General features: G+C 37.7%; 1 protein-coding gene across 1 annotated transcript; it reads right to left on the bottom strand.

Moving 5' to 3' along the window:
* Positions 1 to 270573: 270573 nt before the first annotated feature.
* Positions 270574 to 278409, bottom strand: LOC103098191 (zinc-alpha-2-glycoprotein-like). The gene is made up of 4 exons (XM_007472620.3): positions 277957 to 278409; positions 273925 to 274176; positions 272219 to 272482; positions 270574 to 270839 (listed from the first exon to the last, which is right to left on the bottom strand). Exons 1-3 carry the CDS (start codon positions 278057 to 278059, stop codon positions 272229 to 272231), a joined length of 609 nt encoding a protein of 202 aa, XP_007472682.2. The 5' UTR covers positions 278060 to 278409; the 3' UTR covers positions 270574 to 270839; positions 272219 to 272228.
* Positions 278410 to 288358: the final 9949 nt, after the last annotated feature.

Here is a 288358-nt window from a genome sequence, read left to right as displayed (position 1 = left end):
CACTTTCTTTTTTTGGTCTAGGGTCTGGGTGATGTGGGAAGGTTTTCTGTGAATTTAGGTTGCCTCAGACTAGTTCTTCCCAGCCTCCGAGGTTTCTTAGAGCACAGGGCTCCTGTGTTCAGCCCAACCTCCCAGGCGATCAGCACAGCCCACCCAGGTGTTCAGCTCTGCCCAGGTGCTCAGTGCAACCTCCCCAGAGTTCAGCTCCCCAGCCCCCTCTGATCAGCACAGGATTCTCCCTTGAAAATGCCCTGAGAGGTCATTTCCTTGCAGTCTTTAGATCCCAAGGACCCTGGTGTCCACACCCCGCCCCAGACAGAGACGCTCCTAACTCACTCACTATCCCAGTGAGCACTGATAGCTTACTCTGGTTTGGTGGTCGGGGGGGTGGGGGAGGAAGTGGGAGGTGGGGTGGCTCAGTTCACGTTTTTGTGCGAGCTTTTCCTCCTCCTTATAGTGTGGAAATGTTGAAACCCCTCATACCTTCGTTTCTGTGGGGTATTGGAGAGTCTCTCCATTCTTCCAAAGGTGATTTTTATGCTCTTTTGAGGAAGTCTATTTCTTTCCATGTCGGGGAGGGGAAGAGAGTCACATCTAGGATTGCAGCCATGTTTACCCAGAAGTCCAGCATCCCTTCTAAAGGAAACCTGTTGGGTATTTTTATCTTTTTCTGTTATTTGAACTCTCATATCTAAGGTTTAGTGTGCCAGTTTTAGCTTTTCATTTTAAGCTTCTCCTTAGAAAATAAGCACATACCAAATCTCTGTATGTAGGTCTCTTGTTCGAGACTATTTCTAATGGCAGGGCTACTCCACCTGAACCCTCTACAGTGATAACACATTGTAAATGATATTAAAACACAGATCTCACTGTGATATATGAGTGATAACCCAAAGAAATGATTTTGTGTTAGTTGCCCTGAAGAAAACAACTAACAAAATACCAGATTACTTGATTCCTCTGATTAGGCAGTAATGTCAGTGGAATAGAATACTGTCATGGGAAAATGGTCACCTACTACTATATAAGTGTAGAGGCAAACACTAGATGTTCATTGGAATGAAGCATCAAGAAAACCAAGACATTTATTTTTATAACCAGTGTTGGCTATTCTTTACCAGTGACATTATTCTTGTAATAGATACCAAATGATCCCAGTAACAAACTGATGGATGTTTGTACTTGGGGTAGATCATTGAACCCTCGTCCACATATTCTGATTAAAGAGCTTTATTTTGATTGGCATGTGGAGAAATTGTTCTAAGATTAGACCAATTAATAACTAGTGTATTTTAAGAAATTTAGATTTTGAAGGTTTTCTGCACATGTTTTAAGAAAGGATCTTCATGGACTACATTTTTTTATATTCTTTTTTTAAAAATATTATTTTATTTGGTCGTTTTCATACATTATTCATTGGAAACAAAGATCATTTTCTTTTCCTCCCCGCCCTTTCCCCCCCCCCTTTCCCTCTCCCATAGCCCACGCATGATTCCACTGGTTATCACATATGTTCTTGACTCGAACCCATTTCCCTGTTGTTGGAATTTGCATTATAGTGTTCATTTAGAGTCTCTCCTCAGTCTTATCTCCTCCAACCCTTTAGTCAAGCAGTTGCTTTTCAGCGGTGTTTTTACTCCCACAGTTTATCCTCTGCTTATGGGTAGTATTTTTTTTTAGATCCCTGCAGATTGTTCAGGGAAATTGCATTGATACTAATGGAGAAGTCCATCACCTTCGATTGTACCACAATGTATCAGTCTCTGTGTATAATGTTTTTTTGGTTCTGCCCCTTTCGCTCTGCATCACTTCCTGGAGGTTGTTCCAGTCTCCATGGAATTCCTCCACTTTATTATTCCTTTTAGCACAATAGAATTCCATCACCAACATATACCACAATTTGTTCAGCCATTCCCCAATTGAAGGGCATCCCCTCATTTTCCACTTTTTGGCCACAACAAAGAGCGCAGCTATGAATATTTTTGTACAAGTCTTTTTGTCCATTATCTCTTTGGGGTACAAGCCCAGCAGTGCTATGGCTGGATCAAAGGGCAGACAGTCTTTTATCACCCTTTGGGCATAGTTCCTAATTGCCCTCCAGAATGGTTGGATCAATTCACAACTCCACCAGCAATGAATTAATGTCCCCACTTTGCCACATCTCCTCCAGCATTCATTACTTTGCATAGCTGTCATGTTAGCCAATCTGCTAGGTGTGAGATGATACCTCAGAGTTGTTTTGATTTGCATATCTCTGATTATAAGAGATGTAGAGCACTTTTTCATGTGCTTATTAATAGTTTTGATTTCTTTGGCTGAGAATTTCCTGTTCATGTCCCTTGCCCATTTGTCAATTGGAGAATGGCTTGATTTTTTGTACAATTGATTTAGTTCTTTATAAATTTTAGTAATTAAACCTTTGTCAGAGGTTTTTATGAAGATTGTTTCCCAATTTGTTGCTACCCTTCTGATTTTGGTTACATTGGTTTTCTTTGTACAAAATTTTTTAATTTGATGTAATCCAGATTATTTATTTTGCATTTTGTAACACTTTCTAATTCTTGCTTGGTTTTGAAGTATTTCCCATCCCAAAAGTCTGACATGTATACTATTCTGTGTTCGCCTAATTTTCTTATAGTTTCCTTCTTTATGTTCAAGTCATTCATCCATTTTGAATTTATCTTGGTGTAGAGTGTGAGGTGTTGATCTAAGCCTAATCTCTCCCACACTGTCCTCCAATTTTCCCAGCAGTTTTTATGAAATAGTGGATTTTTGTCCCAAAAGCTGGGATCTTTGGGTTTGTCATATACTGTCTTGCTGAGGTTGCTTGCCCCCAGTCTATTCCACTGATCTTCCTTTCTGTCTCTTAGCCAGTACCAAATTGTTTTGATGACCGCTGCTTTGTAATATAGTCTGAGATCTGGGACTGCAAGACCCCCTTCCTTTGTATTTTTTTTCATTATTTCCCTGGATATCCTTGATCTTTTGTTCTTCCAAATGAACTTTGTTATGGTTTTTTCTAAATCAGTAAAAAAAATTTTTGGAAGTTCCATGGGTATGGCACTAAATAGATAGATGAGTTTGGGTAGGATGGTCATTTTTATTATATTGGCTCGTCCTACCCATGAGCAGTAAATGTTTTTCCAATTGTTCAAGTCTAGTTTTAGTTGTGTGGAAAGTGTTTTGTAGTTGTGTTCATATAGATCCTGTGTTTGTCACGGGAGATAGATTCCTAAGTATTTTATTTTGTCTTGGGTAATTTTGAAAGGGATTTCTCTTTCTAGTTCTTGCTGCTGAGCTGTGTTGGAATTATATAGTAATGCTGATGACTTATGTGGGTTTATTTTGTATCCTGCAACTTTGCTAAAGTTGTGGATTATTTCGAGTAGCTTTTTGGTTGATTCTCTAGGATTCTTTAAGTAGACCATCATGTCATCTGCAAAGAGCGATAATTTGGACTCCTCCTTGCCTATTTTGATGCCTTCAATTTCTTTTTCTTCTCTAATTGCTACTACTAGTGTTTCTAATACAATGTCAAATAATAGAGGTGATAATGGGCATCCTTGTTTCACTCCTGATCTTAATGGGAATGGATTTAGTTTATCCCCATTGCAGATGATATTAGCTGATGGTTTTAGATATATACAGTTTATTATTTTTAGGAATGACCCTTCTATTCCTATGCTTTCTAGTGTTTTTAGTAGGAATGGGTATTGTATTTTATCAAATGCTTTTTCTGCATCTATTGAGATAATCATGTGGTTCTTGTTGGTTTGCTTGTTGATGTGGTCAATTATGTGGATAGTTTTCCTAATATTGAACCAGCCCTGCATCCCTGGTATAAATCCTACTTGATCATGGTGGATGACCCTTCTAATCACTTGCTGGAGTCTTTTTGCTAGTATCCTATTTAAGATTTTTGCATCTATATTCATTAGGGAGATTGGTCTATAATTTTCTTTCTCTGTTTTTGGCCTGCCTGGTTTTGGAATCAGTACCATGCTTGTGTCATAAAAGGAGTTTGGTAGGACTCCCTCTTTGCTTATTATGTCAAATAGTTTGTATAATATTGGGATTAACTGTTCTCTGAATGTTTGATAGAATTCGCTGGTGGATCCATCAGGCCCTGGGGATTTTTTCTTAGGAAGTTCTGTGATGGCCTGTTGGATTTCTTTTTCTGATATGGGATTATTTAAGAAAACTATTTCTTCTTCTGTTAGTCTAGGCAATTTATATTTTTGTAAATATTCATCCATATCACCTAGGTTGGTATATTTATTGCCATATAGTTGGGCAATGTAGTTTTTAATGATTGCCTTAATTTCCTCTTCATTGGAGGTGAGATCCCCCTATTCATCCTTGATGCTATTAATTTGCCTTTCTTCTTTCCTTTTTTAATTAAATTAACCAGTACTTTGTCTATTTTGTCTGTTTTTTCAAAGTACCAGCTTCTAGTCTTGTTTATTAGCTCAATAGTTCTGTCACTTTCTATTTTATTAATTTCTCCCTTAATTTTTAGGATCTCTCGTATGGTTTTCTTCTGGGGGTTTTTAATTTGTTCATTCTCAAGTTTTTTGATTTGCATTTCCAATTCCTTGGTCTCTGTCCTCCCTAATTTGTTAATATATGCACTCAGGGATATGAATTTTTCTCTAAGTACTGCCTTGGCTGCATCCCATAAGGTTTGAAAGGATGTTTCGCCTTTGTCATTTTCTTCAACGAAATTGTTGATTGTTTCTATGATTTCTTCTCTAACTATCCGATTTTGGAGTATCATGTTATTTAATTTCCAATTAATTTTTGATTTGGGTCTCATGTACCCTTGCCGATCAATATTTTAATTGCCTTGTGATCTGAAAAGGCTGCAGTTAATATTTCTGCTTTTCTGCATTTGAGTGCCATGTTTCTATGACCTAGTGTACGATCTATTTTTGTGAATGTCCCATGTGGTGCTGAAAAGAAGGTGTATTCTTTTTTGTCCCTATTTATTTTTCTCCATATGTCTATTAATTCTAATTTTTCTAAGATTTCATTCACCTCTTTTACCTCTTTCTTGTTTATTTTTTGGTTTGATTTATCTAAATTTGATAGTGGTTGGTTCAAGTCTCCCACTAATATGGTTTTACTGTCTATTTTCTTCTTCAATTCTCCTAGTTTCTGTATTAAAAATTTGGATGCTATACCATTTGGTGCATACATGTTGATTAGTGATATTTCCTCATTGTCTATACTTCCTTTTAGCAGAATATATTTACCTTCCCTGTCCCTTTTGATCAGGTCTATTTGTACTTTGGCTTTGTCAGATATCATGATTGCAACTCCTGCCTTCTTTCTATCGGTTGAGGCCGAAAAGGTCTTACTCCAACCTTTAATTCTAACCTTGTGAGTGTCAACCCGTCTCATATGTGTTTCTTTTTTTTTTTAATATATTTTATTTGATCATTTCCAAGCATTATTCGTTAAAGACATAGATCATTTTCTTTTCCTCCCCCCCACCCCCCATAGCCGACGCGTAAGTCCACTGGGCATTAGATGTTTTCTTGATTTGAACCCATTGCTTTGTTGATAGTATTTGCATTAGAGTGTTCATTTAAAGTCTATCCTCTGTCATGTCCCCTCAACCTCTGTATTCAGGCAGTTGCTTTTTCTCGGTGTTTCCACTCCCATAGTTTATCCTTTGCTTATGAATGGTGTTTTTTTTCTCCTGGATCCCTGAAAGTTGTTCAGGGACATTACACCGCCCCTAATGGAGAAGTCCATTACGTTCGATTATACCACAGTGTATTAGTCTCTGTGTACAATGTTCTCCTGGTTCTGCTCCTCTCGCTCTGCATCACTTCCTGGAGGTTGTTCCAGTCTCCATGGAACTTCTCCACTTTATTATTCCTTTGAGCACAATAGTATTCCATCACCAACATATACCACAGTTTGTTCAGCCATTCCCCAATTGATGGGCATCCCCTCGTTTTCCAGTTTTGGGCCACCACAAAGAGTGCAGCTATGAATATTTTTGTACAAGTCTTTGTGTCCATTATCTCTTTGGGGTACAGACCCAGCAGTGCTATGGCTGGGTCAAAGGGTAGATATTCTTTTGTCGCCCTTTGGGCATAGTTCCAAATTGCCCTCCAGAATGGTTGGATCAGTTCACAACTCCACCAGCAATGAATTAATGTCCCTACTTTGCCACATCCCCTCCAGCATTCATTACTTTCCTTTGCTGTTATGTTAGCCAATCTGCTAGGTGTGAGGTGATACCTCAGAGTTGTTTTGATTTGCATCTCTCTGATTATAAGAGATGTAGAACACTTCTTCATTCATATGTGTTTCTTGAAGACAACATATGGTAGGGTTTTGGGTTCTAATCCAATCTGCTATTTGTCTATGTTTTATGGGTGAGTTCATCCCATTCACGTTCAAAGTTATGATTGTTATTTGTGGATTCGCTGGCATTTTGATATCTTCCCCTAGTTCTGACCTTTCTTCTTTAGCTTTCTTCTTTTGAACCAGTGAGAAAGTGTCAGTCCCGCTAGTCCCCTCCCTTGAGATGCTTCCCTTTCTAGCCCCTTCCTTTTTATGCTCCCTTCCCCTCCCCCCTCTCCTTCCCTCCCTTTTTCTACTCCCTCCCTCCTCCCCCTCCTTGATTTTCCTTTCTTTCTTGCCCTAATGGATAAGATAGAATTCAGGATCCCACTGGATCTAGATGTTCTTCCCTCTCAGATTTGATTTCACTGAGAGTAAGGTTTAAGAAATTCCACTTCACGCTCTCTTCCTCTCCTTCTCATATGAGAGTTCTTCCCCTCCCCTTCCCATGTGTATCTTTATATGGGAAAGATTATTCTATTGATTCCCCCCCTATTTCTTGAAGTTAATCTTAGTATTATCGCGGTTCCCCCCTCCCTTTTCCTTTCTTTGCCCCAACTTTCCCCAAATCTTCTTAATGCCCCAATCTTTCCCTATGCATGTTTCTTCTAACTACTCTTATGATGATACAATTTATGAGAGTTACACAAAACATTTTCCCCACATATTAATATATATAATTTGATGTAAATGTAGTCCTTATATAAAAGAGTTTGACTTAAAGAAAAAGATAAGATTTATCTCCTTTTCCTTTTCTTTCATATTTACCTTTTCATGTTTCTCTTCCTTTCTGTGCTTGGATATCGAACTTTCCACAGAGCTCTGGTCTTTTCTTAGCAAATGCTTGGAAATCTTCTATTTTGTTGAATGTCCATACTTTCCCCAGGAAGTATATAGTCAGTTTTGCTGGGTAGTTGATTCTTGGTTGGAGACCCAGCTCTCTTGCCTTTCTAAATATCGTGTTCCATGCTTTGCGGTCTCTTAGTGTGTTAGCTGCTAAGTCGTGTGTGATCCTTATGGGAGCCCCCTTATATCTGAAGCTCTTCTTCTTGGCTTCTTGTAGGATTTTCTCCTTTACTTGGAAGCTCTTGAATTTGGCAATTACATTTCTAGGCGTTGTCTTTTGGGGATTTAGTATAGAAGGTGTTCTATGAATCCTTTCTATTTCTATTTTGCCCCCTTGCTCCAGAACGTGGGGGCAATTTTCTTTTATAATCTCCTGTAGAATAATATCCAGTTTGTTGTTTACCTCTGGTTTTTCTGGGAGACCGATAATACGGAGATTTTCTCGTCTTCCTCTGTTCTCCAGGTCTGTGACCTTCTCAGTGAGATATTTTATGTTTTCTTCCAATTCATTAATTATTTGGGTTTGCTTTATTGATTCTTGCTGTTTTATCATCTCGCTTTCTTCTAGGTGCTTAATTCTGGTCGTTAGGGACTGGTTTTGCTTTTCATCCTTGTCTGCCCTTCTATTGGATGCTTCGAGTTCTTTTTCCAATTGAGCATTCTTATCTGTCAGACAGCTGATCTCTTTCTCCCATTTTTCTTTCCAGGTTTCCATCTTTTGGATAAGTTCCAGTTTGAGATCTTTCAGAGCTTGTTTATAGTTTCCATTTTGGGAGGTGTGTTCTGAATTTTTTTGGATTTCCTCCTCATTCTCCTCTTTTCCTTGGGTACTTCCACCATAAAAGTTTTCAATAGTCACTTTTTTCCCTTTCTTCCTGGAGGCTTGATTTTGGGCCATGTGAGCCATCCCTTTGGTGATTTTATTCCCCTTTCCTTTTTGGTCTGGGGTCTGGGTTATATGAGCGGTTTTTCTGTGAATTTAGGTTGCTTCAGACTAGTTCTTCCCAGCCTCCGAGGTTTCTTAGACCCTGGGTCCCTGATCACAGCACACTGCCCAGGTGTTCAGCTCCGCCCAGATAATCAGCGCGTGGTCCGCGGTGTTCAGCGCAGCCCGCCCCAAGTACAGTTCCGCTGGATTCTCCAGTGAAAGCGCCCTGAGACGTTTTTTCCTGGCAGTCCCCAGATCCCAAGGACCCTGGAGTGCCCCCCCCAGACAGAGATGCTCCCCCCTCACTCGCTGTCCCGGTGAGCGCTCAGGTAGCTCATTCTGGTTTAGTGGGGGAGATGGGGTGGGGGAAGGGCGGCTCAGTTCACTTTTCTGTGCAAGCTCTTCCTTCTTATTTTAGTGTGGAAATGTTCAAGCCCCACGTACCTTTGCCTCTGTGGGGTACTGGGGATTCCTTCTGTTCCTCCAAAGGTGATTTTATGCTCCTTTGATGTAGTCTATTTCGTTCGGTGCCGGGGAGAGGAAGCATGTGGCGTCTAGATTGCAGCCATGATTACCTGGAAGTCCCCATGGACTACATTTTATATATGCATTATTGTTCAGGGGGTATGTATGTTTTTCAAGATATATCTAAATGTGAAAAGTCTAAATAAGTTATCTGGTCTGACTACCTGACAGGATTTCATCTGCCAGGATTCAATTGGTTATTACCAAAAATATGTTTCTAATTCACATGGATTTTAATGTTTGTAAACAAAATTTCCTCTTGTATTGATTTTTCTATATGAAACACTAAGGTCATGTTTCATGAAGGTGTTTTTATTTGTTCTACTTTGTTGTGTAATATGTATTGTTGGTTCATTCCAGTGGCCATTTTCATGTTTCCTTACTGGGGAGTTGGTGTGTATTAGGACACTGAAAGGAAAAGGTTAAATTAGCTACTTACTGAAGTGACAGGTGAGAAGAGGAAAATGCTCATGTTTCCATAATATATTTTATACAAAGAAAAATATGGGGAATTGCCTATGCAAGGTTACAAAATTGATTCTTTCCCAAGCTAATAAGCCTTACACAAATTTGATGCAAAAATCCTATGCAACCCTGAAATTTACTCCATACATCATTGGCGGCAGTGACTTCCTTTCATCCAGTATATAGGTTTGTTACCAGACCACATGAAAATGCAACCCTTTTATGAAGAGAATTTACAGTATACTTTTGTCAATTATAATATGTAGTGTAGCTAAAATGTCTATGGTAATTATAACCTTTAGAATGTGTTACATGAAAAGAACATCTCCTCTTTAATACCTCCAGATATTTCTCTACTTGTCTGTATGCATTTCAGCAGAACTTTAATTTTCTTAATTCATGTTTTGTTTTGTTTTTTTGCTGCAGTGCAGTAGAACAGTTTTTTCTCCAATTCTATCCTGTTTAGTTCCTGAGTGCACTCACTACTGTCCTCTACATCTTTAGTAGCAATTTAGTTAGAAGTAAACTCGAAAATTAAATTTCCAATGAAAACCTAAAGCTAGACTTTAGGATCTGAAGGGAAGATCAGACTCCGCTCTTCCCATCTCATCCCACATCACATCAGGTAAATGCTGGGACTGATCTTGTGGAAAATATTTAGAAAATCTTCATCTTTTAAAACACAGAATGTGAAGCCCTCTGAATTTTGTGGCTTTGAAAAGGTGTGTAATAACTGTCAAATTTTGCATATATCATTTACATTCAATTAAGTGCTCAGAAAATGTTAGGAAATTTCTCCTAAAATTGTGTATCAAAGAATATTTTAATAAAGCTGCTGGTTTAAAATAATGGAAGCTCACTTGCTTTGTCATACTGGTGAGCATTTGTTAGCACCTTGATGTCTGGAGGTGATTTTCCTCCCATCTTTGCCCATTGCTGGCAATGAATTAATGTCCCTATTTTGCCACATCCCCTCCAGCATTCATTACTTTCCTTTGCTGTTATGTTAGCCAATCTGTTAGGTGTGAGGTGATACCTCAGAGTTGTTTTGATTTGCATCTCTCTGATTATAAGAGATGTAGAGCACTTTTTCATGTGCTTATTAATAGTTTTGATTTCTTTGGCTGAGAACTGCCTGTTCATGTCCCTTGCCCATTTGTCAATTAGAGAATGGCTTGATTTTTTGTACAATAGATTTAGTTCTTTATAAATTTGAGTAACTAAACCTTTGTCAGAGGTTTTTATGAAAATTGTTTCCCAATTTGTTGCTACCCTTCTGATTTTGGTTACATTGGTTTTGTTTGTACAAAAACTTTTTAATTTGATGTAATCCAGATTATTTATTTTGCATTTTGTAACTCTTTCTAATTCTTGCTTGGTTTTGAAGTCTTTCCCTTCCCAAAGGTCTGACATGTATACTATTCTGTGTTGGCCTAATTTCTTATAGTTTCATTCTTTATGTTCAAGTCATTCACCCACTTTGAATTAAATCTTGCTGCAGGGTGTGAGGTGTTGATCAAAACCTAATCTTTCCCACACTGTCCACCAATTTTCCCAGCAGTTTTTTATGAAATACTGGATTTTGTCCCAAAAGATGTTTCGCCATTGTCATTTTCTTCAACGAAATTATTAATTGGTTCTATGATTTCTTCTCTAACTATCAGATTTTGAAGTATCATATTATTTAATTTCCAAATAATTTTTGATTTGGCTCTCCATGTACCCTTGCCGATCAATATTTTTATTGCCTTGTGATCTGAAAAGGCTGCATTTATTATTTATGCTTTTCTGCATTTGAGTGCCATGTTTCTATGACCTAGTGTATGATCTATTTTTGTGAATGTGCCATGTGGTGCTGAAAAGAAGGTGTATTCTTTTTTATCCCTATTTATTTTTCTCCATATGTCTATTATCTCTAGTTTTCTAAGATTTCATTCACCTCTTTTACCTCTTTCTTGTTTATTTTTTGGTTTGATTTATCTAAATTTGATAGTGGTTGGTTCAAGTCTCCCACTAATATGGTGTTACTGTCTATTTCCTCCTTCAATTCTCCTAGTTTCTGTATTAAAAATTTGGATGCTATACCATTTGGTGCATACATGTTGATTAGTGATATTTCCTCATTGTCTATACTCCCTTTTAGCAGAATATATTTACCTTCCCTATTCCTTTTGATCAGGTCTATTTGTGCTTTGGCTTTGTCAGATATCATGATTGCAACTCCTGCCTTCTTTCTATCAGTTGAGGCCGAAAAGGTCTTACTCCAACCTTTAATTCTAACCTTGTGAGTGTCAACCCGTCTCATATGTGTTTCTTGAAGACAACATATGGTAGGGTTTTGGGTTCTAATCCAATCTGCTATTTGTCTATGTTTTATGGGTGAGTTCATCCCATTCACGTTCAAAGTTATGATTGTCATTTGTGGATTCACTGGCATTTTGATATCTTCCCTTAGTTCTGATCTTTCTTCTTTAGGTTTCTCCTTTTGAACCAGTGATTTACTTTAGACCAGTCCCCCTAGTCCCCTCCCTTGAGATGCTTCCCTTTTTAGCCCCTCCCTTTTTATGCTCCCTTCCTTTCCCCTTCTCCTTCCCTCCCTTTTTATACTACTCCCTTCTCCCCCTCCTTCATATTCCTTTCTTTCTTGCCCTAATGGATAAGATAGAATTCAGGATATCACTGGATCTATATGTTCTTCCCTCTCAGATTTGATTTCACTGAGAGTAAGGTTTAAGTAATTCCACTTCACGCTCTCTTCCTCTCCTTCTCATATGAGAGTTCTTCCCCTCCCCTTCCCAAGTGTATCTTTATATGGGAAAGATTATTCTATTGAGCCCCCCCTATTTCTTAAAGTTAATCTTAGTATTATCGACGGTTCCCCCCTCGCTTTTTCTTTCTTTGCACCCCTTTCACCAAATCTTCTTGATGCCCCAATATTTCCCTATGCATATTTCTTCTAACTACTCTTATGATGATACAATTTATGAGAGTTACAAAAAACATTTCCCCACATATTAATATATATATAATTTGATGTAAATGTAGTCCTTTTATAAGAGAGTTTGACTTAAAGAAAAATATAAGATTTATCTCCTTTTCCCTTTCTTTCATATTTACCTTTTAATGTTTCTCTTGCTTTCTGTACTTGGATATCGAACTTTCCACAGAGCTCTGGTCTTTTCTTAGCAAATGCTTGGAAATCTTCTATTTTGTTGAATGCCCATACTTTCCCCAGGAAGTATATAGTCAGTTTTGCTGGGTAGTTGATTCTTGATTGGAGACCCAGCTCTCTTGCCTTTCTAAATATCGTGTTCCATGCTTTGCGGTCTCTTAGTGTGTTAGCTTCTAAGTCGTGTGTGATCCTTATGGGAGCCCCCTTATATCTGAAGCTCTTCTTCTTGGTTCTTGTAGGATTTTCTCCTTTTCTTGGAAGCTCTTTAATTTGGCAATTACATTCCTAGGGGTTGTCTTTTGGGGATTTAGTATAGAAGGTGTTCTATGAATCCTTTCTATTCCTATTTTGCCCCCTTGCTCCAGAACGTGGGGTCAATTTTCTTTTATAATCTGTAGAATAATATCGAGTTAATTGTTTATCTCTGGTTTTTTGGGGAGACCGATAATTCGGAGGTTTTCTCTTCTCCCTCCGTTTTCGAGATTGGTGACCTTCTCAGTGAAATATTTTATATTTTCTTCTAATTCATTACGTTTTTGGGTTTGCTTTATTGATTCTTGCTGTTTTATCATCTCACTTTCTTTGAGTTGCTTGATTCTGGTCATTAGGGTCTGGTTTTGATTTTCAGCTTTGTCTGCCCTTCTATTGGATGCTTCGAGTTCTTTTTCCAATTGAGCAGTCTTATCTGTCAGAATGCTGATCTCTTTTTCCCATTTTTCTTTCCAGGTTTCCATGTTTTGGATAAGTTCCAGTTTGAGGTCTTCCAGAGCTTGTTGATAGTTTCCATTTTGGGAGGCATGTCCTGATTTTTTTTTTGATTTCCTCCTCATTCTCCTCTTTTCCTTGGGTACTTCCACCATAAAAGTTTTCAATAGTCACTTTTCCCCCTTTCTTCCTGGAGGCTTGATTTTGAGCCATGTGAGCCATCACTTTGGTGATTTTATTCCCCTTTCCATTTTGGTCTGGGGTCTGGGTTATATGGGCGGTTTTTCTGTGAATTTATGTTGCTTCAGACTAGTTCTTCCCAGCTTCTGAGGTTTCTTAGGGGGCTGGGTCCCTGATCACAGCCACACTGCCCAGTTGTTCAGCTCCTCCCAGATAATCAGCACGTGGTCCACCCCCTGGTGTTTAGCTCTGTGGAGATATTCAGAGCAGCCTCCCCAAGTACAGCTCCGCTGACCCCCATAATTAGCGCTGGGTTCTCCAGTAAAACCACCCTGAGACGTTTTTTTCCTGGCAGTCTCCAGATCCCAAGGACCCTGGAGTGCCCCCCCCCCAGACAGAGACGTTCCCCACTCACTCACTGTCCCGCTGAGTGCTCAGGTAGCTCAGTCTGGTTTTGTGGGGGAGGTGAGGTGGAGGAAGGGAGGCTCCGTTCACTTTTCTGTGCAAGCTTTACCTCCTTCTTATTATAGAGTGGAAATGTTCAAACCCCACGTACCTTCGCCTCTGTGGAGTACTGGGAGTACTGGGGTGTCCTTCTGTTGCTCCAAAGGTGATTTTTATGCTCCTTTGATGTAGTCTATTTTGTTCAGTGCTGGGGAGAGGAAGAGTGTGGTGCCTAGATTGCAGCCATGATTACCCGGAAGTCCTCATCTTAGCATTCTAATGTATGAAAAAGAAGAACTCTGTTACATGTTTTTTTATAAATGCATTTGAATTTTGACAAAATATTTAGCAATAAATGTTCTGGAATGAATTATGAAATATTAAAAAGCCCATCTTGTGTTGAAAAACAAACAAACAAACAAAAAAGATTATAGCTAAAGAAGAAAGGTCAGAACTACGGGAAGATATCAAAATGCCAGGCAATCCACAAGTGACAATCATAACTTTGAACATGAATGGGATGTACTCACCCATAAAATGTAGACAAATAGAAGACTGGATTAGAACCCAAAATCCTACCATATATTGTCTTCAAGAAACTCATATGAGGCGGGTGGATACTCACTAGGTTAGAATTAAAGTATGGAGTAACACCATTTGGGCCTCAACCGATAGAAAGAAGGTACAAGTTGCAGTTATGATATCTGACAAAGCCAAAGCACAAATACACCTGATGAAAAGGGATAGGGAAGGTAATTATATTCTGTTAAAAGGCAATACAGACAATGAAGAAATATCACTAATCAACATGTATGCACCAAATGGAATAGCATCCAAATTTCAAATGGAGAAACTAGGAGAATTGAAGGAGGAAATAGACAGTAAAACCATATTAGTGGGAGACTTGAACTAACCACTATCAAATTTAGATAAATCAAACCAAAAAATAATTAAGAAAGAGGCAAAAGAGGTGAATGAAATCTTAGAAAAATCAGATTGATAGACATATGGAGAAAAATTAATTGGGACAAAAAGGAATACACCTGCTTCTCAGCACCACACGGCACATTCACAAAAATAGATCACACACTAGGTCACAGAAACATAGCATTCAAATGCAGAAAAGCAGAAATTATAAATGCAACCTTTCAGATCATAAAGCAATAAAAATATTGATCGGCAAGGGTACATGGAGAGCCCAAAAAATTAATTGGATATTAAATAATATGATACTCCAAAAGCAGTTAGTTAGAGAAGAAATCATAGAAACAATTAATAATTTCATTGAGGAAAATGACAATGGTGAGACATGCTTTCAAACCTAATGGGATGCAGCCAAAGCAGTACTTAGAGGAAAATTCATATCCTTTAGTGAATATATGAACAAACTATGGAGGGCAGAGTTCAATGAATTGGAAATGCAAATAAAAAAAAACTTGAAAGTGAACAAATTTAAACCCCCCAGAAGAAAACCAAACTAGAGATCCTAAAAATTAAGGGAGAAATTAATAAAATCGAAAGTGATATAACTATTGATTTAATAAATAAGACTAGAAGCTGGTACTTTGAAAAAAACAAACAATATAGACAAAATCCTGGTCAATCTAATTAAAATAATGGAAAGAATAAAAGCAAATTAACAGCATCAAAGATGAAAAGGGGGACATCACCTCCAATGAAGAGGAAATGAAGGCAATCATTAAAAATTACTTTGCCCAATTATATGGCAATAAATATACCAATCTAGGGGATATGTACGAATATGTACAAAAATACAAACTGCCTAGACTAACAGAAGAAGAAATAGAATTCTTAAATAATCCCATATCAGAAAATGAAATCCAACGGGCCATCAAAGAACTCCCTAGGAAAAAATTCCTCAAGGCCAGATGGATTCAAAAGTGAATTCTTTCAAACATTCAATGAACAGTTGATCCCAATACTATACAAATTATTTGACATAATAAGCAAAGAGGGAGTTCTACCAAACTCCTTTTATGACACAAACATGGTACTGATTCCAAAATCTGGCAGGTTGAAAACAGAGAAAGAAAATTACAGACCAATCTCCGTAATTAATATAGATGCAAAAATTTTAAATAGGATACTAGCAAAAAGACTCCAGCAAGTGATCGGAAGGGTCAACAACTATGATCAAATAGGATTTATACCAGGGATGCAAGGATAGTTCAATAGCAAGAAAACCATCCACATAATTGACCATATCAACAAGCAAACCAACAAAAATGACATAATTATTTCAATAGATACAGAAAAAGCCTTTGAAAAAATACAACACCCATTCCTATTAAAAACACTAGAAAGCATAGGAATAGAAATGTTGTTGCTAAAAATAATAAACAGTATATATCTAAAACCATCAGCTAATATCATCTGCAATGGGGATAAACTAGATGCATTCCCAAAAAGATCAGGAGTGAAACAAGGATGCCCATTATCGCCTCTATTATTTGACATTGTACTAGAAACACTAGCAGTAGCAATTAGAGAAGATAAAGGAATTGAAGGCATCAAAATAGGCAAGGAGGAGACCAAGTTATCACACTTTGCGGATGACATGATGGTCTATTTAAAGAATCCTAGAGATTCAACAAAAAAGCTAATTGAAATAATCAACAACTTTAGTAAAGTTTCAGGATACAAAATAAACCCACATAAGTCATCAGCATTTCTATATAATTCCAATACAGCTCAGCAGCAAAAACTAGAAAGAGAAATTCCTTTCAAAATTACCTTAGACAAAATAAAATACCTAGGAATCTATCTCCCGAGACAAACATAGGAACTATATGAACACAACTACAAAACACTCTCCCCACAACTAAAACTAGACTTAAGAATTTGGAAAAACATTAACTTCTCCTGGGTAGGATGAGCTAATAAAATAAAAATGAACATCCTACCCAAACTTATTTATCTATTTAGTGCCATACCCAATGAACTTCCAAAAATTTCTTTACTGATTTAGAAAAGAAACATAACAAAATTTATTTGGAAGAACAATGGATCAAGGATATCCAAGGAAATTATGAAAAAAAATACAAAGGAAGGACACCTTGCAGTCCCAGATCTCAGACTATCTTATAAAGCAGCAGTCATCAAAACAATTTGGTACTGGCTAAGAGAAAGAAAGGAGGATCAGTGGAATAGTCTTGGTGCAAATGACCTCAGCAAGACAGTATATGAGAAACCCAAAGATCCCAGTTTTTGGGACAAAAATCCACTATTTCATAAAATCATGCTGGGAAAATTGGAGGACAGTGTGGGAAAGATTAGGAATTGATCAACCCCTCACACCCTACAGCAAGATAAATTCAAAATGGGTGAATGACTTGAACCTAAAGAAGGAAACTATAAGAAAATTAGGCAAACACAGAATAGTATACATATCAGACTTTTGGGAAGGGAAAGACTTCAAAACCAAGCAAGACTTAGAAAGAGTTACAAAATGTAAAATAAATAATTTTGACTACATGAAATTAAAAAGCTTTTGTACAAACAAAACCAATGTAAACAAAATCAGAAGGGTAGCAACAAATTGGGAAACAATCTTCATAGAAACCTCTGACAAAGGTTTAATTACTCAAATTTATTAAGAGCTAAATCAATTGTACAAAAAATCAAGCCATTCTCCAATTGATAAATGGGCAAGGGACATGAATAGGTAGTTTTCAGATAAAGAAATCAAAACTATTAATAAGCACATGAGAAAGTGTTCTCAATCTCTTATAATCAGAGAGATGCAAATCAAAACAACTCTGAGGTATCACCTCACACCTAGCAGATTGGCTAACATGACAGCAAAGGAAAGTAATGAATTCTGGAGGGGATGTGGCAAAGTAGGGACACTAATTCACTGCTGTTGGGGTTGCGAACTGAACCAACCATTCTGGAGGGCAATTTGGAACTATGCCCAAACGGCAATAAATGACTGTCTGCCCTATGATCCAGCCATAGCACTGATGGGCTTGTACCCCAAAGAGATAAAGAAAAAGATTTGTACAAGAATATTCATAACTGTACTCTTTGTGGTGGCCAAAAATTGGAAAATGAGGGAATGCCCTTCAATTGGGGAATGGCTGAACAAATTATGATATATGTTGGTGATGGAATACTATTGTGCTAAAAGGAATAATAAAGTGGAGGAATTCCTTGGAACCTGGAACAACCTCCAGGAATTGATGCAGAGTGAGAGGAGCAGAACCAGGAAAACATTGTACACAGAGACTGATACACTGTGGTACAATCGAAGGTAATGGACTTCTCCATTAGTGTCAATGCAATGTCCCTGAACAATCTGCAGGGATCTAAGAGAAAAAACACTATCCACAAGCAGAGGACAGACTGTGGAAGTAAAAACACCGAGGAATACCTACTGCTAGACTACAGGGGTTGAGGGGATGTGACTGAGGAGAGACACTAATGAACACTCTGTTGCAAACACCAACAACATGGAAATGGGTTCGAATCAAGAACACTTGTGATACCCAGTGGAATTGCGCGTCAACTATGGAATAGGTAGGGGATTTGGGGGGAGAAAATGATTTTTGTCTTCAATAAATAATGCTCGGAAATGACCAAATAAAATACTGTTTAAAAAAAAAAGAAAATCTTACTTTATGTTGGAGGTCATATAAATATTTTGCTCATATCTTGAATGATGATATAAGATATTAGTCTATACTTACCTTCTATCAGACTTTTTTCATTTTCTCAACAATATTTACAAATTAATGAAATCTTATCCCCAAAGCTTGGACCTCATCTTTCGTTAAACCCTACATTAGTATGATATTTTATTACTGTTTCTTCTATGACTGTTCTGCTCCACTGCTCTGTCTTTCCATAAATGATTGCGAGAATTTACAATGTAACTAAAAATTATGAGAAGAAAAATTTCATATGGTTTACCGCCCCCCACTACCAAGGAAAGCCATCGAGAAATGTAATGGCAACAAACAACGAGTTCTGTTTCTACTAAAGGCCATCTAATAGGATATTTTACAGAGAATTCATGCATCAGATTGAGGATTTCTGGGATTTCTTCTATCTCTGAGAATCTTTTACCTTTGTGAGAAGGCATTTACAAATGCATGTTGCCTTGCTGTAGGGAAGGTATGGTCAGTGTGGCATTTCATGGGGTGAGTGTAGCCTAGGGACGAATTAATCTAGAGGTAGCATTTATTGATTGTGTGACCCTGGGAACGTCATTTTATACTCAGTACCAGGGCTAGAATTTTCAAAGATGGAGAACCAGTTGCACTTTCACAACAAATTTCATTTTGGGGACTACCAGTGAAATGAGAAATCTCTGTGCACACATACAATGCTATATACACTGTATTTCCTTTTATAATGATATTTCCTTGTTCATCTTAATGTTGTTTATCTTTTATTGTAAGCTTTCCCAGGGAAAGATCAGGGTCTTGGTTGGAAATCCAATGATTTGTAACTGATAATTAATGAGGGAGGTAGTCATGGTGATGAAACCTTTACAGCTGCTCATTTTCTTCTTAGTTGGTGTTGAAGCAGAACCATTCCTACATTCCCCTCACCCTTGAACATCTGTAGAAACATACCATTTACCAAAGTCATTCATTTATCGAATTATTTTACAATTTTTTTTCTCTTCTGGTCCCTCCTCATTGGAGCAATTAAAAGTAACTCTCAAGTTCCTAGCTTCTCACCTTCAGCTACAATGTCCCACCCGCCTCCAACTTCCTCTATACTCTCTTCCCAATATTCTTCCATTCATTTGGCATTTTATTCCCAATTAGTTTTAGTATAAGTGTCTTCTTAAACTGATTATTTCCAATGAGTTGTAGCCTCCAAAGAGAGATTCCTTCCCAAACTTCCCTTCTCCTCAGCACTGTCACCTGACTTCCCATCTTCCATGTCAATTTATCAGTTTATAAGCAGATACCTATTAAGGCCCTACTGCTATAAATACCCTTCTGCATTCTATGAGTAGAGCAGGGAAAGGGAAGATATGGTCCCTGCTCTTATACTCAAGAAACATTTAGAAGAATATGTATTTCTAAATGAAATTGTCCTGGCCATAAAAATGAAAGAACATTTTAGAAAAGCAAGAGTTCAGGTGGGATTTGGAACAAGTCTTGAAGAATAGGAATTCATTGGAACTGAGGACATTCTAGAAAAAATCAGGAATAAAAAATGGAAAAGAAGTGTTTATTAAGGGTGTACTAGGTGCAAGTACTTGTGAATGTTATCAGATTTACTCTTCACACCAACTTAGGGAGGTGGATGCTATCATTATCCCCATTGCACTGAAGTAAACTGAGGGTCAGTAGCTACCCAAGGGGCACACCAATTGTAAATGAATGAGACTTGATGCAGTCTCAAGTTTTCTTGTCTCCAGGCCCAGAACTCTATCCAGGGTACCACTTGGCTGCCTCTAAGCACACAGAGAGGAATGACTTTGGGGAATAGTTCAATGAAGAGGTTTTATGGCCTCTGTGTGTAGCCTGGTATTCCCATTAGAAGCAAGACCAAAAGTACTCAGCATGTGGTAGAGGGTTCCTGTGGAGGAGCTAAGAGATGATGAATGGTGAGAAACAATGAAGGCTGAGGTTTACAATGGAAGTTTCCTTTTTCTTATTAAACTTCCCATCTAAACCCTCATGTTTTCCTATATTTCTGACAATTCCCAATAGGATTCAGTGACTGGGGATGTTGACCTCAGTTCCAAGAGACCTATTATAGAGGTATCTGACTTCATATTTTCAAGCCCCCCTGTCCCCTGGTTAATGGAAATGTGAAGAGGAAGAAATATTCAGGGGGAAATTCAGACTTTAAAATATGAGTCATTTTCAGGCTCTGTAATAGCTGTGACCCCAGCCCCTAATCTGATCCAAAGATGATGAATATGACAATGCGATATAGGCCAATTACCTGGCTTGTCCTAGTTAGTGTTCCTATAATTCCAGTATATTTGGAGTTTTGCAACACATTGTATCTCCAGATATCCATTGAGCAGATTAAAAGCACCTGGGTCTTGCTTTGACTGCTGTTTCATCATTTTAGCTACAGGGTTTGTGTGGCCATAACAAAAATATTCTTGTAGTTCTTAGTGAATTCCTTTCCATCAACCAAAATATATCGAAATATCTTGAAAATACCTTTGTGACAATGTTGACAGCCAAAAGTTTCAGCACCAATATAGGTGCCTTAAAAACACAAGTCCCAGGTATGATGAGCTCTCTGAAGTACAATAAAGAGGGCAGCTGGGTGTCTCTGTGGATTGGTCCTAGATACAATCCTAGCCTCAGATACTTCCTAGCTGTGTGACCTTGGGCAAGTCACTTGACCACCACTGCCTAGTCCTTACCACTTTTCTGCCTTGGAACTAATACACAGTATTGATTATAAGATTAAAGGTAAAGGTTTTCAAAAAACAAATTAATAAAATACAATTAAATAAAAATAGTTTTCAAATACTGATTAGAGTAACAGTAATAACAGTAATTATAATTATTATAGTAACAATTATATCAGTTTCTTCTTAGTCCTCAGATGTATTCAAATTTCCTAGTAAACACAAAGGGTGTCTACTTAAAACAAAAATCTAATTCTTTTCTTTTAATAATAAGGTATGATGAATAGGATAGGAAACAAATTTAAAATTAAGAAAGAAGTTCTCTTTGAGCTAATTTCTTGCAACTGTCTAAATGTCATTTTAACCCTGTCCCTGGTGCAGGATAGACAGGAAAGAGCAGTTGAGAAGGGGAATTTTTGAGTCAGAACTGGAAAAGACTTTACCATAATCTCTTTCCACCTTGCTCATTTACAGATGAGGGAGATGACTCCTAGAGTTGGGAACTGATTTTCCTGAACTTTTTAGTTCAGTAACAGTCAAGATTCAACACAAAGTTCTCTGACTCGTGTCCATTGTTCTTTCCAGAACAAGTTGCTACCATTTGTTACAAAGCAGGATGAGAACTTGCTGGCCTGGTCAGTGGTTACCTGATACTGAAAGTGAGTATGGTTAAATAGAAAATGTACTAGACTTGGAGATTGGGCATCATGGTTTAAGACCTGACTTTGCCACCATCTGATTTGTCATTAGATCATTGGCTCCAAGTTTTAGAGAGAGATGAACCATAAGAAGCCATCTGGGTTCCTGAGCCAATGTTCTTCCCACTGTTCTAAAATCTCAATCACTTGTGCAATAGTGGATTAGATCCAGATTACCAATGAACCTTTTTGTTCTAACATTCTATGATTCTCCTTGGTAGGAGCATGACAGACAACATTGTAGTGCTGGTCACAAAAGGTCCCAGTGACCAGTCATATAAGGAGAGAGAACTTACTTAAGTTGATGAATGAGAAGCAGGAATTGCTTTCTCCCATCTTCCTGTTTCAGTGACAGATTATATTGGGTTGAATAGCAGGAAAAGGGAAAGAGGAATAAGGCATTGAGGGGACAGAGATGTGCCAGAGATGTGCTTTGGGGATGGCTCTATCTCTGCCTCTTTCTGGATTCATTTTTTACCCCCTAAGGGGTTGTGGCCAGTCACTGCTTCTCCCTGTCTCCCCTTTTGTTCCTTTCTCTCTCTTTCCTATTTTTAAGTCCCCTTTAGCTTCCTCCTAGTTAGGGACAACCTCTTTTGGGCAGATATCACTGCCTGATACCCTTTCAAAGTCATTGGGCCCCTGGGTCCCTGATCTATTCCTGTCCCCTCATCTGTACTATCTTCATTGGAGATTATGACATCTTGAAAGTTCTTCATGTTCAAATCTCTCTTCATCTGAAATTGACTCATCTCATCCCAATTCTCCACCTTTTTCCATCCTGGCTGGGACACGGACCTTTGAGGCTCTTCAATATATGTGTTGACATGTTGGTTGTTGATATAAGCTTTGTTTCTAATAAGGAGTATGCAGTCATATGATTTGAAATAGCAATTTCTCAGTATTCCAGAGAATCACATAGAGAACCGAGTGAGACATTTTTAATACCAATCTCCTAAATTTGTAAGTCATTTTCTACCATATCTGACTTATTCCGGACCTCATTGGGCTTGTCTTGGAAGAGATACTGCAATGGACTAAGATTTCCTAGTCTAGCTGATTTTACACATGAGAACATGAGAAACTAGAGTCAAGTGACTTGCCCAGGGTCACATAGCTATTAGGTATCTGAGGCTGTATTTCAACTCAGGAAGATGAATCTTGCTGACTCCAGACTGCATCACCTAGCTTCCTTAGAACTAAGAAGATCTGAGTTAAAAATCCCACCTCAGACATTTAGAGTCTACTTATTGAGCGTGACAGAAGAGAAAATGGGTAAGCATGAGGTAATGACTTCTGAACTTTGGTATGAAGGCCAGTAGTTAACCAGGATCCCACCTCTTCTGACATTCAGCTGACTCCTCATATTTGCCACCAAATGATCTCATAATCATGATATTCTTCCCTTGTCATATTTGGACTATGCTAAGCATTTCAGTCTATATAGTGGCAATGAATAAATGAATCAAGGAACAAAAATGCTTTAATTAAATGTGTAATACATACCAAGTGCTAGCAGGCATAAACTGAAAAACAAAATTAGTCCCACATCTGAAGAATCTCACACCCCAAGAGGGAGAAGACATACTTCAAAAAGGATTGTTCAAAGGAGAATGATAAGGAGACTCAAATATAAGTCATATGCAGACCAGTTGAAAGAACTAAGGATGTTCAACCTCCAGAAAGGAAGGAATCAATGTATGTTTTGGGTTGAAGGAATTTGATAAGCTTCTTCAAGTATCTGAAGGGCTTTCAGATGGAACAGGGACCACAAAGGTTATGTCACTCTGGAGGACTTGCTTTATAAAGGAGGATCAGTGGGTTGAAATTATAGAAAGGCAGCTTTCAACGACATAGGAAGAATAATCTAAATCTCTGATTGGTTCTTAAAATGAACTAGATTGCCATTTGAGTTTGGGAACTCCTAAAATTCTCAAGCAGATATTATATATCTATTTTATGGAATGTGGGAGATGAAGAGTATTTCTATGTTGCCTGGAATCTTGCACTAGTAAGTGATGGTGAATATTTTAGAGAAGTGAGTGATGTCCTCAGGAGCATAGAGAGGGGGAAGGGATCAGCTTTAGTTCACCTCCCTCTGGCTTTCTGCTAACAAACTCTGGGAAACTCTGCTTTGGGATGATTGTGGGCATGCCCACAGAGAGGACCCTGTGTGCTCCCTATGGAAGGCATGCCACAGGTTTGCCACCACCCAACTAGATTCTTTCTGTAGTCCTTCGTTCTTCTCATGAAGAATTTGTGTCTCTATTAAGCTCATGTCCATAGGGGCCCTGTCCTAGTTTCCTAACCAATAACTTCATGATGTTTCTTCATTTTTTCTGACCCGAGGAGCTGAGCAGTCCTAGTTCTTCAAAAAGAACAGACTGGTCCCCATTCAGAAGAAAGGAGGCGTGAAGAAAGGAGGAAGGGAAAGAGCCACTTTACCTCTCGAGGCATTGACTCTCCCACCACTAAATGCAGATGGTTGATATTAGGACATCTATCATCTTAAAGCTATGGTGATTTTCAGAGAATCCTGCCCCTTCTTTTCTGCTTTCAAATCCATCTTTCCTTGTTCTCAAGATTTCCCTTTTTTGTCCACTTCCTACATTGCTTCTCTGACAACAATGAATTGATCCATGCAAAATTGGCTTAGAGACGCAAATCTGCATAATTAGAATCTGCTCTCCAGAAATTCTCTTTCCCAGCTTCCCATGTTCCTTCTTACATACATTACGTGCTAACATAGGAAGAATACATGTTTGGTGTAGCTTCACCCTCTCTTGCTCTTTTCCTCTGATTCTGGTTTGTCAAGTTCGAGGGAGTGCCAGGCATGAAAATTTTTCTCATGTGTGTCTTTACTCAATCTTTTACTTTTGTTTTTGCATTTTTTTCTGCTTCAAGTGATTATTAATAAATCTTATAAAATATAATACTTGGAGTTAATGGATATTAATTTAAATTTTACACATCCAAAGTAAATGTTGAGGACAAAAACTCATTCTGCCAATGAGATACCTCTCCATATAGATTCATCTATATAGAGCTAGAAGATATCTTAAAAACCATGTGTTTCCACCATTCTACCCCTCTCTCAAATTCAGGGTAAGATAAATTTACCCATAGAAGTTAAATCACTAATCCAAATTTACATAGATAATATTAGAGAAGTAGGATTTGGACATAGATTTAATGACTCTGAGTCTAGACATTTCCTCTCTACTCTGTTTTCATCCCACTTCTCAACTTCCAAACCAGATAGATCTTTCCAATTTGATTTCCTCACATTTTCATGATTTCTTGGCCTTTATGGTCCTAGAAAGTAGTATCAGGGAGATGGCTGTGAGCAGGGGTTCCATCATTTTAATGAGGTGACATCTATCGTCACAAAATTTGGTGACATCTATCATCACAAAAACTTGGTTAAACACCACTTACATATTATGGGTGCTGAGATCACTCTTTTCTGTTATCTACTATGGGGTTGAATTAGGGAAGAAAGAGAAATCCAATGGCCTATAAGAATTTCAGGGTTAAACATACCTATTGAAGATTGGAAACAAAACAAAGAGAACCTGAAATTGCAGAAAGCAACCCAAGAGGATGTTCCCCAAGAGCAGTTCATAGGGAAAAGCCTCAGTTGGGGGGGGGCAGCATCCAGGATGAGCCAATGTAACTGGTGACAACAAAGAAACCAAAGCAAATCGAACCTATTGTAACAATGGGTTGCATGAACATAAGTATGGAATCTTGATGAAAGGGCTAAGGGTAAGATCATTCTTCTGGATTCAGCCCTATTCATACCCCATATGGAATATTTTATCTAATTCTAAAGACCCATATTAAACAGTAGCAGGCTAAAATCCTCCAAGGAGGAAGAGAACCAGGATGATGAACAAAGGAGAAACAATAAAGATCCATTGAAAGAAAAGAGGATATATATTTTGGAAATAGATACAGGGAGGATATACTGACTTTCTTCAAATATCTAAAGGATTTCACAAGAATATATAGTAGAATTGTTACCTGTGGCTACAGAGGGTAGGAGTAACTCCAGGTCTAAGATTTAACAGAAATCAGATTTCAAAGGGAAATTCCTACCATGGAGAGCTCTTCAGAAATCAAATGGTCCCCCTCAGTGACAATGAGTTCTAGCTCTGTTATAGGGCTTCCAAGAAGAGTTTGTGAAGGGCATTTCATATGTTGGATCTGGGGTAGAGTAGAAGAGCTCTGAGGTTTCATCCAACTCTGAGAATCTGTGACTCTGGGGACAAAGCATACAAGCACACTTGCTCTGGTGTTTGGTGAAGATGGCCTGGTTTTGGTCACAGGCAGGGAAAAGTCTAGTTAGAAGATGACTGGTCTTAAAATTAGATCCTTGAATACCACCAAGGTTTATCAAGTGGCCAGTCCCTGTGTCCCAACCTAAGAGGACAAGAAAGCATGTGCTAAGTTGTGTTGAGCTTTGGCAAATGCAATATAGAAACACATATATTGAGTGCATTAGGGGAGTGTAGGCCCACAGAATGTAGAGCTGCAGTGACTTCAACCGTTTAACTCCCCTTGGTTATCATTTGTTGATTTGGCCCTCTTCTTTTCCCTCCTGTTCTTTCTCATTCTCTTTCCCTCCTCTCCCCACCTCTCTCTGTCTGTCTGACTCTCTCTGTCTGTCTCTCTGTCTATTTGTCTGTCTCTGTCTCTCTGTCTCTCTCTGTCTCTCTGTCTCTGTCTCTCTCTCTTTCTCTGTGTGTGTATGTCTGTGTATCAGTGTGTCTGTCTCTGTTTCCCACTCTGTGTGTGTATCTCTGTGAGTGTCTCTCCCCCTCTCCTTCCTTATTCAATCTGTCTCTCCCCACATCCCTTTCATGACAGAGTGTTATTTATTTAGTACAGTTCATACACTCAGTCAAGATACTTAAGTATTCTGAATGGGACCTCTGTGAATTTCAAAACTACTCAACCCTGTTCAAACCATTCTTTAGAGGATGGGATTTGGCTATTTCCTGATCAATAACAATGGAGATATTTGGAATGACAGAATCAGGTCTTGGAAACTAAAATCTCCACCCTACTCAGGGTAACAGGATTTAGGAAGGGCTGCAGCAAAGCTCAAGATTTAATTATTTGAGAATATTACCTTCAACAGACATGTGCAAAGGGGACAGGCCTCTCGTAGGTCCTGAGTTAAGCTAGAGCCACCATTGGCACAGGGGAGACACAGGAAATGAGGTAGAGAACAGCTGAGGAGTCTGGGGACTTCCTGGGTGGAGGAAAGGAGGTTGTTGGAGCCTGGGTGCTTGGAGTGGAGGCCCTGAGACTGTTTCTCCATTTTGGTTACGTGAGTGATAGAGACTGATCTTTTTTCTTTGCCTCGGCGATCCAAGGCCTTGGGCCTTTGGCCCAGTTAAGCAGAGGGGGTATTTAAGTCCTATTCCATTCTCTCCCCTTTCTCTTTCCCTCTCCTCTCTCTCTCTCTCTCTCTCTCTCTCTCTCTCTCTCTCTCTCTCTCTCTCTCTCTCTCTCTCTCTCTCTCTCTCTCTCTCTCTCTCTCTTTCTCTCTCTCTCTCCCTCTCTCTCCCTCTCATACTTTTCTTCCTCCTGTTAGTAATTAAAAACTCCATAAAAGGTTGACTGCTGACTTGAGTTTTCATTTAGGAATTACATAGCTGAATTCCTTGGTGACCTTAAATTAATATATATGTCTTTTAATGTGATTTCCATGTCACACCTCAGATACTTATCAGCTAGCTAATCATCATGGTTCTGCTATTTACCCTGTCATACCCTCAGTTTCTTCTACTGTAAAATGGAGAATATAAGAGTTGCCATACCCACCTGAATAGCAGAGACAAGAGCAGTAGGTGCATTATTGCAGAGCATTCTGTACATATCTGAGTTATTGTTTACACGCAAAGATAAGAACATAAGAATTTCTCTTACCAGAGACAGTTATTGGAGCAGTAGATAATGAATTGGGCCGGGCATGAGAAATATCTGATTTCATATTAGGCCTCAGACACATACCAGTTGTGTGACACTGAGTTAGTCACTTCACCTCTGCCTGCCTCACTTTCCACAAGGGAAAAATCAGATAAAATTGCATCTTCCTCCAGGAGTGCTTGTGAAGGTCAGATGAGATAATATTATTCAAAGGTCCTTTAGCAAGTGGGGGGTACCTCTAGGTCCTTGGCAGCTGACTCAGAACACCAAAGACCTTCCCCTGAGAGCAGCTAGAATTGAGATGCCAGCAGGCTAAAGAGCATGGATCTTGGATGTGGAGATAGCTCAGAGAAGGGCTGCACACAGTAGAAGCTGGGGAGACTCAAGAGGTAGCCTCAGGCAAAAATTGTGCACCTTAGCTCCATAGACAGAGATGCTTCCCTCCTCACTCAAACTTCTGACTGGAAAGGGAAGGAAAAAACTGCATATTGATGGCAAACAGTGACCAGAAAAAACAACTTTCAAACACCAAGAAGAAGGCATTGACCCTGGATAATTTTTATGGTGAAAAAAATCCAGACTCCAGAGAAAATAGCAGAAGATGACAAGCAAGGAAACACATCCAAAGCCTTCCAAAAATAGAAATTGGCCACAAGCTACTGAAGAATTTAAATTCGGACTCATGAGAAAGATGGAAATATTTTGGCAATAAAGATGAAAAATAGTTCAAAAAGAAAATAACAGTTTAAAAGACATGAACTCCCAATTGTAGGTCAAATTAAACAACTGGAAGCCATGAAAAATAGAATAGACAAAACCAAAAAAGAAAATCAAAAGATTATAGCAGAAACACAGACTTTAAAGACAAAAATTTGGCAAGTGGTAGCCAATGATCTCACAAAACAGAAAGAATTAATAAAGCAAAGTCAAAAGACTGAGAAAATAAAAGGAAACATGAAATATCTCATTAATAAAAGAAATGATTTGGAAAACAGATCTAGACAAGACAACTTGAGAATCATTGATTTCCTCAAAACCCAGAAATAAACAGAAATCTTGACATCATACTACAAGAAATTATTCAAGAAAACTGCCCTGATGTTCTTGAACAAGAAGGAAAAATAGACTTTGAAAGAGTTCATAAAACACCCTCTACACTAAAAGCTCAAAAGACAACCCCCAGGAATATAATTGCCAAATTCAAGAGCTTCCATGCTAATAGAAAATTTGACAAGAAGCCATAAAGGGACAATTTTTAAATTTAATTATGGTCGGACTCAGAATATTTAATTTGGTGGTCACCATGGATTTAATTTCTAAATCCCAAAAAGAATTACTAAAGAAAATGGAATTTTTGTAGTTCATTTACACTGGAGGGCAAATATTAAGGAAGAGATGAGAGAGAGAGAGAGAGAGAGAGAGAGAGAGAGAGAGAGAGAGAGAGAGAGAAGGAGGGAAGGAGGGAGGGAGGGAGAAAGAGAGAGGGAGGGAGGGATGGAGGGAGTTCTAACTTCCACTGATACCAGTTAGAAATTCTTTATTTTTAATTTTTATTTAATTTAATTTTATTGTTTTGGTTACAATACTCACTTTATTTCCCTCACTCCCTTCCACCCACCCTTCCTGCAGCCGATGTGCAATTTCATTTGGTATTACTTGTGTCCTTGATCAGAACCTATTTTAATGATGTTGTTTGCACTAGGATGTTCATTTGGAGTCTTTATCCCCAACCATATCCCTTCAACCCATGTATTCAAGCAGTTGTTTTTCTTTGGTGTTTCTACTCCCACAGTGTTTCCTCTGAATGTGGATAGTGGTTTTTCTCATAGATTCCTCCACGTTGTTCAGGATCACTGCATTGCCACTAATGGAGAAGTCCATTACATTCGGTTGTATCACAGTGCATCAAGTCTCTGTGTACAATGTTTTCTTGGTTCTGCTCCTCTCACTCTGCATCACTTCCTGGAGGTTGTTACAGTCCCCATAGGATTCATCCACTTTATTATTCCTTTGAGCACAATAGTATTCTGTCACCAATATTATAACAGTCCATCCTGTGGCTGCTACATACAGAATTCCTTGGTGGGTAGTCACCTGAGAAGGAGCAAGGATCCTGAAGAGTATGGGTGATCAATCGAGAGACAGACACAAGTTAAATTTTTGTAAGGAGCAGCACTTAGTTCCTGATAAATTTTCCTTTGAAAGTAAATTTAAGGAAAAACCTGATGATAGAGAGAACACGTGGAATTGAGTATTCCAAGATAGAAAACTGGTGGCAACACAGTGCCACTAGGAAAGGTGGGGACTCTTAGCCTCTGGTGCTGAGACACCTGGGAAGAGAATAAGTGAATGGGAAACAAAAGAACAAAGGAAGAAGATCTTTAGAGAGCAAGAGTAGGGCTCCAGTGAAGGAGAGATCCAGAGAGCAAAAGCCAGAGCCAGAGAGAGGGAGGAGCTGTGCCATTCCTGTCTTTTATTATGGTGATGATTGGAAGGTACGTAATGCATATGTAACAATGCATAGTGGATTGACATAGGTTGAAATGCTAATGACATACATGATAGAGGCATGAGTAAATCCAGCCCACGCTTAGCAAATGAGCCTTCTTAGAACAAAGGCCACATGGCCCCCTCAGGAACCATGCACTGGAATGCTACAAACATGTACCACAATTTGTTCAGCCATTCCTCAACTGAAGTGCATTCAATCATTTTCCAATTTTTTGACACTGCAAAGAGCGCAGCTATGAATATTCTTGTACAAGACTTTTTCCTTATTATCTCTTTGGGGTAGAAACCCAGCTGTGCTATTGCTGGATCAAAGGGAAGACAATCTTTTAGCACCCTTTGAGCATAGTTCCAAATTGTCCTCCAGAATGGTTGGATCAATTCACAACTCCATCAGCAATGCACTAATGTCCAGACTTTGCCACATCCTCTCCACAATTCATTACTTTCCCTTGCTGTCATGTTAGCCAATCTGCTGGGTGTGAGGTGATGCCTCAGAGGTATTTTGATTTTCATCTCTCTGATTACAAGAGATTTATAATAATTTTTCATGTGCTTATTAATAGTTTTGATTTCTTTGACTAAAATTTGTCTATTCATGTCCCTTACACAGTTATCAATTTAAGAATGGCTGGATATTTTGTACAATTGGTTTAACACTTCATAAGTTTGAGTAATTAGACCTTTGTCAAAATTTTTGTTATGAAGATTGTTTCCCAATTTGTTGCTTCCCTTCTAATTTTGGATGCATTAGTTTTGTTTGTACCAATTAGAAATTCTATTCCCCAGTCAGGGGAAAAGAGCCTCAAGATGATGGGCCTTTCCTGGAGGCTTTGGATCACTAATTCAGCCTTTCACTAACCAATAGTGACTGTCTAAAAGGAAAAGCAGAGTTCCTCTAGGGCCAAGTTCCTCTTCCAGTCTCTTCCTTAAATGTCTATTCTCCAGTCAAATTCTGAGTCAGAGTTCTTCCATCCAACTAGAATCTTGAATCAAACCGAATATCCCCTTCTGGCCTCTGGTCCTCTTTTTAAAGACCTTTTTTCTTTTGTGTCACCTCCCCTAAATTTCACCTCTACCAATCACAGCAGATGCTCTTCTCTAGAATTGCCCAGGAGGCAATTAGTTGATTCTAATTCATTAGCCACTATTGTACATGTGGATCACAGACCTCTCACTTCATGATTAAGTGAGAGTTTACACCTTTGGTGATCAGATCTAACATGGGAAGATCTTGCCACTCAGTTTCAAGTACTGTGCTTACATTTCTGAGAATTAAATCAACAAATAGTCAGAGGATTATAATTCAATCTTCACAATCAAGGAAGACCTAAGTACCTTCATTTTTACAATTAGGGGACAGCTAAATTCAATATTTACAAAAATTCAGATATCAAGGAGCATCAATCAGAATTGCACAAGATTTGACAGCTTCCAAAGTAAAAAATTAACAAGGCTTGGAATATAATATTCATAATGGTAAGAGAATTGGGTCTTCAACCAAGGATAATATACTCATCAAAACTGACTATATACTTCCAGGGGAAAGTATGGGCTTACAACAAAATAGAAGATTGCCAGGTATTTGTAAAGAAGAGACGAGAACTAAGCAGTTGATATCCAAACATAAAAATCTAGAGAATCATGAAGAAGTAAATGAGAAAGAGAGTGAAAAGAGGAAAAATATTTTTATTCAAACTTTCTTCTTTAAGGGCTACAATTATATCAAATTATATATATATATATATATATATATATATAAGCAAAATGGAATTTGTAACTCTCAAAAATTATATTCTCTATTATAGTAATTAGAAGAATCATTCACAAGAAAAGAGATTTGGGTAATAAGTATTATAAGATGATATACACAAAAAGAAAAAGGGAGGGGGGAATTGAAGATGACACCAAGAGATACTTGAAGAAATAAAATAAACAGGATAATCTTTATCACACAAAGTTTTGCATGGGAAGGGGAGGGGAAGTATACTCTTATATGAAGAGAGGAAGAGAGTGCTAATAGATAATACTAAAATCTTACTCTCAGTGTAATCAATTCTGAGAGGGAAGAGCATCCAAATCCATCGTGGTCTTGAATTCTATCTTATCCTACAGGGAAAGTTAGAAGGGGAAACTTAGGGGGTAGGGGAGAGGGAGTACAAAAAGTGAGGGAAAGAGAGTGGGAAGGGAATGTAATAGATCCTAAAAAAACAAGAAGGGAACAAAAAAGGGAGGGGCCAGAAAGGAAGGGAGGGGAAAGAATTGAAGCATATCAAGGGACGGGATTAGGGGGATTGAATAGAAGAAAACCACTAGTTTAAAAGGATATAGCAAAAAGAAAAAAATGACAGAAACAGGAGAGGATATCCAAATGCTTCAGAATACACAAGTGACAATCATAATTTTGAATGTGAATGTAATGAACTCACCCATAAAATGAAAATAAATAAAAGAGTGGATTAGAATTCAAATCCTAGCATATGTTGTCTACAAGAAACATACCTGATGTGGGTAGATATTCACAAGTTTAGAATTCAAGGTTGGAGGACAACCTATTGGGCCTCAACTGACAGAAAGAAGGCAGGAGTTACAATAACGATATCTGACAAAGCCTAAGTAAAAATAGATCGTATTAAAAGGTATAGGGAAGGTAAATACATACTGATAAAAGGGAGTATAGACAATAAGTAAATATCAAAAATCAACATTTATTCACCAAATGGTATAGCATCCAAATTTCTAAAAGAGAAAACTAGTGAAATTGCAGGAGGAAATAGATACAAAAAGTACACTAGTGAGAGACCTGAATCTACCACTATCAAATTTAGATAAATCAATTAAAAAATAAGAAAGATAAAAGAGGTAAATGAAATCTTAAGAAAAATTAGAGTTAATTTATATGTGGAGAAAAATAAATAGGGACAAAAAGGAATATACCTTCTTTTCAGTAGCACATGCTATATTCACAAAGATTGACCATGTACTAGGTAATAAAAGCATGAGAAACACATTCAGAAAAGCAGAAATAATGAATGCAACCTTTTCAGATCATAAAGTAATAAAAATAATGATCAGTAAGGATACATGGAGAGCCAAATCAAAAATTAATTGGAAATTATATAATATGATTCTCCAAATTTGGTTAGAGAACAAATCACAGAAACAATTAATAATTTCATTGGAGAAAATGACAATGATGAGATAACCTTTCAAAATCTATGGGATGTAGCCAAAGCAGAACTCGGGGGAAAATTTATATCCTTGAGTTCATATATGAACACATTATGGAGGGCAAGGAGGCAATGAATTAGACATGCAAATAAAAAAACTTAAAAGCAAACAAATTAAAAATCCCCAGAAGAAAACTAAATTAGAGATCAGATCATAAAAATTAATGGAAAAATTAATAAAACCGAAAGTAAAAGAACTATTGAACTAACAAATAAGACTAGAAGCTGGTATTATGAAAAAATAAACAAAATAGTCAAAGTATTGGTCAATCTAATAAAAAAAGGGAAAGAAGAAATCCAAATTAACAGTATCATAGGTGAAAAGGAAGACCTCACCTGCAATGAAAAGGAACTTAAGGCAATCATTAAAAACTATTTTGCCCAATTATATGGAAATAAATATGCCAATCTAGGTGATATGGGTGGATATGTACAAAAATATAAATTGCCTATATTAATGGAAGAAGATATAGAATTCTTTAATAATCTCATATCAGAAAAAGAATTTGAACAAGTCATCAAAGAACTCCCTAAGAAAAAATCCCCAGGGTCTGATGGATTCACAAGTGAATCCTATCAAACATTCAAAGAACAGCTAATTCTGACACTCTACAAACAATTTGACATAATAAGCAAAGAGGGAGTTCTACAAAATTCCTTTTTGTAAACCTCAAAATTTCTTAGACTTATAAATGTTGGAAATTTCACCATTGGGAAATTTCATACTTGAAAAATTCCCTATTGACAGTGGGTCTTGGCTATTGGAATGTGAACCCCTTTGGCATGAGAGTTTCTCCCTCCTCCCTTCTTAAGATTACTTTAGGACAGAAACCTTTTGCTGAACAATGGAAAGGACTTTGACCTATGCTTAAGCATAGAACAAGAATTTCTTTGAGTCATGATTGATTTTAGAATTGATACAATGGAGATACTTGGAATCAATCTCCACCCTACTCAGTCCTAACAGGATTGAGGAAGGGCTGCAGCATAGATAAAATTTAATTATTCCAATCTCTACCCTACTCAGGTTAACAGGATTTAGGAAGGGCTGTAGCAAAGGATCAAAGATTTAATTATTTGAAAATATGACCTTCAACAGACATGTGCAAAGCCAGAGACCTCTGGGCGGTCCTGGGTTAAGCTAGAGCCTCCATTGACACAGGGAAATTGATGGACAGTGATTGGTAGATGTGAGAACTGAGGGGAGGCAACTTGGATGGTTTCCTTAAATAGAGAGGGGTCTGAAGACTCAGGAGGGTGTTTGAGGAGTTTGTCGGAGTGGTTGCAGTGTGCTCTGAGAAGCTTGCTCTGAAGGAAGCTGAAGGTGGGGGCTCTGAGACTGTTTCTCCATTTTGGTCACGTGAGTAATAGGGACTGACCTCCTTTCTTTGCCCCAGCTATCTAAGGGCTTGGGCCTTTTGGCCCAGCCTAAACAGAAGGGGTATTTAAGTCCTATTCCCTTCTCTCCCCTTTCTCTCTACCTCTATCTCTCTATCTCTAATTCCTTTCTTCCTCCTGTTTGTAATTAAAACTCCATAAAAGGTTGACGGCTGACTTGAGTTTTCATTTAGGAATTACATAGCTGAATTCCTTGGCGACCTTAAATTAATATATATCAGTCTTTTAAAGTGATTTCCTTGTCACATTTTATGACACAAATATGGTACTGATTCCAAAGCTAGGCAGGTCAAACACAGAGAAAGAAAACTATAGACCAATCTCCTTAATGAACGTAGATGCAAAAATCTTAAATAGGATACTAGTAAAAAGACTCCAGAAAGTCATCACAAGAGTTATTCATTACGAACAGGTGGGATTTATACCAGGAATGCAAATATGGTTCAAGTTTGGAAAACCATCCACATAATTGACCATATAAACAAGCAAAACAAAAAAAAATCACATGATTATTTCAATAGATGCAGAAAAAAGCCTTTGATAAAATATAACACTCATTCCCATTGAAAATACTAGAAAGTATAGGAATAGAAGGGTCTTTCCTAAAAATAAGAAACTGTATTTACCTAAATCCATCAGCCAACATCATCTGCAATGGGGATAAACTAGATGTATTCCCAATAAGATCAGTAGTGAAACAAGGATGGCTGTTATCACCACTATTATTTAAGATTGTAGTAGAAACACTGGGAGTAGCAATGAGAGAAGAAAAAGAAATTGAAGTTATTAAAACTGGCAATGGGGAGACCAAGCTATCAATCTTTGCAGATGACATGATGGTCTACTTAAAGAATCCTAGCGAATCAAACAAAAATCTAGTGACAATAATCAACAATTTTAGTAAAGTTGCAGGATACAAAATAAACCCACACAAATCATCAGCATTTATATATATCTTCAACACATCTCAGCAGCAAGAATTAGAAAGAGAAATTACATTTAAAATCAACATAGAAAATATAAAATACTTATGAGTCTATCTGCTGAGACAAAAACAGGAACTATATGTACATGACTACAAAACACTTTCCACTTAGATTTAAACAATTGGAAAAACAGTAACTGCTCATGTGTAGGACAAGCTAACATAATAAAAATGACCATCCTTCCCAAACTTATTTACTTATTTAGTGCCACACTAGTCAAACTACAAAACAATTTTTAATGAATTAGAAGAACCATAACAAAGTACATTTGGAACAACAAAAGATAATGGATATCTAGGGAAAATTTTTTTAAAAATTCAAAGAAAGGCGACTTTGAAGTACCAGAACTCAAACTATACTATAACATATTGGTCATCAAAACAACATGGTATTGGCTAAGAGGCAGAAAGGAAGATCACTGAAATAGACTAGGGGTAAGTGACCTCAGCAAGACAATCTATGACAAGCACAAAGATCAGATCTTTTGGTAAAAAAATCCACTATTTGATAAAAACTGCTGGGAAAATTGGAAAATGGTGTGGGAAACATTAGTTTTAGATCAACACCTCATACCCTACACCAAGATAAACTCAGAATGGGTGAATGACCTGAAAATAAGGAAGGAAACTATAAGCAAATTATGTAAATACAGAATACTATACATGGCAGACCTTTGGGAAAGGAAAGATTTTAAAACCAAGCAAGGCTTAGAAAAAGTCACAAAATGTAAAATCAATAATTTTGATTACAACAATTAAAAAAGTTTTTGTACAAACAAAACCAATGTAACCAAAATTAGAAGGGAAGTTACAAATTGGGTAACAATCTTCATAACAAAATCTCTGACAAAGGTCCAATTCAAATTTACAAAGAGCTAAATCAATTGTACAAAAAATCAAGCCATTCTCCAATTGATGAATGGACAAGGGACCTGAATAGACAATTTTCAGTCAAAGAAATCAAATCTATTAATAAGCACATGAAAGAAGAAAAACCAGGAGAACATTATACACAGATACTGCTACACTGTGGCACAATTAAATGTAATAGACTTCTTTAGTAGCAGCTATGCAATGATCCAGGACAAAACTGAGGGAATTATGAGAAAGAACAGTATATACATTCAGAAAAATAACTGTGGGAGCAGAAACACAGAAGAAAAACGTGTCTGATCACATCATTCGATGGGGATATGATTAGGGATATAAGCTCTAAATGATCACCCTAGTGCAAGTATCAATAATATGGAAATAGATCTTGATCAATGACACATGTAAAACCCAGTGGAATTGCAAGTTTACTACAGGAAGGGTTGGGGTGAGAGGAAGGAAAGAACCTGAATTTTGTAACCATGAAAAATATTCTAAATCACTTAATTAAATACAGTTTTCCAAATTAAAAAAAAAAAAAACACTCCACTCTCTCTCCCTGATTCCCAGCAGGGGTCAGAACTCCAGTTGTTCAAGTGTGAGCAAACAATGACCTCTACTCAGAGATGCTTCTCTATTCAGGAGAATAGCTATCACACCCAACAAACTTTTTCTAGATTCAGAGATGTTTCTTCAATTTCTCAAAGATCACTTTCTAACAGATAGATCAAAGAGAAGTCTCCAGCCAGCTGCTTCAGACAGTGAGCCCAGGAGAAAGGCCCAGAGTACTTCAACTTAATACTTAATATGTAACTTTTCCTTAAAGTGACCACACTGATTTTTCCCTGGCAGTGGTTCATAGATGTCAGAGGAAAAATCCTTACTCTGCTATTGATCTCTACTTCTATTTATGCTAGATAACTAGTTATCACTAATATACCCAATGGATTTGACTTTTCTTCCCTCTCTGAGTCAATTCCAATGAGAGTAAGATTTAAACATTAATTTTCACCAACCTCTTCCTACCTTCCATTGTATTGGTCTTCTTACCCTCTTTATGTGATTATATTTTACCCCATTTTACCTCTTTTCCAATTTCTTTTAGTATTATCCTCACTTTCATCCCTAGTTTTTAATATTTTTGACATATCATCCTAAACTGCATGCCATCACACCCTCCATGTTTACTTCATCTAGCTACTATAATGATGACAATTTTTAAGAGTTACAGATATTATCTTTCCATATAGAAATATAAGACATTTGACCTTATTAAAGACCATAATTTTTTTTTCCCTTTCTTATTTACCTTTTTATGGTTCTCTTGAATTTTATATTTGGCATCACATTTTATGTTTGTTTGGTTTTTTCTTCAGAAATGCTTGGAAATCTTCTATTTTATTAAATGACCATACTTCCCCCTGAAAGAATGTAGTTATTTGCATGGGTATTTGATTTATGATTGTAGACCTAATTCCGCTGCCTTCCAGAATATCATATTCTAAACCTTTCAGTCCTTTAGTGTGGATATTGCCAGATCCTGTTTAATCCTGATTGGGGCTCCGTATCTGAATTGTTTCTTTCTAGTAGTTTGTAGTATCTTCTTGGCCTGTGAGTTCTTGAGCTTGGCTGTGTAAGGATGGCAAGGGGACATTGATAGAATCCTGAATTTTGATCAAGAGCAGGTAAACATCAGTTTAGGACAGCAAAGGATTGTGGGAAGAGAACCTTTGGCTGAGGCAAAGAAGTTCTGTTTCTGAGTAGCTAAGGGACTCCCCAAAGCCAGCAGAGAGAAGACCCAGATTTTCCTGCCTATCCTAGAAACTGTTTCATCAAAGAAAAGCTCCTAATGCTTTTCTTTGTCTGACATCAAGAACCACTGATTCAGAAGTTCTTTGGCTTGGACTCTCTATAACACAGAGCCAGTCTTCTGACTTCTTTCTGGGTCTCTCCTTGCCATCACTGAACTGATTTATATTTAATGACAAGATGTATTAGAATAGAGATAAAGAGCACAGACAGCTGGAAAAAGGAACTGCTTTCTTGGGGGCTCAGATTTCTGCCTCTTGTTCCAGCTGCTAGGGGTTTTAGCTTGACAGGGCATCCTGCTCCCGTTTTCCTTCAATGTCTTACCTTTCCCTTTTTTTTTTTTAGTTAAGTCTGATCTGAGTTTGACCTATCTCCATAACAAGTGGGGTGTTGGGTGATTGAGGATAGGATTCAAGGCTAAATCCTGTCTCATTTGTGGCAAGACTAGACTAGGTCTGTCACAATCTCAATAGAGGAAGGTTGACAACAAGTCTTGCTCTGAAACAGTTGACAGGGAAACAGACATCTTTCCCTTCAGTGTGTGCTCACATTATTATTCAAGGGATATAATCTGTTAAAATATCCCTTGTGAAGAGAGATAGAAAGTCTCCTTTTGTCTCTCTAGAAGTTGCCTCAAGCTTTGGTTTCAGCTATCCCTAGCAAAGGAGAGATCTTGCCATTTTCCCTCCAACTACAGATCACACCTCAACTTCCATATTTTCCCTCACCACTTCATTTACTGGAACTATTTCCCTGGTGTTACATTTTACCAATGAGACAAACCATTCAGCCCTCTCCATCAAAAAAAAGGAGGAAAAGTCTCCATCTTTTTTACAGTTGGCGAGCCACATAGGAGGTTTTCTTTGAAGAAAGAGCTTCTAGGATAGGCTGGAAAATCTGGGTCTTCTCTCTGGTAGCTTTGGGGAATCCCTTAGCCACTCAGAAACAGAACTTGTTTGCTTCCAGTCCTGGGTTAGCAGACCTGAGGCTCACCAGAATATTTCTCAGCCAAAGTTTCTCTTCCCACAATCCTTTGCTGTCCTAAATTGTCACTTATCTGATGTCCATCAAAATGCATGATTCTATCAAGGTTCCTTTGCCATCCTTAGAGCTGTAACTTTCCTGGAAGTTGTCATTTGGGGATTTAATTCAGGAAATGATCTTTTTTATAATTACAATTTGTATTTTACTTACTTGTTTCAGAATATTAGGGCAGTTTTCTTGAATAATTTCCTATAGTATATCATCAAGGCCTTTCTTTGGTCATGACATTTAGGTAGTCCAATAAATTTTAAAATGTCTCTACTGTATCTCTATTCCTCGGCAGTTATTATTTAAATGAGGCATCTCATATTCTCTTCTATTTTTTCATTCTTTGGATTTGTTTTTATTGTTTCTTGCTTTCTCATGATACCATTATCTTCTATTTGCCCTATTCTAATTTTTAAAGACTGGATTTCTTCCATGACCTTTTGACTCTCCCTTTTCATTTGGTCCATTCTTCTTTTCCTCTGACTCTTTTGCCTCATTTTCCAGTCAGTCAATTTTGGCTTTTAATGCATTATATTCTTAATTTAATTCCAGTGCCTCTATTTCCAGATGACCTATTTTGCTTTTTGGTCAGCTGTTTTCTTTTCCCCAAATTTCTTCAACCAGTCTTATTTGATTTTTTCATTCCCTTTTGAGCTCTTCCATAGCATGAGTCCAATTCCCTGTTTGTTTGTTTGTTTGTTTTTTTACTTTGTTTCATGTTTCTTTGATCCTGTCCTCCTTTGTTGGTTTTGTTCTTTGGTCCTTTTTATCCCCAGAGAAATGTTCAATTGTAACTTTCTTTTTTTCTCTTCTTTACTCATTTTATTTACTCATTTGTTTATTTATTTTTCCTACCCTATGAACTATAAACTTGTCTCTTGGTTGATTTACTGATCCAGGATGGGTGAGCTGCTCTTCCCTGAGGCCAAATCTTCTCAATAATCTGCTGGTATCCTGGATTTAGCTGCATGAGCTAACCTTGCGAGCTAGCCTGAACTATGGCATAATCTTCAACATAGCCAACGGGGACCAAGGGTGTACAGCCTGATGCCCCCAACAACAGTTCCTCCCTGTCAGCCTTAGTCAGAGCCCTAGACCTCAAGTAGTGGGTTAGAGGCATCCTTTGCAACTATAGCCTCTTCCCATGGCTCATACAGACAGCCCTCTTCTTATCACAGGTCTTATTGAGGTAGGTGACTGAAGGTGTTCCACCATCCAGTCTCTCCCTTATCCCATGAAAATACTCTTTCTGCTTACCTTTCAAATTGTATTCTGTAGGAGAATTCTGTGACTTCTTATTGGGTTTGGATTTCTGTTTGCTTTGAAGCATGCTTTAAGGTTTGGTATGGAAGCATATTCAGAGGGGTTTCAGCTTTTGGTGCTCCTAAGATACCATCTTGGCTGCACCACCCATTCCACACTTTTCCATCAATTCATGTACAAATATTTCTGATACCAAACACTTTTTGTGTGAGATTATTCTATTCTGATTCCCAATAATGATAACCATGTCCTCATTTTGCCATATCACCTTCACCCTTTGTCATTTTACCCTTTTATCATTTTAACCAAGATGATAGGTATGAGTTGATATCTCAGAATTGTTTTGATTTGCATTTCTCTTATCAATAATGATTTAGAGCATTTTTTTCATATACTTGTATATAGCTTTGATTTCTTTTTCCAAAAACCTGTGTTTATATCTCTAAACTATTCATCATTTGAGGGATGGCTTATATTCTTATGAATTTCTTTCTACCTTTAAAAAAAGCCTTTATTTCTATTTTATAATCAATACTGTATATTGTTTTGATGGCAGGAGAGTGGAAAGGGCTAGCTAATGGGAACTGAGTGATTTGCCTAGGATCACATAGCTGGGAAGTCTGATTTGGACCCAGGGCCTACTGTTTCTGGAGCAGTATCTCAATCCATTGAAACATCTAGTTGCCCCTGGGTTCTTACAAATTTGCTAACATTCTCTATATATTTTCGATAAGAGACCCACAGCTACGAAACTGGCTATGAAGAATTTCTCTAAGGTTTCTGATTTCTTTTAAATCTAGGCTAAATTAATTTCCTTTGTTATAAAAACTTGAAAGAATGTAATTAAAATTACCCATTTTACAACTCATAAGGCTCTCTGCATCTGGTTTATTTTTCCCATATCTATGAATCGAATAGGAAATGTGTTCCCTATTCTAATTTCTTTATGACATCTTCCTTTATGTTGAGGTCATGTAAATATTTTGATCTTAACTTCCTGAATGTTATAAGACATTGCACTATACTTACTTTCTGTCAGATTCCTTTTATTTTCCCAACAATTTTTACCAAACAATAAATTCTTTCCCCCAGGTTACTGCAATCTTTTATTTCCATTTTTTCAATTGCTCTTCTGTTCCACTCCTCTCTCTTCTCATAAAGCATGGCTAGAGATTAGAATTCAGGTAAATGTTCTAGAGAGGAATATTTCAGATGGAATTACCCCATCCCAATGAGATCCATCCAGACAGGTAATGTCAGCAAACAATGACTTTTGATTCTACTAAAAGCCTTCCAGAATATACACAGGAAAAGCCTTTGATAAAATACAACACCCATTCCTATTAAAAACATTAGAAAGCATAGAAATAGAAGGGTCGTTCCTAAAAATAATAAACAGTATATATCTAAAACCATCAGCTAATATCATCTGCAATGGGGATAAACTAGATGCATTCCCAATAAGATCAGGAGTGAAACAAGGATGCCCATTATCACCTCTATTATTTGACATTGTACTAGAAACACTAGCAGTAGCAATTAGAGAAGAAAAAGAAATTGAAGGCATCAAAATAGGCAAGGAGGAGACCAAGTTATCACTCTTTGCAGATGACATGATGGTCTACTTAAAGAATCCTGGAGATTCAACAAAAAAGCTAATTGAAATAATCAACAACTTTAGCAAAGTTGCAGGACACAAAATAAACCCACATAGGTCATCAGCTTTTCTATATATCTCCAACACAGCTCAGCAGCAAAAACTAGAAAGAGAAATCCCATTCAAAATCACCTTAGACAAAATAAAATACCTAGGAATCTACCTCCCGAGGCAAACACAGGAACTATATGAACACAACTACAAAACACTCTCCACACAACTAAAACTAGACTTGAACAATTGGAAAAACATTAACTGCTCATGGATAGGACGAGCCAATATAATAAAAATGATCATCCTACCCAAACTTATTTACCTATTTAGTGCCATACCCATTGAACTCCCAAAATATTTCTTTACTGATTTAGAAAAAACCATAACAAAATTCATTTGGAATAACAAAAGATCAAGGATATCCAGGGAAATAATGAAAAAAAAAAACACATATGATGGGGGCCTTGCAGTCCCAGACCTTAAACTATATTACAAAGCAGCAGTCATCAAAACAATTTGGTACTGACTAAGAAACAGAAAGGAAGATCAGTGGAATAGACTGGGGGAAAGCGACCTCAGCAAGACTGTATACAATAAATGCAAAGATCCCAGCTTTTGGGACAAAAATTCACTATTCGATAAAAAGTGCAGGGAAAATTGGAAGACAGTATGGGAGAGATTAGGAATAGATCAACACCTCACACCCTACACCAAGATAAATTCAAAATGGGTGAATGACTTAAACATAAAGAAGGAAACCATAAGTAAATTGGGTAAACACAGAATAGTATACATATCAGACCTTTGGGAGGGGAAAGGCTTTAAAACCAAGCAAGACATAGAAAAAATCACAAAATTTAAAATAAATAATTTTGACTACATCAAATTAAAAAGCTTTGTACAAACAAAACCAATGTAACTAAAATCAGAAGGGAAAAAACAAATTGGGAAAAAATCTTCATAGAAACCTCTGACAAAGGTTTAATTACTCAAATTTATTAAGAGCTAAATCAATTGTACAAAAAATCAAGCCATTCTCCAATTGATAAATGGGCAAGGGACATGGATAGGCAGTTCTCAGATAAAGAAATCAAAACTATTAATAAGCACATGAAGAAGTGTTCTAAATCTCTTATAATCAGAGAGCTGCAAATCAAAACAACTCTGAGGTATCACCTCACACCAAGCAGACTGGCTAGCATGATAGCAAAGGAAAGTAATGAATACTGGAGGGGATGTGGAAAAGTAGGGACATTAATTCATTGCTGGTGAAGTTGTGAATTGATCCAACCATTCTGGAGGGCAATTTGGAACTATGCCCAAAGGGCGACAAAAGAATGCCTACCCTTTGATCCAGCCATATCACTGCTGGGTCTGTACCCCAAAGAGACAATGGACAAAAAGACTTGTACAAAAATATTCATAGCTGCGCTCTTTGTGGTGACCAAAAACTGGAAAGCGAGGTGTTGCCCATCAATTGGGGAATGGCTGAGCAAATTGTGGTATATGTTGGTGATGGCATACTATTGTGCTAAAAGGAATAATAAAGTGGAGGAATTCCATGGAGAATGGAACAACCTCCAGGAAGTGATGCAGAGCGAGAGGAGCAGAACCAGGAGAACATTGTACACAGAGACTAATACACTGTGGTATAATAGAATGTAATGGACTTCTCCATTGGTGGTGGTGTAATGGCCCGGAACAATCTGCAGGGATCTAGGAGAAAAAACACTATGCAGAAGCAAAGGATAAACTATGGGAGTGGAAACACCGAGGAAAAGCAACTGCCTGACTACAGCAGTTGAGGGGACATGACAGAGGAGAGACTCTAAACGAAACTCTAATGCAAATATTGACAACATAGAAATGGGTTTGAATCAAGAACACATGTGACACCCAGTGGAATCACGCTTTGGCTATGGGGGGTGGGGGGGAAGGAAAATAATGTTTGTATTTAATGAATAATGCTTGGAAATTATCAAATAAAATATTATTTTTTAAAAAAGCCTTCCAGGAGGAAATTTTAGAGAGAATTCATGCTTCAGATTGAATTTATTCAGGAAGATTTCTGAGATATCTTCTATCTCTGAGAATTTGTGAATCTCTGGGGGAAGACATCTAAAAATACTTGTCACCTTGCTGTAGGGAAGGTATTTTCAGTGTAGAATTCCATGAGGGGAGTGATCCCTAGAGATGGCTTAGTGCAGACCGAGGAGTTATTGGTTGTGTGATGCTGAGTCATTTTACACAGTCCTAGAGCTAGAAGGTTCAAATTTGCACATTTACAACAAACTTCCGTTTGGAGCCATCCTTATACTGACAGAATGAGAAATCTTTGTACATGTAAACACATACACGCATACATACACAATGCTTCAATTCTTTAATTTCATTTTATAATGATATTTAGTTGTTAAACTTAATGTTGCTTATCTCACACTATAACCCCTCCCAGGGAAGTATCAGTGTCTGTATAATTCTCTTGGCTAGAAAACCAATGATAGTAACTGGTAAGTAACAGAGAAGAGGTAGGAGATCATCATCATGGTGAAAACCTTAACAGATGCTCATTTTCCTCTTAGTTGCTGTTCAGGGACCATCATTTCTTAGTTCCTCTCACCCTTGGCAATCTGCAGAAACATACCATTTACTCATGTCATTCATTTATTGTATAATTTTCTGATTTTTTTCTCTCTTCCTGCGCCTCTTCTTCTGAGCATTTGACAATAGTTCTCACAATTCTCCCAGCATGCCCTAGCTTCTAACCTTCAGCTACTATATCCCACTATGAGGATGATATTAGAAAATAAGTATAGTTTTTATTAGTTTAGAGATAAGACGTAGACAATCTGTCTTGAGAAATAATTGGGGATTGAAGCATATATGAGACAGAGTGTTAATTTCAAATGTTGACATTGCTTATATTAGTTTTTGCAGTCTATTATTATTTCACCCAACCTACTTCTAACTTCCTCCACACTCCTTCTTTTCCAATATTCTTCCATTATTTTCACAATCTATCTAGTTAATTATTTTATACTATCTTCTTTATCTGATTATTTCCAATGACTTATAGAATCTCAAAAGATGCAACACACAAAATCCCCTTCTTCTCTGCACAAAGACCCTGTGTACCTATCTTACATGTCAATTTATCAATTCATAAGCAGATACAAACTTGAATCTCTACTGGGATAACCACTCTCGAGCATTCTGGGAAGGGTGCAGGGAAATGAAAGATGTGGTCCCTGCTCTTATACTCATAAAATGTTCAGAAGAATGCCTAATTTTAAATGATGTGGTCTTGACCAGAGAAATGAAAGAAAACTATAGAAAAGGGAGAGTTCAGGTGGGATTTGAAACAAGTCTTAAAGAATAGAAATGCATTAGATTAGTAGAAGAAGTAAGGCAGCAGATTCCAGATAAGAAAAATAATAGGAATCCAACATGGAAAGAAAAAGTGTTTATTAAAGGCTACTAGGTGCTAAGCACCTGTAAATGTTATCAATTTGTTCTTCACACCAACTTAGGGAGGCAGGTATTATATTTATCCCCATTATACTGAAGGAAGCAGGAGTTCAGTAGCTTCCCAAGAAGCACACCACCTGTGAGTGTAAGAGACCTCATTCAGGCTCAAGTCTTCCTGACTCCAGAACTCAATCCAGGGTACCACTTAGCTAACTCTAAGTTCAGGGAGAGGAATGACTTTTTTGGGGGGAATGGGTCAATGATGAGATTTGGTTGTCCTGTGTACAGCCTCTGGATACCCATTAGAAGCTACATAAGAAGTGTTCAGGATGTGGTATAGGGTTCCTATGGAGAAGCTGAGATCTGATAAAGGGAGAGAAACAAGGAAGTCTAAGGCTTACAATGGGGTTCTTTTTGTTTCCAAACTTCCCTTCTAAGCCTCCATGTTTTTCAGTATCTCCCACAATGTCCTGTAGCCCTCAATTGCTGGTGATTTTGACTTCAATTCTAAGAGAGCTATAGGGATTCCTGAATTCATATTTTCAAGCTCCTCTGTACCCTGGTTAGCATAAATGAAAGGGGGATGAAATATTCTGCATGCAGTGCAGAATTTAAAAAAGGAGTCATTTTCAGTCCCTCTAATGAGGATGTTCCCATGCCTACCATGTTGAGTGGGACAACAGGATGTAAACAGATTATCTGGCATGATAAGAAGACTTGTATCTTTGGAATGTTGTATGACATTGTTTTTCCAGATATACATTGAGCTGATTCAAAGCACCCTTGTCTTGCTTCAACTTCTCTTTGATCATTTCATCTGTAGGATCTTGTGAGGCCTGGGTCAACATATTTTTGTTGGTCCTAATGAATTTTTCTCCATAAATATTAAATATCCGATATACTTCTAAGTATTTATATGGACAAATGAAACAGGCAATAGAATGAGTATAGGTGAAGTTACCTGAAAGACATAAGCCCCATATAAGGAGAGCTCTTTAAAGTACAATACAAAATGTTTAAAAATAGTAATAGCTGTAACAATTATATCAATTTCTACTTAGTCCTTACCTGCATCTAGACTTACTAGAAAAAGCAAAGACTATCTACTTAAAACAAATAACGAATTCTTTTCCTTTAGGCAGCTAACTTATGAAGCAGGAAATAGGAAACAAATTCAAAATTAAGAGGTCAGTTCTCTTTATCCTAATTCCTTGCAAATGTCACAATCTCATTCCATCCCTGTCCTTGTTGTGGTTGTAGAGAGCAAAGAGCAGTGCAACAGAACTATTCAAGTTAGGACTGGAAATGTTCTTACCATTATCTCTCCCACAATGTTCATTTACAGATGAGGGAGATGGCAGCCAGAGGAGTTCAATGGTTTTCCTGGAACTTTTAGGATAATAACAGCCAAGATTCTACTTGTGGTTCTCTGTCTCATGATGTGTTCTTTCCAGGGCAAGTTGCTACCACTTGTGACTAACTGGGATTAGAGCCCGACTGACCTGATATTGAAGGTGTGGTTGAACAGAAGGAGCTCTAGCCTGAATGATTAGGCATAATGGGTCTAGGTGTTACTTTGCCACTCACCAATTTGTAGGAGATCACTGGCTCCAAACTTTAGAGAGAGATGAACTATGATAAGAAACCATCTGGGTTCCTGAGTCAATGTTCTCCCCTCTGCTCTAAGATCTCAATCACTTGCCTCTCTGTACAATGGTGGATTAGATCAGCATCTCCAATGTACTTTTCAGTTCTAGCATCCTATCATTCCCTTTGCTAGGAGCATGACAGGCAATAGTGTAGTGCTGGTATAAGAGGTCCAAGTGCCCAGTGAACTAAGGAGAGAGGAGAACTTACTTAAGTTGCTGAATGAGAAGCAGGAATTGATCTCTCCCCACTTCCTGTTTCACTGTCAGACTATATTGGGTATGATAGCAGGAAAAGGGAAACCAGAAGAAGGCAGGGAGGGGACAGACATGTGCTTTGGGAATGGCTCTATCTCTGCCTCTCTCTGAATTTATTCTTCACCCCTTGGGGGTTGTGTCCAGTCACTGCTCAACTCTCTCATCCTTTTCTTCCTTTCTCACTCTTCCCTTTTTAAAAATCCCCTTCAGCCACCTCCTAGTTATGGACAAATTTCTTTTTGTGAGGACATAACTAGGGGTCCTGACCCCTTCTCAGTCATTGGTCACTGCGTCTCTGACGTATTTATTTCCTGTCCACTCACCTTCATTAGAGTTCATGATTTCTTGCAAACTCTTCATGATCAAATCTTCTCTCTTTTTTTTGAAACTGGCTCACTTCATCCCAATTCTCCACATGTTGCCATCCTGGCTGGGGCACTGCCCTCTTACTGCTATTATCATATATATAAATAGTTTTGCCATTTAGGTAGGCTGCATTTTTGAAGGAGTAATGCCCAGTTTGGGGTTCTGAAAAAAAGGTGTCCTCGTATGTCAGAGAATAACAACCTGTGACAGAGAGAAATGAGTGAGATGTTTTTAACATTAATCTAAATTTGTTCAGTCATTTTCTGTTGTGTCTGAATTATCATGACCACATTTTGAGTTTTCTTAACAGAGATATTGCAGTGGATTTCCATCTTCTTGTCTAGATAATTTTATAGATGAGGACAATGAGGGAGTCTAAAGCTATGTGACCCACTTAAGGTCACAGAGGTAGTAAGTGTATGAGGCCAGACCTATTGTGGGAAAGGAGTCACAACCTCTCAAAGTGCAAATGGTAATATTAGGACAACTTACTTCCCAGGAATTGAAACATAGTGCAATGTGACCCCCAAAGTCCTGTGTTTAGAGAAACTGGGTTGGAATTCTGGCATTATTATGGTTAAAAGAGTTTTTTAAAGAAATTTCTCCCTTTTTATATTTAAGAGGAAAAGAAGCAATAATATTTTCCAGTAAGAGACCCCCTGCTGTGTTGTTTCTCAGTTAGTGACAGTTAGAAGGGTGTGGCAGAGGGGATTTAGTAAGTTGGAGAGAGTTGTAAAGGGTTTTTTGTCTCTGAGTCCCCCTGGGGAGAGGGGTGTGTGTGTATGTGTGTGTGTGTGTGTGTGTGTGTGTGTGTGTGTGTGTGTGTGTGTGTGTGTGTGGCTTGCTCTTTCTGAGACCCAGAGAAAGAGAAACAGAATTAGGCCTTATCAGCCCTATTGATTATTGATTAGCATGGGAAGACAGGTAGATAATGGGAAATTTATTTGATAGTCAGAGTAGAAAAGCTAGGCAGGAGTCTGACTCTGGCAGAAGACACTGCCCAGAAAGGCAGATAGTTTTAGGGTTTTCTAGAGAATTTTAGTTAGGATTGGGTTCTTAGGAATACTTGCAAGCTATTACCAGATTAGTCTCACTTTCCTCCTTCCTATTTCCTATCCATATTTCCTAATAATAAACTAAGTGTTTTGCATTGAACAAACTATGTGCTGGCTTTTGTTCAAACTCCTACCCCCAAATTTTAACCCTTAACAGCCTGGAGAGCCAAATTCCCTTCATGATTTTCTTTGCATATCCTTGATCTTCATGGTGGTGCCTGACAGAGAGGGGAGTAGGAGCCCTGGACTCCACTTCCCCTCCTTCAAACCCATTTGTAGTGGCTGAGAGGTGGCACTTGGAACCCTGGGACTTCTAGGTGACTTCTGGCTTTATATCTTGGGGTTTGCACTCCTTTCCTCTGTCCCGCTCTACTCCCTGCCCAACAATATCACTTCAAACATTAGAGCCACACTGCACTGACTGACTTCCTCAGAGTCCTGAAGGGCATTTAGTAGCCCCTGAGGATATACCAGCTCTCACCATGAGAGTCTTCTTCTGCTTCAGTGACAAGTTCTCCTAGTCAATAACAACTATACATAAAGTGCTGTCATTTCCATCTCCATACGTACAGTTCAAAGGTTGATACAGAGCCTAGACATAGGAGGACAATTCCTCAAGAATAATGGAGCTTGTAGTTCCATTGATTCAGTGTATCTGTGTACCATTTGCCCTTTGCTCTGAGGAGATAGAAAAGCAGTGACCTCGGACCCTAACAGACTCTGACCTAGGATCTAGTGTTTTGGGAAAGCCATGGGGATTTGGGGAGATTCCTGCCACTTCTTTTCTCCTTTCAACTCCATCCCTCCTTGTTCTCTAGATTTCCCTTTCTAAATGTTTTATCCTTTCCAAATTATTTCTCTGGGCACAGTAAGTTCATCTATACAAAACTATCTTATGGATTGACAACCAATGCAAATGTTGAAGAGAAAACCCCATTCTGCCTCTGAGATCCCTCTCCACATAGGTTCATCTTTTTAGAGATAAAAGGTCTCTTAGAGATCATCTGGTTCAATCTCTCTCTCCCACTCCCATCCTCAGGGTTAGATAAATTAGCCCATAGAGATTAAAGCACTTAAACATTGTTACATAGGTAATAAGGAAGAAGCAGGATTAGACCTAGATTCTCTGACTCTAAATCTGGACATTTCCTCCTGAATCTCTGATTTTAACACATTTCTCAATTCCCAAACCAGACAGGTGTCTTCCATTGGATTTACTTACGGTAACCTGGATACTGGGACATTATGGTCCCTGAAAGCAGGATCAGGAATATGGCAGTGACCAGGGGTCTCATCATCCCAAATTCAGTGATTTATGTTGCCACAGAAATCTGGTCAGATTCAGCTCACAGACGATGAGTAGTTTGATGATTCTTCTGCTGTCTAATATGCTGTTGAATCTCTGGAGATGATAATTGAATGGCCAATGAGAATTCCATGAGGATGGAATTCACCCTCTGGAAATTGGGGAATAAAAGCAACAGAACAGAAGGATCCTAATGTTCCAGAAAGATCACAAACACAATGTACCCCAAGAGTGGTTCATAAGGTCCTGAGGCTTTTTGTGAACAGCAAGCTCAGGGTTAGCCAATACATATGGTAGAAATAAACAAACCAAATCAGAGCATAAAGAACATAAAGAAATATTGGGCTACATGAGTACATAATTGGGATCTAGATAGAAGGCCTGAGGGTAGGATCATTATTCTGAACTTTGCTCTGTTCACACCCCATGTGGGATATTGTGTTCAGTTCTAAAGACACATAATACAAGAAACACAGGCAATCCAGCATGCTTCTAGAATGGGTGAACAAGGATGGTGAGTGGATTATAAAAAAGCTAGATCAATTGAAGGAAGAGGAGATATTTACTCTGGAAATTAGATGCAGAAAGGACATACTAACTTTCTTCTGATGTATAATGGTTTCCACACAGAATACAGAATAAATTTGTACCCTGTGGCTATGGAAGATGGGAATAGCACCAAAGACTCAGACTTAACAGAGGGCAGATTTCAAATGGAACTTACCACGGAGAGCTCCTCAGAAACCAAGTGGTTTGTCTCAGTGAGAATGGGTTCTCTCTCCATTAAAGGGCTTCAAAGAAAAGTTTCTAAAGGGAATTCATCCTTTGGATTTGGGATAGAGGAGAAGAGCTCTAAGGTTCCCTCCAGCTCTCAGAATCTGTGATTCTGAGAGTAAAACAGTCAATCACACTTATTATGGCATTGTATGTAGTAGCCACATCCAGGGGAAGGTGCTGGTTGAAAGATGACAAATGTTAGAATTAGGTTCTTGCATAACCTCTAGGTTTATCAGTGGTCTGTAAGTGGCCAGCCTAAGAGGACAAGAAAGCATGTGTTGAATTGTTTTGAGCTTTGTGGAAGTGCAGTATAGAAACATATTTTGAGTGCTTTGGAGGAGTGTAGGCCCAATGAATGGGGAGCAGCTGTGGCCTGAACCCATTATCTTGTACTTGCCAAAGAAGGATAAACTAATTGGCTCCTTTTATTGGAAGATTTTGAGATGAATTTTGTGACCTTTGTGGATGATTGAAAATTCAGAGATCTGATTATAACTGACTAAACTTCTCTCCAATGAGCACTCACATTCCTTTTCAAGAGCCCAAGGCCCTAAAACTTTTCCTTTAGATGAATTGGTTGACTTATCATGGGTTCCCAAAATAGAAATAGGCTAACCCGTGGCTCCCTATTTGGCCATCTGAGGAATCACTCTCTGGTGCCTTTCTTAGATGCCATGAAGTAGGAAAACTCAAATTTAGATGGTCCACATATAAGTAACTGATTCCCTTCACATACATGTCTGATAACACTGGTTAATTACTAGAAATTCCTCTTCTTGACTGAAGAGTATTGACTTTACATTTTTGGAGGCAATGTGGGAGTTCTGGAAATTGGAGTATTGTTTTAAATTGAAGAAGTTTCTTTGTTATTAATGCCTAGGCTGCATGCCAGGCTATAAATGATTGAGGAGAGTTGACTCAGCTGATTCTTTTATTAATTTTTTCTTTTATCATATTTTTTATCTGTTTCAGTACTGTTTTGTAAAAGTTTCAGTACAAAAGTTAATTGTGTTAATATATTCTGATCTTTTGCATCTGAAATGGGCATTAGTAAAAGACTGATTATAGGCCACTTCCTTAATATAGAGATTCTGGAAAGAGCCAACCTGTCAGAGAAAAGACCCCCAGGAACAGAATATTCTTGTAGTGTGAGAATTCCATGGCCTGGGTGAAGTACCAGGGTGATGAGGCCATAGGACTGGAGTGGGATTCCAGGCTTTTGTCGACTATTGGAGAAAGGCTAGAATTTAAAATTATTTAAACCTCTCCCTATCCTTATTCATGGGGCCTGAGAAGTCTAGTCTAAATTCTAGCCTCAATCTCTTTCCTTCCTCATTATTTGGTTAATTGACTTCATAAAGGAAATTATTTTTTTTCCTTAACCACACACATTCTCTTTCCTTCTCCTTCTCCTGCTCTCCATAATTATTTCTCACTGTCTCTCTTTCTCCCTCCCACCCACCCTCATCTTTTTTTGTCTGTCTCTCTCTCTGTCTGTACCCTTATTTCCTCTGTGTCTCCCAGCCTCCCTTTCATGAAGACTTATAGTTGATGTTGTATGTTTATAGACATGGAGTCAAGAGACTTTATTCTTGGAAATGTGACCCCCAACATATATTAGCTGGCTAGTGATCATGGCTTTGCTACTTACCCTGTCACGCCCTCAGTTTCTTCTACTTTGAAATGGGAATTAAATGAATTAGAGTACCCACCTGAGTAGTGCTTTTGGAGAGTATGTTATATAAATCTAAGTAGTGTTATTTATATCCAAATGAAGAACATAAGAATTTTTATCACCAAACATAACTGGTGCAGTAGGGCATAATGAAGTGGATCTGGCATCAGGAAAACTTGAGTTCAAATTAGGACTCAGACACTAACCGGTTGGGTGACACTGAGCAAGTTACTTCACCTCTGCCTGCCTCAGTTTCCTCAAGTGTAAAATGGGGTAAAAATAGTTTCTCCCTCAAAGGGTGTTTTTGAAGGTCAGGTAAGATGATATTTCCCAAAAGTAGTTGGTATGGTGCTTGGAACATAGCAGACATTAAAGAATTGCTTTTCCCCATTCCCTTTCCCCATATTAGCTTATCTCAATGGTCTTTGCTAGACAGTTGTGTCTCTGATAGGGTCACAAGACAGTGGTGTGCCCTTATTGGTGAGCATGGATTTGCCTTCCATTATTTTCATTTCAGAGGGTTCAGCATTTACTTCTTGGGTCCACTCTTCTTTACATTAAACTTTTCTGCATTTCCTTGCACCCTAAAACATCTTTATTCCTAGGTTGCAATCTGGACTTGGGTAAAAGGTTCTTCTTTTCCAGGTCTTCCTGTTTTCATGGATATTGGCCATATCTCAGAGACAAATTTGGGTTCGCTAAGTCTGGCCCTTACCAGCAGGTAAATGGAAGAGTGAAAGAGTGCCAGACCTGGAGTCAGGAAGACTCATTTGCCTCAGTCTCTATCTGTCCTCATTCATACACTAGGAATACGACCCTGGCAAATCACTTAACCCTGTTTCCTCAGTTTCTTCATCTGTAAAAATAAGCTAGAATAAACAATGGCAACCCATCCCGGTATCTTTGTAGAGGTACAGAAAGGGCCTGCAAGGTGGAAGGTGGAGCAGTGGCTGTCAGGGAAGATTTTGCTGAGAGGTTCAGCAGAGACTTATCTAGGAAACTGCATGGAAAAGGGGGTCCATAATGGAGAAATTTATCCTGGCAAAGCAAATCATGCATTTTTCTCTGAATTTTAAACATTTTGCGAGGTCCATGAAGGTTAGAATACAGGGTTATCTGTGCATTTTCCCATTCTTGCAAAACAAATGCAATTGCAAAATAGTAATATTCTCTTGGGTCCCATTTACTGAACATAATTGTTGGTCATATGTGAGATATTGAGGCCATGCATTATTGCAGTAAAATATAAGGATTTTTTTTTCTTAGAACCTATAGGTCTAACTTTTTCCTTTTGGAAAGCAGACAGCCCAGCTTGGAGGCCTGCAGGACTTAAGAAGCTTGTCCTATAGTGAAGGACAAGGAGACAGGCACAGTGACTTGTTGCCAAGCCCCAAAGAAAAAACTCAGGAATAACAGCATAATTTGTTATTCCTGACCTTAAAACAGGCATAGAACAGTCTGTCTTGGCCCCAGGCACAGCAAGGAGAGAGTCTCCCTCTGGCCCCAAACTCAGAGTTCCAGTGGAAAGATACCACACCAGGAACTTAGCAGTCTTGTAGGCCTGAATCAGTGTCTTAGCTAAGCTGGTATACTCAGACATAAAAGGGAAAAAGCCCCAAAGCAAGGAGTCAGCAGTGGAGTTGGGGGCGGGACCAAAGTTAAGGTGAGATGGAGTGAGTTGAGCTCCTGATGCCTGAAGAGGATTTGCCATGTGATGGGTGCCAGAAAAGATGTGCTTCATTCTTATTGGGTCACATCCAAAGAATTGATGGATGACTCCACTGACTGCTTTTCAAGAAAATGAGACTAATTCAAAGAGAATCCAGAAATACAGTAGTAAGTAGAGGAAATAATTAAGGTATGGTGTCGAGGTAAGAAAAGGTAAGATAAGTGAGAGATTAGAGTGTAAAAGGTAAGAGGTTAAGCTAAGAGTGTAAAGAGCTCACTAGGGTTCTCAGATATGTGTCCTCTCTGCTTAGTTATTAAGGACAAGGTCATTTGTTTGTATAGTTGTTGCCCTTTGCCTTCAGGAACTGATGTCACTTTTTCTGATTCTGCACAGATTCCAAAGTGGGCAGTGAGTGTGGACACTGAGCATTGTGTGAACCTAGTCCTGTGTGCCTCGGAAAGTGAACCAGCTGTACTTGATGTCCAGACTCCCAAGCAAGGACCTAGGTTATGTCTAGAGAATGATGTGCAGTTTTCTCAAAATTGTGACTCTAAACTACTCATGGATTACATATGAAAGAGAGCTGTACACAACCACTTATTTCTCTGTTTTTTTCTTTGTGAAGAGCTATTTGGCAGGATTTGTGGTACATTTCAGACCACATTAATTTAGAAAATACGTTTTAAAGTGATTAGGATGAAAGGGCCTGTGGGGAAAGCTTCCCTTCAGGTGGTTTTAGTAGTGTTAGGGAAAAGGGATAAATAAACAACAGAGGCCCAAAGAAAACATCTGAAATCTTATTTTGGTAACAATTGACAAATTATATCCCAGGAAAAGAAGCAAAACTCATTGTCTTCTCCCTACTTGGAAATCTCTTCTTGGTAAATCCTGTGTTTGGATGTCTGAAAGCCAAAATTGGAATCCCAGTGTTTTAGATATAATTCACTCTGTAGCTCTTACTCCATGAGAATTCAAACTTTCATACAAGTCCAAAGTCCTCAAAAGTCTTCTAATTGATGAATTGATTGGCTGAAGAAAGCATTTCCATTTGGAAAGGGGTGAAACCAATTGACTCTCTCTGTGGAGTTATGGAATATCAATTCTTAGTGGCCTTCCTATGTGTCACTATAGTACAGAAATCTAATTCAGATTATCTAATTATCTGTATTTCACTTCCAATATTCTAATATAGCCAATCTCCTGCACTAGCACACTCACACACACACACACACACAGAGGCACACTGGCACACAGGTTCTCATGTACCTTCACACAGATGAAAGCTTTAGTAAACACCTAATGAGGCAGTGATATATATTGAATAGCCTTGTAGTAAGGAGATATATATCTAAATGATTACTATTCTATCATATTCATGGACCATAATCTTACTTACAACTTAATAGGCATCTATGTGGAACAGAAAATTAACCTTAGAAACAAGCAAATTGTGTTTCAAGTATTTTGTGAAACACAAATCTAAAATACCAAACTTTGAAGAAATTTTCCTACAGGGAATTTCCTTAATAGTTTCTAAATCAATGGAACATAATTGGATACCACTTCTCCCTAAACCATCACACATTCTATGACTTTATTTCATGTTATGTTGCCATTTACTTGCTCAACCTGTTTGTTTTTCTTTATTGTCAATTCAGATAGTGCAGAATCCAAGTTTATCCAGCTCTCTTTGCTGGATATGTAATTACCTTTGCTTGAAAGGCAATGATAATTAACTTTTAATTAACAATACTATGGTGTTTGTGGTGCTGGTAGTGGTAAGAGGAATAAAGACGTGTAGAGCTTCAGCCTTGCTTAGTGACAGATTGAGATGCAAGTCCTAAATCCCACTCAATCCTGGCACCTGTTGAAACATGGAACTCCAATGACTATTTACATGAGTAATTAATTTAATTATAATGTTCTTATCTTTTTCTCTTCATATCCTCTCTCATCTGGAAATCTATTGTGATTCTTTGCTTCTCTCCTTGTATGTACCAGATTCTCAGATTCTGATATAATGTCCCACCCACCACTAACTCACCCAGGACTCTTCCCTTTCTAGTAGAATCCCATCTCTCAAATGTTCTGTCTCATTTTATCCAATAAGGATCAATATAGTAGCTTGACACATGGATTATTTTTCAAATTGCCTACACTGCGAAAAGGAATTATTCACAAACCTTCCTTTCTCTTTTGGACTATACTACCTGCCTTCCTTCTTCCAATCTTTTCCATCAATTCATGTACAAACATTTCTGAGACCCAACCCTTCTTTGGTGAGATAGTCCCATTCTGATTCTCAGTTATGATTCTTGTGTCTCCTTTTTCCATATCCCTTTCAACATTTGGCACTTTGCCCTTTATCATCTTAGTCAATCTGGAAGATATAAGTTGATATCTCTGTGTTTTTGATTTATATTTTTCTAATCAATAATTATTTAGAGAGTTTTTTCATATACTTGTATATAACTTTGATTTCTTTATCCAATAACTCTCAGTCCATATCCATTAACCATTCATCAATTGAAGAATGGCTCATATTCTTATGAATTTCTTTCTTCCTTTTTAAAAAAGTCTTTCTCTCTTACAATCAATGATGTTTGTTGATTCCAAGGCAGTAGAGTGGTAAGACCCAGGTAAATTGGGGCTGAGTGATGTGTCCAGGGTCAGACAAGTAGGAAGTCTGTGAGATTTGTTTTAAGGATTGGGGAATCCGTTCTTAGGAACTTCTCATGTGTCACTATAGTATGAAGCTCCAAATCAGATCATCTAATTATCTCTATTGAACTACCAACACTCTTACATAGTCAATCTCATGCACTAGCACACATGTATACACACACAGGCACACAGGCATACAGATTCTCCTGCACCTACTCTTTCTATGTACCCGCACCCAGCATTCTTACACATATGGTAAAGTTCTCTATATTTTTGAACTATGAGATCTTTAACTGAGAAACTGTCTCTGAAAATATTTCCTTAAATTTTCTGATTTCTTCTTAATCTTGGTTACATAGGTTTTCTTTGTATAAAAACTTTAAAAAATATAATTAAAATGACCCATTTAATAAAACAGCATGCTCTGTATGGTTTATTTTTCCCATATGCATAGATATAATTGGAAATATTTTCATTATTTAAATTTGTTTAGAACATCTTACTTTATGTGGAGATCATATAATTATTTTGCTCATACCTTGTTGATCTTATATGATATTGGTCTATACTTATTTTTAATAAGACCATTTTCATTTTCCCAATGATTTTCACCAAATAATGAATACTTATCCCCAAAACATGAGCCTCTGCTTTTGTCAAACCCTAGGTTACTACAATCTTCTATTACTGTTTATTCTGTGGCTGTTCTGTTCCACTATTCTATGTTTCCATAAATGATGGGTAGATTTTAGAATTAAATACAAATTCTGAGGAGGAATATTTCAAAAGAAGTCTCCCCACTGCCAAGGAAAGCCATCCAGAAATGTAATGACAGCAAACAATGAGTTCTGGTACTTCTAAAGGCCATCCAGGAGGACATTGTACAGAGAATTCATGCTTTAGATTGATGTTAGGCTGGAAGATCTCTGATATTTCCTCCATATCTAAGAATCTATGAATTTCTGGGGGTAGACATCTAAAAATACTTGTTGCCTTGCTGTAGGGAAGGCATGGTCAGTATGGTACTTCCCATGATATGAGTGTTGTGTGGGTATTAAAATTAATAATGAACAACTAAATATTATATTTTATAAACTTTTATTAACAATAACTAAAGAAAAAGAACTTCCTGGCTTCAGCCTGGTCACAGGTTCAAAAAAGGATGAGGGAGGAGTTACAGTGACTTAAATACAATCACACAAAACATGGGGATGCAGGAAAATGGAATTTTAGGAAATTCTAAGGGACTTCTGGGGGATAAACTCCAAAGGCTCAAAATCTCCATTTACATATATCACCCCTGTGATCCTATTTGGGAAACCAGTTTCCCCAAAAGGATCATGGAAACATAATTTAAAAATTGCAATGATTTGTGAATAAAAGGAAAATAGAAAAAAAAACAATGATTACTAGGTTGACAAAAAGCCAATTTGGGAGCAGTCCCCTTTGGCATCAGAGTATACATTCAAAGAAAGTCATTTCAACCCCACAGTAGTTCAATTCACATCTTAAAGTTCACTCTGGATCTTCTGGTACAGCATGTGGTCTCTGCAGGCATCTAGTTTCATGGGGAATTCTGGATTCTGGGAGGTAGCAAGTTTCTTATCCTAAAATTCCTCACATTTAATTCAAAGCTCACAACAATATATTGGCCCCCATGAGGTGAATAATAACAAACTCATGGATACATGGCTGAGTTATGACGTATATGAATCAATTTGCAAAAGAAAATAAAAAATGTGAAAAATCCAAATAAAAGAGAAAAAGTAACTTGAGGATGAAATACAAAATGTAAAAGTCTTCTGTCTAAAAAAAAACAAATCTATAACAGGTCCTTGAATCAGAGTCCAATTTAAATGATTTAAGCAATTATGCATTTACACAATCAGTAGCCAGTACTATAGAAAATTTGCCTATGAAAGACAGAAAAGGGACTAGATTTTTAGGAGCCAGGTACAAGCTAAATTTGAGATACTTGGTAGAATGTGGGACAAGAAAAACCTACTTTAACAAATGTTATACAGCTGCAACCTGGAATCCCAAACAAGTTCAAGTCCCCTTGTCTTGGCTCAAAATTTTCATCAATTCCATCAGGATTGGTTGGTCTCTTTGACCTTGTGCTCAATTGGCACTGTGCAGTTTAGCTTTGTGATTCTTTGGCACTATGCCATGGCTCTTTTTTGAATTCTTTTGTCCTGGAATCAGACAGAATAGTAAAGCAAAGTCCCATAAATTTTTTGGCATCATTTTTATAATCTAAAGCTTTTTGAGCATGCATTAATATTAGAACATATGATATTAGAATATTACTGCAAAATTAAAAAAATAAAGAAAATTTTTTCAATACTGTTGACAAGTGCTAAAAATACAAAAAGGAGAAAAAATAAAACTCAGATACTATATTGGACATGCAAGGAAAAAATAAAAAAAAAATTTAAGTTTTTAAAAAGAGAGGACAGGAAAGCTCAAACCCCCCAAAACCCTCCCCCAAAGACTACACCAAGAGATCTTCTATAAAGCTCCAAGATGGTAGACTGACAGAAGTCTCCCAAAAACAAAAAAAATGAGAGGAACAAGAGCACAGACAAATATGGGGAGTAAAGAAGGGGTGAATTTGAGCAAACAACAGAAAAAGAAGAAAGAAACTACCATAGACAGCTACTACTCAGCAAATGGAACAGAGGAGGAGAGATCAGCAAACGATAAACCAGAAATCCCAGCTAATTGGATACAGGCTGTGGAAGAACTCAAAACACAACTAAGAGAGGCTGAAGACAATTGGGAAAAGAACTTAAAAATTAAGATAAATCATCTGGAAACAGAGGCACTTGAACTAAAACGAGAAAATAGTGTCTTGAAAGCCAAAATCAACAAGCTGGAAAATGAGGCAAAGGAGATGAAAGATGAGGCAAAGAAGATGAAAGACAAGGTAAAGAGGATGAAAGACGATCTTCAAAGAAAATCAGACCAGAACAAAAAGAATGACAAAAAGCCAGAGATGAAATCCAATCTTTAAGAACCAGAATAAAACAACTAGAATCAAGTGACCTCACAAGGCAGCAGGACACTATAAAACAAAACAAAAAGAATGAAGAAATTGAGGAAAATGTGAAGCATCTCGTTCACAAAAGAGACAATTTAGAAAATCGTTCAAGAAGAGATAATTTAAGAATAATTGGACTAGACTTCTGGGTAACCATGGCTGCAATCTAGACGCCACACACTTCCTCTCCCCAGCACCAAACAAAATAGACTACATCAAAGGAGCATAAAAATCACCTTTGGAGGAACAGAAGGACACCCCAGTACTCCCAGTACTCCACAGAGGCGAAGGTACGTGGGGCTTGAACATTTCCACACTATAATAAGAAGGAGGAAAAGATTGCACAGAAAAGTGAACTGAGCCGCCCTTCCCCCACCTCACCTCCCCCCACCAAACCAGAGTAAGCTACCTGAGCACTCACTGGGACAGCGAGTGAGTGGGGAACATCTCTGTCTGGGGGGGGGGGGAACTCCAGGGTCCTTAGGATCTGGGGATTGCCAGGAAAAAACGTCTCAGGACGGTTTCACTGGAGAACCCGGCCCTGAGCACGGGGAGCTGTACTTGGGTTGGCTGCACTGAACATCTCCACGAAGCTAAACACCAGGGGCGGAGCTGAACACCTGGGCAGTATGGCAGTGATCAGGGACCCAGCGATCTAAGAAACCTCAGAGGCTGGGAAGAACTAGTCTGAAGCAACCTAAATTCATAGAAAAACCGCCCATAAAACCCAGACCCCAGACCAAAATGGAAAGGGGAATAAAACCACCAAAGGGATGGCTCACATGGCCCAAAATCAAGCCTCCAGGAAGAAAGGGAAAAAGTGACTTTTGAAAACTTTTATGGTGGAAGTACCCAAGGAAAAGAAGAGAATGAGGAGGAAATCCAAAAAAATCAGAACATGCCTCCCAAAATGGAAACTATCAACAAGCTCTGGAAGATCTCAAACTGGATCTTATCCAAAAGATGGAAATCTGGAAAGAAAAATGGGAGAAAGAGATCAGCAGTCTGACAGATAAGACTGCTCAATTGGAAAAAGAACTCGAAGCATCCAATAGAAGGGCAGACAAAGCTGAAAAGCAAAACCAGTCCCTAACGACCAGAATCAAGCAACTCGAGGAAAGTGAGATGATAAAACAGCAAGAATCAATAAAGCAAACCCAAAAAAATTAATGAATTAGAAGAAAACATAAAATATCTCACTGAGAAGGTCACAGATCTGGAAAACAGAGGGAGACGAGAAAATCTCTGAATTATCGGTCTCCCAGAAAAACCAGAGGTAAACAATAAACTCGATATTATTCTACAGGAGGTTATAAAAGAAAATTGCCCCCACGTTCTGGAGCAAGGGGGCAAAATAGAAATACAAAGGATTCATAGAACACCTTCTATACTAAATCCCCAAAAGACAACCCCTAGGAATGTAATTGCCAAATTCAAGAGCTTCCAAGAAAAGGAGAAAATCCTACAAGAAGCCAAGAAGAGGAGCTTCAGATATAAGGGGGCTCACATAAGGATCACACACAACCTAGCGGCTAACACACTAAGAGACCGCAAAGCATGGAACATGATATTTAGAAAGGCAAGAGAGCTGGGTCTCCAACCAAGAATCAACTACCCAGCAAAACTGACTATATACTTCCAGGGGAAAGTATGGGCATTCAACAAAATAGAAGATTTCCAAGCATTTGTTAAGAAAAGACCAGAGCTCTGTGGAAAGTTCGATATCCAAGCACAGAAAGCAAGAGAAACATGAAAAGGTAAATATGAAAGAAAGGGAAAAGGAGATGAATCTTATCTTTTTCTTTAAGTCAAACTCTCTTCTATAAGGACTACATTTATATCAAATTATATATCTTAATACATGGGGAAAATGTTTTGTGTAACTCTCATAAATTGTAGCATCATAAGAGTAGTTAGAAGAAACAAGCATAGGGAAAGATTGGGGCATTAAGAAGATTTGGGGAAAGTGGGGGAAAAGAAAGGAAAAGGGAGGGGGGAACCATCGATAATACTAAGATTAACTTCAAGAAATAGGGGGGGTGCTCAATAGAATAATCTTTCCCATATAAAGATACACATGGGAAGGGGAGGGGAAGAACTCCCATATGAGAAGGAGAGGAAGAGAGCGTGAAGTGGAATTACTTAAACCTTACTCTCAGTGAAATCAAATCTGAGAGGGAAGAACATCTAGATCCAGTGGGATCCTGAATTCTATCTTACCCATTAGGGCAAGAAAGAAAGGAAAATTAAAGAGGGGGAGGGGAAAGGGAGTATAAAAAGGGAGGGAAGGAGAGGAGGGAGGGGAAGGGAGCATAAAAAGGGAGGCGATAGAAAGGGAAGCATCTCAAGGGAAGGGACTAGGGGGACAGATCTAAAGTAAATCACTGGTTCAAAAGGAGAAAGCTAAAGAAGAAAAGTCAGAACTAGGGGAAGATTTCAAAATGCCAGCAAATCCACAAATGACAATCATAATTTTGAACGTGAATGGGATGAACTCACTCATAAAAAGTAGACAAATAGCAGATTGGATTAGAACCCAAAACCCTACCATATGTTGTCTTCAAGAAACACATATGAGACGGGTTGACACTCACAAGGTTAGAATTAAAGGTTGGAGTAAGACCTTTTCGGCCTCAACTGATAGAAAGAAGGCAGGAGTAGCAATCATGATATCTGACGAAGCCAAAGCAAAAATAGACCTGATCAAAAGGGATAGAGAAGGTAAATAATTCGGCTAAAAGGGAGTATAGACAATGAGGAAATATCACTAATCAACATGTATGCACCAAATGGTATAGCATCCAAATTTTTAATAGAGAATCTAGGAGAATTGAAGGAGGAAATAGACAATAAAACCATATTAGTGGGAGACTTGAACCAACCCCTATCAAATTTAGATAAATCAAACCAAAAAATAAACAAGAAAGAGGTAAACGAGGTGAATGAAAACTTAGAAAAATTAGAGTTAATAGACATATGGAGAAAAATAAATAGAGACAAAAAAGAATACACCTTCTTTTCAGCACCACATGGCACATTCACAAAAATAGAGCATACACTAGGTCACAGAAACATGGCACTCAAATGCAGAAAAGCAGAAATAATAACTGCAGCCTTTTCAGGTCACGAGGCAATAAAAATATTGATCGGCAACTGTACATGGAGAGCCAAATCAAAAATTAATTAGAAATAAAATAACATGATACTCCAAAATCGGATAGTTAGAGAAGAAATCATAGAAACAATTAATAATTTCGTTGAAGAAAATGACAAAGGCGAAACATCCTTTCAAACCTTATGGGATGCAGCCAAGGCAATACTTAGAGGAAAATTCATATCCCTGAATGCATATATTAACAAATTAGGGAGGACAGAGATCAAGGAATTGGAAATGCAAACCAAAAACTTGAGAATGAACAAATTAAACCCCCCCCAGAAGAAAACCATACATGAGATCCTAAAAATTAAGGGAGAAATTAACAAAATCGAAAGTGACAGAACTATTGAGCTAATAAACAAGACTAGAATCTGGTACTTTGAAAAAGCAGACAAAATAGACAAAGTACTGGTTAATCTGATTTAAAAAAGGAAAGAAGAAAGGCAACTTAATAGCATCAAGGATGAAAAGGGGGATCTCACCTCCAATGAAGAGGAAATTAAGGCAATCATTAAAAACTACTTTGCCCAACTATATGGCAATAAATATACCAACCTAGGTGATATGGATGAATATTTACAAAAATATAAATTGCCTAGACTAACAGAAGAAGAAATAGTTTTCTTAAATAATCCCATATCAGAAAAAGAAATCCAACAGGCCATCAAAGAACTTCCTAAGAAAAAATCCCCAGGTCCTGATGGATTCACCAGTGAATTCTATCAAACATTCAGAGAAGAGTTGATCCCAATACTATACAAACTATTTGACACAATAAGCAAAGAGGGAGTTCTACCAAACTCCTTTTATGACACAAACATGGTACTAATTCCAAAGCCAGGCAGGCCAAAAATAGAGAAAGAAAATTATAGACCAATCTCCCTAATGAATATAGATGCAAAAATCTTAAATAGGATACTAGCAAAAAGACTCCGGCAAGTGATCAGAAGGGTCATCCACCATGATCAAGTAGGATTTATACCAGGGATGCAGGGCTGGTTCAACATTAGGAAAACTATCCACATAATTAACCACATCAACAAGCAAATGAACAAGAACCACATGATTATCTCAAGAGATGCAGAAAAAGCCTTTGATAAAATACAACACTCATTCCTTCTAAAAACACTAGAAAGCATAGGAATAGAAGGGTCTTTCCTAAAAATAATAAACAGTATATATCTAAAACCATCAACTAATATCATCTGCAATGGGGATAAACTAAATCCATTCCCATTAAGATCAGAAGTGAAACAAGGATGCCCATTATCACCTCTATTATATGGCATTGTATTAGAAACACTAGCAGTAGCAATTAGAGAAGAAAAAGAAATTGAAGGCATTAAAATAGGCAAGGAGGTGACCAAATTATCGCTCTTTGCAGATGACATGATGGTCTACTTAAAGAATCCTAGAGATTCAACCAAAAAGCTAATCGAAATAATTAACAACTTTAGCAAAGTTGCAGGATACAAAATAAACCCACATAAATCATCAGCATTTCTATATAATTCTAACACAGCTCAGCAGCACGAACTAGAAAGAGAAATCCCATTCAAAATTACCTTAGACAAAATAAAATACTTAGGAATCTATCTCCTGAGACAAACACAGGATCTATATGAACACAACTACAAAACACTTTCCACACAACTAAAACTAGACTTGAACAATTGGAAGAACATTAACTGCTCATGGGTAGGACGAGCCAATATAATAAAAATGACCATCCTACCCAAACTCATCTATCTATTTAGTGCCTTACCAATGGAACTTCCAAAAATAATTTTTACTGATTTAGAAAAAAACCATAACAAAGTTCATTTGGAAGAACAAAAGATCAAGGATATCTAGGGAAATAATGAAAAAAAAAATACAAAGGAAGGGGGTCTTGCAGTCCCAGATCTCATACTATATCATAAAGCAGCGGTCATCCAAACAATTTGGTACTGGCTAAGAGACAGAAAGGAAGATCAGTGGAATAGACTGGGGGCAAGCAACCTCAGCAAGACAGTATATGACAAACCCAAAGATCCCAGCTCTTGGGACAAAAATCCACTATTTCATAAAAAACTGCTGGGAAAATTGGAGGACAGTGTGGGAAAGATTAGGTTTAGATCAACACCTCACACCCTACACCAAGATAAATACAAAATGGGTGAATGACTTGAACATAAAGAAGGAAACTATAAGAAAATTAGGCGAACACAGAATAGTATACATGTCAGACCTTTGGGAAGGGAAAGACTTCAAAACCAAGCAAGAATTAGAAATAGTTACAAAATGCAAAATAAATAATCTGGAATACATCAAATTAAAAAGGTTTTCTACAAAAAAAAAAAACAATGTAACCAAAATCAGAAGGTTAGCATCAAATTGGGAAACAATCTTCATAAAAACCTCTGACAAAGGTTTAATTACTCAAATTTATAAAGAACTAAATCAATTGTACAAAAAATCAAGCCATTCTCCAATTGACAAATGGGCAAGGGACATGAACAGGCAGTTCTCAGCCAAAGAAATCAAAACTATTAATAAGCACATGAAAAAGTGCTCTACATCTCTTATAATCAGAGAGATGCAAATCAAAACAACTCTGAGGTATCACCTCACACCTAGCAGATTGGCTAACAAGACAGCTATGGAAAGTAATGAATGCTGGAGGGGATGTGGCAAATTGGGGACATTAATTCATTGCTGGTGGAGTTGTGAATTGATCCAACCATTCTGGAGGTCAATTTGGAACTATGCCCAAAGGGTGATAAAAGACTGTCTGCCCTATGATCCAGCTATAGCACTGCTAAGGAAAGAGACTTGTACAAGAATATTCATAGCTGCACTCTTTGTGGTGGCCAAAAATTGCAAAACGAGGGGATGCCCGTCAATTGGGGAATGGCTGAACAACTTGTGGTATATGTTGGTGATGGAATACTATTGTGCTAAAAGGAATAATAAAGTAGAGGAATTCTATGGGGCCTGGAACAACCTCCAGGAAGTGATGCAGAGCGAAAGGAGCAGAACCAGGAAAACATTGTACACAGAGACTGATACATTGTGGTACAATCGAAGGGGATGGACTTCTCCATTAGTGTCAATGCAATGTCCCTGAACAATCTGCAGAGATCTAAAAAATACTACCCACAAGCAGAGGATAAACTGTGGGAGTAAAAACACCGATGACAAGCAACTGCTTGACTACACGGTTGGAGGGGATAAGACTGAGGAGACACTCTAAATGAACACTATAATGCAAATTCCAACAACAGGGAAATGGGTTCGAGTCAAGAACACATGTGATAACCAGTGGAATCGTGCGTCGGCTATGGGAGAGGGAAGGGTGGGGTGGGGGGAGGGGAGGAAAAGAAAATGATCTTTGTTTCCAGTGAATAATGTATGGAAACGACCAAATAAAATAATGTTTAAAAATTAAAAAAAAAAAGAATAATTGGACTACCAGAAGACTACAATAGAAAAAGCCTAGACATAATACTAGAGGAAATCATCCAGGAAAACTGTCCCGAGATCCTAGAACAAGATGGGAAAGTGGAGATTGAAAGAATCCACATATCACCTCCTGTATTTAATCCCCAACTGAGAACACCAAGAAATGTTATAGTCAAATTCAAAAACAATCAGATGAAAGAAAAGATATTACAAGCTGACAAGAAAAAGCCATTCAGATACCATGGAAACACGGTGAGCTTAACCCAGGACCTGGCTGCATCCACACTGAAGGATCAAAAGACATGGAATACAATATTCCAGAAAACAAGGGAACTAGGTCTACAACCAAGAATAAAATATCCATCAAAACTGACTATATTCTTACAGGGGAAAGTATGGTCATTCAACACAACAGAAGAGTTCCAAGCATTCATAAATAAAAGACTAGACCTGAACAGAAAAGTTGATGTCCAACCACAGAACTCAAGAGAATCATCAAAAGGAATAATAAAGTGGAGGAATTCCATGGAGACTGGAACAACCTCCAGGAAGTGATGCAGAGTGAGAGGAGCAGAACTAGGAGAACATTGTACATAGAGACTGACACATTGTGGTACAAGAGAATGTAATGGACTTCTCCAGTAATGGCTTTACAATGTCCCGGAACAACCTGCAGCAATCTTCAAGAAAAAAAAATATCCTCAAGCAGAGGACAAACTGAGGGAGTAAAAACACTGAGGAAAAGCAACTGCATGACTACAGAGGTTGAGGGAACATGATCAAGGAGAGAGGCTAAATGAGCACCCTAATGCAAACACCAACAACAAGGAAATGTGATCAGAGCAAGGGCACATGTGATACCCAGACGAATCGTGTGTTGGCTAGGGAAGGGGTGGTGGGGGGTTGGGGGAGAGGAAAAGGAAATGATCTGTTTCCAATGAACAATGTATGAAAATGACCAAATAAAATGATATTTTAAAAACTAAAAAAAAAGTTTTAAAAATCAAAAATATATAGCTTAAAATCAGTGACACACTATGTCAGCCATGTGTGAGTACAACATGATTTTCAAAATAAAACAGTAACACAGTAGATGCTCATTCAAAGTACCAAAGTCCTCAAAATTCACAATAGCCCAGTTAATTACAATAGCAAACAAACCCACTATCATATTTCACGTAACTTACTGTACGACATAAAAAAACCTATGTACTAATGCATATTTGTCACAATTTTTACAGATGTAGCAAATCTTTCAACCTTGGTAAATATAATTTTAAACAAATTAAAACTTATTTGGGTCTAGAACATCATTAAGAAATCTATATTGTTCTGCTGGAAGTAAATTAAAATGAAGAGTTTTTCAGGAGCTCTTTTTCTGGCTTCCTGATTATATATAGACACCTTGGTAGGAATATTCCATTGTTTCTCTACCTTTAATTCATAATTCTTTATAATATATATATATGTATATAAATATATATAATATCATCCATTTAGAAACCACTAGTTATATAAAATTATATCTGAAGACCTCTTAAAATTACAATTAAATTCTTAACTTATTAAATTCTCTAAAGGTTGTTTATAATTTAACCAGTTTTATTGAAATCCATCCATCATCATCTATGTGACAATTTACAAAGGCAACATATAATCTTCAATGGATCTAATGACAAGGGTTTTAGGCAAGATGTTCATGGGCTTATATAGTGAGATTTTGTTCTTCAACCAAGGTAAAGGCACAAAGTAAAGATCAATATAGACAAAACATAGTAGCTTAAAATGATTCAGTATAACACAAAGATATTGATTAAATTAAAACAGATAAACTTAAAAAATTAAACCTTAAAGTAATCAGTAAATACAATAATATAAACCACTGAGAAGGTGTAGACAGGCCGTGCAGTCAAAATCCTTTTCACCAATCCCAATAGATTTGTTCACTATTTTAGGAGGAGAATAAACTCAAATAATTAGCAAGAAACTTCCAGATCTCTTTTAAAGTTTCCTTCCTCCTCCCCCCCCCCAGTATTTATTATCCATTTAGATTTCTTTGGCAGAAGTCTGAATTTCCTCATAGAAGCGCAAAGCAGAATCTCCACTCTGCATGTTGAGAGCAGTTAGGACTTTTAGAACTTTGTCAAAATATTTCAGGTTGGTTTGTAGCATAAACAGCCTAGCTTGTGGCATATTTTCCAGGAGAAGGAAATAAAGTGGGAAATTTCCAATGAAAATAAAAAGTCCCAGGATAAGAATTAAGCAGATCCTAACTGCACTTTTTAGCTGTATCAACTCAAACTGTTGTTTCAGATTTTCAAGCATTCATTTCAATAGCATTTTTCCTGAAAGACACTGAATGGAGTTTGTTTAAAGAGTAAACATAAAGAAGTAAAACTTAGAGGGGAAACAATAGTGTATTTGCATATGAAGAAAAAATACTTCTTATTTTTTTGGGACAAGTGAAAGAAGGGGAAAAAATTAGGCTTATTCCACAAAACTGACCTTAAATGTGCTGATTTAGAATCAACTGCCCTTCCTGTGAAAACTTTTAGTAACAGGTTTCTAAACTAGGAGTCCAGGATCAGCTTTAAAAAATCTGCTTGAAAATTAGAAGGTGTGGGGTTCTTTTCTCCACACTGAAAAACGGCTATGGCAGGCTAAAAACACACACGTGGAGGGTGGAAAGGGCTTGGGGTGGAAATATTTTTATACTTCACTCTGTAAAAAATAATAACTGGGATTGGCAGGCTCTTGTGGTGGGTCTAGTCTTGGGAAAAGAAGGCTCAAAGCTGAGTGGAGAGTGGTGAGGAATGCTGGTCAAACAAATGGGCAGCAGAAATAACAGGTAGTGGCAGGTGGCAGGGCAGGGCAGGAGGGTAGGCATATCCCACCACCCGACATTGTGGTGGGCAGCGACCAGGCAAACTTACTATCTTTACTGTAAGGCTATCTGCTTAAAAAATTGTTTTAGAATTTGTAATCTCTTTGTGGTAAACCAAACCGTGGGTTTTTAAATTAATAATCAATAACTTAATATTATATGTTATAAAGTTTTATTACTAAAAACTAAAACAAAAGAACCGCCTTGACTTCAGCCTGATTGCAGGTTCAAAAAAGGATGAGGGAGGGTTTCAGCCACTTAAAAACAATCACACAAAATGTGGGGATGCAGGAAAAATGGAATTTTGGGAAATTCTAAGGGACTTCTGGGGGATGAAGTCCAAAGGCTCAAAATCTTCATTTATGTAGTTGCCTGGGGATGTCTTAGTCTAGAGCCAGAATTTATTGATAGTGTCACCCTGGGAAAGTCACTTTACACCAAGTACCAGATATATGATGTTGAAAGGTGGAGAACCAGTTGCACTTTCACAATAGATTGCATTTTGGGGACAATTAATAGAATGAGAAATTTCTTTACACACACATAGAATGCTATATGACTTTTATTTCATTTTATAATGATATTTCCTTGTTCATATTAATGTTGTTTATCTCATATTGGACGACCTCCCAGGGAAGGATCAGGGTCTGGGTAATTCTATTGACTGGCAATTCAATGACAAATAACTGGTAAAAGAATAGTGGAGGTCATCATCATGGTGAAAACCTTCACAGCTGCTCATTTTCCTCTTAGTGGGTGGTGAGGAAAAAGTGTTCATAAGTTCCCACCACTCTTGGCCCCTGTAGAAACATACAATTTACCCAAGTCATTCATTTATTGTATTGCATAATGATTTTTTTTCTCCTCTTGCCCCTCTTCCTCTGAGCAGTTGGCAGCAGCTCTCACAATTCTCCCAGCATGTCCTAGTTTCTCACCTTCAGCTACAATGTCCCACCCACCTCCAACTTCCAACAGACTGCTTATTTCCCATTATTCTTCCATTCTTTTCATGTTTCATCCCAAGTTATTTTTTATAGTGTCTTCTTAAACTGATTATTTATGAGTTGGTCCCCAGAGATTCCTCCCCAATGTTCTCTTCCCCTCTGAACTGTCACCTGCCTTCCCATCTTACATGTCAATTTATTACTTTATAAGGAGACACTTATTGAGCCTGTACTGGTATAAATACTCTTCTGTATTCTATGAGGGGACCAGGGAAAGGGAAGATGTGATCTGTTCTCTTATACACAGGAAACATTCAGAAGAATATGTATTTTTAAATGATGTGTTCCTGACTATAGAAATGATAGAAAACTATGGAAAAGGGAGAGTTAAGATGGGATTTGAAACAAGTATTGAAGAATAGGAATGCATTGGATAAGTAGAAGAAAGAAGGCAGTCCATTCCCTATAAGAAAAACCACAGTAATTCAAAATGGAAAGAAAAATTCTTTAGTAGCGGTTACTAGATGTTAAGTACTTGTGAATGTTATCTGAATAATTCCTCCCACCATCTTAGGGAGACAGCTGTTATCATTATCCCCATTACACTGAAGGAATCAGAGGGTCAGTGGTTTCCCAATGGTCACACTACCTATAAGTGTATGAGACATGATTCGGCCTCTAGTCTCCCTGATTCCAGGCCCAGAACTCTATCTATGGTACCACTTAGCTGCCTCTAAGCACAGAGAGAGTAATGACTTTGTTTGGGGAATGGTTCAATGAAGAGTTTTGATGGCTCTATTAGTAGCCTGGGAATGCCCATCAGAAATGAGACAAGAAGTGCTCAGGATGTGGTAGAGGTTTCTTATGGAGAAGCTGGGATATGATGAATGGAGAGTAACAAGGAAGACTGAGCCTTACAATGGAAGGCTTCTTTCTCTTTTTAAACTTCCCATCTAAGCCCCCATGTTTTTCTGTATCTCTCACAATGCCCAGTAGCCTTCAATGGCTGGGGATTTTGACCTCAATTCCAAGAGAGCTATAGAGGTTTCTGAATTCATATTTCAATCTGCCTGTCCCCTGGTGAGTGGAAATGTGAGGAAGAGGAAATATTCAGGAGACAGTACAGACTTTAAAATATGAGACATTTTCAGGCTCTGGAATAGGGGTGTTTCCAGCCCCTAAACTAACTCAAACTTGGTAAGTATGATAATGGAATATTGACCAATTTTCTGACTTGTCCTAGTGAGTATTCCTATAATTCCGATATTTTTGGAGTGTTGCAAGACATTGTTTCTTCAGATAATCACTGGATTTACAGCACCTGGTTCTTGTTTCCCCCGCTTTTGACCATTTCAGCTCCAGGATATTTTGTGCCCTGAGCAAATGTATTCATGTCATTTTTCATGGATAACTTTCCATCAAAATCATAAACCCTATATACTTGGAAATTATTATTTGGACAAAGTTGACAGCAAAATGTTTAGAAATGGTGAAGGTACCTAAAACACACAAATACAAATACAATGAGCTCTCTCAAATACAATAAAAATTCTTTTCAAATCCTTATTGCTGTAACAATTATATCTGTTTCTTCTTCGGCTTTGGATGCACCCAGACATCCTAGTAAATGAATAGGGTCTCTACTTAAAACAAAATCTAATTCTTTTCCTTTAGGTAGCTAAGGCATTATGAAAAGAATAAGAAACAAATTTAACATTAAGAGAATAGATCTCTTCAGGCTAATTCTTTGCAACTGTCTAAATGTCATTCTACCCCTGTCCCTGATAAAAGATAGACAGTAAAGAGCAGAAGATTTCTTGGAGTTAGGATTAGAAATAATAACCTTACAAATTATCTCTCCCACTCTGCTCATTTACAGATGAGGGAGATAAGGCCTAGAGGAGGGCAATGATTTTCCTCAGCTTTTTAGGATAGTAGCAGCGAAAATTCAACCCAAGATTCTCCGTCTCAAATCCAGTGCTCTTTCCAGAACAAGTTGCAACTACTTGTGACTAACCTGGGTGAAGGCTAGACTGGCCTGGTCAGTGGTTACCTGATTCTGAAAGTGAGTGTCGTTTAATGGAAGGAGCTCTAGAATGGGGGATGTGGCATCACAGGTTTGGTCTGGCTTCAGTACTAACTGATTTGTAGGAGATAATTGGATCCAAGCTATAGAGAGGGATTAACTATCAGAAGCCATCTAGGTTCCTGAGTCAATGTTCTTCCCACTGTTCTCAGATTTCAATGTCTTGCCCTTTCCCCTCCCCCCCCATACGATGGTAGATTAGATCTAGATTTACAATGTACTTTTAAATTCTAACATTCTTTCATTCCTATTAGTAGAAGCATGACAGATGACATTGTAGTGCTGGTTTAAGACCTCCAAGTGCCCAGTGAGGTAAGGAGAGAGAACTTACTTAAATTGATGAAAGAGAAGCAAGCAGGACTTGTTCTCTACCCACTTCCAGTTTAACTCTCAGAATATGTAAGGTGCTGACCAGCAGCCCTTACAAGAAAGGAAAGATAGAAGATTGACCCTTGGGGGAAGGGCTGAAGCAGAGGGGATGAATAAGAATGAAGGCAGACACCAAATCAATATTAATAATTAGCTAGCTACACAGATCAAGCCCCAGCTACCTAACTTCACAAGAACATGAGGCAGTTAGGTAACTTTAAATCAACAACAAGGGAGTGTGAGATTTAAAATGGTTGAGGTCTTAAACTGTAGTGATTAAAATAGTGGAAGATATAAATTGTGATAGATATGAGAGGGTGAGTAAATTTGACCACAGAAATATGTTTCACTACAGTGTCTTGGATTTAAAATCAAATATAAGGTGGTCGCCAGGGAAATATTCCCAATTATTCAAATACCCAAGTCAATTGGGTTTTATAGAGATTTTAATAAACAATACAATGAGTAATCAAAGGAAGAGAGAGAGAGAGTAAGAAAAGAATAAGTATGAAAAGCCTCAAGCCAATATGGCCTAGACCTGAGTCTTAAAAGAGAAATCAGTCAGTTTTTTATAACTCACCATAAGTTCTAAGTAAGGATTTCTAATGACACCAGGCATCTCAGCTGCTTTCACCAGCTCCCTCCTCCATCTGAATGTTTCAGAATCAATCTCCTCAGAATGAGTCTCTCCAATCTGAATGTTTCAGAATGACTTCCCAGCTCTTCCCTGAGCTCTTATTTTTAAGGGCAAAATCTTCTCTGTCACCTACCCTAAGTCCTTACATCTACCAATCACTGTAGATGTTTCTAAAGGACTGCCCAGTTTGAATTCACAGCTGAGTAGTTTTAATCTCTTTAGTAAGTCAGGAAAAAATGCTGCTGTGTCGACAAATTTCATTAGAAGAAACCTCTAAATAAGTTATCACCCTTTTAAGTTTAAGTAGTTTACAAGTTGCCCCACCTTTATAGGTACTTAGTATCCCATTGTATCAATTCTAAAACAGTCATGACTCAAAGAATGTCCTGTCCCTTCCATAAGCATGAATCAAAGTACTTCCATTGTTCTCAAGGAGCTCTCTGTCCTAAAGCAGTCCTAAGTAGGGTGGAGTAGGGATATTCCCAAGGCAAGGAGCCCTCTGGCATTCAAGTAGAATTCTTACTATCTGCTAGGGAATTTTTCCAAGTAGAAGATTCCCCAATGGGGGAAACCCCTAACATTTATAAGTCTGAGAAATTTTGAGGTTTACAGGAGTCAGAAATGAGTATATAGATCAACTGAGAGAAAAGCCACTGATCGCTTAGAGCCATTGCTCTAAGCACGGATCACTCTGACTTAAGGCTATGAGATTAAGAAGAAAAGGTATTTTACAGAGATAAAGGAAATCCCATGAGAAAAGCTGTTCTTGGCCAGAGGCCAAGCTCTAGGTGGGAGAGAGACAGGTGAAAGATAATAAGGGCCCACTTTCTGTGAGCTCCTCCTATTTATTGGCATTGTGATGCAAAGGTATGTAATACATATTAATGAAGACACAGTGGATTGCCATTGGTTCAGGTGTATAATACAACAAGGCAGAGGCATGGATTGTCTCAGCCAAGTGAGCACAAAGAAACCTGAGTTCCCTCCTAAATCTTAGGAATGTTGGGATCAAAGTTCAGTGCCTTTCTTGCCATGCACAGGACTAAGTATGCACTCTCCTAAGGCTAACCTTACAGATTAATTATCTTCCTTGTGCATACACAGGTGTGGACTATTACATCTCCCCCTTTTTGTTTAACATAAAAACAAAGATGTGCAATATCAAAAGTGTGACAAAATTATAGCTTCAACAAATGCAAACATAGTGGTGCATAATCATATCTTGATTCAAAAGTGATAACCAAATCAGATTATAAAACTTAAATGCAAAAATCAAGTGTGATCGTCAGCAAACTGATTTAGTGATAAATCTAAAAAATAAAACTGATCTTCCTATCTACTTATCAAAAATAAATGTAACAGTCTTAGTAATGATAAAAATATTAAGAAAATGTTTTCCACTCTAATGATCCTGGTTCGATGAGGTAGACGTTCTATGGCTCACAGGACAGGTGCATTAGTCAATCATGCCACCCTTCACAAGTCAGGACTATAAGAAGTTGTCATATTTTTCAACAGTTAACAAAAAGACCACCTCTGGAGATGAAGGATAAACCCTTCCCTTATCTTGTACCGATTCTTCATCTCAGTGATATGTGTGTGCACTTCTAGATGCCTGCCACATAGAAAAATGGTTGGAAGTTTAATGCCAGGACAACCTGTGAATGAGAGCTTCAAAGCACCATGTCCCTGAATCCCCAACCTAAAACATCCATCTCATATGGAATATGCATCTGTGGGTGGCTATGGCTATCTGGTTCGTGATGAGATATCCATTATGATTCTCTTTTATAGAATCAGACATCACTTTCTAGAATAGTCAGTCATCTGAAATTTAACAAATGCTGTCATGTTCTTGTAGTCTCAGACTTTCAGGTGTCTGCAACATTAAAATCCTTGCACCTTTATAACCCAGGATCAGAACATTAACAGTACTTCCCATGTACTAAATATATTGGCCATAGTTGTGCCAAAGAAAAATCCAAATTGAATAATCAAAAGTGTCCTATAAAATGAAAACACTGATGTCTTTAAGATTCTTCTTTTTTTGTTGTTGTGAGAGATCCCTTTAAAGAAAACATCCTCTCTTACCAATCATGGAGGATCAAGTATATGACATACAAAATATATTAGCATCCTTAATATATATTAAGAATTTAGTGAAAAGAAGCATCATTATCCTCCTTTATGTCACACATCGGTTGTTTCCATCTCAATATTCTCACTCAACAAGTGTCAAGAATGATGAGATCGCGCCAATTCTGGCTGCATGCCTCAGATATAGGCTCTGTTTTTGCAAATTCTTCTGCAACGCAAAAATCAAGCCAATATCCAAGAGTATGAACAGAATGATCATCAGCTTCTCTTCCTGGTCTTGTGATGGCTGGCATTATGTGCTATGTGGGTGACCAGATGTTTTCACTATCTGTAAACGTACAAACAAAACCTCAACCCAAAATTATCATCCCCTTGGGTCCCTTACAGTCTTAATCTCTTGGTAATATTCAACCCAATCCAAGTATATCATACAATATAATCTTTATCATTATATTCAAACTATTATTGCATAATATTAGCTCATATTCCTTCTGGGGTGTGGAAGAGATAGATGGTTAGTGATACCATTTCCACACTTTTTTCTTATGAAAGTTGAAGTGCCATAGCTAACAAAATTGACTTCTAGATAAATCTGATTCTAATAAAGACATACTGTTGTTTGCAAATATAATGTACTCTTTAAGAAAATAATCATTTATAAATTTTGGATGACAGCAACACTTTGTGCTGCAATTGGACAGCATCTAATGTACCGTCAGAGCATTCCCAATTGTTATTTGAATATATTTGGGTAACATGGAACAATTCCACTAAAATAATTGCAAGTTTCATATTGTATGAATACCAATTGAAAATTTCAGGTATATGATAAAGCTTGATCTTACAACAAATACCCATATATTTGTAGAACAGAATATCTGTAAATGACTTAATGATATTCTTCTGTAGGCAAAATGTTTTTCATAAAAGTACATTTGTGTGGATAGTGTGTTAGACCTGCCTATAAGGCCATGTTATTGCCTTTACAGTTCATGTGCTGTTTTTCCTGATGTCCTGTGCCAGACACCTCTGCAGTCTGTCCTTTTTCTGGGCAGATTTTCTTGCCATTGGATGCTTTCAGTCATCCTCCATGGACTTCTCATATCTGAGAAAACAGACAAAAAATCTCGAACCTAAATGAAAGCCTTATTGGGTCTTATTACGTTAGAGAGTAACTGAACATATATCCTTTCAGTTTTTTTGAACCTTGGGGCTTATAAATTCCTTTGAGCTCTTTCTGCAATAGCTTGAATTTAAGCCATGAGCTATCCAATTCAGCCTATCTATTGCTGTTAAAAGCACTGTTATTTCAAAATTGTTTGGAATATTTAAATGTGCACAATCCTTTACAAGATCTGTAATCACTTTGCACACTTCTTCATTTTGAGCTGAATCATATAAGCCAGGAGAGTAACTATCTCCCATCACCTTTTAGTTTTCAACCTTTTTTATCCCAGGAGTATGTTGTAATGCATTCCTTATTCCACAATGAGTAATTCTTAAGATGTAGTAGATATCTTTCAGAAGTGGATAAAATTCACAACATTTTGCACTGGCAAGCTATTTCACTTGCTTGTATAGGATGTTGAGGTACAATAGATTTGGCTCTCTGCTGGAGCAGAGAGTGCTAGCATCTGCCTGCTAAAAAGCAGTGGCCTCACATCCATTTACCTTTGAAAACATTTTCCCCTTGACTTTGCAAGGCACCATACATAGATGCTAAATATTCACTTTTGTAAACCAATAACCATAAAAACATCATACCATAAATCACGTGTTATTTTACCAATTTGTGCTGTGGTCTTAAGCATTTGTCTATCTTCATTTAGTTTTTGCTTTTGTATAAACTTATACTGTGCATGCATCAATATCTGCTATTCCCTAAATAGATGCAGTAATAGTATGCACAGCATTATCAAGCAATTGCATTGATGTTATTATTTTTAAACTATTGCATCTAAATTCATAACTGAAAAAGATTTTAATACTGGGACTAGAATGATTAATTTTATCTATGAACTTTGCAAAATTCCACTGCAAAAATATATCACATTGTGTAAGTAACATTTGAATTCGTATTCTTATCATTGGTCTTATGCTAATATAATGATCAGTTTCAATATTTGTAATCTGAGTAAGTGGCAGTACTGCCCATTTTAAATCACTAATAAATCACTTTACTGGCTAACAAATTACTTCATAACCTCGATAATTAACTACTGGTTAACAGATTGAATCCTTCCAACCATGTGTCCACTCTGCTGAGAATGTGTCTCATTTTTATAATTGAAGCTATGCTATTTTGAGAGTGACTAATTATAAATAATTTGCTTTTTGGATAAAGTTGCATTAATATATCTTATATAAAGTTTCTGAACTTCATTCAGGTTTTTTAAATAATGCCTGCTAATTTCTATCCTTGCAGCTCCTATGTCCTGTTTTAAATAAAATTTTAATAATTCCTACATAATTTGAAATTTGAATGTATTAGAAATTTCTCTAAAGCATACTCCAATTCATGCTCATCATTTAAACAATTGTAGTATTAAATTGCCTTTTAGCCAATTCCAGGGTTTGTGATAAGAACTTGTAACCTCAGTTGCAGGGATGCTGCCCTCCAGGTGGCTGGATCACCTCATGTTTAGAAGTAAGCCACGTGGCTGAAAAAAAAGTCTATGTAGTTTCACCTCTAATTAAAAGCCTTAATTTTTTTTTGTTTGCACCTTGGTGGTTAATCTACAGTTACATTATAATTAATACTAAAATTTTATTATAGATAAAATATCTCTTGTCCAGATATTTTGTAGCATATGACAAAATTCAGATAAAAATTTTTAGCTTTTTAACTTTCTCTATCAAGAAATATAATCAGACATTCCTTTATAATTTTTCCATGTCCAATCTAAATTAGAACAATTTAAATTCTTAAATTTTACTTCACAGTAATTTCATCTTTTAGCAATGATCTGTATGAAAAATGTATCAGGTTTATACCTTTACCTTTAAACAATAGTCCTCCTGAATTCTCTGGCAGGGCTTCAAAGAGCTTGTCCTTTTTAGATATGCTAAAATAGTGGAGAGGTTTGCTGATAAAAAAGCCTTTTGCTCTGTCTGTTTCCTTGAGAGAAAAATGTCTGTTTGCTTTCTAGGTAAGGCAAACGTGTTCTCCTTTTTAAACTGGTCTTTCTTTAGGTTCTTGAGGAATAGTTTTCATGCTTTGATATGATCTTATAGTCCTTTTGTGAGGAATTATCTCCTTAAAGCACTCTTTAACCTTAAGCAGCTAGCCCAGTGTGATTAAAGGTTTTCTCTAAGTTTAACCATTGGTCATTAAGCTTTAACAATTAACTGTGCCAGTTAATTTCTTTTTTTTAATTTTTAAATTAAGTTTATTTATTTCATTAAATATTTCCCAATTATATATAAGCATTTTAACAATCATTTAAAATTTTTTTGAGTTCCAAATTCTCTCCCTTCCTTTTTCTCTTTTTTTTCTCATTTTTTCTCTTTTTTCTTTTTTTCTCCTCTTTCCTTGAGAAGGTAAACACTTTAATTTCAGTTATATGCAAAACAAATTTCCATATTAGCCATGTTTCAAAATAAGACAAAAACAAAATAAAATAATAAAAAATAAAGTGTTTAAAACTATGCATCAATCTATATTCAGAATTTATCAGTTCTCTCTGGAGATGGATAGCATTTTTCATCATGGATCCCTTGGAATTGCCTTCAATCATTGCATTAATTATAGTATGCTAATTCTTTCACAGTTAATCATCTTAAAAATATTGCTATTTTTATGTACACTGGTTCTGTTCACTATACTTTGTGGATGATTAAATGAATCTTCCCAGGTTTTTCTTTTTTTTTTAATTATTATTTTTTTATTTTTATTTGGTCATTTCCAAACATTATTCATTGGAAACAAAGATCATTTTCTTTTCTTCCCTCCCCCCCACTCCCTCCACCTCTCCCACAGCTGACACGCAATTCCACTGGGTATCACATGTGTTCTTGATTCAAACCCATTTTGATGTTGTTGGTATTTGCATTAGAGTGTTCATTTAGAGTCTCTCCTCAGTCATATCCCCTACATCCCTGTAGTCAAACAGTTGCTTTTCGGCGGTATTTTTACTACCACAGTTTATCCTCTGCTTGTGGATAGTGTTTTTTAGATCCCTGCAGATTGTTCAGGGACATTGCATTGAGACTAATGGAAAAGTCCATTACCTTCCATTGTACCACAATGTATCAGTCTCTGTGTACAATGTTTTCCTGGTTCTGCTCCTTTCACCCTGCATCACTTCCTGGAGGTTATTCCAATCTCCATTGAATTCCTCTACTTTATTATTCCTTTTAGTACAATAGTATTCTATCACCAACATATACCACAATTTGTTCAGCCATTCTCCAATTGAAGGGCATCCCCTCATTTTCCAATTTTTGGCCACCACAAAGAGTGCTGCTATGAATATTCTTGTACAAGTCTTTTTCCTTATTATCTCTTTGGGGTACAAGCCCAGTAGTGCTATAGCTGGATCAAAGGGCAGACAGTCTTTTATCACCCTTTGGGCATAGTTCCAAATTGCCCTCCAGAATGGTTGGATTAATTCACAACTCCACCAGCAATGAATTAGTGTCCCTACTTTGCCACATCCCCTCCAGCATTCACTACTTTCTGTAGCTGTTATGTTAGCCAATCTGCTAGGTGTGAGGTGATACCTCAGAGCTCTTTTGATTTGCATCTTTCTGATTATAAGAGACTCAGGAGAGATTATATGGAATTCTGGGAAATACCAAGGACTTCTGGAGAATGAATTCTAGGGTTCAAAACCTCCATTTATACATACCCCCCTGTGATCCTTTTGGTAAACCAGTTTCCCCAAAAGGATCATGGAAACATAATCAACTTAAAGATTGCAATACTTTGTGGATAAAAGGAAAGGAGAACAAAACCAATGATTACTAGACACTTGACAAAAAGCCAGTTAGGGGGAAGTCCCCTTTAGCATAAAAGTATACATACAAAACAAATGCATTTAAATTCAACACAGTTCAAATCACCATATCAAAAGTTCACTCTGGATCTTCTGGTACAGTGTGAGGTCTGAGCAGGCATCTTCATGGTACCTTCTCTAAACAGTTCACTTTCTGGATTCAGAGAGATAGCATGTTTCTTAAACTAAAATTACTCTCAAAAGGAATTAAAACTTTGCAATTTAAAATAATAATAATTATACATTTCTCCCATGAAGAGGGTGATTGAAAAGCACAGGGATCATTTAGGGATGCATGGCTGAGTTATGGAGCACATGAATCAATTGGCAAGAGAAATGGAAAACATAAAAAATCCAAGTAAAAAAAGATAATTTCTGGATGAATTATATACTATCAGAGTCTTACATGTAAAAATTCTAAGTAAAGAAAAAATAAATCTATAATAGGTCCTTAAATCAGGGCCCAATCAAAATGATATAAACAATTAAGCATTGAACCAATCAGTAGCCAGGACTATAGAAAGTTGCCACACTATGAAAGACAGAAAAGGGACTAGATTTTAGGAGCCAGGAACAAGCCAAATTTGACGTACTTGGTAGAATATGGAACAAGGAAGATCTGCCTTCAACACATGTTAAACAGCCTCAAAATCTAACCCCAAACACGTTCAAGTCCTCTTGTCATGGCTCAAAATTTTCATCCACCCCATTGGAATTGGTTGGTCTCTTTGACCTTGTGCACTATAGACATGATGCAGTTTAGCTTTGTGCTTCCTTGGCACTGTGCAGTGGCTCTTTTTGTATTCTCTTGTCCTGGAAGCAAACAGAATCATTAAGCAAAGTCCCATAATTTTTTAAAAAACAATTAATGGCATAATTTTTATAGTATCAAGCTTTGGGGCATGCCTTGACATTATAGAAAATACATTTTAAACTTATATTACTACAAAATTAAAAAAAAAGTTAAAAAAATCTTAATACTGGTGACATGTGCTCAAATAAAAAAAATGAGAGAAAAATAAAACAGAAATAGTATTTTGCATATGCAAGAAAAATATAATAATAAGAGTTTTAAAAATAAAAATTATAGCATATAATCATTGACACTCTGCATTAGCTAAGGAAATGTAGTATACAAAGTTTTCTCACCAAAAATGAGATCTATTTCTTCTTCTTCTTCTTCATACCTGGACATGATCCACTGTGAGTAAATGGTTTTCACAAAGTAACAATTTTTTTTATAAAGAACAGTAGTACAACATGTAATGCACATTAAAAAGTATCAAAATCCCCAAAGTTATAATAGCCCATTTAATAACAATAGCAAACAACCTCATTATCATATTTAATATGAGTCTGCTGTATGACATATAAAGAAAATGGATACTTGTCACAAGTTTTTACAGGCCTAGCAAATCTTTCAACCTTGGCAAATACAATTTTAAACAAAGTAAAACTTCTTTGGATCTAGAACATCACAAAAAATCTAGATTGTTCTGGTGGAAGTAAAGTGAGCTGACGAATTATAAAAGAGAGATGCTCCCTTTTTTGGAGACATCGAGGAGTAGGTACCATGCTCTGGGATTAACTTCCCAGCTGCTTTGATATGAGATTGTGATGTCCCATCCATTCACATTTTTATAAATGTGGGAGGTGAGAATTATAATTTTATTTCACTTCAGCTACTAAAATGGACCTTACCTCCTGTTAGAGGCAGGCAAAATGACCAGTTGTTGTAAAAATCTAAAAATCACATCTAAAGACCCCTTAAAATCAATTTGAGATATTTAGCTCATTAACTTTTCCAAAGGTTGTTATACAATTGTAACCAGTTTTTTGTCAAATCCATTCATCCTCTATGTGACAATTTACAAAGTCAAAATAGAAAAAAAGGCTGATTTTTTATGTGGGCTTATTCAATAATATTTGTTCAGTGTAGTTATAGGGGAAAAGCAACAGAATATAACAGTAGTTAAAACCCAATTCATTAAAATGATTCAGTGTAACAGAATAGCATTGAATACATTAATATATGAAATTAAAACCAACAAAATTCCATCTTAAACAAAACAATCAGCAAAATGCAATAAAATACAGAAATTTTTATAAAACACTGGAGTCAGAAAAGCCTTAAAAATATAACCTCCAGTCTTTTTAAAATTTGTTTGTTTTGGTTTGGTTTGGTTTGGTTTTGGTTTTTTATCCATTGAGATTCCTTTTGTCAGTACTGTGGAATGTCCCACAGCAAGGGAGAACATGGGTTTTAGGAATCCCAAACTGGGCAGGCCCAAATGGCAGAGTTGCAGGGAGATGAATTTCTCCCCTGAGTCTCAGGTATGAAAAGTAAATTGATCAATGCACTCAAAACCCATCCTTTGAAATAGGCAATGCACTGCTCTCTCAAAGAATATGCCATGCTTGTAATCAACTTCTTGTTTGGAAAAATCTCTTCCTTCTCCTTGTTCCCCCCACCTCCAGTTGTCCCCAGCCATGTGGAGGCTAAATGTAGCCTAAGGAAAGCACAACCCAGTTTTTACCAGCTGGTTTGTGATTCCGAAGACACAGTGGCAGCTACCAGTAGCCTAGGTCCTGGGGCTGGTCTGGGGGTTGATTGAGCAGTCTGTCTCAGAGGCCAGATATCAGGAGTAGAGTTGCTGGGACCTAAGGCTGGGGCTGGGGCCAAGTGAGCGATCTGGGTCAAGAAGGTCAGGAGTGGATGGCTGGAGGCATGAGCAGGCAGCAGGAAAGAGCTGAATCAAGAGAAGCAGCTTTCAAGGGTGGGTGAAAAGCCTTGGCAGGAGAAATATAGCTTAAAAATTATCTAGGCTATCTTAAAAAAAATGAGAAGTTCTCCTCCGACCTGTGGTTGCCATAACTGTAAAAATTAAATTATATTTCTAATAATAAAATATTATATTTTATGAGGTTTATTAAGGATTACTAGAATCAAGGAATAAAGAAGATACAAAATGTAAACCACATGCCCATGTCTGAGTAGCCCATTCAAAATCCCTTCACTTAGCTTACCACTATATTTGATACATCATTGCAAAGGAAGAGAGTGTGGGAGGTGTTACTACCAGTTAAATACCAATTGTGATCTCGTCAACTTGGAGACTCAGGAGAGATTATATGGAATTCTGGGAAATACCAAGGACTTCTGGGGAATGAAGTTTAGGGTTCAAAATCTCCATTTATACAACTAGTTGTAAAATGGTACCTCAGAGTTGTTTTGATTTGCATTTTTCTAATCAGGAGTGTTTTAGGACACTTTTTCGCATGCTGTGATAGAGGCAAGCCCTAAAGTGAGTACTTCAGGTCTGCAAACCAAGACTGGAGACATGTCTGTCAATCAAGAAGAAGGTTCCAAATGGAATGTTCCCAGGAGGAGAGGCAATTGAAGCTGGCTGAAGTACCCCTGGGGGGGGCTGGCTTGGCTTTGAGCTCTGATGAAAGGAGGAACCCTGTGGAAGTAAAATATGGAAGCATATCTGGATTCTGCAGAAAGATTAATATTCTTCCCTTCAGCTAGTTCTAGGGCTCTTGGTAGTTCTGTGAAGTGCCTGTGAAATCCCTCTCTATATAGATTCATCTGTTTAGAACTAGAAGGGTTTCTTGGAGATAATTTGGTTCAATCTCTCTCTCTCTCACTTCCATCATCAAGTTAAGATAAATTAGCCCATAGATATTAAATCACTTATCAAAAGTTACATAGGTAATAAGGCAGAAGTAGAATTAGAACCTGGATTCTCTGATTCTAATTTTTGTCATTTCCTCCTGACTCTGATTTCACCCACTTCTAAACTCCCAAATGAAACAGATCTCTTCCATCTCTTCCATTAATCACAGTCTCTTGGAATCTGGGACATTATTGTTCCTGAAAGCAGGAGCAGGAAGATGGCAGTGACCAGGGATCCCATCATTCCAAATTCAGTGATATATGTCAGCACAGAAATCTGGTCTGATTTAGCTCACATATGTTGCATGGCTAGATAGCACTCTTCTGCTGTCTAATATGCTGTTGAATCTCAGGAGATGACAATCCAATGGCCAATGAGAACATCAGGAGGAGATCTATCCTCTGGAAATTGGGCATGCAATGGGTACCCTTAAGAACCCAATGGAAGAGTCTGAACTCAATCCATCCTAGTCTTTTGGCATATTTTAGTAAAAATTCCCTTGAGAGTGTGGTTGATTTTCTCTATTTTCCCTGATGACTTGGGGGTGCTAGGTAGAGTGCAGAGGGTATTTATTTGATCTTCAGGACCTTGACTATTTGTTGGGTTACCTGTGAGGTGAAGTTTCACTCATTGTCACTCTGCAGTGAAGAGACAGGAGACCTAACCTGGGTATGATGTCCATTAGGAGAGCCTTTGACACTTTCTGAGCTTTTTCAGTTCAATAAGGTAATGCTTCAAACCATTTTGTGAATTTATCTCCCAGGACCAAGAGAATTTCGAGGCATGTGCAGGGTTATAGTTAGAGAAAGTTAATTTGCCAGTCTTCAAGTGGGAGGGAGCCCATCTTTGAACTGGTTTTATAATGGGAGATGATTTTAGAGCTCCTTCTGGGTTGCCCTGTACACTAGTTTCATAGCTTCTGCACATCCATTTAATTTTTTCCCTCAGCATTTTCCCCATGAAGTGAGGTATAAGGATTTTAATTAGGGCATGTTGGGCCAAGTGAGTGATCTGGTGAAGTCCCATTAGTAGTTTCCATTGGAGGCCTTCTAACATAAGGAGCTGTCCTGTGAGTGACTGAAGCCAGTGATTTTCTCCATTTTCCTAAACATCCTCCTTCTCAGCCTTTGTACTCTCATCCTTAGAATACCAGGGATGTAATTCTTCTGTGGTAGAAGGAGGGAGTTGGAGAGGGGCAAGGGTCAGAATGGTGATCAATCTGGCTGCATGGTTTACAATGGCATCTGCTCTTTTGTTCACTTTTACTTCTCTTCACTTCCCCCTTTTGATGTCCTGTACATTACATGTCAACTACCTATAGGAATTGAGTCATTGCCTGGAGATTTTGTCTGAATTGGGCCCATGTTTCATAGGGGAGTTGTTAGTGGTAAAGAGCCTTCTCTGTGTCTGTATAGCATTCATTGTCTATAAAATCTGAAAGTTATATTTGGAGTTTGTGTACTCATTAACCTTCCCTTGAGCTCCTTCTAGGACTCATGGGCATACTGTGAGTTGGGCCTAATGTGCTGAGATCCTCCAAAGGAGTTACATTACCTCCCTGGTGGCATGAAGTCTCAGAGCCTTTCTTTTTTCCATCTTCAATGAAACCGAACCCATTTGTGTACCACTCAAGGTCTGGATTATCTAGTGTGGCATCAGGCCAATCAAGTCAATTGGGTCGAGTAGAATCTCTGACCTCTGAGCAGTCATGGATGGCTCCATGTCCTGGAGATGTGAGTAAAGTGGCAAGGTTCAAGGTGTGGCATACCATCAAAGTTAGGTTAAGTGTTTCCAGGAGCAAGCCTTGGTCATTTGTCATTTGCTGCTGGTCAGCCACCTGTGATTTTTTTCTGTCAAGGCCACTCTCAGCTCAATATGGAGGGTCTGAACCTGAAGGAGCTGCCCAGGAGTCAGTTTAGCAGCCTCCTCTGCCATCATGGCAGTAGCTATTACTGTTCACAGACAGACAGGATACACTGGAGCTACTCTGTTTTAGATGCTTAGAAAAGTATAAGAGTGGAGATTGTGCCCCATACTCTACAAAAAAGCTATTGGTAGAGAACAGAGAAAGGAGGGAGAGAAAATTGATGGGGGGAGGACTGTTGTAGGAGCAGGTAGAGGCACAGAAACTGCCAGTGATGTGGAAGGTGGGGCAGTGGCTGTTAGGGAACATTTTGCTGGTGTAAGGGTAGGTCAACCGGGGTTCATCTGGGAGAAATTTGTCCTGGCAAAGCAAATCATTCACTGTTTTCTTAGTTCTTAGTCCTATGCTAGTGCCATGAAGTCTAGAACATAAATGATTTCTGTACATTTCACCCCTCTTGCAAAAAATAAAAAATCAAATGGCAGCACAGTATGATAGTGTCAGGATTAATTTACTGGTCATAATTCTTCAAATTACAGGAGATATGGGGGCCATGCATTATTGCAGCATAATATAAGGAATTTCTTTCTTAAATCTTATAGATCCAAATTATTCCAATTGGAAAGGAGACAGTCCAGTTAGGGACCCCAAAGGGCTGTAGAAGCCTGTCCCATAGTAAAGGACAGAGAGAAGAGCACAGTGGCTCTTTGCCAAGTCCCCAAAGAAAAAAATCAGGAATAGTATCGGATTGAGTTCTGCCTAACCTTAAAACAGGCATAGAACTGTGTGCCCAGGGCCCAGGCGCAGCAAGGAGAGATTGTCCCTATGGTCCCAAACTCAGAGTTCCTGTGGAAAGACATCATCTCTTGGAACTCATGAGCCTTGGAGGCCCAAATCAGAGTCTTAACTAAGCTGGAGTACACAGACATGAAAGGAAAAAGTCCCAATGCAAGGAGTCAGCAAGGGGGACTGGGGCAAATTTCACTTCGGATAGAGTAAGTTGAGCTGCTGATGGCTGAAGAGGATTTGCTACCTGATGGGTGCCAGAAAAGATGTGCTTCATTCTTATTGACTCTCATCCATAGAATTGATGGATGCCTCTTCCACTGACTTTAATGTAAGAGGCACATTAACAAAGCTAGCAGTGACAGTAATTAAGGTATGGTAAGGAGGTCAGGTAAGGTATATAAAGTTAGAGAGTGATACAGAATGTAAAAGCTAACAGAGTGCAAGGCAAAAGTGTAAAGAGTTCACTAGGGTTCTCAAGAATGTTGTTTGCCTTGTTTAGTTACTAAGGAAGGGGTCATTTGTTTGGGCAGTTGTTGCCTTGTGCCTCCAAGGAATTTTATTTTGGCATTTACTTGTTCAACCTAATGTTGTTTTTCTCTATTGTTAGCTCTGATAGCACAGAATCTTGGTTTATACATTTCTCTTTGATGGACACGCAATGACAATTCACTTTTAGTTAGAAGTGGTTGTGGTGCTGGTAGTAGTTAGAGAGAAAAAGCCCTTCACAGCTTCAAGTTCTCAGACCAGCTTAGAGAGAGATTGCAGTACAAGTCTGAGTCCACTTCTATCCCTGGCATCTGTTAAAACAATGGCTTTTTACCCAAGAGATTAGTTTAACTTTAATATTCTTCCCCTTTTTCTTCCTATGCCGCCATTATGGGAAATATAAACCCTAATTGATCTATATTGGTATAACTAGTTGTTATAAGTATTGGTAGGTATTGGTAGACTCTTAAGTTAAGGGAATTCAGCTGTAGTCAGTTGGAAAAAAATGGGGAAAATGACTGATCTAGCTGTTGAAGGAAATCTGCTGGAGATTGAATTCACAATAAACCTCTTCACTGTAACTATGGAGATTAAGGGAAAGGAAAAAATAAACAAGTAGGAATAATATATCATTGATATATGTACCCTATCTATATAACACATACCTACACACACACACACACACACACACACACACACACACACACACACACACACACATATATATATATATATATATATATATATATATATATATATATACACCCAATATAATATTGCCTATCTATAAACCTGGGCCCAAATGTATCTCACAAGAGACTTTCTTCTTCCTTGACCAAAGTTTAGGCTAACTTAACTTTCTATCTACCTATAACCCCATTTCTATCTTACTAGACTAATCTACTTACATTTATAAGTAATTATTTGTTATATATTTCTTCAAAGAGTGTGTTGTAACTCCTTCAAATTCTCCAGCCACAGAAAGTTTACTGAGTAGGTTCAAAGCTGTTGCTCTCTTCTCCCATTCACTGGCCCTACCGCTTCCCTGAAAATGTCACAGGGAAACAGCTAAGACACTTTCTTCAACTATGGTCTCTTCACAAAATCTCCTCTGAATATATCACAGTATTTTCCCGAAACAATCTCCACCAAATTCCTCAATGATGATCCAAGGAAAGACATACCAACCAACCTTTGAGTCTCTCTCCCAGAAGTGGTGTCATTATTTTCAATTGCCTTCCCTAAGGCACTCTGGAAATTCTCTTCCTCTGACCTACTCAGAATTCCATGGCAATCTTAAAGTAACCTTTAGGAAACTCACACATCACTTCATAAACTCTATCTGGCCACAATATATTCTTAATTAGGCTAATTAATAAATAACTCACTATACCCTTCATCAGAGAAATCCACAGTAATTCTCTTCCCTGCTCTCCTAGCAAGATCCACATTCTCAGCTTAAGGTATAATGTCCCATCCACCACTAACTTCCTCCAGACTGCTTCTTTTTCAGTACCATCCCATTTCTCAAATCTCTTTTCTCATTTCATCCAGTAAGGATAGAGATAGTAGCTTGATGCATGGATTTTTTTTCCAATTTTTCCAAGGCTGCCATTACGGATTACTAGTCACAAATCTTTTCACCTCTGCACTATGGCTTCTGCCATCCTTCCAAATTTTTGCATCATTTCATGTTTAAATATTTCTAATTCACTACCTTTTTTGAATGAAATCATCCAATTCCCATTCCCAGGTATGATTACTGTGTTCCCATTTTTCCATATCCCCTTCAATATTTGTCATTTTGCTTTTGTATTATTTTAACTAATATTTTAGATGTGAGTTGATGTCTTACTATTAATTTGCATTTCTCTAATCAATAATGATTTAGACCATTTTTATATGGTTATATAGAGCTTTGATTTCTTCATCCAAAAACTCTGTTCATATCTGATTGATCAATGAGAAATGGCTGATATTCTTACAAATGTCCTTCTTTCTTCTTTTAAAAAAAATTCTTTCCATCTCGCAATGAATGTTGTGTATTGATTCTGAAATAAATAAAAAGCATTTTGGAGATGGGATATAATGGTACTTATGCCAGTTTCAGAAGTAAAACCTTAGTTCTGGGAAGGTCACTCAAGCACAGTCCTGGCAGAGCAAGACCCTGAGAAGACAGGCACCCACTAAGATGATATACAAAAGTTGTTTAATTTTAACTGAAGAAAGATAAAAAGGTAATTGGAAACCTTAAGCTAAATGTACCTATCTAAACCCCACAAGATCTAAATGTCCTGCCACCAAGAATCTTTTTGGAATCAGCTACACTAAGTTCACCTATCTATCTAGGGTCCCAGATCTAATTTAAATATCCCACACTAATCCAAAACAAAATGTCCTTTTGGTGGTAATGGAGGTAGTTAAGCAGCTAGGCAGGACATGGATTGGATCTAACAGGATCTCAAACAGAATCTCACAGACAGATGACTCAGTTGGCCAGGATTACTCAAGAAGCTCAACATATGGTTCAATAAGGCACAGGGAAGCAGGTACAATGGAGAAGTCCAGATATATAATAACCAGAAATGGTAGGGACCCAGTCCCTCTCCAGGTAAAGAGAGAATGAATCCCAATATAATCTAATTGACTCTTCCCCATGTAATATTTATAGGGAAAGGAAATAGAATTGGAAAACTGGGGATAATGGGAGGTTTGTATGGGGTATGGAGGAGTTAAGGGGAGAGAGGGAATATTGCTTGGTGATGCAAGGGAGGGAGATGCCCCCTGGTGAGAGGAAACAGCAGGGGTCCAATGAGGTCTGTTTGCCTTTGAATGACTGAAACTGAAGTTCAGCTCCCTCTATGGCCAGAAAAGATAGTCCACTTATCTGACTGCAAATTCAAATAACTAGTTTAATAACTAGTTGGGGTTGGAGTTTTTTCTCAGCTTTAGACCTGAAGCCAGGCCCCAGAGGCTGGCAGAGGGTTTGTCTCACTGCCGTCTACTCTCATTTGTCTAATTCAGAATCTTAGCAGTACACAGAAAGCAAACAAGAACAAATCTGACCGTCAGAAGCCTGTGTCTAACGACTGAACCAAGAGGAGCATGCCACTCCAGACTAGGCTGACCAAGCTCCTCTCTCCTCCAACACCAGGCAGCAAGTCCCCACCCGGAAGGAAGGAAGTGCTAGTCAAAAGACCCCACTGCCACTCCCAGTTGGCCCCTTCCCCCACAAACTGTCAGTCTAGTTTCCTTTTCCCAGTATAATTCTTGAATTTCTTGCTCTGCTAACAAGCTTGCTCTGCTCTTTTCACACACTTAACTCTACCTATAATAGTTCCAAGGCAAAATTGTGGAACAGGCTAAGTAATAGGGGTTGAGTGGTGTGGAAGAGATAAAATGGGAAAGCATGCAAGAAGAGTTTGGAACAATTGAGACTGATGACCTATCATTCATCATTTTTGGAATGTTACTGGGAAGAGCAGTTGAAGAAGGGAACAGACCAACTGAAGGGTTATGTTTTTAACCTTGAAGACAGAAAGGAGAGCTTGTCTTTTGGCTTTGAAGACAGAAGAAAGAAGGACAAAGTCCAGATCTCTCTCTCTGATTTGCACTGTTTTGATAGTGACTGAACTTCCAGACCTATCAGCCATTTCTCTCAAGTGAACTACATTCTAACATGCTCCAATCTAAGACTCATCCTAATGATGGGGAAACCCCCAAATCCTCTTTGCTTTCATTTCCTTATCCTTCCCTATCTTCCCCAATAAACCCTTTTATTTAAGATAGAGAAAAGTATTTCATTTGAAACATCATAAACCCACCCATTAATTGATTTAGAGAAACCAGAAGGAGAACCGCCAGGAAAGGGGTAGGCAAGAGGATGGAGAAGAGAGGAAGAAGGAGGAAAGGAGGAAGAGTGGGAGGAGGGAAAGCAGAAGAAAGGAGATACCTGCCTGATCTTTAGTTATCAATTACCAATCAAAATAGTCCCTTTTACAATTTGGCACCCGAGATGGGACTGAACGTTGATGGTACTAAGATATACTTGAAAAAATAGAAATAAATTAAATAGAATAATCTTTCTCACAAAAAGATACACATGGGAAGGGGAGGGGACGAGTTCTCTCATAAGAAGGAGAGGAAGATACTGCTAATTGGTATGATTTAAACCTTACTCTCAGTGAAATCATCTATGAGAACTAAGAGCATCTAGATCCACTGGGATCTTGAATTCTATCTCATCCAACAAGGTAAAGAAGAAGGGAAAATTAACAGGGGGGGTAGGGAAAGGGAGTATAAAAAGGGAAGGAATGATAGGGGGAAGGGAAATTAACAGACTCTAAAAAGAAGAAAACAACAAACAAACAAGATCAAACAGGAAGAGAAAAAAAGGGATAGGGTAGAAAAAGAAGCATATCAAGGCAGGGGAGTGGGGGGACTGATTTAATGTAAATCACAAGTTTAAAGGGTTACAGCAAAAGAAGAGAAGTCAGAATTAGGGAAGGATATCAAAATGCCAGGGAATTCACAAGTGACAATCATAACTTTGAATGTGAATGGGATGAACTCACCCATAAAATGCAGAAGAATAGCAGAGTGGATTAGAATCCAAAACCTTACCATATTTTGTCTTCAAGAAACACACATGAGGCAGGTAGATACCCACAAGGTCAGAATTAAAGGATGGAATAAGACCTATTAGGCCTCACCTGAGAGAAAGAAGGCAAGAATTGCAATCATGGTATCTTACAATACCAAAGCAAAAATAGACCTGATTAAAAGGGATAGGGAAGGTAAATACATCCTGATAAAAGGGACTACAGACAATAAGGAAATATCACTAATCAACATGTATATACCAAATGGTATAGCATCCAAATTTCTAATGAAGAAACTTTGAAACTATGGGGAATTGAAGGAAGAAATAGATAGTAAAACCATATTAGTGGGAGACCTAAACAAACCACTATCACATTTACATAAATCAAATAAAAAATAAATGAGAAAGAGGAAAAAGATGTGAATGAAATCTTAGAAAAATTAGTTAATAGACACATGGAGAAAAATAAATAGGGATATATATTAATAAATTAATATATATCAGTCTTTTAAAGTGATTTCCTTGTCACACAAAAAAGAAATACACCTTCTTTTCAGCACCACATGGCACTTTCACAAAGATTGACAACACACTAGGTCATGAAAAATGGCATACAAATGCACAAGAACAGAAATAATAAATGCAACATTTTCAGATCATAAGGCAATAAAAATAATGATCAGTAAAGGTACATGGAGAGCCAAATCAAAAATTAATTGGAAATTAAATAATATGATACTCCAAATTTGGTTAGAGAACAAATCATAGAAGCAATTAATAATTTCATTGAAGAAAATGACAATGGTGAGATATCCTTTAAAACCTTATGGGATGCAGCAATAGCAGTAATCAGAGGAAAATTCATATCATTGAGTGCATATATTAACAAATTAGGGAGGGCAGAGATCAATGAATTGGACATACAAATCAAAAAAACTTGAAAGGGAACAACTTAACCCCCCCCAGAAGAAAACCATATTAGAGATCCTAAAAATTAAGGGAGAAATTAATAAAATCAAAAGTGATAGAACTCTTGAACTAATAAATAAGACTAGAAGCTGGTAATTTGAGAAAACAAACAAAATAGATAAAGTACTGGACAATCTAATTAAAAAAAGGAAAGGGAAAAACAAAATAACAGTATCATAGATGAAAAGCGGGACATCACCTACAATGAAGAGGATATTAAGGTAATCATTAAAAACTACTTTGCCCAATTATATGGCAATAAATATGTCAATCTAGGCAATATGTTAAGATTAAAATTTGTTTTTCTGCTAAAAGTATTATATTTTCATGAGCTTTATTAAAGATTAAGAAATAAAGAAAATACAAAATAAGATAGCATGGGCTAGGAGGGCTGAAAGCCCATTCAATTTCACTTACTCTACATAGTGAGAGGTCCATGTGCTTGGAAGCAGAAGCAGGAAGAGAGCCTCAAAAAGGTGGAGAGCCCCTTTAAATAATAATTTGTGATCTCGCACTTAGGTGAGATTTTGGGGAATTCTGGGAATTTCCAAGGATTTTTGGGAATTGAAGTCCGGGGTTCAAATCTCTATTACATTCAGCAGTTTCTCATTTCTACCGCTATTACAAATAAGCAGGTTTAGGTTCCTGTAGCAGCTCTCTCAAGTCAAAGCCAGAGACCAGCAGTCATTGCCAGAGAAATAGGTTCCCCTCAGTTTACCTTCACTATTTCAAGCAGTAATAGTTTCCCTTCAGCTTACTTATTTTATTACATCTTCTTGGCTGAAAACCGAATGAGAGATAACAGTAAGTAACAGTGTAGTGGTGGGTTTCATACAGATGAAAACCTTCATAGCTGCTCATTTTACTCAACGTTGACATTGAGGGAGCATTGTTCCTAAGTTCTCCTCCCCCTTGGCCACCTATTGAAATATACCATTTACCTAAGTGGTTCATTTACTATATTATTTTATGATTTTTTTTCTCTTTTTGCCTCTCCTCCTCTGAGCAATTGACAGTAGCTCTCACTGTTCTCCCAGCATATCCTAAATTCTCACCTTCAGCTCCAATGTTACTTACACCACCAATTCCTCTGGACTCCTTCCTTCTCAATATTCTTCCATTCTTTTCACATACTATCCCAAAACAGATTCTGTATAGTAACTACATAAATGACTATTTCCAATGAGTTGTACCTTCTCAACAGGGATTATTACTCCATAACAGTTTCTTCTCCTTTGCACCAAATCACCTGCCTTTCCACCTTACATAGGAAAATTTCATTTAAAAATATTTATTAAACCTCTTCTAGTATCAACACTCCTGCTTACTGAGAGGGGTACAAAGAAAGGAAAGATGATCCCTGCTCTTGTACTCAGGAAGCATTCAGAAGAATGTATTTCTAAATGAAGTGAAAATGACCATAACATGGGAGGAACCTTTAGGAAAGGGAAAATTCTGGTGGGAATTGAAACAAGTCTTGAAGAGTAGGAAAGCATTAAATAAGTACTAGAAGAATGGAAGGGCATTGCAACTATGAGAAGCAACACAACATTATAAATGGAAAGGAAAAATTATTTGTTAAGGGCTACTAGGTGGAGGGCATTTTGAATATTGCAACATTAGTTGCACACACCAATTTAGGTGAGGCAGCGGCTCTCATTAGCTATCATCATTCCCATTACATGAAGGAAATCGAGCTTCCCGAGGAACATATTGCCTCTATGTGAATGAGACCTGGAGATGTCTCATGTCTTCCTGACTCCAGGCCAAGAACTCTATCCAGGATACCACTTAGCTTCCTCTAATCACACAGAGAGGAATGCCTGTTTGGAGAATGGGTCAATGACAAGGTTTGATTTCCCTGTGTAGCCTGGGGATTCCCAACAGATGTTACATAAAAGTGCTCAAGATGTGGTAGAGGGTTCCTATGGAGAAGCTGAGATAGGGAGAGAAACAAGAAGGGCCGAGGCTTATATAGGAGGATTCTTTTTCTTTCCTTCACCATTCTTCTCATCTAAGACCTTATGTTTTCCTATGTCTCTCACAATGCCCAGTAGTTGCTAGGGATTGTTATCTCAATTCCAAGAGATCTATAAGGTTTTCTGAATTCATATTTTCAAGCCCATTTTCTCACGATTAGTAGAAATGTGAGAGGGAAGAAATATTTGGAACATTTCAAGCTGTAATTTATGAGTAAAGCAGAACCAGGAGAACAATATACACAGAGACTGATACACTGTGGTACCACTGAAAGTAATAGACCTCTATAGGAGTAGCAATGCAATGATCCAGGACAATTCTGAAGGACTTATGAGAAAGAATTCCATTTACATTCAGAGGAAGATCTGTGGGAGTAGAAACACAGAAGAAAAACAACTTCTTGATCACATGGGTCGATGGGGATATGATTGGGGTTATAGACCCTAAATGACCACCCTAGTGCAAATATCAATAATATTGAAATAGGTATAGACCAATGACACGTGTAAAACCCAGGGGAATTATGCATAGGCTATGCGAGGGGTTTAGAGGGAGGAATGGAAAGAATAAGATTTTTGTAATCCTGGAAAAATACTCTAAATTAATTAAATACAATTTAAAAATCAATAAAAAAATTAATAAATATGAGTTAATTTCAGACCATCTGGTGTGCAGCATGGTCCCAATACCTAAAGTTACCCAATAATGGTAAGTGTGACAACAGGATGTAGAGAGATAAACTGGCTTGTACTAGTGAGCATCCCTATAATTCCAGTATTTTTGGAGTGTTGTAAAACACTGTTTCTCCAGATTTTCTTTGGTTAGAATTACAGTACCTTGCTCTTGGTTCATTTCAGCTACAGAATCTTCTGTGTTCTGATACTTTATATTCATATAGGTGTTCTGGAAATTCATTCTATCAAAATACAAATACCCAGGTACCTTGAAAATACGATTTGGACAAAGTTCACAGTCATGAAATTGAATAAAGTTGTAGACACCTAAAATACACAAGTCCCAGGTATGACAAGTTCTCTAAAGTACAGTAAAATGTGTTTTCAAATACTGATCGCTATAACAATAAGTTTAATTTTATACTAGAGATCCATTCAGATAGCCTACTAAATACAAAGTATGTTCCCTTTAAACAAACACCCAATTCTTTTTCCTTTAGGAAGCTAAGACATGAGGAACCAAATATGAAACAATTTTAAAATTCAGAGAGTAATTCTCTCCAGGTTAATTCCTTGCAACTGTCTAAATCTCATTCCACCTCTATCCCTGGTGAAGGAGTAGGGAGTAAAAAGCAATAGAACTGAAGAATTTTGGAATCAGGACTGGAAAAAACCTTACCATTATCTTTTCCACTCTGATCATTTACAGATGAGGGAGCTTAGGCTCAAAGGAGGGCAATGGTTTTTATGAACTTTTTAGGATACTAAGTAATAGTCAAGATTCAACCCAAAGTTCTACAATTCAATTCCCATTATTTTTTCCAGAACAACAGGTTGCTACCACTTGTGACTAACTGGGAGGAAAGCTACACTGGCCTGCTCAGTGGTTGCCTGATCCTGAAAGTGAGTGTTACTGAGTGGAAGGAACAGTAGACTGGGGGACTGGGCATCCTGGGTCTAGTCTTGACTTTGCCACTTACTGAATTGTCTGAGATCATTAGCTCCAAACTTTAGAAAGAGATGAACTATCAGGAGCTATATGGGTTCCTGAGTCAATGTTCTTCCCAGTATTCTAAGATCTCAGTCATTCCCCCTCTATTTAGTGGGTGGATTAGATCTAGATCTCCACTGTACTTTTCAGTTCCAGCATTCTATTAGTCACAGAGACAAATGCATGTCATACCACACTGTAGTGCCCATATTAGAGGCCCAGGTGCCCTGTGAGGTAAGGTGAGAGGAGAATTAATCCAAGTTGATGAATGGGAAGGAGGAATTGTTCTCTCTCCACTTTCTGTTTCACTGATAGATTCTGTTGGGTAGAATAGCAGGAAAAGAATAGCAGGAAACTAGAAGGAGGCAGTGAAGGGACAGAGATGTGCTTCAAGGTTGGCTCTATCCCTGCCTCTCTCTGGATTTGTTCTCCACAGCTTCAGGGTTATGGCCAATCCCAGCTCCTCCCTTTCTCCCCTTTTGTTCCTTTCTCTCTCCACCCTTTTTATAAATCCTCTTCAGCCCCTTCCTAATTATGAACAATCTCTTTTGGGCAGAGTTCACTAGGGATCACTAGACCCTTTCCAAGTCATTGGGCCTCTCAGTCCCAGACCTATAACTGCATACACACCTTTTTTTGTTATCTTGATTGGAGTTTATGAATTCTTGAAACTCCTTCATGATCAAATCTTGTCTCTCTTTTTGAAGTTGGCTCACCTCATCCCAGTTCTCCATGTTTTGCCATCCTGCCTGAGGTATTGCCCTCTGATGGTGGTTCTCATAGATGTAGACTTATTGATTGTTGAAATAGGCCTTATTTGAGAATTCTGAGTTCCCAGTTGTGGACTTTGAAAGAATAAAGTCATTGTAGTGCAGAGAATAACACCCTGAGCAATAGAGAACTAAATGGGGCATTTTTAATACTAACCTCCCAAATTTGTTCAGTCATTTTCTATCATATCTGACTCTTCATGACCCTATTTTTGGACTTCTTGATGGAGATACCGGAGAGGATTTTCATCTCCTTGTCTAACCCATTTTATAGATGAGAAAATGGAAGCAACCAGAGTTAAGTGACCTGCTTAGGGTCACAAAGCTAGTAATTCTCTGAAATTATCTCATCATGATGACACTTTTCTTGTCACAGTTGGAGTATGCCAGGCATTTGGTCTAGATCAGTGAGTTTTGTGTGTCAAAATTTGCCAAAAGAAAGCTTAACTCAGGTGGTGTGTCACTTCAAGAAAAAACCATAATTTCATGATATTTATAGTTTAAATAACAAAAATGTATAATTATAATACATAACTGTATTTAATAAACCAGAAACTAATTATTTAACTTACCTGCTTAGTGACTTCTTTGTTCATCTGTCAGTTGGTTCCTTTTGTTGGTCTTGATATTATTTAACTTGTGTGGGTGCTGTAAACAAAGATAAGTGAGGGGGAGGGGAGATTATTTAACTAACCTGCCTATTAGTGACTTTTTTGTTGCTGAATTTCAATGACTAAATGTTCAATTGAGGTTTGGTATTTTGCATACTTCAAGCCCAAAACAACTCTACTAACTTCATCTGTCTATCTGTTTCTTTTGTTGGCTTTAATATTATTTAACTGCCAGCACATGATCCTTCCACATGCTGCCTGGTGCATGCCCTCCTCTACCCCCTTGGCCAGCAAGTGGAGCAGCCCTCCCTACCCCCCCACTCCCAGCTGGCAGGGACATGACCACAGTCATGGCTTCAGATGCAAGGTGGCTCCTGAGCTATGAGGCATGCTGAACCCACATGTGGCTGTGTATCATCAAAATGGCTACTTGTGTCAGTGCTGACACACATATGTCATAGGTTCGCCATCACAAGCCTATATAGTGACAATGAAGGAATGAAGCAATGAACAAAAGATGCTTTTATTAGATACTTAATGTTCTGGACATAGAAATAGAAAAAGAAATTAGTCCCACATCTCAAGGCTCTGACACCATAAGTGGTGAAAACATCCTTTAAACAGGACTGTTCACAGGAGGATAAGGAGACTCAGACAAGTTGAAGGCACCAAGGATGTTCGATCTGTGGAAAGGAAGGCACTGGTGTATGTTTTGGGTTGAAGGAACATGATAGGTGTCTTTGAGTACTTGAAGGACTTTCAGATAGAATGGACTCTGTCACTCCTGAGGACTTACTTTTTGAAGGAGGATCAGTACATTGAAGCTATAGGAAGGCAGCTATCAACTGGATATAAAGAAGAGTCTAAGTCTCTGATTGGTCTTAAAAATGCAATGGATGGATTGCCCTTGGAGCTTGGGAGCACCTAAAAGCCACATTGGCAAAGGTTTTCAAAGTCGAGTGCCCTCTGGGCAAATTCAAGCAATCTGTGAGCCTCCACATTACTAGAGAGAACTGAAGGAGGAAGTTCTGACTGTGGTCAGCTTGACCTGGGCAGGACCTGCAAAAAATGTCCTCAGGTTCTGGGAAGAGGGGGAAGAGAACAGCTCGCCCTTGTGGGGAGGAACACATGCCAATACTTTGACATCACTTTTGTAAAGTACTCAAGCAGAGACTGGATGTCCTTTTTATGGCATGTGGGAGATGAACAGTATTACTGTGTTGACTGGAAGGTTACACTAGATTCTCTCTGAAGTTCCTCCTTCTTCTCATGAAAAATCTGGGTTTCTATTAAGCTCATGTCTCTAGGGGCCCTGTCCCACTTCCGCAACCAATAGCTCCTTAATGTTTCTTCCCTTTTGCTGGTCTGAGGAGCTGAACAGTCTCAGCTCTCCTAGAGGAACAGCTTAGGAGGTTTGGAGAAAGGAGAGAGAAGCTGGAGCCACTGAAAATTTCAAAGCATTGACTTTCTCACTACTAAAATGCAAATGATGATATTAGGATGACTTACTGCCCAGGATTCAGAGCAGAGTATAACATGCCCTATAAGTCCTGAGGTTTAGAGTACCTAGTTTTGAATCCTGAAATTGCTAAAAAATACCTTAGGCAAATAATTGGAACTCACCAGACCTCAGTTTCTTTCTCTATGAATTAGGGATTCTGAGGAGCTACTTCAAGGCGAATTCTATAGCAACTATAACAATTTGTGCAGTATAAATACAGATTATACTTCTCATACAAAGGTAAGAACATGGGAATTACTCTTCTGGGTTGATCTAAAAATCCTCTCACTCTGGTAATATCTCCAATAGGATTACCACTGGACAAAAAGTAGGAGCTTTTCCTTGATAATTGGCCCAGCTGGTTCATTATTTACCTCAGAAGTCCCACATTCCCTACATGATCTGCTTTTGCACATTCCTCAGCACCATAGGAGTACCTGACAGAGTTTGGAATAGGAGCCCTCGACTTCACCCCCCCCCAACACCTCTCTCCTTGTTTCTATTTTTGTTGCTTCTGAGAGGTGGCACTTTGAATTCTGGAACTTCTAGGGTGACTGTTGGCATTATATCATTTGGTCCACACCTTTCTTCTGTTCCTACACTATTCCCAGGCCCACTAATATAGCTTCAAACATTATTACCAACCTGCATAGATTGTGCCTTCCACATAGCCCTAAAGGATTTAGTGCCCCCTGAAAATATCCCAGTCCTCACTAAGTTACCCTTTTTTCTGCCTCAAAACAAGTTTACCTTTTCAGTAACATCTATACTTTTTTAAACCTATGTTGTCATTTCCATGTCCTCTCATAGGGTGAAAAGAATCTAAAGATAGGAGAGAAATTCCTCAGGAATAATGGATCATGTATTTCATTTGATTCCATTTATGCATGCATATATCTATGAGTATGTATGTATCACTTGTCCTTTCAATAGAAATAGAGGAGAAGTGACCTCTGCTCCTAATAGACTCCATCCTATGATCTCATATTTTGGGACAGCCATAGTGATTTGGGGAGAATCCTTCCACTTCTTTTCTCTTTTCAAATCCATCTCTCTTTGCTCTCTAGAATTCTCTTCCCTTAGTCTACATAACAAATTGTTTCTTTGAGCATAATGAGTTTATCTATATAAAAGTAGCTTAGGGACTGGAAATAAAATCAAATGTTGATGAGAGAAACCCATTCTGCCTCTGAGATCTCTCCCCATTATAGATTCATCTATATGAAGATTGGAGGTCTCTTATTTTTTATTTTTATTTTTATTTGATTTTTTAAATTTAAACATTATTTTATTTGATCTATTTGAAACAGTATTCATTGAATACAAAAATCATTTTGTTTTCCTCCATCCCCTTCCAACACCCCTCGCATAGCTGACGATAGCCAACTCACAATTCCACTGGGTATCACATGTGTCCTTGTTCCAAACCCATTTCCATGTTGTTGGTATTTGCGCTAGGATGTTCATTTAGAGTCTCCATCCCCAATCATGTCCCCTGGGTCCCTGTTTTCAAAGCAGTTGCCTTTCTTTGGTGTTGGGGTTTTTTCCCCCACAGATTATCCTCCACTTGTGGAAAATAATTTTTCTAGTAGATCCCTGAAGGTTGTTCAGGGACATTGCAATAACACAAATGGAGAAGTCCAAAACATTCTATTGTACCACAGTGTATCAGTCTCTGTGTACAATGTTTTCCTGGTTCTGCTACTCTCACTCTGCATCACTTCCTGGAGGTTGTTCCAATACCCATGGAATTCCTCCACTTTATTGTTCCTTTGAGCACAATAGTATTCCATCACCAACATATACCACAATTTGTTCAGCCATTCTCCAATTGAAGGGCATCCCCTCATTTTCCAATTTTTGCCTCCACAAAGAGCACAGCTATGAATATTCTTGTACAAGACTTACCCAGCAATGCTATGACTGGGTAAAAAGGTAGGCAGTCTTTTATCACTTTTTGGGCATGGCTCGAAATTGCCCTCCAGAATGGTTCGATCAATTCACAACTCCACCAGCAATGTATTAATATCGCCACTTTGCCACATCCCCTCCAACATTCATGACTTTACATAGCTATCATGTTAGCCAGTCTGCTAAGTGTCAGGTGGTACCTCAGAGTTATTTTGATTTTCATCCCTTTGGTTATCAGAAATTTAGAGCACTTTTTCATGTGCTTATTAATAGTTTTGATTTCTTTAACTCAAAACTGCTTAGTCATGTCCCTTGCCCATTTATCAATTGGAGAATGGCTTGATTTCTTATACAACTGGTTTAGCTCTTTATAGATTTGAGTAATTAGACCTTTGTCAGAGATTTTTGTTATGAAGATTGTTTCACAATTTGTTGCTTTCCTTCTTATTCTAGTTACACTGGTTTTGTTTGTAAAAAGCCTTTTTAATTTGATGTAGTCAAAATTATTTATTTTACATTTTGTGGCTCTTTCTAAGTATTGCTTGGTTAAAATCTTTCCCTTCCCAATGGTCTGACATATATACTATTTTGTGTTCATATAATTTACTTATTGTTTCCTTCTTTACTTTCAAGTCATTTACCCATTCTGAGTTTATCTTGGTGTAGGGTGTGAGGTGTTGATCCAACCCTAATCTCTCCCACACTTTCTTCCAATTTTCCCAGCAGTTTTTAACAAAAAGTGAATTTTTGTCCCAAAAGCTGGGGTCTTTGGGTTTGTCATAGACTATCTTGCTGAGGTCCCTTACCCCAAGTCTATTCCACTGATCCTCCTTTCTGTCTCTTAGCCAGTATCAAATTGTTTTGATGACCACTGTATTATAATATAGTTTGAAATCTGGGACTGCAAGGCCACCTTCCTTTGTATTTTTTTTCATTATATCCCTTGATATCCTTAATCTTTTGTTCTTCCAAATGAATTTTGTTATGGTTATTTTCTAGTTCAGTAAAAAAGTTATTTGGAAGTTCAATGGGTATGACATTAAAAAGGTAGATAAATCAGGGTACAATAGTCATTTTTATTATACTGGCTTGTCCTACCCATGAGCAGTTCATGTTTTTCCAATTGTTCAAATCTAGTTTTAGTTGTGTGGGAAGTGTTTTGTTAGTTTTGTTCATACAGTTCCTGTGTTTGTCTCAGCAAATAGATTTTTAAGTATTTTATATTTTCTAAGGTGATTTTGAATGATATTTCACTTTCTATTTCCTGCTGCTGAGATGTGTTAGAAATATAGAGAAATGCTGATGACTTATGCAGGTTTATTTTGTCACCTGCAACTTTGCTAAAGTTGTTGATTATTTCCACTAGCTTTTTAGTTGATTATCTCGGATTCTTTAAGTACACGATCATATCATCTGCAAAGAATTTGGTCTCCTCATTGCTGATTTTTATATCCTCAATTTCTTTTTCTTCTCTAATTGCTACTGCTAGTGTTTCTAGTAAAATGTTGAATCATAAAGGTGATACAGGGTATCCTTGTTTCACTTCTTATCTTATTGGGAATGCATCTAATTTATCTCCATTGAAGATGATCTTGGCTAATGGTTTTAGTTAGATACTGTTTATTATTTTTTTGAAAGATCCTTCTATTCCTATATTTTCTAGTGTTTTCAATAGGAATGGGTGTTGTATTTTGTCAGTATTTTTGTGTGTGTATTGTGATAGTCATATCATTTTTGTCGGTTTCCTTGTGGATATGTGGATTGTTTTTCTGATTACATGGATGTTTTTTTCTGATATTGAAACATCCTTGCATTCCTGGTATAAATACTAACTGACCAAAGTGAATAACCTTCGTGATGACTTACTGAAGTCTTTTTGCTAGTATGCTGTTTAAGATTTTTTTTTTTAGTTTTTAAAACATTATTTTATTTGGTCATTTTCATACATTCTTCATTGGAAACAGATCATTTTCTTTTCCTCTCCTCCATCCCCCCACCACCCCTTCCCTAGCCAACACAGGATTCATCTGGGTATCACATGTGTCTTTGCTCTGAACCCATTTTCTTGTTGTTGGTATTTGCATTAGGGTGCTCATTTAGCCTCTCTCCTCGAACATGGCCCCTCAACCTCTGTATTCAAGCAGTTGCTTTTCCTCCGTGTTTTTACTCCCTCAGTTTGTCCTCTGCTTGAGGATAGTTTTCTGTTTTTTTTTTTCTCATAGATCGCTGCAGGTTGTTCAGGGACATTGTAAAACCATTACTGGAGAAGTTCATTACGTTCTCTTGTACCACAATGTGTCAGTCTCTGTGCACAATGTTCTCCTGGTTCAGCTCCTCTCACTCTGCATCACTTCCTGGAGGTCATTCCAGTCTCCATGGAATTCCTCCACTTTATTATTCCTTTTAGCACAATAGTATTCCATCACCAACATATACCATAATTTGCTCAGCCATTCCCCAAAGGATGGGCATCCCCTCGTTTTCCAATCTTTTGCCACCACAGAGAGAACAGCTATGAATATTTTTGTACAAGTCTTTTTGTCCATTATCTCTTTGGGGTACAGACCCAGCAGTGCTATGGCTGGGTCAAAGGGTAGATATTCTTTTGTCGCCCTTTGGGCATAGTTCCAAATTGCCCTCCAGAATGGTGGGATCAGTTCACAACTCCACCAGCAATGAATTAATGTCCCTATTTTGCCACATCCCCTCCAGCATTCATTACTTTCCTTTGCTATCATGTTAGCCAATCTACTTGGTGTGAGGTGATACCTCAGAGTTGTTTTGATTTGCACCTCTCTGATTATAAGAGATTTAGTACACTTCTCCATGTGCTTATTATTAGTTTTGATTTCTTTATCTGAGAACTGCCTATCCATGTCCCTTGCCCATTTATCAATTGGAGAATGGCTTGATTTTTTGTGCAATTGATTTAGCTCTTTATAAATTTGAGTAATTCAACCTTTGTCAGAGGTTTCTATGAAGATTTTTTCCCAATTTGTTGTTTTCCTTCTGATTTTAGTTATAATGGTTTTGTTTGCACAAAAGCTTTTTAATTTGATGTAGTCAAAATTATTTATTTTTCATTTTGTGATTCCCTCTATGTCTTGCTTGGTTTTAAAGTCTTTCCCTTCCCAAAGGTCTGACATGTATACTATTCTGTGTTCACCTAGTTTACTTACAGTTTCCTCCTTTATATTCAAGTCATTCACCCATTCTGAGTTTATCTTGGTGTAGGGTGTGAGGTGTTGATCGAAACCTAATCTCTCCCACACTTTCTTCCAATTTTCCCAGCAGTTTTTATCAAATAATGGATTTTTGTCCCAAAAGCTAGGGTCTTTGGGTTTGTCAAAGACTGTCTTACTGAGGTCATTTACCCCAAGTCTATGCCATTGATTATCCTTTCTGTCGCTTAGCCAGTACCAAATTGTTTTGATGACCGCTGCTTTGTAATATAGTTTCAGATCTGGGACTGCAAGGCCACCTTCCTTTTATTTTTTTTCATTATTTCCCTGGATATCTTTGTTCCTTTATTCTTCCAAATGAACTTTGTTATGGTTTTTTCTAATTCAGTAAAATAGTTTTTTGGTAGTTCAATGAGTATGGCACTAAATAGATAGATAAGTTTGGGTAGGATGGTCATTTTTATTATGTTAGCTCATCCCACCCATGAGTAATCAATGTTTTTCCAATTGTTTAGATCTAGTTTTCATTGTGTGGAGAGTGTTTTGTAGTTGTGTTCATATAGTTCCTCTGTTTGTCTGTGCACATAGATTCCTAAGTATTTTATATTGTCTCGGGTAACTTTAAATGGAATTTCTCTTTCTAATTGTTGCTTCTGAACTGGGTTGGAGATATATAGAAATGCTGATGACTTATGTGGGTTTATTTTGTATCCTGCAACTTTGCTAAAGTTGTTGATTATTTAGATTAGCTTTTTGGTTGATTCTCTAGGATTCTTTAAGTAAATCATCATATCATCCACAAAGAGTGACAGCTTGGTCTCCTCATTGCCAATTTTAATACCTTCAATTTCTTTTTCATCTCTAATTGCTACTGTTAGTGTTTCTAGTACAATATTAAATAATGAAGGTGATAATGGGCATCCTTGTTTGACTCCTGATTTTATTGGGAAGGCTTTGAGTTTTTCCCAATTGCAGATGATGTTTGCTGATGGTTTTAGGTATATATTGTTTATTATTTTTAGGAAAGGTCCTTCTATTCCTATACTTTCTAGTGTTTTCAATAGGAATGGGTGTTGTATTTTGTCAAAGGTTTTTTCTGCATCTATTGAGATAATCGTGATTTTTGTCAGTTTGCTTGTTTATATGTTCAATTATGTGGATGGTTTTCCTAATATTGAACCATCCTTGCATTCCTGGTATGAATCCTACCTGATCGTAGTGGATAACCATTGTGATGACTTGCTGGAGTCTTTTTGCTAGTATCTTATTTAAGATTTTTGCATCAATATTCATTAGTGAGATTGGCCTATAGTTTTCTTTCTGTTTGTAACCTGCCTGGCTTTGGGATCAATACCATGTTTGTGTCGTAAAAAGTATTTGGTAGAACCCCTTCTTGGCTTATTCTGTCAAATAGTTTGTATAGTATTGGGGTTAGCTGTTCTGTGAATGTTCGATTCATTTGTGAATCCATCTGGACCTGGGGATTTTTTCTTAGGGAGTTCTTTGATGGCTTGTTCAATTTCTTTTTCTAATATGGGATTATTTAATTCTATTTCTTCTTCTTTTAGTCTAGGCAATTTATATTTTTGTAAATATTCATCCATATCACTTAGATTGCCATATTTTTTGCCATATAATTGGGCATAGTAGTTTTTAATGATTGCCTTGATTTCCTCTTCATTAGAGGTGATGTCTCCCTTTTCATCTTGGATACTGTCAATTTGGTTTTTTCCTTTCCTTTTTTTAATTAGACTGACTAGTACTTTGTCAATTTTATTTGTTTTTTCAAAGTACCAGCTTCTAGTCTTATTTATTAAATCAATAGTTCTGTGACTTTCAATTTTATTAATTTCTCCTTTGATTTTTAGGATTTATAATTTAGTCTTCATCTGAGGGTTTTTAATTTTTTCACTTTCTAGTTTTTTTAATTTGCCTGCCCAATTCATTAAACTCTACCCTTCTTAATTTGTTTATATATGAACTCAAGGATATAAATTTCCCCCTGAGTACTGCTTTGGCTGCATCCCTTAGGTTTTGAAAGGATATCTCACCATTGTCATTTTCTTCAATGAAGTTATTAATTGTTTCTATGATTTGTTCTTTAACTAGCTAGTTTTAGGGAATCATATTGTTTAATTTCCAATTAATTTTTGATTTATCTATCCACGTACCCTTACTGATTATTATTTTTATTGCACTCTGGTCTGAGAAGGTTTCATTTATTATTTCTGCCCTTTTGCATTTGTTTGCAATCATTTTGTGCCCTAGTACATGATCAATTTTTGTGAATGTACCATGTACTGCTGAAAAGAAAGTGTATTCATTTTTGTCCCCATTTATTTTTCTCCATATGTCTACTAACTCTAATTTTTCTAAGATTTCATTTGCTTCTCTCACCTCTTTCTTATTTATTTTTTTCATTTGATTTATCTAGTTCACATTGGGGAAAGTTTAGATCTCCCACTAGTATAGTTTTTCTATCTATTTCATCCTTGAGCTCCTCTAGTTTCTCCTTTAAAAATTTGGATGCTCTGCAATTTGGTGCATACATATTGAGTACTGATATTTCCTTGTTGTCTATACTGCCTTTTTTCATGATTTAATTACCTATCCTATCTCTTTTAACTAGATTTATTTTTACTTTGGCTTTATCCGATATCATGATTGCTACTCCTGCCTTCTTTTTATCATTTGATGCCCAATAGTTTTGGCTCCATCCTCTTACTTTCACCCTATGCATATCTAACTTCCTCATGTGTGTTTCTTGCTGACAGCAAATGGTAGGGTTTTGGATTCTGATCCACTCTGCTATTCACTTGCATTTTATGGGTGAGTTCATTCCATTCACATTCAGAGTTATGATTACTAGCTGTGTATTTCCCTGCATTTTGATTTCTACTCCTTGTCCTGCCTTTTCTTCTTTCACTATTTCCTTCTATATCAATGTTTGTTTATAGTCAGTTCCCCCCATTCCCCCACTTATTTTACTTCCCTTTCTACCCCCCTCCTTTCTCATTCCCTCCCTTATTTTCCCCTGTAGTCTTTTCAAAATCCCCCCTCCCTCTCCCTCCCTTGTACTGCTTCCCTCCCCACCAGTCCATTTTTTACACTTCTACTCCCCTATAGGGCACAAATCTATTCTCTTCCCCAATGGATTGGATTGTTCTTCCCTCTTTGGGTCAGTTTCAAAGTACATAAGAGTTGAATATTTCTTATCTCCAACCTCTTTACCCTTCCAGTGTATCGATGTTCTCCCCCCTCCCACCATGAGCTTCTTTGTGACATATAAATTTACCCCCATTTGTTTCTTTTCCCATTTCTTTTAGTCATAACTCTTTTCTTTTTTAGCTCTAGTCATGTATATATATATATATATATATATGTATATATATATATATATATATACATATATATATATATACACATGTATATGTGTTTTGTGAATTTCAAAACTAGTCAACCCTCTTCAAACCATTCTTTAGAGGATGGGATTTGGCTATTTCCTGATCCTGATCAATAACAATAGAGATACTTGGAATGATAGAATCAGGTCTTGGAAACTACAATCTCCACCCTACTCAAGGTAACAGGATTTAGAAAGGGTTGCACCAAAGCTCAAGATTTAATTATTTGAGAATATGGCCTTCAGCAGACATGTGTAAAGGGGACAGACCTCTGAGCAGTCCTGGGTTAAGCTAGAGACACAATTGGCACAGGGGAGACACAGGAAGTGAGGTAGAGGAGAGCTCAGGGGTTCTTTGACTTCCTGGATGGAGGAGAGTGTGGTGGTTGGAGCCTGGTGCTTGGAGTGGAGGCCCTCAGACTGTTTCTCCATTTTGGTCATGTGAGTGATAGGGACTGATCTCTTTTCTTTGCCTCGGCTATCCAAGGCCTTGGGCCTTTGGCCCAGCCTAAGCATAGGGGGTATTTAAGCCCTATTCCCTTCTCTCCCCTTTCTCTCTCTCTCTCTCTCTCTCTCTCTCTCTCTCTCTCTCTCTCTCTCTCTCTCTCTCTCTCTCTCTCTCTCATATCTTTCTTCCTACTGTTTGTATTTTAAAACTCCATAAAAGGTTGACTGCTGACTTGAGTTTTCATTTAGGGATTACATAGCTGAATTCCATGGCGACTTTAAATTTATATATATATATATATATATATATATATATATATATATATATATATCAGTCTTTTAAAGTGATTTCCATATCACATTTTATGCATGCATATATCTATATACCTATTTATGTCTTGTCCTTTCATCCTATACAGTTTGTCACTGTTCCCTCTGAGTGTAATTCTTCTAGCTGCTCAGGTGATAGCAACAGTTTTTAAGAGTTACCAATGACCTCTTTTCTTATAGGGATACATATCATTTTAACTTATTGAGTCTCTTAAAATTTTTTTGTTGTTGTTTTGTTTGTTTTTTCCCCCTCTTTTTTAATTACCTTTTGATGATTCTCTTGAGTTCTGTGGTTGGACTTCAAATTTTCTGTTCAGGTCTTGTCTTTTATTTATGAATGCTTGGAACTCTTCTGTTGTGTTGAATGACCATACTTTCCCCTGTAAGAATAGAGTCAGTTTTGATGGGTATTTTATTCTTGGTTGTAGACCTAGTTCCCTTGCTTTCCAGAATATCGTATCCCATGCCTTTTGGTCCTTCATTGTGGATGCAGCCAGATCCTGTGTTAACATCACTGTGTTTCCATGGTATCTGAATGGCTTCTTCTTGGAAGCTTGTAATATCTTTTCTTTCATCTGATTGTTTTTGAATTTGGTTATAACATTTCTTGGTGTTGTCAGTTGGGGATTAAATACAGGGGGTGATCTGTGGATTCTTTCAATCTCCACTTTCCCCTCTTGTTCTAGGATCTTGGGACAGTTTTCCTGGATAATTTCCTCTAGTATTATATCCAGGATTTTTCTTTTGTCATGGTCTTCTGATAGTCCAGTGATTCTTAAATTGTCTCTTCTTGAATGATTTTCTAAATCTTCTGTTTTGTGAACGAGATGCTTCACGTTTTCCTCAATTTTTTTCATTCTTTTTATTTTGTTTTATAGTGTCCTGCTGCCTTGTGAGGTAACTTGATTCCATTTGTTGTATTCTGGTTCTTAAAGATTGGATTTCATCTCTGGCTTTTTGGTCGTCTTTTTCCTTCTGGTCTGATTTTCTTTGAAGATCGTCTTTCATCCTCTTTACCTTGTCTTTCATCTCCTTTGCCTCATCTTTCATCTCCTTTGCCTCATTTTCCAGCTTGTTGATTTTGGCTTTCAAGACACTATTTTCTCGTTTTAGTTCAAGTGCCTCTGTTTCCAGATGACTTATCTTAATTTTTAAGTTCTTTTCCCAATTGTCTTCAGCCTCTCTTAGTTGTGTTTTGAGTTCTTCCACAGCCTGTATCCAATTTGCTGGGATTTCTGGTTTATCGTTTGCTGATCTCTCCCCATCTGTTCCATTTGCTGAGCAGTAGCAGTCTATTGTAGTTTCTTTCTTCTTTTTCTGTTGTTTGCTCAAATTCACCTCTTCTTTACTCCCCGTATTTGTCTGGGGGAGGGTTGTTGGGGGTTTGAGCTTCCCTGTTGTCTGGAGGCTTTTGATTGGCTTAAAGTCCAGCAGTCAATGAGGATGAGTGTGGAGCTGGGCTTCCCTGAGTTCTGAAGACTTTTGATGGGATTGGGTTCAGCTTAGTTGGGCTGGGTTTACTGTGAGTTTTAAACATCCTGGATGGCTGGAGCAAATATGGAGGATCTCCAAAGCTCTGGCCAGGCTGCCAGGTCTATGCTCCTTCTAGGCTGCCATCTTGACTCTGCCTCTAGGTTCTTATTTTTTCAGAATACCCTGCTCTCTAAGTGGGGAGGGGTCGTGGCCTCCCTGGGCTCTGAGGGCTTCTGATGGGATTATGTTCAGCTGGTGTGGGCTGAATGATTGCCGAACCAAAAAATATATGACCTCCTCCTCCACAATCTGTGTTGAATGCCCGGAGACTGGCCCAGGTTACTTTCAAGGTAAGCTCTTCGGAGCAACACCTTTGCTGGCCCTGGGGTTTCAGTCCTTTCAGTAGCTGTGAGGGCTTCTGATGGGATTGGGTCCAGCTGGTACCCTAAAGCTGGTACCTCCCATGAGACTCAGATGGAAGGAACCAGGTAGGGTGTTACAGGCTTCCCCCTTCTCTCTATGTTTCCCTGCCTTCTGTTTTGGGTGCCCCAGAGACTGGTTCAGGTTGCTTTCAAGGTGAGAACTTCAAAATAGCCAGCTCTGAGGTCCTCTTGCTGGCCCTGAGGTTCGCACAGCTGCAGTGGGCTCATCACTCTGGGTTGGGGGAGATGGGTCCTGGGACCTTCCTTCTGCCTACCCCTTATATCCAAGTGATCTAGGGTTCTGGCTTTTGGGGGGCCATAACTTTTGATCCAGGTCCTGGAGGAGGGTTCCCGGGGTCTGTCCTGTTGTTCAGCTTGAATTTAGTCATCCTAGGAGCACTCAGTTTGTGATTGGTAAGGAAGGGTTTCCAAGGTCTGAACTTTCGCTGCTTCTAAGCCTCCATATTGACAGGAAGTTCTGTTTAAGATTTTTGTATCTAGGTTCATTAAGGTTATTGGTCTGTAGTTTTCTTTCTCTGATTTTGGCCTGCCTGGCTTTGGGATCAGAACCATATTTGTGGTTTAAAATTAATTTGGTATAACTCCCTCTTTGCTTATTTTGTCAAATAATTTGTATAGTATTGGGATTAGCTGTTCTTTGATTGTTTGATAGAATTCACTTGTGAATCCATCAGGCCTTTAGGATTTTTTCTTGGGGAGTACTTTTATGGCCTGTTCAAATTCTTTTTCTGATATGGGATTAATTAAGAATTCTATTTCTTCTTCTGTTAATCTAGGCAATTTACATTTTTGGAAATATTCATCCATATCACCTAGATTGGCATATTTTGCCATGTAATTGGGCAAAATAATTTTTAATGATTGCCTTAATTTCCTCTTCATTGGAGGTGAGTTCAGCCTTTCCTACCCTAATAATGTTAATTTGATTTTCTTCTTTCCTCTTTTATGTTAGATTGACCAGTATTTTTTTCTATTTTGTTTATTTTTTTTTCAAAATACAAGCTTATAGTCTTATTTATTAGTTTAATAGTTCTATCACTTTCAATTTTATTAATTTTTGCTTAGTTTTTAGGATCTCTAATTTCATTTTCTTCTGGGAATATTTAATTTGTTCACATTCAAGTTTTTTGATTTACATGTCCAATTCATTTATCTCTGCCATCCCTAATTTGTTAGTATATGAATTCAAGGATATAAATTTTCCCCTGAGTACTGCTTTGGCTGCATCCCATAGATTTTGAAAGGATGACTCATCATTGTCATTTTATTCAATGAAATTATTAATTGTTTCTATGATTTGTTCTCTGAGTAGTCCATTTTAGAGGATCATATTATTTATTTTCCATTTAGTTTTTGATTTAGCTCTCCATATTCCCTTATTGATCGTTATTTTTATTTCTTTATGATCTGAAAAGATTGTATTTATTATTTCTGTTTTTCTGCATTTGTTTTCTATGTTTTTATGATCTAGTGCATAGCCAGTCTTTGTAAATGTACCATGTGCTGCTGAAAAGAAGGTGTATTCCTTTTTCTATCTCTTTATTTTTCTCCATATATCTATTAATTCTAATTTTTCTAAGATTTCATTCACCTCTTTTATCTCTTTCTTATTTATTTTTTTATTTGAGTTATCTAAATTTGATAGTGGTAGGTTCAGGTGTCCCACTAGTACAGTTTTATTATCTATTTCCTCTTTCAGTTCTCCTAGTTTCTCCATTAGAAATTTAGGTGCTATATTATTTGGTGCATACATGTTGATTAGTGATATTTCCTCATTATCTAAAGTCCCTTTTAACAAAATATAATTACCTTCCCTATCCCTTTTGACCAGGTCTATTTTTGCTTTGGCTTTATCAGATATCATGATTGCCACTCCTGCCTTCTTTCTGTCAGTTGAGGCCCAGAAGGTCTCTACCTTTAATACAACATTCTTTATAATATAAATATATATATATATACACACACACATATATATATATAAAATCCATTCAGAAACCACTAGTTATGTAAAATTATTTCTGAAGATCCCTTAAAATTACAATTAAATTCTTAGCTTATTAAATTCTCTAAAGGTTGCACACAATTTAACCAGTTTTGTTGAAATCCATCTATCATCATCTATGTGACAATTAATGAAGGCAACATGTGATCTTCAATGGATCTAGTGACAAGGGTTTCAGGAAAGATATTCATGGGCTTATAAATTGAAGATCAATATAGGTAAAACATATTAGCTTAAAATGATTCAGTATTAAAGAAAGGTATTGACTAGATTAATACAGATGAACTTAAAAAAATTTAAACCTTAAAGCAATCAGTAAATACAATAATATAAACAAAGGTGGAGGAAATCAGTGCAGTCAAAATCCTTTTCACCAATACCAATAGACTTGTTCACTATTATAGGAGGAAAATAAACTCAAATACTTAGCAAGAAATTTCCAGATCTCTTTTAAGGTTTCCTTCCTCTTCCCCAGTATTCATTATTGATTTAGATTTCATTTGTCAGATGTCTGAATTTCCTCATAGAAGCACATGGAAGAATATCCACTCTGCATGTTGAGAGCAGTTATGACATTTAGTATTTTATCAAAACATTTAAGGTTGGACTTCTGGGTAAGCAGAGTGGTAATCTAAATGGGGATTATCTACTCTCCCCATCAAACACTGACAAGGACTACCCCAAAAGACCCTAAGAATCATTTTCAGAGGAGCAGAGGAGCTGTAAAGTGAGGCACAGCATTTAAGGTGCTTGGGATGGGGGCTTTACCGGTCTATAAGAGGGTGAATGGTCTTCCACCCCAAAGTGATCCAATCCACTCTCTCCCACTCCCACCTACAGAGCCGGAGCCAGAGCATGCCAAAAAGAATGAGCAAAGGGCGCCTCTGGAGGGAGTAAGGGCCACCTCTGGGTCCTTGGAAGCTGACTAGGACAGCAGGGGACACACCCCTAAAGGCAGCTAGGTGGAAAACCCCAGCGTACGAGAGAATGCAGAACTTAGGTGCCCAGAGCAGGTACATCCACTGGAACCAGGGAATGAGCAAGTGACACTGAGAAGAGCTGCAAAGGACTATGAAGAATCGAGAGCCTATCCCAGGCAAAATCCTTGCTTCTTACTTCCATACACAGAGAAGCTGCCCAACTGACTCAGATTTCTGACTAGATGGAAGGAAAAACATCTAGAAAAATGGCTAATCATACACAGTAGCTTCAAAATCCTTCCAAAAAAAAAATAAAAAGAAGGTGGTGACTCACAAGAATTTTTATGGAGGAAAAACCCAGGCTATACTGGACGAAACTCAAACAAAGGCAAACCCCCCCAAAATGGAAATTGTCCACAAGACCTGGAAAAATATCAAATGGGGATTATCAAAAAGATGGAAGCCTTCAGGAAAGAGAAGTTGGAAATGGTTCAAAAAAATGAATAAATCATAGCTGAATAACAAAAGGTTAAAGCAGAAAACCAAAAGATTATAACAGAAAACCAGACCTTAAGGACCAGAATTGAGCAACTGGGAACCAATGATCTTGCAAAACACCAAGAATTAATAAAGCAAAGTCAAAAGACTGACAAAATACAAGAAAGCATAAAATATCTCACTGACAAGGTGACAGATCAGGAAAACAGAGGGAGAAAGAATTTGAGAATCATTGGTCTACCTAAAAAGCCAGAAATAAACAGAAACCTTGACACCAAACTACAAGATATCATCTAAGAAAACTTCCCTGAAGTTCTGGAACAAGGGGACAAAATAGACATTGAAAGAGTTCATAGAACACCCTCTATACTAAAACCCCTCAAAACAACTCCCAGATATGTAATTGTCAAATTTCAGAGCTTTCAAGCTAAGGAGAAAATCCTACAAGAAGCCAAAAAAAAAACAAAAACAATTCAAATACAAAGGAGCACCAATCAGGATCACACAAGACCTGGCAGCTTCCACACTAAAAGACCCAAAGGCCTGAAACACAATATTCAGAAAGGCAAGAGAACTGGGTCTTCAACCAAGAATCACATATCCATCAAAACTGACTTATACATCCAGGGGAAAATATGGGCATTCAAGAAAATAGAAGATTTACAAGTATTTGTAAGGCAAAGACCAGAACTAAGTGGAAAGTTTGATATCTAAACACAAAGATCAAGAGAAATATGAAAAGGCAAATACGAGAGGGAAAAGGAGAAAATTGTTTTTTTTCTTTTTTTATTCAAACTCTCTACTTTAAGGTCTACAACTAGATAAAATTAAATATATTAATATTTGGGGATAATATTATTTGTAACTCTCAAAAATACTTGCATTATTATAGTAAATATAATAATCATTCATAGGAAAATATTGGGGCATTAAAGCATATAAAATGATAGGGGGAAAGGGTGAGGGGAAATCAATGATGGTACTAAGAGATATCTGAAAAATAAAATAAATACCATAATCTTTGTCACACAAAGATACACATGGGAAGGGGAGGGGAAGGGGAGGGGAAGAATACTTTTATAGTGGGAGAGGAAGACAGTGCTAATAGGTAATACTCGAATATTACTCTCAGTGAAACCAACTCGGAGGGGGAAGATCATCTAGATCCAATGGGATCTTGAAGTCTATCTTATTCTACATAGTAAGGAAGAAGGGAAAATTAAGGGGGGGTAGCAGGAGGTAGTACAAAGAGGGGAGGAAACTTAACAGACTCTATAAAACAAGAAGGGAACAAAAAGTGGGGAGGGCAGAAAGGGAAGCATAGCAAGTAAGGGGAATAGGGGGATTGACTAAAAGTAAACTACTGGTTTAAAAGGATATAGCAAAAGAAGAAAGGTCAAAACCAGGAGAGGATATCAAAATGCTATGGAATTCAAGAGTGGCAATCATAACTCTGAACATGAATGGAATGAACACACCCATAAAACATAGATGAATAAGAGAGTGGATTAGAATCCAGAATCCTATCATATATTGTCTACAAGAAACACATATGAGGTGAGTAGATACTCACAAGGTCAGAATTAAAGGGTGTAGGAATGCCTATTGAGCCTGAACTGACAGAAAGGCAGGAGTTGCAATCATATCTGACAAAGTCAAAGTAAAAATAGATCTGATTAAAAGGGATAGGGAAGGTAAATACATCCTGATAAAAGGGAGTATAATTAATGAGGACATATCACTAATAAACATGTATGCACCAAATGGAATAGCACCCAAATTTCTAATGGAGAAACTAGTAGAATTGAAGGAGGAAATTAATAGTAAAACTATACTAGTGGGAGACTTGAAGCTACCACTATCAAATTTAGATAAATCAAATAAAAGAATAAATAAGAAAGAGGTACAAGAGGTGAATTAAATCTTAGAAAAATTAGAGATGGTAGATATATGGAGAAAAATAAATAGAGACAAAAGGAATACATATTCTTTTTGGGAGCACATGGCACATTCACAAAAATTAACCATATAATAGGTCACAAAAACATGGCATATAACTGCAGAAAATCAGAAATAATAAAAGCAATCTTTTCAGATCATAAGGCAATAAAAATAATGATCAGTAATGGCACATGGAGACCTGAATCAAAAATTAATTGGAAAATAAATAATATGATACTCCAAAATCGACTAGTCAGAGAACAAATTATAGAAACAATTAATAATTACATTGAAGAAAATGACAATGATGAGACATTCTTTCAAACTCTATGAGATGCAGCCAAAGCAGTACTCAGGGGACAATTTATATCCTTGTTTTCATATATTTACAAATTAGGAAGGGCAGAGATCAATGAAGTGGACATGCAAATCAAAAAACTTGAAAGTGAACAAATTAAAAACCCCAGAAGAAAACCAAATTCCAGATCCTAAAAATTAAGGGAGAAATTAACAAAATCAAAAGTGATATAACTATTGAAGTAATAAGACAAGAAGCTGGTATTTTGAAAAAACCAACAAATTGACAAAATATCAGTTAATCTGATTAAAAAAGGAGGAAAGAAGAAAATCAAATTAACAGTATTAGGGATGAAAAGGGAGAACTAATAATGAAGATAAAATCAAGGCAATCATTAAAAACTATTTTGCCCAATTATATGGTAATACATATGCCAATCTAAGTGATATGGATATTTCCAAAAATATAAATTGCCTAGATTAACAGATAAAGAACCAGAACTCTTTAACAATCCCATATCAGAAAAAGAAATTGAACATGCCATCAAAGAACTCCCAAAGAAAAAATCCTCAGGTCTAGATGGATTCACAAGTGAATTCTATTAAACATTCAAAGAACAAATAATCCCAATACTACACAAACAATTTGACATAATATGCAAAGAGGGAGTTCTACCAAAATCATTTTATGACACAAATATGGTCCTGATCCCAAAGCCAGGCAGGCCAAAAACAGAGAAAGAAAACTACACACTAATCTCCTTAATGAACAAAGATACAAAGGATACTAGCAAAAAGACTCCAGCAAGTGATCACGAGGGTTATTTACTTTGATCAGGTGGGATTGATTCCATGAATGCAAGATGGTTCAATATCAGGAAAACAATCCACTTATTTGACCATATCAACCATCAAAACAACAAAAAAACACATGATTATCTCAATAGATGCAGAGAAAGCCTTTGACAAAATACAAAACCGATTCCTATTGAAAACACTAGAAAGTATAGGAATAGAAGAATCTTTCCTAAAAATAATAGACAGTATATATCTAAAACCATCAGCAAACATCATCTGCAATGGGGATAAATTATATGCATTCCCAATAAGATCAGGAGTGAAACAAGGATGCCTGTTATCACCATTATTATTCAATATTGTACTAGAAACACTAGCAGTAGCAATTAAAGAAGAAAAAGAAATTGAAGGTATTAAAATTGGCAATGAGGAGACCAAGCTATAACTCTTTGTGGATGACATGATGGACTACATAATGAATCCTAGAGAATCAACTAAAAAGCTAGTGGAAATAATCAACAACTTTAGCAAAGTTGCAGGATACAAAAAAAAAAAAACCCACATAAGTCATCAGCATTTTTATATATCTTCAACACATCTCAGAAGCAGGAATTAGAAAGAGAAATTCTATTCAAAATCACTTTAAATACAAAATACTTAGGAATCTCTCTGCTGAGACAAACACAGGGATTATATTAACACAAATACAAAACAGTTTACACAACTAAAACTAGATTTGAGCAATTGTAAACACATTAACTGCTAATGGGTAGGATGAGCCAATATAATAAAAATGACCATCTTACTCAAACTTATTTTTCTATTTAGTGCCATACCCATTGAACTTCCAACACTTTTTTTTTACTGATTTAGAAAAAACCATAACAAAGTTCATTTGGAAGAACAAAGGATCAAGGGTATCCAGGGAAATAATGAAAAAAAATAAAAAGGAAGGGGGCCTTGCAGTCCCAGACCTCAAACTATATTATAAATCAATGTTCATCAAAACAATTTGTTACTGGCTAAGAGACAGAAAGGAGGATCAGTGGAATAGACTTGGGTTTAGTGACCTCAGTAAGACAGTAAATGATAAACCCAAAGATCCTAACTTTTGGGACAAAAATCTAGTATTTGATAAAAACTGCTGGGAAAATTGCCAGACAGTGTGGGAGAGATTAGGTTTGGTTCAACATCTCACACCCTAAACCCAGATAAATTCAGAATGGGTGAATGACTTGAACATAAAGAAGGAAACTATAAGTAAACTATGTGAACATAGAATAGTTTACATGTCAGACCTTTGGGAAGGGAAAGATTTTAAAACTAAGCAAGACTTAGAAAGAGTCACAAAATGTAAAGTAAATACTTTTGACTACATCAAATTAAAAAATGTTTTGTACCAACAAAACCAATGTATCTAAAACCAGAAGGAAAACAACAAATTGGGAAACAATCTTCATAAAAACTTCTGACCAAGGTTAATTACTCAAATTTACAAAGAGCTAAATCAATTGTACAAAAAATCAAGCCATTCTCCAATTGATAAATGGGCAAGGGACATGAATAGGAAATTTTCAGAAAAAGAAATCAAAAATATTAATAAACACATGAAAAAGTGTTCTAAATCTCTTATAATCAGAGATGTGCAAATCAAAATAACTCTGAGGTATCACCTCACACCTAGCAGATTGGCAAACATGACAGCAAAGGAAAGTAATGAATGCTGGAGGGGATGTGGCAATTTAGGGACACTAATTCATTGCTGGTGGAGTTGTGAATTGATCCAGCCATTCTGGAGGGCAATTTGGAACTATGCCCAAAGGGTGATAAAATACTGTCTGCCCTATGATCCAGCTATAGCACTGCTGGGTTTGTACCCTAAAGAGATAATAAGGAAAAAGACTTGTACAAGAATATTCATAGCTGCACTCTTTGTGGTGGCCAAAAATTGGAAAACGAGGGGATGCCCGTCAATTGGGGAATGGCTGAACAAATTGTGGTATATGTTGGTGATGGAATACTATTGTGCTAAAAGGAATAATAAAGTGGAGGAATTCCATGGAGACTAGAACAACCTCCAGGAAGTGATGCAGAGCGAAAGGAGCAGAACCAGGAAAACATTGTACACAGAGACTGATACACTGTGGTACAATAAAAAATAATGGACTTTTCCATTAGTGTCAATACAATGTCTCTGAACAATTTGCAGGGATCTAGGAGAAAAAAAACACTATCCACAAGCAGAGGACAAACTATGGGAGTAAAATCACTGAGGAAACACAACTGCTTGACTACAGGGGATGAGAGGATATAACTGAGGAGAGAAATGGTTTCAAATCAAGGACATATGTGATACCCAGTGGAATCATGCATCGGCTATGGGAGGGTTGAGGGGAAGGGGTGGAAGAAAAGAAAATGATCTCTGTCTCCAATAAATAATGTTTGGAAATGACCAAATAAAATAATGTTAAAAAATAAATAAATAAATAAATGAAAATAAATTTTAAAAAGAGAGAGAAAAGAGGTTATTGGTAACTCTTAAAAATTGTTATTATGACCTAGGCAGGTAGAAGAATTACACTGAGAGGGAATAGTGACAAACTGTATAGGATATTTTTACAAGATATAAATATGCATATATATGTATGCATGAATACATATATTCATGTATGTATATATATAGATAGATATTCAAGAAGTATTAAAAAAAGAGATTAATACTAAAAATGGGAATAGAAACACAGGGGAGGTAAATTTTTATGTCACAAAGAAGCTCATGGAGGGAGGGAGGAAGGACATCAATATGCTTGCAAGGTAAAGAGGTTGGAGTTAGGAAGTGCTCAACCCTTACATGCATTGGAGTTGACCCAAAAAGGAAAGAATAACCCAATCCATTGTGGCAAATAATTGATTTGCCCCTTATAGGGAATTACAAGGGTAACAAATGGAATGGTGGGGAATGAAGCAGTACAAGGGAGAGAGAGGGTGGGGGTAATATAAAAAGACTGTAAAGAAAATAAGGAGGGAATAAGAAGGGAGGGGTGTAGTAAGGGAAGTAAAATAAGGGTGGGTATTATGAGGACTGATTAAAAATAAAACATTGGTGTAGAAGGAAATAGTGAAAGAAGAAAAGGCAAGAGGAGGAGTAGAAATCAAAATGCTGGGAAATACACTGCTGGTAATCATAACTCTGAATGTGATTGGAATGAACTTACCCATAAAACACAAGCTAATAGAGGAGTAGATTAGAAACCAAAATCATATCATATGCTGTCTACAAGAAACATACATGAGTAAGGTAAACAGGCAATGGGTAAAAGTAAAAGGATGGATTCAAATGACATAGCATCCAAATTCCTAAAGGAGAAACTAGTAGAGCTCAAAGATGAAATAGATAGAAAAACTATACTAGTGGGAGACCCAAACCTTCAATTTTTAGAACTAGATAAATCAAACCAAAATAAGATAGAGGTAAAAGAACTGAATGAAATCTTAGAAAAATTAGAGTTAGTAGATATGTGGAGAAAACTAAATGGGATAAAAAGGAATACACCTTTTCAGTAGCACATGGTACATTCACAAAGACTGACCATGTATTAGGGCATAAAAACATTGCAAACCAGTGAAAAATAGCAGAAACAATAAAAGCAATCTTTTCAGATCACAATGCAATTAAAATAATAATTATTAAGTGTACAAGGAGGGGCAAATCAAAAATTAATTGGAAATTAAACAATATGATTCTGCAAAATTGGATAAAGAACAAATCATAGAAACAATTAATAACTCCATAGAATAACATGGCAATGATGATACTTTCTTTCAAAATTTATGGAATGCAGTCAAAGTAGTACTCAGGAGAAAATTCATATCCTTGAGTTCATATATTAATAAATTAGAGAGGGTAGAGGTCAATTAATTGGGCATGCCACCCCTTTTAAGTCTTTAAGGTCCATAGTAGGTCAGTTTGGACAGCTAGTCATAAAAATATTCTTAACTAACTTACAACTGTTTTTCATAAATTGTATTCTGGTTTGTCTAATATCCATTTCCCTATCAAGATCCAATTCTGTATACCACCCTCCCAACTCAATAAGACTATCCATAAACTGAGAGGGTTTGGCATTGTTTTCTTGTTGAAGATTTTTGAATTTAATACAGTATGAAGCCTATTAGAACTGGCTCTCATAACTTTTAGCCAAGCATTTCTCACCTGGAATAGTTGTATGTAATCTTGCTCTGAAATTGGGGTTCCATTTGGGATCTTCAGTTGGTCAATGATTTGTTCCCTCTCCCTGGGGCCTGATTAACAAGAGAAAGAAATTTATTCCTTTCCCTTTCTGTTAGCAGGGCCTGGAGCAAATCTTCCACTCAAGCCATGTGGGATATATGTGTGAAAAATGCTTTCAAACTTATTTATCAGCAATATAGGCTCAGTGTATATAGAGGGAAATTTTTCTTTGAATCTCTCAATGTCCTGTAGACAGAAAGGTGTATGATGTTTAATGTTTACTAAATCATTTTTTTAACCCTTACCTTCTGTTTTGGAAGCAATACTCTGTATTGATTCCAAGGCAGAAGAGTGGTAAGGGCTAGGCAATGGGGGATAAGTGACTTTTCCAGGGTCACACAGCTGGGAAGTGTCTGAGGCTGATATGAACCTAGGACCTACCATCTCGAGGTCTGACTCTCAATCCACTGAGCTACCCAGCTGCCCCTGTTTATTAAATCTTTAAGTCTGTTATAAGTAGGAACAACTCTTAGAGGGAAAAGACCTTTATTTGAACCATCTGTGGTAACTGCTTCTTGGACTGTGTTCTGGAATTCAATGGAGTTAGTTGTAGTGAGGGTAGTAGGGGAAGGGGATGGGGTGGGTGAATGGAGTGGGAGGGGCTGACCATATGATGGGGACAAAGGATGAAAAGATCAGGGGAAGATCTGGGGGTGTTGTGGAGAGAAATGTGATGGGCCTGGGGGCAGGGTGGAAAGGAATAGGGGTGGTCCTGGGGGCTGGGTGGAGAGGTTCTGGGGGTCAGAGGATTAGGTTGGGTGAGGTGCAGAAGAGGAGTAATAGTAAGGTTGGTGGAATTTGTCAAGAGGAGGAAGGTAGTGAAAATGATTGCCAAGAGAATAAGGTAAGTAAATATCATAAAGATGGGGTTAGGGGAGATGGGTGGGCACTGGGTAGTGAGAAGGAGGATATGAGTAGTGGGATGTAATGGATGGTAGCGGGGTAGATTGGGGGTAAAGGTTATGGGAGGAGTAGGGGATGAATGAAATCTGACAGGGAGAGGAGCTGAAGGGTTCAAGTCCTGGTTTGGGTCAGTATGATGAGAAACTTCCTCACAGACCAGATGGGGTGACAGAGTGTGTTTCTTGCTAGATTTAATCAAGGGTTCTGAAGGAGGAATTGAAGGAGTTAAACGAAAATGACCTGGTCCCAAAGAAAGAATTATGTCCTCAGTTGAGGGAATGGTTGATTTATCAGCATGATATACCCAGAAGAGTCAGTATTTATAATCTTTGGAATCTTCATTTTTATGGTTAACTTCAAATCCTTTAAGATTTTGAAATCAAAGGAGCCATACTTTGGCCAAGTAAATGGCTTGTCCATCTACACCTTACAAAATTGTTTTGCTTCTTTCTTTGTCATCCATTTCTCCTTAGGAAGATTAGGATCACACCAAGAATTAAAAAGTGTAGTATTTCCTGATTTCCCTTGATTTGTTGCAATATTTTCCATTGTGCCAAGTCTTTCTGCCTTGGTCTGCCTATTTAAACTAGATTGAGTATTTTTAAATGGTGAGCTTAAACAAAGAAAAGTTCCTAAAACATAAAAAATGGAGACACAAATTTTTTTTCAATATTACTGTGGAAGGCAATGATAGGAGATTTTAAAAATTATAAAAACTCCAATGTGTGGAAGTAAAGAATTGTTGCACAGCAATAGTACTAATAATGAATGTGTATTGATTATTATTGTTATTAATTGTTGTTTTTATTAATAATTAATAATCATAAACAAGTATCAACTATCAATAATAATTATTATCAATGAGTAATAAAAGTTATTGATAATTATTGCTATTAATAGAATTGTTAACATTGTTTTCTAAAAGTATTTATCAATATTGCATGTAATTAATTTGAACTAATTTTGGCTTTATTCAATTTCATGAATTTTATTTTAATTTAAATTCAATATTATTAATATTTAACTACTAATAATCCCTTAATTTAAATGTATTTAATTTAATGCCTTTATTTGGGATTACTATTAGCAGTGGGAAAGGAATTTTTTTAATCTTTCTGCAGTTTTAATTTTGACACAGGGTGATGCTACAACTGTGTGAAGAGAGTTGCATACTTGAGGATTTAGGTCCTATCTATTTTTCACAGGGAGATAAAGACTGAGAAAAAAAAAAAACAGGTGTGACTTTTGATATGTTAAAGCAGCAAGCAGTCTTCAAGGAAAGTTTGAGGGTGAGGAAGGGAGGGGAGAGAAGTCTCCCAAAAAGCACTTCCTCTTAGTCCACTCCTAAAGAATGATTGAAGGGGGGACAGGAGAAGGGAAAGAAAAAGCAAGTTAAATCACTTCCCCTCCCTCAGAGGTAAAAGACACATGTTTTGAAAGTTATAGGTGGATTTCTGGGTAAACATGGTGCAGTTAAGACACAAGACTCAGTTTTCTACTGACCCACCCTGGCTCAGGTAAAGGAATAGGGTGGGGAAACACATGGGAGGGAGTTCTCTCACCAATCCATGGGGAGGCATGCTAGACCATTCTGCTTCTTTTTCTCAGCCAAGGTGTCTTGCATATGAAGGCAGATGATTAGCAAAATTTCCTACCCTTTCCGAATTACTAATCTCAAAACTTCTCTCAGAAGAGAATTAAGAATTCAAAATAAACCTGTCCAGTGGTTGACAAGCTGTTACACTTAAATTAATATATTTACCCAGTTATTAATTTTTTATAAAGTTTATTAGTAAGGGTAGACAATCATTGTTTTAAGTCTCATTCTTACTCTTAAGTTCAGACCACATTTTTCTAGCCTCCATTTATGTCTTTCTTCCCCCTTACCTGCCTACTCTGTCCCCACATTCTTTCAAAAGCCCTGGTCAGTCCCTGCCCCCTTTATTTTATTGATGTTTGCAGACACTGCTCTGGCATTTAAAGAATGTGGATGGACAGATAGCCCCTTTAGGAGGGGGAGGGAATGAACATCCATGACTGCAGTGAACCTTTCATGACTTCATGGAATGGAGTTCCTCTTCCCAGGTGTTTGTGACATACCATTCCTGCTGAGTACGTCAAAACATAGGAATCTCAGTTCAAGGCTGCATAAATAGTTCCCAGAAATCCTGGGAACAGGTTAATTCCCCATTCACATTCTGGGGAGGATTGTCTCTTGAGAAGAACTTTAAATCTGGTGTGCTGCTTACAGTAAACTTTCATTATCCCTCTTTGATAATGTTCCAGTCATTTTTCTTGTGACTCCATAGCTGTTCTCCAACAGCTCTAAGCTGTCCCCCGACAGTTCTAACCTGTCCCCTATTGTGACTCCGTAGATATCCCTGGCAAGTAGCGCCCAGTACTGGGACCCCCTTCTCCCCGGTTATTTTATTGGAACCCTCCCTTCAGTTCTCTTTGGAGAATCCCTGACTTGTCCGGTTCTTTCGATAACCCTTGACGCTGTGTGCTGGTCATGCAGAGTTTTGACGCTACGGAGATCCCCTCAGTGGTGAATATATAAGAGATACTGTAAGGGTGAGTGGGAAATTATAATTCTTCTTTAAAAGGGATCCTAAAACACTGATCTTTTCCTTTCAAAGCATGCTTGTCACAATGTTGTGTGTTTGTGTTTATCGTTGTTTTTGTCATGGTCTCATCTCTATGTATTCTTAAATTAAAGATTATTAGAAATCAAGGATAAAGAAAATACAAAATAAGAAAGCACGTGTCTAGGGCACATAACCCATTCACAGCCACTTACATCTTCCCTGCGTGTGCTTAGAAGTGGAAGCAGAGAGACCCAAAGTAGGTAGAGAGCCCCTTTAAAAATTAATTTGTGATCTTGCACTCAGGTGAGGTTATAGGGCATTCTGGGAAGTGCGAAGGACTTCTGGGGATTGAAATCTGGGGTTCAAATATCCATTTTTGCAATTGCTGGTGGTGTTGTGAATTGATCCAACCATTCTGGAGGGTAGTTTGGAACTATGCCCAAAGGGCACTAAAAGGCTGTCTGCCCTTTGATCCAGCCATAACACTGCTGGTTTTGTACCCCAAAGAGATAATAAGGAAAAAGACTTGTACAAGAATATTCATAGCTGTGCTCTTTGTGGTGGCCAAAAATTGGAAAATGAGGACATGCCCTTCAGTTGGGGAATGACTGGACAAATTGTGGTATATGTTGGTGATGGAATACTATTGTTCTCAAAGGAACAATAAAGTGGAGGAATTCCATGGAGACTGGAACAACCTCCAGGAATTGATGCAGAATGAGAGGAACAGAACCAGGAAAACATTATACACAGAGACTGATACACTGTGGTACAATCGAATGTAATGGACTGCCTCATTAGTGGAAATGCAGTGATCCTGAACAACTTGGAGGAATCTAGAAGAAAATCTCTATCCCCATTCAGAGGAAAAACTGTGGGAGTAGAAATTGCAAAGAAAAACAACTGCTCGAATTCATGGGTCGAGGGGATATGGATGGTCATTTAGACTGTGCAAACATCTACAGCATGGAAATAGTTTCTGATCAAGGACACAAGTAATACCCAATGAAATTTCAAGTCAGCTGTGGGAAGGATAGGTAGGAAGGATGGGTGGAAGGGAGGGAGGGAATATTGTGATTATTGTAACCAAGGAATAATGTTCTAAGTTGACTAAATAAATTAATTAAAAACAACAAAAAAAAGAAAAACAAAACAAAAAATTAAAGTTATTGTGGATGACAATGAGAGTATGTTTTAAAAAATTAACTAATATAAGGAAGCAAATAATTGTTGCCCAGCAATAGTATTAATAACGAATGTGTATTTACTATAATTATTGTTGTTATTAACAATTAATAATGTTATATATTTATTATTATAAGTATTGTTGCTTTCACTAATTAATAACAGTAAATAATAATAAACAAATATCAATTATCAACAACAATCATTATTAACAATGAATAATAATTGATTGTGACTAATAGTTATGTAAAATGAATAATTTTGTTACTGATAGCATTGTTAACACTATTGTGTGCTAATATTATTACTTAATATTGCAGGTAATTAATTAGTTTTCATTTTGGCTTTGTTCTATTTTAAATATTTGCTTTTAATTACAATTCGACATTATTAATATTTAACTGTTAATAATACTTTTAAAAATGTATTCAATTTAATGTTATTATTCAGAAATACTAGTAGCAGTAGCAAAGGGATTTTCATGCAGTTTTAATTCTCGCCACATGGTGGCGCTACAACTGCATGAAGAGGGTAACACAGGTGGGTAGGTGTTTCTCTAAAAGCACATAGAGAGATATGTCCTAGAAGGAATGTTTCAGGTGGGGGAAGGGAGAAGAGAAAAGAACCTCAAAAAAAGGTACTTCCTCTTAGCTCAGTCCTAAGGATTGTTTTTGGTGGGGGAAGGGAGAGAAAAAAATATTTGGTGGGGGAAGGGAGAAGGTCCAAAAAAACTGAATTAAGTCCCTTCCCCTCCCCCAGAGGTAAAAGCCACATATTTTTAAATTTGGGGGCACTGGGTCTCTGGCAGGAAGCTCCTTACTATAATCCACTGTCTGGAAGGACCCCCAGGATTAATTTAAGGGCTTTCTCCATACTGTACTCACAATCCCCATCAAGTTGGGCTCATGGCAACTAGGCATTCTTCTGGTTTTCTGCCCTGGGGGAAGTCAGGGGCTGAATACCCATCTGTGCGAAAGGCTTGGACTTCTAACTCCAATCCAAACAAAAATTCTTGAGCTTCATTTTCTACCACCCCACCCTCATGCAAGCTGATAGAAATGGATAAGGGGGGGACTATGTGGGAGGGAAGGTCTCACCAATATGATTGGATCTGATGCAGGGTGGCAGACTCAAAAAGAAAAACCATGGCTTCTGTGTCCTGGCCAAGGTGATCAAAGCAGGTGAGCAGCTGCTCTAAAAACCCCGTTACTCTATATAAAACACTATGTTGTACTCAAAAAGGAGAAATTGTCTCATAAGAAAAGTAGAGGTCCTAAAAATACCAATGTGGTTCACCATCTGTAACATCTAAAATTAATATATCTTATAGTTATTATTTTTCATAAAGTTTATTATCAGGAAAGGTAGATCAGCATAGTTTAATACCTCATCCTTTACTCTAAGCCCCAGACCATGTATCTCCTAACCTGCAAAATCTCTTCCTCTCTCCCATTACCTCTCTCACCCAGCCATTTGTGCCAAAAAGCCCTGAAAATACCTGCCCCCTTTCTTTTATTGACATTTGCAGAAGCTGAGCTGGCATTTGAAGAATGGAGACAGACCAGATCAGCAACCCAGAAGGGGAAGGTGATAAGATCCTCCCCCCTCCCCCCACCCCCGCCCCCCCCCCCCGCACACAGTAAAGATCAATATAGTAATTTGACACATGGATTATTTCTCAAATTGACCACACAGCCAATAGCACTGTGTCACAAACACAAGTTTTTCTCCTCTGCAGTATACGAACTGCCTTCATTTTTTCCAATCTTTTCCATCAATCCATCTAGAAACATTTTGAGACCCAACCCTTTTTGGATGAGATGATCTCATTATGATCCCCAATTATGATTGTGTCCCCATTTTTCCACATCCCCTTCAGTGTTTGTCATTTTGTCCTTTTATCATATTAGCCAATCTGATAGGTGTGATTTGATATCTCAGAAATATTTTGATTTACATTTCTCCAAACAATAATGATTTAGAGCATTTTTCATATTCTTGTATATCACTTTGATTTTCTTTATAACTCTCGGTTCCTTTCTGTTAACCATTCATCAATTGGGGAATGACTCATATTATTATGAATTTCTTCCTATCTTCCTTTTTAAAATAAACCTTTCTTTGCATCTTACAATCAATGTTGTGTGTTGCTTCCAAGGCAGTAGAGTGGCAAGGGCCAGGTAAATGGATGTTGAGTGATTACCCCAGGGTTACTAAGCTAGGAAGTCTGTGATATCTGATTTAAGGAATGGAAAATCAGTTCTTAGGACCTAATCATGTGTCACTATAGTATAAAGCTACAATTCAGATATCTAATTGTCTGTATTTAACTTGCAAAACTTTCACATAGTGTCATACACTAACACACACACACACACACACACACAGGCTCACAGGCCCACAGATTGCCCCACACCTACTATTTCTAGAGGCATCCATCCTGCATTTTTATATATTGGGTAAAGTTCTCTATATATTTGAGCTATGCGACATCCAACTGAGAAACTGTCTCTGAAAATGTTTCCCTAACGTTTCTGATTTCTTCTTTGTAAGACTCTATGGCTTACAAGACTCATCCACAGGGTCGGCCAGTCCTGTGACATCCTGTTTGGGGTAACGAAAAATGAAGAGTAACAAAAGAAGAGGTGGACACTATATGAAAAGAGAGAAATAGTGCCAATTTTATTTGCTTCACACAGAACTTTTATAGGCAAAGACTACTTAGACAAAAAACCTACAGGAATTTATGACTCTACATTCCAGAAACCCTAATCTTGATCCAGGGATAGGCAGGTGTTCAAAGGTTAACCTACATTCTTCGTTTATTACAAATACAAACAAAGGGAAGAGGGACAGACAAGGGGATAGACGCCCACCTAATCGCAATTTGCCCTTCATAAATGTTATCCCGCATCCTTCATGTTTACTGTTCCATCCTTGGTCCCAGGATGGGTGAAGGTCAATCCTCATCTTTGTCTGAAGCAAAGATAAGTAAGTCCACAACTTTATCTTAAGCAAATACAAATAAAGAAAAGAGGAGGTATTCCTCAACTACAATTCTTAATCTTGGCAACATTAGTTTTCTTTGTATAAAAACTTTAAAAAATATAATCAAAATTATCCCTTTAACAATACAGAATGCTCTCTATTTATGGTTTATTTTGCTCATATCCATAGTTATAATAGGAAATATATTCACTATTCTAATTTATTCAGGACATCTTACTTTATATGGGGGTCATAGAATTATTTTGCTCATGCCTTTCTGATATTTTATTTATTTTATTTTATTACTTTCTATTAGAATATTTTCATTTTCTCAATATTTTTACCAATTAATGAATTCTTACCCCCAAAGCATGGACTTCTACTTTTGTCAAACCCTAGATTACTACAATTTTATATTATTGTTTGCTCTGTCACTGTTCTGTTCCACTTCCCTGTGTTTCCATAAAAGATGGCTAGAGTATAGACTTAGATAAAAGTTTTAAGGAGGAAGATTTCAAAAGGAATATCCCCTCCCCAAATTCTGTTTCTACTAAAGGCCATCCAAGAGGATAGTGTACAGAGAATCCAAGCTTCATATTTAGGTTAGAATGGAAGATTTTTGAGATTTCCTCCATCTCTGAGAATCTATGAATTTCTGGGGTAAGACTTCTAAAAATAGATATCCAGGGAAATAATGAAAAAAAAACACATATAATGGGGGCCTTGCAGTCCCTGACCTAAAACTATATTACAAAGCAGCAGTCATCAAAACAATTTGGTACTGGCTAAGAAACAGAAAGGAAGATCAGTGGAATAGACTGGGGGAAAGTGACCTCAGCAAGACAGTATACGATAAACCCAAAGATCCCAGCTTTTGGGACAAAAATCCACTATTTGATAAAAACTGCTGGGAAAATTGGAAGACAGTGTGGGAGAGACTAGGAATACATCAACACCTCACACCCTACACCAAGATAAATTCAAAATGGGTGAGTGACTTAAACATAAAGAAGGAAACCATAAGTAAATTGGGTAAACACAGAATAGTATACATGTCAGACCTTTGGGAGGGGAAAGGCTTTAAAACCAAGCAAGATATAGAAAGAATCACAAAATGTAAAATAAATAATTTTGACTACATCAAACTAAAAAGCTTTTGTACAAACAAAACCAATATAACTAAAATCAGAAGGGAAACAACAAATTGGGAAAAAATCTTCATAGAAACCTCTGACAAAGGTTTAATTACTCATATTTATAATGGAGCTAAATCAATTGTACAAAAAATCAAGCCATTCTCCAATTGATAAATGGGCAAGGGAAATGGATAGGCAGTTCTCAGATAAAGAAATCAAAACTATTAACAAGCACATGAAGAAGTGTTCTAAATCTCTTATAATCAGAGAGATGCAAATCAAAACAACTCTGAGGTATCACCTCACACCTAGCAGATTGGCTAACATAACAGCAAAGGAAAGTAATGAATGCTGGAGGGGATGTGGCAAAGTAGGGACATTAATTCATTGCTGGTGGAGCTGTGAACTGATCCAACCATTCTGGAGGGCAATTTGGAACTATGCCCAAAGGGCGACAAAAGAATATCTACCCTTTGACCCAGCCATAGCACTGCTGGGTCTGTACCCCAAAGAGATAATGGACACAAAGACTTGTACAAAAATATTCATAGCTGCGCTCTTTGTGGTGGACCAAAACTGGAAAACGAGGGGATGCCCATCAATTGGGGAATGGCTGAACAAACTGTGGTATATGTTGGTGATGGAATACTATTGTGCTAAAAGGAATAATAAAGTGGAGGAGGGACTTCCGGGTAATCATGGCTGCAATCTAGACGCCACACACTTCCTCTCCCCGGCACCGAACGAAATAGACTACATCAAAGGAGCATAAAATCACCTTTGGAGGAACAGAAGGACTCCCCAGTACCCCACAGAGGCAAAGGTATGTGGGGCTTGAACATTTCCACAATAAAATAAGAAGGAAAAGCTTGCACAGAAAAGTGAACTGAGCCGCCCTTCCCCCACCCCACCTCCCCCACTAAACCAGAGTGAGCTACCTGAGCGCTCACCAGGACAGCGAGTGAGTGGGGAACATCTCTGTCTGGGGGGGGGGGCACTCCAGGGTCCTTGGGATCTGGGGACTGCCAGGAAAAAAATGTCTCAGGGCGGTTTCACTGAAGAATCCAGCGGAACTGTACTTGGGGCAGGCTGCGCTGAACACCGGGGCCGACCACGCGCTGATTATCTGGGCGGAGCTGAACACCTAGGCAGTGTGGCTGTGATCAGGGACCCAGCGCTCTAAGAAACCTCGGAGGCTGGGAAGAACTAGTCTGAAGCAACCTAAATTCACAGAAAAACCACCCATATAACCCAGATCCCAGACCAAAAAGGAAAGGGGAATAAAACCACCAAAGGGATGGCTCACATGGCCCAAAATCAAGCCTCCAGGAAGAAAGGGAAAAAATGACTATTGAAAACTTTTATGGTGGAAGTACCCAAGGAAAAGAGGAGAATGAGGAGGAAATCCAAAAAAATTCAGAACACACCTCCCAAAATGGAAACTATCAACAAGCTCTGGAAGATCTCAAACTGGAACTTATCCAAAAGATGGAAACCTGGAAAGAAAAATGGGAGAAAGAGATCAGCTGTCTGACAGATAAGAATGCTCAATTGGAAAAAGAACTTGAAGCATCCAATAGAAGGGCAGACAAGGCTGAAAAGCAAAACCAGTCCCTAATGACCAGAATTAAGCACCTTGAAGAAAGTGAGATGATAAAACAGAAAGAATCAATAAAGCAAACCCAAAAAATTAATGAATTAGAAGAAAACATAAAATATCTCACTGAGAAGGTCACGGACCTGGAAAACAGAGGGAGACGAGAAAATCTCCATATTATCAGTCTCCCAGAAAAACCAGAGGTAAACAACAAACTGGATATTATTCTACAGGAGATTATAAAAGAAAATTGCCCTCACGTTCTGGAGCAAGGGGGCAAAATAGAAATAGAAAGGATTCATAGAACACCTTCTATACTAAATCCCCAAAAGACAACCCCTAGGAATGTACTTGCCAAATTCAAGAGCTTCCAAGTAAAGGAGAAAATCCTACAAGAAGCCAAGAAGAAGAGCTTCAGATATAAGGGGGCTCCCATAAGGATCACACACGGCTTAGCGGCTAACACACTAAGAGACCGCAAAGCATGGAACATGATATTTAGAAAGGTAAGAGAGCTGGGTCTCCAACCAAGAATCAACTACCCAGCAAAACTGACTATATACTTCCAGGGGAAAGTATGGGCATTCAACAAAATAGAAGATTTCCAAGCATTTGCTAAGAAAAGACCAGAGCTCTGTGGAAAGTTCGATATCCAAGCACAGAAAGCAAGAGAAACATGAAAAGGTAAATATGAAAGAAAGGGAAAAGGAGATAAATCTTATCTTTTTCTTTAAGTCAAACTCTCTTCTATAAGGACTACATTTACATCAAATTATGTATATTAATATGTGGGGAAAATGTTTTGTGTAACTCTCATAAATTGTATCATCATGAGAGTAGTTAGAAGAAACATGCATAGGAAAAGATTGGGGCATTAAGAAGATTTGGGGAAAGTGGGGGCAAAGAAAGGAAAAAGGAGGGGGGGAACCGCGATAATACTAAGATTAACTTCAAGAAATAGGGGGGGGGGAATCAATAGAATAATCTTTCCCATATAAAGATACATATGGGAAGGGGAGGGGAAGAACTCATATGAGAAGGAGAGGAAGAGAGCGTGAAGTGGTATTACTTAAACCTTACTCTCAGTGAAATCAAATCTGAGAGAGAAGAACATCTAGATCCAGTGGGATCCTGAATTCTATCTTATCCATTAGGGAAAGAAAGAAAGGAAACTCAAGGAGGGGGAGGGGGGAGGGAGTACAAAAAGGGAGGGAAGGAGAGGGGGGAGGGGGAGGGAGCATTAAAAGGGAGGGGATAGAAAGGGAAGCATCTCAAGGGAGGGGACTAGGGGGACTGACCTAAAGTAAATCACTGGTTCAAAAGGAGAAACCTAAAGAAGAAAGGTCAGAACTAGGGGTAGATATCAAAATGCCAGCGAATCCACAAATAACAATCATAACTTTGAACGTGAATGGGATGAACTCACCCATAAAACGTAGACAAATAGCAGATTGGATTAGAACCCAAAACCCCACCATATGTTGTCTTCAAGAAACACATATGAGGCGGGTTGACACTCACAAGGTCAGAATTAAAGGTTGGAGTAAGACCTTTTGGGCCTCAACCGATAGAAAGAAGGCAGGAGTTGCAATCATGATATCTGATAAAGCCAAAGTACAAATAGACCTGATCAAAAGGGATAGGGAAGGTAAATATATTCTGCTAAAAGGAAGTATAGACAATGAGGAAATATCACTAATCAACATGTATGCACCAAATGGTATAGCATCCAAATTTTTAATAGAGAAACTAGGAGAATTGAAGGAGGAAATAGACAGTAAAACCATATTAGTGGGAGACTTGAACCAACCACTAACAAATTTAGATAAATCAAACCAAAAAATAAACAAGAAAGAGGTAAAAGAGGTGAATGAAATCTTAGAAAAATTAGAGTTAATAGATATATGGAGAAAAATAAATAGGGACAAAAAAGAATACACCTTCTTTTCAGCACCACATGGCACATTCACAAAAATAGGTCATACACTAGGTCATAGAAACATGGCACTCAAATGCAGAAAAGCAGAAATACTAACTGCAGCCTTTTCAGATCACAAGGCAATTAAAATATTGATCGGCAAGGGTACATGGAGACCCAAATCAAAAATTAATTGGAAATTAAATAACATGATACTCCAAAATCAGATAGTTAGAGAAGAAATCATAGAAACAATTAACAATTCCGTTGAAGAAAATGACAATGGTGAAACATCCTTTCAAACCTTATGGGATGCAGCCAAGGCAGTATTTAGAGGAAAATTCATATCCCTGAGTGCATATATTAAAAAATTAGGGAGGACAGAGACCAAGGAATTGGAAATGCAAATCAAAAAACTTGAGAATGAACAAATTAAAAACCCTCAGAAGAACCCATACTAGAGATCCAAAAAATTAAGGGAGAAATTAATAAAATAGAAAGTGACAGAACTATTGAGCTAATAAACAAGACTAGAAGCTGGTACTTTGAAAAAACAGACAAAATAGACAAAGTTCTGGTTAATTTAATTAAAAAAAGGAAAGAAGAAAGGCAAATTAACAGCATCAAGGATGAGAAGGGGGATCTCACCTCCAATGAAGAGGAAATTAAGGCAATCATTAAAAACTACATTGCCCAACTATACGGCAATAAATATACCAACCTAGGTGATATGGATGAATATTTACAAAAATATAAATTGCCTAGACTAACAGAAGAAGAAATAGTTTTCTTAAATAATCCCATATCAGAAAAAGAAATCCAACAGGCCATCAAAGAACTTCCTAAGAAAAAATCCCCAGGGCCTGATGGATTCACCAGCGAATTCTATCAAACATTCAGAGAACAGTTAATCCCAATACTATACAAACTATTTGACATAATAAGCAAAGAGGGAGTTCTACCAAACTCCTTTTATGACACAAGCATGGTACTGATTCCAAAACCAGGCAGGCCAAAAACAGAGAAAGAAAATTATAGACCAATCTTCCTAATGAATATAGATGCAAAAATCTTAAATAGGATACTAGCAAAAAGACTCCAGCAAGTGATTAGAAGGGTCATCCACCATGATCAAGTAGGATTCATACCAGGGATGCAGGGCTGGTTCAACATTAGGAAAACCATCCACATAATTGACCACATCAACAAGCAAACCAACAAGAACCACATGATTATCTCAATAGATGCAGAAAAAGCCTTTGATAAAATACAACACCCATTCCTACTAAAAACACTAGAAAGCATAGGAATAGAAGGGTCATTCCTAAAAATAATAAACAGTATATATCTAAAACCATCAGCTAATATCATCTGCAATGGGGATAAACTAAATCCATTCCCATTAAGATCGGAAGTGAAACAAGGATGCCCATTATCACCTCTATTATTTGACATTGTATTAGAAACACTAGCAGTAGCAATTAGAGAAGAAAAAGAAATTGAAGGCATCAAAATAGGCAAGGAGGAGACCAAATTATCGCTCTTTGCAGATGACATGATGGTCTACTTAAAGAACCCTAGAGATTCAACCAAAAAGCTAATAGAAATAATCAACAACTTTAGCAAAATTGCAGGATACAAAATAAACCCACATAAGTCATCAGCATTTCTATATAATTCCACCACAGCTCAGCAGCAAGAACTAGAAAGAGAAATCCCATTCAAAATTACCCTAGACAAAATAAAATACTTAGGAATCTATCTCCCGAGACAAACACAGAATCTATATGAACACAACTACAAAACACTTTCCACACAAATAAAACTAGACTTGAACAATTGGAAGAACATTAACTGCTCATGGGTAGGACGAGCCAATATAATAAAAATGACCATCCTACCCAAACTCATCTATCTATTTAGTGCCATACCCATGGAACTTCCAAAAATTTTTTTTACTGATTTAGAAAAAACCATAACAAAGTTCATTTGGAAGAACAAAAGATCAAGGATATCCAGGGAAATAATGAAAAAAAATACAAAGGAAGAGGGCCTTGCAGTCCCAGATCTCAGACTATATTACAAAGCAGCGGTCATCAAAACAATTTGGTACTGGCTAAGAGACAGAAAGGAGGATCAGTGGAATAGACTGGGGGCAAGAAACCTCAGCAAGACAGTATATGACAAACCCAAAGATCCCAGCTTTTGGGACAAAAATCCACTATTTCATAAAAACTGCTGGGAAAATTGGAGGACAGTGTGGGAAAGATTAGGCTTAGATCAACACTTCACACCCTACACCAAGATAAATTCAAAATGGGTGAATGACTTGAACATAAAGAAGGAAACTATAACAAAATTAGGCGAACACAGAATAGTATACATGTCAGACCTTTGGGAAGGGAAATACTTCAAAACCAAGCAAGAATTAGAAAGAGTTACAAAATGCAAAATAAATAATCTGGATTACATCAAATTGAAAAGTTTTTGTACAAACAAATCCAATGTAACCAAAATCAGAAGGGTAGCAACAAATTGGGAAACAATCTTCACAAAAACCTCTGACAAAGGTTTAATTACTCAAATTTATAAAGAACTAAATCAATTGTACAAAAAATCAAGCCATTCTCCAATTGACAAATGGGCAAGGGACATGAACAGGCAGTTCTCAGCCAAAGAAATCAAAACTATTAATAAGCACATGAAAAAGTGCTCTACATCTCTTCTAATCAGAGAGATGCAAATCAAAACAACTCTGAGGTATCACCTCACACCTAGCAGATTGGCTAACATGACAGCAAAGGAAAGTAATGAATGCTGGAGGGGATGTGGCAATTTAGGGACACTAATTCATTGCTGGTGGAGTTGTGAATTGATCCAACCATTCTGGAGGGCAATTTGGAACTATGTCCAAAGGGCGATAAAAGATTGTTTGCCCTTTGATCCAGCCATAGCACTGCTGGGCTTGTACCCCAAAGAGATAATGGACAAAAAGACTTGTACAAGAATATTCATAGCTGCGCTCTTTGTGGTGGCCAAAAATTGGAAAATGAGGAGATGCCCATCAATAGGGGAATGGCTGAACAAATTGTGGTATATGTTGGTGATGGAATACTATTGTGCTCAAAGGAATAATAAAGTGGAGGAATTCCATGGAGACTGGAACAACCTCCAGGAAGTGATGCAGAGCGAAAGGAGCAGAACCAGGAAAACATTATACACAGAGACTGATACATTGTGGTACAATCAAAGGTGATGGACTTCTCCATTAGTATCAATGCAATTTCCCTGAACAATCTGCAGGGATCTAAAATATATATATATATATATATATATATATATATATATATATATATATATATATATATATATATATATATATAATACTACCCACAAGCAGAGGATAAACTGTGGGAGTAAAAACAAGGAGGAAAAACAACTGCTTGACTACAGGGTTGGAGGAGATAAGACTGAGGAGAGACTCTAAATGAACACTATAATGCAAATTCCAACAACAGGGAAATGGGTTCGAGTCAAGAACACATGTGATAACCAGTGGAATCATGCGTCGGCTATGGGAGAGGGAAAGGCGGGGGGGGGGGGGCGGAGGGGAGGAATAGAAAATGATCCTTGTTTGCAATGAATAATGTATGAAAACGACCAAATAAGATAATGTTAAAAAAAATAAAAAAATTAAAAAAGAGAAAAAAAAAGTGGAGGAATTCCATGGAGACTGGAACAACCTCCAGGAAGTGATGCAGAGAGAGAGGAGGAGAACCAGGAGAACATTGTACACAGAGACTAATACACTGTGGTATAATCGAACGTAATGGGCTTCTCCATTAGTGGCGGTGTAATGTCCCTGAACAACTTGCAGGGATCCAGGAGAAAAAAACACCATTCATAAGCAAAGGATAAACTATGGGAGTGGAAACACCAAGAAAAAGCAACTGCCTGAATACAGAGGTTGAGGGGACATGACAGAGGATAGACTCTAAATGAACGCTCTAATGCAAATACTATCAACAAAGCAATGGGTTCAAGTCAAGAAAACATCTAATGCCCAGTGGACTTACGCATCGGCTATGGGGGGTGGGGGGGAGGAAAAGAAAATGATCTATGTCTTTAACGAATAATGCTTGGAAATGATCAAATAAAATATATTTTAAAAAAAAAGACTTCTAAAAATACTCTTTGCCTTGTTGTAAGGAAGGTGTAGAAAAGGTATGGTCATTGTGGTCTTTCCTATGAAAGAAATGTTGCCTGGAAATGGTTAGTCTAGAGATAGGATTTATTGATTGTGTGACCCTAGGAAAGTCATTTTACACTCAGTACCATGGCTAGAATATTAAAAGAAGGAGAATCAGGTGTACTTTCACAAGAGACTGTTTTGGGGCCTACCAATCGAATGAGGAATCTTTGTACACACATAAAATGATATATGACTTTTATTTCATTTTATAATGATGTTTCCTTTTTCATCTTAATGTTATTTCTCTCATATTGTAAGCTCTCCCAGGGAAGGATCAGGATCTGTGTAATTCTCTTGACTGGAAATCCAATTAGTGGTAATTAAGAGTATAGTGTTGGGAGGTCATAATGGTGGTGACAACCTTCACAGCTGCTCATTTTCCTCTTATTGGGTGGTGAGGGAACACCTTTCCTAAGTTCCCCTCATCCTTGACCATCTGTAGAAACATGCCATTTACCCAAGTCATTCATTTATTGAAGTATTTTATGATTTTTATTCTCTTCCCACCCATCTTCCTCTAAGCAGTTGACAGTAGCTCTCATAATTCTCCCAGCATGTCCAAACTTCTCATCTTCATCCTACCACCAACTTCCTCTAGACCCCTTTCCCAATATTCTTCCATTCTTTTTATGTTTTATCCCATGTTAGTTTTTGTATAGTGTCTTCTTAAACTGATTATTTCCTTGAATTGCAGTCTTGAAACAGGTATTACTCCCCAAACTTATCTTTTCTGCACTGTCACTTGTAAATCTTGAAATTTCTCAGACTTGTGAATGTTAAAAATTTCCACATTGAGGAATCCTCCATTGGAACAAATTTCCTACTGGGAAACATTCCCCATTTTGATGTGAGAACTCGCCAGGATCAGAAATGGGAGGACCTCTACTCCACCTGTACTTAAGACTGCTTTAGGGGAGAAAACTCCTTGCTAAACAATGAAAGTACTTGGACCCATGCTTATAATAAGGCAAGGAGTTCTTTGAGCCATGCCTGTTTTTTAGAATTGATACAATGAGATGCTAGGTACCTAAAAGGGTCGGGCAAGTTTTCTCTTAATGAGATTAGTTGACTCAGCTGTGTTTTCACTGGTTCAGATTACTGAGGAGATTAGTCAACACAGGAGCATTTTTTCTGGTTCAGACTTAATGAGGAGATTAGTTGACTTAGCAGGAATTCAGATGGCAGTCCTTTGGAAAACGTGTACAGTGATTGGTAGATGTAAGGACTTAGGGGAGGTGGCATAGGAGAAAAACCCCTATATAAGAAAAAGCAGAATCTCTTGAGAAAAAATCCTTTTGGAGGATCTCTGATGAGGATCGCTTGGGAAGAATCTCTTGAGAGAGGCTCTGGAGAAGGGAAACTCTTGGAGGACAATCTCTAAGGAGACCTCGCTGGAGCTCCTCTGAGGGGACTCTGTCCCTCTGGAGGCTCTGGAGAGAGACCCTTTGGAACAGTCTCTGGCTGGAAGGCTCTTTAAGGAGGACTCTGGCTGGAACTCTCTCTGATGAAGTCAGCTGAGATGGAGCTGGCCTGGTGTCACTAGAATCCTTGCTTAGGCAGACCTTGTGGTGAGTGTTAAAAGACTGACTGACCGATCTCTCTCTCTTAAGACTCAGGTCTAGGCCATGTTGGCTTAAGGCCCTTCATACTTATTTCCTTTTTCTCTCTTTCTCTCTTTTCTTTAATTCCACATTTGTATTAATTAAATTCTCTATAAAACCCAGTTGACTTGGGTATTTGAATAATTGGGAATATTTCCCTGGCAACCACCTTATATTCGATTTAAAAACCAAGACACTGTAGTGAAACATTTTCTGCGGTCAAATTTACTCACCCTCTCTTATATCTATCACAATTTATATCTTCCACCATTTTAACTCACTACAGTTTACAACATCACTCTTTTAACTGTTACAGTTTAAGGCCTTCAACCATTTTAAATCTAACACACTTGCCTTCCCATCTTACATGTAAATATATCAATTTATAAGCAGATACTTATTGAGCCCCTACTGGTACAAAAACTCTTCTGCATTCTGTAAGGAGAGAGAGAAAGGGAAGATGAGGTCCCTGCTCTTATACACCATAATCATTCAGAAGAATGTATGTCCAAATCAAGTTGACCTGACCATAAAAATGAGACAAAACATTTGAAAGCGGAGACTTCAGGGGGGATTTGAAACAAGTCATGAAGAATAGTAATGCATTGGATAAGTAGAAGAAGGAAGGCAAGACATTCCCTATAAGGAAAACAAGAGGAATCAAAAATGGAATCTTTCTCATTTATTCTCTCATATACACTACTCATTTTCAGATGAGGGATCTGATGACCAGAGGATGCCACTGGTTTTCCTGGAGCTTTTCAGGGCATTAACAGCCAAGATTCAACCCAAGGTTCACTGACTCAAGTTCAGTGTTCTTTCCAGAACAAGTTGCTACCACTTGTGAGTAACCAGGCTGGGAACTACCCTGGTCATGTCAGTGGTTACCAGGTACTGAAAGTGAGTGTGGCTGAATGGAAGGAGCACTAAATTCAGGATTGGGCATCACAGGTCTAGATCTGACTTTGCCACTAGCAGAATTGTATGAGATCATTGGCTCCAAGTTTTAGAGACAGATGAAATATCAGAAGCCATCTGGATAACTGAGTCAATGATCTTCCCACTGTTCTAAGATTTCAGTCACTTGCCCCTCTGTACAATGGTGAATTAGATTTGGATCCCCAATGCACTTTTCACTGCTTACATTCTATCACTTCCATTGGCAAGAACAAGACAGACAACAAATGCTGGTATGAGAGGTCCAACTGCCCAGTCAGGTAAGGAAAGAGAAGAACTTACATAAGATGATGAATGAGAAGCAGGAATTAATCTCTTCTTACTTCATGTTTCACTGACAGCATTGCTATGGGTCGAAGAGCAGGAAGAGGGAAAGGGGAAGAAGGCAGGGAATGGACAGAGATATGCTTTGTGGAAGACTCTCTGGATTTGTTTTTCATGCTTTGGAGGTTGTAGCCAGTCACTGCTCAAAACTCTCTCCTCTTTTGTTCCTTGCTCTCTCTTCACGTTTTTAAAATCCCCTTTAGCTGTTTCCTGGTTAGGGACAACTCCCTTTTTAGGAGGACATCACTGGGAGTCACTAGACCATTTTCAAGTCATCAAACCCTGGGTTACTGACATATTGTCTACTCACCTATATTATCTGTATTAAGGTTTCTGATTTCTTGCAAGTCTTTCATGATCAACTCTTCTCTCTCTTTCTGAAGCTGACTTACCTCATTCCAGTTCTCCACATTTTTCCATCCTTGCTGGGGCACTGCCCTCTTACTGCTGCTATCATATATAGAGAGAGTTTAGCCATTTAAGTAGACTTCATATTTGAATGAGTAATGCCCATTTGGGTGGTTTGAAAAACCAAAGTCCTGGTAGTTCAGAATATCACACCCTATGATATAAAATGAGCGAGACATTTTTAATCCAAATCTCACAAATTTGTTCAGTCATTTCTTATCATGTCTGACTCTTCCTGACCCCATTTTGGTTTTTCTGTACAGAGATACTGGAGAAGATTCCCATTTCCTCATTTAGCTTATTTTATAGTTGTGGAAACAAACATTCAGAGTTAAGTGGCCTGCTTAAGGTCACATAGCTAGTAAGAGTCTGAGGTCAGATTTAAGCTAAGGAAGACAAATCTTTCTAAATTCAGATTGGACCACAGAGTTGCCTTAGAGTTTAGAAGATTTGAATTCAAATCACACCTCAAACATTTAGAGTCTATTTGCTAAGAGGTATAGCAGAGAAGTAGATAATATAAAAATAAAAGGCAAAGTATAAAACTAATAAGGACGATACAGTGCTCATTGATTATAAACTGATTTTGATATTCTGCTTGCTGTGCAAAGTATCTTCAGTTTTTGTCAGTGATGTGAAGCTCATAAATGAACTTCTCTTCAGGGCCAGATGCAAGGATGCTAAAGAGACTCTGTTTATAAAAAATAAAATATTTATTGAAATATAAGGATAAAAAGGATTTCTAACACCAAGGGATTCTAACTCCACCCAAATAAATCTTGTTGTTTCCACAAGGAACCTCTACTCCTGTGTCCACAGGCTACACTAATCCTTCCTAATCTGACTAATCCAAATTTTCCCTATTCTATAATAAACTAACATGCTTATCCTTATAATTCTTAACTTTGTCTTGAAGTTATAAAAATAACAAAGGCTAGCTGATTGAGTCTCAACAAGAATTAAGTTAGGAGTCTGAGCCTTAACAGGCACAGTCCAACACAAAGATCAGATCTTTCTTTGGTCTTCTCAGATATAAACTAATTTATAAAGATAGCAATAGATAATCACTATTGTTTCCCAAATTAGAAAAAGAAAACACTAAGCTCCTTCAGATCTTTCCCTTCTTTCCATCTAAGTCAGGAGAGCAAGAGAGAGTCTGATTCTGTCAACTGCCAGATACCAAATCCCCAAATGCCAGAGACCAACTGCCACTCAAATACCTGTTGAAATTGACCCTGCCTCAGCTCTGAAACTCCAATTCTTTTTCAAGCCAGCTATTCTACTTCTTATCTCTAAATTATTATAACAAGACCCAATTAATAATATCATTCTTATAATAAGAAATGCAATAATGACATTTAAGCTTTAGTTACTAAGGCCATTGGTTACACATATTTCCCCCTCTACTGACATTTCCCTCTCTCAGCAGCTTTGACATAAGATGGTACTCTTCCCTTGTCATGTTTGGAATATACCCAATATTTCAGTCTAGATAGTGACAGTGTAGGAATTAAGCAGTGAACAAAAAATATTTTGATTAAATGTTGAATATGTAACAAGTAGTAGACTTTATTCTGGTTATAGAAATAGAAAAAAGAAATTAGGCCCACATCTCCAGGATCTTACACCCTAAGTGGAGAAAACACCCTTTAAATAGAACTGTTCAATGGAGGATGAGATGGAGACTGAAATTTTGGTCTCAGGCAGCCAGTGTAAGGAATCAAGAATGTTCAACTTGGAGAAAGGGAGGAACTGGTATACCTTTGGGGCTAAAGGAACATGATAGTTTTCTTCAAGTATTTGAAGGGTTTTCAGATAAAACATGGACCAGACAGGTTCTGTTACTATGCAGAACTCACTTTTTGAAGGAGGATCAGTAAGTTGAAGCAATAGATAGGCAGCATTCAATTCAATATAAAGGACAATCTGAAACTTTGATTAGTCTTACAAATGGACTTGATGGCCCTGTGAGGTTGTGGGCTCCTAAAGTATTCTATTAGAAGTTATATGTCCATTTTATGGAATGTAGCAAATGAATGGTATTTCTATGTTGGCTGGAAGGTTGAACTAGATGTTTTCTGAAGTCTCTCCCTCTTCTCATGAAGAATATGGATTTCTATTAAGCCCCTGTCCCTAAGGATCCTGCCCACCTCCCCCAACCAATAGCTCCATGATGTTTTCCTGATCTGAGAAGCTGAGTAGTCTCAGCTTTCCTGAAGGAACAGCCTGAATTCCATCTAATAGAAAAGAGGCTTGAAGAATGGAGAGAGAAGAAGCAGGAACCTTTGTGGGGAAGGACTCACATAACCTCTCAAACTTTTGGGATTGTCACCAATATAGGACAAGAAGTAATATTAGGTGGCTTACTTCCCAGTGTTTGGAATATTGAATAAAATGACCCCCAAAATTCTGGGTTTAGAGCACCTAGGTTTGAATCCTTGCATTGCTACTCAATTACTGTGCAACCCTGGACAAATAATTTGAACTCCCCAGACCTCAGTTTCTTCCTCTGGGAAACAGAGATTATATCATTTGCACTTCCTCATTAGGTTTCTTATAAAGTAGCTACTTTGCAAATTTTTCAAATATAACAAATTGTGCAATACATATATAGGATATTAGTATTATACCAAGATAAGAACATAGGAATTACTCTTCTGGGTCGATCTAAGAATCCTCTCACTCTGACAGGTTATAAAGGGACCAGGGGCTTTACCTTCCTTCCATCATTAGCAGCTCAGATGGTTCATTATTTACCTCATACATTCCAAATTCCCTTTATGATTTGCTTTTCCAAATCCTTCAGCATCAGGTAGTGCCTGACACAAATGGAAATAGGAGCCCTAGACCTCAGCCCCACTTTCCCTCTTTCATCTTCATCTATAGTTGCTGAGAGGTGGCACCTGGAATGCTGGAACTTCTAGGTGACTCCTGGCATTATATTTTGGGGTTCACATTCCTTTTCTCTCTCCCAACTCTACTCCCTGCGCAATATCTCTTCAAAATTATAGCCACACTGCACAGAGTCTGACTTTCTCAGAGCCCTGAAGAGCTTTTAGTACTCCCTGATGATATGCCAGCTCTCGTGTTACACTTATTTCTAATAACATCAATACTTTTTGATACCTATTTTGTTATTTCCATCTCATTCCTTAGGGTTCAAAAGTTGATAGTGTCTAGAGATAAGAGGCCAAATCCTCAATAATAATGAAGCAAGTAATCCCACTGATTCCATGTATGTGTGAGTTGGTCTGAGTATATGTAGGTACTATTTGCCTTTTGCTATGAGATAGAAAAGCAGTGACCTCTGACCCTAAGAGACTTTGACCTATGCTCTAGTGTTTTGGGAAAGGCATGGGATTTGGGAAGAATCTACCACTTCTTTTCTCCTTTCAAATCCTTCTTCCTACTTCCTACTTCCACTCCTTTTCTCCTTGCTCTCTAGATTTTCCTTCATTTTTTCTTCTTACCAAATTGTTTCTCTGGGCACTTCTATACAAAACTAGCTTATGGATTGGAAACCAAAACAGAGGTTAAAGAGAAAAACTCACTCTTGCCTCTGAGATCACTCTCTATATAGGTTCATCTCGTTAGAGCTAGAAGGCCTCTTAGAGATCATTTGGTTCAATCTCTCTACCTCTCTTTCATCTTCAAGGTTAGATAAATTCGTGCATAGAGATTAAATCACTTATCCGGGGTTACATGGGCAATAAGGCAGAGGTAGAATTAGAACCTAGATTCCCTGACTTTAAATCTAGACATTTCCTCCCAATTCTATTATTGCAACCCCCTTCTCAATTCACAAACCAGACAGATCTTTTTCACTTGATTTACTTATAGTTTCTTGGACTCTGGGACATTATAGTCCCTGAAAGCAGGAACAGGAAGATGGCAGTGAACAGGGGTCTCATCATTCCAAATCTAGTAATAGATATCAGCATAGAAATCTGGTCAGATTCACCTCACAGATGATGGGTGGTTTGATAGCACTATTCTGCTGTCTAATATGCTGTTGAATCTCGGGAGATGATAATCCAATGGCCAATGAGAATTTCAGCATGGAATCTACCCTGTGGAAAGTGGGAAAAAACAAACAGAACCTGAAAGAACCTGGTGTTCCAGAAAGAATGCCAAAGGGAATCAAAAGAAAAAAATCCTGGGGGTTATAGTGAACAATAAGCTCAAGTTGAGCCAAGGCATCTGATAGAAATAAAGAAACCAAATCACAGGAAATCTAATGTAATATTGGGGTGCATGAACATATGAATGGGGTCTAGATGTAGGGGCTCAAGGTGGGATCATTATTCTGGATTCTGTCCTGTTCACCTCCTTGTGTGGGATGTATTGTTCAGTTCTAAAGACACATAATAAGAGAACCAAAGGCAATCTAGCATGCTTCTAGAATGACAGAGCAAGACTGATGAGTAGATTAGAAACAAGCAAGATCAATTGAAGGAACAGGAGATATTTACTCTGAAAATTAGAAACAGGAAGCTCATACTGACTTTATTCAAAGATCTAAAGATTTTTAAAACAGAAAACAGAATTGATTTGTTCTCTGACCACAAAGGTTGGGAGTAGAATTCAGGACTCAGTCTTAACAGAGAGCAGATTTCAAATGAAACTTCTTACTTAGGGGAGCTCTTCATAAACCAAATGATCAGCCTCAGTGAGAGGCAGTTAGCTTTATCTCAATCAAAGAGCTCCCAAGAATAGATTGTAATGGGAATTTATCCTTTGTATTTGGGATTGACTAAAAGAGCACTGTGGTTTCCCCAATTTCTTAGAATCTGTACCTCTGAGGACAAAGTATTCAGTCACACTTGCTATTGTGTTTTGGGGAAGGTGGCCTCATGTGGCCACATACAGGAGAAGATGATTATTGAAACATGACAAACCTTAGAATCAGGGCCTTGCATAACCTTGAGGTTTATCACTGGCCAGTCAGTGTGTCCCAACCTAAGAGGACAAAAAATAGTGTACTGAGTTCTGTTGAACTTTGGATAAGTGCAGTATAGAAACATTTTAAGTGCTTTGGGGGAATGTAGACTCAAGGAATTGGGAGCAGCTGTGGCCTTAACCTTTTAACTCCTCTTGGTCTTCATTTTCTGACCTCCCCAAGGAAGACAGATGAATTGGCTCCTCCATATTGGAAGATTTGGACATCAATGGACTTTGAATATGGATGAAAATTCAGTGTTCTGATTATAACTGACTAAACTTCTCCCTCACAAGCTGTCATATTCCTTTACAGTAGTCTAAGGCCCTAAAACTTTTCCTTTGGATGGACTGACTCACTAACCAAAGATTCCCAAAATATAAATAGGTTAAACCAAGAGGCTCCCTATTTGGATACCTGCAGAATCACTTCCTACTGTCTAACTTATATGCCATAAGGTGTTATGACTCCAATAGTTCTTTTTCTGGAGGTGGATAGCATTCCCCATCATAAGTCTTTCAGGATTGTCCCAAATCATTGGAAATGCAAATATATTTGCTAAAGTGCTTTGAAGAAGTTTATCCAATTGTGTCAAAAAATAGTCAGAGTGGTCATTGGTGGACTGCTCATTCTAAATCTAGGTTCATTAGACTTGGGGTTAGGAAATGGGGCACTGGGTAGATCACAATGATGGGGTTAAATCTTCTTGGTTCTTATCCAAGGAATTGATGGACTACATTCCAAGGAAACAAGCTTTAGTATAAGAAAATACAAGAAAGTAGTTAGTATAGCAAGAAACTAAGGTAAGGAGTAGAGATGTGATAAGTAAACATAGTAAGAAAGTGTATGGAAGAAGAGTAAAGAGCCTAGTAGAATTCTCAGGAATATTTTCTAGATTCCTTAGTTATTAAGGAAGGGGTCATTGATTTGGGCAGTTGTTAGTCTGTGCCTTCAAGGAACTCATGTTACTTTTACCTCATTCTGCTGAATCCAAAGGAAAGCAATGAGTGTGGACATTGAGCATTGTTTGAACCTAAGCACACAGATTCTCCTGTTTGCATACCTACTGTTTGCAGGCTTGGAGCTTAATCCATTGAAACATCCAGTTGCCTCTGCCCTGGATTCTTATAAATTTGACAAAGTTCTCTATATATTAGAGATATGAGTGAGAATTTTATTTTAGGAACTGTATATAAAAATTTCCCCCCAGATTTGCTACTTTCCTTCTAATCTTGAATACATTCATCTTTTTGTATAAAGCCTTTTTAAAAATGTAAACAAAATTGCCCATTTTACAATTCACAATACTCACTATCCTCTGTTTATTCATAAATTCTTCTCACACCCATAAATATAATAGACAATATGTTCTCCTTTTTAATTTGTTTGTACTATCTCCCTTATGTAGAGGTCAAGTAATTATTCTGACCTTATTTTGGTTGAGGGTAAGACTTATTTATCTATACCTACTTTCTATCAGTCTGCTTTCCACATTTACCAACAATTTTTACCAAATAATGAATTTTTATGCCCAAACCTTGGATCTTGACACTTTTCAAACACAAAGTTATACCTTTTTCCCTCTCTTTGATTCATGGCTATTCCGTTCTTTAGCTCAACCTTTCTAGAAATTATGGCTAGAGTTTAGAATTCAGGTAAAAGTTCCATGGAGGAACATTTCAAATAGAAGTTCCCCCAAAGGGAGCCATCCAAAAATGGAATGTCTGTAGACAATAAGTGCTAATTCTATTCAAGGTCTACCAGAGAACATTGTAAAGAGAATTAATGCTTCAGATTGAGTTTAGGCTGAAATATTTCTGTGGTTTCCTCCATCTCTAAGAATCTATGATTCTGGGAAAAGACATCTAAAATTACTTGTTGCCTTGATGAAGGGCAGATGTAGTCAGTGTGGTCCTTTCTATGAGGTGAGTGTTGACTGGGATGGCTTGGTCTACATCTAGGATTTACTGGTTGTAAGACTCTAGGGAAGTCATTTTATACTCAGGGCCCAGGGCTTGAATATTCAAAGTTGCAGAACCAATTGCAGTGTTACAATAGATACCTTATTTCTATGGAACCAGAAATCTGTGCATATACACACCTACAAACACATGCAATGCTACATGACTGTTATTTCATTTTATAATGAAGTTTTGTTGTTCATCTTAATGTTGTTTATCTCACATTGTAAGCCCTGTCTGGGGAGGATCAGGGTCTGTGTAATTCTTTTGGCTGGAAATCCAATGACAGGTAACTAACTGGTAAGTAACAGTACAGTGGTTGGAGGTCTTCATGGTGGCAAAAACCTTCACACCTGCTTATTTTCCTCTTAGTGGGTGTTAAGAGAGCAATGTTCCTAAGTTCCCCTCTCCCTGGGCCATGTGCTGAAACATACCATTTACCCAAATCATTCATTTATTGTATTATTTCATGATTTTTTTCTCTTCCTGCCCCTCCTCTTCTGAGCAGTTGACAGTAGCTCTCACAGTTCTCCCAGCATGTCTTAGTTTCTCATCTTCAGCTACAATGTCCCACCCACCTCCAAATGCCTCCAGCCTTCTTCTTTCCCAATATTCTTCCATCCTTTTTATATTTGATCTGGTTAGGTTTTTTATAGTATTTTCTTCAACTCATTACCCCCAAAGAGTTGTAGCCTCCCAACAGAGATTCCTCCACAAAATTCCCTTCTCTTCACTAAGTCACCTGCCTTCTTGACTGACATGTCTGTTTATCAGAACATGAGCAGATATTATTGAGTCTCTAATGGGACCAACACTTTGGCATACTGAGAGGGGTGCAAGGAAAGGTAAGACATGTTCCTTGTTCTTATACTCAGGAAACACTCAGAAGAGCATATCTACAAATGAAGTTGTCCTAGCCATAGAAATGAGAGAAAACTTTGTAAAAGGGAGAGTTCAGATGGGATTTGATACAAGTCTTCAAGAATAGGAATGCTTTTTCATAATTAGAAGGAAGGGAGGACATTCCAGGTAAGAGTAACAAACACTAATAAAAAATGGAAAAGAACAAGTGTTTATTAAGGGTCTACTAGGTGCAAAATACTTGTAAATGTTATCAGATTTGCTTTTCACACCAGGTTAGGGAGGCAGATGTTATCATCTCCATTGCATGAAGAAAATAGAGGGCCAGTAGCTTCCCAAGGGTCACAACTGCTGTAAGTAGGTGAGACCTGGTTCAGCTTCAAGTCTTCCTGACTCCAGGTGCAGAACTTTATCCAAAGTATCACTTGGAGTAGCTGAGTTATGAGGAATGGAGAGAAACAAGGAGGGTTCAGGCTGATAATGGGAGGCTTCTTTTTCTTGCCTTCACCATTCTTCCTATCTAAGCTCCCATTTTCCCCTGTACCTTTCACAAGGCCCAATAGCCCTCAGTAGCTCAGAATTTTGACTTCTCCAAGAGAGTAATAGTAATTTCTGAATTCATATTTTCACATGCCTGTTCCATGGTTAGTGAAAATGAAATGAGAGGAAATGTTCTGGGACTCAGGCAGACTTTAAAATATGAGTCATTTCAGGCCCCATAATGGGGGTGTCCATAGCCTTTTAACTTACCCAACAATAGTGAATATGACAACAGAATGTAGACAGATTACCTGACTTTTACTAGTTAGCATTCCTTTAATCCTGGTATTATTGGGGTGTTGAAAGACATTGTTTATTCAAATATTTCTTGGGTGTATTCACAGCAGTCAGGTCTCACTTCCACTGCTGTTTGATCATTTCAACTCCAGGATCTTGTGTGGCCAGGACCAATATGTTCTTGTTCATCTTAATGAAATTCCTTCCATCATTATAATAATACCCAAATACTTTGGAAGGACAATTTGGACAAAGTTCACAGCCAATAAACTGATTAATAGAACCTGAAACATGCAAACCCAGGTATGAAGAGCTCTCTGAAGTGCAATAAAAAGTATTTTCAAATGCAGATTGCTGCAAGAATTTTATTAGTTCCTTCTTAGTCCATATTTCGTAGTAAATACAAAAGGTGTTACTAAAATAACCACTGGATTCTTTTCCTTTAGGTAGCTAAGCCATGATGAACAGAATAGGAAATATTTAATATTAAGAAATCAATTATCTCTAGTCTACTTCTTTGCAACTCTAAATCTTTTCCCATCCATGTTCCCTGTGCAGGAATATAGAACAAAGAGCAGCTGAGCAGAAGAACTGTTGGAGTTAGGACTAGAAATGACCTTACCATTATCTCTCCCACCCTGCTCATTTATAGATGAAGGTGCTGAGGCAAAGAGAGGGCAGAGGTTTTCCCCAGCTTTTTAGGACAGTAACATCCAACATTTGACCTGAGGTTCTCTGTCTCAAATCCTGTTTGTCCCAGCACTACAAATTGCTACCACCCCTGATTTATCCTGATGAGAGCTAAACTAGCCTGGTCAGTGGTAACCAGATACTGAAAGTGAGTGTGGTTAACTAGAAGGAGCTCTAGACTGGGGATATGACATCATGAGTCTAGATCTGGCTTTGCTACAAACTGATTTGTAGGAGATCAGTGGGTCTGACTTTAGAGAGAGATGAACCATCTGAAGCCATGTGGGTTCCTGAGTCAATGTTCTTCCCACTCTTCTAAAATCACAGTCACTTTCCTGTCTGTATAATGGGTGTATTAGATCTAGATAAAGAAGGTTTTTCAGTTCTAACATTCTATCAGTCACAGAATCAGGAGCATAACAGACAATGCTGTGGTGCTGGTGTTAGTGGTCCAAGTGGCCAGTGAGGTAAGGAAAGAGGAGACCTTACCTAAGTTAATGAATGAGAAGCAGGAATTGCTTTCTCCCCTCTTCCTGTTTCAGTGACAGAATATATTGAGCTGAATAGCAGGAAAAGGGGAAAAAAGGAAGAAGACAGGGAAGGAAAAAGAGATGTACTATGGGAAATAATCTATCTCTGCCTCTCTCTGGATTTATTCTTCACCCCTTGGGGGTTGTGGCCATTCACTGCTCCTCCCTGTCTCCCTTTTTGTTCCTTTCACTCCCTTCCCTATTTTAAAATCCCCTTTAGTCTCCTCCTAGCTAGTGACAACCTCTTTTAGGCAGATGTCACTTCCTGACACCCTTTCAAAGTCATTGGGCCCCTGGGTCCCTGATCTATTCCTGTCCACTCATCTACACTATCTTCATTGGAGTTTATGACATCTTGAAAGTTCTTCATAATCAAATCTTCCCTCTTCTTCTGAAATTGACTCATCTCATCCCAATTCTCCACATTTTGCCATCCTGGCTGGGACACTGCCCTCTGAGGCTCTTCACATATATGTGTAGACATGTTGATCATTGAAATAAGCTTTGTTTTTAAGAAGGATTATGCAGTCATGTGATTTGAAATAGCAAAGTCTCAGTATTCCAGAGAATAACATAGAGAATTGAGTGAGACTTTTAAAATACTAATCTGCTAAATTTGTAAGTCATTTTCTTTCATGTCTGACTCTTCTGGACCTCATTGGGCTTGTCTTGGAAGAGATACTGCAATAGATTAAGATTTCCTAGTCTAGCTGATTTTACATATGAGAACATGAGAAACCAGAGTCAAGTGACTTGCCCAGGGTCACATAGCTATTAGGTGTGTGAGGCTGTATTTCAATTCAGGAAGATGAATCTTGCTGATTCTAGACTGTACCACCTAACTTCTTTAGAATTAAGAAGATCTGAGTTAAAATCCCACCTCAGACATTTAGAGTCTACTTATTGAGAGTGACAGAAGAGAAAATGGGTAAGCATGAGCTAATGACTTCTGAACTTTGGTACGACGGCCAGTAGTTAACCAGGGTCCTACCCCTTCTGACATTCAGCTGACTCCTCATCTATTCCACCAAATGATCCCAAAATTAGGATATTCTTCTCTTTTCATATTTGGACTATGCAATGCATTTCAGTCTAGATAGTGGCAATGAATAAATGAATCAAGGAACAAAAATGTTTTAATTAAATGCATAATATATACCAAGTGCTAGAGGGCATAAAATAAAAACAGAAATTAGTCCCATATCTCAAGAATCTCACAATGCAAGAGGGAGAAAACATATTTTAAAAAGTATTGTTCAAAGGGGGATGATAAGGAGACTCAAATTTTAGTCATATGCAAACCAGTTGAAGGAACTAAGGATGTTCAACCTAGAAAAATGAAGGAATTGATGTATGCTTTGGGTTGAAGGAACTTGATCGGTGTCTTCAAGTATCTTAAGGGCTTTCAGATGGAACAGGGACCACAAAGGTCATGCCACTCTGGAGGACCTGTTTTATGAAGGAGGATCAGTGGGTTGAAGCTATAGAAAGGCAGCTTTCAATTACATATGAAGAACAATCTAAATCTGATTGATTCTTAAAATGAACTGGATTGCCATTTGAGGTTGGTAGCTCCTAAAACATTCGAGCAGAGACTGGATATCTATTCTATGGCATGTGGGATATGAAGAGTATTTCTATGTTGCCTGGAAGGTTGCACTAGTCAGTGATGGTGAATATTTCAGAGGGGTGGGTGATGTCCTCACTTGCATGGGGAGGGGGAGGGGAGCAGCTTTAAAGTCCACCTCCCTCTGGCTTTCTGCTAACAAACTAGCAAACTCTACTTTAGGATGATTGTGGGCATGCCCATAGAGAAGACACTGTGTGGTCCCTATGGAATGCATGCCACAGGTTTACCAACATCCCCTAGATTCTTTCTGTAGTCCTTCCTTCTTCTCATTAAGCTCATGTTCATAGGGACCCTGTCCTAGTTCCCCAACCAATAACTTCATGATGTTTCTTCCCCTTTTCTGGGTTGAGGAGTTGAGCAGTCTGAGTTCCTCAAAAAGAACAGACTGGACTTCTGCGTAAACATGGCTGCAATCTAGATACAAATCGCTTCTTTTACCCCAGCACCCAACTAAATAGACTACCTCAAAAGAGCATAAAAATCATCTTTGGAAGAACGGAGGGACTCTAAAGTAGGGCACAGCAATGAAGGTACATGGGGTTTGAGCATTTCCACACTATAAGAAGGAGAAAAAGCTCACACCCAAATGTGATCTTAACTACCCTCCCCCACCTCACCTATGGAACCAGAGTAGGGACCAGTGTGCTCACAGGAGACAGGGAGTGAATGAGGAATTCTCTGTAGTGACTGGGGGGACACACCAGGGTCCCTGGGATCTAACTAGGACTGCCAGGGAAGTACCCCTCAGAGAGGTTTCATAGGAGATCCCTGCGCACTGGAGAGTGCAAAGACCAAGGAGACTCTAGAGACTGCCTGAGGCAAAAGCTCCACTACTCGATGTAGTGGTGGGGGGGGCATACCAGAGTCCTTGGGAACTGATAAGGTCTACCAAGGAACTGCCCCTCAGAGAGGTTTCACAGGAGACTCCTCTGCACGGGAGAGAAGAGACCATAGACCATTCGGGCGGGCTCATAACAAACTGCGGAGGCTGCTGTGGAAGAATCAGCCTGAGGCAAAAGCACTGCCACTTAAATTCACAAGAAAACCCACCCATCTCACTCACACCTCTGAATAAAAAGGAAAGGGAAAACCACCAAAGGGGTGGCTAATAGTGCCCAAGATCAACCCTCCAATAAGAAAGGGAAAAAAGTCACTATTGAAAACTTTTAAAGAGGGAAAACCCAGGCTACAGAGGAAAAAGAGGATGAATTTCAAACAAAATCAAAACATGCTCCCCAAAATGGAAATTGTCCACAAATTCTGGAAGAACTCAAAATGGAGCTTATACAAAAGATGGAAACCTTCTGGTAAGAAAACTGGGAAAAAATTCAGAAAGAGGTCAGCAGTCTGACAGACAAGAACTCCCAATTGGAGAAGCAGCTGGAGGCTTCAAACAGAAGGGCAGACCAAACTGAAAAGCAAATCCAGTTCTTGAAGACCAGAATTAAGGAACTGGAACACAATGATCTTACAAAACAGCAAGAATTAATGAAGCAACGTCAAAAAATTAAAGAATTAGAAGAAAACATAAAATATCTCACTGACAAGGTCACAGGCCAGGAAAATAGATGAAGGAAAGACTATTTGAGAATCATTGGTCTACCTGAAAAACGAGAGATTAACAAAAATCTCAATGCCATACTACAAGAAATAATTGAAGAGAATTGCCCTGATATTCTCAAACAAGGGGGCAAAAGGCACAATACCTGGAACACGATATTCAGAAAGGCAAGAGAGCTGGGTCTTCAACCAAGAATCAGCTACCCATCAAAATTGACTATATACTTCCAGGGGAAAGTATGGGCATTCAACAAAAATAGAAGATTTCCAAGTATTTGTAAAGAAAAGACCAGAACTCAGTGGGAAGTTTGACATCCAAACACAAAGAGCAAGAAAAACATGAAAAGGTAAATATGAAAGAAAGGGAATAGGAGAAAAATGTTTTTTTTTCCTTTTATTCAAACTCTCTTCTATAATTGTAACAATTAGATCAAATTATATATGTTAATATATGGGGGAAATGTTATGTGTAACTCAAAAATTGTATGCATTAATAGAGTAATCAGAAGAATCACTCATAGGGAAAGATTGAAGCATTAACATGATTTGGAGGAAAAAAACAAAAAGAAAGAAAAAGGTAAAGGGGAATATTTGATGGTACTAAGATATACTTGAAGAAATAGAAATAAATTAAATAGAATAATCTTTGTCACACAAATATCCACACGAGAAGGGTATGGGAAGAATTCTCTTATGAGAAGAAGAGGAAAAGTGTGTTAATTGGTACTACTCAAACCTTACTCTCAGTGAAATCAACTCTGAGAGGGAAGTTTATCTAGATGCATTGGGATTTTAAATTCTATCTTATCCAATAGGGTAAGGGAAAAGGGAAAACTAAGGGGGTTGGGGGTAGAGGAAGTACAAAAATGTAGGGAAGGAGAGGGGGGAGTGGAAGGGAACAAAAATGGAGGGTCCAGAAAGGGAAGAATAACAAGAAAGGGGTCTAGGGAGACTGATTTAAAGAAAACCACCAGGGTAAAAGGTTATAGCAAAAGAAGAAATGTCAGAATTAGGTGAGGATATCAAAATGCTGGGGAATTCAAATGACAATCATAACTTTGGATGTGAATGGGATGAACTCACCCATAAAATGTATACAAATAGCAGAATGGATTAGAATCCAAAATCCTACCATATGTTGTCTTCAAGAAACACACATGAGACAGGTAGATACTCATAAGGTCAGAATTATAGGTTGAAGTAAGACCTGTTGGGCCTAAACTGACAGAAAGAAGGCAGGAGTTACAATCATGATATCTGACAAAGCCAAAGAAAAATTAGACCTGATTAAAACGGATAGGGAAGGTAAATACATCATGATAAAAGGGAATAGAGACAATGAGAAACCATCACTAATCAACATGTATGCACCAAATGGTATATATAGCACCCAAATTTCTAATGGAGAAACTAGGAGAATTAAAGGAGGAAAAAGATAATAAAACAATACTAGTGGGAGATCTGAACCAACCACTATCAAATTTAGATAAATCAAATAAATAAAAAAGAGGTAAAAGAGGTGAATGAAATCTTAGAAAAATTAGATATATGGAGAAAAATAAATAGGGACAAAAAGTAATACACCTTCTTTTCAGCAGTACATGGCACATTCACAAAGATTGACCATATACTAGGTCCTAAAATCATGGCATACAAATGCAGAAAAGCAGAAATAATTAATGAAACCTTTACAGATTATAAGGCAATAAAAATAATGATCAGCAAGATTACATGGAGAGTAAAATCAAAAATCAATTGGAAATTAAATAATATGATGCTCCAAAATCGGTTAGAGAACAAATCATAGAAACAATAATTTAATTGAAGAAAATGACCATAGTGAGACTTCCATTCAAACTTTATGGGATGCAGCCAAAGCAGTACTCAGAGGAATATTCATATCCCTGAGTGCATATATTAACAAATATGGGAGGGCAGAGATCAATTGGACATGCAAAACAAAGAACTTGAAATGAAACAAATTAAAAACCCTCAGAAGCAAACCAAATTGGAAATCCTAAAAATTAAGGGAGAAATTAATAAAATTGAAAGTGACAGAACTATTGAACTAATAAATAAGATAAGAAGCTGGTACATTGAAAAAAACAAACAAAATAGAAAATGTACTGGTCAATCTAATTAAAAAAGGAGAGAAAAAACAAATTAACTGTATCATAGATGAAAAGGCAGACCTTACCTCCAATGAAGAGGAAATTAAGGCAATCATTAAAAATTTCTTTGCCAAATTATATGGCAATAAATATGCCAATCTAGGCAATATAGATGAATATTTACAAAAATATAAATTGCCTAGACTAACAGAAGAAGAAAAAGAATTTTTAAATAATCCCATATCAGAAAAAGAAATCCAACAGGCTATCAAAGAATTACCAAGAAAAAAATCCCCAGGGCCTGATGGATTCACAAGTGAATTCTATCAAACATTCAAAGAACAGCTAATACCAATACTATACAAAGTATTTGACTTAGTAAGAAAAGAAGGAGTTCTATGAAATTCCTTTCATGATACAAACATGGTACTAATTCCAGAGTCAGGCAGGTCAAAAACTGAGAAAAAAATCTACAGACCAATCTCCCTAATGAACATAGATGCAAAAATCTTAAACAGTCTACTAGCAAAAATACTTCAGCAAGTGATCAGGAGGATCATTCACTATGATCAAGTAGGATTTATACCAGGAATGCAGGGCTGGATTAATATTAGGAAAACCATCCACATAATTGACCATATCAACAAGCAAACCAGCAAAAATCACATGATTATCTCAATAGACACAGAAAAAGCCTTTGATAAAATACAACACCCATTCCTATTAAAACCACTAGAAGTCACAGGAATAGAAGGGTCTTTCCTAAAAATAATAAACAGTATACATCTAAAACCATCAGCCAACATCATCTGCAATGGGGATAAACTAGGTGCATTCCCAATAAGATCAGGAGTGAAACAAGGATGCCCATTATCACTTCTATTATTTAACATTGTCCTAGAATCACTAGCAGAAGGAATTAGAGAAGAAAAAGAAATTGAAGGCATTAAAATAGGCAATGAGCAGATCAAGCTATCACTCTTTGCAGATATGATGGTCTACATAAAGAATCCTAGAGAATCGACAAAAATGCTAGTTGAAATAATTAACAACTTTAGCAAAGTTGCAGGATACAAAATAAACCCACACAAGTCATCAGCATTACTATATATTTCCACCACATCTCAGCAGCAAGAATTAGAAAGAGAAATCACATTCAAAATCACCTTAGACAAAATAAAATACTTAGGAATCTGTATGCCGAGACAAATGCAGGAACTATATGAACCCAACTACAAAACACTCTCCACACAACTGAAACTAGACTTGAGCAATTGGAACAACATTAACTGCTCATGGGTAGGATGAGCCAACATAATAAAAATGACCATCCTACCCAAACTTATTTATCTATTTTGTGCTATTCCAATTGAACTTCCAAAAACCATTTTTACTGAATTAGAAAAAAAACATAACAAAGTTCATTTGGAAGAACAAAGGATGAAGGATGTCCAGGGAAATAATAGGAAAATAAAACACAAAGGAAGGTCGCCTTTCAGTCCCAGATCACAAACTGTATTATAAAGCAGTGGTCTTCCAAATAATTTGGTACTGGCTAAGAGACAGAAAGGAGGATCAGTGGAATAAACTTGGGGCAAGTGACCTCAGCAAGACAGTCTATGATAAACCCAAAGACCACAGCTTTTGGGACAAAAGTCCACTATTTGATAAAAAACTGATCAGAAAACTGGAAGGCAGTGTGGGAGAGATTAGGTCTGGATCAACACTTCACACCGTACACCAAGGTAAACTCAGAATGGGTGAATGAGTTGAACATAAAGAAGGACATTATAAGTAAATTAGGTGATCACAGAATAGTATACATGTCAGACCTTTGGGATGGGAAACATTTTAAAATCAAGCAGGACTTAGAAAAAGTCACAAAATGTAAAATAATAATTTTGACTACATCAAATTAAAAAGGTTTTGTACAAACAAAACCAATGTAACTAAAATCAGAAGGGAAGCAACAAATTGGGAAACAGTCTTCATAACAAAAACCTTTGATGAAGGTCTAATTACTCAAATTTATAGAGCTAAATCAATTGTACAAAAAATTAAGCCATTCTCCAATTGATAAATGGGCAAAGGACATGAATAGGAAGTTTTCAGATAAAGAAATAAAAAATATTAATAAGTACATGTAAAAGTGTTCTAAATCTCTGATAATCAGGGAGATGCAAATCAAAACAACTCTGAGATATACTTCACACCTAGCAGATTGGATAACATGACAGCAAAGGAATGTCATGAATGTTGGAGGGGATGTGGCAAAGTTGGGGCATTAATTTATTCCTGGTTGAGTTGTGAATTGATCCAATCATTCTGGGGGAAATTTGGAACTATGCCCAAAGGGCTATAAAAGACTGTCTGCCCTTTGACCCAGCCATAGCACTGCTGGGTTTGTACCCCAATGATATAATAAAGAAAAAGACGTATACAAGAATATTCATAGCTGTGCTCTCTGTGGTGGCAAAAGATTGGAAAATGAGAGGATGCCCTTAAATTGGGGAATGGCTGAACAAACTGTGGTTTATGTTGGAGATGGAATACTATTGTGCTAAAAGAAATAATAAAGTGGAGGAATTCCATGGAGACTGGAACAACCTCCAGGAAGTGATGCAGAGTGAAAGGAGCAGAACCAGGAGAACATTGTACACAGAGACTGATACACTATGGTACAATCGAATGTAATGGACTTTTCCATTAGTGTCAGTGCAATGTCCCTGAACAACCTGCTGGGATCAAGGAGAAAAAAACACTACCCACAAGCAGAGGAGAAACAGTGGGAGTAAAAACACCTAGGAAAGGCAACAGCTTGACTACAGGGGTGGAGGGGATATGATTGAGGAAAGATTCTAAATGAACACTCTAATGCAAAAACCAATAACATGGAAATGATTTTGGACTGAGGACAAGTGATACCCAGATGAATTATGCATCGCCAGTGGGAGGGGTGGTGGGAGAGGGTGGAGGAAAAGAAAATGTTCTTCATTTCTAATGAATAATGTTTGAAAATGACCAAATAAAATAATGTTTAAAAGTAAAAAAAAAAAACAGACTGCTCCCCATCCAGAAGAAAGGAGGCTTGAAGAAAGGAGGAAGAAGGGCAAGAGCCACTTTACCTCTCAAGGCAATGGCTCCCCCAAAACTAATATGCAGATGGTGATATTAGGACAACTATGATCTTATATTTGTGGAAATCCATGGTGCTTTTCAGAGAATCTTGCCATTTCTTTTCTACTTTGAATTCCATCTCCCCTTGTTCTAAAGATTTCCCTTTTTTTGTTCACTTCCTACATTTCATCATTGACCACTATGAATCCCTCTATGCAAAATTGACTTAGAGACTAGTATCTGTATAATTGGAATCTGTTCCCCAGAAACTCTCTTTCCTAGCTTCCCATGTTCCTTCTTACATTATGTGCTAATGTAGGGAGGATATAAGTTTTGTGTAGCTTCACCCTCTCTCGCTCTTTTTCCCTGATTCTGGTTTGCCAAGGTCGGGACAGTGCCAGGCATGAGAATTCTTCTCATGTGTGTCTTTACTCAGTTTTTTACTTTTGTTCCCGTATTTTTTCTATTCCAAGTAATTATTAATGAATTTTATAAAATAATACTTATAGTTATTAGATATTAATTTAAATTTTATACATCCAAAGCAAATGTTGAGGATAAAAACTCATTCTGCCAATGACATATCTCTCCATATAGATTCTTCTATTTAGAGCTAGAAGATATCTTAAAAATCATCTCTTCCCACCACTCTAGCCCTCTCCCAAATTCAGAATGAGATAAATTTACCCATAGAAGTTAAATCACTAATCCAAATTTACATAGATAATATTAGAGAAGTAGGATTAGAACCTAGATTGACTGACTTTGAGTCTAGACATTTCCACTCTACTCTGTTTTCATCCCACTTCTCAACTTCCAAACCAGATAGATCATTCCCATTTGCTTTACTCACATTTTCATGATTTCTTGGCCTTTATGGTTCTAGATATTAGTATCAGGGTGATGGCTGTGAGCAGGGGTTCCATCATTTTAATACAGTTACATCTATCATCACAAAAATTTGGTTAGATTCAGCTTACATATGATGGGTATTGAGATATCACTCTTTTCTTATGTCAAATATGGTGTTGAATTAGAGAAGAAAGAGAAATCCAATGGCCTATGAGAATTTCAGGGTGAAATATACCTATTGAAGAGTGGAAACAAAACAAAGAAAACCTGAAATTGTAGAAAGAAACCCAAGAGGATGTGCCCCAAGAGCAGTTGATAGGAAAAAAGCCTCAGGTGGGGCAAGGGGAGGATTCAGGATGAGCCAATGAAAATGGTGTCAACAAAGAAACCAAAGCAAATCAAACATATTGTAACAATGGGCTGCATGGACATAAGTATGTAGTCTTGATGAAGGGGCTGAGGGTTGCATCTTTCTTCTGGAGTCTTCCCTATTCACACACCATATGGGATGTTTTATCAAATTCTAAAGACCCATATTAAATAGTGGCAGGCAAAAATCCACCAAGGAGGAAAAGAAGCAGAATGATGAACAAAGGAGAATCAAGTAAGATCCCTTGAAGGAAAAGAAGATATTTACTCTGGAAATAGATACAGGGAAGATATAATAACTTTCTTCAAATATCTAAACAATTTCACACAGAATACATGGTAGAATTATTACCTGTGGCTACAGAAGGCAGAAGTAACACTCCAGGACTAAGATTTAACAGAAATCAGATTTCAAATGGAACTTCCTACCATGGAGAGCTCTTCAGAAATCTAATGCTCTGCCTCAGTGACAATGAGTCTTAGCTCTGTTATAGGGCTTCCAAGAAGAGTTTGTGAAGGGCATTTCATATGGTGGGTCCGGGGTAGAGTAGAAGAGCTCTGAGGTTTCCCCCAACTCTGAGAATCTGTGAGTCTGGGGAGACAAAGTATCCAAGTATGCTCTGGTGTTTGGGGAAGAAGGTCTGGTTTTGGTCACAGTCAGGGAAAGTTGGAAGATGATTGGTCTTAAAATTAGATCCTTGAATACCCCTTAGGATTATTAAGTGGCCAGTCTCTGTGTCCCAACCTAAGAGGACAAGAAAGCATGTGCTGATTTGTGTTGAGCTCTGGTAATTGTGGTATAGAAACATATGTTTTGAGGGTTTTGGGGGAGTGTAGGCCCACATAATGGAGAACTAAAGTGACTTGAACCCTTTAACTCCTCTTTGTTGTCATTTATTTATTTTGACCTCTTCTTCTCTCTACTGTTCTCTCTCATTTTCTTTCCCTCCTCTCTTCACCTCTCTCTGTTTCTGTATTTACATCTCTCTCTCTCTCTGTCTCTGTCTCTGTCTCTCTCTCTGTCTCTCTCTCTCTCTCCTTTTCCCTCTCCCTCTCCCTCTCCCTTTCTATGTCAGTGTTTCTGTCTGCCTGCCAGTCTGTCTGTTTCCACTGTCTGTATCTCTGTGTGTGTCCTCCCTTCACCCTCCTTATTCAATATGTCTCTCCCCACATCCCTTATATGACAGAGTGTAATTTATTTAGTACAGTTCATACACTCAGAGTCAAGAGACTTAACTCTTCTGAATGGGACCTCAGACACTTATCAGCTGCCTAAACATTATGGCTCTGCTACTTACCTGGTCATATCCTCAGTTTCTTCTTCTGTAAAATGGGAATATGAGTTGGCATACCCACTGGAATAGCAAAGAGAAGAGCACTGAGACAAGAGCACAAGGTAAGCTATTGCAGAGCATGCTGTACACATCTAAGTTATTGTTTATATGCAAATGTAAGAACATAAGAATTTCTCTCACCAGAGAAAGTTATTGGAGCAGTGGATTATGAATTGGGCCTGGCATGAGAAAGATCTGATTTCAAATTAGGCCTCAGACACATACAAGTTGTGTGACACTGAGTAAGTCACTTCAATTCTACCTGCCTCACTTTCCACAAGGGAAAAATCAGATAAAATAGCATCTTCCTCCAGGGGTGCTTGTGAAGGTCAGATGAGACAATATTAGTCAAGGGTCCTTAATTTAGTGACTGGCAATAGTAGACTTCATATTAATGTTTTTCCCCATTCATTTCCCTGATTTTGGGATGTCCAAGCAATCTTCCTAACCTAGGAATATCTCTGAGAGTGTCACAGGACAGGCTTCTGCCCTTATTGCTGAGCATGGATTTGCCTTCCATTGTTTTCACTTCAGAGTGTTCAGCATTTACTTCATGGGCCAACTCTTATTTACATCAACCTTTTCTGGATTCCAGGTTAACATGACTGCAGTGTAGATGCAGGACTCTTCCTCGTCTCATCACCTAACAATATAAACTACCTCAAAAGGTTAAAAAAAACAAATTCATATGAACAAATGGAATCCACTATAGGGTGCAGCATTGAAGGTATTTGGGATTTGGGCATTTCTACCCTTTAATGGTGTGAAATAGCTTCCACCAAAACTCAAGCTGAGCAAACCTCCCCCACCCCACCTACACAGCTAGAGTCAGAGCCAGCATACAATAGCATCAGTGAGCAAGTGGTGGCACATCTAGGTCCTTGGCAGCTGACTAACAAAAGCAAGGACTTCCCCCCTGAGGGAAGATAGAATTGAGACCACAGCAGGCTGAAGAGCATGGCTCCTGGATGTGGAGATAGCTCAGAGAAGGGGCACATACTAGAAGCTGGTGAGACTCAAGAGATAGCCCCAGGCAAAAACTATACTCCTTAGCTCCTTACACAGAGATGCTGCCCTCCTCACTCAAACTTCTGGCTGGAAAGGGGAGGAAAAACCAGCATATTGATGGCAAACAATACCCAGGAAATACAACTTTCAAACACCAAGAAGAACAAGAAGAAGGCATTGACCCTGGATAATTTTTATGCTAAAAAAAATCCATACTACAGAGAAAATAGCAGAAGATGACAAACAAGTATACATATCCAAACCTTCCAAAAAATGGCAATTGCCCACAAGCTCTTGAAGAATTTAAATTGGGGCTCATGAAAAAGATGGAAGAATTTTGGTAAGAAAAATTGGAAATAGTGAAAAAAGAAAATAACAGTTTAAAATACGTGAAATCCCAATTGAAGGTCAAATTAAACAACTGGAAGCCATGAAAAATAGGATAGACAAAACCAAAGAGGAAAATCAAAAGATTATAGCAGAAAACCAGTCTTTAAAGACAAAAATCTGTCAATTGGAAGCCAATGATCTGATAAAACAGCAAGAATTAATAAAGCAAAGTCAAAAGACTGAGAAAACAGAAGGAAACATGAAATATCTCATCAATAAAACAAATTATTTGGAAAACAGATGGAGAGAAGTCAACTTGAGAATCATTGATTTGCCCCAAAACCCAGAAATAAATAGAAATCTTGACATCATACTCCAAGAAATTATCCAAGAAAGAGAGAGAACACTCTGGCTTCCACTGATACAAGTTAGAAATTCTAAGCTTCAGCCAGGGGGAAAGAATTTGAAGATGATGGGCCTTTCCTTGAGGCTTCACACCTCCAGAATGGCAGGATCACTAAGTCAGTCTTTCATTCACTAACAGTGACTGTCTAAAAAGAAAAACAATCTGAGGTCTCCTGCAGGAGTTCATCCAGGATCGAGTTCCTCTTCCAGTCTCTTCCTCAAGTGTCTGTCCTCCAGTCCAACTCTGAGTCAGAGTTCTTCCATCTAACTAGAATCTCAAATCAAATTGAATATATTCTTCTGGCCTCTGGTTGTCTTTTTAAAGATCTTTTTCTCTTGTGCCACCTCCCCTAAATTTCACATCTACCAATCACAGCATGTACTCTGCTCTAGGACTGCCCAAAAGGCAATTAGTTGATTCTAATTCATTACCCACTATCGCACAGGTGGGTCGTAGACCTCCCACTTCATGACTAAATGGTAGATTTACACTGTTGGTGATCATATCTAACATGGGCAGGTCTTCCCACTCAATTTCAAGTACTGGGAATTAAATCAACAAATAGACAGAAGATTACAATTCAATCTTCACAATAAAGGAAGAGCTAAGTACCTTCATTGTTATAATCAGGGGAGAGCTAGATTAATTTCACACACCCATCAAAACTGACTATATATTTCCACGGGAAAGTATGTGCATTCAACAAAATAGAAGATTTCCAAGTTGTTTTTTTTTTTTTAACGAAAAGACCAATACTAAGGAGAAAGTTGGATATCCAAACACAAAAATCAAGAGAAACCTGAAAAGGTAAAGAACAAAGAGAGGGGAAAGAAAAAAAATATTTTTATTTAAATTTTCTGTTTAAGGCCTTCAATAAGAACAAATTATAGACATTAATACATAGGAAAATGTTATTTATAACTCTCAAAAATTATATTCACTATTTTAGAAATTAGAAGAATCATTCATAAGTAGAGATTGGGGTAATAAGTAGTCTTAAGATGACCTGCAAAAAAAGAAGAAGGGGGAGGGGAATAGAAGATAGCACCAAGAGAAATTTGAAGGAATAAGATAAAAAGGATAATCTATATACACAAAGAGGTACATACGAAGGGGACGGGAAGAATTCTATTATAGGAAGGAGCAGAAGATGATGCTAATATGTAATACTTAAACCTTACTCTCAATGGAATCAATTGAGAGGAAAGAACATCTAGATTCATTTGGGTATTGAAATCTATGTTACCCTACATGGAACCTGAGGGAGAAAATAAGTGGGGATTGGGAAAAGAAGTACAAAAAGGGAGGGAAAGAGATGGGAGAAGGAACTTATAGAACCTAAAAAATAATAAGTAGGGAACAAAAAGGAAGAGGGTATAAAGGGAAGTAAAATAAGGGTTGGAATTATGGGGACTGGTTAAAAGTAAACCACTGATTTAACGGGTTATAGAAAAAAAAGAAAGGGCAGAATTTGGAGAGGATATCTCTCCATGTTGTTGGGGAATACAAAAGTGGCAATCATAATTCTGATGTGAATGGGATGAACTAACCCAGAAAAGGAAGCATATAGCAAAATGGATTAGAAACCGAAATTTTACCATATATGTCTAGAAGAAACATACATGAAACATGTAGACACACAGAATAACAATCAAAGGATGGAGCAAAATCTAATACACTTCAACTGAGAAAAAGAAGGAAGGAGTTGCAATCATGACATCTGATGAAGCCAAACTAAAAAGATCTGATTAAAAGATATAGGGAAAGTAATTGCATCCTTATAAAAGGCAGTATAGACAATGAAGAAATATCAGTACCCAACATGTATGCACCAAATGCTATAGCATCCAAATTTCTAGAGAAACTATTGGAGTTGAAGGAGGAAATAGATAGTAAATCTATACTATTGGGAGACCTGAACATTCATCTATCAAATCTAGATAAACAAACCAAAAAATAAATAAGTAAAAGGTAAGAGATGCGAATGAAATCTAGAAAAATTAGATTTGATAGATATGTGGATAAAAATAAAAGGGAAGAAAAAAAGGAATATGCCTTCATTTCAATAGCACATGGTACATTCACAAAGATTAACCATGTACTAGGGCATGATAACATAGAACACATGTGCAAAAGAGCAGAAATAATAAATCCAACCTTCCCATATCATAATGCAATAAATATAATAATCAGTGTGGGTACATGGAGAGACAAGTAAAAAATTAATTGGAAAATGAATTATATGATTCTCCACAATCAGTTAGTTAAAGAATAAGTCATATTATCAAATAATAATTTCCTTGAAAAAAGTGACAATGATGAGACATTCTTTCAAAACTTATGGGATATAGCCCAAGCAGTACTCAAATGGAAATTTATATCTTTGAGTTCATATATTAACAAATTAGGGAGAGTAGAGGTCAACAAATTAGGCATGCAAATTAAAAAAACTTGAAAGTGAAAAATTAAAAAATCCACAGATGAAAACTAAATTAGAGATCCTAAAAATTAAAGGAGAAATTAGTGAAATCAAAAGTAAAAGAACTCTTGAATTAATCAGTATGACTAGTGGCTGTTATTTTGAAAAAAAATAAAATAAAATAGATGAAATACTGGTCAATCTAGAAAAAAAAGGAAAGAAGAAAACCAAATCAACAGTATCAGAGACAAAAGGGGAGACCTCACCTCTAATGAACAGGAAAACAAGTGAATCATTAAAAACCAGTTTACCCATTGATAAGGCAATAAATATGGCAATTTAGATGATATGGTTGAATATTTAGATTTACTGAAGAAGAAATAGAATACTTAAATAATCCTATATCTGAAAAACAAATTGAACAAGCCATCAAAGTAATCCCTAAGAAAATATCCCTGGGGCCTGATGGATTCACAAGTGAATTCTATCAAACATTCAAACAACAACTAATCCCAATACAATACAAACTATTTGACAGAATAAGCAAAGAAGAAGTTCTATCAAATTCCTTTTATGACATAAATATGGAACTGATTGAAAAGTCAAATAGATCAAAATCACACAAAGAAAAGTATAGACCAATCTCCTCAGTGAACATAGATGCAAAAATCTTAAATAGAATATTAGCAAAAAGCCTCCAGCAAGTGATCATGAGGGTTATTCATTATGATTAGGTGGGATTTATACCAGGAATGCAAGGATGGTTCAATATTAGAAAACTATCCACATAACTGACCATATCAACAAGCCAACTAAAGCTTCCTCAGAGGGGAGAGAGAAGCTTTAAGGTAGGAAGATAGAGAAAGGATAGAAGTTTTAGATACCACGAGGGGGTTGACGGAGTCGAAGTAGAGATATGAGGTGGCAGGAATGAGTCTTTATTAATTATCAATGAGCCACAGCCAAGCTCTGATCAAAGGACCATTCCAAAGGCCTTTACCAGTCCAGAGATCCAGATTTAATACCACACAGGTCAGGGAGATGATAGAGAAAGATTAGAGATCGAGCCTGGCCTAAGGCCAGGCTCCAGCAAGGACAGGCATCAGTGCGAGCTGGAAGGGAGGAAGAGCAGAAGAGAGAGAGGCGGAGCTGGCTGAGGCATATTTAATCTCTTTGATATGCAAATATACACAGTACATAGGGATGATCATCATTGGTTAATGACAAGGTATAGGTGTGGTTTCTCTTAACCAGGTGAGCACAAAGAAACCTGTGTTCCCACCTAACCTGGGGGAAGCTGGGGTCAAGGGTCAGAGGCTTTCCCAGCCATGTGCAATACTGAGCATGCTCAAGACTGAGCTTACTCTCTTCTAAGGCAATCTGTACATACCAACTGTTCCCCTTGCCCATAGCTAGGGGTGGACTGCTACACCAACCAACAAAAATTACATGAGTATCTCAGTAGATGCAGAAAAAGCATTTGACAAAATACAATACTCACTCCTATTGAAAACATATTGAAAGTATAGGAAGAGAAGGGCCTTTCCTAAGAATAATAAATAGTATATATCTAAAACCATCAGCAACTATCATCTGCAATGGGGATAAATTAGAAGCATTCCCAATAAGATCAGGAGTGAAATAAGGATGCCCATGATCACCTCAACTCTTTAATATTTTATTAGATCACTAGCAGTAGCAGTTAGAGAAGAAAAAAGGAATTGAAGGTATTAAAATAGGCAATGAGGGGACCAAGCTATCACTCTTTGCAGATGATATGACAATGTACTTAAAGAATTCCTGAGAATCAAATAAAAAGAGAATGGAAGTACTCAACAACTTTAGCAAAGTTACAGGATACAAAATAAACCCATATAAATCATGAACATTTCTATATATTTCCAACACATCTCAGCAACAAGAGTTAGAAAGAGAAATTCCATTTAATTACCCTAGACAATATAAAATATTTAGAAATATATCTGCTGAGACAAACACAAGAAGTATTTGAACACAACTACAAAACAAACACATTCCACACAACTAAATTAGATCTAAATAATTGGAAAAACATTAATTGATCCCAGGTAGAATGAGCTAACATAGTAAAAATGACAATCCTACCCAAACTCATTTACTTTTTTACTGCCATAACTATCAAACTACCAAGAAACATTTTTAGTGAATTAGAAAAAAATGAAGTTCACTTGGAAGAAAAAAATATCAATAATATCGAGGGAAATAATGAAAAAAAAGTGAAGGAAGGTGGCCTAGCAGTATTAGATCACAAACTATACTATAAAGCAGTGATCCGCAAAACAATATGTACTGGTTAAGGAACAGAAGACAGGATTAATGGGATTGATTTGGGGTAAGTGACCTCAGCAAGACAGTCTATGATAAAACCAAAGATCCCAGCTTTTGAGACAAAAATCCACCATTTGACAAAAACTGCTGGGAAAATTGGAAAACATTATAGAAGAGATTATGTTTAGATCAACATCTCACACCCTACACCCATATAAACTCAGAATGCAGGAATGACTTGAATAAAAAGAAGGAAACTATAAGTAAATTAGGTGAACACAGAATAGTGTGCTTGTCAGAACTTTGGGAAAGGAAAGATTTTTAAGACCAAGCAAGAGTTAGAAAAAATTACAAAATGTAAAATAAATAATTTTTATTCCATTGAATTAAAAAAATAAATTTACAAACAAAACCAGTGCAACCAAAATTAGAATGGAATCAACATGTGGGGAAAAAAATCTTCATAAGAAAAAACTCTGACAAAGTTCCAATTACTCCAATTTATAAAGAGCTAAGTCAATTGTGCATAAAATCTAGTCATTTCTCAATTGATAAATTGGCAAGGGATTTGAATAGGGTATTTTCATATGAACAAATCAAAATTATCAATAAATACATGAAAATGAGATGATACCCTTTAATTGGGGAATGGCTGAACAAATTGTGATATATGTTGATGATGGAATACTATTGTGATCAAGGGAAAAATGAACTGGAGGAATTCCATGTGAACTGGAAAGACCTCTAGGAATCAATGTACAGTGAAAGGAGAAGAACCAAGAGAATAATGTACACGGATACTGATACATTGTGGTACAATTAAATGTAATAAATTTTTCTACTAGCAACAATGCAATGTCCAGGACACTTCTGAGGGACTTATGAGAAAGAATGCTATCCTTTGTCAGAGGAAGAACTGTGGGAATAGAAACACAGAAGAAGAACAACTGCTAGATCACAAGGGTCGATGGGAATATAATTGGGTATATATACTCTAGGTGATTACCCTAGTGCAAATATTAATGGTATAGAAATGGGTCTTGATCAATAACACATGTAAAAACCCAGAGGAATTGCATGTCAGCTGTGGGAAGTGTAAGGATTAAAAATTTGGGAAACTGAGGCAGGTAGAAATTAGTTTCCTTCTGCAAGGAGTATTATATTTTTATGAGGTTTATTGAAGATTAAAATATAAAGAAAACACAAGTAAGAAAAGCACGTGTCTAGGCCCAGAGAGCCTATTCACGACCATTCACATCTTGCCTGCTAGGTGAAGAGCCACGTCTACTCCCAAGCAGAAGTAGCAAAAGAATCTAGCCTTTTTACAACCAGATTAAATACTCCATCTCGCTCTCAGCCCAGGTGAGAATTCAGTGATATTACAAAGCATTCTGGGGAAGTAGAGCAAGGACTTCTGGGGATTGAAGTCCTGGTTTCAAGTCCATTTTTACAGAAGGAGTTTGGGGGAGGGAAGAGAAAGAAAATCAATCTTGTAACCATGGAAAAATATTCTAAATTAATTAAATAAAATATTCAAAGAAACAAATAAAAAAAACATTAACTTTTTCTGCATTTTTCTGAACCTTAAGATTTCTGCATTCAAAGGATAGAATCTGGACTGGGGTATAAGTTTCTTCTTTCCTGGGGCTCCCTGTTTTCATGGATATTTGGCATGTCTCTGAGACAAATTGGGTTTCACTCAGTCTGGCACCTAGCAGCAAGTATATGGAAATATGGAACAGTGGAAAGAGTGCCAGACTTGGAGTCAGGATGACTCATCTCCTTGAGTTCAAATCTATCCTCAGGCATTGTAACAGCTAAAATTATAGTTGAGACTGAAAAAAAAAATCTAAATTTAAGTGGTTGCCTAGGGAAATCCCAAATAATAAAATACTCAAGTCAGCTGCCAAATTTTTATGGTGATTTAATTACAATAGGAGGAAGAAAATATTAGAGGGGGGGAGAGAAGGAAAGGAGTTTAACTCAGAACCACTCTGTCTCAGGTTGAGCCAAGGCAGGGAAAGGGGTCAGTCCTTATCATTCATGTGAGCAATCTGAAGGAAAGTAGTCTGCGGGGCTCCTCCAACCTCAAGCTCCAGGATCGAACTGAACTCTAGCCTTCCTCACAGGAAGTCCTGAAAACTCCAGAGGCTGTTCTCTACCTAACTTCCTGCATCTCACATGTGCCAATGGTGGCTCAAGCTTGACTTAGGACCACTCAGAAGTCTGTCCTTTTCTTTGCACATGTCTCTTGAAGTTCATTTTCTCAAATAATAAAAATTTGAGTTTGATGCAGCCCTTCCTAATCTTGTTACACTGAGTATAGTGGAGAATGTGGGTTTCCAAGACCTGATTCTGTTATTCCAAGTATCTCTATTGTTATTGATCAGGAAATAGCTAAATCAGATCTTCTAAAGAATGGTCTGATTAGGGTGGAATAGTTTTGAAATTCACAGCATGTATTACGTATGTGACCCTGGCAAAGGGATTCAGGACTTGCACCTAGTAGCCTCTTTTGGTAGTGACATGAAGGTTTTTATCTTGTGATCATTTATGGAAATTGCTCTTACCCAATGGGGGGGAAAAGGAGTAGCTATGAGACTCTTTGGATTGAAAGCTAGGCCCAGAGATGGGAGGTCCTGGGTTTAAATGTGACCTCAGACACTTCCCAGTTGTGTGACCTTGGACAGCCCCCATTGCCTAGCCCTTACTACTCTTCTGTCTTAGAATCAGTATCTGGTATTGGTCTTAAGACAAAAGGTAAAGGTAAAAAAATAAGAATTTTTGAACCACTTGACTTAGTTACCTCATTTGTAAAAATAATCCAGAAAAAAAAAACGGTAAACCATTCCAGTATCTTTGCCAAGAAAACTCCAAATGGGGTAACAGGGAGACGGACATGACTGAAAATCATTTGAATAGCAACAACAGGTGCTCATATATATGGAAAGCCTCCAGAGGATTCATCTGTTGATATCACCCTTAGGAGGACTTAAGGAGAGGAGTCTAAGCTAGAAACAGAAGAGAATAAAGTTTCTATCCCAGTCACCAGGTGGTTTGGCCTCTGAGTGGCTTCTGCACTTCCATGTTGACAGTGGTGCCACTTCTCAAAAAAAAAATAAAATAAAAATCTATTTGATTCAAAGGAGAACACATCAGGTCCCTCTCTAAATGAAAAAAAACTTTCTTTGTGAAAATTGTCTAAATAACCCCCAGCATACCAAGATAAAAAGAAGGTAAGTGAATTACCTTCCTCTATTTGGAAAATTTGAAAAATTATTATTTATAGCCTATGTGGTTGGATGCTTGAGAGCTAAAACTGGGATTGGAGTGTTCTGGTCACAAAGGTCTAAATTATTCTTATCTCATAAATACTCATAATCACTCATCAGAGCCAAAAGATGTAAAACTTGTTCTCATTAAATAATTCGTGTCCCAGCTAAATATTCCTAAAATGGAAAAAGACTAAATATTTGGCCTCTTCTTGGAAGAATTCACAATATCTTATTTGGATGACACACTAGAGTGAAACTCAAATTCAGATGTTCCACATGTTTTTATACCCTTCACTTTTGGGTTAGTATCATTTCTAAGATAGTAGAATGATAAGGGCTGAGCCCTATAGGTGAACTGATTTGAAGAGCATCATAAAAGTAAGTTTCTGGGTCCAAATTTGAACCCATATGCTCCTGACTTCATGCCTGGTACTATCTTCTGTAATAACTAGCTGTACTTGCTCTAGATATTTGGAAATAATTCCCACACTTTCTTGCCTAACAATTATATTGTACACACACACACACACACATACACACACAAACACACATACAAACATATAACCACACACATGTACATATGACCATACACTCTGATATTGTATCATGGATAGGCTCATAGGAAATTTAGACCTGACTTTTTTTCTTTTCATATGGTTTACGTATTATAATTTTATTAACAATTTCATGGACATCCATTATATTTGATTATCCATTTGATTATAGATCATTACTATATTAAAATGTTGCTGTTAATTTTTCTCTGTGTAAGACCTTTCTTTCTCTCTTTGATTCTTCTTTTATTGGGTATACACACACAAACACACATATAAGTATATCTATAAATATATTCATGCAAGTAAAATACAATTTTAGAATGTAGCTCTTTAGTCATATGTAGCTCTGGATGTATATCTCCAAGTTGTATATTATTGGAAGTTTGGGTTAGCAGTGAGTGGCTGACTTGTTTTCCTTTCTGGGAAAAGTAGAATTAAGTGTATTTTATCTTCAGTCTTCCTAAGTCAGAACTGGTTGCTGCTCTCTTTCATCAGAGTTTTGAGACCTTTGTATATTCTTTCCCCTTCATATCATTATTTAGGTCATCATGCAGATTGTTTTCCATTTCTGTTCTTTTCACTCTGCACCAGCTTTTGACATTGTTGTTCAATCATTTAATCACATCCAACTCTTCAAGATCCCATTTAGGAGGTCCTTAGCAAAGATACTATATAGTGCTTCACCATTTCATTCTCTCGTTGCTTTAACAGATGAAGAAATTGAGGCAAACAGGGTAAATTGACTTACCCAGATTCCCACAGCTCATAAGTGTCTGAGGTCTGACCGGAACTCATGAAATTGAGTCTTTCTAACTCTATGCCTGACTATGTCTACTATACCAGCTACCTGGTCAGTTGTTGTCTTATTTACACAGAGATGTTTTTTATTTAAAAACCCCCAAAGGAGCGTTGTCCAAAATGCAGTGGAGGCTTTAGCTTACAGTGAGATGTCTCTCTACTAAAGGCCTTCTAAGAGAAGGTTGGTTATTCAGAGACCTCAGGCTTTGGGGCTAAATGTCTCAGGTTTCTTTTAACTCTGAGGGGCATAAAATGCAAATGTATTTGCTATAGTACTTTGAAGAATTTTGGTCAGTTATGTTTAAATAAGAGGCTGAGTGGTGGTTGAGAGACTGCTATTTCAAAACCATAAGGTTTATGGTTAGGGAATGGAGCACTGTGTAGATCATAATGATTGAGTTAATTTCTATTGGGTCTCCTCCAGGGAACTGATTGATGACTCAATGGACTGTAATCCAAGGAAATAAACTTTAGAAAAAGAAAATGCAGTAACAGAGTAGCTAGTATAGTAAGTAACTAAACTAAGGAATGGAGATGTGATAGGTAAAGATAGTAAGAGAATAATGAATAGAAAATGTAAGCGAGTGTAAGGTAAGAGAGTAAAGAGCTCACTAGCGTTCTCAGGATTGATTTCTAGCTTGCCTAGTTACTAAGGATGGGGTCATTTGTTGGGGCAGTTGTTGCCGTGTGCCTCCTGGGAACTGATGTCATTTTTTCCTGATTCTGCAGACTCTAAAGGAGGGCAGTGAGTATGGACATTGAGCATTGTGTGAATCTAGTCCTGTGAGCCTGGGAAAGTGAATCACTGTACTTGCTGTACAGAAACACCCAGTCAAGGATCTAGGTTGTGTCTAAAGAGTCATATGAGAAGTTTTATCAAAATTGTGACTCTAAGGATCTCATATGTCTTAAATGAAATGTTACCCAATTCTCATTGTTGTTTCTCTGTTCTTTTGATTGTGAAGAGCCACTTGGCAGGATATTTGGGATGTTTTAGTCCACACCAATAAAAAAGTATGGTTTTTTTTTTAGGTTTTATTTAATTGATTAATTGAAATTTTTTTCATGGTTATATAATTCATGTTCTTTCCCTCTCCTCCTCCCACTCCCCTCCCATAGCCAAAGAGCAATTCCACTGGGTTTTACATGTGTTATTGATCAAGACCTATTTCCATATTAGTAATATTTGTACTCGAGTGATCATTTAGAGTCTACCTCCCCAATCATATCCCCATTGTACCATGCATTCAAGCAGTTGTTTTTCTTCTGTGTTTCCACTCCCACAGTTCTTACTCTGGATGTGGATAGTGGATAGTGTTCTTTCTCCTAAATCCCTCAGAATTGTCCCTGATAATTGCATTGCTGCAAGTAGAGAAGTTCATTACATTTGATTGTACCACAGTGTATCAGTCTCTCTGTACAATGTTCTCCTGGTTCTGCTCCTTTCAATCTGCATCAGTTCAAGGAGGTCATTCCACGATGACTGATTTTTAGTATAAAAAAATCCTTTAACCTCGGCTGCCTGAACAATGTCATACTTTCAGAAGAAGGTAAGAATAATGTGTATTTGGCATATCAAAATAGTACTAGTCTTGCTTGCTCTTTGAAATCTCTGAAAGAGAACTTTCAAGTGTCTTGAAAAGAGTATATAATGTATTTTTTCTTTTTTTTCCCACTTTAAACATTATTTTATTTGGTCATTTCCAAACATTATTCATTGGAAACAAAGATAATTTTCTTTTCCTCCCCCCCAACCCCTTCCCACCACCTCTCCCATAGCTGACACACAATTCCACTGGGTATCACATGTGTTCTTAGTTTGAACCCATTTCCATGTTGTTGGTATTTGCATTAGAGAGTTCATTTAAAGTCTCTCCTCGGTCGTATCCCCTTCCCCCCTGTAGTCAAGCAGTTGCTTTTCCTCAGAGTTTTTACTCCCATAGTTTATCCTCTGCTTGTGGATGGTGTTTTTTAGAACCCTGCAGATTGTTCAGGGACATTGCATTGAGACTAATGGAGAAGTCCATTACCTTCGATTGTACCACAGCCTATCAGTCTCTGTATATAATATTTTCCTGGTTCTGCTTCTTTCGCTCTGCATCACTTCTAGGAGGTCGTTCCAGTCTCCATGGAATTCCTCTATTTTATTATTCCTTTTAGCACAATAGTATTCCGTAACCAACATATACCACAATTTGCTCAGCCATTCCCCAATTGAAGGGCATCCCCTCATTTTCCAATTTTTGGCCACCACAAAGAGCGCAGCTATGAATATTCTTGTACAAGTCTTTTTACTTATTGTCTCTTTGGGGTACAAACCCAGCAGTGCTATAGCTGGATCAAAGGGCAGACAGTCTTTTATCACCCTTTGGGCATAGTTCCAAATTGCTCTCCAGAATGGTTGGATCAATTCACACCTCCACCAGCAATGAATTAATGTCCCTACTTTGCCATATCCCCTCCAGCATTCATTACTTTCCATAGCTGTCATATTAGCCAATCTGCTAGGTGTGAGGTGATACCTCAGGGTTGTTTTGATTTGCACCTCTCTGATTCTAAGAGATGTAGAACACTTTTTCATGTGCTTATTAATAGTTTTGATTTCTTTGGCTGAAAACTGCCTGTTCATGTCCCTGACCCATTTATAAATTGAAGAATGACTTGATTTTTTTGTACAATTGATGTAGCTCTTTGTAAATTTGAGTAATTAAACCTTTGTCAGAGGGTTTATGAAGATTGTTTCCCAATTTGTTGCTTCCCTTTTGATTTTAGTTACATTGGTTTTGTTTATACAAAACCTTTTTAATTTGATGTATTCCAGATTATTTATTTTGCATTTTGTGACTCTTTATATGTCTTGCTTGGTTTTAAAGCCTCTCCCTTCCCAAAGGTCTGACATGTATACTATTCTGTGTTTACATAGTTTACTTATAGTTTCCTTCTTTATATTCAAGTCATTCACCCATTTTGAATTTATCTTGGTGTAGGGTGTGAGGTGTTGATCTAAACCTAATCTTTACCACACTGTCCTCCAATTTTTCCAGCAGTTTTTAGGAAATAGTGGATTTTTGTCCCAAAAGCTGGGATCTTTGGGTTTGTCATATACTGTCTTGCTGAGGTCACTTACCCCGAGTCTATTCCACTGATCTTCCTTTCTGTCTCTTAGCCAGTACCAAATTGTTTTGGTGACCACTGCTTTAAAATATAGTCTGAGATCTGGGACTGCAAGGCCCCCTTCCTTTGTATTTTTTTTCATTATTTCCCTGGATATCCTTGATCCTTTGTTCTTCCAAATGAACTTTGTTATGGTTTTTTCTAGACCAGTAAAAAAATTTTTTGGAAGTTCCATGGGTATGGCACTAAATAGATAGATGAGTTTGGGTAGGATGGTCATATTTATTATATTGGCTCATCCTACCCATGAGCAGTTAATGTTTTTCCAATTTTTCAAGTCTAGTTTTAGTTGTGTGGAGAGTGTTTTGTACTTCTGTATATAAAGTGCCTGTGTTTGTCTCGGCATACAGATTCCTAAGTATTTTATTTTGTCTAAGGTAATTTTGAATGGTATTTCTCTTTCTAGTTCGTCCTGCTGAGCTGTGTTGGAAATATATAGAAATGCTGATGACTTCTGTGGGTTTATTTTGTATCCTGCAACTTTACTAAAGTTGTTGATTATTTCGATTAGCTTTTTGGTTGAATATCTAGGATTCTTTAAGTAGACCATCGTGTCATCCTCAAAGAGTGATAACTTGGTCCCCTCATTGCCAATTTTAATGCCTTCAATTTCTTTTTCTTCTCTAATTGCTACTGCTAGTGTTTTGAGTACAATGTCAAATAATAGAGGTGATAAAGGGCAACCTTGTTTCATTCCTTATCTTAATGGGAATGCATCTAGTTTATCCCCATTGCAGATGATATTAGCTGATGGTTTTAGATATATACTGTTTATTATTTTTAGGAATGACCCTTCAATTCCTATGCTTTCTAGTGTTTTTAATAGGAATGGGTGTTGTATTTTCTCAAAGGCTTTTTCTGTGTCTATTGAAATAATCATGTGATTTTTGTTGGTTTGCTTGTTGATGTGGTCAATTATGTGGATGATTTTCCTAATATTGAACCTGCCCTGCATCCCTGGTATAAATCCTACTTGATCACGGTGGATGTCCCTTCTGATCACTTGCCGGAGTCTTTTTGCTAGTATCCTATTTAAGATTTTTGCATCTATATTCATTAGGGAAATTGGTCTATAATTTTCTTTCTCTATTTTTGGCCTGCCTGGTTTTGGAATCAGTACCATGTTTGTGTCATAAAAGGAATTTCGTAGAACTCCCTCTTTGCTTATTATGTCAAATAGTTTGTATAGTATTCGGGTTAGTTGTTCTTTGAATATTTGATAGAATTCACTGGTGAATCCATCAGGCCCTGGGGATTTTTTCTTAGGAAGTTCTTTGATGGCCTGTTGGAATTTATGTTTCTCATATGGGATTATTTAAGAAATCTATTTCTTCTTCTGTTAGTCTAGGCAATTTATATTTTTGTAGATATTCATCCATATCACCTAGCTTGGTATATTTATTGCCATATAGTTGGACAAAGTAGTTTTTAATGATTGCGTTAATTTCCTCTTCATTGGCGGTTAGGTCCCCCTTTTCATCCTTGATGCTGTTAATTTGCCTTTCTTCTTTCCTTTTTTTAATTAGAGTGACCAGTACTTTGTCTATTTTGTCTCTTTTCCAAACTATCAGCTTCTTGTCTTGTTAATTAGCTCAATGGTTCTATTACTTTAGATTTTATTAATTTCTCCCTTAATTTTTAGGATCTCTAGTTTGATTTTCTTCTGGGGGTTTTTAATTTGTTTGTTCTCCAGTTTTTTGATTTGCATTTCCAATTCATTGAACTCCGCCCTGCCTAATTTGTTAATATATGCACTCATGGATATGAATTTTCCTCTAAGTACTGCTTTGGCTGCATCCCATAAGGTTTGAAAGGATGTCTCACCATTGTCATTTTTCCTCAATGAAATTATTAATTGTTTCTATGATTTCCTCTCTAACTAACAGATTTTGGAGTATCATGTTACTTAATTTCCAATTAATTTTTTATTTGACTCTCCATGTACCCTTTCCGATCAATATTTTTATTGCTTTATGATCTGAAAAGGTTGAATCTTTTATTTCTGCTTTTCTGCATTTGAGTTCCACGTTTCTGTGACCTAGTGTATGATCTATTTTTGTGAATGTGCCATGTGGTGCTGAGAAGAAGGTGTATTCCTTTGTGTCCATATTTATTTTTCCCCATATGTCTATTAACTCTAATTTTTCTAAGATTTCATTCACCTCTTTAACCTTTTTCTTATTTATTTTTTGGTTTGATTTATCTAAATTTGATAAAGGTTGGTTCAATTTACTGTCTATTGCCTCCTTCAATTCTCCTAGTTTCTCCATTAAAAATTTGAATGCTATTCCATTTGGTGCATACATGTTGATTAGTGATATTTCCTCATTGTCTATACTCTTTTTTAACAGAATATATTTACCTTCCCTATCCCTTTTGATCAAGTCTATTTTTGCTTTGGCTTTGTCTGATATCATGATTGCAACCCATGCCTTCTCTCTATCAGTTGAGGCCCAAAAGGTCTTACTCCAACCTTTAATTCTAACCATGTGAGTGTCAACCCGTCTCATATGTGTTTCTTGAAGACAACATATGATAGGGTTTTGGGTTCTAATCCAATCTGCTATTTGGCTACGTTTTATGGGTGAGTTCATCCCATTCACGTTCAAAGTTATGATTGTCATTTGTGGATTTGCTGGCATTTTGATATCTTCCCCTAGTTCTGACCTTTCTTCTTTAGCTTTCTCCTTTTGAACCAGTGATTTACTTTAGGTCAGTCCCACTAGTCCCCTCCCTTGAGATGCTTCCCTTTCTAGCCCCTCCCTTTTTATGCTCCCTTCCCCTCCCCCCTCTCCTTCCCTCCCTTTTTGTACTCCCTCCCCTCTCCCCCTCCTTGATTTTCCTTTCTTTCCTGCCCTAATGGATAAGATAGAATTCAGGATCCCACTGGATCTAGATGTTCTTCCCTCTCAGATTTGATTTCACTGAGAGTAAGGTTTAAGTAATTCCACTTCACACTCTCTTTCTCTCCTTCTCATATGAGAGTTCTTCCCCTCCCCTTCCCATGTGTATCTTTATATGGGAAAGATTATTCTATTGATTCCCCCCCTCCTATTTCTTGAAGTTAATCTTAGTATTATCGTGGTTCCCCCCTCCCTTTTCCTTTCTTTGCCCCAACTTTCCCCAAATCTTCTTAATGCCCCAATCTTTCCCTATGCATGTTTCTTCTAACTACTCTTATGATGATAGAATTTATGAGAGTTACACAAAACATTTTCCCCACATATTAATATACATAATTTGATGTAAATGTAGTCCTTATAGAAGAGAGTTTGACTCAAAGAAAAAGATAAGATTTATCTCCTTTTCCCTTTTTTTCATATTTACCTTTTCATGTTTCTCTTGCTTTCTGTGCTTGGATATCGATCTTTCCACAGAGCTCTGGTCTTTTCTTAGCAAATGCTTGGAAATCTTCTATTTTGTTGAATGCCCATACTTTCCCCAGGAAGTATATAGTCAGTTTTGCTGGGTAGTTGATTCTTGGTTGGAGACCCAGCTCTCTTGCCTTTCTAAATATCATGTTCCATGCTTTGCAGTCTCCTAGTGTGTTAGCCGCTAAGTCGTGTGTGATCCTTATGGGAGCCCCCTTATATCTGAAGCTCTTCTTCTTGGCTTCTTGTAGGATTTTCTCCTTTACTTGGAAGCTCTTGAATTTGGCAAGTACATTCCTAGGGGTTGTCTTTTGGGGATTTAGTATAGAAGGTCTTCTATGAATCCTTTCTATTTCTATTTTGCCCCCTTGCTCCAGAATGTGAGGGCAATTTTCTTTTATAATCTCCTGTAGAATAATATCGAGTTTATTGTTTACCTCTGGTTTTTCTGGGAGACCGATAATTCAGAGATTTTCTCGTCTCCCTCTGTTTTCCAGATCTGTGACCTTCTCCGTGAGATATTTTATGTTTTCTTCTAATTCATTAATTTTTTTGGGTTTGCTTTATTGATTCTTGCTGTTTTATCATCTTGCTTTCTTCGAGGTGCTTAATTCTGGTTGTTAGGGACTGGTTTTGCTTTTCAGCCTTGTCTGCCCTTCTATTGGATGCTTCGAGTTCTTTTTCCAATTGAGCATTCTTATCTGTCAGACAGCTGATCTCTTTCTCCCATTTCTCTTTCCAGAAGGTTTCCATCTTTTGGATAAGTTCCAGTTTGAGATCTTCCAGAGCTTGTTTATAGTTTCCATTTAGGGAGGCGTGTTCTGAATTTTTTTGGATTTCCTCCTCATTCTCCTTTTTTCCTTGGGTACTTCCACCATAAAAGTTTTCAATAATCACTTTTTTCCCTTTCTTCCTGGAGGCTTGATTTTGGGCCATGTGAGCCATCCCTTTGGTGGTTTTATTCCCCTTTCCTTTTTGGTCTGGGATCTGGGTTATATGGGTGGTTTTTTTGTGAATTTAAGTTGCTTCAGACTAGTTCTTCCCAGCCTTGGAGGTTTCTTAGAGCGCTGGGTCCCTGATCACAGCCACACTGCCCAGGTGTTCAGCTCCGCCCAGATAATCAACGCGTGGTGCCCCCCTGTTGTTTAGCTCTGCGGAGATGTTCAGCGCAGTCGCCCCAAGTATAGCTCCGCTTAAGTGCTGGATTCTCCAGTGAAACCGCCCTGAGGCATTTTATCCTGGCAGTCCCCAGATCCCAAGGACCCTGGAGTGCCCCCCCCCAGACAGAGACGTTCCCCACTCACTCGCTGTCCTGGTGAGCACTCAGGTAGCTCACCCTGGTTTAGGGGTGGGGGGGAAAGGCGGCTCAGTTCACTTTTCTGTGCAAGCTTTTCCTTCTTATTTTAGTGTGGAAATGTTCAAGCCCCACGTACCTTTGCCTCTGTGGGGTACTGGGGAGTCCTTCTGTTCCTCCAAAGGTGATTTTATGCTCCTTTGATGTAGTCTATTTCGTTCGGTGCCAGGGAGAGGAAGTGTGTGGTGTCTAGATTGCAGTCATTATTACCCGGAAGTCTGTCTATCCTCAATATTTTCTATTTTATCCTCAATTTTTTCTATTTTATCCTCAATTTTTTCTATTTTATCCTCAATATTTTCTATTTTATCCTCAATATTTTTATTTTATCCTCAATTTTTTTTTATTTTAGCATCTCTAAATATAGTATTGAGGAGTACAAAAATGACAGTACCTATTAATATAAAAATTGGAGGTATCCTGCATTCCTCAATGCCCCTAATTCTTCAGCTGCCATATAATTGTCAAAGAATGTAGTACTCATTTTTATATATATATTTTGTAATTTCATAAAACACGTGGGGAGCTGGGCAAAACAACAAACTTTCCACAGGGTTTTTTTTTTTTCCCTAATCCAGGAAGTTGTTCCTTAAGGGAAAGGATATTTAGAAACAGCTCTTCCAGCCAGGACTTTAGGGTCCTATTGCTGAGATTTAAAACAGCTGTTTTCTGTCTATCAGAGTCACACAGCTGGGAAGTATCCGAGGTCTGATTTGAACCCAGGACCTTCTGTCTCTAGGCCTGGCTGTCAATCCGCTGAGCTACCCAGCTGTCCCTTAAGATTAAAGGGAAGAAAAAGAAAAACTGCTGATTCCAATTTAACTTAAGGAGAAAAGAGAAGAAAGAAAAAGTTTTTTATACTCACGTGTTCTAGCAGCCGTGTCTTTAAGCCAAGTTTTTTGTTAAAAGGGACTAAGTGGTGAGATGGTATAGTAAAAAGGCAAGGAATTTCAGAAGTTTATTGAGAGAATTCTTTAGACTCCCGTGTGGTCAGCCACAATGTGTCAAGGAATCACTTTAAAAGACTGATATATATTCATTTAAGGTCGCCAAGGAATTCAGCTATGTAATTCCTAAATGAAAACTCAAGTCAGCAGTCAACCTTTTATGGAGTTTAATTACAAACAGGATGAAGAAAAGTATTAGAGATAGAGAGAGAGGGGGAGAGAGAAAGGGGAGAGAAGGGAATAGGGCTTAAATACCCCTTCTGTTTAGGCTGGGCCAAAAGGCCCAAGCCCTTAGATAGCTGAGGCAAAGAAAGGAAATCAGTCCCTATTACTCACGTGACCAAAATGGAGAAAAAGTCTCAGGGGCCTCCACCTCCAGCTTCCTTCAGAGCCGACTCTCAAAGCACCACCTCTCAGACCAAAAACCTCTCCAACCAACCACCCTCAGTCCTTAGACCCCGCTATCTTTAAGGAAACCATCCAAGTTCCCTCCCCTCAGTTCTCACATCTACCAATCACTGTCCATGTCTTCCTTGTGCCAATGGTGGCTATAGCTTAACCCAGGACCGCCCAGAGGTCTGTGGCTTTGCACATGTCTGTTGAAGGTCATATTCTCAATAATTAAATCTTGATCCTTTGCTGCAGCCCTTCCTAAATCCTGTTAGGACTGAGTGGGGTGGAAATTGTATTTTCCAACACCTGGTTCTGTCATTCCAAGTATCTCTATTGTATCACTTCTAAAATCAATCATGACTCAAAGAAATTCTTGTTCTATGCTTAAGCATAGGTCAAAGCCCTTTCCATTGTTCAGCAAAAGGTTTCTGTCCTAAAGTAATCTTAAGAAGAGAGGAGGAGGAACCTCCCATGCCAATGGGGTTCACATTCCAATAGAGTTCCCACTATCAGTATGAAATTTTCCAAGTATGAAATTTCCCATTGGTGAAATTTCCAACATTTATAAGTCTAAGAAATTTTAAGGTTTACAAGACTCTCTAGCTCCAAACAAATGAACCTATTTGTTGAGGGATCTCAGAAATAGAATGAGTTATTCTCCTCAACATTCCCTTTGGTTCCCAATCCATAAGCTATGTATGGAAGAACTAATTGTGCCCAGAGAAACAATTTAGAAAGAAGACAAAACAAAAGGAAATCTAGAGAGCAAGGAGAGACGAATTTGAAAGGAGAAAAGAAGAGGTAGAATTCTCCCCAAATCACCATAGCTTTCCCAAAACGCTAGATCATAGGTCAGATGTCACTGCTTTTTTATATCTCCTTATAGCAAAGGGCAAATTGAACACACAGATACTGAGATCCACTCACACATACCTGGAATTAGTGGGATTACTTGCTTCATTATTCTTGAGGAATTGCCCTCTTATCTCTAGACTCTATCAACGTTTGAACCCTAAGAATAGAGATAGAAATGACAACACAGATATGAAAAATACTGATGTTATTGATAAAGGGAACTTGCTACTATAGCAGAAAAATAGTAACATGGTGTGAGCTGGCATATGTTCTGGGGGGTATTAAATGCCTTTTAGGGTTCTGAGGAATTCACAGTCTATATACAGTGTCGCTCTAATGTTTGAAGTATTGTTGGGAAGAGAGTACAGTTTGGACAGAGGAAAAGAATGTGGACCCTAAGATATAAAGCCAGGATTTGCCAGAATTTCCAATGTGCCACCTCTCAGTAATTACAAATGAGGATGAAGGAGGCGAGTGTTTCAGGGCTGAGGGCTAGGGTTCCTCTTTCCATCTCTATCAGGCACTGCCAAGATGTTCAAGGATATGGAAAAGTAAATCCTGAAGGAAATTTGGGGTCTTTGAGGTAAATAATGAACCATCTGAGCTGGTAATCATGGAAGGAAGGAAAAGCCCCTGGTCCTTTTGTAACTATTCAAAGACAGAGTCAGAGTTAGAGGATTCTTAGTTCTACCCAGGTGAGTAATTCCTATGTTCTTATCTTTGTATAATGAAAATAATGTATATCTGTATTGCCTAACTTGTTATAGTTTGCAAAGTAGCTTCATTATAAGAACCCTAATAAGGAAGTGAAAATGATATAATCTCTGTTTCACAGAGGAAGAAACTGAGGTCTGGGGAGTTCAGATTATTTGTACAGCATAGCACAGTTATTGAGTAGTAATGCCAGGATTCAAACCTAGGTGCTCTAACCCTGGGATTTTTAATTAGACCTTTGTCAGAGAATTTTATCGCAAAAATATTTTCCCAGTTTGTTGCTTCCCTTCTAATTTTGGTCTCCTTTCTTTTTTTTATACAAAACTTTTAATCTGATGGAATACTATTGTGCTGAAAGGAATGATGAACTTGAGGAATTGTATGTGAACTGGAAAGACCTTCAGGAATTGATGTAAAGTGAAAGGAGCAGAACCAGGAGAGCATTCTACACAGAGACTAAATACATTGAGGCACAATCAAATGTAATGGACTTTTCTACTAGTATCAATACAATGATCCAGGATAATCCAGGAGAATTAATGAGAAAGAATACTATCCACATCCAGCAAAAGACCTGGGGGAGTAGAAACACAAAAGTAAAACATGATTGACATGAAAACACTTGGCTCAATGGGGATAGGATTGGGGTTTGGTCATTAAAAGATCACTCTATTATAAATATAAATAATATGGAAACAGGTTTTGAACTGTGATACATGTATAACCCAGTGGAATTGTTTGTCATATCAGGGAGGGGGCATGAATCATGTAACCATCGAATAATATTCTAAATAAATAAATATTTTTGAACCATTAAAATTTAATCAAAATTATACATTTTAAGTCTGATAATGTTCTCTGTCTTTTGCTTGGTCTCAAATTCCTTCCTTTCCCATAAATCTGACAGACATACTAGTCTATGTTCACTAATTTATTCATCATTTCACTCCATATTTAAATCATTTATCCATTTTGAATTTATCTTGGTATACTGTGTGAGATGTTGATGTAAACCTACTTTTTTCCCATATTGTTTTCCAATTTTCCCAGCAGTTTTAGTCAAATAGTGAGTTCTTGTTCCAAAAAATAGGATCTTTGGGTTTATTGTACACTAGTTTCTTGAGGTCATTTACCCCGAGTTTATTCCACTGATGCACTCTTCTATCTCTTAGCCAGTACTATATTGTTTTGATAATTACTGCTTTACAGTACAGTTTGAGATCTGGTACTGCTAGGTCACCATTATTCACAATTTTTTCATTATTTCCCTTGATATTCCTTATCTTTTGTTCTTCCAGATGAACTTTGTTATAATTTTTTCTAATTCTATGAAAATAGTTTTTTCAGTATTATGTAGGTATAGGACTGAATAAGTAAATTAATTTAGGTAGGATTGCCATTTTTATTATGTTAGCTCATTCTACCTATGATCAATTAATCTTTTTCCAATTATTTAGATCTAATTTTAATAGTGTGAAAAAATGTTTTGTAGTTGTGTTCATGTAGTTCCTGTGTTTGTCTTGGCAGATAAATTCCCAAATATCTTATATTATCTAGAGTGATTTTAAATGGAATTTCAATTTCTAACTCTTACTGCTGTGTTTTATTGTTAATATGTAGAAATGTTGATGATTTATGTTGCTTTAAATTGTATCCTGAACCTTGGCTATAGTTACTAATTATTTCCACTTGCTCTTTAGTTGATTTTCTAGGATTGTTTAAATATATCATCCTATCATCAGCAACCAGAGAAAGTTTAGTCTCCTCATTGCCTACTTTAATCCCTTCAATTTCTATTTCTTCTCTAATTGCTACCAATATTAGATTTAGTGCAATATTAAATAATAGAGGTGATCTTGCTTCACTCCTGATCTTATTGGGAAGGCCTCTAACTTACCCCCATTGGCGATGATACTAGCTGATGGTTTTAAATAAATACTATTCATTTTTTTGAAGAAAGGCCCTTCAGTTCCTATATTTTCTAGTGTTTTCAAGAGAAATGGGTGTTATATTTTGACATAGACTTTTTCTGCATCAATTGATATAATCATGTAGTTTCAATTAGTTTGATTATTGAGATGGTGAATTATATAGATAATTTCCCCAATATTAAACCAACTTTGCATTTCTCATATAAACCCCACCTGGTCATAGTGAATAATCATTGTGATAACTTACTATAGTTGCTTGGCTATTTATTTAAGAATTTTACATATATTATATTCATTAAGGAGATTTTTTATAGTTTTCTTTCTTTGTTTTTAATCTTCCTGACTTGGGAATCAGTACCATATTTGTATGAAGAAAAGGATTTGGTAAGACTCCTATTTTGCTTATTGTGTTAAATAATTTGTATAGTGTTAGAATTAGTTGTTCTCCAAGTGTTTGATAGAATTTACTTGTGAAACCATTTGTCCCTTGGAATTTGTTCTTAGGGAGTTCCTTGATGGTTTGTTCAGTTTCTTTTTCTGAGATGAGATTACTTAAGTATTCTATTTCCTTTATTGTTATTCTATGTAATTTATGTTTTTGTAAATATTCATCCATTTTACCTATATTGCCATATAATTGGGTGAAATAACTTAATAGTTGCCTTAATTTCTTCTTCATTAAAGGTGAGATTACCCTGTTCATTTTTGATAAGAGTAATTTGATTCTCTTCTTTCTTTTTTTGTTAGATTAATCGATACTTTATCTATTTTATTTGTTTTCTTTTTCAAAGTAATAGCTCCTAGTCTCATTTATTAGTTCAATAGTTCTTTTATTTTCAATTTTATTAATTTATACATTGATTTTTAGACTTTCCAATTTAGTTTTTATCTGGACACTTTAAATTTGTTCTCCTCCTGGTTTTTTAAGTTGAATGCTCAATTAACCAATCTCCCCCTTTATTTTGTTGATATAGGCATTCAAGGATATAAATTTTCCCCTGAATACTACTTAGGCAGTATCCCTTGAATTTTGATATGTTGATCCCTCATTGTTATTCTATACAATGAAATCAATGATAGTTTGCCTGTCATTTCTTGTCTTAATCTTTCCCTCCCCTCCAGTGTTTTCCTTTTTGTCAGGCTACTCCCTCCCCTCTCCCTTATATTATTCCTCTTTCCACCACCTCCCTTCTTATTCCCCTCTTACAAAAGTGCCTTTTGATCACTCCCCCTGCCAGCCTCTCCCTCACTTGTATTATTTCCCTCCTTACCACCTTGTTTGTCATTACTTTTCTACTTTTCTATAAGGTAGTAGTAGTAGTCTCTTGGTAACCGAGGATGACGATTGTCTTTGTGCGCTTTCATCTGTGATGTAGATGAGTGGGCACAAAAACACTTGTACATGAAGGAGATTTAAGTAGAAAAGTAGATGCATAGAGAAAGTCCCACTCTCTCGGCTTTGGAAGCCTGGGTCCATTGGCACGAAAAATTGTTACACCTGGAGACTTCCTCAGCTGCATTGGATGGCCATGTTGTCTTTTGTGCTCCAACACGCCCTAAGCACTCCACAGTGCTTTTCTGCTTCACCCTCTCAGCCGTTGAAACTTCTTATTGGTTTCTTTCATCTGTTCAGCCGAAACAGTCTTCACAAAGCCTTAGTTCACCAGCAGTCTACAACCCGATGGCTACCCTCACAAGGTTGAGCCGGCTTGTCGAAGCCGTTGCCCGGAGTGTGGCTGCTGCCACATGCTAGCAGCTACTAGGAGCCACAAGTGAGAGCTGAGTGTCAGGTGAGGGTTAGAGGTTGGAGAGCTGCTCTAGGAGGGCACAACAAGCCCTCCATACCAGAGATACTATGCCTCCCTGAGCAACAGGGTAATAGATAATTTTATACATGTTACACTTAATTTAGATGTTAATCTGGGTTTAAATTGATCACTAAATTCTGCTAATCAAGTGGTAGATGCAGGGGAAAGTTATTAGGATAACATAGCTGAAGATGGTGGAGGTACTGGTTGGACACAGCTTAATCCAAAATTTATTTATTTTATTATTAAGAAAGAACACAGGGACAGGATAATGAGGTAAAGATAAGTAGGAAATATTTTACCCTAAATACTGATATTTATAGAAAAATCCCAAACCCAACTTTCTATCTTGGAAAGTCTTAGTGTTCTCCAAGGTGTACCTCCTTAAACCTATTCTCAACTAACTAAACCCAGTTTCTATCTGTATATCTTATTCTAATATATGAACTTAAAATATTATTACCCTCCTTAAAACTATTGTAAAAATCCACAAGATGCTTCAACTAACTGTCAGTTTGTGTTAGTTAGAAAATATTCTTCTCTGCCCCAGCATTCTTAAGCAAGAGGGAAATGTGGATATTGAAAGAATCAACAGATCACCTCCTGTATTTAATTCCTAATTGACAATGCCCAGGAATGTTATAGCTAAATTCAAGAAATAACAGACCAAGTAAAATATATTACAAGCTGCTAAATAAGTCATTCAGACACCATGGAACCACAGTTAGGATAACACAAGATCTGGCTGCATCTATACTGAAGGACCAGAAGGCATGGGATATGATATTCTGGAAAACAAGGGAACTGAGTCTACAACCAAGAATCAACTACCCAGCAAAAATGACTGTACTCTTCCAAGGGAGTGTATGGTCATTTAATAAAATAGAAGACTTCCAAGAATTCATAAGAAAAAGACCAAACTTAAACAGAAAATTTGATGCCCAAACATAGAACTCAAGAGAATCACCAAAAGTTAATTAAGAAAGGGGGGGGGGGGGCGGTGGAGGGAACTTTTTTATGGGACCCAATAAGCTCAAATGATTTGTATTCCTATAAGAAAAGATGATATTGTTAACTCTTAATAATTGTTATTATCACTTGATTAATTAGAAGAATTATAATTAGAGGGAAAAGTGACAAACTGTATAGGATGAAATGTCAAGATATATCCATATATATGCATATATATGTATTCATAAATATATATACATATATAACTAGAGGTAAAAAGATGTTAATAATACTAAGAAAAATGAGAAAATGAGAAAATGATGTAAATTTACATTTGATAAAAAAGCCCATAAAAAGAATGGGGGAGAGCACCAATACACTGGAAGGGTAAAAAGTAGGGAGAAAGGAAATACTTAATTCTAATGTGCATTGAAATAGACTGAAAGAGGGAAGAAAAATCAGATCCATTGATTTGCAACTTATAGAGAAATAGAAGGTTAAGAAATGTACTGGTGGGGAGGGAAGCAATACAAAGGAGGGAGAGTGTGGGCGGGGATACTTTTAAGAGACCCATAAAAAATAAGAGGCAAATAAGAAGGGAGTGGGTAGAAAAGGAAGTATAATAAGAGTGGGAATTAGGGGGACTAATTAAAAGCAAAATAGTGGTGTAGAAGGAAATAGTGAAAGAAGAAAAAGCAGGACTAGGAGAGGAAATCAAAATGTTGTGGAATATACAAGTGGTAATCATAACTCTGAATGTGAATAGGATCAACTCACCCATAAAACAGAAGCAAATAGCAGAGTGGATTAGAAACCAAAATTCTACCATATGTTTTCTACAAGAAAAACACATGAGGCAAGAAGACTCGCACAGGGAAAATGGTAAAAGACTAGAGCAAAATCTATTGGGCATCAGCTGAGAAAAAGAAGGCAGGAGTTGCAATCATGATATCTGACAAAGTCAAAGTAAAAATATTAATTAAAAGACATAGAGAAGATAATTGCATCATGATTTAAGACACTATAGACAATGGAAAAATGTCACTACTCAACATGTATGCAACAAATGCAATAGCATCCAAATTTCTAAAGAAGAAACTAGTGGAGTTGAAAGAGGAAATGGTCATAAAACTATACTATTGAGAGACCTGATCCTTCCTCTATCAGATCTAGATAAATCAAAGCAAAAATAAATAAGAAAGAGGTAAGAGATGTGAATGAAATCTTAGAAAAATTATAGTAAATGGATATGTGGAGAAAAATAGAGACAAAAAGGAATATAACTTCTTTTCAGTAGCATATGGTAAATTCACAAGGATAGACCATGTGCTAGGGCATGAAAACATGGCAAACAAGTGTCAAAGAGCAGAAGTAACAAATGTAACTTTTTCAGATAATAATACAATAAAAACAATAATTAGTAAGAGTACATGGAGAGTCAAATCAAAAGTTAATTGAAAATTAAATAATATGATTCTCCAAAACGTATTAGGTGGTTCTTTTGTTAGGTGGTTTATAGTAATATGAGGTTGTTGAGCAAGCACACTGAGCAATTCAGTAGTGAGAAGTCAGATTCTGGTCTCCCTCCTCCTCTCCCAACAGCTTCTGTATTCTTTCATTTGGAGTCAAGCTGGGATTCAGACTCAGTAATTTGACTGAAAACTTGACAGCTAACTCACTTTCTAAATTGTTAGAAAGGGGGGTTATTTTAAGGAAGGAGGGGTAAGGGAATTTGGATAGGAGAGAGGAGTTTAGGATTTTCCATGATCTATAATAAACCTTAAATGAATAAGTAAAATTATCTAGTCTTTTGAGAGGGATGCTCTTAACAATTTTGAAAGGTCTTCAGAGCCAAGATCCAAATATCTCAGAAAGAAAATCAAGTAATCAAAAGACAGAGAAAACACGTTAGCTCTTTCTCCTAAAGGTCTCAGAAAAATGCCAGCCAGAAGCAGTTTGTGTGTTCATGTTTTAACTGCCTTCATAAAATCATATTCTCCCCCAGAATTTTACTTGATGGACAGATCTCCAAGGATCAATTCATTGCATCTGTTTCTCCAGGTTTCTTGCAGTCTTACTCTTTCACAATGTATTACTATTATAAAAAAATTGGTTAGTTAAAGAACAAATCATAGAAACAATTAATAATTTCAATGAAGAAAATGACAATGATGAGACATCCTTTCAAAATCTATGGAATGCAGCCAAAGCAGTACTTGGGGGGAAATATATATACTTGTGTTCATGTATTAACAAATTAGGGAGGGCAGAGGTCAATGAATTGGCATGCAAATTAAAAAAAAAACATGAAAGTGAACAAATTAAAAATCCACAGATGAAAACTAAGTTAGAGATCCTAAAAATTAATGGAGATATTAATGAAATCAAAAGCAAAAGCACTCTTGAATTAATAAAAAGATGAGAATTTGGTATTTTGAAAAAACAAATAAAATAGACAAAGTACTGATCAATCTAATTTTAAGAAGGAAAGAAGAAAACCAAATCAATAGTATCAAAGACAGAATTGGAGACCTCACCTCTAATGAACAGGAAATCAAGGCAATCATTAAAAACCATTTTGCCCATTTATATGTCAATAAATGTGGCAATCTAGGTGATATGGATGGATATTTACAAAAAAATATAAATTGCCTAGATTAAAAGAAGAAGAAATAGAATGCTTAAATAACCCCATATCAGAAAGAGAAATATAACAAGCCATCAAAGAATTCCCTAAGAAAAATTCCCAAGACCAGATGGATTCACAAGTGAATTCTATCAGACAGTCAAATAACACCTAATCCCAATACGACACAAACTATTTGACAGGATAAGGAAAGAAAGAATTCTACAAAATTCCTTTTATGACACAAATATCATACTGATTCCAAAGTCAGGTAGATCAAAATCACACAATGAAGACTATAGACCAATCTCCTCAATGAATATAGATGCAAAAATATTAAATAGAATATTAGCAAAAAGACTCCAGTAAGTCATCATAAGGGTTATTCATTTTGATCAGATGGAATTTATACCAGGAATGTAAGGATGGGTCAATATTAGGAAGACCATTTACATATTCGACCACATCAACAAGCCAACCAACAAAAATCACATGATTATCTCAATAGATGCAGGAAAAGCCCTTCACAAAATACAACACTTATTTCTATTAAAAACACTATAAAGTATAGGAATAGAAAGGTCTTTCCTAAAAATAATAAACAGTATATATCATCTGCAATGAGGATAAATTAGAAACATTTACAATAAGATCAGAAGTGAAACAAGGATGCCCATTATCACCTGTATTATTTAACATTGTACTCGAAACATTAGCAGTAGCAATTAGAGAAGAAAAAGAAATTGAAGGTATTAAAATATGCAATGAGGGGACCAAGATATCATTATTTGCAGAGGATAAGACATCATACTTAAAGAATTCTATAGAATCACCTAAAAAGTAGTGAAAATAATCAACAACTTTAGCAAAATTGCAGAATATAAAATGAAACCACATAAATCGTCAGCATTTCTATTTATTTCCAACACATCACTGCAGCAAGAGTTAGAAAGAAAAATACCATTTAAATCACCCTAGGCAATATAAAACAGTATTCTATCTGCCAAGGCAAACACAGGAACTATATGAACACAACTACAAAACACTCTCCACACAATTAAAACCAGATCTAAACAATTGGAAAAACATCAATTTTTCATGGGTAGGATGAGCTAACATAATAAAATGACCATCCTACCCAAACTAATTTACTTATTTAGTGCCATACCCATTAAACTACCATGAAACATTTTTAGTGAATTAGAAAAAACCATAACAAAGTTCATTTGGAAGAACAAAATATCAATAATACTGAGGGAAATAATGAAAAAAATGTTAAGGATGGTGGCATAGCAGTACCAGATTTTAAACTGTACTATAAAACAGTGGTCATCAAAACAATATGGTACTGCCTAAGGAACAGAAGGGAGGATCAGTGGAATAGACTTGGGGTAAGTGATCTCAGCAAGACAATCTATGATAAACCCAAAGATCCGAGGTTTCAGGGCAAAAATCCAGTATTTGACAAAAACTGATGGGAAAATTAGAAGACAGTATGGAGAGATTAGGTTTAAATCAACATCTCACATGTTATACCATGATAAACTCAGAATGCGTGTGTGACCTGAATATAAAGAAGGAAACTATAAGTAAATTAGGTGAACACAGAACAGTATACTTGTCAGATCTTTGGGAAAGGAAATATTTTAAGACCAAGGAAGAGTTAGAAAAAATTACAAAATGTAAAATAAATAATTTTGATTATATTAAATTAAATAGTTTTTATAAAAACAAAACCAGTGCAAACAAAGTTAGAAGGGAAGCAACAAATTGGAAAAAATCCTTGAGAAAAAAAACCTCTGACAAAGATCTAATTACTTAAATTGATAAGGTGCTAAATCAATTGTACAAAAAAATCAAGCCATTACCCAATTGATAAATGCTTAAGGGGCATGAGTAGGAAATTTTCGGATAAAAAAAATCAGAGCTATTAATAACCACATGAAAAAGTATTCTAAGTGCTTTATAATGAGATAAATGTAAATAAAAACAACTCTGAGGTTCCACCTCACACCTAGTAGATGTACTAACATGACAGCAAAGGAATGTTATTAATGTTGGAGGAATGTGGCAAAATTTGGACATTAATACATTGCGGGTGGAGTTGTGAATTGAACCAACCAATCTGTAAGACAATTTGGAACTGTCAACATGCAGTCTGGGAGATGCCAAACTTGTAGCATAGTGAGATAGAATGACCCCCATGTTTCAGGACTATCATATAGGTTAGAGACCCCCAAAGCCTGTCCTAGTTCCTTTTTCCCATGGGTATCTGCCCTGAAGGGAATCCCAGGTTAGCAGTTTCAGACTGAGTGTGGGACCCTCCAGGGAATGAGAATCCACTTCAGGTGGGAGCTAAGCCCAAACCAAAGTCAAGTGACTCTTTGGTGCTATAGGCAGCAGGTCAATCTCTCAAGCTGAAGGTCCCAATTTTGATCCTTGAAAGGAAAGCATGATACACTGAGAAAGGCTTCTGGAGACAAAGAGTCACTTGACTTCAGTTTCTGCTTAGCCCCCACCTGAAGTGGATTGTCATTCCCTTGGGGGTCCCCCACTGAGTCTTAAACTGCTAGCCTGGAATTCCCTTTGGCGTAGATTCCCACAGGAAAATGAACAAATTAAAAATCCCCAGAAGAAAACTAAATTAGATATCCTAAAAATTAAGGGAGAATTTAATAAAATAAAAAGTGAAAGAACTATTGAACTAATTAATAAGACTAGAAGCTGGTATTTTGAAAAAACAAACAAAATAGATAAAGTACTGGTCAATCTAATAAAAAAAAAAGAAAGAAGAAAACCAAATTAACAGTATCATAGATAAAAAGGAAGACCTCACCTGCAATGAAGAGGAAATTAAGGAAACCATTAAAAACTATTTGACCCAATTATATGGAAATAAATATGCCAATCTAGGTGATATGGATGATGATTTACAAAAATATAAATTGCCTAGATTAACAGAAGAGGAAATAGAATTCTTAAATAATCTCATATCAGAAAAAGAAATTGAACATGCCATCAAAGAACTCCCTAAAAAAAATCCCAGTGACTGATGGATTTACAAGTGACTTCTATCAAACATTCAAAGAACAGCTAATTCCAATACTATATAAACTATTTGACATAACAACCAAAAATAGAAGGGATGTTATTAATTGAGAAACAACATTTATAACAAAAACCTCTTACAAAGGACTAATTACTCAATTTACAAAGAGCTAGATCAATTGTACAAAAAATCAAGCCATTCTCCCATTGATAAATGTGCAAGGGATATAAATAGGCAATTTTCAGTCAATGAAATCAAAACTATTAATAAGTACATGAAAAAAGTGTTCTAAATCTCTCGTAATCAGACATATACAAATCAAAACAACTCTGAGGTATCACCTCATACCTAGGAGATTGGCTAAAATGGAAGCAAGGAAAGTAATGAATGCTGGAGTGGATGTGGCAAAGTTGGGACATTAATGCTTTGCTGCTGGAGTTGTGAATTGAACCAACCATTCTGGAGGTCAATTTGGAACTATGCCCAAAGGACATTAAAAGACTGTCTACCCTTTGATCCAGTCATGGCATTGCTGGGTTTGTACCCCAAAGAGTTAATAAGGAAAAATAAATGTTCAAAATATTCATAGCTGCTCTCTTTGTAGTAGCAAAAAAATTAGAAAATGAGGGGATGACCTTCAATTGGGTAAACAAATTGTGGCATATGTTGGTGATGGAATACTATTCTGCTCAAGGAATAATAAAGTGGATGAATTCCATGGGAACTGGAACAACCTCCAATAAGTAATGCATAACCAAAGGAGCAGAACAGGAGAACAATATTCACAGAGACTGATACACTATGGTACAATCGAATGTAATGGACCTCTTCATTAGTGGCAATGCAGTGATCATGAAAAACCTGAAGGGATCTATGACAAAGAACACTATCCACATACAGAGGAAAAACTGTGGGAGTAAAGATACCTAAGAAAACAACTGCTTGATTACATGGTCAAGGGGGGATATGACTGTGGATGTAGACCCTAAATGAACATCCTAGTGCAAACATCCACAGAATGGAAATAGGTATTGATCCAGGACAAATGTAATACCCAGTGGAATTACCTGTCAGCTGCTGAAAGGGTGGGGCTGGGGAGGGAGGAATAGAATATGATTTTTGTATCCAAGGAATAATGTTAGAAATTGACCAAATAAAACAAAAACAGAACATTCAAAGATATGTTCTTTGAGGTGGCAAAGATTGGAAAATGAGAGGATTCCTTCTAATTGGAGAATTGCTGAACAAATTGTGGTATATTTTGGTAATGGATTACTATTGTGCTCAAAGGAATAATGAACTGGAGGAATTGCATGAGAATTGGAACAACCTCCAGGAATTGATGCAGAGTGAAGGGAGCAGAATCAGGAAAACATTATACACAGAGACTGATACATTGTGGCACAATTAAATGTAATGGACTTCTCTACTAGCAGCAATGCAATGATCCAGGACAAGTCTGAGGGACTTATGAGAAAGAACATTATTCACATTCAGAGAAATAACAGTGGGAGCAGACACACAGAAGAAAAGCATCTCTGATCATATCCTTCCATGTGGATATGATTAGGGATTTAGACTCTATATGATCACCCTAGTGCAAGTATCAATAATATGGAAATAGATCTTGATCAATGAAACACATAAAACCCAGTGGAAGTCGACTACAGGAGGGAGTGGGGTGAAAGGAAGGAAAGAACCTGAATCTTGTAACCATGGAAAAATATTCTAAATTAGTTAATTAAATGCAATTTTCCAAATTAAAACAAAAAGAAATCACTCTTCTCTCTCTCTCCCTGACTCCCAGCATTGGTGAGAACTCCTGTTGTTCAAGTGAGAGCAAACAAGGACCTCTAGATGCTTCTCTATTTGGGGGAACAGCTATCACACCCAAAAAACTTTTTTCAGCTTCAGAGATGTTTCTTCAGTTTCTCAAAGATCACTTTCTAACAGATAGATCAAAGAGAAAAGTCTCTAGCCAGCTGCTCCAGACAGTGAACCCAAGAGAATGGCCTTGAGTTCTCTAACTTATTACCTAATATGTAACTTTTCCTTAAAGTGACCACACTGATTTTTTTCCTTGCCATGGTTCATAGAGGACTGAGGAAAAATCCTTTCTCTGCTATTGATCTCTACTTCTATTTAAGCTAGATAAATAATTATCACTAACACGCCCCAATCGATCTGACTTTTCTTCCCTCTCTGATCCAATTCCAATGAAAGTAAGATTTAAACATTGATTTTCACCAACCTCTTCCTATCTTCCATTGTATTGGTCTTCTTACTTTCACTCTTTTTATGTTATATATTTTACCACATTTTACCTCTTTTCCTTTCACCCCTACTTTTTCATATTTTTGACATATTCTATGCCATCACACTCTCCATGTATACTTCTTCTAGCTACTATGATAATGATAACAGTTTTTAAGAATTACAGATATCATCTTTCCATATAGGAATAGAAGACATTTGACCTTATTAAAGTCCTTAAATGTTTTTCCATTCTTATTTACATTTTTATGCTTCTCTTGAATTTTATATTTGGCATCACATTTTATGTTTGTATGATCTTTTCTTCAGAAATGCTTGGAAATCTTCTATTTTATTAAATGACCATACTTCCCCCTGAAAGAATATAGTTATTTTGCTGGGTAGTTGATTTTTGATTGTAGACCTAATTCCATAGTCTTCCAGAATATCATATTCCAAGCCTTTCAGTCCTTTAGTGTAGATATTGCCACATCCTGTGCCCCCTGAACCCCCCTGAGGGGGGCTCCATGATATCTGAATTGTTTCTTTCTAGCATCTTGTAGTATCTTATTGGCCTATCAGTTCTTGAGTTGGCTGTGTAAGGATGACAATGGGACCTTTATAGAACACTGCATTTTGATGGACAGCAGCTAAATGGCAGTAAAGGACAGCAAAGGATTGTGGGAAGAAAACCTAAGGCCGAGGTGAGTGCCAGGTCATATAACCCTGGATGGCAAGCAAACAAATTCTATTTCTGAGTGGCTAAGGGACTGCCCAGAGCCACCAGAGAGAAGACCCAGATTTTCTTGCCTATCCTAGAAGCTGTTTCGTCAAAGAAAAGCTCCTACTGCTTTTCTTCATCTGACATCAAGAACCACCAACTCAGAAGAAGTTCTTTGGCTTGGACTCTCTATAACACAGAGCCAGTCTTCTGACTTCTTTCTGGGTCTCTCCTTGCCATCACTGAATTGATTGATATTTAGTGATAAAATATTTTAGTATAGAGATAAAGAGTACAGACAGCTGGAAAAAGGGACTGAGTTCTTTGGGGCGCAGACTTCTGCCTCTTGTTCCAGCTGCCAGGGGTTTTAGCTTGACAAGGCATCCTGCTCCCATTTTCCTTCAATACCTTACCCTTCCCTTTCAAATAAATCTTTAGTTAAGTCAGATCTGGGTTTGACCTATCTCCATAACAAGTGGGGTGTTTTGTGACTGGGAACAGGATTCAAGGCTGAATTTGAAAGAGCTGAGAGGGAAATAGACATCTTTCCCTTTACTTTGTGCTCACGTTACTGTTCAAGGGATATAGTCTGTTAAAATATCCCTTGTGAAGAAAGATAGAAAGTCTCCTTTTTTCTCTCTAGAAGTTGCCTCAAGCTCTGGTTTCAGCTATCCCTAGGGAAGGAGAGATCTTGCTATTTTCACTCCACCTACAGATCACACCTCAACTTCCACATTTTCCCTCACCACTTGATTACTGAAACTGTTTCACTGCTGTTACATTTTACTAATGAGACAAACCATTCAGCCCTCTTCTCTCCATTAAAAAAAAGGAGTAAAAGCCTCCATCATTTTTACAGTTGGTGAGCCAGGCAGGAGGTTTTCTTTGATGAAACAGCTTCTAGGATAGGCAAGAAAATTTGGGTCTTCTCTCTGGTAGCTTTGGGGAGTCCCTTAGCCACTCAGAAACAGAACTTGTTTGCTTCCAGTCCTGGGCTAGCAGACCTGAGGCTCACCATAATCTTCCTCAGACAAAGGTTCTCTTCTCACAATCCTTTGCTGTCTCAAACTGTCACTGTCCATCAAAATGTATAGTTCTATCAAGGTTCCTGTGCCATCCTTACAGCTGTAACTTACCTGGGAGTTGTCATTTGGATATTTATTATAGAAATTATTTGGATTCTTTCGATTTCTATTTTACTTTCTTGTTTCAGAATATTAGGACAATTTTCTTGGATAATTTCCTATAGTATGATGTTAAGGCGTTTTTTATTGTTTTCTTTTGTTTTGTTTTGTTTTGGTCATGACTTTTGGGTAGTCCAATAATTTTTAAATTGTCTCTCCTGGATCTATAATCCTAGGCAGTTATTTTTAAATGAGGTTTCTCATATTTTCTTCTATTTTTTCATTCTTTGGATTTTGTTTTATTGTTTCTTGGTTTTCATGACATCATTATCTACTATTTGTCATATTCTAATTTTTAAAGACTGAATTTCTTCCATGATATTTTGATTCTCCTTTCTCATTTGGTCCATTCTTCTTTTCAAGTCATTCTTCTTTTCCTCTGACTATTTTGTCTCATTTTCCAGTCAGTCAATTTTGTCTTTTAATGCATTATATTCTTATTTTGATTCTGGTGCCTCTATTTCCAGATGACCTGAGAAACTGGCTATGAAAAATTTCCCTAATGTTTCTGAGTTCTTTTAAATCTTGACTACATTATTTTGCCTTGTATAAAAACTTTAAAGAATATAATTAAAATTACCCATTTTACAACTAAGAATACTCTCTATTTATTGTTTATTTTTCCTATATCCATAAATCGAATAGGAAACGTGTTACCTATTCTAATTTCCTAATGACATCTTCTGTTATGTTGAGGTCATATAATTATTTGACCTTACCTTGGCTGATGTTATAAGATATTGCCCTATACTTACATTCTGTCAGACTACTTTCATTTTACCAACAATTTTTACCAAACAACAAATTCTTTTTCCTAGTTTATTGCAATCTTTTATTTCTGTTTCTTCAATGGCTTTTCTGTTCCACTGCTCTGTCGTTCCATAAAGCATGGCTAGAGATTATAATTCAGGTAAAAGTTCTAGAGAGGAATATTACAGATGGAATTACACCATGCCAATGAGAGCCATCCAGACATGTAATGTCAGCAGACAATGACTTCTGATTCTACTAAAGGCCTTCCAGGACGACATGTAGAGAGAATTCATGCTTCAGATTGAAGTGAGTCAGAAAGATTTCTGAGATATCCTCCATCTCTGAGAATTTGTAAATCTCTGGGGGAAGACATCTAAAAATACTTGTCACCTTGCTTTAGGGAAGGTATTTTCAGTGTAGAATTCCATGAGGTGAGTGTTCCCTGGGGATGGCTTAGTCCAGACCCAGGAGTTATTAGTTGTGTGATGCTGAGTCATTTTACACAGTTCTAGAGCTAGAAGGTTCAAAGATGCAAAACCATTTGCACTTTTACAACAAACTTCCCTTTGGAGCCAACCTTATACTGAGAGAACGAGAAATCTTTGTACACATGTAAACACACACACACACACATACACAATGCTTTAATTTTTTTAATTTCATTTCATAAATATGTTTAGATGTTTATCTTAATGTTGATTATCTCATACTGTAACCCCTGCCAGGGAAGTATCAGGGTCTGTGTAATTCTTTTGGAAGTAAGAGAGTAGTGGTGGGAAGTCATCATCATGGTGAAAATCTTCACAGCTGCTCATTTCCTCTTAGTCGCTGTTCAGGAATCATCATTTCTAAGTTCCTCTCACCTTTGGCACTCTGCAGAAACATACCATTTACCCAAGTCATTCATTTATTGTATAACTTTCTGATTTCTTCTCTCTTCCTGCCCCTATTCCTTTGAGTACTTGACAGTAGCTCTCACATTTCTCCCAGCATCCCCTAGCTTCTTGCCTTCAGCTACTATGTCCCACTATAAGGATGATATTAGAAAATAAGTAGAGTTTAATTAGTTTAGAGATAAGAAGTAGAAAACCTGGTTTGAGAAATAATTGGAATTTGAAGCATATATGAGACCAAGTGTTAATTTCAAATGTTGACATTGCCTATGTTAGTTTTTTCAGTCTCCTATTTTATTTTACCCCACCTACCTCTAATGTCTTCCAGACTCCTTCTTTTCCAATATTCTTCCATTATTTTCACAATCTATCTAGTTAATTATTGAATACTATCTTCTTTAACTGATTATTTCCAATGAGTTATAGCATTACAAAAGATAGAATCCCCCCAAATCCCCTTCTTCCCTGCACCAACACCCTGTGTACCAATCTTACATGTCAATTTATCAATTCATAAGCAGATACCAATTTGAGTCTCTACTAGGATAAGCACTCTTAAGCATTCTGGGAAAGGTGCAAGGGAATGAAAGATGTGGTCCCTGCTCTTATAATCAGAAAACATTCAGAAGAATGCGTAATTTTAAATGATGTGGTCCTGACCATAGAATTGAGATAAAACTATAAAAATGGGAGAGTTCAGGTGGAATTTGAAATAAGTCTTAAAAAATAAAAATGCATTAGATAAGTAGAAGAAGGAAATCAGCAGATTCCAGAGAAGAAAAACAATATGAATCCAAAATGGAAAGAAAAAGTGTTTATTAAGGGCTAGTAGGTGCTAAGCACCTGTAAATGTTATCAGATTAGTTCTTGACACCAACTTAGGGAGGCAGCTACTATCTTTATCCCCATAACACTGAAGGAAACAGAGGGTCAGTAGCTTCCCAAGCATCACACCACCTGTGAGTGTAAGAGACCTGATTCAAGCTCAAGTCTTCCTGATTCCAGAACTCTGTGCAGGTTACCACTTAGCTACCTCTAAGCACAGAAAGAGGAATGACTTTTGGGGGAATGGGTCAATGATGAGATTTGGATGCCCTGTGTGCAGCCTCTGGATTCCCATTAGAAGCTAGATAAGAAGTGCTCAGGATGTGGTATAGGGTTCCTATGGTGAAGCTGAGATCTGATGAACTGAGAGAAACAAGGAAGTCTAAGGCTTACAATGGGGTTCTTTTTGTTTCCAAACTTCCCTTCTAAGTCTCCATGTTTTTCAGTATCTCCCACAATGTCCTGTAGCCCTCAATTACTGGTGATTTTGACTTCAATTCTAAGAGCACTATATGGATTCCTGAATTCATATTCTCAAGAACCTCTGTACCCTGGTTAGCATAAATGAAAGGGGGATGAAATATTCTGTGTGCAGCGCAGAATTTTAAAAAGGGGTCATTTTCAGTCCCTTTAATGGGAATGTTCCCAGGCCTACCATGGTGAATGGGACAACAGGATGTAAACAGATTACCTGGCAAAATAAGAAGACTTGTATCTTTGGAGTTTTGAAGCACATTGTTTCTCCAGATATGCATTGAGCTGATTCAAAGCACCCTTGTCTTGCTGTAACTTCTGTTTGATTATTTCAGCTGTAGGACCTTGTGAGGCCTGGGCCAACATATTTTTGTTGGTCTTAATGAATTTTTCTCCTTTAATATCAAACATCCTCAGTACTTGTAAATATTTATATCGACAAACAAAACAGATAATAGAATGAGTGTACATGAAGGCACCTGAAATACATAAGCCCCATATAAGGAGAGCTTTTTAGAGTATAATAAAAAATGTTTGGAAATACTAAAAGCTGTAGCAATTATATCAGTTTCTACTTAGTCTTTCGCTGCATCTAGACTTACTAGAAAAAGCAAAGATTATCTACTTAAAACAAAGAACCAATTCTTTTTCTTTCAGAAGCTAATGTATGAAGCAGGAAATAGGAAACAAATTCAAAATTAAAAGGTCAGTTCTCTTTATCCTAATTCCTTGCAAATGTCACAATCTCATTCCATTTCTGAACTTGGTGTAGTAGTAGAGAGCAATGAGCAGTGGAACAGAACTGTTGGAGTCATGACTGGAAATGTTCTTACCATTATCTCTCCCACGATATTCATTTACAGATGAGGGAGATAAAGCTCCGAGGAGGGCACTGGTTTTCCTGGAACTTTTAGGAGAGTAATAGCCAAGATTCTACTTTGATTCTCTATCTCAAGTTGTCTTATTTCCAGAGCAAGTTGCTACCACTTGTGACTAACTGGAATGAGAGCCCAACTGACCTGATACTGAAGGTGTGATTTAAAAGAAAAAGATCTAGCCTGGGTGATTGGGCATCATGGGTCTAGGTCTTACTTTGCCACTCACCGATTTCTAGGAGATCACTGGCTCCAAGCTTTAGAGAGATATGATAAGAAACCATCTGGGTTCCTGAGTCAATGTTCTTCCCTCTGCTCTAAGATCTCAATCACTTGCCTCTCTGTACAATGGTGGATTACATCAGCATCTCCAATGTACTTTTCAGTTCTAACATTCTATCATTCCCTTTGCTAGGAGCATGACAGGCAATAGTGTAGTGCTGGTATAAGAGGTCCAAGTGCCCAGTGAACTAAGGATAGAGGAGAACTTACTTAAGTTGCTGAATGAGAAGCAAGAATTGATCTTTCCCCACTTCCTGTCTCACTGTCAGAATATATTGGGTATGATAGCAGGAAAAGGGAAACCATAAGGAGGCAGGGAGGGGACAGAGATGTGCTTTGGGAATGGCTCTATCTCTGCCTCTCTCTGAATTTGTTCTTCACCCTTTGGGGGTTGTGTCCAGTCACTGCTCAATCCTCTCTCCCCTTTTCTTCCTTTCTCACTCTTCCCTTTTTAAAAATCCCCTTCAGCCTCCTACTACTTAGGTACAACTCTCTTTTTAGAAGGACATCACTAGGGGGTCCAGACTCCTTCTAAGTCATTGGCCACTGGTTCTCTGACCTATTTATTTCCTGTCCACTCACCTTCATTAGAGTTAATGATTTCTTGCAAATTCTTCACGATCAAATCTTCTCTCTTTTTTTGAAGCTGGCTCACTTCATCCCAATTCTCCGTATTTTCCCATCCTGGCTGGGGTACTGCCCTCTTACTGCTATTATCGTATATATAGACAGTTTGGCCATCTAAGTTGGCTTCATTTTTGAAGGAGTAATGCCCAGTTTGGGGTTCTGAAGAAATGGTGTCTTTGTATTTCAGAGTATTACACCCTGTGACATAGAGAACTGAGTGAGATGTTTTTAATATTAATCTCAGAAATTTGTTCAGTCATTTTCTGTTGTGTCTGAATCCTCATGACCACATTTTGGGTCTTCTAACAGAGATATTGGAGTGGATTTCCATTTCCTTGTGTAGCTAATTTTATAGATGAGGACACTGAGGTAACCCAAATTTAAGTGACCTCCTTAAGGTCACAGAGGTAATAAATGTCTGAGGCCAGATTTGGCCTCAGTAAGTTGAATCTTCCTGATTCCAGACTGTACCAACTAGATGCCTTAGAATTTAGAAGGCTTAAATTAAAGTCCCGTTTCAGATGCTTAGAGTCTCCTTACTGAGATTACAGGAGAGAAGTGGGTAAGAAATTCAGTAAGGACATTGAACATTAGTTACCAGGGGTAGTAGTTACCCATCTCCCCCCCCCCACCCCACCCTTCTCACATTCCCACACTCAGCATCTTTGGCATGAAATTGTCTCTGAATGATGGTAGATTTCCCTTGTCACACTTGGAATATACCAAGTACTCCAGCCTAGATATTGACAATGAAGGAATGCAGCAATGAACAAAAATGCTTTGATTAAATACTTAATGTAAAACAAGTGCTCGACTAAGTTCTGGGCATAGAAATAGAAAAAGATATTAGTCCCTTCTCCCAAGGATCTCACAGGCTTAGTGGAGAAAACACACTTTAAGTAGAATTCTTAAAAAAATGTAGGATAGCAAAGGGGGGTTTCAAATACTGGTCATATAGAGCCCAGATGAAGGAACCTGGGATTCTCCCCTTGGAGAAAGGAAGGATCTGATGTGTTTTGGGCTGAAGGAACACGATAGTTGTCCTGAAGTATTTGAAAGGTTTTCAGATAGAACAGAGACATTTTCTGTCATTCTGGAGGACCTATTTTTGAGGGGGGGGGGGGTCAGTGGGTTGAAGCCATAGAAAGGCAGCTTTCAATTCAAAATAAAGAACAATCTAAATCTCTGCTTGGTTCTGAAAATGGGCTGGATTGCCCTTTGAGGTTGGCAGCTGCTAAAGTACTGAAGGAGAGACTGCCTGTCAATTTATGGCATGTGGATGAAGAAGAGAATTTTGAAGTTGCCTGGAATGATGCACTAGATGCTTTCTGAAGTCTCTCCTTATTCTCATGAAGAATTTGGGACTCTATTAAGCTCAATCCCTAGGCACCCTGTCCCATCTCCCCAAACAATAGTTCCAAATTGTTTCTTCCCTCTTTCTGGTCTGAGGAGCTGAGCAGTCTCATCTCCCCTGGAATCATGGCCCGGTCTCCATCTAGAAGAAAGGAGGCTTAAAGAGAGGACAGAGAAGCTGGACCTATTGTGGGAAAGGAGTCACAATCTCTCAAAGTGCAAATTGTAATATTCAGACAACTTACTTCCCAGCAATTGAAACATAGTGCAATGTCACCCCCAAAGTCATGTGGTTAGAGCAATCAGGTTTGAATTCTGGCATTATTACAGTTAAAAGTTTTTTAAAGAAATTGCTTACATTTTATATTTAAGAGGAAAAGAAGCAATAATATTTTCCAGTAAGAGACCCCCTGCTGTGCTGCTTGTCAGTTAATAAAAGTTAGAAGGGTGTGGCAGAGGGGAGTTAATAAGTTGGAGAGAGTTGCAAACAGCTTTTTGTCTCTGGGTCCCCTTGGGGAGAGGTGTGTGTGTGTGTGTGTGTGTGTGTGTGTGTGTGTGTGTGTGTGTGTGTGTGTGTGGCTGGCTCTCTCTGAGACACAGAGAAAGAGAAACAAAATTAGGCCTTATCAGCCTTATTGATTATTGATTAACATGGGTAGATAGGCAGATAATGGGAAATTTATTTGATAGTCAGAGTAGAAAAGCTAGGCAGGAGCCTGGCTCTGGCAGAAGACACTGCCCAGAAAGGCAGATAGCTTTAGGGTTTTCTAGAGAATTTTAGTTAGGATTGGGTTCCTAGGAAAACTAAAAGCTATTATAAGATTATGCTCACTTACCTGCTTCCTATTTCCTATCCATATTTTGTGTTTAACAAACTGTGTGCTGGCTTTTGTTCAAACTCCTACCCCCAAATTTTAACCCTTAACAGCCTGGAGAGCCAAATTCCCTTCATGATTTTCTTTTGCATATCCTTGATTTTCATGGTGGCGCCTGACAGAGATGGGAGTAGGAGCCCTAGACCCCACTTCCCCTCCTTTATCCCCATTTGTAGTGGCACCTGGAAGGCTGGGGCTTCTAGGGGACTTCTGGCTTTATATCTTGGGGTTTGCACTCCTTTCCTCTGTCCCAGCTCTACTCTGCCCAATAATATCACTTCAAACATTAGAGCCACACTGCACTGACTGACTTCCTCAGAGTCCTGAAGGGCATTTAGTAGCCCCTGAGGATATACCAGCTCTCACCAGGAGAGTCTCCTGCTTCAGTGACAAGTTCTCCTAGTCAATAATAACAATAACAACTATACATATATACATATATATGTATATAGATACATATATATACATACATAAAGTGCTGTCATTTCCATCTCCATAAGTACAGTTCAAAGTTTGATACAGAGCCTAGAGATAGGAGGACAATTCCTCGAGAATAATGGAGCTTGTAGTTCCATTGATTCGGTGTATGTGTGTACCATTTGACCTTTGCTATGAGGAGATAGAAAAGCAGTGACCTCGGACCCTAACAGACTCTGACCTAGGATCTAGTGTTTGGGGAAAGCCATGCGGATTTTGGGCGATTCCAGCCACTTCTTTTCTCCTTTCAACTCCATCCCTCCTTGTTCTCTAGATTTCCCTTTCTAAATGTTTTATCCTTTCCAAATTATTTCTCTGGGCACAGTAAGTTCATCTATACAAAACTGTCTTATGGATTGTGAACAAATGTTCACAAATGAGCAAATGTTGAAGAGAAAACCCCATTCTGCCTCTGAGATCCCTCTCCATATAGGTTCATCTTTTTAGAGATAAAAGGTCTCTTAGGTATCATCTGGTTCAATCTCTCTCCCACTCCCATCCTCAGGGTTAAATGAATTAGCCCATAGAGATTAACCCACTTACACATTGTTATATAGGTAATAAGGAAGAAGCAGGATTAGTCCTAGATTCTCTGGCTCTAAATCTGAACATTTCCTCCTGACTCTGATTTTAACACAATTCTCAACTCCCAAACCATACAGATCTCTTCCATTTGATTTACTCACAGTAACCTGGATACTGGGACATTATGGTCCCTGAAAGCAGGATCAGGAAGATGGCAGTGACCAGGGGTCGCATCATTCCACATTCAGTGATTTATGTTGCCACAGATATCTGGTCAGATTCAGCTCACAGATGATGAGTGGTTTGATGACACTCTTCTGCTAATATGCTGTTTAATCTCAGGAGATCATAATTGAATGGCCAATGAGAATTTCAGGATGGAATTGACCCTCTGGAAATTGGGGGGAAAACAAACAGAACCTGAAGGATCCTAATGTTCCAGAAAGATCAGGAACAGGATGTGGCCCAAGAGCAGTTCATAAGGTCCTGAGGCTCTTTGTGAACAGCAAGCTCAGGGTTAGCCAATGCATCTGGTAGAAATAAACAAACCAAATCAGAGCAAATGTAAAGTAACATTGGACTGCATGAATACATGATTGGGATCTAGATAGAGCGGCTGAGGGTAGGATCATTATTCTGGACTTTTCCCTGTTCACACCCCATGTGGGATATTGTGTTCAACTCTAAAGAGACACAATAGAAGAAACACAGGCAATCCAGCCTGCTTCTAGAATGGGTGAACAAGGATAGTGAGTGGATTATAGAAAAGCTAGATCAATTGAAGGAAGAGGAGATATTTACTCTAGAAATTAGATGCAGCAAGGACATACTGACTTTCTCCCGATATATAATGGTTTTCACACTGAATACAGAATAAATTTGTTCTCTGTGGCTATGGAGGATGGGAATAGCACCCAGGACTCAGACTTAACAGAGGGCTGATTTCAAATGGAACTTTATATCATGGAGAGCTCCTCAGAAACCAAGTGTTTGCCTCAGTGAGAATGGGTTCTCTCTCCATTAAAGGGCTTCTAAGATAAGTTTCTAAAGGGAATTCATCCTTTGCATTTGGGATAGAGGAGAAGATCTCTACTGTTTCCTCCATCTCTGAGAATATGTAATTCTGAGAGTAAAGCAGTCAATCACACTTGTTATGGCCTTTTTAGGGGAAAATGGTCTGTAGTGGCCACATCCAGGGAAGGTGCTGGTTGAAAGATGACAGATCAAAGAATTAGATTCTTGCATAACCTTGAGATTTATCAGTGGTCTGTAAGTGTGTCCCAACCTAAGACAACAAGAAAGCATGTGCTGAATTGTGTTGAGCTTTGTGGAAGTGCAGTATAGAAACCTATTTTGAGTGCTTTGGGTGAGTGTAGGACCAAAGAATGAGGAGCAGCCCTGGCTTGAACCCTTTATCTTGTACTTGCCCAAGGGAGATAAACTAATTGGCTCCTTCCTATTGAAAGATTTGGAGATCAGTGGATGATTGACAATTCAGAGTTCTGACTATAACTGACTAAAATTCTCCCCAATGAGCACTCACATTCCTTACCAAGAGCCCAAGCCCCTAAAACTTTTCTTTTCAATGGACTGACTAAGTAATCAAAGGATCCCAAAATAGAAATTGGCTAACACATTAGGCTCCCTATTTGGACACCTGAGGAATCACTTCCTGGTGCCTTGCTTTGATGCCATAAAGTATGAAAACTTAACATTTAGATGGTCAATATATAAGTAACTGAATCCCTTCACATACATGTCTCATAACACTGGTTAAGTACTAGAAATTCCTATTCTTAACTGAAGGGTATTGATTTTACTTTTTTGGAGGCAATGTGGGACTTCTGGAAATTGGAGTATTGTTTTAAATTGAAGAAGCTTCTTTATTATTAATGCCTAGACTGGATCCCAAGCAATATAAATGATTGAGGAGACTTGACTCAGCTGATTCTGCTATTATTTTTTTCCTTTGATTATATTTTGTATCTGTTTCAGTACTGTTTTTTAAATGTTTCAGTACAAAAAGTTAATATAGTCTGATCTTTTGCATCTAAAATAGGCATTAGTAAAAAACTGATTATAGGCCATTTCCTTAAAATGGAGATTCTGGAAAGAACCAACCTGTCAGAGAAAAGATGCCCAAGAGCAGAATATTCTTGTGGTGTGAGAATTCAATGGGCTGGGTGAAGGAACAGGGTCATGAGGTCATGGGGCTACAGTGGGCTTCCAGGCTTTTGTAGACTATTGGAGAAAGGCTAGAATTTAAAATTATTCAAACCTCTCCCTATCCTTTCTCTTGGGGGCTGAGAAGTCTAGTCTAAATTCTAGTCTCAGTCTCTTTCCTTCCTCATAATTTGGTTAATTGACTTCATAAAGGAAATTGTTTTTTCCTTAACCACACACATTCTCTTTCCTTTTCCTTCTCCTCCTTCTCCTTCTTCTGCTCTCTCTCTCTCTCTCTCTCTATTTCTTTCCCTTTCTCTGTCTTTCTCCATCCTCCTTCTCTCTCTTTTTGTCTCGGTCTCTCTGTCTCTCCCTCTCCTCTCACCTTATTCCCTCTGTCTCTCCCAAGCTCCCATTTATGAGGGAGTGTAGTTCATGTAGTATGTTTATAGACGTGGAATCAGGAGACTTTATTCTTACAAATGTGACCCCAGACATATATTAGCTGGCTAGTGATCAAGGCTCTGCTATTTACCCTGCCATACCCTCAGTTTCTTCTACTCTGAAATGGGGAATAAAAGAGTTGGAGTACCCACCTGAGTAGCTGAGAGGAGAGCCCTTACAAGCTCTTTGAGAGTATGCTATGTAAATCTAAGTTGTTATTTATATCCAAATAAAGAACATAAGAATTTTTATCACCAAATGTAGCTGGTGCAGCAGGGGATAATGAATTGGACCAGGCATCAGGAAGACTTGAGTTTAAATTAGGCCTCAGACACTAACTGGTTGTGCAACATTGAGCAAATCACTTCACCTCTGCCTGCCTCAGTTTCCTCAAGTATAAAATGGGGATAAAAATAGCTTCTCCTTCAAAGGATGATTTTGAAGGTCACATGGGATAATATGTCCCAAAAGTGGTTGGTATACTGTCTGAAACATAGCAGACATTATAGAATTGCTTTTCCCCATTTCCTTTCCCCATCTTAGCTTATTTCAATGGTCTTCCCTAGACACTTGTGCCTCTCATAGGGTCCCAAGGGTGTGCCCTTATTGGTGAGCATGGATTTGCCTTCCATTATTTTCACTTCATAGGGTTCATCATTTACTTCACTGGCTCACTCTTCTTTATATTAACCTTTGCTGCATTTCCCAGAACTCTAAGACTGGCCTTGGGTAAAAATTTCTTCTTTCTGGGACTCCCTGTTTTTCATACTTTTGGCTACATGTCAGAGAAAAATTTGGGTTTGCTAAGTCTGGCACTTACCATGAAGTAGAAGGAACAATAGAAACAGTGCCATTCCTGGAGTTAAGAAGCGTCATCTCCCTAAATCTCTATCTGTCCTCAGACATTCAGGAGGCATAAAACCCTGGCAAATCACTTAACCCTCTTGCCTCAGTTTCCCCATCTGTAAAAATTAGCTAGAGGGGGCAGAGACAAGATGGCCACATAGAAGGAGCAGAAGTTCAGACCTCTGAATACCTTTCCTTAGGGATCACAAACTGAATGCTCCTAGGGGACTGAAAATCAAACCTAAGAACAAGGCAGAGCCAAGGAAACCTCCTGCTTAACCCAAATCATAAGGTATGTCCCCCAAAAGCTGGAATCCGAGAACACTGGGGTTTAAGGGGAAGACAGAAGGAAGGTCCCAGGACCAACCCTCCCCCACCTAGAGCTCTGAGCCTCCAGAGATAGAGGGAACCACTGGGGGGCAAAGGTGCTGGTCTGGAGGGTGGATCCTAAGAGCAGGGCAATGCCAAGGTCAGAGCATCGAGCACAGAAGGCAAGGCAGGGAAGGAGCTGGACAGGGAGCTGGCATCCTGGTCATAGCCATGGAGATGTTCCATACTGCTCCAGCCTTTCAGGGTAAAGGTGGGGGGGGTAGTTTTAGAAAGACTACAGGAAAAATTAGGGGGTATAAGAAGGGAGGAGGGGAGAAAGGGAAGTAAAATAAATGTGGGATCTAGGGGGACTAATTAGAAGGAAATAGTGTAGTGTAGAAGGAAATAGTGAAAGAAAAGGCTGGACCAATAGAAGAAATCAAAATGCTGGGAAATACACAGCTAGTAATCATAATGCTGAATGTGAATGGAATGAACTCACCAATATAATGCAAGCAAATAGCAGAGTGGATTAGAATCCAAAACCCCACCATATGCTGTCTACAAGAAACACACTTGAGGAAGGTAAATATGCATAGGGTGAAGGTAAGAGGATAGAGCCAAATCAATTGGGCATCAACTGATAAAAAAGAAGGCAAGAGTCAGAATCGTGATATCTGAAAAAGTCAAAGTAAAACTAAATCTAGTTAAAAGAGATAGGTAAGATAATTACATCCTGATAAAAGGCAGTATAGATATTGAGGAAACATTCGTACTCAAGACCTGTATGCACCAAATGGCATAGCATCCAAATTTCTAAAGGAGAAACTAGTGGAGCTCAAGGATGAAATAGATAGAAAAACTATACTAGTGGGAGATCTGAATCTTCCTCTATCTGAATTAGATAAATCAAACCAAAAAATAAATAAGAAAGAGGTAAGTGAAGAAAATGAAATCTTGAAAAAATTAGAGTTAGTAGACATGTGCAGAAAAATAAATAGGGACAAAAAGGAATACACCTTCTTTTCAGAAGCACATGGTACATTCATAAAAATTGACCATGTATTAGGGCATAAAATCATTGCAAACAAGTGCAAAAGAGCAGAAATAATAAATGCAACCATCTCAGATCACAATGAAATGAAAGTAATAATTAGTAAGGATACATGGAGAGGTAAATCAAAAATTAATTAGAAACTAAACAATATGATTCTCCAAAACTGGTTAAAGAACAAATCGTAGAAACAATTAATAATTTCATTGAAGAAAATAACAATTATGAGAAATCCGTTCAAAACCTATGGGATGCAGACAAAGCAGTACTCAGAGGGAAATTTATATCCTTGAGATCATATATTAACAAATTAAGAAGGGCAGAGGTCAATGAATTGGGCATGCAAATTTAAAAAAAAAACTAGAAAAATAATAAATTAAATATCCTCAGATGAAGACTAAATTATAGATCCTAAAAAATCAAAGGAGAATTAATAAAATTGAAAGTCAAAGAACTATTGATTTAATAAATAAGACTAGAAGCTGGTATTTTGAAAAAACAAATAAAATTGACAAAGTACTAGTCAGTCTAATTAAAAAAAGGAAAGAAAAAAAACAAATTGACAGTATCCAAGATGAAAACAGAGACCTCACCTCTAATGAAGAGGAAATCAAGGCAATCATTAAAAACACTTATGCTCAATTATATGGCAACAAATATGGCGATTTTGGTTATGTAGATGAATACTTACAAAAATATGAACTGCCTAAGACTAACAAAGGAAGAAATAATTTACCTAAGCAACGCCATATCAGAAAGAGAAATTGAATAAGTCATCAAAGAACTTCTCAAGAAAAAATCCCCATGTCCAGATGGATTCACAAATGAATTCTATCAAACATTAAAAGAAGAACTAATCCCAATATTATGCAAACTATTTGACAGAATAAGCCAAGAAGGGGTTCTACCAAATTCATTTTACAACACAAATATTGTACTGATTCCAAATCCAGGCATTTCAAAAACAGAGAAAGAAAACTAAAGGCCAATCTCCTTAATAAATATAGATGCAAAAATCTTAAATATGATACTAGCAAAAAGACTCCAGCAAGTCATCACGAGTGTTATTCACTATGACCATGTAGGATTCATACCAAGAATACAAAGATGGTTCAATATTAGGAAAACCATCCACATAATTGACAATATTAACGAGCAAACTGACAAAAATCACATGATTATCTCAATAAATGTAGAAAAAGCCTTTGATAAAATACAACACCAATTCCTACTGAAAACACTAGAAAGTATTTCAATAGTAGGCTCTTTCCTAAAAATAAAAAACAGTATATATCTAAAACCATGAGCAAACGTCATCTGCAGTGGGGATAAACTAGAAGTCTTCCCAACAAGATAAGGCGTGAAACAGAATGCCCATTATCACCTCTATTATTTAACATTGTATTAGAAACACAAGCAGTAGCAATTAGAGAAGAAAAAGAATTTGAAGGTATTAAAATTGACAATGAGGAGTCTAAGCTATCACTCTTTGCGGATGATATGATGGTCTACTTAAAGAATCCTAGAGATTCAACCAAAAAGCTAGTTGAAACAATCAACTATTTTAGCAAAGTTGCAGTATGCAAAATAAACTTGCATAAGTCATCAGCATTTCTATATATCTCCAACCCATTTCAGCAGCAAGAATTAGAAAGAGAAATGCCATTCAAAATCACCTTAGACAATATAAAATACTTAGGAATCTATCTGCCAAGACAAACACAGGAACTATATGAACACAACTACAAAAGACTCTTCACATAATTAAAACTAGATCTAAACAATTGGAAAAACATTGATTGCTCATGGGTGGTATGAGCTAACATAATAAAAATGACAATCCTGCCCAAATTAATTTACTTATTTGGTGTCATACCCATTGAACTACCAAAAAACTTTTTTTTACTGAATTGAAGAAAACCATAACAAAGTTCATTTGGAAGAACAAAAGATCAAGGATATTCAGGGAAATCATGAAAAAAAATGCAAAGGAAGGAGGACTTGTAGTCCCAGATCTCAAACTATACTGTAAAGCAGTAGTTATCAAAACAATATGGTACTGGCTATGAGACAGAAAGGAGGATCAGTGGAATAGACTTGGGGTAAATTGACCTCAGGAAGACAGTCTATGATAAACCCAAAGATCCCAGTTTGTGGGACCAAAATCCAGTTTGTGGGACTAAAAACAGCTGGGAAAATGGGAAGACAATATGGGAGAGATTATGTTTAGACCAATATCTCACACCCTATACCAAGATGAACTCATAATGGGTGAATGACCTGAATATAAAGAAGGAAACTATAAGCAAATTAGACAAACATAGAATAGTATACCTGTCAGATCTTTGGGAAAGGAAAGACTTTATTTAATTTATAAAGAGCTAAACCAGTTGTAGAAAAAATCTAGCCATTCTCCAATTGATAAATGGGCAAGGGACATGAATAGGCAATTTTCAGTTAAAGAAATCAAAACTATTAATAAGCAAATGAAAAAGTGGTCTCAATCTCTTATAATCAGAGATTCAAATCAAAATAACACTGAGGTTTCACCTCACACCTAGCAAGTTGGATAATATGACAGCAAAGGAAAATAATCAATGCTGGAGGGGATATAGCAAAGTTGGGACATTAATTCATTGGAGTTGTGAATTGATCCAAGTATTCTGGAGGGCAATTTGGAATTATGCCCAAAGAGCAATAAAAGATTGTTTGCCCATTGATCCAGCCATAGCAGTGCTGGGTTTGTACCCCAAAGAGATAATAAGGAAAAAGACATTTGCAAAATTATTATAGCTGCACTCTTTGCGGTGGCAAAAAATTGGAAAATGAGGGGATGCCCTTCAGTTGGGGAATGGCTGAACAAATTGTGGTATATGTTGGTGATGGAATGCTATTGCACTCAATGGAATAATAAAGTGGAGGAATTCCATGGGGACAGGAACAACCTCCAGGAATTGATGCAGTGAGAGGAACAGAACCAGGAAAACATTATACACAGAGACTGATACACTGTGGTACAATCAAATGTAACAAATGTAACAGACTTCTCCATTATGCAATGACCCTGAACAACCTGGAGGAATCTAAAAGAAAAATCACTATCCACATCCAAAGGGAAACACTGTGAGAGTAAAAACACCAAAGAAAAACAACAGCTTGAATACATGGGTCGAAGGGATGTGGTTGATGATGTAGACTCTAATCAAAATGAACATTCTAGTGCAAACATGGAAAAAGGTTCTGATCAAGGACACAAGTGAAATTGTGCATTGGCTGCAGGAAGTGTGGGGGTAGGGGAGGGAGGGAAACAATGTGATTATTATAACCAAGAAATAATGTTCTAAATTAAGTAAATAAACTAATCCTCAAAGGGGAAAAAATAAAAATAAAATGACTGAGAAAGAAAAAAAATAAGCTAGAAACATCAATGGCAACCTATCCCAGTATCTTTGTAGAGGCACAAAATGAGCCTGCAAGGTGGAGGGTGGTGTAGAGGCTGTCAAGGAAAATTTTGCTGAGGGGTTCAGCAGGGACTCATCTAGGAAATTGCAGGGGGAAAGGATTCATTATGGAGAAATTTTTCCTGGTGAAGCAAATCCTTCATTGTTCTATGAGTTTTGAGCCTTTTGCTATTGCCATGAAAGCTAGAATGTTAAGGGATATCTATCCATTTTCCTACTCTTGCAAAACAAATACTGTTGCAAGATAGTATCATTATTTTGTGTCCCATTTACTGGCCATGATTCTTTAACTTATGTGAGATATTGAAACTAGGCATTATGGCATTAAAATACAAGGAATATCTTTCTTAGCTCTTACAGGTCCAACTTTTTCTATTGAAAAGCAGACAGCCCAGCTAAGAGGCCCATAGAACTTAAGAAGACTATCCTATAATGAAGGACAAGGAGACAGTCATAGTGGCTCTTGGCCACCCCCCCAAAAAAAACCCTCAGAAATGGTAGCACAATGTGTTCTCCCTGTCCAGAACAGTCTGCCCTGGTCTCAGGCACAGCAAGGAGAGAGAGTCCCTCTTGCCCCCAAATTAGAGTTCCAGTGGAAAAACCCCATGCTTGGAAATCACCTGACTTGGAGGCACAAATCAGTGTCTTATCTAAGCTGGAATACTAAGATATGAAAGGAAAAAAAAAAGGAGTCAGCGTGGGGGGCTGGAGCAAACTGCACTTGGGATGGTGGGAGTTGGAGAGGTTATGGCTGAAGAATTGGTACCTGATGAGTGCCAGAAAAGATGTGCTTCATTCTTATTGGGTTACATTCAAAGAATTGTTGGATGTCTCCACTGATTGATTTCTAAGGGAACAAGCTGTATTGTAAGAGAATTCAGAACAGAGTAGCTATTAAAGGAAGTAATTAAGGTATGGTAAGGAGGTAAGAAAAGGTAAGTAAAGGTAGTGAGAGATTAGAGTGTAAAATGTAAGAGAGGGTAAGGTAAGAGTGTAAAGAGCTCACTAGGGCCCTCAGAAATGTTTCCTCTCTCCTTAGTTACTAATGACAAGGTCATTGTTTGGGCAGTTGTTGCCCTTTGCCTCCAGAATATTGATATTTTCTGATTCTGCACAGATTCCAAAGTAGGCAGTGAGTGTTGACACTGAGCATTGGGTGAATCTAATGTTGTATGCCTGGGAAAGTGAACCAGCTGTACCTGCTGTCCAGAAACCCCCAAGCAAGGGCCCATGTTGTGTCCAAAGGGTGATGTGAGGAGTTTTCCCATAATTGTGAATCTAACAACTCAGAGGTTTATAACAATGGTAGCTACATTCTAATCAACTACTTGTTTCTCTGTTTTTGTTTATGAAGAGCTACTTGGCAGTATCTGCGATACATTTCAGCTCACATCATTTAGAAAATATGTTTTTAAGTGATTAGGATGAAGGGACCTATGAGGAAAACTGTCCTTCAAGTGGTTTTAGTAGTGTTAGGAAAAGGGGGTAAATAAACCACAGAGGCTGAAACAAAGTCTCTGAAATCTTAGTTTGGAAAAAATTGATAAATTAGGGGAAAAGAAGCAAAACTAATTGTCTTTTCCCTACTTAGAAATAACTTCTTAGTCAATTCTGTGTTTGTATGCCTGAAACCTAAATTTGGAATCCCAGTGTTCTGGGTATAATTGACTCTGTAGCTCTTACTCCATGAGAATTCAAACTTTCATGTAAGTCCAAAATCCTCAAACGTCTTCTGATTGATGAAATGATTGACTGAGAAAAACATTTCCATTGGTGAAACCAATTGGCTCCCTCTGTGGCATTATGGAGAATCAATTCTTAGTGGCCTTCCTAGTGTAAAGTTCCAATTCAGATTTTCTAATTATCTGTATTTAACTTCCAAAATTCTCACATAGCCGGTCTCATGAATTCAAACACACACACACACACATACACACACACACACACACACACACACACACACACACACACACACACAGAGGTTCTCATGTACCCACAAAGAGATTAAAGCTTGAGCAAACACCTAATGAGGCAGTGATGTATTGAATAGCCTTGTAGTAAGGAAATATGTATCTAAATGATTTCTATCCTATCACATTCATGGATCATGCTCTTATTTACAATTTAATGGACATCTATCTTGGATGGAAAGTTAATCTTAGAAACACATTTTGTCTGTGTGACTGTAATCTGAGACAAATCTAGAAGACAGAACCTTGCAGAGATATTGTTACAGGGAATTTCCTTAATAATGGTTTCTAAGCCAATGAAACATAATTGGACATTACTGTTCCTTAAACCATCACTCATTCTATGACTTTTATTTCATGTTATGTTGGCATTTACTTGTTCAACCTTATATTTGTTTTTCTCCATTGATAGCTCAGAGAGAGCAGAATCCGGGTTTATGCAACTCTCTGCTGGATATGCAATTATCTTTCCTTGACAGGCAATAACAGTTAACTGTTAATTAACAATACTATGATGTCTGTGGTGCTCCTAGTAGTCAGAGGGATAAAGACTTCTCAACTTCTCAGCCCTGTTTAGTGACAGATTGAGATGAAAGTCCTAAATCTCCCTCAATCCCTGATATCTGTTGAAACACGGAACTACAATAGGTATTTGCAAAATTGATTAATTTAATTCTAATGTTGTTCTCTTTTTCTATTCATACTTTCCTTCTTTTGGAAAAATCTACAGTGATTCTTTAATGCTCTCCTTGCAAATCCCAGATTCTCAGATTAAGATATAATGTCCCATCCACCACTAATTTCCCTCAGGCTCTTCCTTTCCTATTAGAATTCCATCTCTCAAATCTCCTTTCTTATTTCATCCAGTAAGTATAGAGATAGTAGCTTGATACATGGATTATTTTCCAAATTGTCTACATTGCTAATAGGGATTAGTCACAAAACTTCCTTTCTCATCTGGACTATATTACCTGCCTTCCTTCCTTCCAATCTTTTCCATCAAGTCATTTACAAACATTTCTGTGACCCAAAACTTTTGGGGTGAGATCATTCCATTCTGGTTCCCAATTTTGATGACCATGTCCCCATTTTTCCACATCCTCTTCAGCATTCATCATTTTGCCCTTTTATCATTTTAACCAATCTGATAGGTGTGATTTGATAACTCAGAATTATTTTCATTTGCATTTCTTTAATCAATAATGATTTAGAGAGTTCTTCCATATACTTGTATATAGCTTTGATTTATTTATCTAGTAACTATCTGTTCATATCTGTTAACCATTCATCAATTGGGGAATGGCTCACATTCTTATGAATTTTGTCCTTTCTTCCTTTTTTAAAAATAGCTTTTCTTTCCATCTTACAATCAATGCTGACTCTTGGTTTCAAGACAGTAGAGTGGTAAGGGCTAGGCAATAGGGGTTGAAAGGAGGATCAGTGGAATAGATTGGGGGCAAGCAACCTCAACAAGACAGTATATGACAAACCCAAAGATCCCAGCTTTTGGGACAAAAATCCACTATTTCATAAAAACTGCTGGGAAAACTGGAGGACAGTGTGGGAAAGATTAGGCTTAGATCAACACCTCACACCCTACACCAAGATAAATTCAAAATGGGTGAATGACTTGAACATAAAGAAGGAAACTATAAGAAAATTAGGCGAACACAGAATAGTATACATGTCAGACCTTTGGGAAGGGAAATACTTCAAAACCAAGCAAGAATTAGAAAGAGTCACAAAATGCAAACTAAATAATCTGGATTACATCAAATTAAAAAGTTTTTGTACAAACAAAACCAATTTAACCAAAATCAGAAGGGTAGCAACAAATTAGGAAACAATCTTCATAAAAACCTCTGATAAAGGTTTAATTACTCAAATTTATAAAGAACCAAATCAATTGTACAAAAAATCAAGCCATTCTCCAATTGACAAATGGGCAAGGGACATGAACAGGCAGTTCTCAGCCAAAGAAATCAAAACTATTAATAAGCACATGAAAAAGTGCTCTACATCTCTTATAATCAGAGAGATGCAAATCAAAACAACTCTGAGGTATCACCTCACACCTAGCAGATTGGCTAACATGACAGCTATGCAAAGTAATGAATGCTGGGGGGGATGTGGCAAAGTGGGGACATTAATTCATTGCTGGTGGAGTTGTGAATTGATCCAACCATTTTGGAGGGCAATTTGGAACTATGCCCAAAGGGCGATAAAAGACTGTCTGCCCTTTGATCCAGCCATAGCACTGCTGGGTTTGTACCCCAAAGAGATAATGGACAAAAAGACTTGTACAAGAATATTCATAGCTGCGCTCTTTGGGGTGGCCAAAAATTGGAAAATGAGGGGATGCCCTTCAATTGGAGAATGGCTGAACAAATTGTGGTATATGTTGGTGATGGAATACTATTGTGCTAAAAGGAATAATAAAGTGGAGGAATTCCATGGAGACTGGAACAACCTCCAGGAAGTGATGCAGAGCGAAAGGAGCAGAACCAGGAAATCATTGTACACAGAGACTGATACACTGTGGTACAATCGAAGGTGATGGACTTCTCCATTAGTATCAATGCAATTTCCCTGAACAATCTGCAGGGATCTAAAAAAAAAAAATACTACCCACAAGCAGAGGATAAACTGTGGGAGTAAAAACACCGATGAAAAGCAACTGCTTGACTACAGGGTTGGAGGAGATAAGACTGAGGAGAGACTCTAAAGGAACACTATAATGCAAATTCCAACAACAGGGAAATGGGTTCGAGTGAAGAACACATGTGATAACCAGTGGAATCATGCGTCGGCTATGGAAGAGGGAAAGGCGGGGGGGGGGGGGAGGGGAGGAAAAGAAAACGATCTTTGTTTCCAGTGAATAATGTACGAAAACGACCAAATAAAATAATGTTTAAATAAAAAAAAGAAAAGAAAATATTGAGGATAAAATAGGAAATATTGAGGATAAAATAGGAAATATTGAGGATAAAATAGGAAATATTGAGGATAAAATGCAAGCCCAATTAGAAGATCTAAAAAGTTTCTTACAGGATCAATTGGCAAACAACCACTCTACCAGAAACAGACCTGTTTCTGAACCTTTGAATGAGGAAATTTCCTTCCCTGAAATAGAGATGGAAAACATCTTCCCTATAGCCCAGTTAACAGACTGCTTCTCTCGTGCAGTGCAAATCTTGACTGAATTTAATCCCCAAAACCCTTCCCCTGCAATCCCAGTTTCTCATGTTCCCTCTCCTACAGAAAACCAAATTCCAAAGCAAAGGAGATCGTGTCCTTCTAGAGAAACCTGTCCTTGTCAAACTGACCCACAGGTACAAAATTCAACTAGAGGCCTGTTTCCTCTAAGAGAAGTACCTGAAATAGGACGAAATGGGGATGTGGTGACTTTAAGACATAGGATACCGTTTACTCCCCAAGAAATAAATGAATTTACACAAAATATCCCCACATATGAACAAGATCCTTTTCTAGTAACAAAAAAGATGGGAGACATATTTTTTTCAGTATAATCCATCTTACAAAGACGTTGAGAACTTACTACAGGCTTTTTTAAGTGAATGTGAAAAAAATAAAATAATTGCTCATGTCAAAAAAACCCGGGGGCATAATGCAGCACATTGGCCATCTCAGGATCCCGAATGGGACTATAACAATCCTGAGGATTATCTACAACTATACCGTTGTAGAGAGGCCATCCTCAAGGCAATGAAGGAATGTGCAGACAGTACAGATAAGTGGATGATACTGGAAAAAAATTAAGCAAAAGGAAGAAGAATCACCCTCCAGATTTATGGATAGAATTATCGAGTTTGGGGGCAGATACTTAGATTGGGACTTAACTAAAGAGAGTAGTTTAAGACAAGTTAGAAGAATCTTTGTAAATAACTCTTGCAAAGCAATTGAGAATTATTTTAGAACACAATGCCCAAGATGGTCAGATATGGACCTTGAAGAATTGCAAAAAACAGCTATATATGTTTTAAAGGGAAACAAAGAAAAGGAGGAAGAAAATAATGATGACATGGAGGAAGTGAAGAAAATAATAAGATATTTAATAGATAGGATGACTAAATTAGAAAGTGGGCATGATAATGAACCAACGACAATTGCCCCTCTCCAGAAAACCAATTATCAATCCATTACTTGCCACTTCTGTGGGAATAAGGGCCACAAAATGATGGAATGTAGAACATTTCTTAAGATGTTTAGAAGGAATACACAGTTTAATAATAGCTTTAGAAATAATAACTATAGAAATGATGATAATGGTTATAGAAACCAGAATTCTAGAAATTATAACAATGACTATGGAAATAACTATAATGAATATAGAAATAAGAACCTTAGAAACCAGAATTATAGAAATAGGAATTGGGAAAATAATGACAATGCTCCAATTGAAGAATATTATAATGATAATGAACAACAACAATATATGAGAAAAGGTGCTCGTCCAAAAAATACTCGAGGTACTAATGACCCTCAGAGAGGTGCCCTTCAGGGGGGTGCCCAAGGAATATCCCAAACACAATGATGGTGTCCGGGGGGGGGGGGGCTGGGGCACAGGAATCAGAGGATACAACCTTTGATTTCCCGGACCCTGATGTCCTACTACCCGTTGTCCCTATCCACTGCCCTCCCCATACTAATGAACCCCATGTTACCTTAAATGTGGGTAACACCTATTATGATTGTCTATTAGACACCGGAGCTTCCTGGTCTGTATTAAAGAGAACACCTGATTTACAATGTTACTCTGTTGGCCCAGAGAATGTAATGGGAGTATCAGGAATAACCCAAAGAGTTAAAAGACTTCCTCCTAGAATGGTGTCTGTAGGACCCCTAGAGGTACAACACTCCTTCCTTTTGATGCCTGACTCCCCTTTAAATTTGCTGGGGAGGGACCTTCTATGCAAACTCAGAGCCACAATAACCTGCTCCCCAGATGGCTCGTTATCATTAGAAGTACCAGAGGAATCTTTAAATTTGCTCCCTGTACTTCTCTCGGAACACCAGGAGGCAAAAGAGCCTTCCACTTTTGAAATACCTAAAGATATACCAGAGTCTCTTTGGGCCACATCTTCTTCTGATGTAGGCTTACTTAAATCTGCTGTTCCTGTGCAGATAAAAACAAAATCTAGCCCACCTCCTTCTATCCCTCAGTATCCCCTCTCAAAGGAGTCAATTGAGGGTATTACACCAGTTATAAACTCATTAATAGAACAGGGAATAATAATCCCTTGCAAATCTGAATACAACACGCCCATCCTGCCAATTAAAAAACCAAAAAAAGGGCCCGATGGCAAGCACATCTATAGATTCGTACAGGATCTAAGGGCAGTGAATAATCACGTTATAAAGAGACACTCCGTAGTTTCTAACATACATACTATTATTTCATTTATTCCTAGCACAGCTACATACTTTACAGTAGTAGACTTGTGTTCAGCTTTCTTTTCCATACCAATACATGAGAACTCCAGGCATATTTTTGCTTTCACCTTGAAGGGCTCACAATATACCTGGTGTCGGCTGCCACAGGGTTATGTCAAAAGCCCGAGCTTATTTGAGCAAATTTTGAGCCAAGACACAGACAATATAACATTTAAAAATAGCAAATTAATCAAATATGTAGATGATCTACTCTTGGCCTCAACAGATGCAAAAACATGTCAAGAAGATAGCAAACACCTTCTTTTGGAATTGCACAAAAGAGGACATAAAATCTCTAAGGATAAAGTTCAATGGGGTCTCCAAAAAGTAGAATATTTGGGATTCATCTTGACTGCGGGTACTCGTTATATTTCTCCAAAACGAATTGAGAACATTCAAAAATTGAGTGCTCCTACCACTAAGAAACAGCTGAGAGCAATTTTAGGAGCAACAGGGTTTTGTAGACAATGGATTCCTTGCTATGGGGAAATCACTAAACCCCTTATAGCATTAACAAAGGATTCGGTTCCTGAACCCCTCAAATTAGAGCCTGAACACTTGTCAGCTCTATCAGATCTAAAAAAGGCTATCATGTCTGCCCCTGCTCTAGGCATCCCAGATTACAACAAGCCATTTACTTTATATGTGCATGAGCGAAGAGGAGTAGCCTCTGGTGTGTTAACTCAGACTTTGGGACCTTCTCAGCACCCAATTGCTTATTATTCTGCCCAACTAGACCCAGTAGCAGCAGGAGCACCACCATGCCTTAGAGGAGTAGCTGCTACAGCCTTACTAGTAACAAAAACCATTGATTTAGTATTGGGATGTCCATTAACAATAATGTGCCCACATGAGATAGAAGCATTATTGATAAAACATAGAACACAGGCATTCTCGGATCAGAGAATTACAAGGTATGAAATAACCTTATTAAATAGTGAAAATATTACCTTGAAACACTGTTCAACTTTTAACCCTGCCACCTTGCTTCCAGATTTACCTACTTCAGGAGAACCACTACATAACTGTGAAACATTAGTGTCCATGGCAGAAAAGCCTCAAGATAATCTCTTGGACACTCCCTTAGACAATGCAGATCTGATTTTATTTGCCGATGGTTCCTCTTTTATGAGGGATGGCATACGTTACACTGGAGCTGCCATAGTCTCAGAATTTGTCACTGAATGGTCAGCTTCACTACCTTCTAACATTAGCGCTCAAGGAGCAGAACTCATAGATCTAAAACAAGCTTGTATAATTGCCAAGGATAAAAAGGCAACAATTTATATGGAGTCTAGATATGCTTTTGGCAGTTGTCCCTCAGTCGGGATGCTATGGCTCCAGAGAGGATTTTTAACCTCAGCTGGAAAATCCATAGCTAATGCAGAAATTATTTATGAAGTTTTTTCTGTTCTCAAACTGCCTAAAGCCCTAGCTGTAGTTCATTGCTCTGTCCATACAGGTGGCTCTGACCCTGTCTCTAGAGGAAATGACCGAGCAGATGCCGCTGCAAAACTAGCAGCCATAGAAGGACCTGGATTAATTTTAACATTAACAACCACTGATAACTTAAATTTATCACTTTCCTATAATTAAAAGGACATGGAAAAATGGAAACAAAAATTTAAAGCAAAACAAATTAATGGAGTATGGGTGTCATCTGAAGGAAAACCCTTACTCCCTAGAAGTTTCTATAACCAAATTTGCCAATCTATTCATAAAAATGGTCATTTTGGCACCCAGGGCATCATGGACTCTGTCAAGAGAGTATGGATAGCCCCTGGTATAACTATTATAGCCTCTAAAGTATGTTCAGCCTGCCCTATCTGCCAGGCATATAACCAACATGCATATCATGGAAAAGCCTTTGGGGGACATCCTCTGGCTTACACAACTTTTGAACATCTACAGATAGATTTCATAACGATGCCAAAGTCTGGGCATTATAAATTTTGTCTAGTAATTGTAGATCAACTAACCAGATGGCCGGAAGCATTTCCTAAGACCCGAGCCACAGCAGATTTTGTTGAAAATATACTTTTAAAGGAAATTATTTCTCATTTTGGCCTGCCAGCACGTATTGACTCCGATAGAGGGAGTCATTTTACCGATTCTGTCTTAAAACAAATATATTCTTGCTTGGGGATAACTCCAAAATTCCATGTTCCATATCACCCCCAGAGCTCAGGCCAGGTGGAGAGGATGAATAAAGAACTTAAGACTATGATTGGCAAATTATGCACTGAGACCCATTTAAAATGGCCTGAAATTCTCCCTCTGGCCCTATTTTATCTTAGAAACAGGCCTAGAGGAGACTTACATATTTCACCATTTGAGATGCTTTTTGGACATCCGCATATACAGGCTAAGCCTTTCTCCTCGGCTTATACATCGCTATTAGGGGGAGATATTACTATTGCTTCCTATATACAGGAGTTACAGCACAAACTACGTGAACTTCATGAATCCAGAGCTGCAGTACAAGCTGGACCATTAGACTTTTCTCTGCATGACCTGAACCCAGGAGATAAAGTTTATATCAAGAATTTCAAGCGAACTGGAGCAACTCAACCTTCATGGGAAGGACCATTCCAAATATTATTAACTACTCCAACATCTATAAAGATTGGAGAAAGAGACTCTTGGATTCACTGCTCACATGTGAAGAAAGCATCTTCTGCTGAGACTGATTGACTCTATCCTATCATATGAATTGTGACTCTATCTTATCATATGAATTGGAGATAATCCATAGACAAATGGATGCTGTTTTTTTTCAAGAATATATTGAATTACTGATTTTTTTTCTTATTTTTTCTTATTTCTTTTCTTTTATTTTTTGATCAGAATATTTGATTTTTTTCTCATTTTTTGTACTGAAGGTACACATAATTAATATTAATATTATTTTTCCCTGCAGTAATACAAGTTAATATATATACTCTTGCTTTAATATCAATATATGCCTAAAAGCTTTAAACTATGGGAACCTGCCATTTATTGATAAAATATTATAGGACTATGATTAATGTTTGTGTCTGATTCCAGGAAAAGGGATAAAAACAAGGAGCACAGACTAAACCTGAATAGTGCCAATAGAGCACACAAGAAATATTAAAGTGAGACTCGAGGTTGAGACACAACTTATGTTTAAGTCGTAGGACTTCCTTGTATCTACACTCTTTACGAAGTACTCAAACAAGTACAAAGCTTGATTATCATGCTGGCTCCCTATATCACTGAATGGAAAAAAAAATCAGACGAGGGAATGACATTTCCCCATCAAAATAGAATTCTAATTCCTTTCTTCTTATATTATGGCAACTTCCTGTAGTCTTGGCTACAAATGGCTAAGTGAAATATTACCGCATTCTGTCCTACATACTTGTGGGATAGAAATTACTTAAAACTGAACCTATACAAGGCATATTTTGAATTTTTCTTATGTTTTTTATTATTTTTCTATTCTTTTGATGATTGACACATACACCCCCATAACTGAACATTACATTCTGAGCTAAACGTGATATATTTTTTAAATACTTACTTCAGGGGGGATTGTATTTTAATTTAAAATCTAAGAATTTTTTTATTTTTGAATTTTTTTTTGTTTTAGATTGTATTTTTATAAAAATCCAAGAATTTTGTTTAAGATTTTACTGTTATAAAAAATTCAAAGATTTTGATTCTGTTTGAGAAAAGATCTTCAAGAAATAAGCTTGAAACTTTTATATCCAGAGAATGAACTGTTGCAGAAAGATGCCGAAAACCTATACTTCATCAAGAAGCTCAAGAATGAACTTTGGATGTGATTGATTGGACTGAACTTTTGGTTAAACATTTATTGTAACTGTACACATTTATGCCAAAAGGGACTGCCCCTAATTTGGCTTTCTGTCAATGCACCTAGCAAACATTGGTTTTGCTTTCTTTTCTTTTCTATTTCCTCTCTCACTATTCTAATTTCTCTTAGAAAATTGAATATTGTGTATATCTATAGTTAGAAGTGCATTTAGAACTACAAAATGATTATGTTAAATGATCAATGGGGAGACTAGTCTCCCAATGATCATCAGGGGGGATTGTAAACCTTAAAATTTCTTAGACTTATAAATGTTGGAAATTTCACCAATGGGAAATTTCATACTTGGAAAATTTCATACTGATAGTGGGAACTCTATTGGAATGTGAACCCCATTGGCATGGGAGGTTCCTCCTCCTCCCTTCTTAAGATTACATTAGGACAGAAACCTTTTGCTGAACAAAGCAAAGGGCTTTGACCTATGCTTAAGCATAGAACAGGAATTTCTTTGTGTCATGATTGATTTTAGAATTGATACAATAGGGATACTGGGAATGACAGAACCAGGTGTTGGAAAATACAATTTCCACCCCACTCAGTCCTAACAGGATTTAGGAAGGGCTGCAGCAAAGGATCAAGATTTAATTATTGAGAATATGACCTTCAACAGACATGTGCAAAGCCACAGACCTCTGGGCGGTCCTGGGTTAAGCTAGAGGCACCATTGGCACAAGGAAGACATGGACAGTGATTGGTAGATGCGAGAACTGAGGAGAGGGAACTTGGATGGTTTCCTTAAAGATAGAGGGATCTGAGGACTGAGGGTGGTTGGTTGGAGAGGTTTTTGGTCTCAGAGGTGGTGCTTTGAGAGTCGGCTCTGAAGGAAGCTGGAGGTGGAGGCCCCTGAGACTTTTTCTCCATTTTGGTCATGTGAGTAATAGGGACTGATCTGCTTTCTTTGCCCCAGCTATCTAAGGGCTTGGGCCTTTTGGCCCAGCCTAAACAGAAGGGGTATTTAAGCCCTATTCCCTTCTCTCCCCTTTCTCTCTCCCTCTCTCTCTCTATCTCTAATACCTTTCTTCATCCTGTTTGTAATTAAACTCCATAAAAGGTTGACTGCTGACTTGAGTTTTCATTTAGGAATTACATAGCTGAATTCCTTTGTGACCTTAAATTAATATATATCAGTCTTTTAAAGTGATTCCTTGACACAGACTTGTAGAGATCATCTGGTTCAATCTCTCTACACCACTATCACATGCAAGGTTAGATAAATTAGCCCATGGAGATTAAATCACTTACCCCAAATTACATAGGTAATAAGGCAGAAGTAGAATGCTGCCCTCTTCATTCAAGCTTCTTACTGGAAAGGGAAGGAAAAACCAGCATATTGATGGCAAACAATGCCCAGGAAAAACAACATTCAAACACCAAGAAGAACAAGAAGAAGGCATGGACCTTTGATAATTTTTATAATAAAAAAAATTTTACTACAGAGAATGTAGCAGAAGATGACAAAGAAATAAACACATCCAAATCATCCAAAAATGAAAATTGGCCAAAAGATCTAGAAGAATGAAAATTGGGGATCATGAGAAAGATGGAAGAATTTTGGCAAGAAAAATGGGAAATAGTTTAAAAAAGAAAATGACAGTTTAAAAGTCATGAACTCACAACTGTAGGTCAAATTAAACAACTGGAAGCCAAGAAAAACAGGATAGACAAAACTCAAATGGAAAATCAAAAGATTATAGCAGAAAATCAGCCTTTAAAGACAAAAATTTAGCAACTGGAAGTCAATGATCTCACAAAACAGAAAGTATTAATGAAGCAAAGTCAAATGTCTGCGAAAATTGAAGGAAACATAAAATATCTCATTAATTAAACAAATGATTTGGAAAGCAGATCGAGACAAGGTTATTTGAGAATTCTTTATTTGCCTGAAAACCCAGAAATAAACAGAAATCTTGATATCATACTACAAGAAATTATCTAAGAAAACTGCCCTGAAGTTCTTGAACAAGAGGGCAAAATAGAATTTGATAGAGTTTATAGAACACACTCTACACTAAGTCCTCAAAAGACAACCCCCAGGATTGCCAAGTCCAATAGCTTCCAAGCTAAAGAGAAAATTTTACAAAAAGCCATAAAGATATAATTGTTAAACTTAATTGTTGTCGGACTCTGAATATTTAATTTAGTGGTCACCAGGGATTTAAGTTCTAAATCCCAAAATAAATAACTAAAGTAAATGGAATTTTTGTAGTTCATTTATACTAGAGGGCAGATATTAAGGAAGAGATGAGAGAGAGAGAGAGAGAGAGAGAGAGAGAGAGAGAGAGAGAGAGAGAGAGAGAAAGAGAGAGAGAGACAGAGAGAGACAGAGACAGAGATAGACAGAGACAGAGAGAGAAAGAGAGAGACAGAGAGAGAGACAGAGAGACAGAGTGAGAGAGAGAGTGTATGATTAGGATCTAGATTCACTGACTTTGAGTCTAGACATTTCCTTTCTATTCTATTTTCATCCCACTTTTCAACTTCCAAACGAGATAGATGTAGCAGTCCAGACCATATGTATAATTAAGAGGCAAGGATTAAGTGTGGGCACATGACCATTCTGCACATGGCAATGAACTCTGTTCCCAGCATGGCTAAGGTTAGGGTGCGAAATCTTACTTCCCTTTGTCTTACCCACCTGGGATAAAACCCCACCTTCACCTTGTTGTAATTTGCAATTATCCAATGGCAATACTCTATGTAACTCATCAATATGTATTGGGTGCATTTGCATGTCAGAGATTTTAAAAAGAGAGCTCGCAGCCATCTCCATCTCTCAGAGATCTCACAGGATTGATTAACACTATCTCTTCTCTTTTTCTCTCCTCTCTATCTCTCACCTGAACCCTGGCCTCTGGCCAGGTGTCTTTCTTTTCCAATGCTAATATCTAGCATTCTCTAATTCATCCTACTATACTCTGTTTATTCTCCCAGCTAAGCTACATCATCCTCTGACTGGTGAAGTGTTAAATTGGGAGCATTGGATGGATTTAGCCTTTTGAGAGGTCCACTGATTGGAGTATGGCTGCCTCTCCATAAGAATCAATATGGCCTGTTTCCTGACTCATTTCTGACATCTCGAATTTGGCTCTGCCACACCCTTCGCGGAATTCTAAACCTCTATCCTTTCTCTATCTTTCTTATCTTGTGGCTTCTTGCTGGCGAGAGGCTACACCAGATCTTTCCTTCTTGCTTTACTCATGTTTTCATGATTTCTTGGACTATATGGTTCTAGAAAGTAGTATCAGGGTGATGGCTGTGAACAGAGCTTCCATCATTTTAATGCAGTGATATCTATCATCACAAAAATTTGGTTAGATTCAGCTTATACATGATGGGTGCTGAGATATCACTGTTTTATTATGTCAAATATAGTGTTGAATTAGAGAAGAAAGGGAAATCCAATGGCCTATGAGAATTTCAGGGTGAAATATACCTATTGAAGATTGGAAACAAAACAAAGATAACCTGAAATTGCAGAAAGCAACCCAAGAAGATGTTCCCCAAGAACAGTTCCATAGGGAAAAGTCTCAAGTGGGGGGCGAAGGGGTGCAGGATTCAGGATGAGCCAGTGTAACTGGTGACAACAAAGAAACCAAAGCAAATAAAACCTATTGTAACAATGGGCTGCATGAACAATAGTATGGAGTATTTATCAAGGGGATGAGGGTAGGATCATTCTTTTGGAGTCTGTCCTATTCACACCCCATATGGGATATTTTATGTAATTCTAAAGACCCATGTTAAACAGTGACAATCTAAAATCCTCTGAGGAGGAAGAGAACCAGGATAATGAACAAAGGAAAAACAAGTAAGATCCATTGAAGGAAAAGAGGATATTTACTCTGGAAATAGATACAGGGAAGATATACTAACTTTTTTCAAATATCTAAACCAGCAGTTCTCAACCTCTCAATTTGTAGCAATGAGAATATGTAATGCATATTAGGTATTTACATTCAGAATCATAACTGTAGCGAAATTACAGTTTTGATGGAGCCACCAAAATAACGTTTTGGTTTGGGGTCACTGCAACATGAGGAACTGTATTGTGGGGTCACGGCCTTAGAAAAGTTGAGAACCACTCATCTAAACAGTTTCATATAGAATATATATATTAGAATTGTTACCTGTGGCTACAGAGGACAGGAGTAACACTCCAGGACTAAGATTTAAGAGAAATCAGATTTCAAATGGAACTTCCTATCATGGAGAGCTCTTCAGAAATCAAAAGGTCTGCCTCAGTGACAATGAATTCTAGCTCTGTTTATAGAGCTTCCAAGAAGAGTTTGTGAAGGGCATTTCATAAGTTGGAGCTGTGGTAGAGTAGAAGAGCTCTGAGGTTTCCTCCAACTCTGAGAATCTATGAGTCTGGGGGGATAAAGTATCTAAGCACACTTGCTCTGGTGTTTGGGAAAGAAGGCCTGGTTTCGGTCACAGGCAGGGAAAGGTCTAGTTTGAAGATGACCAGTCTTAAAATTAGATCCTTGAATACCCCTGAGGATTATCAAGTGGCCAGTCAATGTGTCCCAACCTAAGAGGACAAGAAAGCATGTGCTGAATTGTGTTGAACTCTGGTTAAGTGCAGTATAGAAACACGTATTTTGGGTGCTTTGGGGGAGTGTAGGCCCACATAATGGAGAGCTGCATTGACTTGAACCCTTTAACTCCTCTTTGTTGTCATTTATTGATTTGAACCTCTTCTTTTCTCTCCTGCTCTCTCTCATTCTCTTTCCCTCCTCTCCTTACCTCTCTCAGTCTCTGTCTTTACATTTCTCTCTCTCTCTCTCTCTCTCTCTCTCTCTCTCTCTCTCTCTCTCTCTCTCTCTCTCTCTCTCTCTCTCTCTCCCTTTCTGTGTCAGTGTCTCTGTCTGCCTGCCAGTCTCTCTGTCTATTTCGACTCTGTGTGTATCTCTGTGAATGTCTCTCCCCCTTTCCCTGCTTATTCAATCTGTCTCTCCCCACATCCCTTTCATGACAGATTGTAATTTATTTAGTACAGTTCATACACTCAGAGTCAAGAGACATAACTATTCTGAATGTGACCTCAGACACTTATCAGCTGCCTAAACATTATGGCTCTGCTACTTACACTGTCATACCCTCAGTTTCTTCTTCTGTAAAATGGGGAATATAAGTTGACATACCCACCTGAATAGCAGAGATCAGAGCACTAGGTAATCTATTGCAGAGCGTGCTGTACACATCTAAGTTATTGTTTATATGCAAATGTAAGAACATAAGAATTTCTCTCACCAGAGACAGTTATTGGAGCAGTGGATTATGAACTGGGCCTGGCATGAGAAAGATCTGATTTCCAATTATGCCTCAGACACATACAAGTTGTGTGACACTGAGTAAGTCACTTCAACTCTACCTGCCTCACTTTCCACAAGGGAAAAATCAGATAAAATAGCATCTTCCTCCAGGGGTGCTTGTGAAGGTCAGATGAGACAATATTAGTCAAAGGTCCTTAATTTAGTGACTGTAAATAGTAAATTTCATATGAATATTTTCCCCATTCATTTCCCTCATTTTGGGATGTCCAAACAATCTTCCCAACCTAGGAATATCTCTGACAGTGTCACAGAACAGGCATCTGCCCTTATTGATGAGCATGGATTTGCCTTCCATTGTTTTCATTTCAGAGTGTTCAGCATTTACTTCATGGGCCCACTCTTGTTTACATCAACCTTTTTCTGGATTTCCAGGTTAACATGGCTGCAGTGTAGAGGCAGGACTCTTCCTCGTCTAATCACCTACCAATATAAACTACCACAAAAGGTAAAAAAAATTCATATGAACAAAGGGACTCCACTATAGGGTGTAGCATTGAAGGTATGTGGAATTTGGGCATTTCTACCCTTTAATGGTGTGAAATAGCTTCCACCAAAACTCGAGCTGAGCAAACCTCCCCCACTCCACCTACACAGCTAGAGTCAGAGCCAGCATACAATAGCATCAGTGAGCAAGTGGTGGCACCTCTAAGCCCTTGGCAGCTGACTCACAAAACCAAGGACCTCCCCCTGAGAGCAGAAAGAATTGAGACCAGCTAGAATTGAGACCACAGCAGGCTGAAGAGCATGGATCCTGGATTTGGAGATAGCTCAGAGAAGGGCTGCACACAGTAGAAGTTGGTGAGACTCAAGTGATAACCCCAGGCAAAAACTATGCTCCTTAGTTCCTTAAACAGAGATGCTGCCCTCCTCACTCAAACTTCTGGCTGGAAAGTGAAGGAAAAACCAGCACATTGATGGCAAATAATGCCCAGGGAAAACAACTTTCAAACACCAAGAAGAACAAGAAGAAGGCATTGAACCTGGATAATTTTTATGGTAAAAAAATCCAGACTACAGAGAAAATAACAGAAGATGACAAACAAGTATACCTATCCAAACCTTCCAAAAATGGATATTGGCCACAAGCTCTTGAAGAATTTAAATTGGGGCTCATGAAAAAGATGGAAGAATTTTGGTAAGAAAAATGGGAAATAGTTAAAAAAGAAAATGACAGTTTAAAAGTCATGAACTCACAACTGTAGGTCAAATTAAACAACCGGAAGCCATGAAAAATAGGAAAGACAAAACCAAAGAGCAAAATCAAAATTTTATAGCAGAAAACCAGCCTTTAAAGACAAAAATTTAGCAACTGGAAGTCAATGATCTCACAAAACAGCAAGTATTAATAATGAAAAGTCAAAAGACTGAGAAAACAGAAGTAAACATGAAATATCTCATTAATAAAACAAATTATTTGGAAAACAGATTGAGACAAGTCAACTTGAGAATCATTGATTTGCCCAAAAACCAAGAAATAAACAGAAATCTTGATGTCATACTCCAAGAAATTATCCAAGAAAACTGCCCTGATTTTTATGAACAAGAGGGCAAAACAGACTTTGAAAGAGTTCATAGAACACTCTCTACACTAAATCTTCAAAAGACAACCCCCAGGAATGTAATTATCAAATTCAAGAGCTTCTAAGCTAAGGTGAAAAATGGACAAGAAGCCAAAATGAGACAATTGTTAAATTTAATCATGCTCTGTGTGGTGGCAAAAAAAATTGGAAAATGAGAGGATGTTCTTTAATTGGGGAATGGCTGAACAAATTGTGGTATATATTGGTGAGGGAATACTATTGTGCTCAAAGGAATAATAAAGTGGAGGAATTCCATGTGTGATATTGAAATCACTTTAAAAAGACTGATATATATTAATTTAAGTTCACCAAGGTATTCACTTATATAATTCCTAAATGAAACACTCAAGTCAGCTGCCAAATTTTTATGGTGTTTTAATTACCAACAGGAGGAAGAAAGTATGAGAGAGAGAGAGAGAGAGAGAGAGAGAGAGAGAGAGAGAGAGAGAGAGAGAGAGAGAGAGAGAGAGAAGGATAAGGGTGAGAAGGAAAGAAGTTTAAATACCCACTCTGGCTCAGGCTGAGCCAAAGCAGGCTTTAAGGCCCTGGATTGCCAAGGCAAGGCAAGGGATCAGTCCTTATCACTCATGTAACCAATCTGAAGGAAAGCAGTCTGTAGGGCTCCTCTAACTCCAAGCACCAGTCTCCAACTGCCTCTAGCCCTCCTCACAGGAAGTTCCAAGAACCCCAGAGGCTGTCCTCTACCTCACTTCCTGCCTCTCACATGTGACAATGGTGGCTCTAGCTTGAATTAGGACCACTCAGAGGTCTGTCCTTTTTTGCACATGTCTGTTGAAGGCCATATTCTCAAATAATTAAATCTTGAGTTTGCTGCAACCCTTCCAAATCTTGTTACACTGATTAGGGTAGAGATTGTAGTTTCCAAGATTGGATTCTGTTATTTCAAGTATCTCTATTGTTATTGATCAGGAAATAGCTATATCCGATTTTCTAAAGAATGGTCTGAATAGGGTGGAGTAGTTTTGAAATTCACTCATGGGAAATTGAATGACCTCCACAAATTGATGCAGAGTGAAAGGAGTAGAACCAGGAGAACAATGTACACAGAATGATACACTGTGGTACAATGGAATGTAATGGACTTCTTCATTAGTGGCAACCCAATGATCCCGAACAACTTGAGGGATCTATGTGAAAGAACTCTAGCCACATTCAGAGGAAAAACCATGGGAGTAAAAACACAAAAGAAAAACAACTGCTTGATTACATGGGTCAAGGGGGATATGATTGGGGATAAAGACTCTAAATGAACATCCTAGTGCAAACACCAACAACACCAAAATGGGTCCTGATCAAGGACACATGTAATATCCAGTGGAATTGAGCATTGGTTATGGGAGGGGTGGGGGGGAGTGGTGGGAGGAATAGAAAATGATTTTTGTTGCCAAGAAATAATGTTGGAAAGTGAACAAATAAAAAAAATAATGTCAAAAAATGGATTAGATTGCCCTGTGAGGTTGTAGACTTCTAAAATATTCTAGTAGTAAAATATTCATGTAGCAAATGAATGGTATATCTATGTTGGCTAGAAGATTGCATTATATACTTTTTGAAGTCCCTACCTCTTCCCATGAAAAATCAGGGTCTCTATTAAGCCCTGGTTCCTAAGAGCTGTGAAGACTAGATTTAGCTCTCCTCTGATTATAACAATGAAGATACTTAGCTCATCCTTTCTTGTGAAGATAAAATTATAATCTCCTGATTGTAACAATGAAGGTAGTTAACTCTTCCTTTATAGTGAAACTATAATTGTAATCCACAATCTATTTTAGATTTTAATCTACAAAAAGGTGATAACTTAGTATTTTAAATACATCTACCCATTTTACCCACAAAAAAAAGTTTTAAGTAACTACAAAAAGTGAACTTACCAAAACAGGTATTAAGTAACCCAAAAAGATGAGTGAGAACTAATGAGTGGGCAGTCCTGGAGAAAAGTGTCTACTGTGATTGCTAGATGTGAAATTTAGGGGAGGTGACACAAGAGAAAAAGTTTCTTTAAAAAGAGGATGGAAGGCCAGAAGAAGATAGAGTTATTCGATTTGAGGTTTTCGAGTTGGATGAAGGATCTCTGACTCAGAGTTGGACTTGGACGAGGGACTGGAGACAGACACTTGAGGAGAGACTGGAAGACAGACTTCTCTTCATTTAGAAGGTCATCTTGATGAGTAAAAGACTGACTTAGTGACTCTGCCTTTCTGGAGGCATGAAGCCTCCAGGAAAGGCCCATCTTTTTGAGACTCTATTCCCCTTGGGACTTAGAAATTTCTAACTGGCTCAGAGGAAACCAGAGTTTTCTTTCTCTCTCTCTCATTCCTTAATATCTTCCCTCTATTGTAAATAAACTACCATAAATTCCATTTTACTTTAGTCATTCATTTGGGATTTAGAAATTTAAATCCCTGGTGATCACCTATTATATATTCAGAGTCCAACCACAAATAAATTTAACAGGGCCCTGTCTCACCTTCCCAGTAAATGGCTCCATGATGTTTCTTCCCTTTTCCTGGTCTGAAGAGCTGAGCAGTCTCAGCCCTAATGGAGGAACAGCCTGATCTCCATATGGAAGAAAGGAGACTTGAAGAAAGGAGAGAGAAGCCAGAGCCATTTTTGGGCAGGTGCCACTTAACTCTCAAATGTTGGCATTATCACCAGTATAAAACAAAAAGTTATGTTAGATGACTTACTTCTCCAGGATTTTGAACATTGCATAATATGACCCCAAAAGTCCTGAGTTTAGAGCACCTAGTTTTGAATCCTGGCTTTGCTACTCAATACCAGGGTAACCTTAGATAAAAAAATTGAATTCTTAAGACCTTAGTTTCTTCCTCTGTGAATGGATTGTATAATTTGCATTTCCTCTTGAAGATTCGTGTAAAGAAAGATTCTTTGCAAACTAAAACAAATTGTACAGTACAGATATAGGCATCCATTATGAGACAATGGTAAGAACATGGGGATTACTCTTCTGGGTCAATCTGAGAATCCATGGCTCTGTCTGTAACTCTGAGAGGTTAAAAAGGGACAAGGAGCTTTTTTCTCTTCTCTATTATTACCAACTCCGATAGTCCATTATTTACTTTATACATCCCAAATGCCCTTAATGATTTTTTTCATCTATACAAAACTATCTTATGGATTAACAACCAATGAAAATGTTGAAGAGAAAACCTCAGAGCTAGAAGGTCTCTTAGAGATCATCTGGTTCAACCTTTCTCTCCCACTCACATAATCAAGGTTAGATAAATTAGCCCATGGAGATTAAATCACTTACCTAAGGCTACATAGGTAATAAGGCAGAAGTAAGATTACAACCTAAATTCTATGACCATAAATCATGACATTTCCTCCTGATTCTCTAATTTTCCCCACACTTCTCAACTTCCAAATGATATAGATATCTTCCATTTGATTTGCTCAAAGTTACCTTGATTTTGGGACTTTATGATCCCTGAAAACAGGATCAGGAAGATTGCAGTGACCAGAGGTCTCATCATTACAAATTCGGTGATTTATGTTAGCACAGAAATCTGGTCAGATTCAGCTCACAGATGATGGGTTGTTTGATAGCACTCTTTTTTTTCTGAGGGGTTCAGCAGGGACTTATCTAGGAAACTGCATGAAAAAGGGGGTCCATCATGAAGAAATTTATCCTGGAAAAGCAAATCCTGCATTGTTCTCTGTAAAGATAATTTTAGCGTTGTGACTTAAAATTTAAATTCAATTGGTCACCAGGGAAAATCCCCAAAAATAAAATACCCAAGTCATCTGGAAATTTATGATAATTTAATTAATATAATGGAAAGAGATTAAGAAGAAAGAAGAAAGAAAGGGAGTAGGATTTCTCCTACCTGGCTAGTGCCAGAAAGAAGACCAGAGGCTCTAGAAAGTAAGGAGGAAGGAACCAGCCTGAATTCCAAAAGGGCTCAGCCAAGATGTCTGAGCCTGAATGAGCTCAAGGGCAAACTCACATCTAAACCGAGACAAATAGCTGCCACCACACCAAGATATCAGAATGTTTAGCATCCTGCCAGCCAGAGTCGCCTCTCTGGGGAAAGAGGGAGAGAGAGGAAGTGATGTGCCTTATATAGACAGTTTTATGCCACTTTCCTGCATCTCACCTGTACCAATGATAGCTTAGCTTGACGTAGGACAGTACAGGGGATTGTCCACTGTTTCTGATTTGTCATTTGCTAGCACATGCCCTTGTAATGTGGGTGTGCACATTCCTGGGTGCTAGACTAAACAAGATGGAGAGAATCTAAAAATCACATCACTGAGTCTGGAGCCTTCTGTTAGTGCCATGAAGTCTAGAATTTAAGGGATGTCTGTTCACTTCCCCACTCTTGCAAAACAAATACAGTTACAAGATAGTATTATTTCAGGTGCCATTTACAGGACATAATTCTCCAACTTATGTGAGATATTCAGGAAATGCATTATTACAGTGAAATACAAGGAATTTCTTTCTTATATCTTATATGTCCAACTTTTTCCTACGGGAAAGCAGACACCCCATTTGAGAGGCCCATAATACTAAGGAAGCCTTTCCCATAAAGGACAGGAAGATAAGCACAGTGGTTCTTTGCCAAGGCCCCAAGGAAAAAAAACACAGGAATGGTAGCACAATGAGTTATGCCTGACCTTAAAATAAACATAGAATAGCCTTCCCTGGCCCAAGGGATAGCAATAAGAGAGTCTCCCTGAGGCCCTAAACTCAGAGTTCCAGTGGAAAGGTCCCACACTTGGAGTTCAACAACATTGGAGGCCCATATAAGTGTCACATATAAGCTGGAGTACTCAGACATGAAAGGGAAAAGCCCCAAAGCAAGGAGTCAGCAAAGAGGTTGGAGCAAACTTCACTTGGAATGGAGTAAGTTGAGATACTGACGGCCAAAGTGGATTTGCTACCTGATGGATGCCAGAAAAGATGTGCTTCATTCTTATTGGGTCACATCCAAAGAATTGATGGATGACTCCACTAACTGTTTTCCAAGGAAATCAGACTAATTCCAAGAGAATCCAGAAATAAAGTAGCTAGTAGAGGAAGTAATTAAGGTATGGTGTGGAAGTAAGAAAAGGTAAATAAAAGTAGTGAGAGATTAGAGTGTAAAAGGTAAGAGAGGTTAAGGTAAGAGTGTAAAGAGCTCACCAGAGTTCTCAGAAATGTTTCCTCTCTGCTTAGTTACTAAGGATGGAGTCAATTGTTTGGGAATTTGTTGCCCTGTGCCTCCTAAGTATTGATGTCACTTTTTCTGATTCTGCATAAACTCCAAAGTGAGGGTGAACACTGAGCATTGTGTGAACGTAGTCCTGTGTGCTTGGGAAAGTCAACCAACTGTACTGGCTGTCCAGAGATCACCATACAAGGTCCTACATTTTGTCCAGAGTGATGAGGAGTTCTCACATAATTTTGTATCTGAACTCATAGGTTATATGTGAAAGAGTGCTGCATTCTAATCAACTACTTGTTTTTTCTATGTTCTTTTGATTCCCAGCAGGTTTCTAAGGCTAACTAAAAGGAAGGAAGGAAGGAAGGAAGGAAGGAAGGAAGGAAGGAAGGAAGGAAGGAAGGAAGGAAGGAAGGAAGGAAGGAAGGAAGGAAGGAAGGAAGGAAGGAAGGAAGGAAGGAAGGAAGGAAGGATCGTAGTGGTTTGAGTATGTTCCTTTCAAACTATAAAAAATACCTGGACCTTTAAGATCTCTCATACAATGATCTGTTATTAGACCTGGCTCTGAAAGGAAGAAATTTCACAATGCCATTTCCTTGAAAGAACCACCAAACCACACTTAGAAATTCCCATGCTGCTTCTTTTAAAAATATAAATCTGTTCTTTGGGGAATGGGAGGCACCTGATTTAATTGGTGAAATGCCTCTCTCCACTAGTGCAGATCAGTACCTTCTCAGCAGCTCCATAATCTTAGAGAATTCCTTCCCTGAGGCCATGACAGATGAATGACTTGCCCAGAGTCCTACAGCCAGTATATATTGGAGGTAGAACTTGAACCCAGGCCTTCCTGATTCTGGGGGAAAGTTCTCTATTCATTTTGCCAAACTGTCTCTCTCCATCCTGTCTCATAATGGTGATTTGCCAGAGAATGGTTAAGTTTGTTCAGTGTATTAAGTGTGATTAAGGTCTCAGTGTTGTGAATCAACAGCTTTTCTTTGGTTCTTTGACCTCAGTCACTTTTAAATGTGTCCTTGGTCACTATTGTAGGGTGTGAATGAATTAATGAACCTGTGTATATCCAACCCAACCAGCTGGAGTAAAAATGAAAAAAAAAAAACAGTTTAAAGCACACCTGCTCCCACAGTGAGTTGTTATTCATCATCATGGAAAATGGCCTTTTCGATAGAGATAGGAACAAATAATTGAGGATAGGAGCAGGCTTCATTTTCTTTTTTTAAATGTTTGTTATTTAGACCAGCTCTATGATTTCATTGGTATTGACCAGAGAACTCCCAGTGAGCATATTCCTGCCAAAGTATATCAATACCACCTTTACAATTGCTAGTCTTAGAGAGTTCCCTGGGGCATGAAGGTTAATTGGCATACCAAATGTCATGCAGACTATATGTGTCAGGGTCAGTACTTGAACTCATGTCTTCCTGAATCCAAAACCATTTCCCTTTCCACTAAAGAAAGCCACATTGCCTCTTGACAATTACAACACATAAGGTCAGTGAGTGCACTACCATTTATGTCCTCCAAAATGATAGCACAAGAGGAAAATGTGGGAAAGAAGATAAAAGAGAAAGCTTTCATGACAAATGATTTTTTAATCTAATGGAAGATTGTCACAGAGCAGCTAGGTGGCATAGTAGATAGAGGGCCAGACGTGGAGTTAGGAAGACCTGAGTTCAAATCTGGATTCATACACTTATTAGCTGTGATCCCAAACAAGTCACTTAATCATCTTTGCCTCAGTTTCCCCATTTCTACAATGAGATGGAGAAGGAAATAGTAAACCACTCCAGTATTAGTGCCAAGGAAACCCCAAATGGGGTCACAAAGAGTTGGATATGACAAGACAATAAAGAAACTGTCATGGTTGGATAACTGCCCTGGGGAACACATCATATAAATACCCAAAAACACACAAGGAAACACTAACATTTGTTGAAGACAAATGAATTGAACTAATCTTAGAACATTGCATAGGTTCCCAGGGCATTAAGAGAATTCTGCTTAAACTAAAATGTGTGTCATTCATTAAAATCTTCATTAAGGTTTCTGCAATCAACTACTTAAGGAGGAGCACATTTGAACCCAGAGTGCTGGCACTAAAAGAGACCTTTAAGACTCCAAATCCTTCACTTTGCAGAGGAGGGAACCAAGACCCAGAGAAAAGTGACTTGTCCAAAGTCACACAGCTTAACTAAAATCTGCTGAAACTCTAACTCCTAGAGCTCTCTCCACTACACCCTACTGCCTAATGCCTTGCTTTGCTGTTTCCCCATCAGGCAGGAATGCCCTTTCAACCAGCAGCCCCATGCTTCTGCTCTACAATTTGAAGTGCCCAATTATGTCCTTAGCTGTCTCTTTTGCCCTTGCCTTAAAGGGAGTCTATTTCTTCTGCTTCTCTTTCCTCACTAAGGCAGTGTATCCCAGTGGAAACAGGTATTTTTGCATTCATCATTGTATTCATTGGCGAGTATTCATTGGGCATCTAATCTGATTCTGGTACATATGTCTGCATGTGGTTTTGAGGGTGGGTAAGTAAGATGAATTGGGCAGAAGGTTGCATATTTAAAAATGTATGAAGCATCATAAAACATGACTCTTGCCCTCAATAGCTTCCAGCTTCCTTGGGCAGACAAAGTTGTTACATGTGAAATGATTAAAGCACAAGATGAATAAGCTGCTGTTCCAGGCTCTGATGCATCCTCTCAAGGTGGGTTGCTGGGCATGAGTGAGACACCTGTCCTAGGAGCAGGTTATAGATTCCACACAAAAGAGCGAGACTAATATTTGTCCAGCAGAACTGGGTTGATTAGATTAGAGCACAAACTATATTCATTCCTAAGGCATTATTTAAGAGAATCCTGCCTAAGAGTGTGTCATTCATAGTGATTCTAATTAAGGTTTCTGGAATCAACTAATCAAATCACTAGTCATTTATCATCTGTCACCTTCTATATGTCAGATGCTGTACTAGGTTCTGGGAATATAATATTCAAAAATGAATATTTGCACTCAAAAATGTGCATTCTATCAGAGGAGACAAATATTTGTATGTACAAGTTATCTACAAAATAGACAAACAGAGATGAGGCGGGAATGCATTTCTGGCACAGGGCATAGCCAGTGCAAAGATATTAATATGAAAGATGGTGGGCCTCATAAAGGGAATTGTACAAAGGCCAGTCTAACTGAACTGTAGTGTGTGGGGAGGGAAGTAATGTATAATAAATCTGGAAAGATAGCTAGGAGCAAGTGGTGAAGGACTTTGAAAACCAATAGAATTTCTGTTGGCTAACAGAGAACCACTGGAGTTGATTGAGTAACAGATTAACATGGATAAGATTTGTGATTTGGGGAAATCACTTTGGCAGCTGTTTGGAGAATGGATCAAGATTGGAGGAGACATTTGCAAAGCAATGTTTATGCTTTGGTTGGTCCTATAATCACCTACACCGAATCTTCCCAACTTTTCTCTACTCTAGTCCACAAGGTCCTATATCACCTCATTATTCTGTCATGGTGAGGAAAAGCCTTTCTATTCCTATGCTTTCTAGTGTTTTTAATGAATGGGCGTTGTATTTTATCAAAAATTTTTTCTGTGTCTTTTGAAATAATCATGTGATTTTTGTAGGTTTGCTTGTTGGTATGGTCAATTATGTGGATGGTTTTCCTAATATTGAACCAGCCCTCCATCCCTGGTATAAATCCTATTTGATACTGGTGAATGATTCTTCTGATCACTTGCTGGAGTCTTTTTGCTAGTATCCTATTTAAGATTTTTGCATCTATATTCATTAGGGATATTGGTCGATAGTTTTCTTTCTATGTTTTTAATTTTTAATTTTTAATCTCTTTTTGACCTGCCTGGTTTTGGAATCAGTACCATGTTTGTGTTATAAAAGGAGTTTGGTAGAATTCCCTCTTTGCTTATTATGTCAAATAGTTTGTATAGTATTGGGATTAACTGTTCTCTGAATGTTTGATAGAATTCACTGGTGAATCCATGAGGCCCTGGGGATTTTTTCTTAGGAAGTTCTTTGATGGCTTGTTGGATTTCATTTTCTGATATGGGATTATTTAAGAAATCTATTTCTTCTTCTATTAGTCTAGGCAATTTATATTTTTTAAATATTCATCCATATCACCTATGTTGGTATATTTATTGCCATATAGTTGGGCAAAGTAGTTTTTAATGATTGCCTAAATTTCCTCTTCATTGGAGGTGAGACCCCCCTTTTCATTCTTGATGCTGTTAATTTTCCTTTATTCTTTCCTTTTTAAAATTAGATTGACCAGTACTTTGTCTATTTTGTCTGTTTTTTCAAAGTACCAGCTTCTAGTCTTGTTTATTAGCTCAATAGTTCTATCACTTTCTATTTTATTAATTTCTCCCTTAATTTTTAGGATTTCTAGTTTGGTTTTCTGCTGGGGGTTTTTAATTTGATCGCTTTTGAGTTTTTTTATTTGCAATTCCAATTGATTGATCTCTGCTCTCCCTAGTTTGTTAATATATGCACTCAGGGATATGAATTTACCTCTGATTACTGCTTTGGCTGCATCCCAAAAGGTTTGATAAGATGTCTCGCTGTTGTCATTTTCTTCACCGAAATTATTAATTGTTTCTATGATTTCTTCTCTAACTAACAGATTTTGGAGTATGATATTATTTAATTTCCAATTAATTTTTGATTTGGCTCTCCAGGTACCCTTATTATCAATATTTTTATTACCTTGTGATCTGAGAAGGCTGCATTTATTATTTCTGCTTTTCTTCATTTGAGTGCCCTGTTTCTGTGACCTAGTGTATAATCTATTTTTGTGAATGTGCCATGTGGTGCTGAAAAGAAGGTGTATTCTTTTTGTCCCTATTTAATTTTCTCCATATGTCGATTAACTCTAATTTTTCTAAGATTTCATTCACCTCTTTTACCTCTTTCTTGTTTATATTTTGGTTTGATTGATCTAAATTTGATAGTGGTTGGTTCAAGTCTCCCACTAATATGGTTTTACTGTCTATTTCCTCCTTCAATTCTCCTAGTTTCTGCATTAAAAATTCGGGTGCTATACCATTTGGTGCATACATGCTGATTAGTGATATTTCCTCATTATCTATACTCCCTTTTAACAGAATATATTTACCTTCCCTATCCCTTTTGATCAGGTCTATTTTTGCTTTGGCTTTGTCAGATATCATGATTGCAACTCCTGCCTTTTTTCTCTCCCAGGTAATAACAGTTCTTAAGAGTTACCAATGACCTGTTTTCTTATAGGGATACATATCATTTTAACTTATTGAGGCTCTTAATATTTTTTGTTGTTTTTTGTTAGTTTTTTCCCCCTCTTTTTTAATTACCTTTTGATGATTCTCTTGAGTTCTGTGGTTGGATATCAAATTTTCTGTTCAGGTCTGGTCTTCTATTTATGAATGCTTGGAACTCTTCTGTTGTGTTGAATGACCATACTTTCCCCTGTAAGAATATAGTCAGTATTGATGGTTATTTTATTCTTGGTTGTAGACCTAGTTCCCTTGCTTTCCTGAATATCTTATTCCATGCCTTTTGGTCCTTCATTGTGGATGCAGCCAGATCCTGTGTTAACCTCACCGTGTTTCCATGGTATCTGAATGGCTTCTTCTTGGCTGCTTGTAATATCTTTTCTTTCATCTGATTGTTTTTTAATTTGGCTATAACATTTCTTGGTGTTGTCAGTTGGGGATTAAATACAGGGGGTGATCTGTGGATTCTTTCAATCTCCACTTTCCCCTCTTGTTCTAGGATCTCGGGACAGTTTTCCTGGATAATTTCCTCTAGTACTATTTCCAGGCTTTTTCTTTTGCTGTGGTCTTCTGGTAGTCCAATTATTCTTAAATTGTCTCTTCTTGAGTGATTTTCTAAATCATCTGTTTTGTGAATAAGATGCTTCACATTTTCCTCAATTTTTCATTCTTTTTGTTTTGTTTTATAGTGTCCTGCTGCCTTGTGAGATCACTTAATTCCATTTGTTGTATTCTGGTTCTTAATGATTGGATTTCCTCTCTTGGTTTTTGGTCATTCTTTTCATTCTGGTCTGATTTTCTTTGAAGATCGTCTTGCATCCTCTTTACCTTGTCTTTCATCTCCTTTGCCTCATCTTTCATCTCCTTTGCCTCATTTTCCAGCTGGTTGATTTTGGCTTTCAAGAAACTATTTTCTCGTTTTAGTTCAAGTGCCTCTGTTTCCAGATGACTTATCTTAATTCTTAAGTTCTTTTCCCAATTGTCTTCAGCCTCTCTTAGTTGTGTTTTGAGTTCTTCACAGCCTGTCTCCAATTTTCTGGAATTTCTGGTTTATCATTTGCTGATCTCTCCCCCTCTGTTCCATTTGCTGAGTAGTAGCTGTCTATTGTAGTTTCTTTCTTCTTTTTCTGTTGTTTGCTCAAATTCACCCCTTCTTTGCTCCCCATATTTGTCTGTGCTCTTGATCCTCTCATTATTGGGGGGTGACTTCTTTCAGTCTCCCCTCTTGGAGCTTTAACAGAAGATCTCTTGGTGTAGTCTCTGGGGGAGGGTTGTTGAGGGTTTGAGCTTCCCTATCCTCTGGAAGCTTTTGATTGGCTTAAAGTCCAGCAGTCAATGAGGGTGGGTGGGGAGCCTGGGCTTCCCTGAGTTCTGGAGACTTTTGATGGGATTAAGTTCAGCTTGGTTGGGCTGGGTTTGCTCTGAGTTCTAAACTTCCTGGATGGCTGGAGCAAATATGGAGGATCTCCAAAGCTCTGGCCAGGCTGACAGGTCTATGCTCCTTCTAGGCCACCATCTTGACTCTGCCTCTATGTGTCTGTTCTTTCAGAACCCTGCTCTCTAAGAGGGTAGGGGTTGTGGCCTCCCTGGGCTCTGAGGGCTCCTGATGGGATTAGGTTCAACTGATTTTGGCCGATTGAGCCCTGAAGCCAAAAAAAAAAAAAAAACCTCTTTCTGTACAGTCTGTGTTGAGTGCCCTGAGACTAGCCTAGGTTACTTTTCAAGGAATACCCTTTGGAGCAACCCCTTTGTCTGCACTGAGGTTTTTGTTCTTTCAGTGCTCTCTTAGTGGGGAGGGGTCCTGGACTCCCTAGGTTCTGAGGGCTCCTGATTGGATTATGTTGAGCTGGTGTGGGCCAAATGATCACTGAACCAAAAAACGTCCTCCTCCACAATCTGTGTTGAATGCCCGGAGACTGACCCAGGTTGCTTTCAAGGTAAGCCCTTCAGAGTAACCCCTTTGCCGGCCCTGTGGTTTCTTTCCTTTCAGAAGCTCTGAGGGCTCCTGATGGGATTGGGTTCAGCTGGTGCCCTAAAGCTTGAGACTCAGATGGAAGGACCCAGCCAGGGGGTTACAGGCTTCCCTCTTCTATCTATGTTTCCCTGCTGTCTGTGTTGGGTGCCCCAGAGACTGGCTCAGGTTGCTTTCAAGGTGAGTCCTTCAGAATAGCGAGCCCTGAGGCCCTTTTGACAGCCCTGAGGTTCCCGCTGCTGCCTTGGGCTCAACACTCTGGGTTGGGGGGATCAGTCCTGGGACCTTCCTTCTGCCTACCCCTTAGATCCGAGTGATCTAGGGTTCTGGCTTTTGGGGGGCCAAACCTTTTGATCCAGGTCCGGGAGGAGGGATCCCCAGGTATATCCTGTTGTTCAGTTTGAATTTCGGTGTCCTGGGAGCATTCTGTTTGTGATTGGTAAGGAAGGGATTTCGGAGGTCTGAACTTTCGCTGCCTCTAGACCACCATCTTGACTGGTGCATTGTTATTTTTATTCTATGTCTTGTTTTGCATTAATACCTTTGCCACATTGTATCTCCTCAGATAGTTTTGTCATCATTTGCTTTAGTTGCATCATCTCCTCCCTCATGGCTAAAATCATCATAGCCATTTCATTATCTTTTGCTTTTTTTCCATAAATTAGTTGCACACCTTTTTTTAGGGCATAGTATATTTAGGTTAAGAAGAATAATGCTCCATCATATGTGAGAATGAATGAAATCAAGAGATATATACTTATACTCATCCATTGCAAAGTTTTATAGATGCTAAGCAGAAAAAATATATAATTGGGAATCATGGCAAAAAATAAGTTGTAAAACATATAAAAGAAATATCCAATCCAGGCTAGATAACCCATGGCAAGTAATAATTTCTTTGTCGTCTTGTATCTTCAAGTCTTTTCCAACAGAAAAAAATATATTTTTATGTCTGGTCTTTTAAGAGTCGCGTCCTCCCTTTAGGAGGAGTGGTTTCTATTAGGTGTTGTATCACTAGGCAGATTAGTTGCATTCAACACTGCTCTCAAAATAGTTACTTTTCACAGTCACAAAGGCTTTTGAAATAACATCTCTGACACCTCCCACTGACTTCTTTTTCCCCAATTCTTTGCAAAATAGTGTGGAAAACCTCACTGGCTCTGCCAAAAACTGTAATATTTATTGGGAAAGGAAATGGGGGGATTAGTAAAAACTGGGGATAAAGTGAGGTCTGTATCATGGTATGGAGGAGTTGAGGGGAGAGAGGGAACATTGTTTGGTGAATCAAAGGAGAGAGATGCCCCCTGCTGAGAGGAAATGGCAGGGATCCAATAAGGACTGTTTGTCCTGGAATGACTGAACTGGAGTTCAGCTCCCTCTATAACCAGAAAATATAGTCCACTTCTCTTACTGCGAATTTCAATAATATAAAGGTTAATAACCAGTTGGTATTGGAGTTCTTTCCTCAGCTTCAGAGTTGAGGCCAGGCCCCAAAGGCTGGCGGAGGGTTTCTCCCACTCCTGTCTACTCTATATTTACTCTATATCCTGCTTTGTCTAATTCAGAGTCTTAGCAGTAGACAGAAAGCAAACAAGAACAGTTCTGACCTTCATAACTGATTGGGTTTGAATCTTCCAGGCTGAACCAAGAAGAGGCACACCACATCATACTGGGCTGTACAAGCTCCTTTCTCCTCCCACACCCAGCAGGAAATCAAACCTGGCAGGAAGGAAATGCTAGTCACCAGACCCAACTGCCACTACTAGTTGCCCCTTCCCCTACCAACTATCAATCTAGTTTCCTTTCCACAATATGAACAAAGCAACAAAGTTAATGGCCTTTTTTCCAGGGCACAAGTTACATTCTTAACTTTATCCATACCCACTCCATTTCATAAGGCCATGGAAATATCCTGGAAAGAGTAAACTGGAGAGGCAGGAAAGGGTGAGGTTATGAAGGGCTTTGAAAGATAAGGATGACTTCCGGTCAAGATGGCAGCTTAGAGAAAACTAAAGTTCAGAGTTCCAGAAACCCTTCCTTACCTATCTCAAACTGAATGATCCTAGGGCACAGAAACTCAAAACAAACAACAGAATAGACCCCAGGAACACTCCTACTGGACCTGGATCAAAATGTACGGCCCCCCAAAAGTCAGAACCTGAGATCACTCGGATCTAAGGGGTAGGCAAAAGGAAGTTCCCAGGACCCACCCCCCCCAACCCAGAGATCTGAATCTGAGACAGCAGCAGGAACCTCAGGGCAGGCAAAAGGGCCTCAGGAGCCGGCTATTCTGAAGGCCACACCCTAAAAACAACCTGAGCCAGTTGCGGGGTCAGCCAGACAGAAGGGAAACAGAGACAGGAGGAGCCTGTCGCCCCCTGACCAGATCCTTCCATCTGAGTCTCACCAAAGGTCCCTGCCTCAGGGCATACTCAGTCTGAGGTTAATCCTATCACTAGCCCTCAGAGCTCTGGGAAGCCACAGCACCACCCCCCTCATAGAGCAGGGTCATCTGAAATAAAAGTAACCCTCAGGGCTGGCAAAAGTGCCTCGGGAGCCTGCTATTCTGAATGCCACATCCTGAAAACAACCTGACCGAGTCGCGGGGACACCCAGACAGCAGGGAAACAGAGAGAGATGGGGGGATCCTGTAGCCCCTTGACCAGATCCTTCCATCTGAGTCTCACCAAAGGTCCCTGCCTCAGGGCATACTCAGTCTGAGGTTAATCCTATCACCTGCCCATGGAGCTCAGGGAAGCCATGGCCACTCCCCCTCAGAGTGCAGGGTCCTCTGGCCAGCAAAAGCATTGAAATACATCTGAGAGTGTCAAGCCAGGCCCAGAGCATAGAAGTAAGGCAACAGAGAAGCATTGGAAAGGAGCTGAGTAGGGTAGTAACACCAAAACACCAGCAATTCCGGGCTTCCTGGGGAAAACAGACAATTTGCCTGGGGCTAAAGCCACTGAACACCAGACATATAACAGAAGAGTCAGCCCCCCTCACTCAGATAGAGATGGCAAATAGCACAGAAGCAAAAAAACCTCAAAACAACAAGAAAAACAAAAGGGGGCAACTTTGGACACATTTTATGGAGCAAATTTTAAAAATACATAGGAGATAGAAGAGGAAACACAAGCAAATGCACCAAAAGCTTCCAAAGGAAATGGAAACTCTCCACAAACTTTTGAAGAATTTGAATTGAAAATGATAAAAAAGATGGAAGCCTTCTGGCAGGAAAAGTGGGAATTAATGCAAAAGAATTTCATGCAATGACAAAACCGGTTTGACCAAACTGAAAATGAAAACGAGGCTTTAAAAGTCAGAATTAGGCAACTGGAAGACAACGAGCAGGTAAAAGAGCAAGAATCAATAAAGCAAAGCCAAAAAATCAAGAAATTAGAAGAGAACATAAAATATCTCACTGATAAGGTGACAGACTTGGAAAATAGAGGAAGAAGAGATAATTTAAGAATAATTGGACTTCCAGAAAAGCCAGAAATAAACAGCAAACTCAACATCGTAATACAAGATATAATCAAAGAAAATTGCCCAGAGATTCTAGAACAAGGGGGCAATACAACCACTGAAAGAGCTCACAGAACACCCTCTACACTAAATCCCCAAAAGACAACTTCCAGCAATGTAATTGCCAAATTCCAAAGCTCACAAGCAAAAGAAAAAAATCCTACAAGAAACCAGAAAAAGACAATTTAGATATAAGGAATGCCAATCAGGATCACACAAGACCTTGCAGCTTCCACTCTGAATGATCATAAGGCATGGAAAATGATTTTCAGAAAGGCAAGAGAGCTGGGTCTTCAACCAAGAATCAGCTATCCAGCAAAATTGACTATATACTTCCAAGAGAAAGTATGAGCATTCAATAAAATAGAAGATTTCCAACTTTTTGCAAAGAAAATACCAGAGCTCTGTGGAAAATTTGATATCGAAAAACAAGGAGCATGGAATACCTGAAAAGGTAAATATGATGGAAACGGAAAAGGAGAAAATTCTTATCTTTTCATTTATTCAAACTTTCTTCTATAAGGACTACATTGATATCAATCTATATATAATTACATATGGAAAATGTAATGTGTGAATAGGGGGAAAAGAAAAATCTAATAGAATAATCTTTCTCACACAAAGATTCACACGGGAAGGGGAGGGGAAGAAAACTCCTATAAGAAGGAGAGGAAGAGAGTTTTACTTAAACCTTATTCTCAGAGAAATCAACTCTAAGAGGGAAAAACATCCAGATCCATTGGGATCTTGAATTCTATCTTACCCAACAAGGGTAGGGAGAAGAGAAAACCAAGGAGGGGAGGGGGGGAAGGGAAAACAAAAGGGGAGGGAAGGAGAGGGGGAGGGGGAGGGAATAAAAAGGGAGGGGCTAGAAAGGGAAACATATCAAGGGAGGGGACAAGGGGGAATGATTTAAAGTAAATAACTGGATTAAAAGGTTAGAGCTGAAGAAGAAAGGTTAGAATTAGGGAAGGATATAAAAATGCCAGAGAATTCACAAGTGACAATCATAACTTTGAACATGAATGGGGTGAACTAACCCATAAAACATAGGCGAATCACAGAATGGGTTAGAATCCAAAACCCTACCATATGTTGTCTTCAAGAAACACACATGAGGAGGGTAGACAACCACAAGGTCAGAATTAAAGGATGGAGTAAGACCTTCTGGGCCTCAGCTGATAGAAAGAAGGCAGGAGTGGCAATCATGATATCTGATTAAGCCAAAGAAAAAATAGACCTGATTAAAAGGGGGTAGGGGAGGGAATTATATTTTGTTAAAAGGGACTTTAGATAATGAGGAAATATCACTAATCAACATGTATGCACCAAATAATATAGAACCCAAATTTCTAATGGAGAAACTAGGAGAATTGAATGAAGAAATAGACAGTAAAACAATATTAGTGGGAGATTTGAACCAACCAATATCATATTTAGATAAATCAAATCAAAAAATAAATAAGAAAGAGGCTAAAAGAAGTGAATGAAATCTTAGAAAAATTAGAGTTACTAAATATGTGGAGAAAAATAAATAGGGACAAAAACGAATACACCTTCTTCTCAACACCACATGGCACATTCACAAAGATTGACCATACATTAGGTCACAGAAACACGGCATACAAATACAGAAAAGCAGAAATAATAAATGCAGCCTTTTCAGATCACAAGACAATAAAAATAGTGATCAGTAAAGGTATGTGGAAAACTAAATCAAAAATTAATTGGAAATTAAACAATATGATACTCCAAAATCATTTAGAGAAGAAATCACAGAAACAATTAATAATTTCGTTGAGGAAAATAACAACGGCGAGACATATTTTCAGACCTTTTGGGATGCAGCCAAAGCAGTAATCAGAGGTAAATTCAAATCTCTAAGTGCATATACTAACAAACTAGGGAGAGCTGAAATCAATCAATTGGAAATGCAAATAAAAAAACTCAAAAGATATGAAATTAAAACCCCCCAGCAGAAAACCAAACTAGAAAACCTAAAAGTTAAGGGAGAAATTAATAAAATAGAAAGTGATAGAACTATTGAGCTAATAAACAAGACTAGAACCTGGTACTTTGAAAAAACAAACAAAATAGACAAAGTACTGGTCAATCTAATTTAAAAAAGGAAAGAAGAAAAGCAAATTAACAGCATCAAAGATGAAAAGGGGGACAGCACCTCCAATGAAGAGGAAATCAAGGCAATCATTAAAAATTATTTTGCCCAATTATATGGCAATAAATACAGCAATCTAGGTGATATGGATGAATATATACAAAAATACAAACTGCCTAGACTAAAAAAAGAAGAAATAGAATTCTTAAATAATCCCATATCAGAAAATGAAATCCAACAGGCCATCAAAGAACTCCCTAAGAAAAAATCCCCAGGGCCGGAAGGAATCACAAGTGAATTCTATCACACATTCAGAGAACAGTTAATCCCAATACTATACAAAGTATTTGACATAATAAGCAAAGAGGGAATTCTACCAAACTCCTTTTATAACACAAACATGGTACTGATTCCAAAACCAGGCAGATCAAAAACAGAGAAAGAAAATTATAGACCAATCTCCCTAATGAATATAGATGCAAAAATCTTAAATAGGATACTAGCAAAAAGGACTCCAGCAAGTGATCAGAAGAATCATTCACCATGATCAAGTAGGATTTATACCAGGGATGCAGGGCTGCTTCAATATTAGGAAAACCATCCACATAATCGACCATATCAACAAGCAAACCAACAGAAATCACATTAATATTTCAATACATGCAGAAAAAGCCTTTGATAAAATACAACACCCATTCCTACTAAAAACACTAGAAAGCATAGGAATAGAAGGGTCTTTCCTAAAAATAATAATCAGTATCTATCTAAAATCATCAACTAATATCATCTGCAATGGGGATAAACTAATTGCATTCCCAATAAGATCAGGAGTGAAACAAGGATGCCCATTATCACCTCTACTATTTGATATTGTACTAGAAACACTAGCAGTAGCAATTATAGAAAAAAAAGAAATTGAAGTCGTAAAAATAGGCAAGGAGGAGACTAAGCTATCTTTCTTTGCAGATGACATGATAGGCTACTTAAAGAATCCTAGAGATTCAACCAAAAAGCTAATTGAATTAATCAACAACGTTAGCAAAGTTGCAGGATACAAAATAAACCCGCATAAGTATTCAGCATTTCTATATAATTCCAACACAGCTCAACAGCAAAAACTAGAAAGAGAAATCCCATTCAAAATCACCTTAGACAAAATAAAATACCTAGGAATCTATCTCCCGAGACAAACATAGGAACTATATGAACACAACTAGAAAACACTCTCCACCCAACTAAAACTAGACTTGAGCAATTGGAAAAACATTAACTGCTCATGGGTAGGACGAGCCAATATAGTAAAAATGACCATCCTACCCAAACTTATCTATCTATTTAGTGCCGTACCCATAGAACTTCCAAAAAATTTCTTTACTGATTTAGAAAAAAACCATAACAAAATTCATTTGGAATAACAAAGGATCAAGGATATCCAGGGAAATAATGAAAAAAATAAAAAGGAAGGGGTCCTTGCAGCCCCAGATCTCAAACTATATTACAAAGCAGCGGTCATCAAAACAATTTGGTACTGGCTGAGACAGAAAGGAGGATCAGTGGAATAGACTTGGGGCAAGTGACCTCAGTAAGACAATATATGATAAACCCAAAGATCCCAGCTTTTGGGTCAAAAATCCACTATTCGATAAAAACTGCTGGGAACACTTGAAGACAGTGTGGGAGAGATTAGGATTAGATCAACACCTCACACCCTATACCAAGATAAATTCAAAATGGGTGACTAGCATGAACATAAAGAAGGAAAGAGTCACAAAATGTAAAATAAATAATTTGACTACACCAAATTAAAAAGCTTTTGTACAAATGAAACCAATATAACTAAAATCAGAAGGAAAGCAACAAATTGGGAAGCAATCTTCATAGAAACCTCTGACAAAGGTTTAATAACTCAAATTTACAAAGAGCTAAATCAATTGTACAAAAAATCAAGCCATTCTCCAATTGATAAATGGGCAAGGGACATGAACAGGCAGTTCTCAGCCAAAAAAATCAAAACTATTAATAAACACATGAAAAAGTACTCTACATCTCTTATAATTGGAGAGATGCAAGAATCAAAGCAACTCTGAGGTATCACCTCACACCTAGCAGATTGGCTAACATGACAACTATGGAAAGTAATGAATGCTGGAGGGGATGTGGCAAAGTAGGGACATTAATTCATTGCTGGTGGAGTTGTGAACTGATCCAACCATTCTGGAATGCAATTTGGAATTATGCCCAAAGGGCGATAAAAGACTGTCTCCCTTTTGATCCAGCCACTGATGGGTTTGTACCCCAAAGAGATAATAAAGAAAAAAACTTGTACAAGAATATTCATAGCTGCGCTCTTTGTGGTGGCCAAAAATTGGAAAATGTGGGGATGCCCTTCAATTGTGGAATGGCTGAACAAATTGTGGTATATGTTGGTGACAGAATACTATTGTGCTAAAAGGAATAATAATATGGAGGAATTCCACGGAGAGTGGAACAACCTCCAGGAAGTGATGCAGAGCGAAAGGAGCAGAACCAGGAAAACATTGAACACAGAGACTGATACACTGTGGTACAATCGAAGGTAATGGACTTCTCCACTAGGGACAAGGCAATGTCTCTGAATAATCTTCAGGGATCTAAAAAACCCTATCCACAGGCAGAGGATAAACTGGGAGTAAAAACACCAATGAAAAGCGACTGCTTGACTACAGGGGCTGAGAGGAAATGACTGAGGAGAGACTCTAAATGAACACTCTAGTGCAAATACCAACAACATGGAAATGGGTTCAAACCAAGAACACATGTGAAACCCAGTGGAATTGTGCGCTGGCTATGGTAGAAATGGTGGGAGTGGGGTGGGGGGAGTTAAAGATAATGATCATTGTTTCCAATGAATAATGTTTGTAAATAATCAAATAAAATAATTTTTAAAAAGTAAAAAAAAAAAAGATAAGGATTTCCTATCTTGTCCTAGTGGCCATGGAGCACTACTTAAATTTATTAAATAGAGGTGACATAGTCAGACCCACACTTTGGGAAGATCAGCTTGATAAATGAGTAAAGGACAGATTGAAGAGGGGAATGATTTGAAATCAGTCAGCTATAGCAATATTCCAAAAGTGATATGATAAGGGACTGCACCAGGAAGATCACAATGTCAGAAGACAAAAGGCCCCATATGTCAGAGATACTACAAAGGGAGAAATGATAGGACTTGACCTTTGATTGCTTATGAGCACTGGGATTGAGGAATCTTCAAGGATGGTTATGAGCCTGGGTTATTGAGATGTTGGTAGCCTATTATGTGCTGGTTTATGAAACCTCTATTCTTTGTCTTTCCTTGGCATATGTTAGGATTTTACTCTTGGGAGTACAACTAGGTAACACAGTGGATAGAGCACTAGGCCTATAGTTGGAAGGATGTGTGTTTAAATATGGTCTCAGAAGCTTCTTAGCTGTGTGACCCTGGTAAAATCATTTAACCCCAATTGTCTAGCCCTCACAACTCTTCTGCCTTACAACCAATATTTAGAGTTGATTCTAAGAGAAAACATAAGAGGTTTGTTTTTTTTTAAAGAATTTTATACCTGTCAAATCCAAATGATTTTTGATCTCCATAAAGACAGATTCCATGAAATACTATTATGTTCAAAGAAATAATGAACTGGAGGAATCCATGTGAACTGGAATGACCTCCACAAATTGATGCAGAATGAAAGGAGCAGAATCAGGAGAACATTTTACACAGAGACTGAAACACTGTGGTACAATGAATGTAATGGACTTTTCCATTAGTGGCAATGCAGTGATTCTGAAAACCTAGGAAGAATTTATGAAAAAGAACACTATCTGCATTCAGAGGGAAAACTGTGGGAGTAGAAACACAGAAGAAAAACAATTGGTTGATTACATGGATTGATGGTGATATGATTGGGGATGTAGCCTCTAAATGAACATGCTAGTGCAAACATCAACAACATAGAAATAGGTTTTGATCAAGGACACATGTAAAACCCAGTGGAATTCTGTGTCAACTATGGGAAGGGGTCAGGGGTGGGGGAGGGAAGGGAAAGAATATGATTCTTGTAACCAAGGGAAAATGGTCTAAATTGACTAATTAAATAAAACTTAAAGAAAAAAAAGAAAAGAAATATGCCACAAGATGAAGAAGCTATCCAAATTTTTTTATGGAATAATATAACTTGATGTTATTCATATAACATCAAGTTAATTTTATGGTTTTTATAACATCTATTAGATTCTTTCTATCTTTTTGATAGAATTCAGATATAAATGGGAGAAATTTTTTATTGCTATTATTCTTTTATCTTTCATGTGCTGTGGACTCTAGGTGCATTCCAGAGTCAGCTAATACAGACATATGAGAGCCAGTTGTTAAATTTTCAATGAGCATTTACACCACAGAAATAAGAAAACTCTATAAAAAAGGACTTAATTCATTATTTTGTTGGCCAATACATAACAATTCATCTTTCTGCTCCCACCATTCCATTCATTTTTTTATTGGGGGGGGGGGTTTGGTTCAGTCATGTCCAACTCATTATGACCCCATGAACCATAGCATACCAGGTCCTATTATCCTCCACTATCTCCATCCTTTAATTCTATCCTTGTGAGTATCAACCCTCCCTCATATGTGTTTCTTGAAGACAACATATGGTAGTGTTTTGGGTTCTAATTGACTTCTGCTATTTGTCGATGTTTTATGGGTGAGTTCATCCCATTCACATTCAAAGTTATGATTGTCACTTGTGGATTTCCTGGCATTTTTATATCCTCCTTTAATTCTGTCCGTTCTTCTTTAGCTATAACCTTTTAAACCAGTGATTTACTTTAGATCAGTCCCCTTACTCACTTCCCTTGATATGCTTCTCTTTCTAGACCCTCCCTTTTTTGTTCTCTTCCCCTCCCCCCTTTTCTTCCTTCCCTTTTTATACTCCCTCCCTCCCTCCTTAATTTCCCCTCCTCCCTTACCCTTTTGGATAAGATAGAATTCAGGATCCCAATGGATCTAGATGTTCTTCTCTCTCAGAGATGTTTTCACTGAGTGTAATGTTTAATTAATACCACTTCATGCTCTCTTCCTCTCCTACTCATAGGAGAATTCTTCCTCTCCCCTTCTCATTTGTATCTTTGTGTGGGAAAGATTATTCTATTTAGTTTTTTCTCCTCTATATCTTGAAGTAAATCTTAGTACCATTAATGATTCCCCTCCTCCCTTTTTCTTTCTTCCCCCCCCACCTTTCACCAAATCGTCTTGATGCCCCACTCTTTCCCTATGCATGATTCTTTAAATTACTCTAATGATGCATACAATTTTTGAGAGTTACACATTACATTTCCCCCACATATTATATATATACATATATACATATGTATATATATAATTTGATATAAATGTATTCCCTTATATAAGAGAGTTTGAATACAAGAAAAAGATAAGATTATTCTCCTTTTCCCTTTCTTTCATATTTACCTTTTCATGTTTCTCTTGCTCTCTGTGTTTGGATATCAAATTTTCCACTAAGTTCTGGTCTTTTCTTTGCAAATACTTGGAAGTCTTGTATTTTGTTGAATGCCCATACTTTCCCCTGGAAATATATAGTCAGTTTTGATGGGTAGTTGATTCTTGGTTGGAGACCTAGCTCTCTTGCCGTTCTTAATATTGTGTCCCATGTTTTGTAGTCTCTTAGCATGTTTGCTGCGAAGTCATGTGTGATCCTGATGGGGGCTCCTCCATATCTGAAATTCCTCTTCTTGGCTCTTGTAAGATTTTCTCCTTAGCTTGGAAGCTCTTGAATTTAGTGATCACATTCCTGGGGGTTGTCTTTTGGGGATTTAGTGTAGAAGGTGTTCTATGAACCCCTTCTATTCCTATTTTGCCCCCTTGCTCAAGAACATTTGGGCAATTCTCTTCTGTAATCTCCTGTAGTATGGTATCAATGTTTTTGTTTATCTCTGGTTTTTCAGGTAGACCAATGATTCTCAAGTTGTCTCTCCTTCCTCTGTTTTCCTGGTCTGTCACCATGTCAGTGAGATATTTTATGTTTTCTTCTAATTCATTAATTTTTTTTTAGTTTGCTTTACTAATTCTTGCTGTTTTTCAAGTTCACTATCTTCCAGTTGCTTAATGCTGGTCTTTAGAGATAGGTTTTGCTTTTCAGCTTGGTATGCACTTGTGTTAGAGCCTTCCAGCTCTTTCTCCAATTGTGAGGTCTTGTCGATCAGGCTGCTGAACTCTTTCTTAATTTTTTCCCATTTTTCTTGCCAGAAGGTTTCTATCTTTTGGATAAGCTTCAATCTGAGTTCTTCCAGAGCTTGTGGATTATTTCCATTTTGGGGGGCATGTTTTCATTATGTTTGAATTTCATCCTCTTTCTCTTCTGTCCGTTGGGTATTTTCCCCATAAATGTTTTCAGTAGTCACTTTTTTCCCTTTCTTCTTGGAGGATTGATTTTGGGCATCTATTGTCCAAGGCTCTAAAACTATTCCTTTGTATGGACTGATTCACTAATCAAAGATTCCCAAAACAGAAATAGGCTAAATCAAAAGGCTCCCTATTTGGACATCTGGGGGATCTAGTCCTAGTTTCATATTTTGATGCCAAAAGGTGTGAAAACTCAGATACATATGGTCCAAATATAAGTAGCTAACTGAATCATGTCACATATGTTTCTCGTAATACTGATCAAGTACTAGAAATTCTTATTCTTATCTGAAGAGTATTGACTTTACTTTATGGAGGCAATGAGTGACTTCTGAAATTTTGAATATTATTTTCAGTTGAAGAAGTTATTTTGATCTTAATGCCTAGGCTTGATCCCAGGCTGTAAATGATTGAGGAGAGTTGACTCAACTGATTCTCCCCTGATTTCTTTTCCTTTGATTGTATTTTGTATCTGAGTTTAAGTTGGGTTAAATTTTTCTGATCATTCACATCTAAAACATACATTTAGTAAAAGACTGATTATGGTCCCTTTCCTTAAAATGGAGATTCTGGGAAGAGCTAGCCTGTCAGAGGAAAGACCCCCAGGTGCAGAATATTCTTGTAGTGTGCAATATTCCATGGGTTGGGTGAAGTACCAGGTTGATGAGGCCTTGGAGCTAGAGTGGGCTTCCAGGCTTTTGGAGAATATTGGAGAAAGGCTAGAGTTTAAAATTAATCAAACCTCTCCCTGTACTTGCTCTTGGGGGCTGAGAAGTCCAGTCTAACTTCTAGTCTCAGTCTCTTTCCTTCCTAGTAACTTTGTTAATTCACTTAATAAAAAATTTAATTTTTCCTTAACCACACACATTCACTTTCCTTCCTTTCCTTATCTTTCTTCTGCTCTCTCTCCCTATTTCTTTCTTTCTTTCTCCATCTCTCTTTCTCACTCTCCCCCACCCCCCATTTCTCACTGTCTGTCTCTCTTTGTCTGTCTCTCTTTGTCTCTCTAAGTCTCTCCCCTTACTCCCTCTGTCTCTCCCAATCTCTTTCATGAGGGAATATAATTCATGTAGTATGTTTATAGATGCAGAGTCAAGAGATTTAATTCTTCTGAACATGACCTGAGACACTTATTAGCTGACTAGTTATCTTGGCTCTGCTTCTTACACTGTCATATCCTCAGTTTCTTCTACTGTTAAATGGGGAATATAAGAGGCAGAGTACCCAACTGAATAGCTGAGAGAAGAGCACTTTGCAAGCTCTTGGAGAGTATGCTATGTAAATCTAAGTTATTTATATACAAGTGTAAGAAATAAAAATTTCCCTCAACAGAGACAATTGGTAAAGAAGTAGATAATGAATTGGGCCTGTCATCAGAAAGACTTGAGTTCAGGGGACAGCGCAGTAGCTCATTGGATTGAAAGCCAGGCCTAGAGACAGGAGGTCTTAGTTTCCAATGTGGCCTCAGAAACTTCCCAGCTGTATGACCCTGGGCAAGTCACTTAACCCTCATTGCCTAGCCCTTACCACTCTTCTGTCAATACACATATTGATTCCAAGATGGAAGGTATGGGTTCAAAAAAAGGCGAGTTAAAATTAGGCCACAGACACCTACAAGTTGTGTGACACTGAGCAAGTCACTTCACCTCTACTGCCTCAATTTCTTCAAAGGTAATTTGGTGGTAAAAATAGCTTCTCCATCAAAGGGTGCTTGTAAAAGTCAAATGAGATAATATTTCTCAGAAGTACTTGGTGTCATGCCTGGACTTTTCCCTATTCTCTTTCCCCATCTTTGGTCGTCCCAGTGGTCTTTGCAACCCAGGTATGTCTTTCATAGGGTCATGAGGCAAATGTCTGCCCTTATTGGTGATCATGGATTTCCCTTCCATTATTATTCACAGCTAAAGTTCAGCATTTACTTCATGGTCCCACTCTTCTTTACATTAACATTTTCTGCATTTCCCTGAACTTTAAGACTTCTCCATTCCTACAATGCAATCTTGACGGGCAAAAGGTTCTTCTTTCCTGGGATTCCCTGTTTTCAGGGATATTGGGCATATCTCAGAGACAAATTTGGGTTCAGTACATCTGGCACCTAACATCAAGCAGATGGAACAGTGTAAAGGGTGCCAGACCTGGAGTCAGGAAGAGCTATCTCCCTGTGTCTCTATGTGTCCTCAGACATGCACTATGTATGAGAATGTGGCAAATTACATAACCCTGTTGCCTCAGTTTCCTTTTCTTAAAAATAAGCTAGTAAAAGCAATGGCAACGATTCCAGTATCTTTGTGGAGGCACAGAAACTGCCTATAAGGTGGAAGGTGGGGCAGAGGCTGTTGTTATATTTAAAATAGTGGGAGCCATAAACTGTAATAGTTAAAATGGTTGAGGTTGTAAACTGTAGTGAGTAAAATAGTGGAAGACATAAATTGTTGTAGAGAAAAGAGTGGATGAGTAAATTGTGACCTCAGAAAATATATTTTCACTACAGTGTCTTGTTTCAAATCAAATATAAGGTGGTCACCAGGGAAATATTCCCCATTATGAATATACCCAAGTAAATTGGGCTTTATAGAGAATTTAATTAATAATACAATGAGGAATTAAAGAGAGAAAAAGAGAGAATAATGAGAAAGGGATAAGCTGGCCCTGGCCAGTCCTGGCCAACCCAGGCCTAAGCTTTTTGAGAAAAGATCACTCAGTCAGTCCTTAATCACTCACCACAAGATCTGTCCAAGCAAGGATTCTAGTGACTCCAGGCCAGCTCCATCTCAGCTGACTTCACCAGCTCAATCCTCAATCTGCAATGTCCCCGAGAGAGTCTCAAGAGAGACCCTTCAAGGCAGCCTTTCCCAGCTGACTGCTTTCAAGAGACTGTCCCAAAAGCCTCTTTCCAGAGCTCTCTCCTAACAGCCTCCTTAGAGCCTGTTTTTCTCTCAGATTTCTCATCTCCTTATATAGGGAATTTTCTCCTATGTCACCTCCCCTAAGTTCTCCCATCTACCAATCACAGTAGACATTTTTTTCCAAAGGACAGCCCATTCTGAATTCACACCTGAGTAGACTAAACTTTTGAGTAATCCACACCTGAGTAGACTAAAATCTCTGAGTTAATTCTCACCTCTTTGTTCCTTGTAAGTTCACAAGTTTCCTGACCTTTATAGGTACTTAGCACCCCTTTGCTGAGATGTTCAGCAGGGACTTATTTAGGAAATTCTAGAGAAAAAGAGGTCCATAATGGAGAAATTTATCCTGGCAAAGTAAATCCTACATTTAATTCCCCTTTGATCCTTTGGGAGACCAGTCTCCACAATGGGTCATTTAAATATAACTATTTAAATCCTATAAATAATTTCAAGCTAAAAGTACATACAATATTGCATTTTCTAAGAGGAAGTCACAATAGTTACAGATAAGAGGGAAATATCAGAGGGAAAATTAAAAAAAACTGATTGATAGACACATTGACAACATGCCAATTGGGGGAAGTACCCTTTCACATAAGAGTTTGCATTCAGAAAAGTATGTTCAAACCCCTTCAGTTCAGTTCATTATATCCCAAAATTCATTCTTGATCTTTTGATGCAATGTGTGGCTTCTGCAGACATCTTTTATCACCTTCTCCAAAAGGATCTGGTTTCTGGATTCAGGATGTTGGCAGGTTCCTTTCCCTGAAATTTCTCCAAAAAAATTTAAATCTTGGATTTTAGGATATTTTCACAATCCCCCCTTGAGGAGGGTGTTGACAAACCCCAGAATCCCCTGGGACACATGGCTGAGTTATGAGGTATATGAAACACATTTCAAAAGAAAAAACAAACCCTCCAAAATCCCAAATAAAAAGCAAAAAGTAAATTCTGTACAAAAATAATAAGTACAGAAATAATAAAAATAAAAATTTTATGTGTATCAAATTCTGAGTAAAAAAATAAATTTGTAACAAGTCCTTGAATCAGCAGCAAGGGGCAATTAAAGTGACTTGTGTCCCACAAGCCTGTAGGACAATAATGGCAATATAGCACTTTACACATTTGCAGCCAGGACTACAGAAAATTGCCAAACTATAAGAGAGAAAGGACTATGTTTCAGCAGCAAATGGGAAAAATCATTCCCTGGTCTGATTGTAACTTCACTGTGAGTGATAGTGGTTGCCAGAATGATAGCAAAACTGAGGTGCTTGACTCAGAATATTGCACAAGGAGTAGGGTACAAGGTTTCCCATGACTTAACATTTATTAAACATCACAACATCAAGTCTCACACTAGATTCAAGTCCTTTGGTATTGGCTTAGAAATTCAACAATACTCCCTGGATTGATTTTTGTCCTTTTTGACCTCGTACTACTTGGCACTGTATATTGGCTCTATTGTTCCCTTCTCCTGGAATATGACACAATCATTAAACAAAGCTCCGTAACATTTATCAACAAATGGCAAGTTTCCATATTCTAAAGCTTTTGGGTATGCGTAGTTACTAGGACTGGCAGATATTGTAAATTTATACTGTAAATTTCATCCTTCAAGTCAAAAACCTTAAATCTGATTTCATGTACTTCACATATTACCAAAGATAAGAAAAAGGAAAGAAAAAATAAAATATTCTATTGTGAATATAAAGAGAAAAAATAAATTATAATTCAAATTTCACATTCCATGTGACAATGTTTTAGTCAAGCAAAGGCAGAACACAAAGCTTGCTCACTCAAAAATGAGATATAATTTCTTCTTAACTTGGCCAGGATCCACAATGTGAGTGTACACAATTTATTCACCATGTAATAAGCTTTTACATACATTAGTAACAAAACTAATATAGATTCTAAGAAGTACCAAAACCCCCATAATTATAAGAGCCCATTTTAGGACAATTGCAAAGAGACCCATTCCTTGTAGCCATGAGAGGTTCCACCAGCTATCATCTGGATTCACATGAGTCTCCATAGCTACTTGCTGTATGTCATGAAAAAGCTTTTGAAATCATTAATATTTGTTACAAATTCTACAGATTTAGCCAATCTTTCACCCTTGGATGAGATATTTTTAACAAAGTCTGTTATTACCATCACTCCAAAATTCATTGGGAGAAAAAGCAGAACACCTTTGTACCATTAATGAAAACCTTGTGGTTCCAAAATATCACCAAGAATCTAGCTTATTCTGGTGGAAGAGTAGAATAAACTGAAGACTTACAAATAGAATAAATCCATTTCGAGGCTACAAGGATTGAAAGGGAAAATCATTGCCACCATCCAGATGAGATTATAACACATCACAGGGTAACTAAACATCTTGGTCATTTCCCCCCCTCTTGGTAGGAGACTGAAAGAGTAACAGAACTGTCTCCAATATATCCCATCCATTTTCACGTGGAGCCGAGGACTAAAAAGTGAAAATTACTTTAGATGTCTCATCCATTACATATTCAATAAATGCAGCGATGGGAAAATACAACAATGCCATTGCACTATATTTCAGCTACAAATTGATTCTTACATCTTGTTACAAACAACTCAGAGGCAGGCAAATGACCAGTCAGAAATAGGGATGCTCCCAGATATCTTAAAACCATGTCTGAATATCCATTAAAGTCAAATGAGATTATTACATAATTAAATTTTCCAAAACTTTCATACAGGTTGAAATCAGTTTGATAGAGTCCATCCATACTCTCTGAGTAACAATTAATAAAAGCTAAAAAGGAACAAAATGCTGATTATTGGCTTTTACAATGATATTCTTCAGTACAATCATAGGGAAAGTAAAAATAAAGACAACATAACAGAATATTTCAATTTTCATAGATTATGAAGTGATTAACAGTAAATTACATACATATTGTATTTAGAATTGTGATACAGGCACTTCTCCATTATGGGGAGGGGAACAAACTGAAACAGTTAACATCAATAAGGCAATGAGATATGAAAAGGCTTAAAATTCACCTCCAGACTCTTTGAGGTTCCTTCCCCTCCCAAATGCATTGAGTCATCTATATTCCTTTGTCCACACCTCTGGGATCCCCCATTCCAAGAGCTGTTCCCACAATGTGTACAAATGTTTGGATGTGAGTTTTGATGTGCCTGATCTGAATCATTATTTCTCATATACAAATCATTATTCCTGAAATTTCTATCCCAATTTTCCTGATTCCTTTTCCTTACAATTCATAATCACATGAAACAACTTTACACAAAAATAAAATGTTAGCAGTTGTTTTGTGGATTCTCATGTGGGAGCTATGGCCTCTCCTTGCTTTACCTTTTCAAATGTTTTGGTTAATTTTTCATTTCCTTCCTCAATGACTCTACTACATTAGGGTTCTCTTTATCCTTCTCTCCCGGTTTAGCAGCCAATTCCTTTATTTTCTTCCTTAATGTTTCCACTAAATCAGTGTTTTCCTTCTCCCTTTCCTTATGACTCTCAAAAGCATAAACTGCCACTCTTCTTAAGCCATCAAGATCCTTCATAGGCCAATTTGGACAGCTAGTCATAAAATAATTCTTAATTACCTTACAACTGTTTTTTACAAACTGTCTCCTGGTTTGTCTAAAATCCTGTCCCTGAGCAAGATCCAATTTTATATATCTCCCTCCCAGTTCAATATGCCTATCCATTAACTAAGAGGGATTTGTATTATCTGTGTGTTTCAGATTTTTGAATTTAGTCCATATGCCACTCCTATAAGAACAAGTTCCCATAGCTTTTAGCAATGCACTTCTAGTCTGCCACAGTTGTAATTAATCTTGCTCTGAATTTGTGTTCCATTTAGCAGCTTCAGTTGGCCAACTAGGTATTCCCTCTCCCTGGGCCTGATTAACAAGAGAAAGAATCTTATTTCTTTCCCGTTCCATTAGCAAGGCCTGGAACAAATCTTTCACATCAATCCATATGGGATTATATGTGTGGAAAATGCTCTGAATCTTACTTATTAGCAGTATGGGCATGGATTCAAAGGATGGTAATTTTCTTTGAAATCTCTTAATGTCCCGTGGAGAGAAAGTTGAATGATGTCTAATGTTGACTAAATCTCCTTGTCTATTAAAAATAGGGACATTTCTTAAAGAAAAAAGACCTTTATTCACATCCTCTCTGTAACTGCTACATGGCCTGTGTTCTTGAGGTCAGTGGAGGCTAGTTGGGGAATTAGGGAGTGGGTGAATGGAGAGGGAGGAGTAAGTCAGGGGATGGGGAGGCAGGGCAAAAAAGACTAGTGGTTGTGCTGGGGGTAGGTTGGAGAGGAACAGGGGAGGGTTGAGGGTGGGTGGAGAGGAATATGGGTGGGGCTTGGGGTGTGATAGAGAGGAGTAGGATGGATGAGGTCTAGAGGATGAGTCATAGTAATGTGGATGGGATTCTATTAGGGGAAGCAGAGTAGGGAAAAGGTTAATGCAGGTAGGGTTGGTACAGGTGGGGATAGGAAGATGAGTAGTAAAAAAAGGAAACTCTCAAGGATATGAGTAATTGAATTGTAAGGGAGGGTAGAGAAATAGTTTGGGAGGAAAGAAGATGGGAGGAGTAGGGGATGAGCATGGTCTGATAGGGAGAGGAGCTAAAGGGTTCAAGTCCTGGTTTGGGTCAGTATGAGGAGAAATCTTCTCACAGGCCAGGTGGGATGATAGAGTGTGTTTATGGCTAGATTTAATCAAGAGTTCTGGAGGAGGAATTGAAGGGGTTAAACCAGAATAGCCTGGTTCCAAAGAAAGAATGCTGTCCTCACTGAAAGAAATGGATGATTTATCACCATTATATACCCACAAGAGCCAGTATTTATAATCTTAGGTATCTTTAATTTTAATGGCTATCTTCAAGTCTTTTAAGATCTTGAAGTCAAAATAGTCATATTTTGGCCATGTATAAGAGTTTTCCATCCAGGCCTTACAAAATTTTCTTTCTTCCTTCTTTGTCATCCAATTCTCCATAGGAAAATTATGATCATACCAAGAATTAAAGAGTATATGTAGAGGTGCATCTGGAGAAATATCTCCTGATTTCCCTTGATTTGTTGCAGTATTTCCCATATTGTCTAGTCTGTCTGTCTTTAAGTTGTCTATTTAAGCAAGTCTGAGTATTGCTAAATGGTCAGCTTAAACAATCAAAAGCTCCTAAAACATTAAAAAAAATGGAGACAAATTTCTTAAAAGCTATTGTGGAAGGGAATGAGAGTAGGTTTTAAAAAATAAACTAACATAAGGAACCAAATGATTGTTGCCCAGCAATAGTACTAAAAATGAATGTGCATTTTTATAATTATTGTTGATAGCAATAATTAATAATTTTATGAATTTATTATATTATTGTTATTACTAATTAATAATAGTAAATAATAATAAACAAGTATCAATTATCAACAATAATCATTATTTAAAATTAACAATAATTGGTAGTGACTAATAGTTATGGAAAATGAAAAATTATTCTTATTGATAGTATTGTTAAAACTATTGTGTTCTAAAATTATTCCTTAATATTGCATGTAATTAATTAGATTTAATTTTGGCTTTGTTCTATTTTAGAAATTTGGTTTTAATTACAATTCAACATTATTAATATTTAACTATTAATAATCCTTTTATTTTAATGTATTCAATTTAATGTTATTATTTAGGATTACTAGTAGCAGTAGCAATGGAATTTTCTTCCTGTACTCACATTCCCCATTAATCTGGGCTCAGGGCAGCTAAGTATTTTTCTGGCTTTGTGCCTTGGGAGAAGTCAGGAGTTGGGTTTTCATCTGTGCAAAAGACTTGGCTTTTTACTCCAATCCAAACAACGAATGCTTGTTCTCCTTTTTCCACCACCCTACCCTCATGCAAGCCAATAGAAATGGAGAAGGGAAGGGGTGGACTATGTGGGAGGGAAGGTCTCACCAATATGATGGGATCTGATACAGGGAGGCAGACTCAATTTTTTTTAATATATTTTATTTGATCATTTCCAAGCATTATTCATTAAAGACATAGATCATTTTCTTTTCCTCCCCCCACCCCCCATAGCCGACGCGTAAATCCACTGGGCATTAGATGTTTTCTTGATTTGAACCCATTGCTTTGTTGATAATATTTGCATTAGAGTGTTCATTTAGAGTCTCTCCTCTGTCATGTCCCCTCAACCCCTTTATTCAGGCAGTTGCTTTTCCTCAGTGTTTCCACTCCCATAGTTTATCCTTTGCTTATGAATAGTGTTTTTTTTTTCTCCTGGATCCCTGCAAATTGTTCAGGGACATTACAGCGCCATTAATGGAGACGTCCATTACGTTCGATTATACCACAGTGTATTAGTCTCTGTGGTCAATGTTCTCCTGGTTCTGCTCCTCTCGCTCTGCATCACTTCCTGGAGGTTGTTCCAGTCTCCATGGAACTCCTCCACTTTATTATTCCTTTTAGCACAATAGTATTCCATCACCAACATATACCACAATTTGCTCAGCCATTCCCCAATTGATAGGCATCCCCTCGTTTTCCACTTTTTGGCCACCACAAAGAGCGCTGCTATGAATATTTTTGTACAAGTCTTTTTGTCCATTATCTCTTTGGGGTACAGACCCAGCAGTGCTATGGCTGGGTCAAAGAGTAGATATGCTTTTGTCGCCCTTTGGGCATAGTTCCAAATTGCCCTCCAGAATGGTTGGATCAGTTCACAACTACCAGCAATGAATTAATGTCCCTACTTTGCCACATCCCCTCCAGCATTCATTACTTTCCTTTGCTGTGATATTAGCCAATCTGCTAGGTGTGAGGTGATACCTCAGAATTGTTTTTATTTGCATCTCTCTGATTATAAGAGATTTAGAACACTTCTTCATGTACTTGTTAATAGTTTTGATTTCTTTATCTGAGAACTGCCTATCCATGTCCAATTTGTACAATTGATTTAGCTCTTTATAAATATGAGTAATTAAACCTTTGTCAGAGGTTTCTATGAAGATTTTTTCCCAATTTGTTGTTTCCCTTCTGATTTTAGTTACATTGGTTTTGTTTGTACAAAAGCTTTTTTAGTTTGATGTAGTCAAAATTATTTATTTTACATTTTGTGATTCTTTCTATGTCTTGCTTGGTTTTAAAGCCTTTCCCCTCCCAAAGGTCTGACATGTATACTATTCTGTGTTTACCCAATTTACTTATGGTTTCCTTTTTTATGTTTAAGTCACTCACCCATTTTGAATTTATCTTGGTGTAGGGTGTGAGGTGTTGATCTATTCCTAGTCTCTCCCACACTGTCTTCCAATTTTCCCAGAAGTTTTTGTCGAATAGTGGATTTTTGTCCCAAAAGCTGGGATCTTTGGGTTTATCGTATACTGTCTTGCTGAGGTCGCTTTCCCCCAGTCTATTCCACTGATCTTCCTTTCTGTTTCTTAGCCAGTACCAAATTGTTTTGATGACTGCTGCTTTGTAATATAGTTTAAGGTCAGGGACTGCAAGGCCCCCATCATATGTGGTTTTTTTTTCATTATTTCCCTGGATATCCTTGATCTTTTGTTCTTCCAAATGAACTTTGTTATGTTTTTTTTCTAAATCAGTGAAGAAGTATTTTGGTAGTTCAATGGGTATGGCACTAAATAGATAAATAAGTTTGGGTAGGTAGCTATTCTGAAGGCAACTTCCGGAAGGGAGGCAGACTCAAAAAGAAAAACCATGGATGAGCAGCTGCTCTAAAAACCCCTTTACTCTATATAAAACCCTATGCTGTACTCAAAAACTAGAAATTATCTCATAAGAAAAGTAAAGTTCCTAAAAAAAAATGTGGTTCACCATCTGTTACATATAACATTAATATGTCTTGCAGTTAGTATTTTTCATAAAGTTTATTAACAGAAAAGGTCAATCAGCTGGTTTAATATCTCATCCTTTACTCTGAGCCCCAGACCATGTGTCTTCTAGCCTGCAAAACCTCTTCCTCTCCCCAGTTACCTCTCACCCAGCCATTTGTGCCAAAAAGCCCTGAAAAGACCTTTCTTTTATTGATGTTTGCAGAATGGTGACAGACAAGGTCAGCAACCCAGGAGGACGAGGGGATAATATCCCCTCAGCACACAGTAAAGATCAATATAGTAATTTGACACATAGATTATTTCCCAAATTGATCACACAGACAATAGGGAATAGTCACAAAACACAAGTCCTTTCTCCTCTGCACTGTACTAACTGCCTCCATTCCTTCCATTCTTTCCCATCAATTCATCTACAAAAATTTCTGAGACCCAACACTTTTTGGGAAGACGATCCCATTCTGATTCCCAATTATGATTGTGTCCCCATTTTTCCACCTCCCCTTCAATGTTTGTCATTTTGCCCTTTTATCATTTTATCTAATCTGATAGGTGTGGTTTGATATCTCAGAACTGTTTTGATTTACATTTCTCTAATCAATAATGATTTAGAACATTTTTCATATACTTGTATATTGCTTTGATTTTCTTTATAACTCTCGGATCCTTTTTGTTAACCATTCATCAATTGGGGAATGACTCATATTATTATGAATTTCTTCCTTTCTTTGTTTAAAAAAAAAACAACCTTTCTTTTCATCTTACAATCAATGTTGTGTATTGCTTCCAAGGCAGTAGAGTGGTAAAGGCCAGGTAAATAGATTACCCCAGGGTTACACAGCTAGGAAGTCTGTGATATCTGATTAAGGAATGGAAAATCAGTTCTTAAGGCCTCATCATGTGTCACTATACTATAAAGCTGCAATTCATATTATGTAATTATCTGTATTTAACTTCCAAAATTTTCACATAGTCTCATACACTAACACACACATATACACACACACAGAGGCACACAGGCACACAGATTGTCCCACACCTACTATTTCTGGATGCCTCCATCCTGCATTTTTACATATTGGGTAAAGTTCTCTATATATTTGAGTTATGGGACATACAACTCAGAAACTGTCTCTGAAAATGTTTCTCTAAAGTTTCTGATTTCCTCTTAATCTTGGCTACATTAGTTTTCTTTGTATAAAAACTTTAAAAATATAATTAAATTATCCATTTTACAACACAGAATGCTCTCTATTTATGGTTTATTTTTCCCATATCCATAGATCTAATAGGAAATATATTCATGATTCTAATTTATTTAGGACATCTTACTTTATATGGAGGTTATAGAATTATTTTGTTGATACCTTGCTGATATTATGTTGGTCAATACTTACTTTCTATCAGACTATTTTCATTTTCTCAACAATTTTTACCAATTAATGAATTCTTACCCCCAAAGTATGGGCCTCTACTTTTGTTAAACCCTAGGTTACTACAATCTTATATTACTCTTTGTTCTGTGACTGTTCTGTTCCACTTCTCTGTGTTTCCATAAAAGATGGTTAGAGTTTAGAATTAGGTAAAATTTCTAAGGAGGAAGATTTCAGATGGAATCCCTGCCCCAATGCCAAGGAAAACCATCCAGAAATGTAATCGGAGAAAACAATGAATTCTGATTCTACTAAAGACCATCCAAGAGAACAGTGTACAAGGTAATCCATGCTTCAGATTGAGGTTAGAATGGAAGATTTTTGAGATTTCCTCCATCTCTGAGAATCTATGAATTTCTGATGTAAGACTTCTAAAAATACTCATTGCCTTCCTGTAGGGAAGGTGTAGGGAAGGTATGGTCATTGTGGTCCTTCCTATGAAAGGAATATTGCCTGGGAATGGTTAGTCTAGAGCTAGGATTTAGTGATTACATGACCCTGGGAAAGTAAATTTACACTCACTGCCATACCTAGAATGTTCAAAGATGGATACCCAGTAGTATTTTCACAAGAGACTTCATTTTGGGGACTAACAATAGAATGAGGAATCGTTGTACACATATAAAATGCTATTTGACTTTTATTTCATTTTATACTGATATTTCCTTGTTCATCTTAATGTTATATCTCTCATATCATAGGCTCTCCCAGGAAAGGATGAAGATCTGTGTAATTCTCTTGACTGGAAATCCAAAGACTAGAAACTGGTAGTTAATAGTATAGTGGTGGGAGGTCATCATGGTGGTGAAAACCTTAACAGCTGTTCATTTTCCTCTTATTGGGTGGTGAGGGAACATCGTTCCTAAGTTCCCCATTACACTTGACCATCTGTAGAAACATACCATTTACCCAAGTCATTCATTTATTGAATTATATTATGATTTTTCTTCTCTTCCCACCCCTCCTCCTCTGAGCAATTGACAGTAGCTCTCACAATTCTTCTAGCATGTCCAAGCTTCTCATCTTCACCCTACCATGTCCCACCTTCCACCAACTTCCTCCAAACTCCTTTCCCAATATTCTTCCATTCTTTCCATATTTTATCCCATGTTAGTTTTTGTATAATGTCTTCTTAAACTGATTATTTCCTAGAGTTGCAGTCCTCAAACAGATAATACTCTCCAAACTTCTTTTCTCTGCACTGTCACTTGCCTTACAATCTTACATGTCAATATATCACTTTATAAGCAGATACTTATTGAGCCCCTACTGGTACAAAAACTCTTCTGAATTTTGTAAGGAGAGAGAGAAAGGGAAGATGAGGTCCCTGCTCTTATACACCATAATCATTCAGAAGAATGTATGTCCAAATGAAGTTGACCTGACCCTAAAAATGAGAAAAAACATTTGATCCAGGGGGGACTTGATTCAGGGGGGATTTGAAATAAGTCATGAAGAATAGTAATGAATTGGATAAGTGGAAGTAGGAATTCAAGACATTCCCTATAAGAAAAACAAGAGGAAACAAAAATGGAAAGAAAAAGTGTTGATTAAGGGCTACTAGGAGCTCAGCAATTGTGAATGTTGTCAGATTTGCTCTTCACACCAGGTTAGGGAGGCAGCTGCTATCATTATCCCCATTGCAATGAAGGAAACAGAGAGTCAGTAGCTTCCCAAGGGTCACACCAATTGTAAGTAAATGAGACCTGATTCAGTCTCAAATCTTCCTGCTTCCAGGCCCCAAACTCTAATCAAGGTACAACTTTGCTGCCTCTAAGCACAGAGAGAAGAATGACTTTGTTTGGGGAATGGGTCAATAAAGAGGTTTGATGGCCCTGTGTGTATCCTGAGGATTCCCATCATAAGTGAGACAGAGAGTACTCAGTAGGTAATTCAGGGTTCCTATGGAGAAGCTAAGATGTGATGAATGGAGAGAAACAAGGAAGACTGAGGCTTACAATGGAAGGCTTCATTTTTCTTTAAACTTCCCATTAAACCCCCATATTTTTCTGTATCTGTCACAATGCCCAGTAGCCCTCAGTGGCTAGAGATATGGACTTTATTTCCAAGAGAGCTATAGAGGTTTCTGAATTCATATTTTGAAGCCCCTCTGTCCCCTGATGATTGGAAATGTGAGGAGGAGGAAGTATTCAAGAGAGGTTAGACTTTGAAATAGGAGTCATTTTCAGGCTTTGTAATAGGGATGTCCCCAGCCCCTAAACTGACCCAAATATGGTGAGTGTGACAATAGGACATACATGGATTACCTGGATTGTCCTAGTGAGCATCCCTATAATTCAGGTATTTTTGGAGTGTTTCAACACATTGTGTCTCCTGATATCCATGGAGCATTGGGTATCTCTGCGACTGCTGTTTCATCATTTCAGCTGCAGGGTCTTGTGTGGCCAGAGTGAATATTCTCTTGAAGTTCTTACTGAATTCGTTTCCCTCAAACAAATTATACCCACTTATCGCAAAAGCATCATTTGGACAAAGTTGACAATCAAAAGTGTGAGTGACAGTGTAGGTGCCTGAAAAACACAAGTCCCAGGTATGATGATCACTCTACAATAAAGGGGGCACCTGGGTGACTTATTGGATTGAGATCTAGGGCTAGATATTGGAGGTCCTAGGTACAAGTCTGACCTCAGACACTTCCTAGCCAGCCCTGTAACCCTGAGCAATTCACTTGACCCCCTTTGCCTAACCCTTACCACTACACAGTATTGATTCAAAAATTGAAGATAAGGATTTCTAAAAAATAAATAAAATACAATAAAAATGTTTTCAAATACTGATCAGCAACAATTACATTCGTTTCTTCTTAGTCCTTGGATACATCCAGACTTCCCAGTAAAATGCAAAGGGTGTCTATTTGACACAAACATTCAATTCTTTTCCTTTATGTAATAAGGCATGATGAATGGAATAGGAGACACATTTAAAACTAAGAGAGCAGTTTATTTTAAGCTAATTTCCTGCAACTATCTAAATGTCATTCTATCCCTGTACCTGGTGCAAAATAGATAGCAAAGAGCAGTTTAGGAGGAGTATTCTTGGAGTCAGGAGTGGAAATCACCTTACTATTACCTTTATCATTTATTCTCTCATATATACTACTCATTTACAGATGAAGGATCTGATAACCACAGAAGGGCATTGGTTTTCCTAGAGCTTTTTAGGACATTAACAGCCAAGTTTCAACCCAAGGTTCTCCAACTCAAGTCCAGAGTTCTTTCCAGAATAAGTTGCTACCACTTGTGATTAACCAGGATGAGAACTACCCTGGTCATGTCAGTGGTTACCAGGTACTGAAAGTGAGTGTGGCTGAATGGAAGGAGAAATAAATGGGGGATTGGGCATCACAGGTCTAGATCTGACTTTGCCACAAGCTGAATTGTCTGAGATCATTGGCTGCAAGCTTTAGAGACAGATGAAATATCAGAAGCCATCTGGGTAACTGAGTTAATGTTCTTCCCACTGTTCTAAGGATTAGATTTGGATCTCCAATGTAATTTTCACTACTTATATTCTATCATTCCCATTGGCAAGAATATGACAGTCAACATGTTAGTGCTGGTATAAGAGATCCAACTGCCCAGTCAGGTAAGAAAAGAGGAGAATTTACCTAAGATGATGAATGAGAAGCAGGAATTAATCTCTTTTTACTGCCTGTTTCACTGACATCATTCTTATGGGTAGAATAGAAGGGAAAGAGGAAGAAGGCAGGGAATGGACAGAGATAAGCTTTGTGGAAGGCTCTCTGCATTTGTTTTTCATGCTTTGGAGGTTGTGGCCAGGCACTGCTCAAAACTCTCTCCCCTTTTGTTCCTTCCTCTCTGTTCACTTTTTTAAAATCCCCTTTACCTGCCTCCTGGCTAGGGACAACTCTCTTTTTAGGAGGACATCACTGGGGTCACAAGACCATTTTCAAGTCATTGAATCCTGGGTTACTGACCTATTGTCTACTCACCTGTAGTATCTGTATTAAGGTTTCTGATTTCTTGCAAGTCCTTCATGATCAACTCTTCTCTCTCTTTCTGAAGCTGGCTTACCTTATTCCAGTTCTCCACATTTTCCCATCCTGGCTGGGGCACTGCCCTCTTACTGCTGCTGTCATATACATAAATAGTTCGTTCATTTAACTTGACTTCATTTTTGAATGAGTAACGGCCAGTTTGGGGGTTTGAATAACCCATGTTCTTGTACTGCAGAACATCACACCCTATGATATAAAATGAGTGAGATATTTTTAATCCAAATCTCCCAAATTTCTTCAGTCATTTCTTATCATGTCTGACTCTTCCTGACCCAATTTTTTTTTGGACAAAGATACTGGTGAAGATTCCCATTTCCTTGTTTAAACAGCTCATTTTATAGTTGTGGAAACAGACATTCAGAGTTAAGTGACTTGCTTAAGGTCACATAGCTAGTAAGTGTCTGAGATCAGATTTAAGCTCAGGAAGACAAATCTTTCTAACTCCAGATTGGACCATTCAGTTGCCATTGAGTTTAGAAGTTTTGATTTCAAATTGCACCTCAAACATTTAGAGTCTATTTGCTAAGAATTATAGCAGAGAAGTAGATAATATAAAAATAAATGGCAAAGTATGAAACTAATAAGGATAATAGATTGCTCATTGATTATAAACTGATTTCGATACTCTGCTTGCTGTGCAAAGTATCTTCAGTTTATATCAGTAAAGTGAAGCTCATAAATGAATTTCTCTTCAGGGCCAGATGCAAGGATGCTAAAGAGACTCTGTTTATAAAAAATAAAATATTTATTGAAATATAAGGATAAAAAGGATTTCTAACCCTAAGGGATTCTAACTCCACCCAAATAAATCTTGTTGGTTTCACAAGGAACCTCTTCTCCTGTGTCTATAGGCAACACCAATTCTTCCTAATCTGACTGACCAAATTTTCCCTATTCTACAATAAGCTAATACTCTTATCCTTATAATTCTTAACTTTGTCTTGAAGTTATAAAAATAACAAAGGCTAGCTGATTGAGTCTCAACAAGAATTAAGTTAGGAGCCTGAGCCTTAGGAGACTCAGAGTCCAACCCAAAGATCAGATCTTTCTTTGGTCTTCTCAGATATAAACCAATTTATAAAGACAGCAATAGATAATCACTTTGTTTCCCAAATTAGAAAAAGAAAACACTAAGCTCCTTCAGATCTTTCCCTCCTTTTCTTCTATCTCAGTCAGGAGAGTAAGAGAGAGTGTGATTCTGCCAACTGCCAGAGACCAACTCCCCAAATGCCAGAGACCAACTCCCCCAATGGCCAGAGACCAACTCCCACACACACACAAAAAAAAACTGTTGAAATTGACCGTGTCTCAGCTCTGAAACTCCAATTCTTTCTCAAGCCAGCTTCTCTACTTCTTATCTCTAAATTATTATAACAAGACCCAATTAATAATATCATTCTTATAATAAGAAATGCAATAATGACATCTAAGCTTTAGTTACTAAGGCCATTAGTTACCCATATTTCCCCCTCTACTGACATTTCCCTCTCTCAGCAGCTTTGACATAAGATGGTACTCTTCCCTTGTCATGTTTGGAATATACCCAATATTTCAGTCTAAATAGTGACAATGAAGGAATTAAGCAGTGAACAAAAAATGCTTTGATTAAATGTTGAATATGTAACAAGTACTAGACTTTATTCTGGTTATAGAAATAGAAAAAAGAAATTAGTCCCACATCTCTAGGATCTCACACCCTAAGTGGAGAAAACACCCTTTAAATAGAACTGTTCAATGGAGGATGAGATGGAGACTGAAATTTTGGTCTCAGGCAGCCAGTGTAAGGAATCAAGAATGTTCAACTTGGAGAAAGGGAGGAACTGGTATACCTTTTGGGCTAAAGGAACATGATAGTTTTCTTCAAGTATTTGAAGGGATTTCAGATAAAACATGGACCAGACAGGTTCTGTTGCTATGCAGAACTCACTTTTTGAAGGAGGATTAGTAAGTTGAAGCAATAGAAAGGCAGCATTCAATTCAATATAAAGGACAATCTGAAACTTTGATTAGTCTTACAAATGGACTGGATGGCCCTATGAGGTTGTGGGCTCCTAAAATATTCTATTAGAAATTGTATGTCCATTTTATGGTATGTAGCAAATGAATGGAATTTCTATGTTGGCTGGAAGGTTGAACTAGATGTTTTCTGAAATCTCTCCCTCTTCTCATGAAGAATCTGGGTTTCTATTAAGCTCCTGTCAGTAAGGATCCTGCCCATCTCCCCCAACCAATAGCTCCATGATATTTTCCTGATCTGAGAAGCTGTGCAGTCTCAGCTCTCCTGAAGGAACAGCCTGAATTCCATCTAGTAGAAAAGAGGCTTGAAGAATGGAGAGAGAAGAAGCAGGAACCATTGTGGGGAAGGAGTTACTTAACCTCTCAAACTTTTGGGATTGTCACCAATATAGGACAAGAAGTAATATTAGGTGGCTTACTTCCCAGTGTTTGGAATATTGAATAAAATGACCCCCAAAATTCTGGGTTTAGAGCATCTAGGTTTGAATCCTTGCATTGCTACTCAATTATATAAATAAATAAATATGCTACTCAATGTGCAACCCTGGACAAATAATTTGAACTCTCCAGGCCTCAGTTTCTTCCTCTGTGAAACAGAGATTATATCATTTGCACTTCCCCATTAGATTACTTATAAAGAAGCTACTTTGCAAACTATAACAAATTGTGCAATACAGATATAGGATATTATTATTATACCAAGATAAGAACATGGGAATTACTCTTCTGGGTCGATCTAAGAATCCTCTCACTCTGACAGTTTATAAAGTGACCAGGGACTTTGCCTTCATTCCATGATTAGCAGCTCAGATGGTTCATTATTTACCTCATACATTCCAAATTCCCTTTATGATTTGCTTTTCCATATCCTTCAGCATCAGGTAGTGCCTGACACAGATGGAAATAGGAACCGTAGACCTCAGCCCCTCTTTCACTCTTTTATCTTTATCTGTAATTGCTGAGAGGTGGCACCTGGAATGCTGGAACTGTTAGGTGACTCCTGGCATTATATCTTAGGGTTCAAATTCCTTTTCTCTCTCCCAACTCTACTCCCTGCCCAATAATATCTCTTCAAAATCATAGCCACACTGCACAGAGTCTGACTTCCTCAGAGCCCTGAAGGGCGTTTAGTAACCCCTGATGATATGCCAGCTCTCATCATGTTACACTTATTTCTACCACAGTAGCAAGTTCTCTTCATCAATAACATCAATACTTTTTTTATATCTGTTTTGTCATTTCCATCCCATTCCTTAGGGTTCAAAAGTTGACAAATCTAGAGATAAGAGGGCAATTCCTCAAGAATAATGAAGCAAGTAATCCCACTGATTCCATGTATGTGTGAGTTAGTCTGAGCATGTGTGTATACTATATTTGCCTTTTGCTATGAGATAGAAAAGCAGTGACCTCTGACACTAACAGACTCTGACATATGATCCAGTGTTTTGGGAAAGGCATGGGATTTGGGAAGAATCTGCCACTTCTTTTCTCCTTTCAAATCCTTCCTCTTCCTACCTCCTACTTCCTACTTCCACTCCTTTTTTCCTTGCTCACCAGATTTTCCTTCATTTTTTCTTCTTTCCAAATCGTTTCTCTGGGCACTTCTATACAAAACTAGCTCATGGATTGGAAACCAAAGCAGAGGTTAAGGAGAAAAACTCACTCTGCCTCTGAGATCCCAATCCATATAGGTTCATCTGTTTAGAGCCAGAAGGTCTCTTAGAGATCTTCTGGTCCAATCTCTCTACCTCTCTTTCATCTTCAAGGTTAGATAAATTAGTGCATAGAGATTAGATCACTTACCCAGGGTTACATAGGCAATTAGGCCTGAAGTAGAATTAGAATCTAGATTCCCTGACTTTAAATCTAGTCATTTCCTCCAAACTCTCTAATTTCACCTCACTTCTCAATTCAGAAACCAGACAGAACTTTTTCACTTGATTTACTTACTGGTTCTTGGATGCTGGGACATTATAGTCCCTGAAAGCAGGAACAGGAAGATGGCAGTGAACAGGGGTTTCATCATTCCAAATCTAGAGTTATATGTCAGCATAGGAATCTGGTCAGATTCAGCTCACAGATGATGGGTGGTTTGATAGCACTCTTCTGCTGTCTAATATGCTATTGAATCTAAGGAGGTGGTAATCCAATGGCCAATGAGAATTTCAGCATGGAATATACACTCTGGAAAGTGGGAATAAACAAACAGAAGCTGAAAGAACCTGGTGTTCCAGAATGAATGCCAAAGGGATTCAAAAGAAAAAGTCCTGGGGGTTGTAGTGAACAATAAGCTCAGTTTGAGCCAAGGCTTCTGGTAGAAATAAAGAAAGCAAAGCACAGGGAACCTAATGTAATATTGGGGTACATGAACATATGAATGGGGTCTAGATGTAGGGGCTCAAGGTGGGATCATTATTCTGGATTCTGTCCTATTCACCCCCTTGTGTGAGATATTTTGTTAAGTTCTAAAGACATAATAAAAGGAACACAGGCAATCTAGCTAGCTTCTAGAATGGCAGAGCAAGACTGATGAGTAGATTTGAAACAAGCAAGATCGATTGAAGGAACAGGAGAAATTTACTCTGAAAATTAGAAACAGGAAGCACATACTGACTTTATTCAAAGATCTAAAGATTTTAAAACAGAAAACAGAATTGATTTGTTCTCTGTGACCACAAAAGTTGGGAGTAGAATTCAGGACTCAGTCTTAACAGAGAGCAGATTTCAAATGACACTTCTTACTAAGGAGAGCTCTTCATGAACTAAATGGTCAGCCTCAGTGATAGAGTTAGCTTTCTCTCTATCAAAGGGCTCCCAAGAATAGGTTGTAATGGGAATTTATCCTTTGTATTTGGGATTGACTAGAAGAACTCTGAGGTTTCCCCATCTCTGAGAATCTCTGAGGACAAAGTATTCAGTCACACTTGCTATGGTGTTTTGGGGAAGGTGGCCTCATGTGGCCACATACAGGAGATGACACTTATTGAAACATGACAAACCTTAAAATCAGATCCTTGTATAATCTCGAGGTTTATCATTGGTCAGTCCGAGTGTCCTAACCTAAGAAATCATGTGCTGAGTTGTGTTGAGCTTTGGGTAAGTGTAGTATAGAAACATATTTTAAGTGCTTTGGGGGACTGTAGGCTCAAGGAATTGGGAGTAGCTGTGACCTTAACCTTTTAACTCCTCTTCATCTTCATTTTCTGACCTCCCCAAGGAAGACAGATGAATTGGCTCCTCCATATTGGAAGATTTGGACATTTGGACATTGTGACTTTGAATATGGATGAAAATTCAGGATTCTGATTACAACTGACTAAACTTCACCTCCCTAACAAGCAGTCACATTCCTTTACAGTTGTCTAAGGCCCTAAAACTTTTCCTTTGGATGGACTGACTCACTAACCAAAGATTCCCAATATAGAAATAGGCTAACCAGAGAGGCTCCCTATTTGGATACCTATGCAATCACTTCCTACTGTCTTACTTATATGCCATAAGGTGTTGGGACCAATTTTTATTGTCTCTCAAAACACACTTCCATATTGGCCATTGTTATAAAAGCAAACTAATACATAACCAAATACCCCAAATAAAAATATAAATACGCTGATGTGAAAGATGACTCCGACAGTTCATTTTCTGAATGTGGATAACATTCCCCATCATAAGTCTTTCAGGATTGTCCCAAATCATTGGAAATGCAAATATATTTGCTAAAGTGCTTTGAAGAAGTTTATCCAATTGTGTCAAAAATAGGCAGAGTGGTGGTTAGGGGATTGCTCATTCTAAATCTAGATTCATTAAACTTAGGGTTAGGGAATGAGGCACTGGGTAGATCACAATGATGGGGTTAAATCTTCTTGGGTTTCATCCAAGGAATTGATGGACTACATTCCAAGGAAACAAGCTTTAGTATAAGAAAATACAAGAAAGTAGTTAGTATAGCAAGAAACTAAGGTAAGGAGTAGAGATGTGATAAGTAAACCTAGTAAGAAAGTGTGTGGAAGAAGAGTAAAGAGCCTAGTAGAGATCCTCAGGAATGCTTTCTAGCTTCCTTAGTTATTAAAGAAGGAGTCACTGGTTTGGTCAGTTGTTACTCTGTGCCTTCAGGGAACTCATGTTACTTTTTCCTCATTCTGCTGAATCCAAAGGAAAGCAGTGAGTGTGGACATTGAGCATTTTGTTTTAATCTGGGCACACAGATTCTCCTGCACCTACTGTTTGCAGGCTTGGAGGTTAATCCATTGAAATATCCAGTTGCCTCTGCCCTGGGTTCTTATAAATTTAACAAAGTTCTCTATATATTAGAGATATGAGTGAGAACTTTATTTTAGGAACTGTCTATAAAAATTTTCCCCCAGATTTGCTACTTTCCTTCTAATCTTGACTACATTCATCTTTTTGTATAAAGCCTTTTTAAAAATGTAAACAAAATTACCCATTTTACAACTGACAATACCCACTGTCCTCTATTTATTCATCAATTCTTCTCACACCCATAAATATAATAGACACTATATTCTCTTTTAATTTGTTTATTCTCCCTTTAGGGAGAATATCTCCCTTTAGGTAGAGGTCATGCAATTATTCTGACCTTATTTTGGTTGAGGGTAAAACATATTTATCTATACCTACTTTCTATCAGTCTGCTTTCCACATTTACCAACAATTTTTACCAAATAATGAATTTTTATGCCCAAACCTCGGATCTTGACACTACAAACACAAAGTTATACTTTTTTACCTCTGTTTGATTCGTGGCTATTCTGTTGTATAGCTCAACCTTTCTAGAAATTATGGCTAGTTTAGAATTCAGGTAAAAGTTCTATGGAGGAACATTTCAAATGCAAGTTCCCCCAAAGGGAGCCATCCCAAAATGGAATATCTGTAGACAATAAGTGCTATTTCTATTCAAGATCTACAAGAGGACGTTGTAAGGAGAATTCAGATTGAGGTTAGACTGAAATATTTTTGAGGTTTCCTCCATCTCTAAGAATCTGTGACTCTGGGAAAAGACATCGAAAATTACTTGTTGCCTTGCTGAAAGTAAGGTGTGGTCAGTGTGGTCCCTTCTATGAGGTGAGTGTTGACTGGGATGGTTTGGTCTACATCTAGGATTTATTGGTTATAAGACTCTAGGCTAGTCATTTTACACTCAGGGCCTAGGGCTTGAATATTCAAAGTTGCAGAACCAATTGCAGTGTTACAATAGATACCTTATTTCTATGGAACCAGAAATCTGTGCATATACACACCTACAAACATACAAACATATGCAATGCTACGTGACTGTTATTTAATTTTATAATGAAGTTTTGTTGTTCATCTTAATGTTGTTTACCTCACATTGTAAGCCCTCTCTGTGAAGGATCAGGGTCTGTGTAATTCTCTTGGCTGGAAATCCAATGACAGGTAACTAACTGGTAAGTAACAGTATAGTGGTTGGAGGTCGTGATGGTGGCAAAAACCTTCATAGTTGCTCATTTTCCTCTTAGTGGGTGTTGAGAGAGCAATGTTCCTAAGTTCCCCTCTCCCTGGGCTATGTGTTGAAACATACCATTTACAAACATCATTCATTTATTGTATTATTTCATGATTTTTTTCTCTTCCTGCCCCTCCTCTTCTGAGCAGTTGACAGTAGTTCTCACAGTTCTCCCAGCATGTCTTAGTTTTTCATCTTCAGCTACAATGTCCCACCCACCTCCAACTTCCTCCAGCCTTCTTCTTTCCCAATATTCTTCCACCCTTTTCATATTTGATCTGAAGTTAGTTTTTGTATAGTATTTTATTCAACTGATTACTTCCAAAGAGTTGTAGCTTCCCAGCAAAGATTCCTCCACAAAATTCCCTTCTCTGCACTAAATCACCTGCCTTCTTGACTGACATGTCTGTTTATCAAAACATAAGCTGATACTCATTGAGCCTCTCCTGGGACCAACACTTTGGCATACTGAGAGGAGTGCAAGGAAAGGGAAGACATGTTCCCTGCTCTTATACTCAGGAAACATTCAGAAGAGCATATCTACAAATGAAGTTGTCCTAGCCATAGAAATGAGAGAAAACTTTGTAAAAGGGACAGTTCAGGTGGGATTTGATACAAGTCTTCAAGAATAGGAATGCTTTTTCATAATTAGAAAGAAGGGAGGACATTTCAGGTAAGAGAAACAACACTAATAAAAAAATGAAAAAAAAGGGTTTATTAAGGGCCTACTAGGTGCAAAGCACTTGTAAATGTTCAGATTTGCTCTTCACACCAACTTTGGGAGACAGCTCCTATCATTATCTCCATTGCAATGAAGGAAACAGAGGGTCAGTAGCTTCCCAAGGGTCACAATTCCTGTAAGTAGGTGAGACCTGATTCAGCTTCAAACCTTCCTGACTCCAGGGGCAGAACTTTATCCAAGGTATCACTTGGCTGCCTCTAAGCACAGAGACAGGAATAACTTTGTTTGGGGAATGGGTCAATGAAGAGGTTTGATGGCCCTGGGTGTAGCCTGGGGATTCCATTAGAAGCTAGATAAGAAGTCCTCAGGATGTGGTAGAGGGTTGTTTTGGAGTAGCTGAGATATGAGGAATGGAGAGAAACAAGGAGGGCTCTGGCTGACAATGGGAGGCTTCTTTTTCTTGCCTTCACCATTCTTCCTATCTAAGCCCCCATTTTTCCCTGTACCTCTCACAAGACCCAATAGTGCTCAGTAGTTCAGGATTTTGACTTCAATTACGAGAGAGTAATTGAGATTTTTGAATTCATATTTTCACACCCCTGTTCCATGGTTAGTGAAATGAGAAGAAATGAAATGAGAAGAAATGTTCTGGGGCTGAGACAGACTTTAAAATATGAGTCATTACAAGCCCCCTAATGGGGGTGTCCATAGCTCTTTAAGTTACCCAACCATAGTGAGTATGACAACAGGATGTAGACAGATTACCTGACTTGTCCTAGTTAGCATTCCTTTAATCATGGTATTATTGGGGTATTGCAAGACATTGTTTATTCAGATATTCCTTGGCTGGATTCACAGCACTCAGGTGTTGCTTCCACTGCTGTTTGATCATTTCAACTCCAGGATCTTGTGTGGCCAGGACCAAAATGTTCTTGTACATATTAACAAATTGCCTTTCATCATTATAATAATACCCAAATACCTTGGAAAGACAATTTGAACAAAGTTCACAGCCAATAGATTGACTAGAGATACTGGAACCTGAAACAGGCAAACCCAGGTATGAAGAGCTCTCTGAAGTGCAACAAAAAGTGTTTTCAAATGCAGATTGCTGCAACAATTTTATTTGTTTCACCCATAGTTCCTAGTAAATGCAAAAGGTGTTACTAAAATAGCCACTGGATTCTTTTCCTTTAGGCAGCTAAGCCATGATGAACAGAATAAGAAATATTTAATATTAAGAAATCAATTCTCTCTAGTCTACCTCTTTGCAACTCTAAATCTTTTCCCATCCATGTTCCCTGTGCAGGAATATAGAACAAAGAGCAGTTGAGCAGAAGAACTGTTGGAGTCAGGACTAGAGAAATGACCTTACCATTATATCTCCTACTCTGCTCATTTATAGATGAAGGAGCTGAGGCCCAAGAGAGGGCAGAGGTTTTCCCCAGCTTTTTAGGACAGTAACATTCAACATTTGACCTGAGTTCTCTGACTCAAATCCAGTGTTTTTCCCAGCACTACAAGTTGCTACTATCCCTGACTTATGCTGATGAGAGCTAGACTAGCCTGGTCAGTGGTAACCAGATACTGAAAGTGTGTGTGGTTAAGTAAAAGGAGCTCTAGACTGGGGATATGATATCATGAAACTAGAGCTGACATTGCTACTAATTTATTTGTAGGAGATCAGTGGGTCTGACTTTAAGGAGAGATGAACTTTCTGAAGCCATCTGGTTTCCCAAGTCAATGTTCTTTCAACTGTTCTAAGATCTCAGTCACTTTCCTATCTGTATAATGGGTGGATTAGATCTAGATATCCAAGGTATTTTTCAGTTCTAACTTTCTGTCAGTCACAGAATCAGGGGCATGACAGACAACATTGTGGAGCTGCTGTTAGAGGTCCAAGTGGCCAGTGAGGTATGGAAAGAGGAGAACTTGCCAAAGTTAATGAATGAGAAGCAGGAATTTATATCTACCAAATTCCTGTTTCACTGACAGATTATATTGGGTTGAATAGCAGGTAAAGGGAAATAGGAAGAAGGCAATGAGGGAACAGAAATGTGCTTTGGGGATGGCTCTATCTCTTCCTCTCTCTGGATTTGTTCTTCACCCCTTGGGGGTTGTGACCAATCACTGCTCCTCCCTGTCTCCCCTTTTCTTCCTTTCTCACTCTTCCCTATTTTTAAGTCCCCTTTAGCCTCCGCCTAGTTAGGGACAACCTCTTTTAGGCAGATGTCACTGCATGAGACCCTTTCCAAGGCCCCTGTGTAGCATCCCAAGCATATTCACATCTATGAAATATAAATGACTGTAGGGCTACTGTGTCTCCAAGCATAAGGTAATACCAATGAGGCTTGTGAATGTAACCTTGAACTGGCCATGCGGCCCTTGGCTAAAACAAACTCATTAACATGCTTGGACTCAATTCCCCGGGAAAGCACCATGGTTTGCAATCTACACGCCCAAAGGTGTTCCCTCTACCTTGCCACCCAATCTTGATTGTCCATACTTTGTGATGTGGTTACTGCGTCCTTGGGAGTACCGCCCAGGCACGACAGGAATAAATTCAGAGGCAAACCCATGAACTTCCTCTTGGCCTTTCTCCCTTCCATGGAGCTCCACTGGGCTCCTCAATGACTATGTCTCTCTCCTCTTGACCTTCTCCTTCCCGGAGGCTGCAACCATCTCGGCCTGCATGTCCTACCTTAATCTCCTCCTCCACCTCGTGTTCCTTTGTACTCATACTCTCCTATCAAAGGGAGTATCATAGGGTTTGCCTGCCCTATCCAACCACTGACTTGTCCGTGTCTTTCATTTCCACCCTGGTTCTCGGTTCCTACCTCTCCTCGGGTCCCATCACAAAGGTGAGCCCCTTCCCTTGTGGGACCCTGCTGGTCAGGGAAGTCCATTAAGGAAAACCCCACACTTGGCACCCTGGATTTGGGAGCGAAATTCCTTTGTCACAGGCATTCAAGCACGTGCAACTTGAGGAGCGATCACTGAGGTACGGAATCACAAAGGCGTGACCTTGCAGGTGGCCTCTGAAGGTGAGAGACGTCTTTTATTTCAATTTCTCATTTTAAGAAATTATCTAGAACCGGGTCCATAAGCCTCATCATATACTCGTCACCTTAGACGGTTAATGTCTCTGATTGAACAGAAAGGTATTGAGATCTCTGAAACATTGCTTAAGTGGGCACAAAAGCAAAGCCTGAATTCCCAGCAAGGGGAGTTCCCAAAGTGCAGCTATGAGATCTGATTGGTGAAAAAAAAAAACGAGGCCGTGTCAGAAAGAAAGACAGAAAGTATTGCAAGTCAGTTGGAACACTTGGGACACTACAAGGATGGCCTTGATGGCACAACCTGTGCAGACTTTAGGCATCACAGGTGCTGGAAAGCCAAGCCTCAGTCTAACCCTAATTCTCAGAATGCCGAAGGTCCCTCCATCTGTGGAGGAAGAAGCCTCTGCTCGAACCTATCTCTTAGGGCAGATGGCCGAGAGAGCGCCATGGGCAAGTCTAACACTTTCTCCTAATCTTTTCACTATGGAGGATTCCATTCTAAAAAGTGGAGAAGCCATAACGTTCAATGCGTTTGGCTCACAGCTCCCTCCTCTACCTTTTAAAACGTGGGAAATTAGGCAAAGGGCGTTCAACGCAAAGCCATTTCAGCATCCCGATCATAAGGTAGAAGAATCTTTCCAAATTCAAGAGGAAGTCCCTTCCTCGGAAGCTTTCAGCCTTCTCCAGCCACCTTCATCCTTTAGGGCTTCTTGTCTTGTGCAGCCCGCCCCCTCCCCCGCAGAACTCTGCAAGCCAAAACAGCAATAAGGAGGCTACAGATAGCCCCCTGCAAAGGAGAAGCAGGATTTCTAGATTGTGCTGAAACATGCAAAAATATGGGAAGCTCTCAGCATTACAGAGCTGATCAAAACTCTTTAGCAACAAATTTTACACCAGATGATTGGAAATTAAGACAAATATTACCTGCTGCTAAGAGCACATGAATTCTAATTAAAGTGCTACATTAAACAAGGAGGATTGACTTATCTTTCAGTCTTTTGCCCTTCCTTTCACTAAAGATACTAACAATATACTTAAATCACTTTCTTCAGTTTACTGATCTATCCTTGCAATCTCTCCCCTGTCTGTTGCTGCAGAAACAGACAGAAATATTCTATGCCAACCTCTGCCTCCACCCATGCTTAATGTAGTATTATGATCATTTAAAATGTATAGAAATAAGCAGGTAGAAATGTTTCTTCTACAAAACTTAGAAATGATTCCAATAGTACAGACGGAAGTTTAATTCAGCCTACGGCCATTGAAATCCTGACTCCTCTAGAAATTCCAAGCAGAGTATCAAGCTTCTAGCTAAAGCATACGGGGCCAAATAAGACTAATACTGACAAGTCCTAGAACCAAACCATTCTTATAAATTAATATAAGTTCATGGCAAGAAATTTCTTTACTTAAACATTGCTAATTGCAAAAGTGAGGCAAGAAAAAAGCCAAAAATCATAACTCCATGCCATAACACTGTCATCTACCAGAAGTTAACTGGCACAGGTAAATGGGGAAAGCTTAATGAGCAATGCTTAAACTTAGAGCAAACCTTTCATCACTTTGGGCTACTAGTGTAAGGTTAAAGTGCAGTGAGGAGACAATCCCTCACATAAGGGCTATAAGATCATATCAAAGCATGAAAACTATTCCTTAAGCACCTAAAGGAAGACCAGTTTAAAAAAAAGCAGAGCATGTGTTTGCCCTAACTAGGAAGCAAACAGACATTTTGCTCTCAAGAGGACAAAAGGAGCAAAAAGACTTTCTTATCAGCAAACCTCTCCACCAGTTTAGCATTTCTAAAAGGAACAGGCCTTTTGAAGCAGCACCAGAGAATGCAGGAGGACTATGATTTAAATGTAAAGGTATAAACCTGTTATGTCTTTCAAACAGATCTTTGCTAAAAGATGGTATTATTATGAAGCAAAATTTAAAAATTAAATTGTTTTAATTTGGATTGGACATGGCAAAATTACATAAGAAGGTCTAATTGTATTTCTTATAAGGCAAAGTTTTAAAGTTAAAAATCTTTCTCTGACTTTTGTCATATGCTACAGGAGATATTTTATCTGTAATAATATTTTAAAATGAATTATTGTATAACTGTAGGCCAAAAACCAAGGTATAAACACAAATTTATCAAGGTTTACAGAGGTAAATCCTCATGGACTCTTGCAACCATGTGACTCACTACCAAAATTATTTGGACCTGGAAAGGAAACTTAATTCAGCAGTTTCATAAATTGATCCTGCCATATAGAAGGCAATGCATCTACACCTCAGGTTACAAGTTTTTATGGCAAGTATTGAATATTATCAAAAGCAAAATTAAAAATCAGTGCAAAATTTTAATTGGCTAGCATCAATTGGCATATGCTTTAGAAAACTTTCATATATATTCAAATTTTAAAGATGTAGGAATCATAAAATTTTTAAACAGGACATAAGGTCAACAAGGATAAAAATTAGCAGCCATTATTTAAAAACCTGTATAAAGTTCAAAAATTGTATGTAAAGCACATTACTGCTACTTTATCCAAAAAGCAAATTAATTAGAATTACTCAATATCAAAATAATATAGCATCAGTTCTAAATATGAGACACATTCTCAGCATTGCAAGGCATAAGAATAAAAACAGTGCTGATAGGATTCAAATTGTTAATCAGTAGTAAATTATTAAGGTTATTAATTAATTTGTTAACCAGTAACAGTGACTTATGTGTGGTTTAGAATGGGCAACACTACCACTTATTCAAATTGCATATATCAATCCTGATCATTATTGCAGTAAAAAACCAATTACTAGTGTACAAGCTCAAATATTACTTGCACTAGGTAGTGCATTTTTGGCAACAGAATCTTGTAAACATCTTAGGTAAAATTGATAATTCCATTCATATTATCAAAATCTTTTCAGTCATAAATTTAAATTTGACAGTTTAAAAATAAAAACATCATGGCAATTGCTATGCATACATTTATTGCATCTATTTAGGGTACAGCAGATATTGTTAAATGCACAGCATAAGTTGATACAAAAGCAAAAGCTACATACAGATAGGCTACTGCTTAAGATCACAGCACAAGCTGGTAAAATCAAATGTGATTTATGGTATAATGCTTT

This window comes from Monodelphis domestica, chromosome 1 (genome assembly GCF_027887165.1).
Source record: "Monodelphis domestica isolate mMonDom1 chromosome 1, mMonDom1.pri, whole genome shotgun sequence".
NCBI lineage: Eukaryota > Metazoa > Chordata > Mammalia > Didelphimorphia > Didelphidae > Monodelphis > Monodelphis domestica.
Note: the sequence above shows the minus strand (reverse complement) of the source record. Positions and strands in the feature narration are given on the sequence as shown.

Coding starts and splice junctions, on each gene's coding strand:
- LOC103098191 (XM_007472620.3), bottom strand. CDS start 278,059: ATGCTGACATATAACTCTAGATTTGGAATGATGAAACCCCTGTTCACT. Junction 274,177..277,956: donor GTCCCAGCATCCAAGAACCA/GTAAGTAAATCA, acceptor TTTATATCATAG/GGTGTGATGTTCTGCAGTAC. Junction 272,483..273,924: donor CCTTAATACAGATACTACAG/GTGAGTAGACAA, acceptor TGTGTTTTTCAG/GCACCTACACTGTCACTCAC.